Source organism: Eulemur rufifrons, chromosome 29 (assembly GCF_041146395.1).
Source record: "Eulemur rufifrons isolate Redbay chromosome 29, OSU_ERuf_1, whole genome shotgun sequence".
Classification (NCBI taxonomy): Eukaryota; Metazoa; Chordata; class Mammalia; order Primates; family Lemuridae; genus Eulemur; species Eulemur rufifrons.
Genome location: NC_091011.1, coordinates 19,719,999 through 20,008,356, shown reverse-complemented (window position 1 = coordinate 20,008,356; position 288,358 = coordinate 19,719,999). Strand labels below are relative to the sequence as shown.

Below are 288,358 nucleotides of genomic sequence, written 5' to 3'. Positions count from 1 at the left end.
AATACTTTATATAGCTTTAAATGATTTGTTTCTTTTATGTTCTGGATTAGAATATTTTACACGGCTTTAAATGATCTATTCTTTAATGGTTTGGTAGCATTTTTTTATAAAACTATTTGAACCTGGTGCTGTTTGTTTAAATGTAGCTCAATGAAGACTTTCTTAATTTCTTCTGTAGCAATTTGTCTGTTTAGAATAATTTCTATCTCTTCTGGAGTCAATTTTTAAGTTTATATTTTCCTAGAAATGTATCTTTTTTAGCTATGTTCTCAAATTTATTGCATAAAATTAAGCAAAGTTGTTTCTTATTAAATTTTCTCCATATTTTTAAATATTTCTGTATGATCTTTTCTTATATTTTGCATTTTTACTTTTTTATTTTATTGTTTCCACAATTGGCTCTATGATATATTAATTTTACCCTTTTATGTTTTCTCGTGTATCATTTCTTCTTTATACTTAATTAAAATTCAGTATTTAACTTTCTTTACATTTTTATATTTTCTTTGATTTCTTACTTCTAGCTAAATTCAGATATTTTCACCTTTTCTTATTTATTGATATAAGTATGTAGTACCATAGATATTTCTTTGAACATTGTTTTAGCTGTATCTGTAACTTTTAACTGGAGTGTTTCAATTAACATTTTTTAATGGTCTGAATTTTTTTTTCACCTTTACTTAGTAAGTCAATGAACATTTATTAATCATTGTCTGTGTGAACACCATAAGAATATATGAAAATAATAGCATGAATACAGAACCATAAGCAGGTTCTCAGGGCATCTCTCTCTCTTTCCATCTGACCTCTCTCTCCTCTGCTTGCATGCAGGCATTATGGCTATCCTGCAGACTCATTGTTCTGAATTTTTAATTGAACTTGACTTTAAAAAAGAACATTTTAAGAAAAAATTTAATTTCTGGGTGTTAGGGATTCTTGTTTTGACTTTTTCCTATTTCCATACTTAATTTCTAGTTTTATTGAATTGTAATCAGATAGCATCAGTATTTTTCTACTTTGGGGACTAAATTGATGTTTTATCTGTGGTCTACTACATGGTCAATTTTTATGACTGTTCAATGCAGTCTTTGTTTCCTGGCTCTGAATTCAACATAGATTAAATAGAAGTAATTTATTACTTAAGTAATATAGGCTTTTATATCCTTACATATTTTTTAACCCACTTGTACTGTTATGGACTGAGAAAGGTGAATTAAAGGCTCTAACTAATGATGTATTTCTGCCTATTTCTGCTTGTATTTCTTATATATTTTTCTTTATGCAAGTTGATGAATAGTTCTATGGTACATGGATATTCATAAGTGTTAGGTTTTTGTTATTTATTATACTTTTACCATTATGAAATACCCTGATTTTTCTCATTTCATTCTTTTGGTTTGAATTCAGGCTTCTGAGCTATTAAAATCTGGATTGTTCTTCCTTTTTTTGTCTGCATTTGCTTCTTATGTCTTTGCCTATTCTTTCATTTTTATCCTTTCAGAGTCATTTCATTAGGTATTCCACTTATGTCTCATGCACATTCATGTATTGCTTTGTGATTCAATCTGAGCATCTTATTTTTCTTACATGCCCTATATTGCATTTTTTTGCTTTTACTGTTTCTTTCATTATTCTATCTTTCATTAGATGATGTTACTGTTTTGTTGTACCTGTATTTCTTTCTTACTATTTGAGGTTTATATTTTTCTTTAGTAGCTATGCTTGTAATTTTATATAATCACTAACTTTTCTATTGTTGTAGATAGTATCTACTCATTCTCTACTAAATGAGCTATGACAGAATTAATATATGTTTTCTTCCACCGCTATTTCTAAAATAAAATGAGTAAGTTGGAAATATCCCAGTTAAAAATTTCTAAGGATGAGAACATTTAAGACCTGTTTTTCAGTCAGATAAACCTAAAATTTAATGTTATCAAAGGAAAATACAAGTACAAGTCTTAAAATAAACATCGGGGTGGTCACTTTTCTCAACACATTGCTTTGGAACACACAGGCTTGTTGGGATCTTCAAGTCCAGATTTTCCATCTCCTATTTGAGTTATATCAGTATCCCTGGGCAGGATAATTCAATTAAGCTTGAGCCTTTCTTTATCGTAGATGGCTTTTAATGGGTTTTGAATTAATGGCTTTCTATAATCGGCAAGGTTGAGAAGACCTTGTGGCAGAAGAGTGTTAAGGAATAAAGACTGAAACTAAATGGAAGATTTCCACTTGCAACTTCCTTTCCCCATTTCTCTAGTGACTTGCAGTGACTTCTGATGAAGAAGTTTATCTTAATATTTTTGAGTGAAAAAAGAAATTATAAAACAAGACACGTGAATAACTCTGCCTATATAATAATATGTATAATATCAGTACAACATAGAAACCAACATCTATTGAACACTTTCCATGGATTGTCTTTCTTAATCTGCAAAACAACCTTATTAGCAAGATCCTATTAACCTCTTTATAGATGAGAGAAATTAAGCTTAGAGGAATTGAATAGATTTTCCAACGTCATTCATTCATTAAATGGTGAAACCAAAATTTATACTAAGGCCACCTAATAGCAAAGCTCAAAATTTTTTTTTTAAAAATAGACTGGATACTCTGTATTTATGTGCAGAGCTGTCCGAACTTTCTGTTTTATAATTCTCTATTAGTTTTCTTACAATGTGTATGTATCATTACTAAACATAATAAAAACTGAGACAAAAGAAGTCTTTTGAGATGTTTGCAAAAGCATTCATTTCCTTACTATCCAAATGTATATTTACTTAATAATTCTTTCTGCTTTTGCTCCCTTCCTAAAACTTCACTCCCTAACTTAATCAAATGAATGTTAGGAACCCAGGCACAGTGCTCTTTCAGAACTCAGCTTTCCAGGTAGAACTGTCCACTGTTTCAGGTCACACCGTTTTTCTCTTTGGTAGAGATTTGAATAAAATGTTGGGAATTCTCCAGGAATGGCTTTTAGTGGTGAACATATGCCAGATGGCTTTTCAATCACAAAGTTACCTTTGGGCTGCTTGCATTCCCAGCTGAGCAGAAGTCACTCTGCCTACTCCCGAAGCTCATAATGATGGTGTTTTACAAGAAGCAGGCTAACTTTAACATTTCTTCAAAATATTTCAAATAAAGTTTATTTCTAGCTCGGTGTACACATTTTATGACTTTTTTTTTATTGGCTGCCTTGTGTAGTATGGTTTAAAGGAAGATATTTCCTCCTTATATATGAATCTGCCTTTTTTTTTTTTACTTCCTTCATGAAAAATATGTAGATATCATGTTCTTAAAGTATATTTCCCAATTCTTCTAGTTGCACTTCTGGATATATTCCCATTCTCTAAAGAAGTGGGTCTGAGGTAAGGGCAGAGTTGTCAGGTCTCTAGGGATATCAGTTTGATTGTTCCATAGAAAAGAACACAGGGCACACAGAGGATGTGTTTGCTTGGATCCAAAGGTATGCGTGCCAAGTCCAGATCTCAATGATCAGACGACATCCTGACAATATCAATGAACACTGATAACCAAGTCAGCCACAGAGATGTATGGAGATGTGAGGGAGGAAAATGATTCTGACACCAGAGTAGGAACACTTGTTTGCATACTACTGTTGAGTGTCCACCCTTCCATTGTCCACATTCCTCCTAAAACTTCGAGAAGAGGGTTAAAAATTTCCAAATATAATTGTGGAGTTGTTGCTTATAGGATAAGATCTTTGATATAAATGCACTAAATAAAGCCTTACAATTATAAATTTCTTTTATAATCTTGATTAATATTTCCTACTTGATCTTTTAAAGCACAAAAAAAAAGTCTTTTAAAAGTTTTCACTCTGATTGTTATCTTTCTTTCTTTCTTTTTTTTTTTTTTAATTTCAGCTTATTATGGGGGTACAAAAGTTCAGGTTATATATATTGCCCATGCTCCCTCCATCCCCCAGTCAGAGCTTCAAGAGTGTCCATTCCCCAGACAGTGCGCATTGCACTCATTATGTAGGTATACACCCATCCCCTCCCCCCATCCCCCACCTCTGTCCAACACCCAATTGGTGTTATTCCCAAATGTACACTTAGGTGATGACCAGGGAAACCAATTTGCTGGTGAGTACATGTGGTGCTTATTTTTCCATTCATGGGATACTTCACTTAATAGAATGGGTTCCAACTCTCTCCAGGAGAACAAAAGAGATTCTATATCACCATTATTTCTTATAGCTGAGTAATACTCCATGGTATACATATACCACATTTTATTAATCCACTCATGAATTGATGGGCATTTGGGTTGTTTCCACATCTTTGCAATTGTGAATTGTGCTGCTATAAACATTTGGGTGCAGGTGTCTTTTTTATAGAATGACTTTTGTTCTTTTGGGTAGATGCCCAATAATGAGATTGCTGGATCGAATGGTAGGTCTACTTGAATCTGTTTAAGGTATCTCCATATTGCTTTCCACAGGGGTTGCACTAGTTTACAGTCCCACCAGCAGTGTATGAGTGTTCCTGTCTCTCCGCATCCACGCCAACATGTATTGTTTTGGGACTTTTTGATAAAGGCCATGCTCACTGGAATTAAGTGATATCTCATTGTGGTTTTGATTTGTATTTCCCTGATGATTAGAGATGTTGAGCATTTTTTCATATGTTTGTTAGCCATTCTTATATCTTCTTTTGAAAATTTTCTATTCATGTCCTTTGCCCACTTTTTGATAGGGTTGTTCGATTTTTTCTTACTAATTTTCCTGAGTTCTAAATAGATATAATTAATTTCTTTTTTGAAGCAAATTGAAGATTTCTTGCATATAAAGTATTAGATAAAAGTACCTGCTTCTTCATGAAATTGATCTCAATGAGAACAAGCAGTACCTTAACACGGAAGTAGATTTCCACAATGCTTCAAAAATTGAGAACAGGCTGGGCACAGTGGCTCATGCCTATAATCCTTGCACTCTGGGAGGCTGAGGTGGGAGGATGGTTTGAGCTCAGGAGTTCGTGACCAGCCTGAGCAAGAGTGAGACCCTGTGTCTACTAAAAATAGAAAGAAATTATCTGGACAACTAAACATATATAGAAAAAATTAGCCAGGCATGGTAGTGCATGCCTGTAGTCCCAGCTACTTGGGAGGTTGAGACAGAAGGATTGCTTGAGCCCTGGAGTTTGGGTTGCTGTGAGTTATGCTGATGCCACAGCACTCTAGCCTGAGCAACAGAGTGAGACTCTGTCTCAAAAAAACAAAAAATTAATTGAGAACACTACTTTAATGATGATTGTATTCTCTCCTATGTATTCCCTACTTTTGGCCAAATTTTATTACTATCTAACTATATATTCACAAAAACATTTCTATGCCCTAATATATTATTGACTTATTTTAAATAATTATCAATAAAATATTATTTTAACACAATGAGAACTCTAAAATTGAAGCTTCTAAAAATTTAGATATTGGCATAAATGACCAATTTTTCTTAACAAAGACTTTTAAGGAGAATTCACATTCAGAAGGCAAAATCATGAACTGAAGTATACTGCACATAGCACTTGCAATCTCAAAGCAAACAAAACTTAATTTTGTGTATGGATATCAGAGAAAGGATAGATGGTTCATGCCACTCCTTTTAACCACACCACCACTTACTGGGCATTTTCTTTGCCTATAACAGGCACTAACACAATCAATTTTGCCTTTGCCCACTACGTGAGTATTTGTCAGAAAACTAAACTTTAGTTTGAGCAACAGAAAAATCCAATTCTAGTTTAAAAAAAAATCAAGCAAATGGAGAAAAAGGATGTCTATTGATGCATTTACAAGCTGTGTAGGTATTAGCTTGTAGAAATGTGCTCTTTATGAACTGTCAGGAGTATTCCAACTCTTTTTGAAATGGTATCTGCAATAGAAAAAGGACCAAGCCTAGTAATGGGCTCTTTCATAGAATTATAATGTATTAAACATACGAATACTAAAGATCATCTGAAATATATCAGGTAGGTTCATTGCAGGAAACAGATGGTATGTCTAAAATAGAATAATTCCAGGAAAATTTTTAAAAAGCATGAATTAAAAAGACATGGGAAGCATGTAGGAAAAGTAGAAGGGATGATGAAGTTTCCTGGGATTAGTAACAGTGGGAGGAAGTTACCACCCCTAGGCCTGAATGAATGATGGGGAAAGTGGCCACTTGCATGGAGAAGGAGACTCATATGGAGGGTCCCAACTTAGAGGAGTTGTGAACTCAACTGAGAGACATGACCAACTTAATAGTAATATAGAGAAAAATCTGAGGGAATAAATACCTAACTTCAATCTCCTCCCTTCCTCCAATCTCCTGCCAGGGCTTCCCATAGGCCAAACTCAACTGGAAATTAGAATGTCAAGGGGCCAATGGATGCCATTTATAGAGCTCAACTTCCCAGAATAAAGAGCAGCATACAGAAGGATAAACATGTACCTAGAAAGAGAAACAAGAATATACAACACATGACCCAGTGGTCTAAATTTTTAAATGAAGACATTGAGTCCTAAGGATGCAGTGACTTGCTGAGGTTCAACCAGCAAATTAGAAACAACTAAAATCAGAAACTTATTCCCAATGTACTCCATATTTCATGGAGGACTGCTGTATCCCACTTCCAAAATATCTTACTTTAGGGGAACAGTCCTGATTGGAACAGATCTGATGAGACTCATGGGTCAAAATGGCAAAGTAAACACATGTAAGTTTCTTCCCTTTGTTCTGGTGATAAATCAATGTGTTATAAACCACCTCAAGAATGATGGCATTTAATGGAAATAATTTTATTGAAGTTGATTCTGGATTCTGTGAGTCAGAAATTTAAAGAGAAGCAACAGAGGTGACTTTTTCTGATCCTCAATGTTTAGGGGCTAACTGGGAGGACTTAAATGGCTGTTGAATAATCAAATGGCTGGAAACTAGAATCATCTGAGGGCTTCCTCATAAATATGTCTGCTACCAAGGCTGGGGCTGGGATGACTTGAAGGCTAGGCGAGCTGGGCATCTAAAACGGCCTTTCTGTGCAGCTTGGTCTTCTCACTGCATGGTGGATAGAATCTGAGAGAGAGTCCTGAGATGAGGCAGCCAAAGAGTGAGCACTCCACGGAACCAAAGCAAAGTAGCATTGCTCCTTCTGAACTAGTCTTGAAGGTTATACCACTTCTCTGCCAAATTCTTTTGGTTACAAGTCACTAAATGCAGTCCACCTCGTGATGGGAGAAAGGCAAGTTCACATTATAGAAGAGCCTGTGGACTAGAAGATATTTTTGTGGACATCCTGGTAAAATACAATTTCCCAACTCCTCCAAAGAGCACATTTAAAAAAAAGCAAAGAAATTTAAAAGTGTGAACTAATACTGAAAAAGGGAATGGAGCTGAGAGCCATCTAAGGAAGGAAACACCAACAAATTTTTGGAAGAAAGAAACTGAATAAAGGAGGGGTAGCTGAGGGGGTAGAGTAGATAAAGCTGCATCTAGTACAGTTAAGCCTTGAACAGCACAGGTTTAAACTGCGTGAGTCCACTTACACATGTATTTTCTTCAAGAAATATATGGAAAACTGTTTGGAGATTTATAATAATTTTAAAAAACACAGACGAATGGCATAGCCTAGAAATATCAAAAAAATTAAGGAAAAGTTACATGTGCTGTGAATGCAATATATATACACACTAGTCTATTTTATCATTATGTATGATAAAACATACACAAATCTATCATAAAAAGTTAAAATTTATCAAAGCTTAGACTTACAGACTATACATGGCACCATTCACAGTGGAGAGAAACATACATAAAAATGCAGTATTAAGTTATAACTGCATAAAATTAACTGTAGTACATATTGTATTACTGTAATAATTTCATAACCACTTCCTGTTGCTACTGTGGTGAGCTCAAGTGTTGAGAGTATCCGCTTAAATGATGTATTACACTAATCGTCTTCATGGGAGCAGTTTGTCTCTCCCGCAAATTGTGTATGGCAGTAAAAAGTGATCTTTTGTGATTCTCCCATATTTTTCATCATGTTTAGTGCAAAACTGTAAACCTTAAATAACACCATGAGACCCACTAGTGATTCTTGACATGCTCCCAAGAAACAAAGAAAAGTCATGATATTACAAGAAAAAGTTGAATTGCTTCATATGTGCTTTAGATTGAGGTCTGCAGCTGCAGTTGCCACCATTTCAAAATAAATGAATCCAGCATAAGAACAAGTGTAAAAAATGAAAAGGAAATTTGTGAAACCGTCACTGCAGCTATGCCAGCAGGTATGAAAAACCTTGCACATTTTGTGAAATACGTTTTTATCTCATATTCAAAATGTAACTTTTATGTGGGTGCAAGATTGCTGTAAGAGAGGCATACCTATGGACTCTAAAATGGTTCAAGAAAAAGAGATTTCATCATATGACAACTTAGAGCAAAAGGAAGGTGATGGATCTAAAGCTGGATAACTTAATGCCAGAAAAGGATGGTTTGATAATTTCAGAAGAGGTTGGGCTTTAAAAAAAGGTCAGGATAACAGGAGAAGCAGCTTCTGCTGACCACAAGGCAACAGAGATTCCCAGATCCCGTTAACAAAATCAGTGAAGAAAAAGGATATACACCTGAACAGGTTTTTAATGCAGAGTAAAGGGCCCTATTCTAGGGGAGAAACACCACAAAGCACAATTATTAGTAAGGAAGAGAATGGAGCACCAGGATGGAAGGCAGGAAGGGATAGGCTAACTCTACAGTTCTGTGCAAATGCACTCAGGTTTACGATCAAGACTGCCCTTATTTATAAGGCTGCTTGCTAACCCTTGAACCTTGAAGGGAAAAGATAAACACCAGCTGCCAGTCTTTTTGTTGTACAAGAATACCTGGATGAGAACACTTTTTCTGGATCGGTTGCATCAATACTTTGTCCCCGAAGTCAGGAAGTACCTTGCCAGAAAGAGACAGCCTTTTTTTTTTTTTTTTTAATATTTGACAGTGCCCCTCGCCACCTAGGGCCCCATGAGTTTAATACCAAAGGTGTCGAAGTGGTTTACTTGACCCCGAACACAATGTCTCTAATTCAGCCTCTAGGTCACTGGGTCAAAAGGACCATTAAGGTACTTTATGGAAAGGATAGTTCACGCTGCGGAAGAGAACCCTGATAGACTATCAAGAGAGCCTGGAAGGATTACATTACTGCTGCTATAGAAAAAGCCATGGAAGCCATCAAGCCCAAAACAATAAATTCCTGCTGGAGAAAACTGTGTCCTGATGTTGTACATGACTTCACAGGATTTGTGACAGAGATGATCAAAGAAATCATGAAAGAGTTTGTGGAAATGGCAAAAAAGGTTGAGGGTGAAGGGCTTTAACACATGGACCTCGGGGCAATTCAAGAGCTAATACACATCATACTAGAGGAATTAACAGAAGACGACTTGATGGAGATGAGAGCTGTCTTTCAAACTAATGAAGGCTCTTTCAGAGATAAAATGACTCAGAAATGCTTTTCTTCCCCACTTCCATAGTGGGGAGTTAATTGAAAATATATTCTAGCAAATAAGAAAATAGGAAAGAAAAAGACATGTATCTAAAAAAAAAAAAAATAGCAAAAACAAAATGGAAGAATAATAAAGTGAGTTCCCAAATTAACAGTTTTACAGACATGTAAGGAGCAATTTACACAGATCAGAGGATGAGGAGAGAGAGTCCCCAGAGAGAGCTGTCTGGGAAAAAGGTGGATTCTTGAGACATATAATTTAGAGCAACCTAATAAGGTGATAAATATTAATTGCATATGAAAAAATTGAAAGAATCTTTTTCTTATTTGTATAAATTTATGGGGCACAAGAGCAATTTTGTTACATGCGTAGATTGTGTAGTGGTGAAGTCAGGGTTTTTAGTGTATCCATCACCCGAATTACATTGTACCCATTAAGTAATTTCTCAGCATCTACCCGCAGCCCCTATATGCCCAAATAAAGAAATCCAGAGTGAAGACCCTGGGGTAAGAAGGACGACTGGGAGGTATGGATTCCTTTAAAATATGGACTGAACAGGAAACAGTTATGGCAATTCTAAAAGTCATTTTAAATAAGTTTTTTCCCTTAGTTTTGGAAGGATTATCTAAAATCTAATATTTCTTTTGTTGAAAAAAAAAGCCCTAAAATTAAGCAAATATTTGTTTCAAGTCAATTTTATTTCCTTTTGTTTAATTCACGAAAAGATAAATTTCATATCTTCTTACCAAAAATATTATTTTATGTAAAGTATGATCCCATTTTATGAAAATTATTCCTCAGTCTATTTACCTAATTATGCATCCCTCTATGTACCTATGCACAGAGAGCTGCCTGGAACCATGCTTATCCAATGTTCACTGTGTTTCTCAGTGGTGGAGTTTGAGTGACTTTCTTAAAAATCTCATCTTTATGCGTTTTTATAATGCTTCAATTTTTACATTAAGAGTGTCATTCCTATAGCAACAATAAAGAAGAAAGCTCTAATAAAGAAATCTTCACCAAAACTTGAGAAATGTGTAATAGCCTAAATCTGCATTGGGTGCTATCATTTCAGCAAGGAAAATTCCAAGGCCAATTAGAAACATGGGAGCTGGCTGCTCATCGAATTTACTTAAGCTAGACCCCAAAGGCTTTGCATTTGCCCTTGAGACCATGGTCTCCTCTCCCTCTTATTCTAACAGCCTTCCTTGGAGGGAATTGGCATGATCATAAAACACTACAGACAAAGTGCTTGGTACAACAGAAGCAACTGCTTAGTCATTTCACTCTCAGTTGCAATAGAATTAAGAGAGATACAGGCGTGAAATATTTAGGAGCACAAATACAAGGCCCTCCATAAGTTATTATCCTAACAGGGATTAGTTGAAGATAAGAATAAAGTTTTGACTGGAGTTAAGTGATATCTCATTGTGGTTTTGATTTGCATTTCCCTGATGATTAGAGATGTTGAACACTTTTTCATATGCTTGTTAGCCATTTTTATATCTTCTTTTGAAAAATTTCTATTCATGTCCTTTGCCCACTTTTTGATAGGGTTGTTCGATTTTTTCTTACTGATTTTCCTGAGTTCTAAATAGATTCTTGTTATCAGTCCTTTATCTGATGTGCAGTATACGAAAATTTTTTCCCATTCTGTAGGTTGTCTATTTACTCTCGTGACTATTTCTTTGGCTGTGCAGAAGCTTTTTAATTTGATCAGGTCCCATTTATTTATTTTTGTTGCTGCTGTGATTGCCTTAGGGGTCTTCTTCATAAATTCTTTGCCTGGGCCAATGACTGTAAGAGTCTTTTCTACGTTTTCTTCTAGAATTCTAATAGTTTCTGACCTAAGGTTTAAGTCTGTTAACCACCGTGATTTGATTTTTGTGAGGGGTGAGAGCTGTGTGTCCTGTTTTAGTCTTCTACATGTGGATATCCAGCTTTCCCAGCACCATTTATTAAATAAGGAATCTTTTCCCCAGAGTATGTTTTTGTCTGCTTTGTCAAAGATTAGATGGCTATATGAGGATGGTTTTATATTTGGATTTTCTGTTCTGTTCCACTGGTCTGTGTCCCTGCACTTGTGCCAGTACCAGGCTGTTTTAAGAACCACAGCCTTGTAGTAAAGTTTGAAGTCTGGCAAAGTTAATACCTCCCATTTTGTTTTTGTTGTTTAAGATTGCTTTTGCTAAACGGGGTCTTCTCTGGTTCCATACAAAGCGTAAAATTATTTTTTCTATGTCTGTGAAAAAAGATGTTGGTAATTTATCAAAAAGTCCCAAAACTATACATGTTGGCATGGGTGTGGAGAGATAGGTACACTCATACACTGCTGGTGGGACTGTAAACTAGTGCAGCCCCTGTGGAAAACAATGTGGAGATACCTTAAACAGATTCAAGTAGACCTACCATTCGATCCAGCAATCCCATTACTGGGCATCTACCCAGAAGAACAAAAGTCATTCTATAAAAAAGACACCTGCACCCGAATGTTTACAGTAGCACAATTCACAATTGCAAAGATGTGGAAACAACCCAAATGCCCATCGATTCATGAATGGATTAGCAAAATGTGGTATATGTATACCATGGAATATTACTCAGCTATTAGAAATAATGGAGATATGGCATCTCTTTTGTTCTCCTGGAGAGAGTTGGAACCCATTCTATTAAGTGAAGTATCCCAAGAATGGAAAAATAAGCACCACATGTACTCACCAGCAAACTGGTTTCCCTGAGTGCACATTTGGGAATAACACCAATTGGGTATCAGACAGAGGTCGGGGCTGGGTGGAAGGGATGGGTGTATACCTACTTGTTGAGTGCGATGCGCACTGCCTGGGGAATGGACACGATTGAAGTTCTGACTGGGGGGGATGGGGTGGGGGCAGGGGAGGAGTGCACACCTACATGATGAGTGTGATGTGCACTGTCTAGGGAATGGACACAACTAAAGCTCAGACTCGGGGGGATGGGGAGGCATAGGCAATGTATATAGCCTGATCTTTTGTACCCCCTTAATGAGCTGAAAAACAAACAAACAAAAAAAAATTCACCCCCCACTACTGATAAAAAAAAAAAAGAATATTGGAAGAAAACTCTGGAAACAACATCTGTCATTTGTTCCAGAATTGTTGAAAATAAAATAAATGACTGTGAAAAAAAAAAAAGAATAAAGTTTTGGATAATCACACGGAAAAGTCAAGTTCAGGAAAGGATGAACGAGGTGCAAACTGGGAGAGGAAATGATATCGTAGACATTATATGCTCATTCATTCAACACCTTCAAGTATTAATTGTTGAGAACCTGATATGGTGCCAAGTGCTACGTATGTAGGGTAAACAGGATAGGCTTGTCTCTCGCCCACTTGGTATTTCAATCTATTGGACATGAGAGAGACTAACAAAGTAGGTAATTGAAAAGTTGAGGTGAGTGCTTTAAAGGAAACAAACAGTGCTTGTGATTAAAAAAAAAAATAAGGGCGGTTAGGGAAAGTCTGCTTGGAAAGAAATGATCATTAGAAATGAGAACTATAGAGTGGGGAGCGAGTCATGGAAAAAGGGTGGAATCCAGGGCTCTTCTTGCAGAAAGTGCAAAGACTCCAAGGTGCGAAGGGGTTTGGTAAACTCAGGGACCTGACAGAGGGCCAGAGTGGCTGGATGGTTGTGAGGAAGGGGACCAGTGACTTCTGAATTAATGGCTGCAGACGATCCAGACCAGCAGTAGCCCTCAGAGCCAACTTGTGGGCTGTACTGCCTTGGGAAGCAGAGCTCAGGGTCTAGCCTCAATGCCATAATAGAGGATATTTGTTTTTGAAGTTTGCTGTGGTGGGCTGAATAGTGATGTCCCAAAAGATTTGTGTGTTGGAATCTGTGAATGTGGGCTTATTTGGAAAAAGGGTCTTTGCAGATGTATGAATATTGAAGTTAAGGATTATAAAATGAGCTCATCCTAGATTAGGGCAGGTCCCATATCCGGGGTTAAGTATCCTTAGAAGAAAAGGGGAGCACACACAGAGAAGGCGCTGTGAGGATGGACATAGACATGGGAGTCACACTGCTACAAGCCAAGGAAGTCGGGGAGTCACCAGAAGCTGGAAGAGGAAAGGAAGGATCTTTCCTGGATCCTTCAGAGGGAGTATAATCCTGCCAACACTTTGATTTGCACTTCTGGAATCCAAAACTGGGAGAGAATAAATTTCTGCTAGTTTAAGGCACCCAGTTTGTGGCAATTTTTTATGGCAGCCCTGGAAAAATAATACAGCTGCGAATGTTTCCAGCTGTTTTCGTTTTCCAAATTCTTTCTCTCTCAGAATGACTTGGATGCAGAAGGCAGTAAGATGGAAAAGGAGGGAAGACAAGACTCCCTAGATACAAAAGATCTGGCTGAACACACCCACCCCTCATGAGTGCAGCAGCACTGGTGGCACAGCCCAAGGCCACCTAGCCCTGGCTATAAAACCCTCTTTCCTATGTATTTTAAAGAGCTTTGGCTGTCTCTGCCTCTGGAAGATGCTTGTCCTTTTAAAGATGCTCTCTCTTTAATGCTCTGGGATCCGGTATGCCTTTTCAGACATCATTTAAACACTTTACATCAAATCTCTCAGGAAAATGGCTTTTGATTTGTTTTATTTAGTTTTATGCACCTTCCCACCTCCTGCAGGATGCTAGCCATCGTTGACTCTGGACTTCCAGACTCACCTCAGGAGGAAGGATTTCAGCTTCAGGATCTCAGGGCAGGGTTTTCAACGCCGATTATCTGGAGTGGCATCTACTTCCCCAAGTAACAGAAATCCCTTTTAATTCAGCCATGGACCATTCTCCTTAAAATTTTCTTGTTCCTGCTGACTGGCTTGCAAGAGCTCTGTGTTCCCCAGGGAGCCCAGCAAGGAGAACTTCCCTCTGCACAGACGTGAAAGGGGTCTCGAGGCACGTCTTCCCAGGTTCCCAGGAACATCACCAGTCACTCAGGGCAGGACTGCCATGCACAACACAGGGGAGAGTTGGGTGGGTAGAAAGCCCCCTCCTACAGTAGTGGTGGAAGTGGGTTTGGCCTGCCCAGCAGGACTATGTCTGCCTTTCTGGAAGAATGAGTTTCACCCTTGCCTGCACACAAGGTCAAGGGTGGAGTGAGTGAAGGACAACACTAAACTAGGGAAAGAAGGGGTGGAGCCCTGGAGGGTGTGGCCGTGGGTATGAAGCCGGGACTCTAGGAGGAGAGAGCAGGAGTAAGGAAAACAAGGCACATGCAGCAGAAAGCATCCCATAGACAGAACACCAAGGAGGACTGTTGCCCACAGCTGAGTCCTGGATGCCAGCCCCTGTGCCATGGTGGTCAGCCAGCTAGACTCCAGGCACCAGAGCAGAGGCTCAGAGAACCCTAAAATCTGCCTGTCCTCATTGGGGCTATTGGCATGCATGTCCAGCAACAGTGGTTTGCTCGCTTGCCTTTTCTGCATGTCAAACCTTCTCCAGAACAAATGTCAGAGCCTTAAATTGAATGGAAGCTTTAAGACAAGGCAGTAAAATGTAAACTCATTTAATTATCCTCAGAAATTTTTGGACCAGTCCATAGGTGGCAACATAAAACATTACCAACACAAACTCCATCACAGAGAATATTCCCAAACTGTTTGCTTTTCTTTTACTATTTCAGAAGTTCCCAAACTTGGCTGCCCATCAGAACTGGTTGGGGGAACTTCTTGAATTACAGATGCCCAAGCCTTACCTTTAAGTGATACTTGAGAGTATGGCCTAGCAATATACATTTTAACATATATTCCCCAGGTATTATGATATAGCTTGTCCAGTGAGGAAAGTTTTGGGAACCATTGCCCCTACTGGCATAGCCTCGGGAGTGAGACCTTGTTTCACACCCATCCCCTGGTCTTGTGCATGGAACATAGGAAACAGTGAATTCTTTGGGGCCCAGACTGAACTAGGACATGCATATCTGAAGTTTGGCAGGATGCTATGGGGAAGCATCTGCAAGGATGAATCACACAGCCTAAGGAACGATCAAGCTGAGTGTCAAAAGATACATAGGAGATTGGCAGGCACACATGGGGTGGAAGATCAAAAACCTCCCAAACAAGAAGTACTTACAAAGAGTTGTGGAAGAAGGTAGAGGACAGGGGATAGAAGGTGGCAAGCGGAAAGACCCTGCTCTGCTCCTCTTCACTTTATTGGAGCATCCTTTCTGTGCAAGGTGCTTTCCTATAGGGTATTTTGCTCAACTCTCACAACAAGCTTGTGAAGTAGCTATTACTAGCACCGCTTTATACATATGCTCACTGAGTTTGAATAATGTCTTCATCCATTTGTGTTGCTATAAAAGGATGTCTGAGGCTGGGTAGTTTATAAAGAAAAGAAGTTTATTCGGCTCATCGTTCTGCAGGCTACACAAGAAGCATGATGCCATCAGCTGCTTCCTGTGAGGGCCTAAGGTTGCTTCCACTCATGGGCAGAAGGTGAAGGGGAGCCCACATGTGCAGAGATCACATGGCGAGAGAGGAAGCTAAGAGAGCAAGAGAGGAGATGCCAGACTCTTTTAACAACCAGCTCTTGAGGGAACTAATAGAGCAAGAACTCACTCACCCTGAAGATGGTGCCAAGCCACCCATGAGGGATCCGCCCCCATGACCCAAACACCTCCCACTAGGCCCCACCGCCAACATTGGGGATCAAATTTCAACATGAGTGTGGAGGAATCAGACAAACCAAAGTATAGGAAGTAATTTTACCGTTATCACACAAGCTTTTTGCTTGTCCTGTGTAGATGCCTGCTAAAGTGGTTTGCCTCGCGTAGGCACAATTTCAGTGACCAACCCTGATTGTGGTAAGAAGTAGATTTGTACTTTCAGGTTACCAGCAGTAATTATTAAATGCTAATGTGCTATTGTGTCAGAATGCAAGATTATAAGAGAAACATTTTCAGGGACAGTTCCTTATTGATAAATATATAAATATAAAGGAAAAGTTTGAAGGCTTATCTATTCAGAAGAAGTTGCTGCGAAGAAGAGAAAATCCCCAGTAGAGTTTGGACTCATTTCCTGGTTCGAGAGCTTCACTCTGGCTGGAATCAGAGTTCCAGCGCAATTCCTCAGAGAGCAGAGTATACAAGGTCCTACAGTCTCCATCAACAGCCCTGAATGGGCTCTTTTAGAGAACGACAGATTTCTCTTTCAAAAATAAATAAATAAATAAAAGTTTCAGTCTTCCAATTGCCTGATATAAAATGGGAGCAGCAGGACCAGCCAAAATATGATTTGATATTGAGTAGGGGATGACTAGAGATCAAACAGCCTCTCTAGCCTCTCCCCTGAGAAAGCAAAAGTGATAAAGAACAAGCTCACACATCCCTCACTAGCACCGCACACTCCACCCCCATTCCCGTGTTTCCATGGTGACCTGCCCATACCTGCAAAGGAGTAAGCAGCACAACCATGATCACTGGTTCCCCCACCTGTCTGACACATATTAAGCTCTTAGTAATTTTTTTTACTTTTTTTCTTTCATGTCAACAATGATAGGATGAATAAATGATTATGTGCTAATTGTACTTTGTTTCTAAAGACGACACTCCCAGATTCAGCAGAGAAGGGGTAGCTGGCAACAGATCCCTCTTTGATTGTACCTAGTTATCTTTGGGAAGTGGCGTCCCACCCAGGGACAACCTTACCTAACCCCCTCCATCTAGGTATGACCCTGGGAATAGTTAAGTGAAGAGAAGAAAAGTGGACGTAATGGACGCCTCCCCCAGGCTACCTTAAGCTTTCTGTCAGCCAGATGCAAAGAATGATGAATCCATCGCGGGTCCCTGAATCCCAAATAGAAGAGAGCTGCCTGACAAAAGGAAATGCCCATCTCACACCATTATGTACAGAAGAAATAAACTGCTTTTGCATTGGGGGTCTATTTGTGAAGGCAGCCTGGCACCCTCAAACTCATTAACAATAGGAACGTGCGTTACAGGTTCAATCTGCAACAAACGGTATTCACTCATACACCAAAAATGACTCATCTCCACGGGACCCTGTCACCCTGCTGGAATTTTAGCCCATAATTCTGTATACCAACATTAATGTGGCCCAACTGTAAAGTTTAAACAATGGGAAGCAGTTTGAATTTCATTCACCCAGGTGCATGAGGAAACCATTAAACATGTGTTTTAAGCAGGGAAGTGACATGATTAGGTTTGCATTTTAGAATGAACACTAGTTCAAGACCAAAAGCAGAAACTAGGTTGAACACTGTTGCTGGAATCTAGGTTCCTGGCAATGTAGACAGACGATGACGAGTGTATTCAAAAGTCCAGAAAAGGAAAGGGAGAAAGGGCGGTCAAAAAAGAGGCATGGAAACATTTAAGAGACAGGTAGAGACAGAAGAGTCTGCTGAGGAGACTGGAGAAAGCACCTAAGGAAGCGCAAGGAAACCACAAGGATGTTTTGCACAAGGAAAGGAGCCAAGGAGAGAGACTTTCTGGGGCGGGTTGCAAATAGAGTCAGATATTACCGAGGGCAAATAAGCCATGTATGAAAAGGCGCCCATGGGATTCAAGAAATGAGAGCCACGCCCACGGGGTGGCCGGAGCAGGGGTGGCTGTACCACATTGCCACAAGTTGAGGAGCAGACCTAGCATGAAGACATGGAGACAGGATATTTCAAAAACTCTTTCAGGGGGGTTGGCTGTGACAGGAGGAGAAGCCAGAGAGGCAGAGAAAAACATAGGTTGCAGGAGTTATTTTCTTCATTTGTTTGTTTGTTTGTTTTTCATATGAGAGGATTGTTGAAATGCCACTGGGAAGAGGCATGCAGAGAGGAGAGAGAATAAGCAATGCAACCAGTCACTGAGGAGAGAGCTGTAGTGGGTGCGGGCAAGAGTAGGCAGAGAAACTGACTGTTGGCAAAATGAAGACCCTCTTTTACGATAAAAATGAGAAGTGAAAAGGAGGAAGTGCCAACGGCAGTCCTTTCTGTTGAACAGAGTAAATGTGAATGGGTAATGGAAGCAGGAACTGTATGTTGTCTGCAGAAGAGGAAAGAAGAAACATCTATTAGGCCTATTAGAATTTCTGTTAGTTGATAGGAAAGCAGAGTGGCCCTACCTAGTTGTGACTTAGAGGAGGTATACACACGAAAATGATCTAGGCAGAATCCAGGGGAAAATTTCAAGAAATTGCTTGACCATATAATCTAGTGGTTCAAAATATGGCCTTTGGAATCAGAGAAACAAGGTTTTGCATTCCGGTATCACTTAGTAATAGCTGTATAAACTCGTACAATTTGTGTGCTCATTCTAAGACACCAATTCCTAATGCATGCAAGGGGGTTATTATACACACAAAACAATGACTACCTGGGATAGCACATGATTAGTTCTCAAAGTACTTTTGGTATAATCATTATTATCTGCCAAAAGAGTTCATGAAACTATGATTACATATCAAGTATAGAAATGCTAGGATTACAGGTAGTAATGGAGACACAAAGGGGACAGCATCTCACAATATTCAGGAAATGAACAGAGATTTAAACAATGAGAAAGTCAATGCATGTGGAGGACAGATATGACTAACAAACTATCAGACAAAGAGTAACAGGAACTATAATCAAAGATATACATCTACTATATTGCTCTGTTTATCAGTGATCAGACAATACTCCCACATATTTATAAACCACCCACAAAGCTGGACTTTTTCCCACATCTACAATACTGAAGCTGGTTGCAGGCAGCTTAGAGACATGGCTCATAAAGTATTGCTCAGACATGTTCCAATTTTGGGGGGGGTAGAGTTTTATCTTTAATAATATTTTAATGCAGTATAAAATTGACTCCCAAACACATTTCAACCACTTGTAATTTACAGAGACCAATAAATAAATAAATACATAAATAAAAACTGACAAAATGGGAAGCACCAATATTGCCATTATTACCAAAATCCCTGTTATTTCGGGAATTTAAAAAATATATAATTGCATAATGATAGAGATTGTAATTGTCTACACTATGTAATTATTGATATTGATATTTATAGCTTAAAGCTGAAACTTTCTTTTCCATTAATAGAAGCACAGCAGTTTTTATATTAATGATAAAATGGATGTGTTCTGCCCACTAGCTACAACTTCGGAGCCTATTAGACTTGTGTGGCAGGGGCTAATTGTACCAGAGTGCTCTGCTGATCTAGAGACACGGACACGTAAATGAAATGGCTCTCTGCAGTGCAGGCAAAATCAATGACAAGAGATTCATGCTAGAAGTTATCCCGGCAATTTTTCTAATTACATAGATAAAAGAAAATCTTCAAATGTCGAGTTTTGAGATGATGATTATATAAATCAAATCTTTTCCCCAGCTCACACCTCTAGGCTGAGAAATCAGACAACATAGACAGATGGAGACTGCGAGTGCCCTATTACTGATAAAGCTGGTAGGGGAATGCAGTGCAGAGCTGGTGCCATGGGGGCATCCTGACGAATCTATGACACTCAGTGCCACTCTCGAAACAGTCACGAGCAGAGCTAGATGACCTCACAGCTCCCTGACACACAGAAGGCTTACACATGGCAGAGGAAGAGAGATGAAATGTTTTGGTGGAAGAGAGTCTTTGGGCGCCTGAGTGCTGTCTCTCTGGCAGGGTAGCCTGGAATTCTTATACAGCAGCTCAGAGGAGGAAGCAGACATTGCCAGTCCTGCTAAGGAATAGCCCCTAAGCTAGCACAACATCGCTTCTACCATGTTCTACTGGTCAAAGCATTCAGGCCAGTCCAGGTTCAAGTGGGTGGAAGAGTAGATACTGTGGCTCAGTGAAGGACTGGCATGTGTGTACAGAAAGGGAAGGAATCCATGGTAGGTGCCTCACAGTCACCTTTGTTAGGTCTGGTGGGGCGTAAACAGGTGGCAAGGGAGTGGCTAAGCATGGAGAACAGAACCAAATTGTAGCTAGGAACCAAATTGTGGCTAGGAACTGTTCCCTGGTGGGAACATACATGGTAAAAATTTCCTAGTAACCTTTAACTGACCTACAGCTCATTACCATCTAATTAGCATAGCATGGGTGGAGCTTGGTGAAGGATTCTGGAGAAGACCCATGTGCAGAAAGGGAAACTGTTACATAACCAACCTGTTATGTAACCTGTTATATAACCCCAGACTGTCAATCACTCCCAAAGGCGGGAAATGGCAACCAGTCCTGCCAGCGGAAAGGTGGGACAAACTAGTGGGCTTATAAAGGGCAGCATGTGCTTAGCCTTTGGGCTCTTTCTCCACTCATGACGACCAACCTGTTCCACTCTCTTCAGAATGTATTTTCCTCTGTGTAGCTTCTTTCTTTACTTTCATTCTTTCTTGTATGTGATAAACTGTTTGTATAAAATTCCTCTGTTTGTGATCATTCCATCATCAGATTGACTCAGTACCAGTACTCATTCTTGACACTGGGAACCAGTGGACCAGGGAACATCCACACAGGTGAACCTAACGTTTGGTGCCGAAACCTGGGAACTCCTTCTGACTTTGGGAACCCCTTCTAACTCCAGTAAGGTAAGATGACGGAGTGACATGTGTTTGTAGGAGGTGGCTTTGACAGTGCAACAAAGCAGCACTGTCTTTATGACAACTTATTTCTCCGCGTTTGGTCCCCTAAGTTTTCAGAACCTCTGTTTCCCTCCCCTGTCTCCACCGTGGGAGTGGAAGATAAATTACAAGCCCCTGTGTATTTCCACAGCTTCTCTGTGCAAGCCTTTGCTCACTCCTTTTCTGGTGCTTCCCAGTCGCCCTACTCCTACTGGGAAAAGCTGTACTCTGTATGTTGCAGCATTTGTTTGGCTGTGTTGTATTTTCTCTCCTCTAGATTTGCTTTCTCAGGGGCACCATCCTTAATTTTGCAAGGCTTGGCCACTATTGCCTTGTTGGCTTTCTTAAAGGGAAAGGGAGGGTGGAAACCTTGTCCTTACTAGTTCTCTGAAAGGGTTAGGGGCTTCCCTCACCCCTGCATCTAACAAAAAGCCTGTTCAAGGTGGGGGTGACGACAGGCATCCAGCTGGGATGCCTTCTCCACAGCTGGAATGAATAAGTTAGAGGGTCTAAAAAGAAAAAAAAAGCTTATTTCCTTTTATATCCCATGATTGGAATTTGGAAGGAAAATTAGATCTGTGTTTGCATGGTTTTGATAAATAGGACTAATTTTTGGTATTGTTAGTTTGGTGAGAACAGCTAGGTCTTCTGAGTTATTGGCGAAAATGCTCACGTGTTTAACTTTTGAGGTCTTACTATGGTGAATTTCTGGTTTTCATAGGCTACAGAATAATAAATTGGATAAATATTAATAAAATAGATGCTTATAACAGATCATTCAAAATTCTCTTTTTCTTAGTTTTTTGTTTGTTTGTTTGTTTGTTTTTTGTTTTTTCTTTTCACTGAAATTTAAAGCTATTAGGGATGGAAGTTCTGGTCAATTCATGTGGTTCTGTATGTGGGGTGTACCAAGAAATGAAAGTTTTATAAGCCCACTGGTTTGTCCCACCTTTCCCCTGGCAGGATTGGTTGCCATTTCCCACCTTTGGGGGTGATTGACAGGTTGGAGTTATATAACAAACAGGTTGGTTATGTAACAGTTTCCCTTTCTGCACATGGGTCTTCCCCAGAATCCTTCACCAAGCTCCACCCATGCTATGCTAATTAGGTGGTAAAGAGCTCTAGGTCAGTTAAAGGTTACTAGGAAATTTTTACTATGTATGTTCCCACCAGGGAAAAGTTCCTAGCCACAGTTTGGTTCCCAGCTACAATTTGGCTCTGCTCTCCATCCTTAGCCATTCCTTTGCCACCTGTTTGCCCTCCACCAGACCTAACACCTCTGCTTACCAATTTCAATTCCACGTACATGTTAAACATGTTTCCATCAAGCAATGTTGTTCTGGGCTCTGAGTGTGGAATTAAAACAGCCCTGGCATGCACAGGTTTAATAAAATTCTCCACTGTTACGGATTTTTATTGCTCTCTGACTCAGATAATGATATATGAAGCTTGTTATTCTCTGGCTATTCAATGAAAAATGAGTCTCATGAAAGGTGAATCAGTAGAGCCTGAAGATTTTATTTGTAACAAGAGCCTCATATTCTTAATGCTTAAAATAATCTCTTGAGTCTAAAAAGCTGTAGGAAAATTATCATAATATGTTATAATTTCTACATTTTTACATTTAGAAAAGTGTTTTCTCATACATAATTTAATTTGACTCATAACAGTCCTATGAGAAAGTTTTGGGCCTGAATAAAAACGTAGGCTTTTTCCCTTAAAAATAAAATGTGCTTTTTTTTTTTAGTGGTAAAAATAATAAATGTTGTTGTAGAAAATCTAGACAAACAAAAAGCTTTAGAATTAAAAACATTCCCTGTAAAAGTACATCGTAAAGATAAGCATTATTGCCCTTGTGATTTAACTTCCAACGTACTCTAATCTGTTTCCCCTTCGTAACCAGCCATAAAAAAATCTTAAAACCTACCAACATCACATATACAGTTTACAGCTGTAATCATACCATAAAACAACAACTACATATAGCTTTGTTTTTCCTATCATTAAACACCATTCAAAACATAATTAGTAAATAATGTCTTAATCTGACTATATAAATGGATACATTATAGAATACTTGGAAGGTACAGAGAAGTAATAAGTAGTTAATTTTTAAAAATTCTCTGTACGCTCCTTACCCATAGCCAACAATTGCATTTTTTTTGTATTTCCTTCCAAAAATATTTTATCTAATATGGGTAAAGGGATTGAAAGTAGCATATAGATATCTATCTATCTACATATCTCTTTCTCTTTCTCACTATATATAAACACTCATACATATAAATATATGAGAGTCTATATATACATACTCAATCTCTCTCTATATATACACACTCATCATATATGTATACACACACATATTTATTTACAAAATTGTCATCGTAGTGTAAGCTATTTTATAACCTTCACTTCACTTTTATTGAACAACATATGGTGAATATTTTCCCATGTTTGCTTTCTATAATACCATCCCATCCAACATGTTACTACGAAAATTTTCAAACATTCAGAAAAGTGTAAAGAATTGTACATTGTACACCAATATACCCACCACCTAGATTCTACAATTGTTAAATTCTCAATTCTCATTACTCTTTGGCTGGGAGCCTTTCCTGGGACTCTCTCTGGCACTCCCAACCTGCTGTGCAGTGTGAGTGGGTGCATGCAATGCACACCCCTGCAGATAGCAAATACCCTCCGGTAGTACAGGGCTGGGGCAGACAAGGGGATATGGGTGGGGCACTGACAGGGTAAATTGCAGAAAGAGATTATCTACGGTAAATGGCCCCAGGTCAATGCTTTGTTACCCTACCATTCATCATACTGCAAAGAAATTGCTTTTGTTCTTTTTTTTTTTTTTTTGAGACAGAGTCTCGCTCTGTTGCCCCGGCTAGAGTGAGTGCCGTGGCGTCAGTCTAGCTCACAGCAACCTCAAACTCCTGGGCTTAAGTGATCCTACTGCCTCAGCTTCCCGAGTAGCTGGGACTACAGGCATGCGCCACCATGCCCGGCTAATTTTTTGTATATATATATTTTAGTTGTCCATATAATTTCTTTCTATTTTTAGTAGAGACGGGGTCTCGCTCTTGCTCAGGCTGGTCTCGAACTCCTGACCTCGAGCGATCCACCCGCCTCGGCCTCCCAGAGTGTTAGGATTACAGGCGTGAGCCATGCTTTTGTTCTTGAGAATAGGTTGGATTGATCTTTTAGCCTTTATGCACATAATCTAAAACCTCAACTACCCTTGCTGTATGAGAATGCAATGATCCACTAGAATAGCACAGACATTCATACCACATAAACACACTGACCACAAAAAATTCAGGAATTTGGTGGAAAAAAATACAGCACTCAAATTCTACATAAAACTCTCCCAATGTCTGTGATCTAAGTGGGACCCAAGCATCTGCAAAGAGATAGAAACAGCTGAGCGGGCCCCCCTGAAGTTTAATTCTCATTAAGTAAAACTAAGGGACTCCAGAAAGAGCTCAGCTTTCCAGTAGGTGGTGAGATTCCACTCACTCTCACTGAGCAATAAAACCTTAATCTTGACCTCTGCATCTCCACTCTCCTTTCTCCAGGGTAGGGTGAAGTGGAGAAGAGCTTTTTCTCCTTAAGAAAAACACGTTATAATGATGAACATTTTAAAATAACCATAAACAGTACTGTCCTTGACATTATTTCATTTGCAACTCGGTGAGGGATTGGAAAATATTACTCACTCCCCATGTGTGAGAGCAAGATTCAGGGGCTCAGATAAGTATTCACATCTAGGTCTTCTGACCCCTCACTCACTGTTCCTTATACTCTTATAGAGTAGTAGAGAAATGTGATCAAGATAAAAGGCTGGACAAAATAACACGCAAAGTGACTTTATTAAGAAACGACTGTTTGACAGCTTTCTTCATTCCACAATATGGTGTCTATAAAATGTGTGTTGCCTTCAAGGAATTTAAGAAGTGCAATCTTCCTCTTTTTCCTTGTGCAACTCCCTGCAAATTGAAAGCTATTCTGACAAAATGATTAAAGGGAGCAGCACGCTTGCTTCAAGGTCCCTTAACTCTCATTCTGCTAAAATGAAATTATGAGGTAACTGCCCACCTGAGAAACTTTACACAAAGTAATAGGGCAGGGCTCGTTAATCAGCAGAGCATTGTTTACCCCAGTCTGCTCTTGGCCCTCTGAGGCCCTCACCTCCTCAGTCTTTGGGCCATGGAGGAACCGCAATAATTTGTAATCATAAAGAGGAAAAATCACTGCATTGAAGTGAAGTCAATGAGTTCTGTGCAACTAATATAAAGTGCTTTTTTTTTTTTCCTCCCAAAAGCACTCAGATGAAAGGAAAAGGACTAAATCACAGAATTTCCAAAGAGCTATCTCTTCTCTTACACAATACAGTTAATCTGAGTTCCTGATTTGCACTCAGAGGACACTGGTCTACCCCCTCATATATGAACCTGTTTTTCTGGAAGAACCAGGGATGTTGCCATGTCCAGCTCAGATAAATTTTGATTCATTCTCCTTTAACTAATAATGTATATATTATCTCTACAGTGGTGGGCCATCTTAACTTTGATATTTAATTGGCTTTTGAAAGATTAAAATCTCACACTTGAGCCTCTGGCATTTGGCAATTATTACTTCCAGCAAGTAAAAAACATAGAGGCAGATGTAAAGGTAGAAATTCTGAAAAAGTAGGCCTTCCCCTGAATGAAGCAAATAAAGAAACTCAAGTCTCAGTAATGTTTTTAAAATACCATCCTAATTTAGATCCACTGTTTATTTCCCTTGTTCTTAATTTAGCAAGCCCTTAAGGCTTTCAAGCCTGTCTCATTATCCAAGGACAAAATCTCAGGAATTCAGCAGCCTTGCTCTCTGGAAGGTCTATAGCAAATCAAGGTAAGCAATTGTCACGATTTCCTTCAGAGATCAAACAGAAACACCTACCAAATTTTCTACTTTACTGAATTCTAGGATTCTTTCTAAATCTACAGAATCAAGCTCTTTCTCTGCTTGAATTCCTAGTCAACATGGAAATTTGAGACTCAACTAAGGAATCATGAGGTTTATAAATTTGGAGAGGAGAGCTCTGTTTCCTGTAAAGTGTTGCAGCCTATAGGCTGCGTATCAGCAGACTGGGAAGTGTAGCCTCCAGCAGAAATTGGAAGCAGGCACTTTGAGGGAGGGAAAGGTGGAACAAGAATTTTTGCCAAATGGGTTTGGCTGAGTATACATATTTAACAGGTTATAGGAGGAGTTATGAATATTCATAATGGGACACACACGCATGCATAGCAAGCAAACATGCATGTTACATGCATCTCATATGCACTTTAGGGTGGAGACTTAACATATAAATATATTACAATTAGGCTCCATGTGTCAAAAGGTGAAACAGAGGATACACAGGCATCTGTTCATTGCCTCTGCAAACTGGCCAGAACAAGTCCATGGTCAAGTGGTCTCTTATTAGCAAGGAATGCTGGTCAGTTGTGTAAATCCACAGTAGAGCAAATCTTTTGGAAGGGCTGGTGTTCTGGGGTGGAGCAGTCTATACAAATATACCCACAAAGACCAAGGAAGTTGAGAAGCCAAAGAACGAGGCTGACTTGTCCAGTTTCTCAGCAAGAAACATTTAATAGGGATTTACAAACAGAAGCCATGTCCCAGGCACTGGCTAGCTGAAAAGAGATGGTGGAACCTCATTCCATTACCTCCGAGATCCAGGCTTACGTATCACAGAGAAGAAGTGTATAGGACCATTGAAGTCAACTCCTCAGGGAAAGGCAAGACTACTATGTGAATCTGCCTACGAGCAAGACTTTGGTCAAGGTTGTTTTGCCCAAAGGGTAACAGTAGATAAAGTAGAAATCTAGAGGCATTCCTGGAACAGAGGTTAATCAGAAGTCAACATGGTGGATTATTATCCAAGATGGAGTTGCCTTAGCCTCCACAGCTGGTTTCTAACTCTTAGGAAAGAAAGCCTAATGGTGGTTAGTGAGGGAGGGTATAAAAAAAACAATGTGTGCCCAACTGCCTATTCCATCATGGCCAGGAACTCAGTTTTTAAGGCTTCTCTGGGGTCCCCTTGGTCAAGGGGGCATCTATTCATTCAGTTGGGGAGTTCAGGATTTTATTTTTATTTCTCAAGACAAAATCTAGTGATATTTCATGGGATGATTTGGCCAACCTGGCCCCACGTGGTCACACAGTCATGTTTTCTCACCTGTAAAATAAGCCTGTTGTGTTAATGTATTATGCCTCCTTCCTGACTGCTACTACCACTAACCTTCCCTTCTCACGTTGCTGTCCACATCTTTATTTTAATAACAACTTGTGATGCTGACATTAGTGGTTTTTAATTATCCCTGGTGAAACACAAAGTTAGAGTGGGAGAAAAAAATTGAAGATCACCTGGTCAAACCATTTTTCTTTTTTTAAATCAAGAAACTAAGGCTCAGAAAATTAAGTAATTTTCCCTAGAAAATTTGCTTGTGTTTGACAGAAACTCTATGCTGATCTCTGACTCAACACTGCACTCTTTCCTCACACACCATGGGTTCAAAATATTTTTAGTCCCTGGACTCTTTCTGCTAATTTAATATTATGAGGAAGGCAATATACAAAAAGGATAAATTCAAAGCAGAGGTGGATCCTGGAGACCCACCTGCTCATAGCCATACAAATGAAAAGATGCTCAACATCAATAATTATTTGGGAAATGGAAATCAAAACTATAATGAGATACTACCTCACACCCATTAGAATGTCTACTGTTAAAAACCCAGAAAATAACAAGTGTTGCCAAGGACATGGAGAAATTGAAACCTTTGTGTGCTGTTTGTGGGAGTGTAAAATGTGCAGCCACTGTGCAAAACAGAAAGGAGTTTCTGCAAAAAATTAAAAATATGATTACCATATGATCAAGCAATTTCACTTCTGGATATATGCCCCAAATATCTGAAAGAAGGGTCTTGAAGAGATATTTGTACACCCATGTCCATTGAAGTATTATTCACAATAGCTAGAACATGAAGCAACCCAAGGGTTCATTGATGAATGAATTAATAAATAAAATGTGGTGCATATATACAATGGAATATTATTCAGCCTTAGAAAGGAAGGAAATTCTGACACATGCTACAACATGAATTTAACCTTGAGGATACAATGCTAAGTGAAATAAGAGAGTCACAAAAATACAAACTGTATGATCTCACTTATATGAGCTACTTAGATCAGTCAAAACTCTTAGACACAGAAAGTAGAATGGGAGTTAGTGTTTAATGGCATTATAGAGTTTCAGTCTTACAACATAAAAACAATTATGGAGATAGATGTGATGATGATAGCAGAACATTATGAATGTATTTAATACCACTGAACTATACACTTAAAATGGTTAAGGTGGTAAATTTTTATGTGTATTTTACCACAATAAAACAATTGGGAAAAAAAGAGATGCATCAGTCACAAGTATAGGACCACATTAATGCATACTGATGATCACCAGCACTGCCTTGAGTGGGCTACTCAGAACAGTCTATAAACCAGCACACTTTGCAATATTAGCAAGGCTGAAGGTGGAAAAAAGTTAGCCATCCAGCATTTCATCATTTAGAAAGTTCTAGAAATTTGAATTTACAACATTGTCTGATAGAGGGGCTCATGTGTAGTCACAGATTAATTGTATTGTCAACTTCCTTTGAAAGAAATTACATAAAAAATACAGACTTAAAGTTCATGTCTTCAGCTAAGCAGAATAAACTCCAAATGAAGAATAAAAACTTTGCTACAATTTCACACAGTGGGAAAGCAAGAACTGCCAGAAATCCATGAAAAATGGCAGATACTGGAACGAAAAGTTCAAATAAAGTTTGAAGCTTGTGAGTGTGTCTATGTGTGTAAGTGGAGGTGGTTCTGAAAGTAGTTAAAACATACATGCACACACACAAATCCCAAGATACTTTTCCATCACTTGGCAGAAGGAAAAAATCAAGAAGTTGAATCAATGCTATTTTCACATCAAAACTACTTTCTCTTAGTGCAGAAGGTAAATATAGGAAGGAAACAGTCAAAACATCTGGAAAATGATAAGTAAATAAATTTGATTGGTTAATGTTTTTCACTTGTGCATTTTCTGATTCCTGCTCTGGGATGTTCTGTACCCTAAAGACAATGTCAATAGGCATGTCAAACTTTTCTCTTGGCTGTGTTTGCATGTATGTGTACCTCCAAAATTAGTACGTTGGAACCTGATGATACCCAATGTAATAGTAGTAAGAAGTGGAGTCTTGGACCAGTGATTAAGTCATAGGCACTCCACCCTCATGAATGGAATTAATGCCCTTATAAAAGAGGTTGAAGGAAGAATCCTAGTCCCTTTTTCCCTCCCACCTTCAGCTTTGTGAGGACACAGCATTCACCCCTTCCATCACGTGAGGGCACAACAACAAGGTACCATCTTGGAAGCAAAGAGTGAGCCTTCAGCAGACACTAAATCTTCTAGTACCTTGATCTTGGACTTCACAGGCTCCAGAACTGTAAAAACCAAATATCTGTCATCTATAAATTTCGCAGTCCAAGATATTTTGTTAGAGAAGCTGGAACAGACTAAGATACTCTTCAAACTCAGTTTACAGTGTAGAGTAAAAATTATGAAACCACAGTTCCAGTTCCAGACCTTGTTGGATCATGTAATTTTCCTGGCTCTAGAAAATTATTAACCTTCAGGAGTCTTGGTTTCCTCATCTGTTAAATGCAATGAAGATTTTTTTTACTAACTTTATTGCTAATGTAATAGCTGGGAATTTGAAGTTTACTGCTATTATTAACATTTTTCTGAGGGATACGAGAATGACTGGAGGTGGTATACGGCCTTGAGGGTGACTTATTTTTCTAGAGCCCACAAAGGATTATAAAGTAAGCTTCAAGGAGCAGTTTTCTAATCCTCTTCAGAACTGAGTGGCTTACTGGGAGCTATCAAATCGTGTTCTAGAGTGACATGCTGTGTTTATGTATCTATATGTAAAACCATGCAATCAGAGAGTCAAATATTTATCTCCAAATCATTTATTTGTTTCCTCTCATTGTTTATTGTGAGCATAAAAAAATGCTCAGGGACATAAACAGATTCTACACCAAACTTGTGTCATTTTTTAAAAATGTACTTTATGTAACAAACACTTCTATAGCCCTTACTGTATATAGGGGCTATTGTAAAAAGCTCTTTAAGTATTAACTGATTTAAAGTTCAAATCTATAAGGTAAAATATCCCCTTTAACAGATGAGCAAACTGAGACACAAAGAGGTTAAGTAATTTTCTCAAGGTCACAAGGTTCATAGGTCATAGGGTTAACATTCAGATCTAGGCATCTCACTCCAAAGTTCATTTTCTTACCTATTACATTATGCTTCATCACTGAAAGTAAAATATGCTTTTCTAAAAGTTCCTTGACATTGTATTAACTGAAAACTGAAGTTGTGAGCCTCAAACAATGTACTAGGGGTACTTGGGAGCCAACAAGCAAAAGGTAGAATGATTTTCCTAATCTCCTTTTGCCTGCTGGATTGTATAAGCATTTAATCCTCTTCAATGCTGAGTATTAATCTTTAGCAAGTGGGTGCCTCCTGAAAACTCTGCAGGATAAACTAAAGTGGGTTTTACAAACAAAAGCTGTACTTTAATTGTGCTCTCTGGATTAGCAGAATGGTGAATGAACAGGTCTGGGGCTACAGTAAAGTCCTGTTCCAATAGATTTCCTTCCAGTAGGCTTTCTCCAGCTTTTCAGAGGCTATTTAAGCAGAAGCTACACTCAATGCTGTGCACATAAGGTTGCAGTGGGTATTATCTAGAGGTGGTCCCTTTCATGGGGCTAAGGAAGGGACTTACCTTAAGTAGCTGAGTCAGAGCTCTGAAACCTGCAACACCTGTTTGTTTTCTTTGCTAATATCAAAGTGAACTTCTCCTCCCTATGAGAGACCCAAATCATAACAGTAAAACAAAATAAGGCATCAAGTAAACAAATGCCGGCCAGGCTCAGTGGCTCACACCTGTAATCCTAGCACTCTGGGAGGCTGAGGCTGGAGGATCGCTTGAGATCAGGAGTTCAAGACCAGCCTGAGCAAGAGCAAGACCCTGTCTCTACCAAAAACAGAAAAAATTAGCTGGACATGGTGGTGAGCTCCTGTAGTCCCAGCTACTTGGGAGGCTGAAGCAGGAAGGTTGCTTGAGCCCAGAAGTTTGAGGTTGTGGGCTAGGCTGACACCACGGCACTCTAGCCCCGGTAACAGAGTGAGACTGCCTCAAAAAAAGAAAAAAAAAAGAAAACAAATGCCTGAACTGAAGCATATAGAGACATCTCTTTGATGAGGGGACTTTCACCTTTGATGATTCTGTTAACATGGGCATTTGTAACAAGAATGGGTTCAGGCATGAGGCTATTGCATCTTCAGCAGAAGACCAAGGCAAGGTCAATGCCATTGTTAAGAATCAAATTTTAGTTCCTCAAATGGGCCAACTCTGGTTTCTCTTTGGAAGAATATACATAATCATGGTAGCTGTGTTTTCCTTTAGATTATCTAGGAGAAAACAAACTATAGCCCCATTGATGAAGAAAGCAGACATGCAGTTTAAGCCAGTTACACCCTTCCACACCCCACAACAAGCAAGACATCCCTCCCCTCTTGAGAACCAAGGGAAGTCCAGATAGAGAAAAACGTCCTTAACTTAGGGCTGTAGACTGGGTCAGCATTTGTTAAACGTGTGGAGGAAGACGGGAAGTTGCTGGGGCAGCTGGTATCATATGAGAAGAATGTCCTGAGAAAGGAGGTGAGAAAGAAGAGGGGAAGCACAGAGGACCGTAGAGACGGGCAGAGTTGGTTGAAAGAGGGAACAGCCTCGTGGGACACCCACCAAGGGCCTAAGGAACAGGTCTTGTCTCTGACTTCTCTCCCAGTCTCTCACTCTCCTTCCAAGTTCAAGGGTATGGATTAACTAAATAAAGTCACAATTTCCAGTCATCAAATTTGATACTGATTTGGGATACTTATAATACTTGAGCCCTTTAATAAGAAGAAAGTGGGGTGCTAGTAAGACAGATCTTTAAAAGCAGTCCTGATTTGTAGCATTTGCCAATTACTTTAGTGTAAATTGCTGATTTGAAGCTACCAAGGTGATGTCACTGAATGCAGAGTTTGTAAGTGGTGCCCTCGGTGTCTTCTGAGCCAGTACAATCTGGCCACAACATCCCACGCCCCTGGATTGGGTCAACATGCCCTTCAGATCAAGATCCTATGTCTTATGGATACTTAATTTAAAAGTTTATAAATAAGCAGGCCAGGCACGGTGGCTCACGCCTATAATCCTAGCACTTGGGAGGCCGAGGCGGGCGGATCGTTTGAGCTCAGGAGTTTGAGACCAGCCTGAGCAAGAGTGAGACCCCATCTCTACAAAAAAAAAAAAAAAAAAGAAAAGAAAGAAATTAGCTGGACAACTTAAAATATATAGAAAAAATTAGCCAGGCATAGTAGCGCATGCCTGTAGTCTCAGCTACTCAGGAGGCTGAGGCAGGAGGATTGCTTGAGCCCAGGAGTTTGAGGTTGCTGTGAGCTAGGTGACGCCATGGGCACTCTAGCCCGGGCAACAGAGTGAGACTCTGTCTCAAATAAATAAATAAATAAATGAAAGTTTATAAATAAGCAAATGATGAAACACACTTGAGAGACCATAGACTAGTTTCTTCTGGACCTTTTCCTTCATCCAGAGGGTATGAAAGGGATGAATATAACTAAGGTAATGACCATGAAAATACATGGTGATTGAAAGTCTCTGTTCAGTGTAACAGCACCATGACCCCCGGTGTTCACACAGACCCAGGGCTGCGTACTACACTTGACCTCTGCAATACCCATGTGCCGGTTGAGATCCACCTGAAAAATAAGTCAAAGAGTAAACAAAATACCACCTTGTCACTGGAAGTGGCTACTAGAGGCAGCGTTGGAGAATGGTACTTATATCTGTGGACAAGTGGGCTTCTACACAGGAAGCTCCCTGGAAGGAAGGGATTGGGAGGAGAAGCCACTTTTATAATGAGAAGCGTGGAAGAAAGTAACTGAAAGTCCATGCTGTCTGCAGGACACGTGGCTCTCAAGGGACTTTAGAGGGAGGAAGTGATGGTAGGAAAATGACTCAAACTAAACAGATACCTGTCCGGCACAAGCAATTCTGGACCAGAGCAGGGCTCCTAAAGCTTTTTATGATTTGTTGGTCTTGCTAAGGGTGGGGAGAGGGGGCAGAAGGAAGTGTTGTTCTGAAGGGCAGCTTCACCCAAGAGGGAAGGGAGAGAGGCTGAACATGTTTCCTCCATATAGTTCGCAAATCAGATCAGTAACTCCCAGGGGCCAGGCTTGTCACACTTACGGATGTCCCTCCACATAAAGGGAGAGATTGGCACCAGCCCCACACCCTTACATTACCTAGCTTATTTTTATCTTAGTCTATTGGGTTTTTGGTCACCCGGGAGTATGGCTGCTGCCTCAGGAGAGATCAGCACAGGTCTGTAGGCTGACCTGCCCCCACCTTCAGTAGGCTCCTCCCCAAGCACCAACCTCTGCTCCTTTGTGTATCCTCATGAGGCTGCTGATGGACAATATATAATTTGCCTCCGTAAGATTCAGAAATTGGTCAAAACAGCTAATTTATTAGGACAGCCCCAAGGTCCTTCGGTTCCCAAGGCTGAAAATCTGCCCTCTGTTTTATTTCTTATCCCAAATTATGTCCAGACAGCATATCAGAGGTTCTGCAATAAAAACAAATGAATAAAATGCTAACTAGATAGATATGCCCTGAATTTGACTATTAAAAACTTCTCCCTTAATCAAATTTCAGAGATAAAGTTCAAAGATTAATGCCTTTGCTTGTTAAACTCCAAACTTGGTGCCTTCTAATTTCATATTCTGCTCATCTCCGGTAAAAGATTATTCTAGAGCCTTTAGCTGCACCTGGAATGGCTTCCTGCAGAGCTCTCTGGATCAAGGTCATGGGAGAAGCCACTCAAATAGCTGACTCACCTTCCTGTGATTTCACAGACTCCATGAAGCAGTGATAGGCCCAGAGTTCCTTGACTTGGCTTCCTGCTATAGCACACCCATATGCTTTTTCATTTTCTGTGTCTCTCCTGCCCCTTCCCACTCCCCCCGCCCCCCCCCCAACTCCGGCCAAAAAAAAAAAAAAAAAAAAAAAAACCCCAGTTAGGTTGGAACTGAAATGCACAGATGTGCAGTTGTCTCACCTTCAGCTTCTATGTAGTCAAAGACTTCAATGGATATTCCTAATTGCTCAGAAAAAATTCCAAACTGGACTTTTGATATGCTGTTTTATCTGTTACTAAGTAAGTATAAAACCCAAAAGTTTCTCCTTCTTCACTTTTAGAAAAGTACAGATCTCTATGGTTCACCCCTCTGCCAAGAAGGGCTGATGTTGCCTAGTAAGAATCTTCTCTTCTTGCCTTCTGGGTATTTCTGAGCATTAAATATTTTAGGAACAATAACAACAGCAAAAAGGAACATGTTTATATTGTGCTTTATTAAGAGAATCTCAGCAATATTGTCCTTGGGGACCATGCCACATAATGAGACTCATTGGTTTGTTTGCTTCATGAAGAAGAAAAGTAGTTTTACTTACCTAAAACTATGATATCAGTTTTTCTACTTCGCTAATCATTGCATCCAACTTTGATAAGTAACTTGTGGCTTTTAAAATGCAGCTCTCGAATTTCCCTTCTCATTAAAAGGAAAAAAAATAGTTTTGGGAATAACCATCCCTCCTGGCCCCATTACTGGATGATTCACTTTTTAAATAAATGCTTTCACTATAAAAGTAGAGCATGCATACTAAAGAAAGTCTGGGTACCCATGAAAATAGATAGCAGGAAAAAAGGAACACTCAGTCTCATTACCCAAGAAAAACCATTGTTAACATTTTAATGTTTTCATTTATGATTTCTTCTTAGTTTTTATCCTTATAAAATATTTCCTCAAATTGAAAATTGATCAATTACTCATAAATTAAGCTATTAATTTAATGTAATTCTGAATTTCAATTCCTTATTAGAATGCAATTCTAGCATAAATCCTCATGGGTTTCTTCTAAAGCTTGATGAATTCACTCTAAATTCAACCTAAAGTATAAATGGATTATACTATATAAGAAAAAATTTAGAAATACCTAAGAAAGAAACAGCCTGGTAAAATACACTAAAATTAAAAATGCATATACTCTTTGATCTAACAACTCAATTTGAGGAAACATTTCTTTAAAAGTGCAACACTAGTATGCAAAGATATATGTTAAGGGGGATTTTGGGGTGGTTTTGTTTGTTTTGGAACTGCAGGTGCAAAGAGTTGAATCCATCACACTTCTCAACTTATGAAATATTAACTGCCATCATCCACACATGGAAGGACTATCTCTTGTTATTTCTCTTGGGACTCATTCTTGTTCTTTGTTTGCTTCTTTTAGATTCCCAGTCTTCATTCCCCTTTTCTTTCTTTCCCCAGTAATCATATAGAAAATTACAATGATCCATTATTTTAGAAATGGCACGTAAATTGCCTTCAACACTTTTTTATCACAAGCAATGCATCAATGAACATCCCCATGAACTTTCCTTTATGGACCTCTGTAAATATTTAGCTGGGACACAGGATGAAATATATAAGAATACATATTTTCCTATTTTCCCAAAGTACTTTTGAATTGCTTTCCATATGGTTTCTACCATTTTCTACTGTCATCTACTGATCCATGAGGTTAATTTCCTCTCATTCTCACCAATGCTTGTTGTCAACTTTTGTCAGTGTAACGGGGATAATGTAGTGGTTCATTGTTGTCGTAATTCACATGTATCTGATTAGTAAGTTTGACCATCACGTCATATGGTTAAGAGCCATTTAATTTTTCACTTCTGAGATTTGACTACTTTTTCTTTTTGGTGTTTTGACTTTTTCCTAATAATTTAGAAGGAATCTCCTAAATAGTCTATATTTTAATCTCTTGTCAGTCTTAGATTTGACAAATATCTTTCTTCAATCCATTGTCTGTTAATTTTGTCTATGGTGTTTTTCATTTAATAGAAATCTCCATTTTGATGTAATCAAACTTCACTTTTTCACATTGTGGGTTATATTTTTTAAGGTCTTCTTTAGGAATAGTGATCTGACCTGAAGTCAGAAAGATGACCTCCTACACTTTTTTCTTGTTCATATCTTTGTATTTGATCATTAGTATTTATGATGCAATGGGATTCATCCTTGTATTTTGCTTGATATATAATTCTTCATACAATGAGCTTCTATTAATAATCTACTTTCTCCTCCATTGATGTGGTACTATCTTACATTAAGTTCCTTAAATACATGGCTCTGTTTCTGACTTTCCATTAACTTCTGTTCCTCAATTTGTATCTTAACCAGCCCATTTTTTATGACAATGTCTTTGTATTAAGGCTTATTCTCTAGTAGAGTTAGTCCTCACTATTTGCTTTACTTTCTAAAAATTATCTGAAATTTTTAAAATATAAAAGCCAATATAAAAAAAAACAGAAACAAAATAAAAGCCAATATAAGAAGACAATAGAATTTTAAAAAATAAAAAATTAGTAAGGATATATAAGATCTGAAAGATAAAATTTTTAAAAATTGACCTAAGTGGCATATACGGAATGTTGCATCCAACAATGACAGATTCCTCCTTCTTTTCGAGTGCACATAGTATATTAAGCAAAAATGATCATATTCTGGGCATAAAGTAAGTGTCAACAAACTTTAAAGGATCAGCATTATTCTTTGTAAGTTCTCTGGTCGTAACAGAATCAAGCTAAAAATTTTAAATACAAAAATAAAAATAGAAATTATACAATACCCATCTAAGAAATCTATAGGTCAAAGAAGAAATACTAATGGAAATTTGAAAATTTATAATAGAACTGAGTAATAATAAAGAAATGACATAGCAAAACGTGGAATTCATGAACTTCATAGCCATAAATATACTAAAACATAAAGAAGAAATGTAGGAAAAATCCATCATATACGTTTTCATTTCAACAAGCTAAAACAATAAAAAGCCAGAAGCAGCAAATCAAACCCAATGAAAATAGACTAAATAATAAAGATAAGAGCAGAAATCAATAAAATATTAATACAAGATAAGAATACAATATAGAATATCAACAAACTCAAAAGATAGTTATTTAAGATGAATAATAAAACTGAAAAAACTCAGCAAGATTGATCAGGAAAAAATATAGAAGATACAAATTACCAATATTAGGAATGCAAAAGGAGACATTTCTGCAGATTCTACATAGAGTAGTCCGTTGGTATCTCTGGGGGATTAATTCTAGGACTCCCTCCACCCCCCAATGGATATCAAAATCTGCACATGCTCAAGTGTGTATAAAGTGGAATAGTATTTGCATATAACCTACTCACATTGTCCTATATCCTTTAAGTCATCTCTAGATTATTTATAATATCTAATACGATGTAAATGCTCTATAAATATTTGTATTGTTTCTTATTTGTATTATTTTTATTAATGTATTGCTATTTTTTATTATTTTTTAATGTTTTCAATCTGTGGTTGGTTGAATCCACAGATGTAAAATCCTTGGATAAGGAGAGCCAGTGTTACATGAAGCAGATAATTAACTTTATAATAATAATTATGATACTACACTATAAATTAACAGTTCTTTAAAAATTACAAGATAGACACACAAAAATAGAACTGAGAGTAGGCTTCCATATCCATTAAAGAAACTTATTCTGTTATTAAATGTTTCCACAAAAAATTATATAGCTTTATAAGTATTCTTTCAAATATTCTAAAAAGAGATAACACAAATCTTACACAGACTCTTCTAGATAATATAGAGAATAATATCAAACACCTTTTATAAGACCTTTTATAATCTTGATTTCAAAACTTTTTCAAAAGGATATTATTAGAAAAGAAAATTATCAAACAATCTCTTTCATGAGCATATGTGCAAAAATTCTAAACAAAACAATAGCACTGAATCCCATTGCATTTATGTAGAATAACATGTTATCACCAAATAGTATTTATTCTAGAAATAGCATGTTGGTTTAGTGTTTGAAAATCAATGTAATTCTATACATTAACAGAAAAATTTTAAAAGCTGTGATCATTTCAATAAATGCAGAAAACATATTTGATGAGACTTAACACCAAATTATAATAAAACCCCTTAGCAAATAGAGATAGAAAAGAACTTCCTTAATTTGATTAAATCATCACTGCACTGGAGTTCCTGCCCAGGACTAATGAAAATTGTCAATCATCTAAGAGGTTATTTGTTTATTATATAATTTTCTTATTTTATTTATTTGTTCCTGTTTTAATTATTGTATTATTTACTATTTGACATCTACATGTTCAAATAAAAGTATAAGTAAAAAATCATTATTATTGGACTAATACTGGGAGATAAAATAAAACTAATACTGTGATTTTTTTCCTAGAGAAATAAATATTGCATATCTATGAATAATAACCACAATTATTAATACATCAAAACATTAAAAGTAGATAATGTTTGTAAATCTTCAGAAAAATTGTGTATTATCATAACCTAAGTCAAAGTAAGGACCCAATTTGATCTGTCAAATGTTCTTAGGTATATCCCTAATTATAGTATTTGTAAAATAAATATACATGGTTTTAATTTCACCATAAAAAAAAAAAGAAAAAGATAGAAAGGTATATATGAAATGACACCAGGGTTGTCCTTCTACTAGAAAGCGGTAGATGAAGTACCTTACATGATGGGGTTTTCATCAAGAACTTCTGCCCTTTTCCCAAGGTTTATAGCCTTTTGGAGGCTTACTCAGAGGGGTAGGAACATTGTCAAAAACTGGTGATTTAGCAAATGGGCAGGATCCTGTGACCTGAAAAGTTTAGTGCATATAATAACTAGCTTAAACCTCTCTGAAACCATGTCAACAGGAAGGAAACCTTGGGCAATCTCTTTCCTGGAAAATTCTAGAGAAAGGTAAAAGGAGACCTCCAGTACTCCTTGCAGTAGGAAGTAGAGAAGGTACTACAGTTTGAATGTTTGTCACCTGCAAAACTCATGTTGAAATTTAATTCCAATTTGACCATATTGGGAAGGGGGACCTTTAAGAGGTGTTTAGTCATGAGGGCTCCACCCTCAAGAGGAGACTAACACCATTGTGGGAATGGCTTTGCACACTCTTCCTCTTTCTCTCTCATCCTTTCTTTGCTCTTTCACTATGGGATGACACAGCAAGAGGGCCCTTGAAAGATGCTGGCACCTTGATATTGGACTTCCCAACCTCCAGAACTATAAGCCAATAAATTTCTGTTCATTATAAATTATCCAGTCTGTAGTACTGTTATGACAGTGCAAGGGGAGGAAGCCCCTTCAGTAGAGAAATTCTCCCCTGGAAAATAAATTCTGGGGCTATTGAAGAAGCCCTGTAAATGGACAGGACTTATCCAACCTGGAGAACAGAGAAGGGGAACATGAGCTGCTAAAATGGTAGGTGTTTTTCATGTTTTCTTATGTTTACCCATCATATGTCAACTTAGGGCTACCGTTATACAGTGAGATTCTGATGTACTCTGAGGTATGCAGGATGGTTCTTACCAAATTGCCCTAATTTCCTATGAAATCGTTCTTGAATAGGCTAAGATCCCCCTGGATTTAGAAATGTGTGGCAGACCATATTTCCTTTTCTCTGGGCACTTGAATGGTCTAGGAAGTCAGCTCTTCATCCACAATGGAAAAGTAAATATTTCTGTTATCTCAGTACCCAAGTTTATGGAAAATTTTAATTTAGTAAAATTATTCTATCCACATATCTCCTTATGAGAGGAAAGGAAAAGATTTTCAGTGAAACTTTTCAAAATCATTCTCTAGTCTCATTAAAAAACACAATGCAAAAATCCATTAGGAATGTATGCACCCTCTTTATATGAAAGGTTACTGTAGACAATACTATAATATGAAAGCTCCAAATGAAAAAGAGCTGGAGAGTATCCTGATAAACATTCAGTTAGCAAAATACTCCGATTTCCAGAACCACATTTCCTTTATTTTTGCAATAATAACTGAAACAGTGGCTGAATGAAAATGTAGATCAAAATGTATTATTTTCAAAGATTGCATGGACAGCTTCTATCAAGAGGTCACAATTCATGTTGCCCAAAACATGTTTTCTGTACCCAGCATGACAATTTGTATTAAGTTCTTATCATTAGAAACAGAGTTTTAAAGAAAATAAGATTTTTACATTCTGTAGGTCATCTATTCACTCTATTGTTTGTTTCCTTGGCTGCACAGAAGATTTTTAATTTAATCAAGTCCCATTTGTTATTTTTTGTTGTTGCTATGATTGCCTTTGGGATTTTCTTCACAAATTCTTTGCCTAGGCTGATATCCAGAAGAGATTTTCCAACATTGTCTTCTAGAATTCTTATAGTTTCATGTCTTAGGTTTAAGTCTACTCTCTATCATGAATTAATTTTTGTGTGTGGTGAAAGGTGCAGATCCTGTTTCGTCTTCTACATGTGGCTATCCGATTTTCCCAGCATCATTTGTTGCATAGGAATCCTTCTCCAAAGTATATGTATTTGTCTACTTTGTTAAAGATCAGATGGCAATATGAGGATGGATTTATATCTTGGTTCTCTGTTCTGATCCATAGGTCTGTATCTCTTGTTTTTGTGCCAGTACCATGCTGTTTTGATTACTATAGCCTTATGGTACAGCCTGAAGTCTGGTAAAGTGATGCCTTCCAATTTGTTCTTATTGCTTAAGGTTGCTTTGGCTATTCAAAAAAATATTTGCATACTATACATCCAGTAAAGGGCTGATAACCAAAATCTATAAATATCTCAAACAATAAGAAAAAATAAAACAATGCCTTAAAAAAGTAGGCAAAAGATATGAACAGAAGCTTCTCAAAAGAAGATAGACTAATGGCCAATAAACATGAAAAAATGCTCAAAGTCTCTAATCATCAAGGAAATGCAAATCAAACCCACAATGTGATATTACCTAACTCCAGTGAGAATTGATTTTATCAAAAAGTCCCCAAACAACAGATGCTGGCATGGATGTGGAAAGATGGGAATGCTTATACACTGTTGGTGGGACTGCAAACTAGTACAACCTATATGGAAAATAGTATGGAGATACCTCAAAGAACTAAAAGTAGACCTATCATTTGATCTAGCAATCCCACTATTGAGTACCCAAAGGGAAAAAAAGTCATCTTATCAAAAAGACATGTGCACTCAAATGTTTATAGCAGCAGAACTCAGAATCACAAAGCTGTGTAATCAACCCAAGTGCCCATCAATACATGAGCAGATTAATAAAATGTGGTATATGTATACCATGGAGTACTACTCAGCTATAAAAAAGGTGAGCTAATATCTTTTGTAACAACCTGGATAGAACTGAAGACTATTCTCCTAAGTGAAGTTGTAAGAATGGAAAAACAAAAACCACATGTACTCACTATTAAGTTGGGACTAATCGATCAACACCCATGTGCACACATGGTAGTAAAACTCAATGGAAACCAAGCAGGTGGAAGGGGGCAGGGGAGGGATGAGTAAATACACACCTAACCGGTACAATGCACATCTATCTTTGTGATGGGCACACTTATAACTTTGACTCAAACTGCACAAAAGTAAATCACATAACCAAAATGTTTGTACCCTCCTGATATTCTGAAATTAAAAAAAAAAAAAAAACTTAAAAAAGGAAAAAAAGATTTTTAATAGTTGTCTTGGTCCTCATTTTTTTCTGGTCAATATATTTTATTAATGACTTGGATGTGGACAGCAAGGGTCTGGGGATCTGATAACCCTGGTCAGAGGGTATGGAGAGGGTCAGCCTGGCTGCCCCAACACGAGAAGTAGAAATTAGCATATAAGAGGGTAGAGCCGGGTTGCAATATGGCCCACTATATCAGGTGGGAGCCGTTCCCTATTAGCCAGCTATACGCTTATGTAGTTGCAGATTTGGTGGAAATTAATGAAGCTATGTGACTTCCAATAGAGTTGATGTAAGTCTCAGGCTAACATGGTATTGGGAAAACAATAAGGTCCTAGTCCCAATGTGCACTGAGTCTCTCACATAGTTCAGCTGCATGACAGAGTTCAGTTCTGGATCCACCTAAGGACTGAGGGATCCAGAAGAACTGGAACATGTCCAGAGGAGGTGAAAGCATTAAGGTATTGTTACATGGGGAGCTGTTGGAAACAGAGAGAAGATAAGATCCATGGAAGACAAAATATGTGTCCTCACATACTTGAAGGGTTGTCATGCAGCAAAAGGAGAAGACTAACTGCAGCTGCAGCAGGGGCTGACTGCACATCCATGTCGAAAGAGCTAGGAAAGAATAAATAATCTGCCTAAGCAGGCAGTGAGTGTCCCCTCACTGAGGAGTTTAAACAGACAGGAATCTGCTGGGGAATGTTTCGGGGGGATGCTTCAGTTAGAAATAATGGGCCTGGGGGTGTCTGTGGAATGGCTTGAGTAGTCTCTGCTGTGCACTTCACACCAAAATTCTGCAAGACTGTGAGTGTGAATCAGATTTCCCTATGGTGTCTTCTTCCCACCTGTCACTGTTGCATGAAAGTTCCTTTTTCTGTGTGCCACCTTCTTGAGTGGCCCCAGACAGAGTTCTTTTCCCTCTTGTTTTTACACCCCCTACATCACTCACCATATTCTGCCTTGAACTTGCTTTTTTTTTTGTACTTGTCAAGTACTTGTGTACTTGATTTTTTTTTACTTGTCTTTCTTCCTCATCTGACTGATTCTGACGTGTTAGGAGCAGGCTCTCACTTCCTGTCAATTGCATGCCCTTTATCCAAAAGCTGCCTGTCAGATGTGAGTATGTGCATCCTTGTAAATACACAAGTGATTCTGAGAAAAGAGAAGAATCTGCTGTAAGAAAAAGGGGATTGGTGAGAGACCTCATATACTCATTTTATGGAATGCAAAAATTAAGGGAGTAAGCCAAAGTGTAAATTCCCCTTTATATAACCAACTGGAAGTGTACTTATGTAAAAAATAATTTCTTCTGAACTGGAAAATATCATTTACGCATTAAGGAAACTAGTGTTTTCTGAGGTCAACCAGACTACTGCTCAGGATAAAAAGGGTAGAAATCAGGAATTCAGAAAAACAGAGTAGGGGCTCATTAAAGCCTTCTTTGGGCCCTGGGGTTCTGGCTGTGCTGGATCTGACATGCTGGACAACCAAACCCCAAACCAACAACTCTCCGTTTTCCAAAATCATTAAATTGAAAATCCTGTCCAGCAATTTTCTGGATATGCAGCCTCTTCATGGGGATTCTACCTGGGTGTACTTGAGGCTAGAGTTAACTTGCAAATTTGTGATCTTCGCTCTGCAGGGAGAGGTTACGAGATGGTTCTTTCAGACTCTTCATGTGCTGGACAAGCTGCAGCTGTGGATGCAGCCAGGGGAGCTGTCAAACTTGCTGCCCACCATTACAATGGCTGGGAGCAAAGCAAAAGTACACATACTAAAAGTGAGAATAAATATCTTCGAGAACAGTATATTTGAGATTGTCAAAAGCAAATGTATGAGAAGAGTTTCTTCTAATTGCAAAACTTGACTATGCTTTGATGTCATTAATTAGAATGAACTCTAATTTTTAAATAATTTCCCTGTGCCATTTGTCCATACATTTACTATTCAGCAATGTCATATTACCAGAAAAAAGGCAGAATAAGGGGTCCCTGGCCTCAGAAAGATTATAGTCCTTTTGGGGTGTGTATCTGGGGTTTACCCCAGGCTAATGTCAGAAGACAAGGGACAAAGCAGAAGCCAAGAGGGGTGAAGGAGTGAGCTCTCCTCCATTAAAGCACCTGCTGCTGAGAAGGCCAGTGTACCTGAGCAATCTGGGGCTACAGGGATGGGGCAAGCATTAGAGCCACGGTGCCAAACCACTAACCAGGGAGCAGCAGCAGAAGAGTCCAGGATCCCAAGGTCCAGCTTGGCTGAGGGGTGCCACACTTCTGATTGATCTCACTGTTCATGGCAGGGGTGAAGCTCGGGGCTGGGGATACCAGAACAGGAACCACCCTTGGAAGGGGGTAACAAGAGCTGGCCACAAGTAGGGCAGGTCCCAGGGAAGTTAAAGGGGACCACCAAGGACATCATCATATAGGTTCTTCTAAGGTAGCAGATCTCAACATTTCCTGCTGGGCCGTATGTGATGGATGATGTCCATGAGTACAACCCAACCTTGACAAACAAACCCCCTCTAAGAACTATTTGGCAGATGTTTTCTAAGCATTTCAAAAATTATAAAAACAATGAAACCAGGCACTTAAAAGAAGTTATCATGTCAAAGAAAAGAATAATAAATGTACTTAACCTCATTTTTTAAAGTTTTAATTTAAAAATGAGTGGTGTCTGTTGCCTGCAAGGCTCAGCTGAGAAAAGGATAGATGGGGTTGTTGTGGTTCCAGTCATAATAGCTCCCAGGCCAGCCCTTTCTCTCCCACTCAGAGTTCAGGTGCTACCTACAGAGTGATCATTAATCTATGCTATAATCTCTAATTTAGTATCGCATACTTCATTCAGTACTGGAGTGCCAGCAAACCCCTTCAAAATTCATCACAGCACTCCCCTGTGTCAACACCAGGTATGGGAAGACTGGGCTTCTGGGACCCGATATGCACTCTGAAAACCCCTGAAGGAAAGTCTCCTCTTGTGGAAACATCCTTGCAACCCAGGGCTCTTCTCCTCTCAGATACCACTGTCTCTAGACATCAAAGGGTAAGACCTTAATCCAGGAATAAGTGAGAGGAGGATGAATGGGGACCCAGTGGGAGAGTCATGCACAGAGAAGAAAAACTGACAACTTCTCCTCCTCCTTCTCCTGTCCTTTTCCTTCTTCTCCCCTCCGTCTCCTTCTCCCCTCCCTTCTCACTCGCCTTTCTCATCACTGTCAGTTCAAGGAGAGAGGAAAGCCTAAATAACTGCAGGAGATTGTTACAGAAAAGTCCAATTAACGTGTGATAAAAGGGCAATCTCTTCTACCCCACGACCTTCATTGCAATCTGAAGGACCAGAGTATTCTTCACACACAGTAGCTAGCCCCAGATATAACCCAGAATATTGGGTAATTGTCCTCCCTGGGTCACTTGATTATTTTTCAAGTCGAGGCAGACAGTCCAGTGGTTAAATGCAAAGGCTTTGACATATGATCAAGGTGATTCATGCTATAACCAAACTGTTTACCATCTGCGTAATCTTGGGCCTCAGTAAAAAGTGATCCTGTATATAAAGTGATTAGCACAGTTTCTGATATGCAATAAGCACTCACCTCAGGCCATCTGATCAATAAATCCAGCGTTAACAAAAGTGGTAATACAGTTGGCCCTGTGTATCTGCAGTTTCCACATCCTCAGATTCAACTAACCACAGATCAAAGATATTTAAGAAATAAATAAATCATAACAATACAACAGCAAAAAATAATACAAATGAGAAATACAGTATAACAACAATTTATATAACATTTACGTTGCACAATCAGCCCTCCCTATCTGAGGTTTCTGCATCTGTGGATTCAACCAGAGATCAAAAATATTAAAAAAAAATTATGTCTGAACATGTGCATACTTTTTTCTTGTCATTATTTCCCAAATAATACAATACAACAACTATTTACATAGCATTTACATTGTATTAGGTGTCCTAAGTAATCTAGAGATGACATAAAGTATATGGAGGATGTGTGTAGGTTATATGCAAATACCACACCATTTTATGGAAGGGCCTTGAACATCCACAGATTTTGGTATCCGAGGGTTTAGTGGAAAGACCCTGTAACGAATCCCTCATGGATACCAAGGGACAACTGTAATGACTGCAAAGCGTGTGGGCTCTGAAGTCACACACTGCCTGGGTTCAAATCTTGGCTTTGGTTCTTTCTGTGACATTGAGTTGATTACTTGCCTTTCTATGCATCAGTTTCCACATCTGTAAATAGAAATAACAATGGTATCTATCTTGCAGGGTTGCTCTGAATAGTAAATGATATTATCACAAAATGCTTGCAACACAGCCCTCAGAAATATTAGCTAGTTACTATCCAGCTGAGGAGAGAATCATTCCATCCCAAACTCCCCCAGTTGTATAAGAGATCAGCACCCGTCTTCCCCACTCAGACTGACTTACAGTTGAATTGGAAACCAAAGACAATGGCTTCTTTGAGCTGATTCTACGTGGCTGTTTCTGCCTCTCCTGCCAATGGGCATTTTAGTGGGCTCTCCCACTAGCAATAGCAACCTATTCTTAGCCCCAGTAACTGTGAACTTCTCACCACTTCTTGAATAACTCTGGACAATCATGGCCAATCCATGCTTCCAGGACACTGCCCACAGGGCTCCTTCTCTGAGGCATGCCTTTCCTTGCCTCTCTTCACTCTCCTGCAAATGCTTATCAAGTCCATGACTCCCCACCTTCCTCAGTAGAGGTAGGCATCCCCTCCTCTGGGGTACATGGCTCTTGTTCATAACTATTGTAGTAATTGCATGTAAATATCATGTGGTATTTTGACTGTCATGTGTCATCTTTTCAGCTAGACTGTGAGCTCCTTGAGGTCAGTGACTGTTCCTTTTATCCCTTTCTCCCCAAGGTTCACCTGTGGCTGGCACAAAACATGTGTTCAGTAAATCTGTTAACCTAAACTACAGAAAGTAAATCTGTTCAACATTTCAGTATATCATATTCTTAGCTTCTTTCAAGTTCCCTCACCACCCCCGCTAGCATGAATGGGTCTTCAGGGCAGGGATGATGGTTTTTTTTTTTTAAATCTTTAGAGGCCCCAGGATAGTCAAGTACATAGTAGATACTTAATAAGTAGAATAAATAAAAGGATGAATTTGTTTTGAACATAAGATTTTTATTAACATATAAATTAAATTAATATTTCTTATATTAGATAAATAGTATAACAATCAAAATTAGGTAGCATCTTGTAAGTAGAACGTTTAGTTGATACAATAAAGTATCAGTCATCTAGAGATCCTGATACTTGGCCCTCAGGCAAATTAATAACAATGTCTATCATTTGCTGAGCTTTTAAAATGTGTGTTCTCAGGTTTCTACTGAACCTATTAAATCAGTCTCTAAAAATGAGCTTAGACAGATCTTTTGTTTTGTTTTTCCAAATATCTCCAAGATGTCAAATCTGGGTTGAGAACCATCTTGGCCCTATAAATTGCTAAACCTGTGATCTTCAGCAAATTTTTAATTTCTCTAAGCCCCAATATCTTCATCTGAAAAGGGAAGATAATTATTCCTACCTCCTAAGGTTGAGTAACAATTAAATGAAATAATCCCATAAGAAGTATTGAACGTGGTACCTAAAATACTGAAATCCCTTTATTATTGTTGTATAAGCAACACCAGTTTTACTATTGGCGTATAGGTCATGCCACCACCTGTGAGCCACTACTGCCACATCTTGGCCAAATATCATAACTGCAGGTTCCTGTCTTGTTTTTGAATAGTTATGCCTTGCTTAACAACCGGATACATTCCGAGAAATGTGACATTAGGCGATTTTGTCATTGTGCGAACAACATAGAGTGCACTTACACAAACCCAAATGGTATAGCCTACTACACACCTAGGCTGTACGGTGTAGCCTATTGCTCTTAGACTACAAACCTGTACAGCATGTTACTGTACTGAATATTGCAGGTCATTATAACACCATGGTAAGTGTTTGTGTATCTAAGCATATCCCAACATAGAAAGGGTGCTGTAAAAATACAATATTAAAATTTTATGGGGCCATCACCATATATGCAGTCTGTCATTGACTGACATGTCATTATGTGGCACATGACTGTACATGAAACTGGACCAACCTAGCACCCCAAACTAAACCTGTCAAGTCAGAGAAGGGCAAGTTCATAAATTTCCAACCATCTTTCCTTCTATCTGCTAACAAGAATTTCCAAAATTTCCCCAGCTATTTCTAAGCATGAAATTATTTGAACCTCATTTAGGCTTGAGTTTACTGCTTCCCAGAGGAGAAGGAAAGGCAACAGAGAAAATAGTGTAGAAGAAAACTTTCTAAATATTATTTATCCCCAAGGGTGAGAAGACGGCTTGAGAAAATCTGTGCAGGAAATTATTTTGAAAGATAATTTGAATTGATTCATTAATTTTCTTTATGTTATCCCTCTAAATGTCCTTATAACTCTAGGAGGTCTCTGCAGTGTCCATTTCTATGGCATTAAAAAGGAGCTAAATGAGTACATTCTGTGCAAAGCGTAGCTCACATAAACTCTTTATGATAAATTCAGAAGCCAATTTCTATATTAATAGGAGGGAAAACAGGTAAATATTTATAAGGAAAATAAATGCTTAAGGGAGGAAAAATGAGCCTCTTTAAAGAAAGCAGCCCAAGGATTTCTACATTCTTCTAAGAAAGTAAGGATGAGAGGAAAATATTAATAGACACGACATTCTAACCTTAATAAAGCATTGACAGAATGTCTTAGAGACAACACCAATACAGTGTCTACTACATATCTCATCTTCACATACATTATCAATGTAACCTTCCCAGTGACACTGAGGGGAAAATACTGTTATCTCATTATTACAGATGAGGAGATGGAGATGCACGAAGGTGGGACTTTACAAATCCACGCAACCGTTGGGTGGCAGAACTGCGCAAGACTCAACCCATGGGTGGTTTCATGCCATGGTTCACCTGCTTCTCTTAAACTATTCTGTGTAGCACAGAGAAGAATCCACAACTATCTCAACCCTTGCTAACTGAAACAGAATATAATGATTCATGCATGAGGAAAGCTCCAGAAATGAGCACAAGGCTCAGAGGGAAGAGTTTGTTGTGTGGGATGCTGCCCCGTGCTGCCTAAGGAGGCGAACGGTTGCGCCAGAACAGGTTTTGATTCATTTGGAGGTCATGAATAAAACAGTTTTAAATTTTGGAGCAGAAAGAAATTGGTTAGGGGGTGTGGGATGATTTTTTTTCCCTTAGGTCTTCATATTTTAATTAGTAGAAGATTTCTTTTTCTTTTCTTTTCTTTACTTCTTATAAAAAAGAAAAGTTGTCCTCAGGACCACACTGGGACATTTCTTCTGTTTTGCCAGATAAGGAGGACTCAACAATTGTTTTTTTTTGTTTTTGCTCTTCCTTTCTTTCTACCATAAGAACAATAAAGCTTTTAATGAAAGAATTTGCTGTTTTCCTAACAATTCCTCAGAATCTTACCATGTGTTGGAAAAATCCCAACTACTCCTGAAAGCTCAATGCTTCCTTCTCTTTACAAAAGTCCAGTGAGAAGGGGGACGTTAAAAGGATGATATTTAGAGAGTACTCCTAGGGCTAGGTTTTGAGAGAGTAATCACAGATTACATTAATCACAATGTCTGAATTATCTCTGTGCTTTGGTTTCTTAAAACTGACTTATATTTCACAGAGTTCTTATGGGAAAAAAAAAAAAAAACCCACAAAGGATAAACAAATCCCTCTGCAAAATTCTACTAGTTTTAAGTGATGATTTTGTGCCAGATGCTAAGCTCAGATCTTCACATATGTTGTCTCATTTAGTTCTTAAGACAACCATTATTATACCCTTTTATCAGAAAAGGCCACTGAGCCCTTTAGAGGCCTCTAGAGAGGTCAGTTAGATTTCCCAAGGCCATGCAAATCCTGAGAAGTGGGGCTCAGTTTCCCTGATTCCTGAACTGTGTGCTTGTGTGGTGTAAGGACTTTAGAGTCAAAACACTTGGCTTCAAATTCTCACTCCACTAGCTGTGTGACCTTAGGTCAGTTTCTTAACTTCTCTGTGCCTTAGTATCTTTTGTCTCCAAAACAGAGAATAGTCATAAATCACAGGGCTGCTGTGAGGATGAAAAGAGTTAATATATTTCAAGAGCTTAGAGCTGAGATTCCCAGCCTTTGTGCCAACATGCCCCAGGGCACTGCGGTCAACTCATACACGGTTGTTAGTTGAAACATTTAAAATTTTCAAGGGAAATGTGGGACTACACGACATCTGTCAGTCACTGAGTGGACTAGCTAGAGGTAGTTCACAGTTTCAACATTAGATCACACCACATTCCTTTTGATGGCAGTATATCTTCACAAAGCTGGGTTTTCTGCTATCGCTGTGATGAAAGGCAAGTGCTGCCTGGAAATCGACATGGAGCAGGGAAGGAGGATGGAGGTGTCCAATCCCGATTCCAAGGTTTCAGAAGTTGTTCAGCACCCAACAGGTGCACACGTCCCATTAGTAACTATTGTGTTCTTTAAGAATGAAATAAAAGTATTATCATTTCTTTCAATTTATGCATATTAGTTTTTTCAAATCTCTACTAAGTTGTCAGGACATAAATATGTATTAAGCTGTTGACACATAACTACTTAGTAAATGGCTACGATGGGTATTTCTGTTGGCCAATGTGCTATGAAAAAAATTACCATTACTATGAATGCCATGAAATGAGAACATTTGGAACTTCTGGCTTGGAACAGTTCCTATTTGTATAGTCACGCTATGGATGGCAGCTGTCACGCCGAATCTTATAAGAAGTTTTGCCAGTTCCATATGATTAACATAGCTAATTTTTGTGTCTGCATTCTGCCGAAACAGGTTGGGAGAAAAGCGGAGGGCTGATTTTTACAGAACAGGATATGGGGTTAAGACCGGCGTGTGACTTGTCCTAGGTCACTTGGCTCACCCTGTGGGGCATGCAGACTTCCAGAGAGAGGGGAGCACTTGTTTCTCTGAACCAGGCTGGTTCTTCAAAACCAAATGACACAAAACAAGAAAAATTTTTACGAAAGTCAAGATTCTTTTTTTTTCCTCACCATGGGATTCAGTCTCTTTCTTCCATCATCAATTCATTTGAAAATATGTTATTTAATCATTTTACTGAGAGTGTCACTCTGCTGATTGGGAAGATAAATAATCAGAATTAATTTTCTTCTCTAACTGGGAAGGCTTAAATTAAGATCCCAGAATGTCACTGTGGGATTCAAATTTCTGTTACTTCTATCTCCGGGAGATTTGTGCTCCATGGAGATAGGAGCCTTCTGCTGCCTCTTAGGGAACATGGCAGGCTCCTCTGAGACCTGGGCAGCAGCTGGGATGCTTTAGTCTCTGGACTCAGTTCTGCCATTACCAAGAAGCGAGGGGAAACAGCATGGAGAAAAGATTCCGTTTGAAGCCTAAGTGTGCGACCGGAGGCGGAGCCTTTTCAGACTGTTTCACGAAGCTGCATTGAGCGGGTTGTGCTTTGTTGTTTGTTTATATTATTTTTTATTTTTCCCCTTAAATATTTAGGGTATTGATTTGCTTTTAATATTTTTATAGCATCCCCAGGGTCATTCCAAGGGAGTGCTTTATATCAGCTGCAAGAAATTTGGCAATTTCCACTAGTTAAGGGATTCTACAAAAGGTGCTCTGAGAAGATGAGGTTCTCAGTGACCTTCAAATGTCCATCTTTAAACTTTTAAGCCTCTGCACGCATCTACCCCCGCCACTTACTAGGCACCTTGTGCAGGGCACGGTCTGACGTACATGTTTTGTTCACAGATTCAGAGCTGAACTGCCTTAATGGATTGCCCAAACCCTCCTTTCTTGCCCTCAATTTACCTCCCTATGATCTCTTCATTGCCCAGTCCTAAGTCTGGCTCTGCTGCAGTGACTGGGGCTGTCACCTTCCTAGCTATGAATGTGTTTCCTATCATGAGTCAAACATAGTGCTGGACTTTTCATGCCAGCAACACTTTGACACCACCTTAGATCAAACCACTTCTTGGGGTTTGAGCCAACCTCCATGGACTTTCCTTCCTGGCACCCACAGTATTATCTGTTATCAGCATTATTAACATAACCTCTATTTTATTAATCCCACCATTGGAGCCTTGTGTTCTGGTTGGTGATAAGGAGATAAGCACATCTAATTTCTAGAATCCTTGCAAGAATTAAATGGCATGCTGAATGTAATGCACTTAGCCCAGCCTCATAGGCTCACAACAAATGAAGTCTTCATTGTTAGGAAAAGGGGCCCCACCTCTTTACCCAATGAGGACAAAGGGAAACTTGGAGCCTGAGGAAGTCAGAAAGGTCCCCAACGATGTCCACACTCTCTCTTATCCCTGGATCCTGTGAAGATGCTACAATATGTGGCAAAAGAGATTTTGCAAGTGTGATTAAAGTTATGGACCTTAAAATAGGGAGATTAGCCTGGATTGTCAGGTGGGCCCAATCCAATCACATGAACCCTTAAAGGCAGAAGAATCTTCCAGCTGGAGTCAGCCAGCTGTGGCAGAAAGGGAAGTTAGAGATACCCAAAGTGTGGGAGGGACTCAACATGCCACCACCAGAAGGGCCATGTGGAAGGTATGAGACGGAAATGCAAGCAGCGTCTAGGAACAAAGATCTGCTCCCTGCTGACAGCCAGCAAGGGAATGGGACCTCAGTACTACAGTGGCAAGGAACTGATTTTGGCCAATAATCTGAATGAACTTGGAAGCAGATTCATCCCCAAAGGCTCCAGGCTGAAACACAGTCCTTCCAATATCCAATCTCAGCCTTGTGAGACTCAAAGCAGAAGACCCAGCTGAGCCACTCTGTGCCCAAACTGCTAACCTATGAGATAACATTTGTGTTCTTGTAAACTGTTAAATTGGTGGTAATTTGTTACCATGGCAATAAGAAACTAATAAAGCCTATATCCCAGATTAGGTCTGGTAGGAAAATGACCTCCAAAGAAATGCAGAATCCAAGTCACCATCAAGAGCTGCACAACAAGAGCAGCAGCAGCCATAGGAAGCCAGCAGTCGCCTTGATACAAGGCTTGGCAGAGGGACTCAGACAATAACTCTACTTTTAACAGTGCTGATGGCCACAGCCAAGAGAATTGTGAGACCTCTGGCACCAGAGCTGAAGCGTAAAGAAACTGGGGGAGGTGGCATGCCAGCTGGTGGGACTGGGCCAAAGTCCAGTGTTTTGTGCCTAGCAGCCAGGGATGCATGTGTTGCTGTTAGGCATCTTAAGGTCAGTTTAGCAAGGACTGATAGTGCTAACAAACATATGAAGTTGCTTCTCTGTCTTTTTACTGCTGCACAGATTTGGTGAGCACTTCATTTAGCACTTCTAAATGAGTGTCCCTCCAGTCCTTGATATCTAATTAAAAAGAAAAAACACAGGTGTCCCCATGCTCAGATAAGTTAACCTCTGAGACAGCTGGGACTTCAAACACACTTAGATCTGGTTTCAATATCAGAGCCCATATGTCTCCCACAAAGTGTACTTTTTATCTTTAAAATGTAATTTATGACAGAACTGTCTCTTGCCCTTTTGTATTAATAACTACTCCCCTCCCCTGGCCCACAGTCCATGAGCATCACAAATGTAGTATTCTCATTTTCTTTTATAAGAAATAATATCAGCAGCACTTGTTGAAAAAATAAAGCCCTCTGTGATCTGGTCCCTGCCAATCATGATTCTGCAGCAGGGGTGGTGCTGTCCAGTCCTGGCTCCACCCCTTCTGCATATAGTTTCTGTCTGAAATGTAATTCTTTTCTACTTATTTAACTAACTTGTGATCATCCTTCAGAATTTAACTCAAAGCATTTCCTCTTGATGACCTTTCCCCACTATACCCCCATTCATTCATTTCACAGATATTGTGAGCATTACTCAAAATTCCTCATGTTATGTAACATAATTCAACATGTGCCCTCTAAATCTATTAAAATTAAATATTTTTTAATTCCTAATGTTAGGGATACAGATGTGGATAAAAATGAAATGACCTCTACCTTCATGAAGCTTACAGTTTAGTGGATGAGTTAAACATTAAGAAAATAATTCACATGTAATCACAGATTGTGATAAGCCTGCTATGCCAGGATGATGATGTACTAATAATTTAATAAAGAAATTACCCTATGTGTTTTTATTCTGCAGATAATTTATTAAGAAAAAATGTAAAGGTATTTTTTTCTCTCTCCCTTCATAAAGATACTCAGGCTTTGTGTAAAGTAGTTTTAGGGCTCCCACTCTCTGAAGATAGAGTTGCCAAATGGGGAGGGGTCTTCCCTCTGCTCTGGAAGGTTTAGAACAACACTGTACAATAGAAATGTAATGAGTTACATATATAGTTTTACATTTTCTAATAGCCACATTAAAACAAATAAAAAGAAACAAGTACAATTAATTTTTGTAATGAATTTTATTTAGCCCAATATCTGAAGTATTATTTTTACATAATTAACATAAAATTATTGAGATATTTTACATTGTTTTTTCATATCAAGTTTTCAAAATCTAGTGTCTATTTTACTCAAAGCACATCTATGCATACAAACTAGAAAATCTAAAAGAAATGGATAAATTTTTGGAAACACATAACCTCCCAAGCTTGAATCAGGAAGAAATAGAAATCATGAACAGACCAGTAATGGGTAGCAAGATTGAAAGAGTGATAAAAAATCTCCCAATAACGACAACAACAGCAACAACAACAACAAAAGCCCGGGACCAGATGGATTCACAGCCGAATTCTACCAGACCAACAAAGAATTGGCAGCTATCCTACTGACACTGTTTCATAACATCAAGAAGGGAGAACCCTCCCTAACTCATTCTATGAGGCCAGTATCACCTAGGTACCAAATTCAGGAAAGGACAAAGCAACAACAAAAAGGAGAACTATAGACCAATATCCCTCATGAACATAGATGAAAAAATACTAGCAAACAAAATTCCATAGCACATCAAAAAGATAATTCATTATGATCAAGTGGGCTTCATCCTAGGGATGCAAAGATGGTTCAACATATGCAAATAAATAAATGTAATCCACCACATAAACAAACTTAAAAACAAAAACCATATGATCATCTCAATACATGCAGAAAATGTATTCAATAAAACCCAGAAGCTCTTCGTGATAAAAGCCTTCAACAAACTAGGCATAGAAGGAACATACCTCAAAATTATAAAATCCATATATGACAAACCCACAGCCAAGATCATACTGAAAGAGAAAAAATTGAAAGCATCCCCCCTAAGAACTGGAAGAAGACAAGGATGCTCACTGTCACCACTTCTATTAAAGATAGTATTGGATTTTCCTGAGTTCTAAATAGATTCTTGTTATCAGGAAAATCAGCAAGAAAAAATCAAGCAACCCTATCAAAAAGTGGGCAAAGGACATGAATAGAAACTTCTCGAAAGAAGATATAAGAATGGCTAACAAACATATGAAAAAATGCTCAACATCCCTAATCATCAGAGAAATGCAAATCAAAACCACAATGAGATATCACTTAACTCCATTGAGAATGGCCTTTATCAAAAAAAACCAAAACAACACATGTTGGCGTGGGTGTGGAGAGACAGGAACACTCATACACTGCTGGTGGGACTGCAAACTAGTGCAACCCCTGTGGAAAGCATTATGGAGGTATCTTAAACAGATTCAAGTAGACCTGCCATTTGACCCAGCAATCCCATTACTGGGCATATACCCAAAGGAAAAAAGGTCATTCTTTAACAAAGACACATGTACCCGAATGTTTATAGCAGCACAATTCACAATAGCAAAGATGTGGAAACAACCCAAATGCCCATCAATACATGATTGGATTAGTAAGCTGTGGTATATGTATACCATGGAATATTACTCAGCTATAAGGAATGATGAAGATACGACATCCCTATGGTTCTCCTGGAGAGAGTTGGAACCCATTATATTAAGTGAAGTATCCCAAGAATGGAAAAACAAGCATCACATGTACTCACCAGAAAATTGGTTTCCCTGATCATCACCTAAATACAAATCTGGGAACGACACCAATTGCATATCAGACTGAGGTGGGGGGGAGGGGATGGGGGTATGCCTACACAATGAGTGCATTGTGCACCGTTTGGGGAGCGGTAACACTTGAAGGTGCTGACTCGGGAAGGGGGCGTGGGGAAGGGAGGGATATATACCTCATGATGGGTGCAATGTGCACGACCTGGGGAACAGACACTCCTGGAGCTCTGACTTAGGGGGAAAGGCGGTACAGGAGCAACGTATGTAACCTGCAATTCTGTATCCCCCATAACAAGATGAAATAAAAAAAAAAAAAAAAAAAAAAAGATAGTATTGGAAATCCTAGCCAGAACAATCAGGCAAGAGAAAGAAATAAAGGGCATCCAAATTGAGAAAGAGGAAGTCAAACTATTCCTGTTTGCTGGTGACATGATCTTATATAGAAAAGCCTAAAGACTCCACAAAAAGATTCCTAGAATTGATAAATAAATTCAGTAAAGTCTCAGTTTATAAAATTAATATACATAAATCAGTAGCATTTCTATAAACTAATAACAGTTAAGCTGAGAGTCAAATCAAGAATGCAATACCATTTACAATAGCTGCAAACAAAATAAAACACCTATGAATATACTTAACCAAGGAGGTGAAAGATCTCTATAGAGAGACCTACAAAATGCTGATGAAAGAAATCATAGATGACACAAACAAATGGAAAAACATCCCATGCTCATGGATTGGAAGAATCAATATTGTTAAAATGCCCAGGCTCTCCAAAGAGCAGATTCAATGCAATTCCCATCAAAATACCAATGCCACTTTTCACTGAAGCAGAAAAAAACAGTCCTAAACTTCATATGGAACCAGAAAAGAAACCAAATAGCCAAAGCAACACTAAGCAAAAACTACAAATCTGGAGACATCACATTACCTGACTTCAAATTATACTACAAGGGTATAGTAACTGCAACACCATGGTACTCTTATAAAGGTAGACACATAGACCAATGGAACAGAATAGAGAACTCAGAAATAAAACCAGATAGCTACAACCAACTGATATTTGACAAAGCAGGCAAAAACATGCGCTGGACAAATGATGCCCTATTTAATAAATGGTGCTGTAAAAATTGGATATCCGTATGCATAAGAATGAAACTGGATCCCTACCACTCACCATATATAAAAAAATAACCAAAGGTGGGTTAAAGACTTAAATGTAAGACCTGAAATCATACAAATTCTAGGTGAAAATGTACAAAAAACTCTTCTGTCCATTGGCCTAAGCAAAGAACTTACTTATGACTGAGACCCAAAAGCAAATACAGGAGCCATAAAAATAAATAAATCGGACTTGATTAAACTAAAAAGTTTCTGTTGGAAATAACCAACAGAGTAAATAGACAACCTACAGAATGGGAGAAAATATTCTCAAACTATACATCCAACAAAGGACTAATATCCAGAATCTACAAAGAATTCCAACAAATCAGCAAGAAAAAAAAAATAACCCTATCAAAAAGTGGGCAAAAGACATGAACAGAGTTTTTTCAAAAGAAGATAGACAAATGGCCAATAAATATATGAAAATATGCTAAGCATCACTAATCATCAGGAAAATGCAAATTAAAACTCCAATGAGATACCACTTTACCCCTGCCTGAATGGCCATGACTAAAAAGTCAAAAGACAATAGATGTTGGCATGGATACAGTGAAAAAGGAATGCTTATACACACTGCTGGTGGGAATGTAAAGTAGTACAATCTCTAATTGAAAAAAGTGTGGAGATTCCTTAAAGAACTAACAGCAGACCTACCATTCAATCCAACAATCCTACCACTAGGTATCTACTCAAAGAAAAATAAATCATTTCATGAAAAAGACACCTGCATCCAAATGTTTATCACAGCACAATTCACAATCACAAAGATAAGGAATCAAAGTAAGTGCCCATCAGCTGAGGAGTGGATAAAGATAATGTGGTGTATATATACCATGGAGTACCACTCAACCATAAAAAGGAATGAAATGCTGTCTTTTGCAGCAGCATGGGTAGAACTAGAGACCATTATCCTAAGTAAAGTATCTCAGGAGTAGAACAACAAATATCACGTTTTCACTTACAAATGGGAGCTAAATGAGGGATATATATTGTCATAAAGTGGCGTAATGGACATAGAAAACTGAGCAGTGTGGAGGGTGAGAGGGTGTGAGGGATATAAATCTACCTATTGGGTACAAGGTACACTATTCTGCTGAAGGGTATGCTAAAAGCCCTGACTTCAGCATATTAAAAATTCATCCATGTAACAAAAAACACTTGTGTCTGCTACATCTATTGAAATAAAAAATCTATATTTTTACTATACCTTTTCTACGTTTAGGTACACAAATATTTAATACTTACTATTGTGTTACAATTGCCTACAGTATAAGTACAGTAACATGCAATACAGTAGTTTTGAAGTCTAGGAGCAATCGGCTATACCATATAGCCTAGGTGTGTAGTAAGTAGGCTATGCCATTTAGGTTTGTGTAAGTACACTTGATGTTCACACAATGATGATATTTCCTTTTTTTTTTTTTTTTTTTTGAGACAGAGTCTCACTCTGTTGCCCGGGCTAGAGTGAGTGCCGTGGCTTCAGCCTAGCTCACAGCAACCTCAAACTCCTGGGCTCAAGCGATCCTCCTGCCTCAGCCTCCCGAGTAGCTGGGACTACAGGCATGCGCCACCATGCCCGGCTAATTTTTTGTATATATATATTTTAGTTGTCCATATAATTTCTTTCTATTTTTAGTAGAGACGGGGTCTCACTCTTGCTCAGGCTGGTCTCGAACTCCTGACCTCGAGTGATCCACCCGCCTCGGCCTCCCAGAGTGCTAGGATTACAGGCGTGAGCCACCGCGCCCGGCCGATATTTCCTAATGACACATTTCTCAGCATGTATTCTCATCATTAAATAACATGTTTGCATAGTGAATATTAGATATTAGAGAACTGTTAGTTTTCTTAAATGTGATAACATAGCTAAGTGGGAGAATGCCTACTTTGGGGAGTTTCACAAAGGAGTGTTTAGGAGCGAGATGTTTTAATGTGTGCAACTTAATTCAAATAGTTCCACAAAAATGACAATGACAACAGCACACACAAACACACACACATGGGAGATGAGATGAGTGGAGAGCAAATGTGCTCAAATATGAATAATTTTTGAACTTGGCTGTTGGGCATTGTATTATTGTACTATCCTTTCAAAGTTTCTCTATGGTTGAAATTTTTTATAATAATACATTAGGGAAAAATAAAGAAATTAGGATTATTCTATGGCATTAAAGTTTGCATAAAGGTCAAGGCAAGATCTAAGAAAATCTTTACAAGAAAGTGGTGGTGGTGACTGGAGACATTTAAAAATGTGTCACCACTTGTATGATGAGGTTTGACATCAGAGTAGAAGGGGTTTGGAAAACAGCAAGGCAGCTTGAGAGGTTCACACACTCTGAAGCAGCAGTCTCCAGCCTTTTTGGCACCCGCGACTGGTTTCATGGAAGACAAGTTTTCCACGGACAGGGGTGGGAGAGGTGGAGCTCAGGCAGTGATGCGAGTGATGGGGAGTGCCTATAAATGCAGATGAAGCTTTGAAAGTTCTCTTGCCCGCTCATCCGCTGCTTACCTGCTGTGAAGCCCAGTTCCTAAGTTTTTATGGAAGACAGTTTTTCCACGGATGGGGTTGGGGGGCTGAGCTCAAGGCGGTGGTGCTCCTGGTTCCCAACAGGCCACAGACCAGTACCAGTCCATGGCCTGGGGGTTGGGGACTGCAGCTCTAAAAGATAGGAAATTGTAAGAAGAAAATGGGTTGAGTTGCTAGATCAAGTACTAAATTATTGATTTTTAATAGAAAAGACAATATCATAGTAATATTAAAGGACCTTCGAATGAGATAATGATAATAAACCATCCATTATTCTACCACTCTCCTTTATATTAATTGTATGTATTACATTCCACATTCAAATTTTACTAATACTGCCATGTGCGGTATTTTATAGTCTACTTTAACTATACATTATGTTAAAGAGTTTCCACATTTGTAAAAATATTTCCAAAATAGCTTCATATTTTATTATGCTTTTGTGCATAATATTTATTTTTTAATCCATTGCTCTATTAAACTTTTAGATACCCTCCTTCTTTTGCTAAAATGTATGGTAATACAATATATATAATTATGTATGTTTTCTCTTTAATAGATTATATTCTTGGTATTAATTCACAGGAATGAAATAACTGGGACAGAATGTATAAGGAGTTTTATGTTTTATCATGCTGCCTTCCAAAGTGTTTTGCCCATATATAATATCACCAATAATGAACAAGTGTATCTGTTCACTCTGACCTCATCTGACACCATTTACCAGTTATAAGGTTGGAGGGGTAGTCAAACCTCTCTGAGTCTCTGTTTCTTGATGGACATTTCCTTGTAAAAGGTGGGCACAGAGACGCTGGGTCTTATATGTAAAGCAGCCTATTAATATCCACCATGCAGGATATTACGAAAACCAAAGATGCTATGTCCAAAATACTTAGTATTGTGTCTTGTTCATAGTAGGTGCCCAATAAATATACTCATCAATCTCAATGTCCCATTGAAATGATCAGAAAAAAATATATCAATGGTGAAGAAACAGTTACCATATTCTCAGGGCAGAATCATCCATGAACTTCTAGATCAGATGGGACTACATTGAGATGAAGTCAAACCAACTCATAGAATAAACATACTTGAGAGTATGTTCCAGAAGTAAGTGGAATGTATTCCCAGCAACACCCAGTCCCTAAACAGTCCCTACCTCAGGTAAGTGGGGGATAGAGGCAGGATTAAGCTGTAGCAGCTGAGAGAAGGGGAGGAAAGTTTTAACTTCATTAATAACTTTGGGAAATGCACGAGCTGCCATGGAGCTCTGAGCTCTGGGACCTGAGTTATTCCTAGAGTACATGTGCCACGCAGCTTGCTAACTAAATAGGACCAAGTCAGAACCACAGAGGTGCTGAAAAAAGGCAGTGCCTCATTTAGAGATGATGGGCAAGGCCACAGCAAATACATAGAGTTGGATACCTCAGATATTCCATAGGTAGGGTACTTTTCCAACTTAGTGTGACCGGTGCCAGAAATCACCTGACAATCTTTAAAGCGGCCAGCCTGGTAGGGTAGAAGACTGTACTCTAGAGTCCCTTGGGAGATTTCTGCCAAGAACTGAGGATATAGAGGCTCCCTGGCAGCATTCGAAACAGTCTCCGTTACGAAGCTGAGGAGAAATCTCACTGCCCCCTTAATGCAGGAATAGTTGGGCCTTTTCTGTTTTGAGAGTCTAACTTTACTGCATGGATGTAGAGCCACAATAACAGAAGGGGGCATTAATTCTTCATCCAAGAGAGGAAGGACACCAGAACTAGGCCTGATCCAGGCAGAGTTCCTAATATTGGATGGGGACCTGGGAAGAGGTTGGGTATGGAAACAAAGAGTCAAGCTCTAAATACCCAGCATGAGGCCTCCTGGCACTTCAAAAGTGTGAGAGTCCCTTCTCCATTCAGGCATCTGAACCAGAGAGCATTTCACAGTGTAGGATTTATAATGGTCTGAAATGGAAACATTCCAAGCATTGCATGAGAAAGCAATGTGAAATATATTAGGGCATATCCATTAAATGAAAGCCATTCAGCATCAGGGGCATCGTCAGTCACAATCCAGTCAGGGAATTGAGCATACAGGTGACAGAAGAGCTGAGAAGACAAACAGGGAACGAGGAGACAATGCAGAGAGCAGCCGCAGCAGGAAGCTGCCCTGAGCCTGGGCTGATGACAGGAGGAAACGATGTTTCAGGAACCAGAAGTTGAGGCCTTCCTGTGGGAGCTAGGGTCCCCTCAGGCACCTGAGTAAGGTCCCACAGGGACTGGGGGCCAACAAGCAAAGGGCTGTCCTGCTCTTGCTGGAGCCAACCAAGAGGCTCAGCTGCTGTGGGAAGTAACACCCAAAGCAAAGAGAAAGGCGGAGAAATACCCTGACTTATCCTTTCCAGTCTTCCACCAGTTCCTCCCATTGGAGAATCTGACTGGAAGTTAGAGGTGAGGGAGTCTGGGAAACATGATTCCCTGCAATTCAGAAAGTCGGAGGGATGAATCTGAGAGGAAACAGCAATAAGCTGACACAGCTATTCTATCATGTAGTACTTACTGATGAGGAAAAAATATCCATGATATATTGTATGGAAAAAACAGGTTATACACATTTTTATTGTCCAAATAGGCACATACATACATGTGCACATAGAAAAATGTCTAGAGAATATACACCAAGATATTAATATTAACATTGTCTGGATAATAGCATTTTTAACTTATCTGAATCCCCTAGTTATTCTAAAATAAATGTATATCACTAGTGACAAAATAATAAAAGGATAATTGTGTTTCTGTATTTAAGAAAAGAACAGCTAGATTGCCAGCTCCTTGAACACAGGATATGAAATGGAACTATCTTTATCATTTTTAGAGTCCTTATTTTAGGGGCCAAAGGTTAAATTTTTCTACCAATATGAAACATACCACTACATCTACTGATGTTGGCCATCAGACAAAATGTTCGATATATTTTCATTTCTGCTTACCCTTTTCTACTCCCATTATAATTGAAATAATAAGGTATATTACATCTGATTACATCTGTAAGGTATATTACATCTTTTTATCTCTTTCAATAATACATTATGAATCATCTCCTTTAAGAATTCCTTTCACCATGGCTTCTTTTGTTGTCATATTAACTTCTATAATTCAAACGGTTCTATTTTGTGGTTTTCATTTTTTTTTTTTTTTCTTGGTTTTTTTTTTTGTTTGTTTGTTGAGACAGAGTCTCACTTTGTTGCCCAGGCTAGAGTGAGTGCCGTGGCGTCAGCTTAGCTCACAGCAACCTCAGACTCCTCGGCTTAAGTGATCCTACTGCCTCAGCCTCCCGAGTAGCTGGGACTACAGGCATGCGCCACCATGCCTGGCTATATTTTGTGGTTTTCATAGTTCAATATCATTTGTCTTACAACAGATATTCCCGATCCTTTTATTTTTAATCTTGCCGATTTTCTCCCTCAACATGGTATTTGAGTAGTAGTAGAGTGTAGATCTTGTTTGGAAGGATGATCCTGATGCCAACTAGAAATGGTAAAATGAGAAACCCTTATTTCTCCATCAATCAACAGTCCTCCTTTTTCTCAGTTTGTCTCCGTCAGTATCCAGCAAACAGACAGTGACCACACTAGTTATATTTGCATAGAGAGCATTTAATGTGAAGAGTAGTTAATCGGGTATTGGAGAACTGAAAGTGCAACTCCGGGACAATGAAGTATTACAGAGGTTGTAACTGCAGGAAAATGCAACTGCTTTCTTGGGTTAAGAGGACACAGAGAAAGGACTGTGATTATAGAAGCTTAGAGAAGGGGTCTCAAGGAACCGGGATGGACATCTCCAAGGAAAGGGCATTCACCACCTGATTGGTGCTGGCGTGATGCTTCAGGGGCTTGTAGGAGGCGCCCTGTGGAGCTGGAGCTCAGACCTCTGGGCAGGGGCTCCCCCGGCCAGCGCAGCCAGTGCTACTGTCCCTGAGAGGGTACCATGAGGTGGGTTCTAACGAAAAACTGGATAACTACTACTACTAGAACTTACTGCCACTGCCAGGTGGACCGCCACTGCTGTGGTGTTCCTGAGGTGAGCAGGAGAAGGCATGAAGCAGCAATCCTTGCTCCCTCTTCCATCTGGCCATCCTCCCTCTAGTGTCCCTAAGGCAGAGCCCAAAGAGGAGCCCGCTGATGGAACCGAAACAGGGCTTGCAGAGCCCTGGCCCTGGTGTGAAAAGCTGAATTCAGAAGGGTGGTCTGAAGCTGAGAGATAGTGACACACAGCGCCTGTCAAGAGTGCCTGGAAGTAATAAGACTCTCTGCCTATTTCTGGGGGTGAAACGGAGGATTGGGGACCAAAGAAGTGTCTTGGAATAAAAATTGTGGGAGTTGTTTACCCTACTGAGTAAGATCACAAGGCGGAACCACCTCCCGCTAACTCAGCCCTTGCTCCAGGCAAACACGCTCTGGGCTTTCTCAGGCTGAAATCCTCCAACCTTATCACCATGTTCATTCTGCTGTCTGACTATTCGGATCCTGGCAATTTTTGCCTCATTTCCTGTTATTAGTCCCCATTGAACCAGATAACAAATGAGTTCGGATTTTTGAGTTTTGACCCGAGAGCTTTCCGTCAGGTACAAAGTGTGTATGTTCACCCTCTGGCCTTATAGATGATACCCCTCTCCAACATACCGTTCTACCTTGGTATTACCCTTTCCCACAAGACCTGTGCTGGCCTAAGAGAGGCTGAGAGGCCTACTCACCCATGCATCAACTTATTCAGCAAGGGTTTATTTGGAGGTTCTGTGTGGGGCATTGTTCTAGACACTGGAGATAGAGCAGTGAACCAAACAGACGGAGTCTCTGCTGTGATGGAGTCACACTCTAATGGGAGGACATGGGGACAGGCAGGGGAGTGGCAGGCAATACACCAAAAAATCCATTTTAGTAGTCATGGAACCCTAAGTCCCGTAGAGAACAATACAGCAGTATGAGGAGACAGAGAGTGACCAGGATGTGGGGACATAGAAAGTGATCAGGGAAGGAGTCTGAAAAAGTGACAGTTGAACAGAGGTCAGAATGATACGAGTCACAGGAACATCTGTGGAAAAAGCAATTCCAGGCTGAGGAGACAGGAGGTAAAAAGGGGCTGAAGCAAAAGCTATCGGGCTGAGCAGACAAGCAAACAAGCCAGTGAGGCTGGCAAGAAGCTGGCCCGGGTCAGATACGGGATGAGATCAGACAGGGGCAAGTCACACAGGGCTGCACGAGCCATGGTAAGGGCCTCGCAATGCCTTTCCCATGTGAAAGAGAAGCAACCTAGAGGGGAAGAACAGGAGACAGAAATCTGTTTAAAAATTTAAAAATCATCCTGGCTACTGTGTGGATACCATAGACTCTACAAACCTGTCAATCAGAAGAGACATCATTTTTGTAGGGACCACCAAGAAACTGAAAACACTTCTAATTAAACCTCACATGAAGCTTTCTTGTGACTCAGAAAATTTTTACACTTGTTTAAAGAGTTGTTCTGAACTTATTCAGATTGGGTTTTTATTGTGTAGCATTCTTATGCATATATAAAAGGAAAATATACATGAAATTAATGGGTTAATTCCTAAGTCTTCTTCAAATTCAGAGTCCAGCCCTTCTGAACCACTTTTTAATTCAAAGTCATCAAGGAAACCAAAATATTCATGGATTCATTCATTCATTCAACAAATACGATCAAGGAGGTACTATGTAGCAAGCACTGTTCTCAGTGCTAAGATACAGTGGAAAATATGACAGACGCAATTCCTGGCCTTACTAAGCTTACAGACCAATAGTCACAAAAAACAAGGGAAGAAAAGGCGATAAACACAAAGGAAAGGCAACATTTCTGCCAGTGGTCTGTCCTCATAAAAATGTTGTTAACAACGGGAACTTTAATGTCAGACAAAACTGGCTTTGAATCTTGACTCTCCATTGACTATTTATGTGTCCTTGAACAAATTATTTGACAACCCCCCCAAGTCATTCGTTTTCTTCTAATCTGTAGAGTTGTTATTAGGGTGAAATAAAACAATGTATGTAAACCCCTTAGTAGAGCATTAGCTCTAATTTCAGAATTCATGGTTACTACATGAGCATATATATTTTTGTGTTTAAATATTTTTATGTAGTTCTCAAATTAATTCGCATGCTCAGGATACCCAGGACCCTTTGTGAGCACAGCCATAGTGCCTTCCTCCTTCTTTCTGTAACCCTTGAAGGATCTTCTAAGTATGCTACACATGCACCAAATTGTAGCAACATGACTATTTTGTTTTCTTATAATTATATATTGGGTTGACATCTTGTTTCTCCTTCTAACTCATAAGATCTCAGGAGAGGCATATCTTGCTAACAATTGTGTAAAAGATATTATTTATTATTTGCCATTTCTTCTGTTTGGCAGAGGTAGAAACTGAAGAACTGAAAGGAGATGGGAACACGGGCTCAAAGACACTGAAGGACAGTGCAGCAATTATTGTAAATATCTAAGCTGATTAAAGGAAACACTGAAGAGTTCCATTTAGATATTCCATTGCTTACCTGGTTCTTCTGTGAGCCTCTATAACAAACAGTTTTCTGTCAGTGTATGGAGTTTCATATCAAAGGCTTCTTAGGCCTGAAGCCAGAGATGCTGTTGATATTCATAATAATGCACTTTACAATCCTGTTATTACAATCTTTGTACTAACAGAACTGATAGTATCTGTAGCCTGGTCATCTTTCTGGCCATATATATAAAGGTCTTATTGGGCACTGTTTCTATTCCAAAAAGCCTTATGTAGACAAAGAAAACCACAACTACAACCTCCCTATCTTTTAAAGCATAAATGATATAAATTGTTGAAGTTTTCTTGGTGTAAGTTTCTTTGAGGAAAAATGCATAATCTATCTCCAAAATGTAGTAAGATTCTGTTTCTCTTCTGATTTCTAGACCTGACTGGAGATTTCATTTGTCATCTGGCTCATTTGTGAGAATCCCCCCAAAATTGGAGTTATGGCCTGGAAAGAAATACATCTTTCTTTATGTATCCTCTGTTAATATGTTGGCATAGGGTACCTATGACCAGCGATACACCCATGCATCTGAGAGGGCCATTCTGCTCCCTGCCGACCCTCTCTGTTCCAGAGTTGGTGCAATGCCAGAGATCAGACAGTGCAACAACAGGATTCTATGGTCCCAACGTGACTATGAGAGCATAAAGTACCTTTCAACTCCTAAATATTTTTCAAAAGAGCAACTTGGGGCAATGTGAATCTAGGGTATGACCATAAATAGCTAATGATTAAAGTCCCATTACAAGCAAATCACTGAAAAACAATGAGATTAATGAATTCTTATCCAGGCAACATATAGTCTTCACTATAGATATATGAAAATGTTTTAGGTTTATAAATTCCTAATTTTTTGAAATATTCCAAGCAGCTCAAATTAATTTGTGGCATTTGTTAAAACTTCAAGAGTTTTAACTTATGTTGATAATCATATGTCAACCATGTAGAGAGAACCCATTTTATCCACATTATGGGTAAATAGTATTTTAAGTCAATGATGTTTGTATCTTTCAAAAGTCTCGCCTGTCCTACTTTCCGCACAATTTCTTTCATGAAAAGAAAGAAATTATTATAATAATTCCTCCATTTTTAATTTGTCAAAGAAAACTGTGACTCCAAGGCTGGAAATGCCTGGTATAAGGTTTCCACATGGTTTCCACTTTCCTCTGAAACTTTCCAATTTACTCCCTATACTTACTGATGATTAATGATGATGATGATGATATATTTTATTTTATTTACTCAAATGTCATTCAATTGTCTTGCACTATAATGCTTTTAAAGTACTACCATATTTATTACCGAATTTAATTCTCACATCAACTGTGGAATAGGCAGGGCAATAATATTATATTTATTTTTATAAACAGTATAAGAGATAATAAATTATAATTTCACAAAATGATAGAATTATTAAGGATTGGTACTCAAAATAGTTCTCAGACCTCCTTACCCCAGCACATCACATTTTCCATGATGTCCTAGGTGGGAAAAATTTGAGTTTTTGCTACTGCGTATACCTTGGCTGGAACTTTTTCTCCACTCTTCCCTAACTAGGGGAACGTGACTTTAAGTAAACTCCTTAGAACTCTTCTTGAGCTTCAGTTTCCTCATCAGCAAAATGGAAATAATAAACAATGTATATGAAACACCTGGCCCAGGTCCCCATGTGCCTTAAGTTTGTAATAAGTAGTTGTAGTGAGGGTCCCACTGCATGCGTAGCAGATGCTCCATAAATGCAAGTTGCTTCTTTTCCAGCCAAATGACATCATGGCTCATTACAAATGACATGGTCACTAAATGAGAGGATGGATGAAGTAAAAAAAATACAAATTAAGTAGAACAATTACTAATAGTAGTTCATATTTATTGAGCTCCTACTATGTGTCACACAGTCTGCTCTCACAGTGAATCTCATAGTGCTTTATATGTAAAGCTAGGTGCTATTAGTATCTCCAGCTTATACATAAAGAAACTGAGGCACTAGTAGGTTAAGTAACTTCCCAAAATTACACAATGAAGGGTAACAGATCTGGGATCTGAACGAGTAAATCTGGTTCCAGTGTCCTCCAATTATAGGTCAATTGCAATATCGATGCTATATCCAAATTATTACAGAAAGCACTATTAGTAACCTTGAGGAAAACTCCAAGTATATACTGGGACATAGTGGATCCAAATGCCGTGATCCACCAGTGGGTGCAGGACAGGCACCTGGCATAGAGAGTAGGGAGTGTGCCCAGGTCTGACATAGGGAACGAGAATATGGTGATGCAGTATTAGGAGGTTGCTTCTCCCCTTGGCCTCCTCGTAGCCATTACCCAAATCAGCTACTCTGCAGCCATTTTCAACACTATTATTCCTTATTGCCTCCTATTACCAACTATCTAAAAGCCAGGCACTCATTTTCCAAACTCTCTTATATAGCTAGGGGTTGCTGTATAATCTAATTCTTGCCAACAAGATGGAAAGAGGTAATTGCCGGCACCTTCATGAGCATTGTGAAAATATTTTCCTCTCTGAAAAGAGAGGCAGATGATAAAAACATATCCCCCCCTCAACCAGCTCCCCCACTATACCCATCACCACCCTTGCTTTCTGCTTTGGATGCTGACAAGTGAAGGTAAGATGATTAGGGTCTGGCAGCCATCATGTGATCATGAAGGGAGTCATCTGCAACATGACAAAAATGGCATAGAGGAGAAAGAAAGGACCCTGGGTCCCCTGGGGCCTTGTTGAGTTGCCAGACTTACCCTGATACTGCCCACAGCCAGCCCTCTGTGGTGTAAATGATACATGACTTCATGGTTTCATCTACTGTGAATTAAATCTTCTTCTCCCTGTGGTCCAAGGCATCCTAAAACCAATACAACAGCAAATGGCAACAGCAATAACTTCTTATATGCTCTGCCCTTTTGGGCAGTGTGGATACAGCCTAGAACAAGAAAGTCACTGAATCTGGGAGTGACATTTTTGTAAAGCTATAGAAGCAAAAAACACAAGTCTTAAAAGACTTAGCTTTTATTTGTAACAGCCAGATGGCCAGATTCTTGGGAAAATTCCTGATAGACTTGGAGCCTACAGTTTATACAGTGAGGCAGGAGGAGGAGAATTCTACTTGAGAGTTGTTTTCTCCATGTGCACAAAGAAAATAAGAATATTTTCTAGAGAGGATTGGTAATGGACAGCAAGACAATAGATGCTAATGTTGAGCCCTGTTTGCTGGCTGCCCTTTCTTGCAGGTTTGACCCAGTGGTAGGGAGTTGAATAAAACAGGCTTGGGGATCTGAATGCAGAAAGGGCTGGTACCACACACTTCCTGCCTGGAACTCAGGGAGGAGACAGCCTTGCAGAGAGCCTTACACTAACACAGACAGGCTGCTGTGGATATGTAACAGGGGCATAGCATGGCAAAACCAACCCATGTCAGGCCGTGGAAGAGATTTCAAGAAGTTCCCAAGCTTCCCCCAAAGGGGGCCAGAGGACAGCTGAGAATTAAGAGCCGGTGTGCATCAGGATTCACGAGCCTCAGAAAGTGATTATGCCTGAGAGATGGGGGATAAATGAGTACAAAGAGAATCAGACTGAATTTTAAAATGAATTACCCTGAAATGGGGAGCTAAAGGTTTTTTCCACTACAGAGCAAAAGTGGTGTTTCATGAACTATGTTCATTTCCCTCATGAAGAAAGTTTTGTTTTGCTCATCTGAGTTGACATTGTAAAGTTTAAAGTTGCTGCAGGCAACGTGACATCCCTTGAGTGTAAGACATTACAATGCATTTCTCTGAACTAACAAAGTCTTTCCAGAAAAGCTGCCAGTGGCAGGCTGCCTGCCCTGTTACCATCACATCTGACTCTTCATTTGTCTGAGCCAAAAGATGGCATCAACTCATGCTTTCATCTGACCTAAGGGAAAAGACCCAAGTTGAGAATCTCCAGGTTCAGAAACCCCACATGCTAAGAAGTTTTAAGCACATTTCACAACCATAAAGAGCAGGCACAAGCCCACCAGATGAAGATGGCTTGATCAGCCTTTGCAGCTCTCACTATACAGCACTTCCGTGCTCAATAATGGACCTGTTCAAAGGAAACCACATCACTCCACTGGATTTGCTTCTGATACCAAGTTCCTGGGGGTTACTGACCTGTCATGAGTAATGTTTCATTGTTGGCAGATAGGCTTCTTAACTCACTGTGGGTAACTTTTCATGTCATTTAAAGCTCTGCAAGGCCCAGAAAGAGAATATTCAAACGAGGAACCAAGTCAGAAATAATGAAAGAGAGTTTAGAGCAGTTGTGAGCATTCTCCTTTACCCCTCCCATCACAAGTATGCTTTTCCTATTCTCTGTCTGGGGCCCTGGGTCTGGCCTGATGGCCGCAGACCACCACCTTCAGGCAGAGGAGCCAGATACACTGTGAAACATATTTGGCATTGGAGTCAATAGAGAACAAAGGACAAGGACAACTTGAACAGCTCACATCCTGTTGTCCCAGCTTCTGCCTCATTGTGAGTTCATGGTCAATCGTGGTCTCACCTGGAGTAGTTATTCCAGACAGCATCCCAACAAAGAGGATGTAGGCAGTTTCCCCAAACCTAGTTCATAGATCAGAAGCCAAGATAGAGGAAACAAGGTCAGGAAATGAACGGGAAGTTGCAGGAGCTTAGGCCAAGCAGGAGTGAGCATGAAAGTGTAGTGGATAGGTCTGGGGTATGAAGGTGCAGGTGTGAGACAGAGTTGGAAATCGCTACTGAACAAGCACAGCAAGGAAGCAGGGAGGCAGTAAGGAATCCTTAAGGACTATTTCAGATTCTCTTCCTCCATCCCCACCCCAATCAGACACACATGGGCATTGGTATTTTTGCCTTCTGAATCTCTGGGATGACACATCAATCATATCTTTTGCCCTGGCGATAGGGTCTTTGAAACTAGCACAATAGCTCTGATTTTCAGCCAAACTGTTAATCAGAAAGTGACCTAATGCATAAAGAATGGGGATCTATTGCTTTTGTAGATTCCTTATTCCTTGGGAAAGACATAATTCTAACTTACTATTACCTCCCTTCTCTGATTTTACACTAACCAGGGGTGTAAAAACCATCTCAAACTTCCCAAGTTGTCCCTCGTCCCACCAATAGCTGAATTTGAAAAATTGGGGCAGCAATTTGATCTCCTTCTCATAAGGCTCAGTGAATATGTTGCCAAGGGACATTTTGAGTGTTGGTTCTCTAATCCTGCAGAAATTTTGTAACTAGTTGAAGTTGGTGAAATCAGGAACTATGCATCTTTTGTCACCCTATCTTCAGAATGCTAATCTGTATTCTCTTTCTTTGATGCATTCTATAGACCAAATGACAGGTGCATTCTCTGCAATGGCAAAAGGGGCATTCTTGGGGAGGCCGAGGTGGTCTACTGAGTTAGAGGGAACCTCCCCTTCAGCTGACATACACAGAGTACCTGATATAATCAGCATTCGTTAGGTTTACAGCAATAAATCTTCTCTTACTTAAGTGACAGGACATTGGACTTTTAATTTTGTTTTCAGCAAATGTATCTTAATATGAACATTTCTGAGATTATTTACAGCACTATAATTTAGAAGAGTTTATTGTGCAATATGGAGCATGATGTTCTGATTCTGATAGAAGTCTGGTCATAAATGAGAGAAGGGAGAAATAAAAGGTTGGTCATTCAGATAAGAGACAATCATTGGCTGAAAAGAATTTTATATTTGAGACTGATATAAAAGTGGAAATTGAAATCATTGACATGAACTGAGGACTTTGGCAGACCTTTACACTGGAACCGAAATTACCCAGCTATGTCTGGCATCATCCCCTCTGAAGTCAGGGGTGGTGATATAAACCTCCTCTCTCTCATTTTACACTAACTCAGCCTGCAATAGACATCTCAGACTTTCCCAGATACGCCACATCCCTCCAGTACCTGACTTTGCCATCTTGTTATCTATGGATCAGGGCAGCAATTCAATCACCTTCTCATATGGTCCAATGAATATGTTGTCAAGTAAAGTACAAAGAGAAAGCTCAAGAAATTTTCACTATATATAACTGAATTTAAGTCATAGTAGACTATGCATGAAAACAGTGCACAAATCGCGAAAGACTTACTAATTAAGTTCCCAAGAAAATACCCTAGTGCAGTGATTATCAAATTTGTGGTATATGTCAGAATTCCCTGGGGAACATGGTGAAAATACAGAAGCCCAAGCCCTTACCTATTCCCCAAGCCCGAGCCTCTATTCTTTATTACCTCTCCAGGTGATTCTGAAACACATTTAAGTTTGAGAACCACTGACACAGTGCTATGGAAATTAAGTAGAATAAAGATGGGCTGTAGGTAAGACGGCAACATTTCTATCACTCTTCTCACCGCATGTAGCAGTATTTTGAGAAGTGGTTTAGCTGGATGGGAAAGCAAGTGTCCCTTTCTACTCTTTTTCACTGAGCAGGCAGTGTTTTAACTGCAGAGCCTTCTTCCTCTGACTTGAGGGAACGCTCCTTACCCATACACGCGTTACAAATCTGAGGTTATGTGGCCATGCAGTCACACCACAAGAGAGACAAGGACCTATTTACTTGCCCATTAGACATGTAGGGGCATGCTGTTTATCCCAGACATGCAGAAAGCCTGCAGGGGCTGTGCCTCTGTTTCACTCAGTGCTTCTGAACCGTGAGGACACATCAGCATCACCAGAAGAATATTTCAAATGCCCTAATGCCCAAGCTGTATCCCAGACTATTTACAGCAAAACCAGGAGGTGGAACACAGGCATGGGTGGTTTATAAAGCTCCCCAAGTGATTCAGAGTCTGACCCAAATTGAAAAACACTGTCTCAGATTCTCACAAATGAGACAGATTCTCCCTGGATTAAGAAAGTAATCAATCTGTAACTTGAAGGATACACCTTCTATTGGATATTCTCATAATTTTAATGTCAGATTGAAGTAGCTTAAAATATGAGAAAATATGCAGAAAAAAAATCCTAGAGATACAACTGTCCATATTCTTGCACCTTTCCTACAGGCCTCAGTCTACATGCAAATGCCAGTATAAGCCAGCTCTTCTGAAGAAGAAAACACCCACCACACCAAGATATGGAAATAACAAAGTGTATAGACTTGATTCCTTTCTGAGTACAGGAGTAAATGAAAACAACACATATGGAATTCAGAATTTATAAAGAAATTTTACAACTCAATAAAAGTACAGATAACCCAGTTTTTTAAGTGGAAAAAATATTTGAATAGACATTTCACCAAAGAAGATGTACAAATGACTAATAAGCACATATAGCGATGCTCAGCATCATTAGCCATTAGGAAATGCAAATCAAAACCACATGAGATAACATTTAGTCCTCACTAGAAGGGCTATAATAAAAAAAAATAAAACCACAATAAAAGTGATGGCAAGGATGTGGAAAACTGGAATCCCTAGTCATCTATCCAACAGAGATGAAACACATCCATGCAAAGATTTGCATGTGAATGTTTATTATTCATAATACTGCAAAAGTGGAAAAACCCAAATTATGGTACTTTGCATTGGACCTCAGGGCCTCTGTGTCACAGGGGAACACAGCACAGGGCAGAATACTGCCAGTGTACACAGAGGGACTATTTATATCATTCTGGCCAGAGGGCAATCGTCCACCTGGAAACCTAAATTGCAGTTAGCAGATAAAAAGTGGCCTGGGGCCTGGAATAAATTTGTAAGGCAGTCAGGCCACAAAGATTGCAGTCCTTGGGCAATTCCTGCAGCTGTGCTGGCTTGGAGCCAGTGGGCTGGGGGTGCACGTGACCCAGTGAGACACCAGTGGTGACAGCCAAGCCAATGACTATGTCACCCCTTCCCGAACTCTAGGCAATGCAGTTCAGGGAGGGTCTTCTTCCACTTGGAGAAAGGAAAAGAAGAATTTAGAGGGCTTTGTTTTACAACTTGTGTAACAGCTCAACCACAGTAAAACAAAGTACCAAGCAGACTCCGGAAGCCCCTGATTCCAGCCTTAGTTCCCTGATGGCATTTCCAGACCCACCCTGGGCCAGAAAGAAACATGCTGCCCTGAAGGGAAGGACCCAGTCCTAATAGGATTCATTTCCTGCTGACCCTCAAGCTTGGAGAAAACATCAGAGATAGCCAGGCAACAGTCACCACTGGCTTTCAGTGAGACTGGGCTGGCTTCCCTTGTGACCTGGCACAGTCCTAGTTGCAGTGGTCACGAGCAGGTGCCCACATCACTCTCCCCTAGCTCCAGTAGCCCAGCGCAGAGAATGAGGGACTTTGCCTGATAACACAGGGAATTCTCCCATATCTTAGCCAACTCTACCAAGGCAGTGCCACTAGGAGTCTGCAAGAGTCACAGCATTACTGGGCTTGGGGCAGTCTTAGTGCTGATATAGCTTTAGTGACCAAAGACTTAGGTTAAACACTCAATTCCCTTTGAATATCTGGAAAACCTTCTTAAGAAGGACAGGTTCAAATAAGCCCACACTGTGACGATTTAAATAAATACCTAACTCTTTAATGCCCAGACATTGACAAGCATCAAGAATATCCAGGAAAACATGACTTCACCAAATGAACTAAATGAGGTATCACTGTCCAATTCTGCAGTGATGGAGATAGGTGACCTTTCAGACAAAGAACTCAAAATAGCTGTTCTAGAGAAGCTCAGTGAACTTCAAGACAACACAGAGAAGGAATTCAGAAGCCTATCAGAGAAATTTAACAGAGACTGAAATTTTAAAAGATCAAGTAGAAATTCTGGAGCAAAAAAAAAAAAATAATTCTCTAAGAAATGCCTCATGGTCTCTCAACAGCAGAATTGACCAAGCAGAAGAAAGAATTAGTGAGCTTAAAGACAGGCTATTTGAAAATACAGTCAGAAGAGAAAAAAGAAAAAATAATTAAAAAGAATGAAGCATGCCTACAAGGTCTAGAAAATAGCCTCAAAAGAGCAAACCTAAGAGTTATTGGCCTTAAAGAGGAGATAGAGAGAGAGAGTGGGGTAGGAAGTTTATTCAAACTAATAATAACAGACAACTTTCCAAACCTAAAGAAAAATGTCAATGAAATATAAGTAGGAGTTCTTGGGAGAAGCTTCCAGGAAAGCTCCTTTTAAAAGAGCTAAGCTCTCTTTGCCTTTCCCCCTTGCTCCTTCCATGAACCTAGAATGCAAATGTGATGGAGCTTGAATGTCCACCTTACAACCATAGGGTGACCTTAAACGTGGAAACACTTCATCAAGGAGACTGAGCAAGAAGACACAAGGAGCCTGGGTCATTGATGACATCCTGGGACCACTTAACTACCCCCTTACTTAACATTACCACTAACTTCTTCTCATGTTTTCCTACATTAATTCAAATTTGACTTTATAGAAATTGTTTTCTGGTATTTAATGCTGTGGAGAAAAAATTCAGGATATTATTTTTTGTTTACTTACTAAATTAATTAATACTTCTTTTTAAGTGACTTGCTTCTGTGGAGTGCATGTGAGGTTGTTTGTTAATCCTTAAAATACAGGCTTTCTTGGTATAACCACTTTTTCTTTTTACTAATTTTGTCTCTATATGATGAACACTTTAATGTTACAGAGTTAGTGTAATAAAATAGTTAAACATAAAGGCCTTGAAGGCTTACATAACTGAAAGTTTTGGTTGTATAACTTACCAACTGTAGTTCTTAGGCTCAAAGTAGATCATGTAATTTACCATGTGACTTTACAACAATCTTTTGACTCTCTGTTACTTGGAGGGGGAGGGAAATTATCCTGTTTAAACTACCCTTTTTCAGGTCTCTATTATTTGTACCCAAAAGCAATTCTTAACATATTAACATAGAACAAATCAAAATCCAAGGTGAAAAAAGTTAAATGTAACAGGGTACTTTTACTTATTGATTAACATAACACAACATAAATATGTGCGTCATAAATCTTTCTATGACAACAATACAGCATCAAAATGTATAGAGTAGACCTGTAGGAAATACAGGGAGAAACTTATACGGTCTTGATAATAATGGGAAACATGAAAAAACCGTCTCTGTGTCTGAAAAATTAAATAGACAAAAACTAATAGGTAAAGAATTGATGTTCTGAAGACTACACTGAAATTAATAAGGGTATCAATATGCTTAGAAAAGTATTTGTGTGTGTGTGTATCTGTCTGTCTGTGTTTATTTTGTAAATAAAATTCCAGGTATTTTTTTCAAAAATCAGATATATATAAATTTTTAAATGTTTCAAAATATAGATTTTGTCCTTGAAATATAATGCAAGAAATAAAAGTATAAAATTAAATGGAACTGAACAAAAATATAAACATTTGGAAGGCATTCACCAGCAATTCTTTAGTCTAGGAAAAACACAAATACATATTACATTTATCATAGGACATAATAAAAATAAGAACACTACATATCAAAATATCCAGGTCAGAGCTAAAGCATCTCCAGAGGAAAATTCATTGCCTTAAACACTTCAATTATAAACATTAGAGAATTATGAATTAAGAACATTAATTAAAATAAATACATTTAATACAAGGGTTTGGATTAAAAAAGTTAGACAGAAGGAGAAGGACTGGATGAAGGAAAAGAAACAGCAATTGTACCTCAATAAAATATTTTAAGGAAATGGTTAGACAAGAGCTCAAAAATGTTCAGTGATCTGTTTCTGAAAAATCAGAAACAATTTTAATCTTAATTACTGTAGGGATGATTGAATATCACATATTAGTATAGCAGACACTAAAATAACCACTGTTATTTCTTTATATAAAAACATACGCTATGTGAAATAGAAAAGTAGAATGCAAAGCAGAGTATAATATAATAAGACATGGGCATTGAATAATATGTTAGCAGTTATAACTTGTGTTTTTGCATGTGCAGAACTTTATTTAGAGTAGGCACATTTTACTGTTATAGTTAGAAAAATGCAACCCTAAAAGCATAGACTGTGAAATCATATTTTTTCCAGTGTCCTCTTTAGAGTAGAACATTGCATTCCATTTCTTAAGGGAATATATCTCATATTCACTGTAACATGTGTAAACTCTCATATCTATTAGAGCAAGCAATTACCAGATGTAATACTGCATTTGTCTTTTTTCCAGGATCCCAAGGATTTCTCTCTGTCTTCAAAGCAACCATCTCTAACACTGCGCAGAAGAGACTATTATTTCCTACTAATGATTTAGGGCCCTCACCACAACATCTCAATGCCTGGCCAAAAATAAGGTACTTTGAAAAGTTACCTGGCACGGAGAGTCAATGATCATTTTTTATTCTGTTTCTCTGCTTGAAAAGCTCTCCTTTATCAAGAGCTCTCTGCACCTTTGCAATGGGGAAACGTGCTCAATTTAAAGAAATATTCTGGGAATTAAATGCTGGGACACCTGTCAAGCACCCAGCACAGTAGTTAGATGGAATTTCTCCCTTTCCCTCCCCCCATATCCTTTCCTGCTCCTACATCTATAACTAAAACTCCTCCAATCAATCCACTTTTACGTAGTTTCTAGAAGAGGCACTTACAGAGTAAATGTCCACATGCAGCAGCTGTGATATATCTTATTTAAATAATGGCTGCACCATTATGGCTCTTTCCAGCTTAAATTGTCAATTCATTCCTTTGAGAGAAAAGTCACGGGTGTGGGTGTCTATTCACACCTTAACTCTCAGAAATTGAATCTCTCTGCAGGCAGTGACACTTTCTCTTATCAGAGGATCAAAGTCCTGCTGCTGGAAGTTTATTTCCTTTGTCCAAAATCCACTCTTATTCACCATTCTCCACACAGGTGAAAAAAGAAAACTTTGTGTCCTTTATCCAAAGTAACTAAAAGCACAAAAAAAAAAAAAAAAAAAAAAAAAAAAACACAAAACGAATTTAAACCTCAAAACTCTGATCTCTGTTTCCTCTGAACTCAAAATATAATCTAGAGATTAATCACACTCTGCCTTTATCACCTACTGTGTTTGTATTATTTTACTCTCCTTTTGTCACTTAACCTGGAGAGTTTGTATATGTTCTCCCCAACAAAACCATGAATTTGCCGAACTCAGAGACCCTCTGGCAGCAGCTGACCCAACATTTTCCTTATATGTCATTTGCTTAATACATTTCTTATGACTGAATTGTTAGCCAAAAACATTTTTTAATAGCATGTATTTTTAAACACGTTGGAGGTGTCAAAAAACAATTTGGTAGTTAGGTAAGCAAAGAATTTATTCAAAAGTGCTCCCAAGAGGGGTGCCGGGGCCACAACGATAACAAGGGGGGAGGCTGTAGTGTGGAGAACGTTCCTATCATAAGGTCTGTAAGCATCTCAAGGGTTAGGGGGAAGAAAGGTTTTCTTTTATAGAGAGAAGTACACAAGGTTAGAAAGAACGAGGTGTGGAGAAGAGGGATGACAGGAATAGTGTGATCTGTCCATAGGTGAGGGGACTTCTTACCCTGCAGGTGGCAGCGAAACAGAGTCTTCACCGGAGTTCGTTTAGCCAGTGCTTCATTCTGATTGATCAGTGGGGACAAAACAATCTAGCTAGCCACGTATGAGGCAAAGGAAAGGAATTTAGACAGTCTGCACCCGGCCTTGTTCTCAGTGTTTGTGATCCAGGAGGGCGCATCACTGAGTCCGAGCTGAGTCACACAGAGAACCAAGGTTAGTTGCAGTAAAGCCGTTTCAGGAACACAAAGCGATGTGCGCATTTCTGAACCTTCTCTGTTTTCTAGGATCACAGGGTTCTGGGAAAGTTCAAAATTGTCAAACAATACAAAAAGAAAAGGGGCAGCATCTCCCTTCAGGAATTTGGAAACTAGAAGAGCCAAAAAAAAAAAAAAAAAAAATCCATCTCATACATTAAAAAAAATGTAATGATTAAGGAGGAGAAAAGGAAGACAATCAGCATTAATGGATAAGCATTATCTCATTTAGTTCTCTAACACCTTCGTAATGCACGAGGAAAAAGAAGCTTAGGGGTGTTGAGTAAGTAATCTGAGGACTCACAGACGGGAACTAGCAAAGCCAACTTTGAATTCAGATCATGTTAACAGCCCTGATCACAGTTAATACATGAAAATGCCAAAATTTCAACTACAAAATGCATTCTCTAGGCAGTTAGAAAATACCTGCACCCTCCAGGATTTTCTGCTTTATTTATGTAGAACTAATAAGAAACCTTTGGACTTCCAGCCTGCAATGAGGCAGAGTGGCAATCCCTATTGAGGTGGACCCCAATAACCATTAAAAATATATGCATAAGTAACAAGTTTCAATAGTTTGCCTATAATTTTTATTCCAAAGCTTGTGAACTCTTTCCTTTTAACATTACAGGAAAACAATGTATTTGTTCAAGGATGTAAATATTGTAGCCAGGACTCCCATAATGAATGTCTGAAGCAGGAAGCTGGAGGGAATTCATGGAACCTTGAGCATCTCTCTTCCAAACCTCTCCATCATTCTGTTTGCTGAAGCTGAAACACCTGTCCCAGGGGCAAAGCTTTGCACCCTGGGAAGGTCAAGACTTAAAAATTTTCCTACCAGGTGGCTCCAAGGGGTACATGACTGATAGGAGACTGATTCTGAGCCAAGGCTTTCCTAATGGAAATGAAGAAGGGAGCCAGCAACCTGGGAAAGGTGACCTTCATCTAGGAAAGGAAGAGGCTGGATATCCAGCTTTCCTGACACCATTTGTTAAAAAAGAAAACAAGCAAAAAGGGGGGAGAGCATGGTGGGAAGAGTCTGGGAGAGGAGGTGAAGAATACAAAAAGGTCTCAAAACAAAGTCAACAAAATCCTGCCCCTTTACAGTGATCAAAATATTTCAAGATAATATATCAAATGTAAATTTGTATATTCCTTTCCCTCCACACTTATAAAATCTCCTTACTGGTAGACCAAGGTCATCCCCCTGTCAAGCCTGAAGAACTGGTTACCCACTGCTTTGGAGGACAGTGGTCACTGTAGGGTGGGTCATGTGTGAGCCAAGTGCAGAGGCCTTGTGGAAGGCCAGTCAGCTCCCAGCTATTCTTTTGTTGGCATCTGGTAATGGCCCACAGTCAACAGTGGCCAGCACACCCCCACCAGTTGTCCATTAGGTCTGTGCCTGGGATTTGGGGAAACCCCCTTCACATTCAACCCACTCTGGCAATGGGCGTGGAGACAGCTGGGAGCAGAGCCAGCCAGATTCCATGTGACCCTGACATTGGCCACAGAGGACATTTGTTTCAGCTGAGGCTTTCGGGCTTTCCATCTTACCTGCAGGGCGGACACTGCACATGCTTCAATAGCTACTAGAGATTGGAGAGTAACCAAGGTGATGAGGGAGGAGGGGTTGTTTCACTGACTGCCATTGGGTGATGTGAGATGCCATCCTCCAAACTAAATGCTTGGATGACATACATCAGGAAGAGGTGGGGTCAAGGGTAAATCAAGAAAAAAGGTGAAACTCTCCAGATGCCACCTCTTTTCCAAAGCCCCACAGCCTGAAGTGTAAACTGTACCTCGCAAAGCCTTTTCTTAGTAGTTTGTGTGAATTTCTCTTTTGGTATCTCCAAGCCTTGGTCAAGTTTTAATGTGATGCCCTAGTCTGATATCAGTTGCATTCTCAGGTATAAGAACAGAGACCCACCTTTCCAAGGTCAGAAAGGCAGAATAAATTACTGAGCCACCCCAAAGGCAGAGAAAATTCAAGAGATGTAGTTGGAGTTTTGTAACCTATGCTCCCTTTCTTACCTAGGCATTCTTTCAGGCTCATGTTGGATATTTTTTCAATAAGGCAATACTTAGGCCTAGAAATGTGATCCAAATTTGGTGTATGAGAGTTTCTAAAAATGGATGTTAATTTCCTGTTGCTGAGAAAGAGAGAAAAGCTGGTGGTCCAAAGATAAAGAAGTAGAAAAGTTGGCCGGGCGCGGTGGCTCACGCCTGTAATCCTAGCACTCTGGGAGGCCGAGGTGGGCGGATCGTTTGAGCTCAGGAGTTCGAGACCAGCCTGAGCAAGAGCGAGACCCCACCTCTACTAAAAATAGAAAGAAATTATATGGACAGCTAAAAATATATATAGAAAAAAAAAATTAGCCGGGCATGGTGGCGCATGCCTGTAGTCCCAGCTACTCGGGAGGCTGAGGCAGAAGGATCGCTTGAGCTCAGGAGTTTGAGGTTGCTGTGAGCTAGGCTGACGCCACGGCACTCACTCTAGCCTGGGCAACAGAGTGAGACTCTGTCTCAAAAAAAAAAAAGAAGTAGAAAAGTTGAGTCCCTTTCTCTGCTCCTCTGAGACTATGGCTACCCAAGGGCTAAAACTGGGTCTTAAGAAAGCAGAGCAAAGGAGCTCAGGCACTCTGTGGGTCCCAGCTGTGCCAGCAGCAGCCCTCAGGGCTCCAGACCAGGCAGGACTAGATAATTAAGAGAGCAGCCCCAGAATGAAGACTGCAGGGCAGGCAGTAAAAACGCAGACTGGGAGCAGGGACATAGAACTGCCATCCTCCTGGGACTGGGCTTCTCTTCCCTGGATGTATATTAGAACCACCTGGGAAGCTTTAAGAAATCCCAGGGCACTGGTTACACCCCAGAACAGTCTTTTCAGAGCCTTTGGGGGTGGTGCCCAAGCATTAGTGTTTTTTAAAGCACTCCAAGTTATTCAGATGTTCAGTGAGGACTGAAATTCCCTACTCTGGTAGGCAGTAAACATGTAAAATGTGGGGCTTTCCAGTCTCCACAGGTAACACAGAGATTTGATGCTCACTTTATTGCAATCTGTTAGTACACCGTGTACTAAGGCTCGTGTTAGGGGGTGGGAAGGAGGGGAATGCCGAGCTGGCTCTGCTGATAGAGTTAGCAGAGACCAGGGCTCCCAAAGCAGAGTAGAATCACTGTGAGAGGAGCTGCCAGGCCCTGCCTTGAGCCAGTTTCCCCAGCACCACTGGATATTCAGGGCAAAGATTCTCAACTTCACCATCACAACATGCTTGGGTTTGTAGTTGTTGTCATCAGTTAACACCTAATTCATAAAGTTAAAGTCTGGCAATTTACCTGTTTTTGTTACATTAGAAAAGTTTCAAGGTTTTCCTGTAACAACACTATACTCATACATGTGCACTCTGATAGGTTCATTCATTCAACAAATATCTAACACCTGTGATATGTGTGCCAAGCACTGAGTTAGATACTAAAGATAAAGCAGTCAATACAACAGCTGTGGTGTGTGCCCTCTCAGAGATTATTGTCTGTCAGAGAGCAGAAATACTTACAGTATTAAAATGAGATGAGCATTATGATGGACAAAGAAAAGGCTACCAAGGGGACACAAAGCAAAGGGCTCTTGGCAGAGGTAGAAAAGCCCTTTCTTGCCATGGCACCTGAGCGGTGAATAGATGCTGAGTGAAAAAGCAAAGGATGATGTCACAACTAATGATGAGGAATTGCCCAGAGTGAGGAGCCTATCTTCAAAGCTATTAATATAAAAGCCATCATCTCTAAAGGAAGTTAATAGTTATCACATAATTAACTATCATAATACTGCAATATAGCTTACTTCCCTACAGATTTCGGTTAATTCATCAGAATCTCAGTGATACATGGGAGGAAATGTTCCAGGCCTGTGCATCACATTAAAGGAAAGGTCGAGATACAGAAAACTGCATTTGGAAATATGGCAAAAGGTAATCACATTTATCTTATGCCTAAAGGGCAATGGATTGATACATTTCTATCCCTCCATACTTCCACTCAGGCGAGTCCAGCCAGTGTTATCAGTTCGTTCTTCTGATGACTCCATGGCCTTCAACGTGCTTCCCTGGGATAGTGCTTCTCACACTCTAGCAGGAATCAGGATCATCTGAAAAGTTTGTTAAAGCAGATTCCTGTGCCCCTCCCCCAGAGATTCTGATTCAGTAGATCAGGGTGGGGCCTTACAATTTGCATTTCCAGCAAACTCCCAGGTAGTGATGCAGATGCTCCCAGTCCTCTGACCACACCTTGAGCATCAGTGTTCTATAGCACTGGTCCTTGAGAGGAAATCCCAACACATTTGTAGCCAGCTGAGATTCCGCTCCATTCTTTCCCTCTGACTGAAACATCCAGAGAAGGTTCTGAAGCAGGATGCAGACTTGGAATCTGCTGCCCCCGTATTTTTATTTTGTAACCCTTAGAAAGGAACTTCCAGAAGAAGGATTTTTAGGTGCTGGCTATTAAACTTTGTGAATGTAACAGTCCATTATTTGACCTTTCTCTGATTAACTTATATTGTACTAAGCAGTGCTCTCAATCATTGTCTAATTAAAGAAACTATATAGCAAATGATGAGATTTTAAAAAGTAATAAAAGTAATATCATTGCATATAAAATGTAAGTTTATTTGTAGAATGGTGTCAATAAATTTCTTAAACCATATATACATTTTTATTTCTTAAAAAAAAATCATTTGGGGGAAAAAGGGGGCAAGATGGCTGATTAGAGACATTGGTTGCCAGATCATCTCAGAAAGAAAGAAAAGTTTTAGAGAAACTTTAGAGAAAACTCTTTACAGAAAAATCTCTTTAGAGAAAAAACATATCTCAGGTGTAATTCTGGGGAAAAAGTGCCAAAACCTAATGGAGACTCCACAGGAAAAAGTTGCAGAGCAGAGAAATAAGTAAGATATCAGCAGATATCAACCCCCAAGAAACTTGGAGTCCTGTGGAAAGGGTAGGTGGGGGTTTATTTCTACTCCCCCCACACCTCCACTAGTCAGCAGCATCCTAGGCTGCTAGAGAGCTTCTCTACTCTCACAAACCCAAAAGCTGCTGCCACCAGTAAACTGGGAATTTCTTGAAAACAAAGTACTGGGCCCCATCCCCCTCAGGGTTACTCCCCATCACCATGACCCTAAGCAGAGATGGCGTGCCATGCTGGTTCCACCCACTGTGTGCCTTTGTCTTCCCCTGGGACCTTCAGCACTTCAGTTTTTGTGTCACTGGTCCCTACACAAACAGTTTCCAACTCTTGTCCAGACTGCAGTGGCCACAGGGGCTGGTGGGTCCCAGGAGAACTGTGAGATCCCAGAGCTTGGCCATTCTGGGTGGGCTGCCTTCTGGAAAATGGGATAAAGTGGATAAAAGTGCCAGCTCTCCTCCATTCAGATTCTTTTCCTCCCCCTCCCCTCCTCCACCCACTGCTACTGAGTGGTGCAAGTTCCCCAAGAGAAGATCTCAGGAGCAGCTGCTTTCCCACTGTTGGCATACCTACTACACTGAGGCTTCCACAGAGCGTGGGGTTCATGCTTTTTCTCTTAAAGACCTACAGCAGAGCAGGATATACCCCAAAGCAGAGAGACATAAAGCCTGCTTGGGCACTCCATGGGCAACTCAGGACCAGCAGGCTTCTCCCTGGCACAGTTAGGGACTGAACTTGAGGGACCAGGAGACAGGCCTTCAGGCCAGATATCATACCCTCTGGGCTTGAACATGTTGGTTGGGGGCATGGAGGGGAGATTTGTAAGCTAATCTTGGAAGCAAGGCAGCCCACGTGGGCAGAACTGAAAGGAAAGTGCAGTGTGAGTCTGAGCCACAGCACAGTCTTAGAGCACCCCTCCCCCCATGGGGAAGTCATACTTTCTGTCTGGGACAGGATTTTGGGCAGGGAAAGTCCCAGCCACAGCACCATTCCTGGTGAGCTCAGCTAGTCTGGGCTATTGCTTGCAGCCAGATGCCTGGAAGGAGACCTTGGGGGAGGGGAGGAGAGAGAAGAGCAAAAACCACTCCCAACAGCTAACTGTGAATCCCAGACAGCCGCTCCCCCACAAGCAGACTTTCTGGCTTAGTGAGGCCACTTCACCCCTCCATGATGACTTTCTCCACCGGCCTGGGAGCTGACCCTTAATCCCTGTGGTGGCAACTCCCTTACTGGCCTTTATGGAGCCTGAACGCAGGCTCACACAACCCAGCCCTGCCAAGACTTGCTCCTCCACCCATCTCTGCTATGGTGGAGAATAAGAAGTCCCCTGGGAGCTCCAGGGCCCTGCCCACCACCTGGGGCATCCAAGTGCTTCTCCTGATGGACTAGAGTGGTCACAATTTCCAAAAAACAACACTGCAGGTGGCTCTTTCCTGCAAGTACCACCTACAAGGAGGACACCAGGCAGGGAGAACAACTTGTACAGCCCATGATACCATTTACTGATTTAATCATACAGAACATGGATGACTCTTACTCACAAGCACCACTTAGTGTCTCAGAGATTAAACTGGGCATCCTAATATAATTCACACAGTTAAGAAGACCACAGGGCCTGGGAAAAACAAAGTATTTCAAAGACCTCCATCTTCCCATGTCAATAAGAGACAGGGCATCTGCTCATGCACATAGTATACCACCAAGACAGCCTGCAAATAATAAACAATTAAGAAAACCACCATGCTAAGGATATCTATCACCCAGGTATCCATCCAGAACTGAGATCGCTATCAAAGTACCCACAAGCAAATCCAAAGGTCCTTGTCCAATATATGCTACAAACAGATACTTAAGAGTGGGGAGGAGGAAAAGCCCCATCTAAACAAAAGAAAATCCTAAACCAAGAAGCAATAGATACTCCAGATGAGAAGGAATCAGTGTAAGAACTCTGAAAGTATGAAAAATCAGAGTGAAAGGATACCCCTAAAGGAGCACACTAGCTCTCTAGCAATGAATCCCAACCAAAATGACAAATAAAGAATTTCAAATATGAATTGTATGGAAGCTCAATGAAAGCCAAGAGAAAATGGAATACTAACTCAAAGAAACCAGAAAAATAATTCAGGAAATGAATGAAAAATTTACTAAAGAGATTCACATATTTAAAAAAAAAAAGAAATAAAACTTCTGGTAATGAAAAACTCATTTAGGGAAATATGAAACACAGTGGAAAGTTTTAAGAATAGACTAGACCAAGTAGAAGAAAGAATTTCAGAGCTTGAAGACAACTCATTTGAATTAATCTACTCAGTCAAAAATAAAGAACAAAAGAATCAAGAGAAACGTCTACAAGAAATATAGGATTATATAAAATGGCCAAAGATAACAATCATAGGCATCCCTTAGGGTGAAGAAGAAAAAGCACAAGACCTGGAAAACCTGTTTGAAGAAAACTTCCCTAGTCTTAGTGTGGATGTAGACATCCAGATACAAGAAGCTCAATGAACATCTGGAATATTCATTGCAAAAAGGGCATCACCAAGGCACGTAGTCAACAGACTGCCAAAGGCAACATGAAAGAGGAACTTCTATGAGCTCTGAGGTGAAAACATCAAGTAACTTATAAAGGAAAACTCATCAGACTAACAGGAGACTTCTCAACAGAAACCATCCAAGCCAGAAAGGAATGGGATCCTATCTTTAGTCTCCTTAACAGAATTTTGTATCCTGCTGAAGTAAGCTTCATAAATGAAGGAGAAATAAAGTCTTTCCCAGACAAGCAAACAATAAGGAATTTGTCATTAACAGACCCATCCTACCCATTTTAGGAAATGCTAAAAGTGCATTATACAAGCAACAGCACAAAAGACACCAACCAGTGTAAAAACACCCCAAAATTATAGCTCACAGCTCTTATAAAACAATAGCACAATAGGAAAGACAAAACAATAAGGTATCATCCAACATGACGAAAAGAACAGCATCCCACATATAAATACTAACACTCAACATGAACGATGTGAATGCCCCTCTTAAAAGACATAGACTGGATAAATGGATGATAAAACACAACCCAAATATCTTCTGTCTCCAGGAAACATGTAACCCACAAAGACTCACACAGATTCAAGGTGAAGGGATGGAACAAAATATTTCACACAACTGGAAACCAAAAGGGAACTCATGTAGCCATTCTCTTATCAGATAAAATAGTCTTTAAATAACAATGGTGAAAAAAGGCAAAGATGGTCATTATATAATGGTAAAGGAAGAAATTCAACAAGAAGACATAACAATCCTAATAACATAATATTGATAAATTATATATCTAACAGTGGGCTGATATCCAGAATCTATAAAGAACCCAAACAAATCAGCAAGAAAAAAACCCAAACAACTCCATCAAAAAGTGGACAAAGCATGAATAGAAATTTTTAAAAAGAAGATAGACAAATGGCCAAGAAACATACAAAACAATGCTCAACAGCACTAATAATCAGGGAAATTCAAATTAAAACTAAAGCGAGATAGCACCTTACCCCCATAAGAATGGCCATTATTAAATAGTCACAACACAATATATGCTGGTGTGGATGCAGAGAGAAAAGAACCCTTATACATTGTTGGTGGGACTACAAAATAGTATAACCTGTATAGAAACTCCTCAGTGAGATAAAATGTAGACCTACCATTAAATCCAGCAATCCCACTGCTGGGTATCTACCCAAAGGAAATGAAGTCATTTTATCAAAAATACACCTGCACTTGAATGTTTATTGTAGCACAATTCACAATTGCAAAGATATGAAATCAACCTAAGTGAGCTTCAATTTATGAGTTGATAAAGAAAATGTGACACACACACACGCGCGCACACACACACACACACACACACCATGGAGTACTACTCAGCCATAAAAAGGAATGAAGTGATGTCATTTGCAGCAATGTGGAGGGAGCTGGAGATCATTATCCTAAGCAAAGTATCTTAGGAATTGAAAACAAAATACCATTTATTCTAATGAATAAGTGGGAGCTAATGGATGGGTACACATGGGCACAAAGTGATATAAAGGATGTGAGAAACCAAAAAGCGGGAGGCCAGGAGGGTGGATATGGGATATAAACTTAACCCATTGGGTATAGTGAACACTATTCTGGTGATGGGCACACTAAAAGGCCCTGATTTAAGCATTATAAGGTATCCATATAATAAAAACACTTGTACTCCCTTACAAAATAAATTTTAAAACTCACTTGTTATTTTTGTCAAGATCATCTGACAACCTTGAGTACCCCCACTAGAAAAAAAAAAAAAAAACTGGCTCAATTTGGAGCCATGAATGTTAAATAAAAAATCCTTGTATTATACTCACACATAACCTCAGTTTTTCTGGATATAAGATTCTAGACTTGAAGATATTTTTTTAAATCTTCAAAAACATTACTCAACTATCTTCTTGTATCCAGTATTGTTATTGACAACTCATATATCAATAGGATGCTTATCTCTTTGCAAAAGTTCTGTTTTTTCTCTTTGGAAATGTTTAGAATTGTCTCATCTTTAATGTTCTTAAATTTTACTACTATTTGTCTAGATTCCTCTTTTTATCACCTGTTTCACACTTGCTGTATCCTTTCAATTTAAGAATAGTTATCATCTAATGATCCTTTACATCATATATATTTCTTTTATCCTGAGAAATTTTCAGTATTTCTTCAAATATTTTCCTGTAAATTTTTTCTAATATTTTATTATAAAAATTCCACATGATATAGAAAAGAATTATACAGTGAAGTCTCATAAAAATCTCTCATATTCTATCATTATTTTTTTTGTCACAAAACTATCACTCTATCTCTCTATCCATCAATCATTTCAGGTGTTTTTATGAATTTCAAAGTAAGCCACAGACATCAGCACACTTCCCCCAAATACTTCAGCATGCATATCCTTATATTTTTACTTAAATAAATGCATACTAATATTTATTTATATTTTCATATTGCCTCTTTAGATAAAAGTTATTTACAATAAAATACACAAATTTCAATTACACCATCCAGTGAATTTTGACAGATGCATAAAACTGTGTATCCTAAACCTCTGTCAAGATACAGAACATCACCATCACCTCAGAAAGTTCCTTTGCCCCTTCCAACAATCTCTACAACCAGCCCTATCCCCATGCCCACAGATGCAAACTCTGTGCTTAAATTTTCCACCATAAATTAGTTTTGCTTATTCTAGGACTTAAGATGAATAAAGTTATATAATATGCATTCTTTTAAGGTTTCTTTTCATTCAGTATGATTATGAAATTAACCCATGTTGCAGCATGTTTTATTGCTTTGTTTCTTTTTATTGCTGAGAGGTGTTCCATTGTATCAATGTTCCATTGTATGAATACATGCGTGGTTTATTTACCTATTCTCCTATTGATGAACACCTGGAATCTTTCCAGTTTCGGGACATTAAGAATAAACATTAAACCTCCATGGTGGTACCACTTTTTTTTTTCTTTCACCAGCAGTGTGTGAGCATTTCAGTCAGTCCACATCTTTACTATTCCACTGTCAGTCTTTTGTATTTTAGCTGTTCTTGTGAGTGTGTAGGGGCATTCATAGTGCATTTCTCTGACCATTAATCATATGAGCACTTTTTCAAATACTTATGGCCATTCTCATAACACCCTTTGTGAGATGTCTACATAAATCTTCTCTTTAATTGTTTGTCTTTTTATTATTATTATCGATATATCTTTGGTACTGGTGCTTTGTCAGATACATGTTTTATAAATATTTTAACATCTTTTTTCCAAAGGAAGACATTTTTGAAATATATTTTGATGAGCATAACATTTCAATTTTAATAAAGTCTAGTTTATCAATTTTTCTGTTATGATTATTGCTTTCTGTATCCTAAGAAATATTTTCCTAACCCCAAGTTATGAAAATACCCTTCTGTGCTTTCTTCTAAAAGCTTATAGTTTTGAGTCTATGATCCACCTCAGATTAATTTTTGTTCCTGGTGTGAGATAGAGGCCAAGCTTCATTTTCCTTTTTATGTGGTTACCCAGTTGCTTCACTTATTGTTGAAAAGACTTTCCATTCCTCATTGGATTATTTTGGCACATCTGTCAAATATCAGCTACCTATGCAAGTGGAGGTCTATTTCTCTTTATATAAAATATTTTGTTCCACTGATCTATTCATCAGTCCACACCATCTTGAATTCTGTAGCTTTGTAGAAAATCTTGAAGTCAGGTCATTTAAGCTCTCCAGTCTTGTTCTTCATTTTCAAGAGAACTTTGGATAGTCAAGATTCATTGCATTTTCATGTAAATTTTCATATCAACTTGACAATTGCTTCTGAAAATCTTGATTTGATTGTGACTGGAATTTTACTGACTCTATAAATCAATTTGGAAAGAATTGACATCCCTAACAAGACAGAGCCGTCAAATCCCTGAACTGGTATACCTCTCAATTTCCTCGTGTTTTCATCCATTTTTATCAGCAATGTTTCATAGAGATATCTTGTGTCTTTTGTTAAATAAGAATTTTAAATTCTGAAATTTCAGGAATTACTATGGATTATAAGTAAAATTGTTTCATGAATTTTATTTTTCAGTCCTTTCCACTTATTTTTCACTCTCCCACTGGAGCTCCTATAAATGTTCACACATTGACTTCTATAGCACATATATCTTAACCATTTTTCTCACATTCCTTTCATGATTTTTTCACTTTCAATGTCTTCTGAGAGTTTTCTATCTGCCTTTTTAGCTCATTAATTATTTTTTTTTCTGACATTCAAAACACCTGTTAGGTTTTTTTTTCCAACTATTTATTTTTATACTCAGTATTTCCAGTTGATATGCCTTAAATTCTTAGCTCCACTCTACTCTGGTCTTTTTCAAAAGCTGCCTCCTCAGTTGTGAACACCTAGCCCAGGGAGTGGTGTGGAGGACAGACTTTAAGGTGACCTGGTGATGCCTGACACCTGGTATTCACACCTTTGTATAATCCCCTCTTCTTGGGTGTGAGCAGACCCTGTGACTTGCTCTCAGCCAATGGAATGAAGCAAAGGTAAGTAACACCATGTACCATTTCTCCTTATTCTTGTCAACCCTTGGGGGTAGTCACACCCTAGGTAAAAGGTCTTATAGTTTCGAACTGCTTTTCCTTAATTGTTAATGTGGTTGAACATTTTTCCACCTTCTTTTGCCTGTGAGAATATGCTGTGCTCATTTTGTGATTAATGGGGTTGTAGTCCTGTTCTGACACTTTCCCTAAGAACTCACAGCTTATCCAGTTTTCTGGACAATTCCCTCTGTGTGCTGCTCCTTCATTACAGACTTCATGTCTCCTGATTACTAGCACAATGTACTCTTCTTGGGGCTGGATGGGTCATGCTAAAGTTTTCCCAGGTGGTCTCATGGGGGCCAGGTCTTTTATGATGGTCACTGAACCTGCTACCTCTTATCCTAGGTGTCATAAACCAGCAAGGGCGGGGGGGGGGGGCGGTATTTGGCTCACAGAGTGTTCCCATGTGAGTAATCAGGTACGATGCTTGGTTGCAATACAAGCAGCTTAGTTTCTATTGTTTTATACCTGGCTCCTACCCTTATTCATGTTAACTTCATGCCCTGGCAAGGCATTTGAATTGCAATGCAAATCAGTGTCTGTTACGATAAAAACACCACTGTCTAAGAATTTCTGAAGAGATGGATTATCAGCTCATTTCTGTCACCAGCTGTGGGATCTTGAGTAAGTCATTTCACCTCTCAGAGCCAGTCTTTTCTAGTGTAAAAGGACAATGTACAGATATTAATACTTTCCCTGCCTACCTCACAGAATTGTTTTGAAAATCCATGTAAATGTGCTTTGTGAGTTTTTGGGGTTTTTTTGGGTTTTTTTTTTTTTGTTGTTTTTTTTTTTTTGATGAAACAGGAACAGCTCCTATTATTCTTGCCCACTCCTGTCTATAGTGCCAAGGACACTGCACGACCACTTTCTACCCTCACCCTGAGTATCAGTCCTAGGCAGGAATTGAAGCAAATATACTGAAGGAAATAAGAGAATAAGAGTCTTCACCAGGCACCCCCAGTCATATATTAAGGGTTTGTGGGCCGGGTGTGGTGGCTCACGCCTGTAATCCTAGCACTCTGGGAGGCCAAGGCGGGCGGATCATTTGAGCTCAGGAGTTTGAGACTAGCCTGAGCAAGAGCGAGACCCTGTCTTTACTAAAAATAGAAAGAAATTATATGGAAATCTAAAATATATATATATATATATATAAATAAGCTTGGCATGGTGGTGCATGCCTGTAGTCCCAGCTACTCGAGAGGCTGAGGCAGGAAGATTGCTTGAACCCAGGAGTTTGAGGTTGCTGTGAGCTAGGCTGATGCCCCACCGCACTCTAGCCCTGGCAACAAAGTGAGACTCTGTCTCAAAAAAAAAAAAAAGGGTTTGTGGCTTACTGACAACACAGGCCCTGTGCTCTTCTGAGAACTGCCCTGTGAAAACTTCAAACTACAGATGTGAACTACAAATGTACTATTTGCCTACATTTACGGAAATAACATGCATGCTAATAAGTAAATGTCAGGATGAGGGTTGTGAGTCAGGAAGCAACCTCAGCTGACACAAATGCATAATTCTGATTTGATTTGATAAATGCAAACATGAGCTGAATTAATGGACCTGCTAATTAGTCCAAATTCCTGCATTGTGGAAGCTGGATCAGAGGCAGGGGTCCATTGTGAAAGTTAGGAAAAGCACTCCAGGCCCCGGGAGGTCAGTCCAGGGGGCCACGTAGAGGGCTCTTGGGGTAAGGCCTGGGCCCTGGTCCGGATTGTGGGGTGATAAGGGCTGCGCTGGCTGCTGGATCAGATCGTATCTGCCAAGGAGAGAGCAGCACATGGATCCTCCTGTCGTCAGGCAGAGCTCTTCAGTGAGGTGGGCTCAGGGAGGGCTCTGTGCCTCTGCTCAGCCGAGCTCCAGCCAGAAGCCTTGGGAGGCAGAGGAGGTGCTGAGCAGCAGCTGCTTCCCTGCTCTCCGGAGGCGAGCTGGGCTCCCTCACTCTGCTGCAGGCACGGGGACAGTGAGGCTCAGCCCTCCCTGAGCCATGGCAGCCACCCTCACAGAGGGCAGCCCCAATTCCAGCGGGACCCCGCAGATGCTGGATTCTTCTCCAGTGGCTTGCACTGAAACGGTGACTTTCACTGAAGTGGTGGAAGGAGAGGAGTGGGGCTCCTTCTACTACTCCTTTAAGGTAAGTTTCCTGCCTTCCACTCTGAACGCTGACTTGAAATAATGAGACGGGAAGAACTTGAGAGAGCCAGTTAGAGTATCATGGCCAGTATTGTGAATGGGTATTGTTTATTTTCTTTACTAAAAAGGATTAAAAAAAAAAAAAAAAAACCCTGAGGAGCTACAGCAACAAGCTTTAGTGTGCAAAGACCTATATTGTAGTTTCTCATGAATACAGGTGCTCTTTTTCTGCTGCTTCTGAAAATCATAAGCAATATTTATGAGTGGTTGATTTTTATTTTCCCCCTTTCCTTAGGCAAAAGCGCCTTTAATTAATCCCATAGCAGTGCTTGAAATGTCTGTTTCTAGTAGGGGTTAGAGCTGTGAGATTTGTTCTAGGAACACCAGAGGCGTAGAAAACCCATGTCCCGGGGGGCAGTGACTGATGGAATGAGAGACAGCAATAAGCAAGGCAGTGCTGTCCTTCTTTATTGATCCTTTTCATTGAACGTCAGTGAGAAATTGATTCTTTGACAGTAGTTGGTGGTGCCACCTTTTGCAACAAGTTGCTTCCCATGACAAATGAAATAATCAGAGTTTGCTGAGTTTCATCTTCAAAGTATCCAAGAGCTACACCGAAAAAAGATCTTCATTAAGCTAATACTGTACTTTGCCCGATTCTGCAACAAGATCTTGTGAACAGGAACGAAGCAGGCAACTGGAAAGCAATAGTTCCTTGCTTCTTGCATCCAAACACTGAGCTGTGAGGTTATTTCACACGCTGCCTAATGGTACATTTGTTGCAATAATCCACAGTCTCAAACTGGTTCTTTATTCCAAAAAGGAAAATACTTCAAGAAAAATTCTAGCTGTTGCTTTATTGTTGTTGTTTAATCCTCTCCGTGTTCTTGAAATGATTTGGTTTCTACACAATAAGTTAGAATTACTGTGACATCCACCTCTCTACTGGAGGTTTGCTTCTTTGCGAACACTCAGAATAAAACTTTCAGCAGGGAGCTGTCCCGGGAGTCAGCCTGGCACTCAAGGGCTGGAGAGACTCTGTAGTAAAGCAGAGCCTGCACAAATCACTTCTGGCTGCAGCAGGGTCCAGTCCCTGGGAATCACCTCTTAACGCATGCACACGCACACAGCCCAACTGCTCAGCTCTGAGACATGGCATTGAAAGTGAAACTAGAGTTTGTTGCCATTTACTATTGACTGAATAATTCCCTTTGTGAAATCAACCTGCAGATTCAGCGATTCTGTCTCGGCAGGCTTTGTGAAACTGGGAAGCACAGGACTCCATTCAGTGACGCTGCCTGTGCAGCCTCCTTGATATTTACAGAACATGACAGCAAACAGAATGAAGACAGACTGACCATCACAAAGAGGATAATAATCAACAATGAGGCAGTTGTTCTGAGACTTGGGCCATAATCAGTCTCGGCTGAAATCTCATTTGCCAGTTTTTGAATACAGCACCTGAGGGGATGCTTTTTTTTTATTTCAGCTTATTATGGGGGTACAAAAGTTCAGGCTATGTATACTGCCCATGCCCCCCTATCCCACCCCCCGAGTCAGAGCTTCAAGTGTGTCCATTCCCCAGACAGTGCGCATCGCACTCATTATGTTGGTATACATCCATCCCTTCCCCCCACCCTGCACATCTGTCCGACACCCAGTTGGTATTATGTGAACAAACAAATCCTGGCTGGCTCTCTACAAGTGTTTGTCCTCTCTGAACTAGCAACATCATCTTTAGGCACGAAAAAGAATCACATCATATTGATCTCATTCCTATTGATATGTTTGCAGCAAAACAGCTAGACCACTGGACAAAGAGAGAAGCAGAAAGAGAGGAATTATGTCTTGCCAGGAGCTTAGAATGTTCCACCTCATTTTTTGAGAGATACATTCATTGACTAAATCATAGTGATTTTTAGTTGCACAGCAATCGGTAGTGGTATCCGCGGGAACCTAGCTTAAATTTCTTAGTGTATATTTTTTCCTTGCTCCCCTTTGAGCACAAGTAGTTTTGATGCACTGTTGATACAGAAACAGTTCTGATGCAAATGATGGTTCACTAAGAGTCATTTTATGCCACATATTTCCGAAGAAGAAAGTCAAAACTCTTCCCCTTTGCAATCTCTCAAATGTGTCCCTTTAATCCCATTGCCTTTACCAAAAGCAGCAAAAAAAAAAAAAAAAAAAAAAAAAAAAAAAAAAAAAAAGAAAAGCATAAAAACAAAAATGGTAACAGCAGTAAAAGTAGCAGAAATAATAGAAACAGTGGTGGCCATACATCTCACTTGCTGTGGGAATCTTTGGTGCCAAGAGTCTTAGCAAGACTCACTTAGCAAGTGAGCTCTGTGAAGTGTCCCATTTAATTCTCACAACCCCTGGTGTAGCTTTCCATCCGGACTTACCTCCCATCTTCATCTGTGTTTATTTAAATTCTACCCATTCTTCAAGGCTCAGCCTCAGTGGCTTTCTCCGTGAAGCCCTCCTTGACTCATCCTGCCTCTGAGTTTCAGTAGTCTCGCACTGTACCTCTCTTCTTGCCACATGATGCAACTCTGCCTTAAACTGCTGTTTCAACATGTGTTGGGTAAATGTGTTACAGTAATTAAGCTCTTTGGGTGAAAGGAATGGCTAATGTTTCATATTCTCTCCAGGCCCCAGGGCCATGCTAGGCATATACAATAAACATTTACTGCATAAATGAAGCGTGGTGGTGTTTTTCTGTCAATTGCCAAACTTTGTCAGAATGAGCAACAGAGAGCTTGCTCTCCCTGTGCCAGAGGTGGGGGAGCTGGGGGGCGGGGTCTTGTGAGCCACAGTTCTACCCATCAACCTCTTCTCTCCCTGGTCTCTACCAACTATACTCACCCAGGTCTGATGATCAGCTATCCCTATCCCATTTCTAAGCCTCTGGGACCCAGGTAAATTACAGATCCCAGTGGGTGGGCTATAGAATTAGTTGTGGCACTGTGGGCTGCTGTCCAGCTTGATTTAGCCCTGGGGAATCCGTACCCACCATGTTGCAGGCTTACCTAGTCTTAGCTGCCCTGCTTGGTCCACACACCTGGGCTTCTACCTTAGCTTCCCACCTCACACTCTAGTTCTTCTCCTCTGAACCCCAAAACTCTCTTGGGGTCTAGATCTTACTGGCATCTCCTTCACAGGTTCAGAGCCTTTTCCTTCCTCCCGTCTCCACCCCCAAATCCTAGCTTCTATTTCCACCACTCTAACCTACTCTGCCTCCCTAAGCATGTTGGGCTCTTGGAAATCAGCAGGAAGGTTGGGGGTGAGACCACCTGCCCCTCCTCTATCATGGGCTTTGTGTGACTAACCCTGCATGGTCTTGGGTTCAAAGTTCGCAGCTCAGACATTGTTTTATTTTTTTTTTCATTGTTCCCAATTTCTTGTATTTTCAAGGTTGCATCCACCTCTCCTCCTCAATTCTTAGGCCCCATAATTAAGAACTTATACGGGCTTCCAGAATCCGCTGAAAGTTTTCAAGGAGGACGGGACCTCGCTCATCAAAAAGTGAATGGGGCACCTGAGTACACGGCTGTCCAAATGGAAGACAAACACAAAACTCACACAAAGCACTTAATTTTGCCAGCGAATTCACTAGCAATGTTTCCTGAATCTCTGATTCTTAATGATGGGAAACCTAATTAGAAGTAACTGGAAGGTTGGCCGGGCGCGGTGGCTCACGCCTGTAATCCTAGCACTCTGGGAGGCCGAGGTGGGCGGATCGTTTGAGCTCCGGAGTTCGAGACCAGCCTGAGCAAGAGTGAGACCCCATCTCTACTAAAAATAGAAAGAAATTATATGGACAGCTAAAAATATATATAGAAAAAATTAGCCGGGCATGGTGGCGCATGCCTGTAGTCCCAGCTACTCGGGAGGCTGAGACAGGAGGATCACTTGAGCTCAGGAGTTTGAGGTTGCTGTGAGCTAGGCTGACGCCACGGCACTCACTCTAGCCTGGGCAACAGAGTGAGACTCTGTCTCAAAAAAAAAAAAAAAAAAAAAAAAAAAAAAGAAGTAACTGGAAGGGATACCTGTCTGAATTAGTAAAATACCTAAATTATAAGATAATGCAAATGAAACTCAGTTTTATTTCTCTTCCTAGAACGAAGAAACATGAACCCAGACTGATAAATATCCCCTAATGACAATCTTTTGTTGAGCCTCCTTCAGTGGGTAGTTACAAATGATATGTGATTATCTAACCATTGTTTATATGTAAATGGTTGCTTCTCAGTGCTTGAGGGTGATTGGACACAGCTTGTTCCCTTTGTTTGTATACTCTCCCTTCCACGCTCTTTTGCTGTTAATTTTCTTAACATATCCTTCCTCCATTAATATAACAAAACCAATTTCAGTTCAAGGCATGTCCCAATTATCTCACACTATGCTTTTGCAAGAGCTCAATTTAAGAAGCTTAAGTAGACTGTGCTTGTTTTCGTTACACTTAGGTTGACAACTCGTTCTAAGACCTCGTTCTACCTCCTGAATACTGGCATGTTCACCTCTGTCATCTCAACTCCTCTCTGCCCACTTACCTGCTTCCCTGTGCCCCCTCCCCACCCTCCCCAGCTCTCTGGGACTCGCTCGTCTCCCCTCCTGCTCTGGACCAGGACGGTGTCAGTGATGCCCTTCCCGGAGTCCAGGAGCCCTAAGTTCCCACCTTCTCATGCATTTCCTGAAATTTGTAACGAGGAGGCTTGCATTTACATCACGTATTTTTTATCTTCTTCTAATTAGTCTCGCTCAGTATGTTCAGTTTGAGTTTCTACAGCTGAATACTGTGGCTGTTCCTAAGGGAATTACTACTAGTTTCGCTCAGTTAAATAATTATTAAAGGTCTGATTCCTTCTGCCTGCTCTGCTCCCCACACCTAGCACTCCACGTTCCAATCCCCACCCTACCAGGCAGCGTGTCCAATTTCACTCCATGCGAATGAGAAACACAGAGGACGGCATGCAATTTCCTTGTAGCCTGTCTTAGAGCTATAGACCCTAGTGTGTGAAAAAGGAAATTTTCCTCAATTAAATTTTTCTTGGCGTTACTAATACATCTTATGGCAGGAAACACAATCTTAGTTAATTCGGAGTAAACCCAGTCATTGCAGAGCATTTCAGCCTAGGAAGAGTTTTCACATTCCTTGGCATCTAACTCTAGGGCCAGTGCTTTTGCAGGGTATTCCTGTGTGTGTATGTGGGGGGTGGGGTGGAAGATGGTTGAGGGGGTTGGATCTTGTGAGGATCCTGGGAAAATTAGCCTCAGCTGAAACAAGGCCTGTGTGCCCCTTAGACATGGTCATTCTTGTTCTGAACCCTTGCTTGGGTCCCCATCTGGCCCAGGTCAGAACCCACTGCTTTCTCTCTCCCAGGTACATTGTGCTCAAATCTCCCTCTCACCCTCTCTCAATCCAGGCTAGATTTCCACATCCTTACTAGGAATGGAAAATTTGACTGCTCCCCACTCTGCTCTGGGCAGCAGAAAACATAGTGACATTATTTCTGACCCTCTCTCCCACCACGTAGCCCTCTGAACTGTCCAACTCCCACCTCATAATAGCTGGGAAAATCCAGGAGGCTGCATTTCCCCAGGCCCTACACAGTACGTGGACCTCAGCTCCCTTCCAATCCTGTGCTCCCCAAGTTTAGCAGGTGTTCTCTCTCCCTCTCTCTTTTTGGGCTAACCCTTGGAGGGGGGGGCAATCCAACGCCCTCTCATAGATGTCTAAGCTCCCCCACATCTCTCCTGGGACGCTACACCACTATTGGACCTTCTAAACCATCCATCTCCCATCTCTGTAGTAGGAAATTGACTACACAACGTTCCTCCCAATTTATTATTCTGGGCTCCCTGCTCTGAATGCTCAAAAGACAAGAGCCATTTCTCTTCAAGCTGCTTATGATCTCCTCCAGGAGGTATTTTGAAAGCTCAGCGTTGCCTTGTTTCTCCCAGTCTACCTTGGTGGAGCAGACGTTGCACCCGGAGAGCAGCGGGATAGGGGCTGGGGCTGCCTGGGCTGGGGGAGGTTGGATCAGGGAAGTGGGAAGGAGTACATCCTTTAATGCTTCAAAATGTTACTCTGTCATCCTTGAAATGATTTCGTGTTGATACAGTGAGTAAGAATGTTTCAAGCGGTGCATTCAAGTAGACAAGAAATTAAACTTTGTTTTTCTGTAACTAAACTTAGCTTCTCCCTGGACCTGTCAGTCCACCTCTTGCAGAGAAGGCAGCTTAGTCATACCAGGTAAACGCAGCCTTGAGCTTTCGCCACCGTTTCCGTGAGGCTTTAGAGCCAGACTGCTGGGGTCAAATCCCAGGGCCACCACCATCTAGCTGCGTGAATTTGGGCAGTTCACTTCTACCTGTGCCTCGGTTTCCTCTTTCAACAAACAAGGCTAATAATTGGCTGTCCTTCAGAGGGCTGCTATGAAAAGTCAAATGAAAAATGCTCGTAAAGCCTTTAAGAACAGCAAGTGGCCGAGTAATAGTCAATATTAGCTATTATGTTCCCAGGAATTAGTCATTTCTCTCTTTTCTCAAGGCTACAACTGAGAGGTGAGAAGCCAATATTATCTATACAGAAGCAGCTTCTAAACATGCTGGGAGAGACACTGCAGGCTGAAGCACTTCAGCATGGCTTTAATATGCATCTGGGCCTCAAACACCGGTGGTGGATCGAGCTGCTTCGTTTGTTTTCTTTCTTTTTTTTTTTTTTTAAATTAGATCATGAAAAAAATGTAAACTAAAATATAGATATTTAGGGAAGATTCCATTTCTTACTTTATCATCCTGATATTGTGTCTAACTATTATCTAGGCAAGCTTAATGGCCCACTACATGAAAGCCTATTTGCAGAGAGGAGAAATTATGCCCTACCCAGAGAAAGAAAGAATTGGCCTCTTCTGTGGCAAAAAGCTTTTCCAGGCCACAGATGGCAAAATCACCCAAGGTTATGATGGGGTTGTGAGCAATAATCAAGGTTCTTGTTTTCCCACTTAGGCAATATCGATGGCTACCTAAAAACAATGGATCTCTTACTCTTAGCACACATTATAGTTTGCACTGTGATTTCATATCAGCACATTTGAGCCTCCCATCATCTCCAAGGGGGGTTAAAATTGCATTCTTTTTTTTTAACTATATATGAAAAGATGAGAGAAGTTAAAGGTGTAACTTCCTAAAAAAATAAATTAATAAAATAAAAAGGAAAGAAAAAATATTCTAAGCTGATTTTAGTCATGATAGGTAAGGCACAATAGTAAATTCTGAATCTCAGCACATTAACACACTAAACGATTATTTCTCTCTCACATTTCAGTTGCAAAGAGGTCCACTTGTAGCTACACTTTCTTGACCAAGTGGCTTCCAGGAGAGATGGGAAATGCTTACTGGCTTTGGCCTGAAGTGACGCATGACTTTGACGCACTTCCATTGGCAAGAATTAGTTTCCTGACAGGCATGGAAAATGCCCCCAGTGTGGGGGACATAGTGCATGGCTTTAAAGCTTTGGTCCTCACCATCTGCAAGATAAAACCCAAATTCCTGGGCCTGGCCTACTGAGCTTTCACAGTCTGACCTAACCCCCTTCTGCTCCTCTCCTCTAGACCACGGCAATGAGTGTCTCACCATAGTCCAAGAGCAGGAGATTCTGTTTACCTTGTTGGAAATGCCTTTCTCACACCTTTTTCTTCTGTTATCACTCTAAACCCAACCTCTCCTTCTTTGGTGCAAGCTTCAGATAGGTTTAGTAGTCCAGCGTCATCACCGTACCTGTGCTCCTAATGCACCTGGAATCTCTGTGCAACACGATTCATCTCTTCACGTGCATGTTTGCCTATATTCACACCACACGGGCACACACACACATATGCACACACATACAGTCATGAGCACATACACATGGACACATAGAGACACAGATATATACACACAAGACACACACAGACAATAGATGTCAGTCACTTAAGCACACCTCTAGGTCCCACTACCCCTAGTACAATGACCGACACATAGCAGATAAATAGTCAATAAATATTTGTTGAATGAAAGAGCATATCAAGGAACAATCTGTATAACACATTTATTGCTAAAGTCTCAATAAGTTCATGTGAAAGGATTACGGTGGATGCAGTTTTAATCCTTATTCACCGACCATTGGGTTTGAATTTTAAAGGTGCCATAATTTGGGAGGATTCCTGACACCATGGTAAGCCATGTTGAGGAGATGCATGGACAGGTCTTTAGAATGGAAGCAAGCAACATCCAAGGCCTCTCTCTTTTCCTTCCTGTGCTGCCAGATTCCACATTCCAGGCCTTGGGATCATCCACCTCTGAGCCCCAGGAAACCAGGCAGGCATTGAGCAAAGCACAATGTTAACATTCACATCTCTGCTCTCCATCTGTGTCCTGGTGCTGATTATAAAAGCACAACCACAGAGAGCTTCTGCAGGGTGCACTGGGCAGAGGACACCACTCGTGGGACAAATGGATCCAGCCCTGTCTACTAGAATTCTCTATCAGACAGTCGCATGTGATTCCTGCCTCTGGACACTTCTAAAAGATATGTCAGTCCTGTGAACAGTAAGACAACAGCTACTTTCTCTAGGTTGAAGCCCATACCAGTACTAGGGAGCCAAAGAGGATTTATTACTGTCCTGAGGCTGGTAAACTAATGTGATAATTCAATAAATATTACTAAAAATGATTTTAGGCTTGTAAATCTTAACACCTATGGATAAACATAAATATTTCTTACTCTTATTTGATTTAATTTAAATTTTAAAATTAATATCATGTCTAAAAACAGTCAAAGCATAGTAATGTGGAATACATGCCTTTAAACTATATTCTTTCCCTCCTTATTACTATAGATAACCCTTCACCCTACTAAGTTGAGAATAACAGATTGATTTAACCAAGTACAATCGTTCCTTAGTATCCATGAGGAATTGGTTTACAGGACTCCTCTCAGATACCAAATCCATGGATGTTCAAGTCACCAATATAAAATGGTACAGTTTTTGCATATACCCTATGCACATCCTCCTGTATACTTTAAATTATCACTAGATTACCTGTAATACTAATACAATATAAATGCTATGTAAATAGTAGTTATACTGTATTGTTTAGGGAATAATGGCAAGAAAAATGGCTGTACATGTTCAGTACATATGCAATCATCTATTTTTTTCCAAATATTTTCAATTCACGTTGGTTGAATCCGTAGATGAGGAACCCACAGATGCAGAAGATTGACCGTATTACCTTAGACTCTGGGGGTTCAGAGATGGACAAAACAGGCGCCTTGCCCTCAGGAAGCTCTGTCTATTGGGAAGAAACAAACATTTGGTCAATAATTACCTATATGCCAGGCACAGTGGCTCACACCTATAATCCTAGCACTTTGGGAGGCCAAGGTGGAAGGGTCTCTTAAGGCCAGGAGTTTGAGACCAGCCTGGGCAACCTAGTGAGATCCCATCTCTATAAAAAATAAAAAGATTAGCTGAGTGTGGTGGTACACACTTGTAGACCCAGCTACTTGGGAGGCTGGGGCAGGAGAATCGCTTGAGCCCAGGAGTTTGCGGTTGCAGTGAGCTATTATGACACTACTGTACTCTAGCCTGGGCAACAGAGTGAGAGACTCTGTCTCAATTTTTAAAAAATTACTTATAATACAAATGAAAAAGATGTAGTCATTTAGATAAAGGAAGAAAAGATGGGGGGCGGGGACAGGCAGAGGTATAAATAAATGGGGGAAAAAAAGGATTTCTGCATAGAAAATTAAGTTGACCTGCATAGACGGAGTAAAGTTTAGGGTTTAGGTAAAAGAGTTAGAGAAGTAAAAAGAACTAAAAAGAACCAAGTGGACCATTAGACTAAATAATATGGGTTTTATTCTTACAAGCAAGAAGAAATCTTTGAAGTTTTATTAGCAAAAAAATGTTAACTGTTCAAAATTATGATCTTAGAGAGATTAATCAGGTTGCTGGGTGGATTGCGGGGAGAAGATGCTGGGGAAGGGAAGTCAATTGTGATGATCAGCATGAGGGGTTGAGTGCTCAATCAGCCAAGATTGTCTGAGATGGAGGAAGAAGCACTGAGTGTCATGTGAGACCACATGTGGGGCTGGGGGACCATAGGAGATTGGCAGAGGCAGAGAAGTAAAAGAGATGAGAGTCAAAAATTGATGTTGATTCTAAAATTTACATGGAAAGACAAAGGAAATTGAATAGCTGCAATAATTCTGAAAAAGAATAAAGTTGGAAAACTCACACTACCTGCTCTACAGACTTACTATAAACCTACAGGTAGTATCGAGGAGAGGACAGATGTCCAGATCAATGGAAGAGAAGACAGAGCCCAGAAATAGCCCCAAACATATATGGTCAATTGATTTTTGACAAAAGTACAAAGGCAATTTAATAGAGCAAAGGAAAAATGGTGCTGGAACAAGTGGATAGTCACATGTAAAAAGTGAACTCCAATCTATACCTTCCACCCTATAAAAATTAATCCCAAATGGACCATAAACCTAACAACAAATCCAATATAAAGAAAATATAGAAGAAAGTCTTTGTGATCATGGATTAGACAAAAGTTTCTTACATACACCACTAAAAGCACAATCCATAAAGGAGAATTTTGATAAATTGGATTTCTTTAAAATTAAGAACTTCTGTTCTTTGAAAGATGCTATTAAGAGAATAAAAAGGTAAATTCCATACTAGGAGAAAATATCTATAAATCCCATATCTAATAAAGAATTTGTATCCAAACATATAAAACTTCTTAAACCTCAATAAAAAGAAAGCAATCTACCCAATTTTTAAAAATAGCAAAGGATTTGAACATACACAGATGGCGGATAAGCACATGAAAAGATGCTCGGCCTCATTAGTCACTAGAGAAATGCTAAATAAAACCATAATGAGATGCCACCATACATTTATTAGAATGGCTAAAATAAAAAAAAAAATACTGATAATGCCAAGTACCAGCAAGAATATGGAGGTACTAGAACAATTATACATTGTTGATGGCAAGGTAAAATGGTAAAGACATTTTGGAAAGCTATTTGCTATTTTCTTATAAAATTAAACATACATTTACTATACAACCTAGAAATCCTACTCCTAGATATTTGCCCAAGGGAAATAAAACACAAAAGGCTGTACATGAATCCTTATTGAGGCTTCATTTGAAATTGCCAAAAACTGAAAAGAAAAAAAAACACAAACATTTCTCAGCTGGAATATGGATAAAGAAATTGGTACATCCGTACAATGGAATATTATTCAGCAATGAAAAAGAAATATACTTCCAGATTATACAACAGCATGGATGAATTTCAAATGCATTATGCTAAGTGAAAGGAGCCAGACTCAGTTGTTATTTATCATAATGATTTCAGTAGTATTATATTCTTAAAAACGCAAAACTCTAACAATGAAAAACAGATCAATGATTGCCATGAGCTGGGCAAAGAGGACAGGGTGACTACCAAAGGGCACAGGGAAATCTTTTTGAATGGTGGACCTATTCTATGTCTTAATTGTAATGATGGTTACATTTGTCAAAACTCAAAGAATGGTGCATTAAAAGGGTGGATTTTTCTCTTTATAAATTATACCTTAATTAAAAAAATGATTAAATAGGGATTTATATCATGAGTTTAATTTTTCAACAAAGCATGTTTCACTTAAAATTGTAGATCTCAAGTGACAGCATAGTGAGAGTATAGTTGAAGCCCCAAAACTGAAATGAGATGTAGATTTAGAAGTGATTAGTACATAATTAAAGACGGATAAAACTCCAAGAGCAACAAGTGTAGCTCAAAACGGGCAGAGTGATGAAGGCCTCACTTGGGTCCCTGCTCAACTGTCACTTTCTCAATGGTCTTCTATGATCTGACCGTCAAGAATGGCAACAGTCCCATCATCACTCTCTATCCTCCATCAGGATCTACCTTTCCTTATCACACTTACACGGCATATGATATGGTTATGCATGTGTTGTCTATCTCATAGTTTTTAGAAATTACGTTCCATGAAGACAGGAGCTTCACCTTGTTTCACTGCTGTGTTCCCAGTTCCAACAACCGTGTCTGGCCCAGACTAGACCCTCACAGAGTCGTGAGAGTGAATGAATCTTGTTATGGACTTAGCACTCAGATAGGCATAAATTGACAAAGAATTCAGGACACAGTTCTAAGAACATTTTCCACTTTACAAGTACTCATCAACCACAAGTCATTCACCATGAATCTTCACCATATGTTATTTAGTACCCATAAAGAATAATGACAATGCTACTGAATTTTAGAAAACGTCAATGGGATTAGTGAAAGGAGGCACTAGATGAGCCTGAAGACGGGAAAAGGAGAGAGAACGGATTCTTAATAACCAGTGATGCTGTTTGCTTGGCTCAAAAGTTAGTTGATCCTAATCCCTTTCTCACCTTCCCAGCTAAATACTGACTGTCCTAGTCTCCCTTGCAGTTAAAGGTAGCACAGTTTGGGAGACTTAACTGGAAGTCTCTGAGATTTCTGATAAAGGTATTTCCTTTGCTGATGAAAGGAGAAAGACGTAGATGGCATTTTCATTCCCATCTTTTTTTCCGTTTGAACTCAGACTCAATGCATGGTGCTACCACAGCTATTTTGTGACCACAAGAGAAAAGCCAAGGCAACCTCAGCGAACTGAGGTTAGCAGAAATCCACCGTCAGATTTCTTTTTATATGAGAAAAATTAATTATTTGTTTAAGCCATTATTGAGTGGACTTTCTTTTATTTTAAGCTGAATATTTTCTTAACTGATATGAATACTAAGTGTAATACAATGTTAAGAGTATTTTAAGCTAAGGCCTTAAAAAGTGGCCCACGGAAAGTCAAATGAACATTTCAGTTATATGGGAAGTGCAGAGGCTGACTCTGCCCATGTTTCTTGTGCTGTTGTTACCTAGATTACAAAGGAGTTAAATAGATTCTTACAAACATTGATTAACACTAGATTTTACGTTTCTGAGTAATCAAGAAAAAGAAAGTCTCTCCCACACCCTAAAGACAAGGACCTTACATTTTCAGATGATTATCCATAGTCTAGATAATAACAATGCCATTTGTTTTTGTAATTTTATGAAAAAATACTAAAAGCCCTCAAAAAACTAAAAAAAAAAAAAACAAACCACAAACTACCCAAACATTAGGTTATTTGGATTATTTAATCCAACGGAACATTTTTTATTCTCTTTCAAAAAGCATAAGGAATCTCATCCTTTCCTAAGAGTTTAAAGCAACCAAAATAAGTGTGAGTTAGAGACACGGGCTCTGGACCCAGCAGCCAGTATGAGGGTGTGAGAACCTGAACACATCACACAGCTGCTCTGGTCCCAGGCAGCTCTGCTGTGGGTGCAGAAAAATGACAACTACCCTCCCTGGATGGGGAAGTAGGAGGGTAGCCACTTCTCATGTGGGGGGCAAAGTTGTGGGAGAGAGAGGAAGGGAGATAGACATGGAGGAGTTCTGTTCACTCATCCCCTGTGAGGGGCCTCGCAGAGCCCAGAGCGGGAGGGAGGTAGAGGACTGATACTCCTCCCTCTCAAACGTCAGCCTCACAGCTTCTCTATCCAGCCAGGTTCTCCACACTCCCAGGCTCTCCACCCACCCAGATTCTTCATCTTTCCAGACTCTCCGTCTTCTCAGCTACTCCACGCTCCCAGATTCTTCACCTTCTCAGATTCTCCACCCGCCCAGACTAGTCACCCATTGCTAAAGGTGAATAAAGCAGAAACTTCCTGGGACTCTTCCCCCTTCTGAGTTCCATTTTTGGAAAGAAAAAGAAAGTTCTCCTACAGACAGGAGTAGGAGGTTGTAGAGGAATAAAAAGCAACATAACCTCAACACAATTCATAAGAGCCCAGATGAAGATTCCCTGCCCTCTCACAAGGCACTCTCCCCACCTCCTCTGCCAGGGCATTCAGCTGAGACCTTGCATGCTGTGTTTTTTAAAAAATTTTCTTCTCTTTTCCCCAGTTCCCTTTTTATTTCATCTTAACTTTTTTCCTTGATAAACCAATTCCAAGTGTTAGCATAAAAACCATTCTGAGTAAACTAATTCCATCCTGCAGCTGTCTCTCACCTTGGTCCCCCTAACTTTCCATGGCTATTTGCATATTAAAAGAGGTCTTTGCCTAATGTAAATAAACTCTTACTCTCCTGGGCTCCCTGGGCATGACATAGTGAAGGTCATATGGGGTCTAGAGGATTCTTCCAGCTCCTTGAAGAAGCTACAACTCTTCTGCGGGGCTGGAACCACAATTCACTCAGGCCTCTGCATCAGACAAGAGGTCTCCCCACAGCACTCAGAATTCCACTCACATACAGAGACTGAATCCAAGTGTTTGTTCAAGGAATGTCATATCACGGTTTGATAAAAAAAAATGGAAAGAAATATTGTGAGTGCTCAAATGTAGGTTTCCCTTCTTTTGTCTACTATGGTAGACTATAACCCTTGGTAACAGATAGCAATCCATGCAAATAGGAGATATTCTTTTGACCAAGAATACATTTGATTCCCTTTCCAATACATTTAGTCCCATTTGAGAATTTTTGGCCTCAGTTATATAAACGTGCAAAGGGTATTCAAGAACACAGAAACTATTGGCCTAAAATAAAACTTAAAATAATTTATTGAATGCTAGCTCTGTGCAGCCACTCAGTCTTCTCCATTGATTATTTGATTTACTACCTCATTAATCAGGTTAAGTTAGGTTATGCTGAGGTGACGAATAACTGGGTATTCTCCATGAGTTAAAACCATTATGCATTAGTGTTTATTTCCTGCTCATGTCCCATGTCCATCATAGGTTAACACTGGGCCTTGGCTTGTTCTGTTCTCTCAGGGATTCAGGCTAATTAAGGGAGGCTCTGTCTCAATACAGGCTTCCCCTATACCAGAGTCAGGAGAGGAAAGAGAAAGAGAGAGAGAATAACAAAACCTGCCCTGGCTCTCATATCTTCTTCCCAGAAATGACACATATCACTACCACTCACAACTCATTGGCCAAAATAAGTTCATGGTCAAGTCTGACATCAATAGGGCAGAAAAATATAATTCTCCCTCTGGGAAAGGCAAGCGATATTGGTGCTCAGTAACCATCTACTACAAGTCCTAAAACTCTGAGACAGAGGAAAAGTGAGGCTCAGAAAGGATGAGTTCACACGATAGTTAATAGTCCAAAAATAGGAACCCAGACTCAGTTTTCCCATTTCATTTCTTTCTCCTGTCTCTCATATCAACTCCCCTGACCCTTATCATTTTTTCATGCCTTAAACACCAATTGAGATCTTGGTAGTGGTTCCTGGATTAGACATACAACATGTGAATTATCTATTTTGGGGAAAACCCATTTTTCCAATCAACTGCTGTTTTTCTACCATCACTGGGATGGACTGAAGTATTGAGTGTGCATGGACTTCCATGTCAAGTGGACAAGAGCAGGAAGATGGATTAGACAGAGGCGGGCATCAGGCTAGAGCATCAACCTGGCCCAGGGGACTGGCCTCTGCTGGGGTAACCAGGGCTCCACCAAAATCCAGGAGACCAGGATCAGCATAATACTCCGAGTCAGGCAGGGGGCTGCATCTGCAGACCTCAGCTAGACTCCCGCAGAATGACTGATGAGAGCTGGAAGAGGGAATGTCTGACCCCAGGCAGGGGGGGTGGGAGGGCTTGCACAATCCAGACAGCACATAAGGGGCCCAGAAATGCAGGCGAGGGAAGGAGAAGACAAATGAAACCAAAGCAGATGACCAGCTGTATGAATTGAGTGCACACCAACTCATTAGCTTTTTAAATCTTGCTGACCAGCCACCCAACTTAGTTGCACAGAAAACGAAATTTCCAAGAGTAGCAATTTAGGATGTTCTCCCAGGAATACTCCTACTGCACCCCTCTCATGCTTCTCTCCCCTACCCATTCTCACCTCCCAGGATGTTCAGCTCCAGATCCTTACATCTGCTTCTGCTCTTCCGTGTGTCAACTCTTTCTGCTTTCTTTCAGCTATTTGATCTAGAGTCTCCTGGACGGACTGGAAATATCAGAGTCTGAGCTGAGGTGGGCTCCCAGGGGAACGTTCTCACACGCTCTTTCTTATGCCCTCCAGGACAGAAAACAAATTCCTGCAGGTTTCTTTTTTTTAATTATGTGGATCATCAGGAATAATACCTCCTTGGTATTTTTATTACATGGTAATCACTTTGTTTTCTACTACATTGTAGAAATTTGGACCTAAGTTATCCAGATGTCAGTTTTCCATATTTCAAGAGTCTAGAGCTTAAATAGCAATTTAAATGTTAATCTTAGTTCCTTGGTACATAGCAGACACTTCATTCGTTTACTCAGCAAATATTAATTACTGCATAGATTTGAAGCCCAGAGTGTTTTCAGATGATTTCTAACATCTGTGGTTTGGTATATTATGGGAATTCAGATGGAATCCCAGAATTTAATTGTTTCAAAGTTTTCAATACATCTTATTTGTGGTTAATCTGGAAGTCCTCTTGTGATCCAAGAAAGAATTTTAAAATGAATGCAGAGCACTAGTGTTTCTGTTTCTGGTGAGATCTGCAGATTCACTAGTAACCAAAAAGCTGAATCAGGCAGTAATAATGCAAATGCAGTCTCACCTGCCAAGCCCTGATTGCAATGAGAACAATTAGGCAGAGGGAGATTCACATTGTTAATAAAACATGATCTCTGACCCATGGCACTGATGATAAAACATTCCAGAACAATAACTTACCATTTCCAGCCAGAGCAGAAATGGCTAATGCAGTTATTCAACATGTCCTGAAGACTAAATTAAGAAATAATGTGTTAGGCAATAATCCAAGGTCCATTGAATGGCTTTCCTGCTCAATCCCAGTCTGAAGGTGCTAACATTATGTTCTGTCACCTGCGACGGCGCATTGAGAGACAGCACACAGGCAATTCAGGCAATGAAGACAATTGAAGAAGACCTCAGATAGACAAGAATCTTTCCGTTTGGCAGCAAGTTCTTTTAACTCTGGATGGTGACCTTGTCCCATTTTTTAAATAAGTGGTTTGGTTTACAGGATCAATCCCCAGTTTCCCATCATAAACCCTTCTCTACTGGTACCATACCTAATGGGCCTGGATGGCCACTATCTGTCCCCACTAACCTGTAGTTTTCACCCTCCAACTTCACTCACACTAATGCCAGGCACCCTACTTCTTAGCTTGGCTACTTCTACTCATTTGTTCAGACTCAGCTCACATATCAGTTTCTCTGAGATACACCTCTTCGCCAACTACAACCTGCCCCTCCCCAAGCTCTACCTTGGGATTCTACATTTCTATCATAGACATTCACATTGAATATTTTGGTACTTACATAGTTTCCTCTACCATCAGACTCTGAACTCCTTGCCTTAGCCTTCCTTATGTCCCCAAAGTATGTCGAATTTTGTTACTAGATTCTCAAAACATGTTCTTTGAACTTGATTATACAGCCTAGAAACCACTATAACCATGTCCACAGTTCCATGATTTCCAGGAGAGTTTCCCACTTTTGGCCTGAGTATCATTTCTACACCAACATGCACATGCCAAGACTCTCCCTTCAGGGTAAATGCTTCTCCCTCTGACACACTACATAAGAGTTCACAGAATGACTCTTGGTCCTCAACTTGTTGGAACCATCTTCACCTCAGCAGGCTTAACTTCAACTGCAGCTCCAACCATGTTCTCTGTTCTTCACTCAGGAGGCCCCATCAGCTTGTCCTGCCAGCCCCTAGGCAGGTCCAGAGGCACTGCAGAGGGTGCCAGTTCCATCCCTGCCCTGGACTCCTGTTGGGGCTAAGGCTATGAGAAGCCTTACCAAGGTAGTAAACTTTGCATTAACATCAACCTTTATATGTAGCTTTATACAGGTTTCTTATTTTTTGTAATCATGATTAACTCAAGTCTTGTCATACATGTTTTCATAATCCAGTGTTAGAAAAGACTACCTTGGGTAATCCAAGATAGAATAGCCATGGCTGTAGGTAAAATAGTTAGAAAAGGTGAATGCAGAACAGTGATTGTGATGACAATGATTCAACTGTATTTGCAAGGGTATCTCCCTGCTGGGTTACAGGAGTTGGGGGGGTAGGATTTCAAAAAGGGCATCATTTGAAGAAAATGGCAGTGGGGAAGGAGGAAGGTGGGCCCTCCTGTGCTGGCCCAGTCCTACCTCTGGGCTTCCTTGTTGACCTTGGCTGGCTGTTAACCACCTGGCAGTGGTTCTGAAGCAGCAGGTGGAGTGAGACATGGGGAGAAGCTGGGACAAGCTCCTAAATGACAGGTTCCCAACTTTTCAGTTACTGCTCTGAGGTCACCAGAGCAGTAATGTAGTAATGTGTCTCCATCTCCAAGTCTAACTGAGCAGCGTCAGGAATCCATTGCTTTGCCATCTGTTCCTACCTGTTTCACTTAAAATTGTGTGCCCCTGTGTGTATGTGCGTGTGCATCTCTGTGTTGCACCATGACTCATCCTCAATTGAATTAGAAATCCCAGTTCTTTGCTTTTGCTGTTCCCCACCCCCCTGGAGCAGATTAATGAGGCTTGAGGCTTTGAGTAGGCCTAAGAGCCTGGGTGCTGGAATGATAGAAGCCACACAGATCTAGTAACAGGACAGAACTTCTCTGCCTGTTCACTGAGAACTGATGCTGAATCTTTTTTCTGAGACTTCATTCCCTGTCTTGGAATAGCTACTTGATATTCCCTGTCTTGATATTAGTTCCTTCCTGTGTTTGAGATATTCCTCTTCAGTATCACATAAATAACAACATTCATAAAACAAATTCTGAAAATATAAAGGGCACAGAAAGTCCGGTGACCCCCAGGAGTGATGATGTAGCTACATCTTGTGTGACATCTGTGACTACTGTTGTGTGGAAGCTACATGTTGCTCTGGTGTCCACCCGTTCATCCAATGCATTAACTTTACACTCAGTCCTGGGAGAGACAGTCATGAATCTGACCAAGTCATGGAAACCCAGCTTCAGACAAGTTCTGGCTCAGAAGGAAAATGAAGATTTGTTTCCCACTTGAAAATTGAAAGTAAATGAAGCAAATTCACTTTCTCTGAACCAAAACTTGAGCAGAAAACCACTACAGTAAGCAAGGCATGGACTTTTCAGTCAAGCAAAGCTATGTTCAAATCTCACGCATCACTTATAAGCCAGTGACCCAGATGAGTAACTTCTCTGAGCCTCATTTCCTTACCAGTAAGACTGAAGACAGTGACGGCTCATTGGTCAGGTTGTGATGGTTAAGTGAGCAATATGTAAAGCTTCTCAAACGATGCTTAGCACCTGACAGTTGATCAACAACAAACATTTATTGCTCACCTACTATACATTACAAACCAAGTAAGCCAAGTGCTGGATTAATGTGATTCACTCAAATAATTTCATTCCCATTCACGGTACGATTGTTAAAGATACTTAGACTTTTTGTCTTCCAGTTTCTGGGATCTCATTGGAAAAGAAGATTATCATTCTTTGGATCTGGATAAGTCATATCTTCCACTCCAGACAAGCCTGACTTATCCAGATTCCACTAGAGTAACTGAAAGTCCTGTATTTCCCATTTCAAATGACCTTTTCATTTGAATGATCCCTATAAATACTCTTGCACTTGCCATCAACCATGTATCAACTAGCCATGCAACTGATATGTATCAAGCACTTTCTGTGGACCAGACAGATGTTAAGCTTGGAGCAGTGACCCAGACCTAGTCCCTCCCTCATGGACATCCTTTCAGTTCTGGAAGCATGGACCATGGGCGCCACATCCCAGGTATTAGCCCTGTGGCAGCACCAGCATCATGAAGAGAACACTGCAGTTCATCTCTCTAAATCCCAGTTTGCAATTCTTGGAATCTGGGGAGTGTTGATGTCACTGCACAGCCTGAGCAACCTGAGGTTGAAAGACAACCAGTCATATGACAGCAACCATGTAACTGAGCTGAGAACACCCCAGTCTTTAGCTATTGAAACATCTTAAATACACTTACTATTTCAACTATTTGAGCATCCGGCTGGGGTTTTAGCCTCACATGACCACTAGGGGGCATTTAATCTCTAACTATATTCTGCAATAGATTCGCCAATAGTGTTGAGACACCAACAGTACTGTGGGATGGGGGTGGGGGGGTGGAGGGTAGGTAAAATAGGTGGAGTCCTTGTTAGGTGAAATTCCAGTAGATCTGTACTGAAAATAGGATGAACAGAGTGAATTCAAGCATCATTCTGAAGAGGTTGTGAGTTATTTATTACTCCTCAGATGTTTGTAGGTAGGTAGTCCACACCACTAAGGAAGGAGATAAACCAGTTTTCATTGCGTGCCTACTATGTATCAGGCACTGAGCTAAAAATCTCCACCTTCATCATCTTATCTACCTACCACAACTATCCAGATATAGGTTTTGTTTTTAATTCTTATTTTATAAATGAGAAGATCAGAGAGGTTATTACTTATGACCAATCACATCTCTAGCAAGCAGCAGAGACTCTGAGTCCAAGTCAGTCTGGCCTCAAAGCCTATCTCCTTTTCTTCTATTCAGCTCACCTGGTTGTGATGTTCCGACTCCTCTGAAATTGTTTCCTCAATCCCCATTACTGTAACTCTCCCAATTCCCCTGTTACCCTGGGATTTGAGTATATTTGTGTGTGTGTGTGTGTGCGCATGTGCACATGAGAATGCTGTGAATAAACAAGCCTGCAGCTAAAGTATTTTCATACTTAGTGACTCTTATACTATTTGATGAAACAGAATTTAAACTTGACTGAGTATAACTTATACCCTCTACATGTTTTGTTCTCTGATATAGCACCAACACTTTACCCTGTGTCTAGCACATAGTAGACAATTATAGATGTTGGATAAATTCATAAATAGATAAGTAAACATAGCTCTTAGGAAGACCCCAGAAAGCAACAGTGGGAACTTCCTGCATCTGGAAGCTTCCTGAAACCTATGAAGAGAATGTGCAATTCTCTTCTAATAGAAACCTCCAGAGAGAGTGGAGGGGGCCTGATTTCACAGGATTTACTCAGCCTTCCCTAGGGACCATGAGCCAATCCTAAGGATGACAGATCCCAACTGTTTACAGAGCTCCTTGCACCTATCAGCCCAAAGCAGATTTACCTCAAACTCCTAAGAAAACGGACTAGTCCAAGAAAGCACTGGCTATGAACTTTTCCCCAGCACTACTTTTACTGTATCCCATAAATTTTGGAAGTCTGTGTTATCTTTGTCTCTCACTTCAAAATTCTTTTTTGATTTCCATATTGATTTCATCGTTAACTCAAGGATTGTTCAGCAGCAAATTGTTTAATTTCCATGTATTTATGGATTTTTAAGAGTTCCTCTTGGAATTGATTTTTAGTTTTATTCCACTGTGGTCTGAGAAGATACAGGGTATGATTTTAATTTTTCTAAATTTTCTGGGACTTGGTTTGTGGTCTAACACATGATCTATCTTTGAAACTGTCCCATGTGCTGATAAGAAGAATGTATATTCTGTGCTTTTTGGATAGAATGTTCTATAAATATCTGTTAGGTTCATTTGTCCTGGAGTCTTGTTTAGGTCCATTGTTTCTTCGTTGATCTTCTGCCTTGTGATGTGTCTAGTTCTGTCAGTTGAAGACCCAGCTATTATGATGTTGCTGTTTATTTCTTTCCTTAGATCTAGTAGTATTTGTTTTATAAATCTGGGACCTCCAGTGTTAGGTGCATAAATACTTAGGATTGTTATATCTTCTTGTGAAATTTCTCCCTGTATCATATTAGTGATCATTTTTGTCTTTTTTTTTTTTTTACCATTGTTGATTTAAAGTTTATTTATTATAATAATAGCTACTTCTACTCATTTTTGGCTTCCATTTGCATGGAATATTTTTTTCCCACTCCTTTACCTTGAGTCTATGAGAATCTTTGTTAGTTAAATAGGTTTCTTGGAGACAGCATACATTTAGGTTGTGTTTTTTATCCATTTATCCAATCTACACTTTTTAAATGGGGGCATTAAGACCCTTTACATTGAATGTTATTAATAGTATTGATATATGAGATATTGTTCTGGTCATGATTTTGAGTGTTACCTAGTTACTTTGTTCTCTCCTTTGTGTTATTGTTTTATAAGGACTGTGAGCTTTAACTTTGGGGTGTTTTTACACTGGTGGGCATTGATTATTGTGTTCCATGTGTAGAACACTTTTAAGCATTCAGTGTAGGGCAGGTAGTGGTGACAAATTCTCTTAGTATTTGCTTATCTGAGAAAGAAAGATTTTATTTCTTCTTCATTTATGAAACTTAGTTTTGTAGGATATAAAATTCTTGGCTGACAGTTCTTCTGTTTAAGGAGTCTAACAATAGGACCCCATTCCTTCTTGGCTTGTAAGATTCCTGTTGAGAAGTCTGCTGTTAGTCTGATGGGTTTCCTTTTGTAAGTTACTTGATGTTTTCACCTCACAGGTCATAGGAGTTCCTCCTTCACATTGACTTTGTCCAGCCTGATGATGATAATAATAATATAATAATCCCATATTTATCATATACTTTGTTTTATTCACCTGGATTCTTTGTTCTTTATGTTTTACTAACTTGGTTAATCTGAAAGAGCTGTCCTCAAATTCTGATATTCTTTCTTCTGCTTGGTTGAGTCTATTCTTAAAACTTTTCACTGTGTTTTTTATTTCCCTAAATGAATTTTTCATTTAGAGAAGTTGAATTTTTTTTAAATATGTCTATCTCTTTAGTAAGTTTTTCATTTATTTCCTGAATTATTTTTCTGGTTTCTTTAAGTTGGGAGTTGGTTTTCCATTTTCTCTTGGATCTCATTGAGCTTTCTTACAATTCGTATTTGGAATTATTTATCTGTCATTTCAGCAGTTTCATTTTGGTTGGGATCCATTGCTAGAGAGCTGGTGTGATCCTTTGCTGGGGGGCAGTCCTTTCACTCTGATTTTTCTTACTTTCAGAGTTTTTGTATTGATTCCTTTTTATCTGGAGAAGCTGTTGCTTCTTGGTTTTGGATTTTCTTTTGTTTAGATGGGACATTTTTAGTACTCCCTCTTAGGAGTGTGCCAGTAGCATATGTTGGGTAAAGACCTTTGACTCTTCCTTTTATCAGGAACCCACTCCTGCAACAACTAACCCACTCTCAGAATAATGACATTAATCCATTCATGATGGCTCTGCCATGAGGTGAATTAATCCATTCAATCACCTCTCAAAGGTTCCACCTCAACACCATTGCATTGGGGATTAGATTTTCAGCACATGAACTTTAGGGAACACATCCAAACCATAGCAACATTATTCAGCAAAACTTTATTATTGGTACCTTATGAAATTATGTCAAAAGAAAAAGAGAAAAGAGAATCCATAATCACACTACCCTCAGGTAACCACTCTTAACATTTTAATGTACTTCAGTCTTTTCTTGTGGGTATAAATTTGCAGAGTTGTGATCATACCCAATATAGAATTTTATCATGTTTTCCCACTTACCACTATAAGTATTTTTAATGTTTCTACACAGTCTTTATAACCATCATTGTTAATAGCTACACAATAGTTCACTGAATTAAAGTGCTTTATTTGCTTAACTATCCTGTTATCTTTAAACAATTTCTAATTTATTTTTACAATAAATATACACATCTTTGTGATTATAGTATTGTTTTTCCACACCTTGAACTCTTACACAGAGTTAAAATTACTTGGCCAAAACAACTTTTTTGTTTTTAGTCTCTTGGCTAATAAAAATCTCCAAATAGACTTTTTTTAAAGAGTGCATCAGTTTACTTTGCTGCTGGTGTACATGAGGACCATTTTATCATTGTTATCTTGAGAGTACAGCTTTGAAAGGTGGGGAAATGGGACCAGAAGGAACACAGCCCTGCACCAAAGCCTGGGACACGCATTCTGTAAAGTGCCCTGGTCCTTACTGATATCCTAGTGTTATGTTGCTCTGTTTTCTTACAGACTGAGCAGTTGATAACTCTGTGGGTCCTCTTTGTTTTCACCATTGTTGGAAACTCTGTCGTGCTGTTCTCCACGTGGAGAAGGAAGAGGAAGTCAAGAATGACCTTCTTTGTGACTCAGCTGGCCATCACAGGTAAGTCACTGGAAAAGGAGGAAGCTGTGCTCCCATTTCTATGGCTTCCTGCTTTGAATTATTTTACCAATAGAAATGTAACACAAGCAGTCCAAAGGCTTGATCAAATTTGGGAATAATTTCTGTAGGGATATAAACTCATGTTTGAATATTTCCTCTGGCATATTTAACACATCTCAATGTCTGCAAGGTTCCATTATAAAAATAACTCACTACACTGATGGAAATACCATTATCAGCACCACCAAAGGGTTTGCTATGGTTTCACTCTTAAACACAGCAACCTCCACAGTTCACTAAGGTGACACTACTATATCATCTCATATTATGTGCTTAAGGAAGACATTGGAGAAAATGCACCAGAATTATCTCTATTCAATAATAAATGTGAAATCTCAAATACTTTGCAGATTAAAGCCTGCAAAAATTGCCTTTGAAATGCAAATGCTGTGTAATACCACTGCTAGGGTAGTATAATGAAATAAAATAATCTCCAGGATGAGGATGCTTAAATGTGGACTTTGGAAATGACCATTTCAGGAATGTGAGCACAACATACCTAGAGGAGGAAAGGTGGAGATAGTACCCAGAAAGAAAATGATCTGTGAAAGAAAGACTCCCCCAGGGATGGATAGAGGCCAAATTGGTAGAGCCCATGTTCAAACGAAAAAGGAAAACAAACCAGGGAGAGAGTCCTGTTCTACAGGACAGAGAAGAAAGTGGGCAAATGGGATTCACAGAGGGTCCTGCATAAGCCAGGCTTGGAAGCCTGAGCTCTGGGAGCAAGATGGCTCTTATGTTAGTTTAATTTGGATCAAACCATAGGAAAAATGCAAAAATTAAAAAAAAAGTGTTAAGTGCCTACAAGGAGAGACGGTAGATGACTTTCAGAAAGGGCTGTTTGGTACATTTCAACCTGTACTATCATCTTATTTGCAGTAATGACAGTGGTATTCTTGGGAATTTAGTCTGGAGCCACAATATGAAAAAAAAATGACACTGTAACTTACAAGAGAACCTTAGCCATACATTGTTGGTGATGTTAATGGAAAGAAACTCAAACTCTGTGAAATAATTTAAAGAGGCTTATTCTGAGCTGAGTGTGTGACTGATGAGCCCAGAGCACATGTTTTCAAGAGGTTCTGAGAAAATGTGCCCATGGTAGCTGGCTTATGGTTTGATTTTATACATTCATGGAGACAGGAATTACATGTAAGATTATATAATAAGTCAGTATGTGGAAGGAATTCATTGGTTTGGCCTGAAAAGGTGGGATATCTCCAAGTGGGGGCTTATAGGCTATAGGTGGATTTAAAGATTCTTTGATTCATATTAATAATTGGTTAAAGAAATGAAGCTTTGTCTAAAGGCTTGGAATGTTTTAAGTTAAAATAAGGCTGTCTGTTAATCAGAGACAAGCCACTGGGGACGTTTACCAAAACTCAAGTGACCTATAGTAAACTGATGGCCTACAGGTGTGGTTTAAGCTTTGTCTTGCATGGCCTTGGGCTTGTTAATGATTTATTAATAGTATTTTGTTATAAAGAGTAGATGAGTATTTTGCTATAAAGAGTAGATAATGAGGTGTGTATGATCTCCCTTCTCCTTGGCAACTTAGTTTTAAGTCTGGGGTCTCCTTGGCCAAGAGGAGGTCCAGTCAACTGGCTGGGAGGCTTAAGATTTTATTTTAGTTCAGAATAACCTGAAATCCCCCTTTTTCTATTTAACAAAGTGAAGCAAGCCCATCTGCTTGCACTGGGCTGCAGTGCCCAGGGTGAAAATCAAAGGCACATTGAAAATTATGAAGAAAGTAAGAGGAGCTTGAGTCACAGAGGTGGAACTTGTGATGGCGAAAGGCTCCTTTAATCTTTCCTACAAACAGGAGCCCCATTTTTCACTCCTATGATTGTAGGAATAGAAGATAATTAGTATTATCTAGCAAATGCTGAGATGCAAAATCTTTGGATGAGGATATCATAGCCTACTTTCTTTATATTTCTTTGGTTGTAGTGCTGTAACCCACATTCTGTGGAACCATGTGTTCTTTTAGAGTGTAAGGATTTAGAGGTGGAAAGGATATCAGCTTGGAATCTAAAGTTTTGCCACAAATAATCAATAAATTAATAATTGAAATTGCACCATCTATCATCAGAGAGAAACGTTGTGTGTTCTATTCTAAGTCATAGTCTGCTGTATCAACCTGGGCTTATGTTCTCATGAATGTTCTAGACAGTTTGTTTGTATTTGTTGATTCCTTCTGGAAATCCCAAGGAGGCAGGTCAGAAGCATTTCAAGTGAAGAAGAATCCTCAGTAAGAAAAGCATTACCAAAGGTCTAGGATTAAAGCTCAAGGGTCTGAAATTGAACTTCTTATATATTAATATTAAAATTTCTTCCATACACCTTTCACCATGATTGAAGATGCTTTGATAGGGGAGGTGAGAATAACATCTGAGTCTTGAGTTTGTAAACAACAATTACTCAAGCATTACTACGGGATCCTATTCTTTGAGATTTATATAAATTGGGTTTGAGTGTCCTATCCTACATCTATGTCCTCCTCAAGATTTCCTCAAACTTTCTGGGCCTTATTTTCTTATTTATCATTTTATATTCTTGTTTCCTATCTCCAGTAACTCCTGCTGTCTCTCATGGGCATCTCTTCTTCCTTAGTTCATCTTTTATTTTTGTTCCATGGTGTCTCTAACAAGACACCCAGCCCTCTTTTTCTTTATTTTCTTTAAAAGCATCCACAGAAACATTACTTTATATGTTTAAAAAACTTTTCTGAATATTTCAGGCAACATAAACATACTATTTTGTAGAAAGGCAAATATGACTTAAAATCGATTATTTCATATTCTCAAACCATTTAGTTGCCACCAGAAATTTCTCAATATTACCTTGCTCCAGCCTTGTGTCTTGTCTTTACTTTCCTACTTTCTCTCTCTTCTAAAGGTTTATTATCTTGTACTAAGGATCTTTTAGTTTTTATTTGCTTTTTTTGTTTGTTTGATTGATTTGGTTTTTATTCCTACCAAACCATGAACTTGGGGACCCCATATATTCCAAAAAACAAATGTCACACTGTTTGTTTGTTTTTTTTTAACAAAGGAAGTTGCTCCCTAAAAAAGAACCCTGGAACCAATAACAATGATAAACAGACAAACAAACATACATTCTTGTATTTCTATTTACATGTGCCATAGCTAAATAAACTAGTCTGAATTGTATAAAACTGTAAGATACACGGTGATAGCTTAAGAATATATTACCTGATCAGCTTTCAAAAATTTTAAACTCATTCATTTAAGACCAATACTCCTATCTATAATACAGTAATTGGAAAATCTGGACAAAATTTAAATATTCATTAGAAAGTGTCATATAGCTACCAAAACAACTAAGACTTGGGGGGTCAAGATGCCATAGAGTAGAGAAATTCAGGAGTTAAATACATTATTTGACACTATTATTCCCTCAAAGCATTAACTGATTTAAAAGAAGAGGCTGGAAGGCTGAAAGCCTGAGTAGAGCTTTTGGTAGTCTCATTGAACTAACGGGGCAACGATTAATCTGCCAAGCCATAGTAGCTTTGGTAAAGACTCCTGATTTTCTGTTGGGACTACTGAAGAGATATAACCTACAAGTATGAGTGAACTGAAAATAGATCATCCCTCACAAAGACTAAACTATAGCTTAAACCCTGAATGGAGTCAGATCTATCTCTGCATGTACCCAAACTGTCTGTCAGGGCAAAAGTAATTCCTCCTTGGGTGAAGATTGCATTATCAATAGTACCAAATTAACTATGATTTTTCATGACCAATGCCCAACACTTGATTAAAAAATAACCAGGAATTCAAAAAGATAAGAATTGACCAAAAACAAGAAGAAAAAAAGATTAATAGAGTTGCACAAGAGATCCAGCTATTAGAGTTATCAGACACAGGATTTGCAAATGTTACTGATCCATTTATGAACTGAAAAATAAGATGAAAGATTGAATGTCCTAGAAGGGAATAAAACAAAAAATTTAGAAACTGAAAATTATCAAATAACTAAAGCTGAAAATACAGTAGTTGAATATAGCAGCAAATTAAACATAGCCAAAGAAGACATTTGTTGAACCAGAAAATAGGTCAGAAGAAAATAATCAGACTGAAGCACAGAAAAACAAAAAGACAGAAGATATAGGAGGAAAAATTAGAAGCATATGGAATCCTTTTTAAGGACTCCCAGAGGAGATAAGACAGAGTGGACAGAAACAATATTTAAAGATATAATGGCGAGGCAAAGGCAATATATGTAACCTAAACATTTTTGCCCCCATAATATGCTGAAATAAAAAATAAATAAAAATGGGCAAAAGATCTGAAGAGACATTTCTCAAAAGAAGAGATATGAATGGCTGACAGATATATTTAAAAAGTCAAACATTCCTAATCATCAGGGAAGTGAAAATTAAAACCCCAATGAGATATCATCTCTTACCTGTTAAAATGGCTATTATCAAAAAAAAAAATAATAATAATAACAAGTATTGGTGGGGATGTGAAGAAAAGAGAACTCTTGCACACTGTTGGTGAGAATGTAAATTAGTATTAATGCAAGCATTTTGGAAAACAGTGTGGAGGTTTCTCAAAAAAATAAAAATGGAAGTATCATATAATCTCGTAATCCCCCTTCTGAGTATATATCCAAAGGTATTGGAATTAGCATGTCAAAGAGATGTCTGCACTTCTGTATAATGTAATATCATTTTTGCTTAAGCATTTACATCACTATTAGTGCTTTGAAATCAATTTTAAAATGCACAAGTTAAAAATACAGAAGAAAGAACAACCAACAAAACCTACCAATTTTGTACTAAGACAATGCATAGATTTCAGTTCTGTGTTTATTGTAAGTCGATAAAAACATATGGAAAAATGACTAAAACTGTTTTCATCTTTATATGTATTCTTTGATGTAATAAAGTTTATATTCATTAACAAAAATAAATAAAAATAAAGAAAATAAAATGAAAAAAAAAGATATAATGGCCAATGATTTTTCCAAACTCTTGAAAGATATCAAACCACAAATTTATAAAGCACCATGAAGGGCAACACGATTAACAAACAAACAAACACAGGAAATTAAAACACATGGAAATGATGAAATTAATTAAAATCCCCATAATCTTGAATTTGAAATGGAAGTATCTGTGTTAACTCACAGTGTATTTTATGCTCAAAAGGAGTCTTTATTTTTTAAGGGTACATACTGAAATGTTTGCAGGTAAACTGATAACATGTTTTGGTTTTACTTCAAAATAATTTGAGCATGGGGAAAGGTAGAGATATAGATGTGACAAAATTGATATTGCTGGATTGATATTGATAATTGATATTGATAATTGTTGGAGCTTAGTAGTAAGTCCACTGTGCTCTTTGTATTTCTTCTAAAAAAATTTTTTTTAGAGACAGGGTCTCACTATGTTGTCTAAGCTGTTCTTGAACTCCTGGCCTCAAGTGATCCTCCTAAGGAACCCCAAAGTGGGGTTCTTTATATTTCTTATACAATTCTCTCTACTTTTACATATGTTTGAAATTTTTTATAAAAAATTTACAGTAACCCAAGAATGGAAAAATAAGCACCACAAGTATTCACTACCAAATTGCTTTCACTGCTCATCACCTAATGTTATTTAGGAATAACATTAATTAAATAACATTGATTAATGTTATTTAGGAATAACATTAATCAGGAATCGGGCAGATGTGGGGGGAGGGGATGGGTGCATACATACATAATGAGTGCGATGCACACCATCTAGGGGATGAACACTCTTGAAGCTCTGATTCGGGGTTGGGGGGAAGGGCAATGTACGTAACCTAAACTTTTATACCCCCATAATATGCTGAAATAAAAATAAAATTTAAAACAAAAAGAAAAAATACACATGACAATAAAACAAAATAAAGAGGTTTGAGGAGTTAAAGACATTAAAGTCCTTGATTGTCTGGATGTAGTAAAAGTACTAATTTCTATTATATTGTAATGTCACAGAAGTGTGTTGAAATCTCTGGGATAATCTCCCCAAATTATGAAAAGTTATATTATTAGCAAGTTAAGAGAGATATTCTATTTATAGAAAATGTATACCTTAAATATAATGATGTAGAAAAGTTAAAATTAAAAGGAAAGCTAAAGAATATTAAAGTGATTAAAAAATAATGAAACAAGAAAACACAAACTGAAAGATAGCAAATGAAGCTATATACTGATACCAAAAATTCATGTATTCACTGTGCTTTTTGGCATCACCTGTAGCCTAACCAGTGTCTGAGCACTTGCTTTGAAGGGAACACCAATATTACTAGCTTCTAAACCTAGTCATGTTCTATTTATTGATTTTTCTCGTAGTTATTTGGCTATATTCTCCTTGTAAGAATTCGACAAATTATATGCTCATGATTTTGTGCACTTTTCTCTATGTAGTTTATTTAATGAAAAGTTTACTTACAAAACACATCACATCAATACAGAGCTGGGGTTGCAATTTCAAATGCCTCCAGGAATCAAGCAGGTGATGCAAATGTGTGAAAGAGCCACCGGGAAGAGACAAGCGAAATGAAAACCGAGATAAACTAGAGAATGAATGCCCTGCCTGAAGACATCCACACTCAGTTTGTGTCAGACGCTGGGCTGATGAAACAAACCACACATGCAGAGCAGATTTGGCTGAAGGGTCACTTTTTTATAACCACTGCTATATAAAATTCAAAAAGCAGAATTTGAAAAGCTTATGCCACATAAAAGTCTAGACCACCGCTAAAGTATGAATCCCGCCTTTAGTTTGTGAGGTGGAATAGTAATCTTCTGGGGTGAGTTGTGGGAATTGGGGGCAAGGAGTTGGGAATCCTAACATGTACAAAGGTTTAGAAAAATCACGTTTGAAAAAGTTTTAAAATTCACTCTGTTCAAAGAAGATGTTATGTTAGGGCTTTCTTCTGCAGTTTTTTTATTATAGTTTTTTTAGAAATATGAACCATGATATGCCTCAGAGACCCTAAAAGTGGGAATGAAAATATAAAGGAAATTTTCCAAAGGATAGAAAGCCCAACCTGATACTTTTCATGATTATGAGATGACCATCTAGATTGAGGAGAAAAGTCAAAGTCAGCACATACTCATATCTGCTCATCACCAGAATTCTTCCATCAGGAGACCATATTTTGAGTTTCTCTATATGAGGAGGAAATAAAAACACTGACAAGATACTGGTCCTGTAAAATGATATTAAAACAGAGGCCGCTGGCTTAAGATTAGCATGGATGAGTTGTTCTCACATAAAGATGCTGTTATTATTAGTGTTTCCCTGTAATGCTAATATGCTTACATAAATATAGCTGTGGTTTTATAGGTGTTTTCCTCTTGGCATCAAGAAGGGAGATATTTTATGATGAGAAACTGCCATGACAAAATACGATAGGCTGGGTGGTTTAGACAACAGAAACGTACTTCCTCATAGTCCTGGGGGCTGGAAGTCCAACACTAGGGCGCCAGCAGGATCGGGTTATGGTGGAGGCCTCCCGTCCTGGGCTGCAGAAGGCGCCTCCTCGCTGTGTCCTCCTTTGGCCTTTCCTTAATGCCTCTGCACAGAGACAGAAATGGTGAGCTCTTTGGTGTCTTTTCTTACAAGGACACCAATCCTATCTAATCAGGGTCTACTCAAAATCTCATTTAACCTTAATTACCTCCATAAAAGTCCTGTCTTCAAATACAGTCACATTGGGGGGTTAGGGATTCAACATATGAATTTGAGAGCAGCACAAACATTCAGCCCACAACAGATGGAAAGTGCTGGGTGCATCAGGTTGGGTGGAACGCAGCTGGGGGACAGAGGTGCCAGAGGAGAGGTAGCAGTAGCCGGAGTTGCGGGTGGAGGGCGGTGATAAGAGGAGCTTCATAGTCCTTGCTAAGAAGTTCAGGCTTTACTTCCTGCTAGCTTTGTTCAGACCATTACTGCCTTTTATCTGGGTTATTGCAAAAGCCACCCAAGGGGAAGGAAATAAGAAAACACATATGGAAATTAATCCATGGCCAGGTTTTGCAGGTAACCTGGGAACACAGTAAGGCAAGAAAATTAACCTTGTTGTCAAAGGCAAAGCAAGTGTTGGACCTCAGAGACCATAGCTAAAGAAAGAAATGAAAGCAGGAGCAATCAGAAAGACACAGAGACAGTAAAAGGCCAAGGAATCAGAGGCCTTCACAAAGGTATAAGGTAGGTATCATGAGAGCACCTGAACCACAGAACTAGAAGTAGAGAAGGATGTGTTCAGGAAGCAAGGTATCCACAGATGTGTATTGCAGAGATGATGTAATTCAGTGTGGCCATTGTGCTGGGTAGCCAAAGTAGGGTGACAGGGAAAGTGACTAGCAAACAGGGCCACAATAATAGAAGCTAAACTCTATGAGGGGCTTACCATGTACCAGGCTTTGTGCTAAATGCTTTATGTGGATTATCTCATTTAATCCTTACATAGAGACTTAATTCTCACATTTTTCCAAAGAAGATATACAAATGACCAATAAGCATATGACAAGATGCTCAATAGTTTAAGTCATTAGGGAAATGAAAATCAAAACATCACTGAGATACTTCTTCATACACATAAGAATGCTTAGTCTATAAATGAATGTACTAAGTCACTCTTTAAAATACACAAAAAATTCCACAAATTTGCCTCTTTGGATGAACATTTTGCTTTGCCAGTGTTTTAGGTTATTCAGACTTGAGTTTGAATCTCAGCAATTCTACTACCTAGCTCTGTGGCTTTGGAAAACTAACAATTTCTCTGAATATAAATATCCCAATCAAAAAAATGGGGATAACTCTTAGAGTTGTGGAACGGATTAAATAAGATAATACATGTGAAGTGCCTACTACAGTGAGAAGCACATTATTGTTCAGTAAATGCCAGTTGTGAATGCTACTGCTGTGTTGCTTCATTCATTGTAAAAATGATTAATTTAAACCCCTTCGAGTAACTTGCTGAAGAGTGAAAGTTCTTCAACAGGCCTAAATTTCATTGCAATCCTCCTCATTCACTTTGCTCTTTTATTCCGGACAATTAACATTGTTTAGATGTGTCTTTGGCTCTCGAGTGTTGGTTCAAATGGTAACCAAACTTTTCATACAACATTCTTGAAAGAGTTCAGGACATTCCATCCCCAAATATGCTGCTTTGGTATATTGATTATTTTGAGCCAAAAGCACTTGAAAAATAGCAAATGCAGAGAGAGGCTTTCTCTGAACCCCTCTTACCTACCTAAAGACAGATCCTCCAAAAGGAACACAGTTGTCATAAATTCTCTCCCTGGGGGTTTTATTAACCAGGGAAGATTGACAGTTATCAGAGGAGAGGAGACTAGAAATCTAAACTATTCTATCTCCCACCTATTCTTCTAAGGATGCATTTATGTTTTCTAAAACATAATCATTTACTTTCTCCTAAATGGCCTACATCACCTCTTCCATTCCCCTATTAAGACAATGTATAAGCTCTCAAATCTCACCAATTTTAGGGGTATCCATTTTTTCTTGATGCCCCATACACATAATATTAAAAAGTAATAAATCTGTATACATTTTCTCCTATTAATCTGCCTATTGTCAGTTTATTTCATGGACCCAGCCATAAAATCTAGGAGGGTAGAGGGAAAGTCTTTCCTCTTCTATATTCTTAAATCATGAGTTTCAACTGACATCATCAATGACACAAATATTTGGAAGACTAAATTCGGGGGTGTTCTACCTGGCTTTCCTGAGGGAGAAAAGTAAGTGCTAACAGACATTGTTAGGTAAGGCAATACTAATGTTCATCATTAAATAATATTGTTCATCACGACCCACATCTTCAAAACAGCTTCCTACTTACAGACCAGTAACCCTGAGTGATTCTTTGAAGATCACTTTGATTTCCATTTGGCTTTTTATTTATTTTGTTGATGAATTTAGTTGGAATTAGATTCAGCTACGCATGCATAAAATCCAGATAATGCCAGCTCAAGTTTATAAGGATTTACTTTTATTTTATGTGAAGTCCAGAGGTAGGTAATCCAGGGCTCATACTGTGTTTCCTTATCTTTAGGGTCCCATACTCCACTAAGTTTCTACCCTATCAAAAGACTTTCATCCTCAAGATAGGCATGGTTTCTGGTTCAAGATGGCTGCTAGAACTCCTACCATCAGGTTGAATGGAAGGAAGAGGGAAGGAAGGACAGAGGAGCTCATGTCAGCTATTTTCCCTCCTCTTAATTGGCATTCCTAGAATTCCCACCCATTAATTGTTCCTCTCATCGCATTAGCAGTCTCTGAAGAAAAGGCTGGGAAATGTTTTCATTCATTTATTTATTTATTTTTCAACCTGGGCCCACTGGCCAGAATAAAGGAGATTGATTTTCCTAAGGAAGAATGAGAGAATAGAGTTAAGCAGCAGTCTCTGACATAGCTTGTCTTCCACACTTTTACTTCCCTTGAGAACTGAGGAGTTTAGACAACAAATCTCGTCTGTCTACCGTTCCTCTGCTTTGAGAATGCTTCCTCCACAGTGCCGTGCTCTTGCCTAACGACCTATTATCTTGGCAGGCTGTGGTTTGTTCATTCTCCATACACTGCTGAGATGATTGTTCCATTATGTAGATAAATTCCTACTGCTGGCTTTTTACTTTTTTTCCCCCAATTTTAGGCTAATTTTCAGTGATCTGCAATGGACATTCTCACAATTAAATCTTTGTGAGCATTCTGTATTAATTATTTAGGGAAAATTTACAGAAGTGGACTTACTGCATCTGAGAAAGACACTTTTGTGGCTTTTGAATTGTCTAATGTCCTTTTAGATCACCCACGTCTAAAGGATGATGGGAAATGCCATGGGACAAATCTTCTAGAAGCTCTCAGCATAAACCTACACTGAGTCTTGTTTAAAAAGATCCCTGAAAACAAAAGCCTCATTGATTTTCAAAAGCTATAGAATCATAACCAGTTCCTTGAGGGCAGAGATCTCTCTGTTCCTTCCTTAATGATACTTAACCACCTACTCACCGGTAATTTGCTTATTTTTACAAGGAACGTTTTCTTCCACTCTAGCCAGTGCATCAGAGAAGGATCCACGCCTAATAGTCTTCTTTCCCCCACAGAGCCTATGGCAGCACTCACATATTTGTGAAAAGAAAGAACATATCACTTAGCAGAACATTTGGAGGAAGTGTTTTAATTTTTTTCTTCCCTGTTTTAACCCACTTTCCTCTTCTTCACAATTCTGACTCCTTCAAAAAAAAGTTAACTAATTCCTCCATCTTTATTCCACTGGGAATTCTGGCTATAGGGTTAATCTTGAGGTTGGGGAAAACAAATCTTGAAGCCGCTATTTTGGCACATTCTGCAATTTTTAGCACTTCTATGCTAACAATTTTCTGGATGAATTTAATGACTGTTTATATTTTATGAGCTAAAGTGCCAATTAAAATTTATTAGTCATTTATCATCTTCAAGACTAACTTGTCTGTTTTATTCAAATGCAATAAAGAGGGGAAACTAATGAGAATAATTCCCATTGAGTGCTCAACAAAGGAAAGAGAGAAAACATATTTTTTGGCACATATTCAAATAATTTCCTTTTTCTGGTAGGGCCAAATCATATTGGGAAAGGAAATTAACTTTGCCTCAAAGCACTTTCTGGAGGCTAATTTACTAATGAACGTAGGAATTCTCTATCCTTGCAACCCTCCCATATATTACCTGAGACCAGAGAAAATAGACAGAGGTTCAGCAAGGGAGGTAAGGCCAGGAATGAGGTGTCCACAGCCATTTGTGACGTTCACTACCACTTTCCTCTGTGGATTTCATTAATTTTTTTCCCTGGATTTTGAGTTACATGCTCAATTCATTTATTTATTTTAATTCTTATTCATAATAAAAACATTGAAGCTTACGAAATTTTTTAATACATACATTTTTAAATGCAATGCTATTGTTTTTATTTTCTAAATATTTTACTGTTGAAGTAGTTCCTCGTCAGACTGAGGTGGGGGGCGGGGGAGGGGATGGGGGTATGCCTACACAATGAGTGCATTGTGCACCGTTTGGGGAGTGGTAACACTTGAAGGTGCTGACTCGGGAAGAGGGGGTGGGGAAGGGAGGGATATATACCTACATGATGGGTGCAATGCGCACGACCTGGGGAACAGACACGTCTGGAGCTCTGGCTTGGGGGGAAAGGCGGAACAGGAGCAACGTATGTAACCTGAAATTCTGTATCCCCCATAACAAGATGAAATAAAAAAAAAAAAAAAACCTAAAAAAAAAAAAAGTAGTTCCTCTTTCATATGATAACCATTTAATAGCTTTTGTTGTTATTTATAATTTCCAGTTGACTTTATTTTTCTTCAACATTTTGTAATTCACATTAAATTTTATTGCCTTGTACCCAAAGAGTACCTTTGGAAGGAATTCTGCTCTTTAGAACTTATTAAATGTGTCTTTGAGGTGTAAAATGTAATCATTATCTTGAAAAATATTTAATGTATACTAAAAAATAAGACAATTTACGTTATAGAATTAAACAAAGACCACCCAAATGAGAACGAGCAATGGCTACTTACTCAGAGATTGTGATAGCAAGGGAGTTAGTCACCATCACCTGTGTTGATAGACACTCAAAGGCAGGGAGAGGAGTTGGAAAGTTTTACAGAGAAAGGAAAAGTGAAGGTTTCAGGTGTACCCTGATTGGAGGCTGTTGGCCTGGGGAAGCCACAGGCAGGCTAAGCAGAGCACAGCATCCTATGTGATGGATTAGGAATGCATATTTAACTCTCTCTTGTTGGTCTTAAGTTGGAAACAAGGGCAAAAATGAAAGAAGTTATCCATTATTAATCAAGTTCTGGATGTTTGGGGCCAAATGCTACTAGTGGTATTGTTTGGCTTTTTCATCCAAAAGACCACCAGGACAGCTACATCGTAGAAAGAAGAGCTTTCTTGGCAATATTGGTTTGCAAATTGGGAATAGAGAGTCTCCAAAGAGGTCCAGAGGTGCTTTCTCTTTGAAGAGGGCAATATGCCTCATTGGGCTGATACCATACATATTGAGCAGGTTTAGGAGAAGAGTTATATATATTTATGACAGGAGCTGAGTGCGTGTGCAATGGGTATATTCGCTTGGGAGCAGGATTTTAGCATTGAAATGAGGTGGACTTTGGCACTTTCCATCAAAAGGTGAACTATAGCAGGGGTCCCCAATCTATGTTGAGTTATACAATTATTTCATTATATATTACAGTGTAATAATAATAGAAATAGCATGCACAATAAATGTAATGCACTTGAATCATCCAGAAACCACCCCTTCCCCCACCCCACAGTCCATGGAAAAATTGTCTTCCATGAAAACGGTCCCTGGAGCCAGAAAGGTTGTGGACTACTGAACTATAGGACACAAAGACAACTTGCGCACAGCCTCTATAAACTGGCTGAAACTAGCTTAAGGTTTGCAATAGCTTATTAGAAAGTAATATTTGTAAGGCTGGTCCTCTGTCTAATCAGAGTTGTAGGGATCTAGGTTATAAATAAGCCTGATAGCTCCTATTGTTAGGGAGGTTAGCAAGGGTGTGTTTTTTCTTGGAGCTGTAGGAATTTAGATATTTTCCATACCAGCTGTGCCCTCAACCTATAAGTAACTTTTGTTTCCTTAACGTTAGGGCCTGTTTTAGTTGATAAAGGGGCATCTATCTTGGTCTCTCAGATCACAGCTTCCTGGACTGGTTGCTATAGAGGTAGTTTCACTTCCTGAGCTGGTTTCTGCAAGTTGTGCATCAGAGTTCTATTTTTATGTGTAGTCTGGTCATTGTGTCTACATATTCAGTTTCTCAATGTTTTCTTCGTACTTATCTTTTTAAAGTTGCCTTATTAATTATGATCTCCAAATTGTCTCTATTTTCATATATTTCTTACCCATTTGATATGTCACGGACAACTAAAAGTGCTGTTAAAAACTTTCACACTTTCTCTCATCTTCTAATATTTTTAATTGATGTTTGTTTTATAAATTTCAACAATTTATTATTTGGTTCCCAGAGATTCCTGAGTAGGATATCTTTAATGCATGTTTGTGTGCTTAATCTCTCTCTCTCTTTCTCATACACATAAACCTTTTGTTTTCATTTACTAGCTTTGCTTTAAATTTTGCTTATATGATAGTAATATTATGCTTATCTATCTTGTTTTTATTGCATTTGTTTGCCAAACACTGAACTAAGCATTGTAAATAATATCTCCTTTGAAAATATTTATGGCATTTGCTTACGGCTTTGTGACTACACTTGCAATAATGGCCAACACGAATTTCTATGCTTGAGTGTTTCACTGCTTACCAAGGGTTGACTTCTCCATTCTTAGTTCCTATAGTTTGATACAGCTCTCGGTACTTTGGGTGTTATTTTTTTTTCTTTTTTCTTTTCAAGATAAGTACCTGGATAGGATTCTCAAACACCTGGCATTTCTTAAAGAGTCTTTCTCTTGACTCTGGAACAATGCCAATATAGATGGACATAGACATCTTGAATTCACAACTTAAATCTCCATAGACATTGCTCCATTGACTTCTGACATTTTGTGTTACAAAGGAGAAGGCTTAAGTTGGCCTGAGGTTTCCTCTTTTATGGGTTATCAGATTTTGTCTCTGGTTTCTGAATTTATTTTTCTTTAAGGATACATACTTTCACCGGGTTATATCTATGTATTGGTCTGTCATATCAGTTCTGCTAGGTGCCAAGTAAGCTATTTTGGTCTGTAGATTAAAGTGATTTCCTAGATAATTTTACTTATGTCTTGGAATATAGACCATCTTCCATTTTTTCTTACCTTATCTTCAGGAACACTTACTATTCATACATTAGCAATTATAGTCCTCGTCTACCATCATTTAAATATCTTTGTTCTATTCTTCTATGTTTGGAAGAATTATTTAAACTTTTCTAATCAATGATTTGATTTTGATTCAATTATTAGCAGTGTTAACTCTACTTTTTATTGTTACTAAAATATCTTAAAAGTTGCTTTGCCTATGATAAGTTTCAAAACATTCTTTCTTTATATTATCTAGTGCCTTTTTATTTCTGTCAGCTTCTCAGTATTTTCCTTTTCACAACTTATCTAATGTCTCATTATCTCGTCTTTCACCTTTTATTCCGTAATGTCAAAGTGTTCCCAAAATGTAAAAAGAACACAAAACAGAAACTGTGTAAAATGTAGCTGTGTTTCCTGAACTAATTTTTTTTGAATATATATTGTTTTTCTGACATTTTTGTGCTCTTTTTGACTTACTTTATGCCAGGACATTTCTCTGCCATGTGACTCACTTGTTCCACCAAAAGTTGCTTAACTGGCCAACATCTGAATAAATGCATGCACCTTTAATTTAGATTATCCCTACAGTAGCTGCACAATGGCATCATTGTTTCCTCTTCTGAGAAGAGATGGTCTCTGTTCGTAAAGAAAATCAGTTTCTCTGGATCAGGAAAAAAAAAGGCATTGTCCTATCTCTATGGGAATAATTTAACTAAAAGGAATGAACTGTTCTCCTAGTAAAGCTTTTTCTTCTTTAGAAAAATTGGGTTTCTTTATGTTCCCACCTTTTCTCCACCATTAGCACATCCTTAGACCTTGGAAAAGCACTTAACCTTGTTAAGCCTTTGTTTTCTCTCCTCTAAAATGGAGGGGTTATCTCCATGATCTTTAGGGGGCTGGAAGCAATCTAGTTCTAATGTCCTTTTATTCTAATTAGAAATTTCCAACTGTGAAGGTTGAGGGAAATTCTTGCATTTTCAGAAGTCTGCCAATTACACAACTTTTGTTGTAACGCGTGCCAGTCACCTTTATGAATTAGCTTCGTCACTTAATGACATGAATAGCTGACTTCTGGCCCATGCAGCAGGAATGTGATCGATAGAGAGTAGTAAATAGGTTGACTCTCATTCTCCTGCTGCTCTGCCGCCTCACTCAGCTTCCCAGGCCAACATATTAATACTACAGTTCCATACTTTGCTTGTCAATTACTTCCTTGTTTTCCTTATTCAACAAATAGTAGTAAGCACTTACTATGATGAGGCATGGGTCTAGGTGCTAACAGCACCCTCATGTATTGGGTTACAAGTTACAGCTCAAACAATAAAGGGGATAATTTTTCTTCTGCCATGTAGAGTTCAGTGATAGAGTGGGCCTTGAGCGTGATTTGCCATAGCAGTTCAGCAATGGTAGAAGGCAGAAGGCAGCCTCAGCCTAAGCCTTGCTCTCCATCCTGATGCTGATGAGTCTATTGGGGCTGCTATAATAAATACCAAAGACTGGGTGGCTTCCATAACATAAATTTATTTTCTCACAATTCTATATGCTAGAAGTCTTTGATCAAGGTGCTGGGATAAGACTTCAACATGTGATTTTGGGAGGGCACAATTCAACCCATAACAGATGCCTATGAATAACTCCTGGGAAATTCTAATCCACATGCACAGAGGTAGACTATGACTTCTAGAAGCTAAGAGCACATTTAGGAATAACATTGATCGGGTGTTGGGCAGATGTGGGTGGGGGAGGGGATGGGTGTATACCTACATAATGAGTGCGATGTGCACTGTCTAGGGGGGTGGACATGTTTGAAGCTCCGACTTGGAGAAAGGGTGGGGGCGCAAGGGCAATATACATAACCTAAACTTTTGTACCCTACAATATGCTGAAATAAGAATTAAAAAAATTAAAAAAAGGAATTCTTATCTAGAATATATAAAAAAAATAGAAGCTTTCTTAGACATGTAGGAAGAAACCCTTCCCAGCAGGGCTCGGCAAACCTGTCCATGTGCCTCACTGACTTAACTTGCATTATATGCTTACGTTTGAACTAATTCATGTAAATAAGACATGGCTCACACTGATGAGCTAAGGCTAAAGACAAATGCCCCAACCTTAGAGACCCAGCTTTCCCCCAAACATTGGGCTGACTAGGTGGAATAGACTCTTGAATTAAAAGCCTGGGTGCTTAACAAAAGAAGGAGGAATAGATGCTTGGGAGGTAATCCCAGTGACCACTGCTATGATGAAAAAAGATAGAGTCTCTAACATGCAGGAGCTTACAGTTAGAGGAAGTGAAAATACAGTATTTCTCAGGGCTTCAGGATTGACTGAGCTGAGCAGTCAGTGCCTGGACTCCAGAGCAGGGCAGGATATACCTCTGCCCAAGATTCAGAAGCCTTTTGAAGATCTTTGATGATTAAAAACACTGTAACACTGAGAAAACTAATGTTATGAAGTTACAAATTTAGTGTATTCCATTCAGTTGAAGGAGACTTGCGCAGATCAAATACCCTGCAATGTGTTTCTCTCCCTAATATTCATATAGAAAGATGAGTGGGGAGCACTAACTTCAGGATATTTACAAATATCATCATCACTTTCATCCTTCCACCAGCCTTATGAGGCAAATATTCCCATTTTCCAGATGATGATAATGAGGCTCAGAGAGCGTTAGTAGCCAGCCACACTCTTCTAGCTGAATTATAACCGGCTTGACCTGCCTTCTGCATTCCACCATCCTGCCTGTGAGGGACACAGGAACGAGGAACCAGGAGTGACAGGTATTTGTTTTCCCCTAAAGAGGCTTAGGAGCCGCCAAGCATCTGTTCAAGACACCTTTGAGAATTCAACAGCCTCCTCATCTTGTCAGCAGTCCTTAGGGCCACACTTTTCGGACCCCCAGGAGTAGAGTGAAAATATAAGTACTGCAACCTCCTCCTGTGCAACTGTGCCCTGGGCGCCATTCGGGGTGAACTCTGCCAGAAACTCATAATGTTAATACCTATTGCCTGTTTCTAATTTTAACCACTAAGAGAAGTTTTACAACTTCCAGTGACTTTTAATTCCATTTTCTTTGGCTCACTGTTCGTGGGTAGGAACAGTGTGGTCATTGTTGTAGAGACAGCAGCTAGACATGGTCTAATGATCAACTTCTTCCTCCACAATAATCTCATTGCATCCTCCTTAATTATCAAGGTTTTTGTACAATTTGGTCATTGTTTCAAAATTTGAGGAATCAAGACTTGCATTAAAACTGTGTTCTTGTAACATGCTTTTTAGGCCAGCCAGTTCAGGACACTCCATCCGAACTCATATACTCACTGCTTACCCAATATGTCTATTATGCACAGTTTTCCAGTCTCAGTTGATGCCAACACATCACATCTTTGCAGTTGCTTAGGATAAACATGAAACCATCCTAGACCTCTCTCCTTCTCTCTGCACAACCGATTCATCAGGAAATCATCTGACTTGAAAAAACAAAACAAAACTGAAACTCAACCACTTCTTGCCATTTCTGTGACTTCCACTGTGGTCTGAGTGATCATCATCTCTTGCTTCGATGGCTTTAATATCCTCCTAACAGGTCTTCCTGATTCTGTATTCGCCTTATAGCTTGTGTCAAGGGTGGCAAACTATGACCCACAAGGCAAATCTGGCCAGCCCAGCTGTCTGGTTTTGTAAATACAATTTTATTTGAACACAGGCAGGCCCATTTGTTTATGTATTGTCTATGGCTACTTTTGTACAAAAATAGACGAGGCAGAGATTGTATATCCCACAAAGTCTAAAATACTTACTATCTGATTCTTTCAACACACCAGGCACATTCCTGCCTCAGGGCCTTTGCACATGCTGTTCCTTCTGCCTGGAGAGCTTTCCCTAGATAATCTGCATGGCTCACTCCCTCATGGCCTCCAAATCTTTACTCAAACATTGGATTGATATGAAGCTTTCCCTGACCAACCTAGTTAATACCCCCTGCCAGCCCCAGACCCCAGCATTCCTGACTTCCTTTACCCTGCTCCATTTTCCTTTTTTTTTTCACAGTTATTGTCACATTCTACAATATTATAATTTATTAGTTTATTGAGTTTATTGTTCATTGTCTGTCTGCTCCCCCTAGTAGACAGGACTTTTTGTTTTATCTTTATTCTCCAAGAACTTAGAACAGTAGTTATTTAATAAATATTTGTTGGAGAAATGAGTGAGCAAATGAATGAGTGAAAAATGAATATAAAAATACCTAGGTCCTAATACTGTACTAAGCACTATGGGAAATATGCAAAATAAGTGACATGTTTCTTTACATAAAGAATTTATTATCATATACACTGTTGAAGGGATTTAGAAATGGTGCATTGAAATATAATTAGCATTAAAATTACTTGCGTTGCTGAATGTACCAAGCAGATTTGAGTAAAAGAGAGCAAAGTAGAGCAAAGTGGTTTAGAAAGGCTTCCATGGAATACTACGAACCACTCCCAGAAAAATGGAGAGGATGAAACAGATAGGAAGTGGGTGGGGGAAGGGTTTCATAATATTCCAAGTAGAGGTCACAGCACAAACAAAGCCAGAGAGACAAGGAAGAACAATCCTTACCACAGCTGATGCTCAGCAAATTCCTAGCTAGCACTAGCTCAGCAGTCCAGTTTTGATCTTCCTCTATCAATCAATCAACCAACAGTACATCGAGGAGCTTGGTCTAATTCACCAAGCTGGTTTGTGCAGCAAAGGCAGGCTGTGGAAGGGGACATAAACCTTCTGAAGGACACCCAGCAAAGTGGCGCTGGAGGGAAGCAGGCGTGGGGTGTGGCTTTAGTGGAGCTTCTTTGTGTCTGCCTGTAGGAAATCCCGGGGGGTGTTCAGGAAGCCTCTACCCCAGGACATGAGGGTGAGGAAAAGGAGGTTCTCTTTTAATAATTACATTTACTTACTTTCCACTCCATGATGGGAAAAGACAGAGTCATCTGGACCCACTGAAATGGCTATTTTACTGTAGCTTAAGCAGTGTTACTAAATCCTCTACATATGTAATACAATATATATTATATGTTACAGTTTTATATTATATATGATAATATATATTCTATAATACACAATAAATTATTATTCAAATCTGTATCTGAATCATCTGTACATATACTATATACAGGTATATAGTACATATATTTTATATTAATAATGTATATTATATGTACATATTTTATATATAGATACTATATACATCTATATTTGTATATGCACAAATAGAGATATATAAAATTTAAAGAGACTAATATTCTGAATTTTTTTGAATAAAAAGAAATTGTGGAATCAGGTTCCACTACTGGCCAAGAGAGAGGCGCTCAATCAGATCACTAATGTGGTCTTCTGTCCTTCGAATCAGTGATACGTCATCTGGCCTCGATTACATGTTCATTCAACCAACCAAAACCCTTTGAGCGTCAAGCTTGTGCTAAGTGCCAGGGATCAGGTAATGAGCAAAAACGACTGTGATCCTGCCCTGCGGAGCCTCAGCCTGGTTGGGATGGCGAAGATTAAACACACACTGGCCAAAGAGGTGTGAGGAGTCTTCAAGACCAGCCACACCTTCTTGCTCTGCCTCTGTAATCCTGAAGCAGTTTTCCGGTGACTGCTTCAGTCCCTCAGATAACGGTTATCAGGAAGCTGTGTGGGGGTTTGGGAGAAGCGGGTGGCGGGAGGGCAGACTGGAAGCTCAGTTTCTAGAGCTGCCATGCTGAGGACAAAACTACCCTTAGGCCCTGGCAAATTCCCCATGGGAAGGCCACCCAGTACGTCTCTTGCAGGCCTTCGTGGAGACATCTTCCTGCTTGCTCTGGAAGTCTTTTCAGGAGAAATTTTTTCTTGGACTTTCTTTCCTTTCCCTACTTACATTTTTTTCACTTCTTCCTCTTTGTTTGTTTTCTATAAGTCTTCCTCAAAATAAGCTTTTCTTGACTTACCTTTGGGTTAGTTTCGCCAGATTGACTGTTCTTTAGGCAACATCATTCTTACTCCCTCTAGATCTTCTTGTGCTTCATGGGAGAGAAGCCTGCGTTTCTCAGAATTATTTTTCCCATTTGCTCCCGGGCCAGGTTCTGCCACTGAGGGGTACAGACACGAGGTTTGGAAGATAGGAGAGAAGGGGAAACCATTATTCTCTGGTGGCGGAGCTAACAGAACACGAGCAGAGGCAAACATGAGACTAGCCGCTCCTTCTAGGCCGGCTTCTGGAAATCAGCTGACTTCCTGGTGCTTCTAAAGATTCTGAGAGTTTTCAGAGCCTCCTGGATGAGTCCCTGCAAGCCACCTGCTTTGGTGCTGCAGGCACCTGCGTAGCTTTCTAGCCTTTCAGGCACCTGCTGACTTTACAAACTCAAGCCACAGCTCCCGTGACCTTCCCTTCCTGAACACGCTTCAGTCTCTAATTCCCTCTGTCTAAAACCCTTCCTACTCGGAACATCTAGAAAGGTACTTTCTGACAACTTGGTAAGTTTGGCAGGTTTATAAAGAAAGGATAATTGGATTATTCCCAATTTTTTTGACCCTCACCTCAAGTTCCTAAGAGCTAATATACAATGGCCTCTCTTCAAGGAAAGGAGAGAAAGCTGAGGAAGAGAGGAAAAAAATCACTATGAGTGAATTAGCTGTTTCTAGATTCTATTAGTGATTAAAGTGCCCTTTGCACTTTCTGTATTAGATTATCAAAGGCCATGAATGATCAGAAGCTTGAAAAGAAGTGCCTTAGCCAGTAAGAGAAAGTCAGACCTTTACATCTGGCCTGATGCTGGATAACAGAGAAGCCATCCTTGGTCTATGGCATGACTCAGTGAGCAAAGACTAACTGGGAATCTGTCACACACAAGGCACTCTGCTAGGCACATTGGGGAAGAGAAGTATTCCTAGGAAAAATAGTCCCTCACTGGGGGTCCTTTATGTAGCAGAAAGGACAAATGGAAGTTGTAAATTGAAATGGCACAAGACGGAAGGAAAAGGTCATGAGAAAAATATTCATGAAAGCAAGAACTAAGAGGGTGTCAAAGAAAGTGAAAGTAAACTCTGATGAGGCATTATACTGCGGATGAGAGAATTCAGCAAGGCCTTTCTGGAAGTGATGGATCTTAATGATGGGTAGGTTTCCCAAAGAGATAGGTGGGGAGGCCATTCTAACCTAGAAAACAGGATGCCAGAGGTATGCGCTCTTTTCAGAAAGCGGCAAACAGACTTGCTTGACTAGAGAACAGAGACTATATAAAAGAGTAGGTTTATAAATACACACACTAGAGAACCTTGCAGAGGCCAAGGCTAGTGGTTCTCAATCATCCTGCCTATAAAAACCAATTGCAAGAGCAGTTACAATACACACACGGTAACACTGAGGCCTCACATCAAAGATTCTGATTTAATTAGTCTGGGGCCAAACAGAGACATCAGCATTTTTTCAGAGCTTCCCACATAATTTTAATTTGCAGCCAGGGTTGAGAAACACTGAGAAACATGAAACACCTAGCACAGGGCCTGCTCAAAAAACATTAGCCTTTGTTCCCTGCTGTCACTGTTTGGGAGATTGGGACTTGGACCCAGGCTTCGTAAGGGATTGTTCTTTCCATTGCCCCACGGCCGGCTGGAAGTGGTGGCAAAACCGACCATATGGCAACTCTTCTCAGCACTGGCGATGCATGTGAATCAATGGAGGAACTTTGCCAAAGTTTGCAAAAGACACCCAGGTCCTGCTCTGACCAATTAAATCAGAATCTCCAGGGGTGGGACCCCAGAATCCCCATTAATTATTTTTACCAATAATTATTTAGTAAATAACTCCGCATGATCTGCTCCCTGTTTCCTCACAATAATGGATTTGCACTTCTCCTTGCCACTGCAGCTTTCACAGGTGCCTGTATTACAGCTGCTTGTTTATATTCTCTCTCCCACTGTGAACCACTGGAGATCAAGGACGACGTTTTGTTTTGTTTTGTTTATTTCTGCTTTCATACACTCCCTTCCCCTTTGTACTCAGCGCACAGCAGAGGTCTGACACATGGTATATATTTAAGTAATATTAATTTCATTAATTGTCAAAAACTATACATACCCAACTGTGGGACTCTCTTGACTTCTTCACTCTACTTTTCCATTTGTCATGTTTTCTTTGTTGTTGTGTTTTTAAATCCTTTTTCACACTGTAGCCAAAGTGATTTTTTTTTCAAAATTCAAATCCACTTTATCATGGAAGCTAGGTAGGTGATGGGTATAATAATATAAATACAATGGTATAATTAGCATGCAGTGAGTTACAATGTTCCATCTATTTTTGTATATGTGCAAAGGCATCTATCATTTACAAAGTTTCCCAGTGATTCAATTATGCTCCCGAAGTTAAGAACCACTGCTTTAGGAGTAGGTTGAGGCCCAACTGTAGAGGCCTCCAAGACACAGGACCAGGAGTTGGAGTGTAATGAATTAGGACACTGGGTCATAACTGAAATCTTTGAGCAGAGGAACTACCTAAAATAGACATGTTTAAGCTTCTAAACCAAAATAAAACGTGCAGATTTAAGAAGGAGACTTAATTACTTTGAGAAAAGTCCTTTATTCATTTCTCGATGGGCTTATGTAATCATCTCAGTTGTGTCTCCTTCCTTCCATAATTATTGGAAGGAATATAAAGTATTCATTTACTTGCCTTGATAGCCTTATATTCATTTGGGTATCTGTCAAAAGGCTACATTTCAGTATATTAATTCTCTTGCTGAATGGCACAGCTTGAATTCCCATCTGCTAGTTTTATTAAGATCTAACTGGAGAAAACAATCCTCTACCTTATGTAGGAGATCCACGTGAGCTGCCCAGCCCCATTAGCTGTTGTCTGGTGGAGATGGATTACGAGTGGGCAAGATCTCAAGACACATCCCTTTGGTGGTTGTTAAGAAGGACACAGACTGGGTAGGGGGTACCACCCCGATCAGTAGCCATCAACGCTGGTTCCCACAGCAGACAGAATTTCAATTGCCAGATCCATCCTGGTAGAACATAACTGTGAATTTAATAATTTGGAAACTGAGAATATAATCTCACTTTTCTGAATGAGTTTGCATCTTTAAAAAGAGTCAGCATATTCATGGTTTTAATAGCACGGTCTTGTGGTGTAGGGGGAAAATGCACAAAAATATTCTGGAGAGAAGAAGGGGAATGCAAGTTAAGAAGTCAGATGGAGCAGCCTCTGGAATTCCTCCCTTCTAGTCCATCCTCATATCTCACTCCAAATTAGAAATTCCAGGAAAAAAATATTTAAAAAATAATAATAATTTAGCTCAAAAGTAGAAAGTGAAATTTCTAGGTGTCAGAAATGAAAAGCAAGTGTTTAGGTGGGAGGGCTATAGGAGTTGAAGCTCTGCAGAACATTGTGAGGATCAAGATGCAATATTTAGAGGTCCGTATTTTCACTCTCCCATGGGGAAGTCAAGGCTTCAGGTCTGGAGCACGGAACTGGGCTCCCCAAATAAGCCTGGAGCTGGCAAAGCTCAGCACAGTCTGTGACTGAGAGATGGAAAATCTCCCTGCTGGCCGGGAAGCCAGCCATTTGTCTTAGGCCTTGTCCCAGATCCCTCCAGAAACAAGAGCCCCAAGAAATAGGATTGCAAACCCACAGGACACCACATGCCAGGTGCCATGTCCACTGGACACATGCAGGGAACATCATTCACATAAACAAGCACCTTTGTTCTGGTCATTAACTGCTATGTAACAAACCATCCCAAATGCTAGTGCTTCAAACTCTCACATTTCTGAGGATCCAGAATTCAAGTGGGATGCAGCAAGGCAACTCATCTTTGCTCCAGGCTGTCTGGGGTTCAGCTGGGAATGTCTTGAGTGTCGTTGTCAGCATGTTGGTGCTGGCTGTCTGACAGGAGCTTGGCAAGGACTCTTAGGCAAGTTCCTTAGTTCCTCCTCACTTGGGCCTCTCTAGAATATACTTGCTGGGTGGCACCTGGCTTCCAAGAGCACAAGGTAAAAGCTGCAAGGATTCCTATGACGCAGGCTCTGTATGTCACTTCCGCCACACTCCACTAGTCAAACATGAGCTCCAGCTCCAGCCAGGGTCTGAGGTGAGGGGACCACACAAAAGTGTGAACAATATGAAACATGGCTCAGTAGGGGGTGGTCTTTGGAGACTCATGACCACACTCCTGGAATTGTGCAGCTTTCCAGTATTTGGCTGTGGTTGTAGAAACCCTAGTGTAAAAACTAAATAGAAACACAGGCTGAGAATAAGTCAACTCAACGGTGCCCTTCAGAAGTGACCATGAAACTGTAGAAGGACCTCCACACATTAGAGCACCTCCAAGACTCCCTCAGAGTTCCCAAAGATGATAGGTCTCCTGGAAGATAAACTTGAAGACAAGAACCAAAGCTGGGCCGTGAGCTCCAAGCTGGGCCCACTTGCCCAACGGAGGTGCACGGGTTATCCATCCTAGACCCAGTCAAGTGTTCCTTACCAGCCTCGGGACTGAATCACAGCCAGGGTCCCGGCTGGGTGGGTCCGTGGGCTGCCCATGACTTTAGCTATGCATTGAGCAGTGCCACAGAGACCGAGAGCCAAATGAATGATGCTTTGTTATTATTTGGAAGAACATAAGGCCACATGCATATCTATAAGAAATTGTACCAGGATCCCAATCCTCCCATCTCAGCCCAGCAGCAGTGATCTCTGAAAAGAAGCCCCACCCTACACCCCTGTCTGATGCAATTCACAGCGAAGACACGTGTTCAGATTAACACAAATGGCAAGTCCCATTGTGCTACTTCTATCTGGAGAAGGATTGAGAGAGGACACCCGGTGTGAGGAAGAGCATGAGAGAGGCCCGGCTGTCAGCGCGGGAACGCTGCATTGTGGCAGGTCCTCCTCTGTCTGGCGGATGCTTCGGAATAGAGCAGAGATATGATGGCTTCATAATTTGAGCTGCTTAAAAGGAGGCAAAGAAATGAAAATTACCTGATTTAGTAAAATCAGGATTAAGCTTACGATTAAGCATGGAAAGGATATGCTATCCAAAACCAGCATTGCTCTTGAAATAAGTAGATGGAAATGTAATTCCAGAAAGTTCTTCACCCAGAGAAATCCTCTTTTTAACAGCCAATGAGGCCTAAGTTATCCATAAAGCAGCCCAAGCATTGAAATTTAGTGGAAAACATAACTTGAGATGAAAAGTAAACTCTATACTTTGTCATTGGAGAGTCTCATCTCTTGGACCAGGAGATGACTAAAACAAAGGCACTACTGTTTATCCACCAAAGGAGGAAATAGATAGACATATAATTGCAAGTCCATGAAATGATGTCAAACATCACAGCCCTCTAAGACACCGTACCCAGTACCATGGAAAAATCTGAGCGTTGTTGGGAAACCATTGCCTTCCTACTTCAACTTTGACTTAAGAAGAGCAAAAAAGTATACATATCGAGGGCAGATTCCAGGGAAAGAGTTTCTGGTTAAAATCCTGGCTCTCCTGCTGTCACTGAACCAAACTTGGGTCTCCTCTCCCAGAGCTGTGAAGGCAAACATCCGCACTGAGGTTTGCAGCAAAAGGAGGGTGTTTGTTTGCAGTGTGCCGAGCAAAGACAATCAGGTGGTTCATGCTTAAGACCTGACTTCCCTGATGGCTTCCAAGCAAGGGTACATTTCAGGAAAGCAGAAGTTATAGGCAAAATCATAAATCAATACATGGAGGTTACATGTTGGTTTGGCCCAAAAAGGCACAATACCTTGAAGTGAGGGCTTATAGGTCATAGATGGATTCAAAGATTCTTTGATTTGAGATTGGTTAAAGAAGAAAAGCTTTGCCTAAAAGTCAGGGTCAGCAGAAAGGCATGCTAAGGTTTGGCCTGTGGGCATGACTCTCCCCAGGGCTCTCAGAAAGAAATTTAGAACAAAGAATGTTGATTGGGGTTCAGTCCTCAGCTCTCCCTTTTCTGAGGTTTCTGTGACAATGATCAGTCTGCACTTTCCACCTGAAGCCTGCTATGCAGTTCCTGAGGTCCCCACTCTGGGATGGGAGCATCACAGCTTAGGAGTTCTAAGTCCTTTCTCTGTCTGTGGATGTCCAGAGCCTCTAACTTGCTGTCATCCTTGTCTGCTTCATCCCACGCCTGGGGTGTCAGGAGTAGAGTACATGGAGTGCTACAGCTGCTGCTCTGCTAATGAGGGCTTCCCTAAGAGGTAGGGAAGCCAGGGAATCTCCTCCTTGGAATGCTTTAGTGGACACCAGAAAGTCCACTGCCAAGAACATTTAACACTCCCTTTCTGATGTCTAAAATTCTAGAAGACAGGACACCCTCATAGGCTAAAATACAAAAATTCCAGGGAAAGGATACATAACAAGTCTTATCAGTCGTGTACACTTCAGTATAAAGTAATTTCTCAAATTCCTTTCTTGAAAGCAGGTTAGATGAAGGGAAAATGTAAGATGGAGTGAACGATTCGGGCATTTGAGAGGCAATTGAGAAGGAAAAGGACCCTGGGGGCCCCAAAGACAGTCACTGAGGTGGCACTCATTTGGTGCTAAACTTCTACTCCTGCTCCCAACTGGCCATGCCCAAAATGAGGCATACCTCCAAAGGCCCGGTAGGGCCCCCAGGGTCTTACCTGGGAAGAGCCCAGCTTCCAAAGCCTGGGGTTGCAGAGTGTGTCATGGTGAGTCAAGGCGCTGGGGCTGCTTACCAGCGAACAATGAGTAATCAGAGTGCAGAACCAGCAGCCGACTCTGGCACCAAGGCCTATTCATTAAGACACGTCCTGCTTGGGAAATTTTAGGCGCCAGCAGACATGTCAAATGCCTGCACTCCCATTCATTAAAGTCCCCAGGATCCCCTGACCCAGTAAAAGTGCCTCTGTGGCCCTTCAGGGAGTGTAAGCACAGAAATGAACACAGTGGATAGGCAAAGCCAGCTGTGCATTATCCTGGCATTGTATTTTGTGGCAGCAGTTTTAAACTTTTTATTTTATACCTTAAAAATAATATTAATTAGGTGGATTAATTTATCTCTGCAGATGTTTAATATTTTATATTAAAATTGAGAAATTAAAATATTTATTTGTGAATTCATTTTAAATAACAATAATAAAATGTTAACATAAATAACATACATTATGAAAAATAACTATATTTTCCAAAACGAAAAAAAAGTGCTTGCATTGTTTTACATTTTTGCAAATCTCTTCAATGCCTGTTTCATTATCAGTCTGCTGCAATATCACTCACCACGTAGCCTCTGGAAAACTCCACTGTACACACAAGAGAAAATAGACAGAAAAAGGTAAATTACAGCTTAAGCTTGTTGTGAAAATGTGTTTTGACTTTGCAGGCCCCCTAAAAGGGTCTCAGGGTCCCACAGGAGGCCTTGACCCCACTTGAAGACCTCTGTCTTAGGGGATTGGTCTGTTCTGAAACGGTCCATTCCTTGGCTCCTAAACACCTCATGCAAGGCTCTGGGGTCCAAGTAGAAGGTGAAACACATTTTCATGATTAAGGGTATGCCTAGATTTAAGATCAAGTAGTCCTGGAGTTGTAAAATAATTATGGATTAGGATAAGAAAGAATGGTTGCAGGTTTCTTTGTTGAGCCTCGGTGTTTGCAAGTCTCGGACCCAGAGGAGAACAGCTGTGTCCTAAGGAACAGGCACTGGGAAGTACCAGAGTCTGCCACTTAGCTGTACTAATGTGGGGAAAGTCATTACATCCTTCCAAGATTTCCTTATTTGGAAAATGGAAGTAAGGTCCAAGCACTTTATGGAGATGTCCTTATTCAGTTCACACACAGAGACATGCAAAATCCAGGAAAGAAAGTTACTCTGTTTAACAGATGAGAAATCACATGCTCAACAAAGTGCCCAGTAGACACAAAGTGACAAAGTCCTAATTTGAACTTGTGTTTGTCTGACCTCAAAGCCCATGATTTTCCCACTCCTGCTAGCTTGGTGAGATGGTGCCCTGGCTTGGCAGGGAGCGGAAAGAAGTGGAGGATGGAGTTTGTCCTGGAAGTTTATCCAGAGCCCATGGCATGTGGTAACAATGCCAGGAGTGTGTGAGCACTCAGTACCTAATAAGTGCACATGGGAGGGTTAGACAAGGAGCAGAAAAGTAGAGTGGTAGCCTGGCTGGTTGTCAGAGGGGCCCAGAAAGGGTACACGCCGTCAGGGCACACAGGCTGGGTAGGCGTGTGTGGATGCTGTGCTTCTCAACGGAGGAACGGAGGGAGGGAGCGTTCTCTTCTCTGTTCGTTCAGACATGCTGGTGCCTGGCATGATTTGCTGCAAAGCAGTTTTCTCTCTCAGGACTTGGTTAGGAGAGTGGAATCAGAGGTTAGCAAGCTAAATTGGGCAGAGCTTTGGTGAAGCAGCAGGTGACCTAGAAAAGATTTTCCCTAGGAAAAAATGCAATAACACACTGTCCCTGGATAATGATGACATTCTGTCTCTGTGCACTCTTAAGAAGCTTCAGAAATATTATGGGAAAATGAGAAATGGATTTTTCACACAGGTGGTTCCTTACTAAATAAATATACATTTCATACCTGTTTGGGTAATGAGGATTCAAAATGTATTCTCAGGTTACTGGCAGAGTATCTCTGTAAATCACAGACAGATTGTTTCCATTCTCTCATGCAAAAAATCTAGATGGACTTCCAGTTCAAGATTCTGCCTGGCTAACAGCCCTCAATGCAACCTGTCCCATTTTCTCACTTTAAAAATATGGGAAAAAGTGAAAACTCTCATTACTATGAAAAACCACCAGTGACAGACAATCTAATGTCAGAATCAGAGAGGAATTGACATTAATTATAGGCAGATGGAGCTGCATGAGGAAACACCAAGCCAAGGAGCCCTGCATGCCACACCTAGACTAGTTTCACAGAACAGAGCCAGTCACAGCAGAGGAGATGCAGAGCACCCTCTGTGCCAGGATTCGGCCCACCAGATAAGGGACACTAACCTTCAGATGCTGCCAGGCTGTGAGGCAAGCAGAGTGTGGACTCCTTACGCCGTTCGTCATTCTTTACTTTCTGGAAGGGAATATAAATCCGGGGGAAGGGAGGAAGGGGCAGCACGTAGAGGCAGACAAGGATATAATGCAATTAGTAATTCCACAAATAAAGAGCTGGATGTGTGCGTTGAGGGAAGTCCTCTGGTTCCACACTGGGAGTTGTGCGTGGTATGTGGGGTGTGTGTGTGTTTGTGTGTGTGTCTGCATGTACCCAACTACAGTATTTAAGAGTCCTAAAGAATCAGGCAATTGAGAAAGAGGAAGGCTTCCCTTGAATAAAGACCCACCAGGGACTTGGAACCGGCCTGGAGCTGTGGACATTGACCTGCCTCCCAATGCATCTCGGGAAAGAGTCTTATTTAGTCACCATACAGTAAACAGAAAGCAGGAACAAGAGTAATTCAGTTACGGTAGCTGCTTCTAAACATCAAGTCTGAAAAGAAATCTGGACTTTTTTTAAGAAAAAATAAAGAAGCCATAAATAATTTGGAACCGTAGAAGTATACTTTATACCAAGAAAAAGGAAACATCTGGAAGGCTCAAAAGAAAAGGATATCTCTGAAAAAAGATACCTCAGTGACTAGAAAAAGATATTTCGAGGAAATGTTTTAGTGTCATCCAAAGTTGTAGGAAGACATAAATAGGAACAGTGTCATCAGCAAAAAGGCAGGGAAGGTAAAGGAATGGGATGATCTGAAAGAGTCAGGATGACAGAGGAGAGGCGCGTCTAAGACAGCACTCGAGGCACCCACAGCCAACAAAGGCACCATTCACAATGCACAAAATCCGATCAATGCCAGCAAAGACAAATTTGAGAAGCCTTTCCAAAATGCCGAAGGAAAGGATAAGGAAACAAAAACAATGTGAGAGGAGACAGGAATCGAAAACAGCAAAGAGCATTTCTGGAAGAGAAACAAGAATAAATGGAAGAGAAGCAAAATCAAACCTATCATAGAAGAAACCCTCCTGATTTAATAAAAAAGGGGAGGAAACTGTGTGTGCACATTCCCAGGGCTCAGCACTTTCAAGCACAGTAATTAAAAAGAGACTCCACTCCCCATTTCCATCATCACATCTTGCCAAAGCATGTTTATTCGTTTGCCCAGCTAACGCTTATTTTATTCTGTGTGCCAGGCATTGCAATTGTAAAGGTTAAAGAAAGAGTCCCCACAGTTTTAGGTTGAACAAATTGTTTGTATATGATACCCAAAGTGACTTTAAATTTCTTTGCAAGAACAAGTATCAAAGCATCGTGGAAAGACATCTATAGTTTTACGAGGACAGTTTGTGGCTCAGGGATTTCATTTGCTGCCGAGTTACATTTTTATGTATAAAAGCAACAGTTTTAAAAACCATGGTGTTAATATTGATGCTCAAAAAAATAATTAAAGGTATTTCACAACCAATGGAGAATTGGAACAGAATTAAAGGTCTAAGAGTACAGAAGTCATGATATAGAAGTTGTGAAATTACTAAAATGCAGATAAGCAAAAATAATTGGTACATGTAGTTATAAATTCAAAATATCTCAAACATCATACTAGGAAAAGAATATATATAAATGTCTATACCCGTAACTCAACAATTCCTTTTTTTTTTTTTTTTAAGAAAAAAGGAGGAGAAAGTTTAAGAGAAGGAAGAGTAGGAAAAGGAGGAAGAAAGGATCAACAAAAATTCTACCGTGGTAGAAAAATTTCCCAAGGAATTATTTAAGGATGAGTATAATGGTTTCTAAACAAGCTGTAATTTACAATGTTATTGACAAAGTGAAAAAAATTAAAATAAGAATAAGACAATAGTGGGTTTATTTATATAAACAATAATTTATACCTATAATGAAATATAAAAGAATAATGATGATAAAATCCATTTATAGGCAATAAAGTGTAATATGTTGTCAAGTTAAAAAAAAAAAAAAACAAGTTATGACCCAATACTACAGTATAATACTACTTTGGAAAAATATGTTTATATTACATAAATAGAAAATGTAGCCTAGAAATCTCTGCCATTAAATAACAGTTATTATATCTAGATGAAAAGATTTTGTATGTTTTTTATTTTTGCTTTTATGTTGGTGTTTGGGGCTTCTCTGGATTTTCTTATCTTTCTACAAGTTACATGTAAAAGATTTAAACAAGAATATGGGATACTTAGATTTTCAAGAGTAGAGACAGGATTGCAGGGGGCCAGTATGAAAGATAAGGTAATTGAAGCAAATCAGGTAAGAGATGATGGTGGCCTAAATCTAGACAGTTGCAATGGGAATGAAAAAAAGTGGGCAGACTCGAGGGATTCCAAGACGAGGAATTGATGGGGTAGGAGATTGATTAGATATGGGAGAAAGGCTGCCAATAATAATGGTGCTGCATGCCAGCATCAATGTAGATGGAAGTGTCTCAGGCCACTAGATCAGTCTGGGAGGAGTTGGCAAGGCCTCTTAGAAGAAACCATGTCTCCCCTAAGTTTTAAAGGATGAAGAAGAGTCAGCCAGGTGGAGAGGAGAGGAAGGCCAGTGAGTTAGCTTGAAGTGAGTGTCTCATTATTTGGCCTGTCTCACAGTGACTTTTCCCAGCAAAATTGCAGAGTCATCAAATTTGAACCTTTCTTAAGGGAGAGGAAAGCACTGTTCTCTCTGGAACCTGTGAGCACTTTCAGTCAGACCAAATCCACCCATCCTGGCTGCAGAAATCCCCAGACAATGCTGCCCAAGGAGAGGCTGCTTTGAGAAAGGGGTTATTCTCTGTTAAGCGCCTCATTTACTTCTGAATGGAGAACTCCTGGGAATCCTGGATCAGCCAAGCACAGCGCAGTTACTATTTCTAGGAAAATTTCATTTGACCCCAATTACTTAAAATAGCAGAGGGATGTCCCATTGTCCAGTAATAATCACCATTGCCTTCATTAGGACTAAGTGTCCTTTCCCCAAGGACCTGCTCCGAAATGCCATCCAGCAGATCGGAGCTCCTGTTGTAACACAAAGAGTCATCACGCTGACAAGATCTCCCTGAGGACTCCAAGTGCCTAAGGATTTAAATAAAGCATCCTTTTATGTGCAGGATGAAGGGGGCACAAGATTTCTAAATAGCAAAAAATGAAGATGAACTGTAATTATCTATCTTCAGCAGACATTTGAAATAGAAATAGGTTATTGGGATCTCCATTTGAAATCGTCATTGAAATTCTCTACTAAAAAATATTTCTTTTTCACTTGATCTATTCAGCATTTTTTTAAGAGATGCTGTCTTACTATGTTGCCCAGGCAAGACTCAAATTCCTGGGCTCAAGTCATCCTCCACCTCAGCCTCCTGACTAGCTGGAACTACAAGCACATGCTACTGCACCCAGCTCAGCATTTTTTATCAGTTATAATTTTTAACAATAATAATAATCATAATAAAATAATATGAATGTTTGTTACTGTTTGTCAGGCCCTGTTGTGACTACATCTAATTTTATCTTTATAACAATCACATGAAAAAGGTAATTCAATTTCTACAGATGTCAGAGAGAAAAATTATCCATCTGGTTGAACCAAAACACATCTACCACCCACACTGAGTTAGTCTTTTATTTTTAAAAATATGTTGCTATCAAGAAAGGCACAGTCAATTCATTATACTTTCACTTTGACCTTTTCATTCAAAATCACCCAAACCTGAATTACTAGCAGGTTTCTCCAAAAGTATAATTAATATTGACTTTCTTTTTATCACCTCCTATAACTAGATCTTGAAAAATGGTATAGCTAGCATAAAGAAAACCTTCTAAACAGTTTAGCCATATTGCTAGAGAAACAGATTCAGAAAAATAAACCTGAGAACTCTTGAGAAAGAACACATGTTACATAAGTTTTTCCCTAGAGTTTGGCAGCCTTTGTTCATAGTTGGATATGAACTTATGCATTTCTACCCATAAGCCCACACAACTTCACTTCCTGACATCTGTTCTCTCCTCCTAGGATCTGGAAGGTTTCTCCCTTCTGATAAAGTGTGAAACATTTGTGGGGATAAGGTAGGTTCAGAAACGGAGAGAAAAATGACAGCCTGATTCATTAGTTCTGAGGTGGTACCCAGGAAGTTGGATTATTTTAATGCCCCCTTCAAAATTATTCCTACTCAAGTGGTTTGGGGATGACACTTTGGGAATCTCTCAGGGGGAATACTTGGTGGCATGCACATAGTGGTTAGGAACACAGTGTCATAGAGTCTTCGGTGAAATCCCAGCTCTGTGCCTAACCAGCTGGGTGAACTTGGCAAGTCAATTCACCATCTAAGCCTCAATTTCCTTGTTTTCTAAATGAGGGTGATAATATTCCAAAAGTGTTTAGCGCAGTCTAGATTACAGTGGTGCACAATAAATGGAAATGATGAATATCAACATTATATTATACGGAAGTACAAAACAAGCAGGACCATAGTATGTAGCAAAGCCCTCATTTTATTGTACAGAAGTGATTAAACAAATCCCCACATGTCTGTTGCCTGTGGGGTTAGATGAGGGAAATGTCTAATGATAACAGAGAGAAAAGTGTTACCAAGCTACTCAGATGGATGATCCATTTAAATTTCCACTTGAAAAAGGAATAAAAAAGGAAAGGGGCCTCTGAATCCCTTCTAAGCACAAAAACACAGAGCTCTCTGAACACTGCCAACTGCCAAAGGGTGACTACAGATACAACTTTCATAACCACTCCTGAAATCACTTATTCCAAGAAAAGGAAATACTTGTAGGACTAAATCTTAATTAAGATACTATAGCCAAAAAGGACATCACAATGCATGTCAGAACACCCATAACAATGGAGAATTTACTGTGTCCCATCAACTGCACCAAATCCTCTACTGAGATGAGATCATTCTACCTTAACAACCCCAAGTATTGGTTTTATCTCCATCTACAATTGAGGGTACTAGGGCGTAAATATTGAGTAATCTACCCAGGCTGCACACCTTACCAACAGCAAAACCAGGACTCATACCCAAGTTAATAGATCCCAGAGCCTGTGCTCCTAAACACAGCCCTTACACAGAACTGCCCGTGTATTAACAGTCAAGAACGTAGTGGAGTCCCCAGAATTTGAGCAAAATGTAGTGCAGAGACTGTTTTCTGCTTCATATGAGCTGTTATCACCATTTTGTTAGTAAAAAGAAAGTGGATCGAGAGAATAAGAGGACAAGCCACAAACTGGGAGAAAATCTTGGCAAAAGACACATCTGATAAAGGACTATTATCCAAAATATAGATAGAACTCTTCAGCAATAAGAAAACAAAAAACGAATTAAAAAATATGCAAAGACTTAAGCAGACACTTCACCAATGAAGATATACAGATGGCAAATAAACATAAGAAAAGATGCTTCACATCAGACCTCATCAGGGAATGCAAATGAAAACAACAATGAGATACCTCTATACATCTATTAGAATGGCCAAAACCCAGAACAACGACAACACCAAATGTTAGTGAGCATATGGAGCAACAGGATTTCTATTCACTGTTGATGGGAATGCAAAATGGGACTGTCACTTTGGAACACAGTTTGGCAATTTTTTACAAAACTCAATATACTCTTATATGAATCTATAATTGCTTTCTCCTTGGTATTTAGCCAAATGAATTGACAACTTATTTCCACACAAAAACTAGCATGCGAATGATTATAGCAGTGTTATTCATAATAGCCAACACTTGGAAGCAACCAAGGTGTCCTTCAGTAGGTGAATCAAGAAACTGTGGTATATCTAGACAATGGAATATTATTCAGCAGTAAAAAGAAATGAGCTATCAAGTCGTGAAAATACACAGAGGAAATTTAAATGCATAATACTTAGTGAAAGAAGCCAATCTGAAAGGCTACTTGTGATTCGAACTAGATGACATTCAGGAAAAAACAAAACTATGGACACAGTAAAAAGATCAGTGGTTGCCAGGGTTTAAGGGGTGGGAGGGATGAATAGGTAGAACTCAGAGAATTTTTAGAGCAGTGAAACTATTTTGTGTGATACTATAATGGCGGATATATGTCATTATAGTTTGTTTAAACCCATAGGATGCACAACACCAAGAGTGGTCGTAATGTAAACTGTAGACTTTGGGTGATGCTGATATGTTGATGTAGGTCCATCAATTGTAACAAATGTTCCACTCTGGTGCGGATTTGACAGTGAGGGAGGCTGTGTATGTGTGGGGGCAGAGGGCATATAGGAACTCTCTGCACTTCTTAATCAATTTTTTTATGAACCTAAAACTACTCTAAAAATAAGGTCTATTTATTAATATAAAAAAGGAAGTGTATTTGTAAATTATACCTTAATAAAGCTGGGGGTGGAGTGGGGCGTGGTGGAGGCTAATCTCCAAACACAGGTGCAGGCTTTTATAATTTGTTTATACACAGTGATTTCCAGCAGGGCAAGAATCATGTTTATCTTGTTTGCTTTTTAAATTTTATTTTATTTCAAAATATTAAGGGAGTACAAATGTTTTTGTTACATATATACCTTGTATAATGCTTAAGTCAGCATTTTTGGTGTGCCCCTCACCAGAATAGTGTTCATTGTACCCAATAGGTAAGTTTTTATTTCTCACCCCCCCATCCTCCACCTGCTTGGTTTCTAATGTCCTTTACATTTCTTTGTGTCCATGTGCACCCATCGTTTAGCTCCCAGTTATTAGTGAGAACATGTGGTATTTGTTTTCTCACTCCTGAGACACTTCACTCAGGAAAATGGTCTCTATTTCCACCCAAATTGCTGCAAAAGACATTACTTTGTTCCTTTTTATGGCTGAGTAACACTCCATGGTGTCTGTGTCTGTATGTGTATACACACACACACACCACATTTTCTTTGTCCACTCATGAATTGATGGGCACTTAGGTTGATTCCACATCTTTGCAATTGTAAATTATGTGGCAATAAACATTCAAATGCAAGTGCCTTTTGGGAAGAAAAAAAAAAAAAAAGACTTATTTCCTTTGGGTAGATACCCAGTAGTGGGATTGCTGAATCAAATGGTAAGTCTCCATTTATTTCTTTCCAAAATCTCCATACTGTTTTTCCATAGAGTTTGTACGAGTTTGCAGTCCCACCAACATTGTATAAGGGTTCTTTTCTCTCTGCAGCCACACCAGAATCTCTTTAATAATGGCCATTCTGACAGAAGTAAGGTTGTATCATTGTGGTTGTAATTTGCATTTCCCTGATGAGTAGTGATGTTGAGCATTTTTTCATGTTTGTTGGCCCTTTTTCTTCTTTTGAAAAACTTCTGTTCATGTCTTTTGCCCACTTTTTGATAGGGTTGTTTGTGTTTTTTTTCTTGCTGATTTGTTTGAGTTCTTTGTAGATTCTGGATACTAGCCATTTATTTGATGTATAATTTGCAAATATTTTCTCCCTCCATAGGTTGTTTATTTACTTTGTTGATTATTTTCTTTGCTGTGAGCAGCTTTTTATTTTAATTAAGTCTCATTTATTTATTTTTGTTGTTGCTATAATTGCCTTTGGGGTCTTAGTAATAAATTCTTTGCCTAGTTTTATGTCCAGAAGAGTTTTTCCTGTGTTTTCTTCTAGGAATTTTATGGTTTCATGCCTTACACTTAAGTCTTTTATCCATATTGAATTAATTTTTGTATATAGTGAGAGATAATGGTCCTGTTTCATTCTTCGGCACATGGCTATCAAATTTTCCCTGCAGCATTTAATGAATAAGACTTCCCTTACCCAACATATGTTGTTGTCTGCTTTGTTTAATATCAATTAGTTGCAACTATATGGCTTTATTTCTGGGTTATTAATATATAGAAATGCTACTGATTTGCGGACATTGATTTTGTAACCTGAGACTTTGATGAATTTATTTATCAATTCTAGGAGTCTTTTGGTGGAGACTTTAGGCTTTTCTAGTATAAGTTCATGTCATCAGCAAACAGGGGTACTTTGATCTCCTCTTTCTCAATTTGGATGTCCTCTATTTCTTTCTCTTGCCTTATTACTCTGGCTAGGACTTCCAGTATCATGTTGAATAGAAGTGGTGGCAGTCAGCACCCCTGTTTTGTTCCAGTTCTTAGGTGGAATAGTTTCAACTCTTGCCCATTCAGTATGATGTTGGCTGTGGGTTTGTCATATATGGCTTTTATTATTTTGAGGTATGTTCCTTCTATGCCTAGTTTTTTGAGGGTTTTTATCATGAAAGGGTGATGGATTTTATCAAATGCTTCTTCTATATCTATTGAGATTATCCTATGGTCTTTGTTTTTGCTTCTATTTATGTGGTGAACCACGTTTATTGATTTGCATATGTTAACTGTCTTTGTATCCGTGGTATGAAGTCCATTTGATTATGGTGAATTATCTTTTTGATATGCTGCTGAATTTGTTTTGCTAGTATTTTGTAGAGGATTTTTGCATATTTGTTCGTAAGGGATATTGGTCTGCAGTGTTTTTTATTGCTGTTGTGTCCTTTCCTGGCTTTGGTATCAAGGTGATATTGGCTTTATAGAAAGAGTTAAGGAGGATTCCCTTCAGCTTAATATCATTAAATAATTTCTGTAGGATAGGGTACCAGTTCTTTTTTGTAGGTCTGATAGAATTTGGTTGTGAATCCATCTGGTCTGGGGCTTTTTTGTGTGTGTTGGGAGGAGATTTGTTATTACTCTTTCAATCTTGCTACTCACTATTGGTCTTTTCAAGATTTCTGTTTCTTCCTGATTGAGTCTTGGGAGTTTGTGTGATTCCAAGAATTTATCCATTCCCTCTAGGTTTTCTAGTTTCTGTGTGTAGAGATTTTTGTAATATTCACAAATGATATTTTGTATTTCTGTGGTATTAATTGTAATTTCTCCTTTTTCATTTCTGATTGAGCGTATGTGAGTTATTTCTCTTCTATTTTTGTTAATCTGACTAGTGGTCTATCGATTTTGTTTACCTGTTCAAAGAATTAACTCTTTGTTTCTTTTAACTTTTGTATTGTTTTTTGGTTTCATTTCATTTAGTTGTGCTGAGTTTTGGTATTTCTTTTCTTCTGCTGGCTATGGTTTTGGTTTGTTTTTCTTTTTCTAGTTCCTGGAAATGTGACATTAGGTTGTTAATTTGTGATTGCTATGTCTTTTTGATGTAAGTATTCAAGAGTATAAACTTTCCCCTTAGTACTGCTTTTACTGTGTCCCATAGATTATGAAAGATTATGTCCCCATTTTCATTTAGTTTGAGGAATCTTTTGATTTCCATCTTGATTTCATTATTGACCCAAGGATTGTTCAGCAGTGATTATTTAATTTTCATGACTTTGTGTAGATTTGAGAGTTTCTTTTGGAATTGATTTCTAGTTTTATTCCACTGTGGTGGGAGAAGATACATGGTATGATTTCAATTTTTCTGAATTTGCTGAGACTTGTTTTGTGGCTAAGATGTGGTCAATCTTGGGAAATGTCCCATGTGCTGATAAGAAGAATGTTTATTCAGTAGTTTTTGGGTATAATGTTCTGTAAACATCCATTAGATCCATTTGTCCTACAGTCCCAGTTAAATCTAGCATTACTTTATTGATTTTCTGCTTTGGTGATCTGTTCAGTTCTGTCACCGGGTGTTGATGTTTCTAGCAATTATGAAGCTATTATTTATTTCTTTGTTTAAATCTAGTAGAATTTGTTTTATGAATCTGATAGATCCTATGTTTTAGGTGCACATATATTTAGAATTGTTATGTCTTTTTATTCAATTGTTCCCTTTACCATTATATAGTGCCCATCTTTGTCTTTTTTTCTTTACCATTGTTGATTTAAAGTCTATTTTATCTGATATGAGAATGGCTATATCTGCTCCCATTTGTGTGGAATATTTTTTTCCATTCCTTTACCTTGAGTCTGTGTGAATCCTTGTAAGTTAGACTTGTAAGGGTTTCTGGGAGACAGCATATACTTGGGTTGTGTTTGTTCATCCATTCAGCCAGTCTATGTCAATGTTAGTATTAATATGTGGGATACTGTTCTGTTCATCATATTGGATGGTAGCTTGCTGTTTTATTTTCCCTCTTATGTTATTGTTTTATCAGAGCTGTGAGTTTTAGCTTTGGGGTGTTTTTTACACTGGTGAATATTATAGTGCTATTCCATGTATAATTCGTTTTTGAGCATTTCCTGTAGGGCAGGTCTAATAGTGACAAATTCCCCTAGTGTTTGCTTCTCTGGAAAATTCTTTATTTCTCCCTCATTTATGAAGCTTACTTTTGCAGGATACAAAATTCTTGTTTGACAGTTAGTCTGTCTCAGAAGACTAAAAACAGGGCCCCAACCCCTTCTGATTTGTAAGGTCTCCACTGAGAAGTTGGTGTTAACCTGACGGATTTTCCTTTGCAGATTAGTTCTTGCTTTCATCTTGCATCTTGTAGAATGTTTTTGTTTATTTTGACTTTGGCCAGGTTGATGACTATGTGTCTTAGAGATTCCTATTTGCTATGAATCTTTGCAGTGTTTGATGACCATGTTGTACCTGTATATCCGAATCTCTGATGATACTAGGGAAGTTTTCCACAAAATTCCCTTAAATAGGTTTTTGCTTTTTCTTCTTCAAGTTTCGAGATACCTATAATTCATATATTGGCTCTCTTCACATAGTCCTATATTCCTCTGAGTGATTGTTCATTTTTCTTTATTCTTTTTTCTACGTCTTTGACTGAATAGGTTAGTTCAAAAGCCTTATCTTCAAGTTCTGAGATTCTTTCTTCTGTTTGATCTAGCCTGTTGTTGATTCATGCTGTATTTTGAAATTCCCTAAATGACTCTTCTATTTCTTTAGTTTCAATTAAGTCCTTCTTTTATTGTTTATCTCTTTAATTACTTTTTCATTCTTTTATTTTTGTCCTGAAATATTATTTTGACGTTTTGTGTTGGTTTTCAACTTCTTCTTCAATCCCCATTCATCTTATTTGCCATCCATATTCTGAATTCTGTTTCTGACATGTCAACAATTTCTTTTTGGTTGGGTCCATTGCTGTGGATCTATTTTGATCTTTTGGGGATATCAAACTAGCTTGTTTTTTCATGTTGCCAGAATTCTTTTCCTGGTTTCTTCTCATCTAAAATCTCTTCTCTCAACTCAGGGCAGGTAGGTTTATAGCATACCTCTTCTCCTTTGGCAGGAACTCACCTAGTTAGTGAGAGCAAGGTGATGTCCCTAGATGGTGCTTATGTGTCTTACTATAGAAGATTGATCTGGCAGGAGAGGGGTGGATGTACTGAGAGCCTGTAATATTCTGTGTGGTTCTGTTCCCCTGTGATTGTCACAGTCCAAGCTAGTGCTGCATGATCTTTGTGCACAGTGGTGGCTTGTTCGTCAGACTGCTGTTGGAAGCTCAGATGGAGGTCTGGACAAGTCCCTCTCCATAGAGGTTGGCATTGCAGGAGACTGTTCTGCCCCAGTCTCCCCATGGAGGTGGCAGTGGCAGCTGGATGAGAGGCTAAGAAGTGGTTGTAGATTTTGGAGCTACAGAAGTTTTCTCCACCTAGGTCCAGGCACAATGGTGGAATATGGCTAGCATGTCTGTGGAGGAGAATTAGATCACAGGGGCGAGTCCTGCCAGATGGTGAGTGGAGCCACAAAGGTCAGGGCATGGGGCAGGCAGCAGCATGAAAATTGCAGGGGCCTTAGGGATGAGGCGGTAGAGCCTGGTGGCAGCACAGGAGACTTGGAAGGAAGAGCTACAAGGCCACACAGCAGTGGGGGAACTTCAGGGGCATGGCTGTTGGGCCAGGCAGCAGTGAAGTTGCTGCAGGTGTCCACTTTTTAAAAATTTATTTTGAAATGTAATAAATTAAAAGGAAGTTGCAAAAATAATAGAGAGGCTCACTGTATATTTCATCCAAAATCCCCCAGTGGATTTTGCACAGCAATTTACATAACTCCAGTTCAATATCAAAATTAGGACATTGACATAGGTACAATGTGTGTTTGTAACTCTGTGCCATGTTATGACATGTGTAGGTTAGTGTTCCCTTTTGTCATATTCTTGTGACTCAGTGAACAAACAAGTCAGCAAATGGCTGAGCAGATGACTTAATCCAAGACATCAATAAACAGTACGTGGTTCCTCTGATTTGGGTGTAGGCTCCATTTCACAGATCATATTTATTTGTATAAAGTCTTGAGCTGAGAGCTGTTTATAAATGCATGAGGTGGGAGCAACTACCATACTATTAAAGTGCCCTGCTCTCCACTTCAGGTTGGCTAATTGAACTTATGTGAATATAATTGCTATCCCCCAACGCATTCTTACTGAAATAATATAGCGTAAAAAATAGGAAAAAATTAAAAATATATCCCTGATGATAGCAAAAAGTGCTATGGAAAAAAAATGAGTCTTTCTTGCCAGATTCAGAACAAGTGCAGTGGAAAGCCTCCACATGGGAAGAAAAACACAAACCTACCTTTGTAGTGACTGGAAGAGATGCCCATCAGGACTCCATTTTCAACCCCAGAACACAGAACACCAACACCTGGAGATAAAAGGTGTTTCAGGTGTCGGTTATGGAGGAAATATGCCAGACTCTGTTGCAGAACAGGGGATCATAGCATCCTCCCAATCTATACTGGGCAAAGGAGGCATGCTGCAGTTAGGCTGGACTGGGCTTGGGGTATGAGAGTGGAGTGCATGCTGGCGGAACCAGTTCCTACCTGAGCCAGTGATGCTAACTAGAGAGGTGTTCAGTGCCTTAGCCCCTGACAAAGCTCAAAAGCTCCAGGTCGAATATATGCTCTTGCCTTAGTCTCTAAAAATAACTGAACTTTCTTGCCAAATGGAACTGGAAAAAATTCTCCCTCTTCTCTCTGCTCACCTGAGGTTTTTCAGGAGCCATCTGAACCAATTGGAGGATGTTATCAGGAGTAATGTTATCTCAGGAGTGATATTATCTCTGAAGGAAATAATCTCAGCCCCAAGTCTGGTATTATGAAAGACCCTCAGGCAAAAACCCTCTGCTGGGCTTGTGCACTGGGTTTCTTCTCACAGGAAACTGATGAGCATGAAGACCGTAGCGATTTACCTTGGTCTTTGTGTTTCTTCTCAGATAAGCTACAAATAGGAACAAAGAGAACACAAAATGTCTGTAAATTCTCATTATAGTCCATGTTTGTTTAGAAAGCATTTCTGCTTACCTTTCATATTTCTATTAAAGAGAAGAGAGAAACTTACTCCACAGCCTCCCAAGAGAAGAACAAAAGTTAGATTAGAATTCATAGCATACACACAGTTCCTGAAATGACATTAATTAGGGAGTCCAAACTCTTCCCATCTATTCTTTGCTAGAGCCATCACCCGCTTCCCTGCTCCAAGGTTCAGCTCTGAGCAAAACCCTTCTGAGCCTCTCTCAGGGAGCCTTATGAACTCAGGGTCCAAAAGTAATTGGGTTCTCCAAGAATCTCACCCTGGCCAAGGGTTGTTGCAGTGCAAGTGATATCTGGAGACTGTTTAGCCTTATACTTGAGAAGGAGTAAAGACAAGGGAAACCTCTTGATTGGTGTCTGTGTGTTTCTGTGTGTCCTGAAATTTCAATCTCCTTGTGAATAAAAAAAAGCAAAGCATGTTCAATCACAGACAGAAGTTATATCCCTGAATTTTGCAAGATTTATAAGATCATGAAAAAATTGACCACCCTCTGGAAACATAAGAAAAATAAAAAAATCAATGAACACATGCGAAGAGTCTATATCTAGGAGTCTTATCTACGGCTAGCAAAAGGAATTTATCTAAGGAATTTAGCTAATTCAATTCAATAGGAAAACAACATAAAAGATCTAACTGAAAAAATAAATGAAAATATCAGTTTGCAAATGATGTGACTAAGAAGAAAATACAAGATTGTTTTTAAAAACCCATTAGGCCTAATAAGAGATTTAATTAAAGAAGCTGATTATAAAACAAACAAATATAAAAAGCAATTAGCTTTTCTATATACCAGCAATAACCAATTAGAAAATATAATTAAAAAAACAAAAGATTGAATTTTCAGTAGCAATCAAAATGAAAAATGCATACAAATAAATTTTAAAATAATTGTGGTGACTTATATGAAGAATATTGTAGAAGTTTACTGAGTGACATTTTAAAAATTTAATAATTCAAAATCCATTCAATATTTCTTCTAAGGAAACAGAATTAATGGCCAGAAATAATCCAATATACATAAGAATTTAGGACTTAAGAAAAGTGCATTTGAAATGAATAGGAAAAAAAAGATGTATGGAATAAATAGTGGCAGGACCTTGTCTCTAACAGACTGATTCTCTCTTTTATGAACACACTTAACTCCATGCTGCCAGGAGACCTCTGTACTTGCTGTTCCCTCTCACCTGGACAATCTTCCCCCGAAACCTATTCCTGATCTCTGCTCAATATTCCTGTAAAAGGTATCAGCAGCTTGAGGTCTCTATAGTTCTGGGTCTTATCTTATCTATGGCTGGCAAATGTTGGGCACAGTTTTGCAGAGAATGCAAAGCAGGCAAATTCTAAATGGTTAAAAATCTGTTTATTAGTGCTATGTTTAAAACAATCGGATGTATTAAAGTTTGAGTGTGGTGCCAGCAGGAAGTTCTACTAATGGATCTCAGCCTGCTGTGAAGAAGTCAGTAAACTATGAGCCAATATACAGGGGCCATCTTTGGTTCATTTACATAATGCACCCTCATCCTCATTCTCAAGCTCCTCCCCCCACTTCATGTGCTGGAATAGCACCTATCACTGTGTGATGTTATAATCTATATTTATTTGGTTTTGTGTTTATTATCTGTTTTCCACAATAGAATGTTAACTCTATGGAGGCAGGAACTGTGTTATCCTTGTTCATTATATTTCCCCAGTGCCAAAAAAATTGAGTGTTTAAACAGAATGGGGAACTAAGAATCATTCACTGAAGAATGCAAGAGAGGAAAAGAGGAAGGGAGGGAATGTACTAACATAGGTTAAATATTGCAATACAACCATGAAATTATTTTTAGAAAAATTTTCAATAATTAGAGTAGGCAAAGATTTTTTCATAAGCATGACACCAAGGTAGAAATCATTAAGAAAACCAGCCGCCAGCTTAAGACTCAGGGGAAGGTGAGTTCGATTGCAGCCTCACCTTCTGACATGGGGAAAATACATTGTCCTCACTGACTCATCATCCAGGCAATCAGGGAGAATTGCCAGGGTCACTTTTGGACTATACTTTTTGCCATACCAGAGGTCCATGACACTTAAAATTAATTTTAATTTTACTGAGGCTGGATTTGACTCATCCATGCTTGAAGGGTAAGGTGTGGCACACATCACTAAACTAGTGAGGTTACGCAAGTGCTCAGAACACTTACATTAGCCCACAGTTGGGCAAAATCAACCTCCAGCTGACCACCAGCAGTCACATCTCAATTAGACTTATTTTCATGTACTTATCAGCACACAGTTGTGCTCACTTACACAATGAGGCTGCTATTTTGTGAAAAGTAGTCACAAAAGGATGCTAATTCTTAATGCTAGTGGTGGCCATAAAGAAAGAAACTGTTATTTCTTAGACAGAAAAGAGAGGTTCTGGATATATGACAAAGAAGAAAAATATTAACACATCTAAAAGTTTGACTATGAGCAAGTCCAGCATTTAGAAAGAATTAAAGGTGATTTGTGAAACCATTTTAATGATTTACTGAACCAATTCAAAAATTCTGCATCAACTTGGAAATGAGAGAAATAAATGATGAAATGGTGGTTAACTTAGAGTGTTAACAGGTGTCTGACCCTTTACAAGAATCCATGCAGAGCAAAAGTACTGTCAAGTCTTTGGAACAGCATATTCTGCAAAATAAGAGTTAGTTGGAAATTTTAGGAAATATTTTTCTTTACAGAATTTAGATTATAAGCCTTAGTGAAGAGAAGACTTTTCATAATCACACCTGTATACAAATGTGGACTCTATGGGAATAATTAACATCATTCATCACTCTTGGTTAGTGTTACTATAGAGATGTAATGCAATATTGTATGGTTATTCTCATGACAAAATATACTGTAATTGCTACTTAAATTATATTACTTTTGCATTTATACAATCATCATGGAAGTCACAAGTTTTTCAGTTACAATTTACTGCACTGTATGGAATGAAATTGTGTGACATTCAAGAAAATGGAGTTTCACAACTGTTTTGAGATATTTCTCTTATGAATGCCACAGACTACTTTGGTACTGCTGTAGCAAAAATAGGGAGCGGAAAGGGACAGGAGATGCTATGGAGGAGATGGGGGGAAAACATACCATGGGGTTGTCTTTAAAGCCATGCATAGGGGTTAGGGTAGCAGGAGAGTCACAATTATAGGAGTGACAGAATCAGATTGCAGGTCTACAAATATTCCCCTGGAAATGATATAGCGGACAGATTGGAAAGGAACCAGACTGCAGGAGGCAAGTTGACAACTTGGGAGGCTGGTTTAGAAGCCCTAAGAAGATGATGAGGATCTAAAGTTAGCCTCAAATCCAGTGGTCCGCAGCCCTGGCTGTATATCACAGTTAGCTAGAGAGCTTTTGAAACTACTAATGTCTGAATATCATTCCAGATAAATTATATCAGAATACCTGTGATGACACCTGGACATCAATATTTTTTTAAATTCCTCCAGATGGTTCTGATACAAGATGATAATTGAGAATGCTACTCTAAACCAAGCAATGGCAATAAGTGTGGATACTTCAAAAAGCCTTTAGGAGATAGAACTTGATGACGATTACCTGATGGGAACGGAGAAACAGGAAGGGTTCAACTTCAAGATATACATCAAGGACAGTTTGGAGGATAGGATAGGGAATATCAAGATGAAAAATATGAAGGACTTTCTCAAAGCTGAACACTCTTCAAGTTTTGAATACATACTAAGCTATAGTTTATTCAAAATCTAACATCCCTTAAAGCCTACAGACCTGGAGTGGCAATCAGCAAAGAAAACCTCCATTATCTGAAAAGTAATTCTTTGCTGTTTTGGGGAAAAGTACACCTTCTCAAAAGTCACAAGAAAAGATGGCTTGACTATAGATGCCTGTTCTCAAGGAAGATACAGATATTGAAATAGCAATATCTTATTAAAAGGATTTTGCTCCTATTTGAGATTAGACTAATGATTTCCTTAATAGTGAAGTGGAACAAGTCTCCCCAGAGGACAGGATTTCTCAATAAAGTGGTTTACACAGCCACAAAGTTTTATAATAATAACAGATGCTCCCCAAAGTATGATGTGGTTATGTCCTGATAAACCCATCATAAGTTGTAAATATCATAAGTTGAAAATGCATCTGATACACCTAACCTAGAGAACATCATAGCTCAGCCTAGCTTAGCTTAAACAAATGTGCTCAAACACTTACATTAGCCTAGAGTTGGGCAAAATCATCTAACACAAAACCAATTTTATAATAAAGTGTTGAATATCCCATGTAATTTGCTGAATACTATACTGAATGTGAAAAAACAGAATGGTTGTATGGGTACTCAAAGTATGGTTTCTCCTGGATGCATATTGCTTTTGCACCATCATAAAGTCAAAAAATCATAAGTTGAACCATCATAAATTAGGAACCATCTGTATTAGATTTCAGTCTTCTTGAAAACCCATGTCTCCTGCTGGCCTTATCTGTTGCTCTCTTGCTTGGTCTCTGCCCATTTCATGGCTGTATTTTTTTTCTGAGATGATGTTTCTCTCAGGCAGGATCTTTCCACAAGGGACCTCAGCAGCACTAGACTCACATGGCCCTTAGAGCTAGTAACCAATCACGATGGCCATGAGGTTGACTACTCTGATTGGCTACGCGTGGGTAACGAGTCCATCCTAGGTGGGGAGAATGGAGTCAACACCACCTAAAACATATGAATTAAGACCTAGTTGTAGGGAATGATAATTGAGATTGTGTTATTAGAAGAAAAGAATATATATAGGGTAGGCAAAAATAATAGACAATGAGTGAAACCTCAAGGGGTCTCTGATTTTCCACTCTCCCGACCCTCACCCAGGTTGTGATCCACAAGAATGACCCATGGATTACTGTGTTCCCTCCCTGGTCTCCAAGCATAGCCATGAGTGGAGGCAGAGATGGCCATGCTTCATGTGGAAGCCCTGAAGGATTCAGAGAAAAGACCACGCTGGAGGTCAAAGATAAAATGAAGGCCAACTTGTACCATTTTTGGCAGGGCCATCCCTCCTGTTTCTTATCACAGAGCCCTGTTCCTCGGCTCTGTTCTGCTGGCTTCAATAAATGAATAAATGAGTGAATGAATATGAAATGAGTATATATCTGGAAGACATCTGTTCCCTACATACCCCATGCCAGCCTTGCTCCTTTCCTCCAAAAAATAAATTGAGTGATTACTGGAATATAAGAGCTGAAAAAGTGAAAGCTATCTGCTCAAGATCCAGAGAAAATAGCATGGGGCTTATGAAAAGTAGTGCTTAATGAGTTAATTTCCAAAAGCCTGAAACAGAGTTTTAAAATGTTCATTTCTTTGAAATAGTAGTTAAGATTCTGATAATCTCCCCTGAGGAAGTCATCTAAAACTGCTGATAAAGCTTTTTGCAAAGAAATTTTCATCACACGGCTATTTATAACAGTAGAAAATTGTAAACAACTTAAATGTCCAACATTGAAAGAACAGTTAAATAACAGATGGTAAATCCACTCAAAGAATATTCTGTACCATTAAAACTAATGTTAATAGTAAATTTGTAATAATATAGAAAAAACTCATAAAATGAATAAAAAGCAAGATAGAAAATTGTATATGCACTATAAACTTCAGCTATATAAAAAAGTGAAGGCTTACATTTTTTAAAAATGGGAAGGATCACTCAAGAATGTAAATAAGTGTTGTTTTGTGATGATAAAAGATGAAACATATGCTCCCTTCACCCAACTTTCTGCTTTCCTCTGTTTTCCGTATTTTGGGTAAGCATAACTGATGTCTAGTTCTCAGTCTTCTTCTTGGTTGACCTGTCAGCAGAATTTGATACAGGTGATCACTCCCTTCTCCATGAAAAACTTTCTTAATCTTCCTTCCAGAGCACCACACTCATCTAGTTTTTCTCCTACCCCATTGGTCCCTACTCTCCTGTCTCCTTCCCTTGTTTCTCTTCTTATCCCTGGCCTCTTAGTGTTGATGTCCAAGAATCTGGTCCACAGACTTTTACTGTTCTCCAACCACACCTACTTCTTTAGTGATCTCACACATCAGCAAGACTTTAAATATATTTCATATGCCAATAACGTTCTCATTCATATCACCAGACCAGCTCTTCCTCCTAAACTCTAAACTAGAATATGCAACCCTAGTAGGCATCTGCATAACAAGACATCTCAAATAATTCACCTCCAAAACTGAGTGCCTGATATTCTTTCTCCAAACCTACTCCACTCTGATCCTTTACCATCTGTTATCAGTCTAGGTTTGGTCAAGAAATCAGAGTCACTCTAATTATTAAGGGAATAAAGAAATTTAGTAGATAAATTTGTGTTTCCCCAAGTGTGAACAGGGCTGGAAGAGTAAAGATCAAAAAGATGGTAGCCAGAAAGTTAAGGAAAGACCCATAAAAGCTGGTGGTCCTCAGAAGTTCTCTGGGGATCTGCAGTAATTCGCAAGGGCTCTAACAAAGCTCCCACCAACTGTCTCAGCTATAGCAGCAAAGCAGTTTTTTTCAGAAGCCTGAGAAGCTTCTGTGAACCTTGCAGCTGCCCATACATCTGCCCTCCACTGGCCTCCTGACACTAATGGCCTCATGTCACTTTTACTTTTCGAATCTCGTGCCCATTCCTCTTTTTGTAAAACTCTAACACGAAACCATATGGGGAAGAGGAATCTAGACAATGTCCCTGGAGTCTTCTCTTCCATGCAGATTAGTCTGCTAGAAGTGGAGGGAGAGATGCAAAGCTGGCAACCAACAATTCTGCACACTACTCAATTGATGGCAAGGCCATTCTTCTAGCTTCTCAGGCCAAAAATCTTAGAGGTATGTTTTTCTTTCACACTCTACTTCCAATATATCAGGAAATTGAGTTATCACAACCTTCAAATATATCCAGTACTGACCACTTCTACCAAGACACTCTGGTCCAAGCCGTATCTTCCTGAATTCTTACAATGTCCTCTCACTTGGTATCCATGCTTCTATCCTTTCCACCTTTATGCCCAAACAATTTTTATCACAGCATTCAGAGGGTTCTTTCAAAACTTAAGTCAGATCATGTTATTCCTCTGCTCAAAACCCTTCAATGGCTTCCCATTTCACTCAGAGTCAAAAATCTTACAATGTTCTATAAGGCTCTATATGATCTTTCCTCCCCCATTGCCTCTCTGATCTCATCTTCTACAACTCTCTCTTTTCGTATAAGTTATCTATTCTACAATAATGCTATGTAACAAACTAACTTAAAACTCAGTTGCTTGAAATGACAATCATTTATTTTTTTCCCATGACCTGCAGGTCAGCTGAGGATGAGCTGGTCTAAGCTGGGCTTGGCTCCAGGCTCCAGGTTGTGATCCTAGTGTGTCCATGTGTCTCTTATTTTGCATGCAGGAAACTAGCCCAGGAACTAGTGTTCCTCTCATAGTAATGTAAGAAACACAAGAGAGCAAGTTGACCACAAACATATGTTCCAAGCGTTTGCTTGCATCATGTCATGGCTGCCTATGTTTAATTAGCCAAAGCAAGTCATATGGCCAAGTGCAGTATCAAGGGGCAGGGAAATGTGTTCTACCTAAAATCTTATGTGTATGGACCCAGGGATGCATAAAGAAGTGGAAGCAGGCCGGGCGCGGTGGCTCACGCCTGTAATCCTAGCACTCTGGGAGGCCGAGGCGGGTGGATCGCTCGAGGTCAGGAGTTCGAGACCAGCCTGAGCAAGAGCGAGACCCCGTCTCTACTAAAAAATAGAAAGAAATTATATGGCCAACTAAAAATATATAGAGAAAAAATTAGCCGGGCATGGTGGTGCATGTCTGTAGTCCCAGCCACTCAGGAGGCTGAGGCAGTAGGATCGCTTAAGCCCAGGAGTTTGAGGTTGCTGTGAGCTAGGCTGACGCCACGGCACTCACTCTAGCCCGGGCAACAAAGTGAGACTCTGTCTCAAAAAAAAAAAAAAAAAAAAAAAAAAGAAGTGGAAGCAATAATGCAATCTACCACATCTTCGAGTGAACTCCATTCAGCAATATAAGTTATTCTTTGACTAAACCAGGCACTCTCTTGGTTTAGGGCATTTGCCTTGGCTGTTCCCTCTACCCACAATGTTTCTCCCACGAGAACATGTGATACCCACATGTCAACTCCCTCAGTCTCCTTCACATCTTTGCTCTAGTTTCACCATTTCCTTGACCATTTTATGTAAAATTTTAACCCGCCCTTCCATACCCCGGCTCTCCAGATTTATCTTATCCAACTCCCCTTTCATTCTCTTCAACACTTTCAACTTCTAATAAACTACATGATTTCTATATTTACTATGAATTTTGCTTATGGTATGTCTTCCTCCACGAGGACAGAGATCTTTGTGCATCACAAAGACTTGAAACACTATATAGCACATAGTAAGTGCTCAGTAAAAATTCACTGAATGAATAAATAAAGGAGCATCCAAAGAACACTGAGCCTCACTTTGGCTTGATATTAAGGCTCCAGGTGTGGTCACATGACCAGAATTTAGGCTGCTTCACTGCAAGCCTATGCCAGCAACTGAGGCCAAGGAACAGTTGACATTTTCTCACCATGGTGAAAATCACTTGACAGCAGGGAGCATCTGATTGCTTGGCATATGCCTTCCCAGAGAAAATCTTCCAGCCCCTCTTGAGGCTGGAGTCCTGGGGAAAGTTCTCTCTGACTATCACACCAATAAGAGAAGGTTACAGGACCACGACAAGGGGTCAGAGAACCATTACTAGCACTGTGTTGAATATTAAGAGTTCTTTATATATTCTGCATAGTAGCCTCTAATCATACATACAATTTGAAAACATTTTCTCCCATTATATAGCCTGCTTTTTAATTTTCCTTATAGTATTCTGTGCTGCACACAGTTTTTAGTTTAAATGAAGTTCAATTTATCTATTTTTTCTTTTATTGCTCATGTTTTGGTGTTATATCTTAGAAGCTTTTGCCAAACCCAAGATTATGACAATTTACCCCTATGTTCTCTTCTAAGAGTTTTAGAGTCTTACCTCTTATATTTAGGTATCTGAGACGTTCTTAGTTAATGTCTGTATATGGTGTGAGGTATGCATTCAACTTCATTCTTTTGCACATAGATATTCAGTTGTCCCAGCACAACTTATTGAAGAGTATATTCTTTCTTCATTCAATGATGTTGATATTCTTGTCAAAAACCAATTAACTATAGATGTCTGGGTTTATTTTAAACTCTCAATTCTATTCCATTTCTCTATATGTCTGTCCTTATGCCAACAGCATACTGTTTTGATTACTGTAACTTTATAGTAAGTTTTGAAATCAGGAAGTGTGAGCCTTTCAACTTTGTTTTGCTCTTTCAAGGTTATTTGGCTATTCAGGGTCCCTTGCAATTCTATATGAATTTTGGGATTGATTTTTCTGTTTCTGAAAAACAGGCCATTGAGACTTTCGACAAGGTTGGTGTTTAATCTGTTAATCAATTTGGAGAGTATTGTCTTCTTAATAATACTAAATCTCTCCCATTCATAAACATGGAATGTATTTCCATTTATTTAGGTCTTTATTAATTTTACTGAGCAATGTGTGGTAGTTTTCATCATGCAAGTCTTGTACCTCCTTGGTTAAGTTCATTATGATGCTATTATAAATAATTATTTTCTTAATTTTATGTTTGGATTGATTGTTCATTGCTAATACACAGAAATACATCTTGTTTTGTGTATTGATCTTATATCCTGCAATTTTGCCAAACTTGTTTATGAGGTCTGATAGATTTTTGTGGACTCTTTAGGATTTCTATGTATAAGATGATATCATCTGTGAATAGATAATTTGCCTCCTCCTATCCAATTTGGATGCCTTTTATTTACTTTTTCTAGTGTAATTCTTCTGACTAGAATTTCCAGTACAAAATTGAATAGAAGTTGTGAAAGTGGATATCCTTGTCTTTTTCCTGATATCAGGAAAAAGCTTTATCCTTTCATCATTAAATCTACATTAGCTGTGGATTTTTTATAAATGCTCCTTTTTATGTTAAGGAAGTTTCCTTCTATTCCTAGTTTATTGAGTGAATTTTATCATGAGAATGTATTGGCTTTTTGTCAAATACTTTCCTGTATCAATAGATGATCATGTGGTTTTACTCCCCCTTCATGCCATTTATATGGTAGAGTACATTGATTGGTTTCCATATGTTGAATACTCTTGCATTCCTGGGATTAATTCCATTGGTCATGGATGTAGTTCCTTAAATATGCTACTGAATTTTGTTTACTACTTTTTTTTTTTTTTTTTTTGAAGATGTTTGCATCTTTATTCTAAGGGATATTTCTCTATGGCTTTATTTACTTCACGAAGTTTTTCTGGTTTTGGGATCCAGATAATGCTGGCCTCATAGAATGAAATAGAAAGTATCCACTCCTCTTCTATTTTTTGGAAGATTTTGAAAAGTATTATTGTTAATTCGTCTTTAAATGGTTTGCTAATATTCACTAGAGGAGTCACCTGGTCCTGGGCTCTTCCTTATTTAGAGGTTTTTTTTATTGCTGATGCAGTCTCTTTACTTTCATAGGTCTGTTCATATTTTCATATTTTAAGTTAGTTTTTGGCAGTTTATGTGTTTCTAGGAATTTATTCATTTCATCTAAATTATCTAACAGGTTGATACACAATTGTTCATAGTTTCCCTTTAAAATCCTTTTTATTTATGTAATGTCTGTAGTAATGCCCTCACTTTCATTTCTTATTTTAGTAACTTGAGTCTGCTCTCTTTTTTCTCTGTTGGTCTAGCTAAATGTTTGTTGATTTTTTTGAAGAATCAAATTTGATTTTTGTTGATTCTATTAGTCTTTTATTCTCTATTTAATGTAACTTTGCTCTAATTTTTATTGCTTTCTTCTTTCTCATAGCTTTGGGTTTAGCTTGCTCTTCTTTTTTTAACAATTTTTAAATTTATGTTATTGATTGAGGATCTTTCTTTTTTTATAATGTAGGCATTTAAAGCTATAAATCTTCCTCCTGTATTTCGAAGTTGCATTTTTGTTTTCATTGACCTAAGTATTTTTCAATGTACCTGTGATTTCTTCTTTGATCCATTGTTTACTTAAGAATGTGTTAATTTCCACATATTTGTGCATTTTCCAGTTTTCCTTCTGTCCTTAACTTCTAGCTTCATTGCATAATGATTGGAGAAGATACTTTGTAAAATTTTAATTATTTAAATTTATCAAGACTTTTGTGTTTTGTAACCTAACCTATGGTCCATTCTAAACAATGTTCCATGCGCACTTGAGAAAAATGTGTATTCTACTCTTGTAGAGTGGAGTGTTATATAGAAGTATGTTAGTTCAGTTGATCTACAATGTTTCTTAGGTCTGCTATTTCCTTATTGACCTTCTGTGCCGATGTTATATTCATTACTGAAAGTATATATTGAAGTTTCTAACTAGTATAAAACTATTATAAAACTGTCTATTTTTCCCTTCAAGTTCATCAATTTTACTTCATATATTTTGGAGCTTTTTTGGGTACATACATGTATATATTTGTTATATCTTCTTGATGAATTCACCTTTTATCATTTTACAGTGTCATTTTTTGTCTCTTGTAACAATATTTGTATTAAACTCTATTTTGTCTAATATTGGTACCTACTTTCTCTTGGTTACTGTTTGTGTGGGTTTTTTTTTTCCATCCTTTTAGTTTTATCCTATTTATGTCTTTGAATATAAAGTGAATCTCTTCTAAGCAGCATATAGGTGAAAATAATTTTTATCCATTCTGATAATCTTTGCCTTTTAACTGAAGAATTTAATCTTATTTACATTTAAAGTGATTGCTGATAAGGAAATACTTCTGCTACTTTGCTATTTGTTTTCTATGTTTACAGTTCTTTTTCCTTAATTCCTCTATTACTGTATCTTTTTGTAAATAATTGATTTTTTTCTAGTATACAATTTTTATTACCTTTTCATTTTTTTTCTATATGTTTTTTAGGGATTTTTTTTCCCAGTGGTTACCCTGGATAGCTTAACATTCTAATAATCAAAGTTTAAATTCATACCATCTTAGTTTCAATTGTATAGAAAAAAATTTTGCTTCTTTACAACTCTTCCCATGTTGTTATTGTCACAAATTACATCTTTATACATTGTGTGCCCATTAACATATATAATAACTATTATTTTGCAAATTTGTCTTTTAATCATATAGGAAATAAATGAGAAATTACAAATCCAAAATGCAATGATAGTGGCTTTTATATTTACCTATGTAGCTAAATTTATTGTTGTTCTTTATTTCTTCATGTGGTTTTAAGTTACTGTCTAGTAGTCTTTCATTTCCTGAAGGACTCCCTTTAGCATTTCTTCTAATGCATATCTACTAGAGAGACAGTCTCTCAGTTTTCATTTGTAAGACTGTCTAAATTCCTCTTCATTTTTAAAAGGCAATATTACTGAATATAGACTTCCCGGTTGACAGGATTTTTTTTTTTCTTTCAGTACTTTAAATATGTTATCCCATTTCCTTCTGTACTATATGGTTTCTGAAGAGAAACCTTGATTAATCTTATGGAGGATCCTCTATATATGACAAGTTATTTTTTCTTATTGCTTTCAAGATCTTCCCTGCCCTTGATCTTTCAAAAATTTAGCTACAATGTGTCTTGGTGTTGATATCTTCAAGCTTATCCTACGTGGAGTTCACTTTACTTCTTGCATGTGTGCAGATTCATGTTTTCTTCAAATCTGGGAAAGTTGTAGCTATTAAATCTTCAAATATTTCTTCTTCCTCTTTCTTTCTTTCCCCTTCTTTCTGAGATACCCAGAGGTGAAAGGTCAGGATCTTCTCATGCCTTTTTAAAGAATTTGTCCTGTCCCTAGCATGCATTTAAACTTTTTTGATTCACCTGTACACATTGGTGCTTTTAAAAATTGTTATTCCCCCACCTATATTCTTTCCCAACCTCATTCTTCCCAAGCTTTTCAATCTATTGTTTGTCACAACTATTATTCCTTGCTCCAGGCAGCTGTGGCCAATACTTTTGCTTTTAAATATTTTCAGCAAATGCTGCTCAGATTATAGCCCTGGCAACACTCCAAGTCACACGAAACAATGGCACAGTTTGTACCATTCCTTCAGGAAACTGCCAGTTACGTTAAAACACACAACCACAACTCTTTGAGAATAAAGTCCACATTGCCCCCCTGTGGCACTAACAAACTGTGCCAGTAGGGCAGTGTCTTCATGGCTACCACTGATCTGGGGAGGGTGGGTGTCAAGTGGGCAACTTAAAGTGCCATAACAATTTTTTACCACAATGCAGCTGCTTCTTTCTCCATTAAGCTTTCCCCAGGTTGATAGATTTTTACTACATTCTCCGGTTCTGTGAAAGTTAATTCTGCTAGTTTTTGCCAGCTTAGTAGTTACTGGGGGGATGGAACCCTGGAATTCTCTACTCTACCATTTTCAGTAAAATAACTTTCACCTTTTTTCTTAACTTCTCAAGTTAGATGCTTACATAATTTGTTTTCACACTTTCTTCTTCTCTAATATAAGCATTTAGGGGCCATAATTTTTTCTTAAGAATTTCATTACCATCCCATTATGATCACTTAATCTCTAATTTTTATTATGATTTCTATGTTGACCAATTTTTATTTAGAAATGTTTTTAATTTTTGAAAGTGCCAGACTTGTCTAGTTACATTTATGTTATTGTTTTCTACCTTAATTGCTTGTATGTTTTAGATTTTTTTTGAAATTGAATGAAACTTGACATATGGTTTGATACATGATAATTTGATAATGTTTTATGTGTCCTTGAAAATATGTGTTCTCTAAAATTGAGAAGTATTCTTTTATACATCCACATTAGGTCAAATTTGTTTACCATGTCATTCAAATATCCTGTATTCTTATGTTTTTTTTATCTATTTGATCTGTAAATAGGAGAAGTTGCCGAAATCTGAAGTTATGATGATGGATTTGTTAACTTCTCCTTGTAATTCCATTAATTTTTTACTTTATTTAATCTAATAGGCTTAAAATTGCTATATTTTTGTCATGAATTGAACTTGTTATCAATATACAGTAACTCTCTTTATCTCTAGTAATACTCTTAGCCTTAAAGAAGATTTTATCTTATATTGATGTAGCTATAGAATCTTTCTCTTAGTTAATACTTGCCTGGTATATCATTTTATTTTTTATTTTAACATTTGATTTTTTTGTTTGTTTTATGTGCTTATTTATTTTTTCTGAAAGCAAATTTTTATGAACCTTGCCCTGTGTTTCTGTGTCTAATAGACCACCTTCTATAAAGGTAGCAGTGGGCCTCAGGATAAAAGGGACAGGGAGGGACAGGAAATGGGAAGGATCCCCCATGCTAGCTCCTGGCAGGGATTCAATAGACGCTCATTGACCTGTCAAAGTGAATTTAGATGGCTGGCATTTCTTCTAGTGCTGGCCTTGGACCCAGATGAAGTCTCCCCATGTCTTCTTTATGATTGAAACTCCAGGTATCCCACTGGGAAACCCTGATCCCCAAGGCCTTCTGTTCATGCTGAAAACTCAACCCAGTCTGTGATTCAAAGCACGTTCCATCATCTCTCTGAAACCTATTTCCTCATCCTAAATCTCTGGCATTGTCTGACATAAGTATGGGATATTTAAAAATAGGACTTTGTCAGGTTTCCTGTATCTGAGTGCAGCTGGCCCTCCATATCCATGGATTCCACATGCATTGATTCTAACATCTGCAGATTGAAAGTATTTGGAAAAAACTGCATCTGTATTGAACATAGACAGACTTTTTATTGGTTGCTATTCCATGAACAATATAGTATGACAACTATTTACACAGCACTTGCATTTTATTAGGTATTGTATGTAACCTACAGATGATATAAAGTATATGAGAAAATGTATGTAGGTTATATGCAAAAACTATACCATTTCATTTTAGGGACTTGAACATCTGTGGATTTCGGTGTAAAGTCCTGGAACCAATCACCATAGATACTGAGAGACAATTATATTGTCATTATCATTGATTATAGAAAATTTCTAGCATTTACCTCAGTGCCTCTTTCCCATTGTCTTAATTATCTCCTCCTGTAATTCCAGTGAGATTTTTTTGTTGGAATTTCACATCCCATTCACTATGCTCTTAACTTCTTTTTGATCTGTCTCTTTGTCTCTCTACATTGCCTTCTGAGTAATTCTTTGTTCCAATTTTCAAGTTTACCATTTCTCTTTTTACATGGTTCCAATATCCTAGTTGATATGTTCATTGAGATTCCAATTTTATTACACAATTTTTCTTTATTTCTAAAATTTCTATTTTGGTTTTCTTTCAATATGTCTGATCAAGTAGAGAATCACTTTTTAATCTAGTAAAACAAATTTCTGCTTACCTTTAAATATATATTTAAAAATATTAAATAATATTGTTTATCTGATATTTCCAATATATGAAATCTTTGCACATCTGATTTCTGTGTGTACGCAGATGTTCATGCTTATACAGTTGAGTTTTCCAAAGGCCACAGTACACTCAGGAGAAAATAAAACAGAAAAAGACAAATAAAGCCATAGTATTATTATGAAAATAGTTTTGATCTGATAGATTCAGAGTCTCAGTCACCCTCCGAAGTCCTCAGATGACACTCGGAGAACCACTTCCCTAAAGCATCCATTAATGCATAAATTATTTCTTTCCTATGCATCCAAAATTGCCCTACCTAGGTGTCAACCTTGGGAAAATTGAGAAAATGAAAACTCAAATAATTTTCCATAGAACTTAATTTTCTTTGGAATTCTGATTAAGAAAAACTGTAAGCTATTTAAAAAAAAATTAATATAGTAGCTGTACACAGTAATCCCCCCTTGTCCACAGTTTCTCCTTCTACAGTTTCAGTAAATTTCAATGCAGTATAAGATATTTTGAGAGAGAGAGAGAGACCACATTCACATAACTTTCATTATAGTATATTGTGATAATTGTGGGATTTTTTTAATTTCAAAATGTTAGGGGGGTACAATTGCTTTGGTCACATAAATTGCCTTTGCACCACCCGAGTCAAAGTTACAAGCATGCCCACCCACAGACAGCATGCACCCCACCCATTAGGTGTGAATTTACCCAATCCCCCACACCTGCCCAATCCCCAGTGAATGTTACTTCTATATGTGCACATAAGTGTTGATCAATTAGTACCAATTTAATGGTGAGTACTTATGGTGTTTGTTTTTCCATTCTTGTCATATTTGCTTAGAAGAATGGGCCCAAGTTCCATCCAGGTTAATATAAAAGGTATCAGTTCACTGTTTATTTTTTATGGCGAGTAGTACTCCATGGTACACATATACCATATTTTATTAATCCACTCACATACTGATGGGCATTTGGGTTCTTTTCACAACTTTGCAATTGTGAATTATGCTGCTATAAACATTTGAGTGCCGATGTCTTCTATATAAAATGTATTTTTTTCCTTTGGGTGGTGGGATTACTAATCCAATGGTAGGTCTACTTTTAGTTCTTTGAGGTATCTCCATACTGTTAATACTCTCCATAGAGGTTGTACTAGTTTACAGTCCCACCAGCAGCGTATGAGTGTTCCCATCTCTCCACATCCATGCCAACATTTGTTGTTTAGGGACATTTTGATAAAAGCCATTCTCACTGGAGTTAAGTGATATCTCATTGTGGTTTTGATTTGCATTTCCCTGATGATTAGAGATGTTGAGCACTTTTTCATATGTTTGCTGGCCATTAGTCTATCTTCTTTTAAAAAGTTTCTGTTCATGTCCTTTGCCCACTTATTAATGGGGTTGTTTGATTTTTTCCAGCAGATTTGCCTGAGTTCTTTATGAATTCTAGTTAACAGCCCTTTATCAGATATAGCATGCAAATATTTTCTCCCATTCTGTAGGTTGTCTATTTTCTCTAATGATTCTTTCCTTGGCCATACAGAAGCTTTTTAATTTTATCAGGTCCCATGTATTTATTTTAGGTTTTTCTGTGATTGCTTATGGGGTCATCATCATAAATTCTTTGCCTAGGCCTATGTCTATAAGAGTTTTTCCAACATTTTCATCAGAATTCTTATGGTTTCATGCCTTAGGTTAAAGTCTGTTATCCACCGTGAGTTGATTTTTGTGAGGGGTGCGGGTCCTGTTTAAGTCTTCTACATGTGGCTATCTAATTTTCCCGGCACCGTTTATTTTCCCCAGTGTATGTTTTTGTCTGCTTTGTCAAAAATCATATGGCTATATGAGGATGGTTTTATGTCTGAGTTCTCTGTTCTGTTCCATTGGTTGATGTCTCTGTTCTTGTGCCAGTACCATGCTATTTTGCTGACTATAGCCTTGTAGTATAGCTTGAAGTCTGATATATTGATGCCTCCTAATTTGTTCTATTTGCTTAAGGTTGCTTTGGCTACACAGGGTCTTCTCTAGTTCTACATAAAGCATGGAATTATTTTTTATAGATCTGCAAAAAATTATGTTGATATTTTAATAGGGATTGCATTGAATCTGTACATCATTTGGATAGTATAGATATTGTTGGTTCTGCTAATCTGTGAGCATGATATATTTATTCATCTGTTTATGTCCTCTGCTATTTCCTTCCTTGGTATTTTGTAGTTCTCCCTGTAAAGGTTTTTCACTTCCTTATTTAAATATATTCCTGGGTATTTTATTTTCTTTGTTGTTATTGTGAAAGGTTTTGAGTCTTTGATTTGGTTTGAGTTTGACTGTTGGTATATATGAATGCTTCTCATTTGTGTACATTGATTTTGTAACCTAAGACTTTGCTATATTTCTTTATCAATTCCAGAAGTCTCTTGTAAGATTCTTTGGGGTTTTCTAGATATAAGATCATATCATCAGCAAAGAGCTATAGTTTGACCTCTTCTTTCCCCATTTGGATACCCTTGATTTTCTTCTTTTGTTTCACTGCTCTGGCTAGGACTGCCAGCACTATGTTGAATAGAAGTGGTAATAGAGGGCAACCTTGTCTGGTTCCAGCCCTAATCGAGAATGCTTTCAATTTTTCCTCCTTCAGTATGATGTTGGCTGTGGGTTTGTCATATACAGCTTTTATCACTTTGAGGTACATCCCATCTGTGCCTATATTGTTAAGCATTCTTATCATAAAAGAGTGCTGAATTTTGTCACATGCTTTTTCTTTGTCTATTGAGAAGACCATATGGTCTTTGTTTTTACTTCTATTTATGTGTTGAATTACATTTTTAGATTTGTGTATGTTGAATCATACCTGCATTTCTGGGATGAAGCCCACTTTGTAGCAATGGATTATATTTTTGATGAATATCTAAATTCAGTTTGTTAGGATTTTATTGAAAATTTTTGCATCCATATTCATACAGGAAATTGGTTTGTAGTTTTTGTTTTTTGTTGAGCCCTTTCTTGGCTTTAGTATCAAGCTGATGTTGGCTTCATAAAACATGTTAGGAAGGATTTATTTCTTCTTGATGTTATGGAATAATTTCTGCAGGATATATACCAGTTTGTCTTTGAAGGTCTGGTAAAATTCAGTTGTGAAACTATCTGGTTTGGGACTTTTTTTTTTTTTTTTGGAAGATTTTTTATTGCTACTTTAATTATAGTACCTGATATTGGCCTGCTCAGAAACTCTATTTCTACCTGATTGAGCCTAGAGAGGCTGTGTGTTTCTAAGAATTTTTCTATTTCCTTCATGTTCTCAAGTTTATGTGAGATTTAGAGATTTTTATAGTATCCAGAGATGACAGTTTGTATTCCATGATATGAGTTGTAATTTCTCCTCTTTCATTCCTAACTGAGCTTATTAGAGTCCTTTATTTTCTTCTTCTAGTTAATATAGCAAGAGGCCTGTCAATTTTGTTTATCTTTTCAAAAAACCAACTTTTTGTTTAATTAATCTTCTATATAGTTCTTTTCTTATCAATTTCATTTAGTTCTCTATTTTTGATTGTTTCTTTTCTTCTGCTGGGTTTGGGATTGGTTTGCTCATCCTTTTCGAGTTCCTTGAGATGATTCATTAGATTGTTGATTTGTGATCTTTCTGTCTTTTGGATGTAGGCATTTATGGCTATGAATTTTCCTCTCAGGACTGCTTTATCTGTATCCCACAGATTATAACACATTTACTGCCACACAAAAAAAATCAGAAACTTTTCCTTGGGGCCAGAGTGCTTTATTATGAAAATAGAATAAAAGCTTTAAGTGTAATTTAAAGGTAAACATAAATAGAAAAATGAAATTTATTGACTTCTATTCATTTAATCCATGTTTTTAGAATTAAATTAGCAATGTTAATTGCAACAATAAGAATATCAGCAAGTAAGATTTTATATATGCTTCGTGCAGCCCCTGGGTCAAAATTAGATGACTTAAATACAAGTCTCATGGCAGTTAATGTGTTAATAACTTGTTTTCCCTTTATTATTTTGTTCAAAGAATCTTTTGGTTTCCATCTTAATTTCCTCCTTGTTTAGTTTCCATGACTTTGTGTAGAGATGAATGTTTCTGTTGTAGTTGATTTCTAATTTTATTCCACCATGGTCTGAGAAAATGCATATTATAATTTGTATTTTTTTTAAGCTTGTTGAGACATGTTTCTGGGCCTAGGATGTGGCCAATGTTAGAGAATGTCCCCTGAGCTGATGAGAAGAATGCATATTGAGTGGTTTTGGGTAGAATGTTCTATAAATGTCTGTTAGGCCCATTTGTACTAGAGTTCTATTTAAACCCATTGTTTCCTTATTTATTTTACATCTGGAGAATTTGTCCAGTTCTGTCAGAAAGGTGTTGAAGTCCCCAGGCATAACAGTACTGCTGTTAATCCTTTTCTTTAGATCAAGTAGGATTTGCTTTATGAATCTGGGTGCACCTGTATTAGATGTGTAAATATTTAGAATTGCTATGTCTTCTTATTGAAATGTTCCCTTTATTATACAATGGCCATCTTTGTCTTTCTTTACTTTTGTTGATTTGAAGACTATGTTATCTGATATGAGTACTGCTATGCCAGCTTCCTTCTGTTACCATTAGCATAGAATATTGTTTTTCATCCCTTCTCCTTGAGTCTGAATGAGTGGTGATGGGTTGGATGTGTTTCCTGGAAACAGCAGATACTTTGTTTGTATTTTTTTGCCATTCAGTCAGCCTATGTCTCTTCAGAGGGGAGTTCACACCATTCACATTTATTGAATGAATTGATAAGTGGGGTGGATTTCTGTTCATCTTGTTGAGTAGAACTTTGTTGCTTTGCTTCATCTCTTGAGCCATTTGGTATCTGGGCTTTGACCTTTAGCTTTTGGGTCATTTTACACTGTTGGGTGTCTATTGTGCTGATCTGTGCACAATGCAGTTCTGAGTACTTCCTGTAGGGCAAGTCTTATCTTTACAAACTCCCTCAGTGTTTGCTTGTCTGAAAAGGTCTTTATTTCTCTTTTGTATAAGAAACTTACTTTTGCAGGATACAAAATTCTAGGCTGGCCATTATTCTGTTTGAGAAGACTGAGAATGGGACCCTAATGCCTTCTGGCTTGTAAGGTCTCAGTTGAGAAGTCTAATCTGATGAGTTTTCCCATTTCCAGAAGTTCTGTTTGATTTTTCTTTAATAATTCAATTTCTTTAGTGAATTTTTCATTTATTTCCTACATTATTTTTGTAGTTACTTTGTGTTAGGTTTCCATTTTACCTTGTATTTCATTGACCTTCCTTATAATCCATGTTTGAAATTCTTCATCTGTCATTTAAATATTCTGATTTTGGTTGATATCTATTGTTAGAGAGCTGGTATGTCCTTTTGTGGGTGTCCTTTCACTCTGATTCCTCATACTTCTTGAGTTCTTACACTGATTCCTTCTCATCTGGAGCAGCTGTTGCTTCTTTGGATTTTCTTCTGTTTAGATTATAACATGCTCAGTTTAATGTCTGAGTTAGTAGGTGGTGCTTGTTGCTAAGAATCAACCATACCCTGTATGATTGAGAGTAATTGCAGTAAAGCACGTGCAAATTGACCTCCCTATCAATAGGTGGTACTTGCCAGAAGGAACAAGCTGCAATGTTGTTTTTTCGGTCTTGTGGCCAGCTATAGTTCCTAAGGAGAAGCATTCTAATGCTCCAGGTGGTGGGTGTGGCCCTGGAACCTCCAGGTGAGTCCTTATTCTCCACCACAACAGAGGTGGGTTGGGGAGTGAGGCTGGGTGGGCCTGGGTTGGGTGAGCCTGCCCTCAAGCTCCACAAATGCTGGCAAGGGATGTGCAGGTTTCCAAGGTCCATTCCCCGCCTCTGTGCAAAGCTGCCAGGGAGGGGCTGAAGTGGCCCCACTCAACCAGAAAGTCTGCATGTTTAGGCAAGGCTGTCTGAGACCTTCAGTCCAGAAGTCTGGAGCAGGCTTCACTCCTTTCCACCCTCACCTATTCTGCAGTTTCCCCTGGGCCTCTTCTGACAGGCAGAACCCCAAGCCAGCCAAGCGCCCCTACAACTGTGATTCAGGCCGGGTAGCTCCCTACTCAGGATCCCAGCCTGAGGAGGGAGCATGGCCCTCTTGTGGGAGGAGGGATGCCCCATGAGCATGCCACAGCTAGAACCAACACTGTGCTCCCCCTCTGCATCTCCCCCTGGGGGACCCTCACCTCCCAAGACTAATTCACAAATATCCCTTCTGTGTCACCAGGCAACAAGATTGAGACCTGGGGCTATGGGATCTGGGCAGCAAGCCCATCCTCAGGGCCCCAGAGATCAATCTCTGACCATGCCAGGGAGAAGCCTGATGACCCCATGTCACCCATGAGGTGTCCAAGCTGGTTTTATGTCCGTCCACCTTGAGGCATGCCCTGATTTGATGGGGCTGCCAGGCAAGCAACACCAGGGAGGGCCAGCTAGCAGGGAACTCATAGTCCGAGGACACCTCACTTTTCTGCAGGACCCTAAAATGAAAGGTCTGACCCCTACTCCCTGTGGAAGACTCCGTGTCTGTCATGGAGACATGGCTGCTCAATTTGTCTCTCTTGGCAGCTGTAGACGGTGGGGGGAGGGGGAGAAAAAGAATCTGGGTGGAGGAAAATCCACACTCTGGTTGTCTTTGACCCTCTCTCCAGGAGGCAGGCTGCCCAGAATGACCAGGCTCTGGAGTCACACAGATTACCCAGGACCTACGGGACTCCTGTGGCTCCTGCAGTATGGGCTGGAGTCGGGAAATGTCTGAGTGGGGATGAGCAAGATTGAACCTGAGAAGTTGAAGCCCCCTGGGGAGGGCAAATATGCACAGTGCATACAGAGGTTGTAGAAATTCAAGAGCAAGGGGATCTGTAACCCACTGTACCGACTTTCTCGAGAGACAGTCCATGGAGTAAGAAAGGCACTGGGCCCCTCCTCTACCCAGCATTGAAGGTGAGAAGAAGTGTGCCTGCCTACTCAGAGAGCCTGAAATAGTCACACACAGGTCTCTGCACCCTGAGCCTGCTGCAGGGCTCAGAGGAATGTACTGAGCGACAACAGTCATGCCTTTGTGGCAAAGAGTGCCTGTGGCCCAAAGAGGCCTAGCAATTGGCACAAGGTAGGAAACAGTTTGATCTGCCCACAGCCAAAGGCAAGATGGGATCAGAGACATTTCGGTAGATGCCAATGATAAGAGATGACACCAAAGACCAGAGGCCTTACACACACACACACACACACACACACACACAAACACACACCCCTTAGTACTACATAAACTTTCTAAAGCTTAAAGATAACTATAGAGATGAGGAAGAGTAAACACTTGATTGACTGTAATTAAGTTTTTGATATCCAACAGACTAGGAGTTTATACTAGCAATTAATTTCGGTTTTAGAAAATGAAGTCCAGTGTTTCTTCATTGATTTTCTGCTTTGATGATCTATCCAGTTCGGTCAGTGGGGTGCTGAACTCCTGCAACAGTTATGATGCTACTGTTTATTTCTTTGCTTAGATCTAGTAGAATTTGCTTTATGAATATGGGAGCCCCTGTGTTAGATGCATATATACTTAGGGTTTTTATGTCTTCTTGTTGAATTGCTCCCTTTGCCATTATATAATGATAATCATTGTCTTTTTTTACCATTGTCCATTTAAGGTCTATTTTATTAATATCTGACATGAAAATAGCTACACTTGCTCGCTTTTGGTTTCCATTTTCGTGGAATATTTTTTCCATCCTTTCACCATGAGCCTGTGTTGAGTCCTGGAGAGCTAGATGTGTTTCTTGGAGATAGCATATACTTAGCTTATGTTTTTTCATCCATACAGCCAGTCTTTTAAGTGGGGCATTAAGGCTATCTGCATTCAGTGTTAGTGTTGTCATGTGGAATACTATTCTGTTCATCATATTAGATGATACTTTGTTGCTTTGTTTTCCCTCTTGTGCTATTGTTTTATAAGAGCTGTGAGCTTTAACTTTCAGGTGTTTTTACACCGGCAAATATCTACTGGGCTCTTCCATGTATAATGCACTTTAGAGTACTTCCTGTAGGGCAGACCTAGTATTAACAAATTCCTTTAGTGTTTGCTTGCCTGGAAAATTCTTTATTTCTCCATGATTTATGAAACTTACTTTTTCAGGATACAAAATCCTTGGCTGGCAATTGTTCTGTGTAAGAAAACTAAAAATGGGGTCCCAATCTCTCTGGGCTTGTAAGGTCTCTGCTGAGAAGTCTGTTTTTAGCCTGATGTGTTTTCCTTTGCAGGTTAGTTGTTGCTTTCATTGTGCAGCTTGTAGAATTTTCTTCTTTATTTTGACTTTGGCCAGGTTGATGACTATATGTCTTAGAGTTTTCCTCTTTGCTGTGAATCCTCACAGTGTTTGATGACCATCTTGTGTCTGGATATCTGAATCTCTGGCAGTACCACAGAAGTTTTCCTCAATAATTGCCTCAGATAGGTTTTCCATGCTTTTTGCTTTTGCTTTTTCTCCTTTAGGGATACTTACAGTTCGTACATTGGCTAATTTCACATAGTCCCATATTTTTCTCAGTAAAATGAAAGATGTTATTTTTTTTTTGTACAACTGCAAAAAAAAAAAAAAATGTAATGACTGCACAGATTCCAGGATCCTGTAGCTGGGGTGACAGGCAGGATGTGCTGGAGGGGATCCGGGTGCTGCTGCCTCACTGGCTTCCTTCTGTCCGGGCTGCATTACAAACAAGGCAAGGTGCCGCAGCTCGGGGCAGGTTTACTGCCTAGCTCTGCACGCAGGGCTCTCAGCCAGGGAACACAATTGATGTGCACAGAGCTGAGCTCTTGCCAGCTCACGGAGGAAGGGCCTCTAATTCAGAGAAAAAGGAGTTGGACCTCCTCCAGTCATGTACCTTTTATGCTTTCATATAGGCATCAGTTAGACCCTGATTTCAGTCTGACAAACCAGAAAATATAAAACTGTCAGAATCAAGCACACTCTTTACTGGGTCTGCTAGCCTGGTAATGGAGAGGAATGTTATTGCTCTAGGCATTTGCATAATATCTATTGATCAAGCCTCCTCGAAGCTGCTATTCCTCCTGCCAGCTCTGGTGGTGAGGGTGGGCTGTTTCAGGTTTCACCCTCACAACCGCTTTATACACGGGCAGTGACACCATTGCTAACACAGCTTGAGAATGGAGCAGGAAGTCCCCAGGGTGACCAAACAGCAAGTAGCCTCGGGAAGGGGCTAAAGCCTAAGACTGGGAGTTGGGACAGCTGGGTTTTATTCACACCTTGCTGCGTAACCTTGGGCTAGCTGCCAACCCATTCTATTTCTTGCTGCATTCCATACTGCTACTGCGTTACTCCTGAGCCAAGATTTGATGTCCTTATTAAAATGAAAATGTAGTTGGGATAATAAGCAGCTTTAGTCATTAGCCCTAGAGAATTAGTTCATCATTCAGATTTGTTTACAGCTGAGGGCTCTTTCAGTTTGGGTGGTTGGGGGAGCAGGTAGAAGGCTTGCTGGAGTGTAGGGGATCTGTTGCCTGGGAGAGGGGTGGGAGCAGGGAAGGATCCTAATTAGTTGCTATAGAATCATAGCAGACATCACTGCATCCATCTCCCTGAGTGCCTGAGTCCCCCACAAATGGACTTAGGCTCTTTGCTTAGTCACCTCTAATGATGGGATAATCACCTCCTCCTAAAGCAAGCTACTTGAAAGCTCTAAGATATTACTGAGAAAGACGCTGACACCAGCCCCATATTAGTCCAAAGTCATATGCTTCTCCCAGGTGACATCCTTTAAGAGTATGAAACAAGCACTATGCCTTCCCTCTCCCAAAATCCTCTCTTCTTCTGCATAAATAATACCTGGTCATTTCTCTGCAATGCGTGCAAACCAAACAAAGTTGAGCCTCCTTGTGGCCAGTTTCAGCCTCATGTTGTGCCCCAAAACCTCCAACTTCAGTCTTAATGCCTGGGAATGGAGAAATGTTTGAAAAATTGCATGAAACACAAAAAACACAGCAAAATGTCTTAAACTTCCTCTCTACGTGTCTTTCTCTCCCAAAGTCTCCATTAGCTGCTCAGAATCTCTTTATTCTCTATCTCTTAGGCTCTTTTCTCAAAAATCTTTTTCTAAAACTTCCAAGGGAAAGGGATAGAAAGGAAAGTGAGGAGAAAAAAGGAAGTAGAGCTTCCATTATTATGTTCTGAACACTTATGACATTTAATCTTGATATCTTGATGAAGTAAGTATGCTTGTGTTTACTTTATAAGATAGAAACTAAGACCCAAGATATCTAAGTAAGTTGCTCAAGGTTACAAAGCAATTACTTGGCAAACAATGGATGCAGATAATGACTATATCACAGGCCAGGCCAAATTACACTCAAAATAATTTACATCCTCCTGAGAGGCAAGCCCTGGGGACCCGGGAAAAGAGTGTTGAATAAGGGCTGAAAGTACAGAGGAGACAAGTTGCTAATCACAGCTTGACCCTGATTATAATAACTGCTACAATTAAAGTTCAGTTTCATAACCTTAGAAGGCTTCAAGGTTGATGGAAAGTTCACATTCTAGAACTGAGGATCTGTTGAGTGTTTAAAATTCAGGCCTTCAGTTCAGTCTTTGAAGATGACTCTTCCTGTGTTTGCTCTTAATCATTTATTTTTATCTAATCTGAATGTTCAGAATTTTACTAGGTGTTTGGGGAAAAGGGGAATACAGAGTCCTGAGTTAGGTATCTTCTCCATGAGGCTCTCACGATCTAGTTAGAAAGACTAGTAAATTCAATGATGTATTGAATAAATAAGTGACAGTCTGTAGTCCATATTGCCACGCTCACCTGGTCTATCTAGCAAAGCCCTTCTCATTCTTCAAGACACAAGGCTGAAGGGGCATTCTGTGAAGCCTGCCTGTTCCACTTGGTTCCTACCCTAGAATGTTCACCCTTCCTTTGGACAGATATTACACAACACTGTATTTAATTATTTTACATGTCTCTCCTTGATGCTAGAATATGAGCAAGTTGAAGACAGGAATGGAGTTTTCTTTCGTGTATGCCCAGCACATAGCATAGTCTCTGAAGCCAAGTAGTCAGTGATCAATAGTTACCGACTGTGTTTACAGAAGTACTGAATGAAGTGATGCAAATCAGGGTCCTCCAGAAAAACATGACAGGGACTTTATGGAGCAGGTGGAACTTGTATTGGGCCTTAGAGAATTAATGATATCTGGGGTTGCTGATGCTGCCAAAGATATAGGAGAAAGCCTCCAACTAGAAAAATAAGAAGGAATAAAAGGCCAGAAATACAAGGATGTCTTCCCAGGTGTTTCATGGTGGTCCTGATTTAAAATATCTCATCCTGCTGTCAATGACACAGCTTTGGGATGAAAAGAATGGTTTCACAGAGATGATGGATGCTGCTTGGAATCACAAACCCAAGTGAGTGTTCGTCGAGAACAGAAGGCTAGCTGGGCACGGCGGTCCATGCCTGTGGTCCTGGCAACTCAAGAGGCTGAGGCAGTAGGATCGCTTGAGCCCAGGCCTTCTGGGCTGTACTACTCTATGTCCATAGGGTGTCCGCACTAAGTTCGGCATCAATCTGGTGACCTCCAGGGAGCACAGGACCACCAGGTTGCCTAAGGAGGAGTCAGAAACAGAGCGGGTCAAAACTCCATACGGTGCCAATCAGTAGTGGGACTGCACTTGTGAATAGCCACTGTACTCCAGCCTGGGCAACATAGAGAGACCCCACCTTTAGAAAAAGAATAGAAGCTTTGGGGACCAGGATTACCCAAAGGGATGCCTAGAGTTTCAAACATAAAGTAGGCATGGGAGACTTTATCTAGATCCTACCCAATCCTAGAAGAAAATCTGGATCTCTCAAAGCCCCTAAATGCACAGTTCTGTGAACATTTGCTGAAACCTTGCCAGGCCCAAGAAGGTCATCCAGTGTTGGGGTTCCTTCCCGTCTCCTCTGGTCTCCCTGTCCCTCTCTGAGATCTATGCCCCCTTTGTAGCAAGTGGCCACCTGGACATAAGGCGAGGCATATCAAAACTTGCTCACAGGAAATAAGAAGAAAATAAATAAACAAAATATACACAAGCACACATGTTCTTGTGCTTCAGCAACTCCCTCTGGATAGTCTGTCCCTGGATATTCTGTCTGATAGCAATAGTCATTGCTTCTGAGGAAGGAACTGTGTGACTAGGAATCAAGAGTCAGAGAAAGGCAGGTTTCCTAGTTTTGATTTTTATTAATTTTATTGAAGTATGAAGTCTAATCCTATGCACACATTACAAGTATCAGCTGATGAATTTTTGCAAGCTGAATACACCAGTGTAACTAGCACGCAACTCAAGAAACACAGCATTACTAGCTGCCCCTTGCCCCCTCCTACCAACCTCTAGTCACTACTCTTCACCCCCCCAAGAGTAAATCCTGAGGCACAGATGAGCTTCACCTGATTTTTTACTTTTTTCTTTTTTAAAACAGCTTTATTAAAATATCATTCACATAATATACAGTTTACCCATTAAAAGTGTAAAATTCAATGGCTTTTAGTATATTCACATATATGTGTAACCTTCACCAAAGTCAATTTTAAAACATCTTCATCACCTCAAAAAGAAACCTCATCCCCTTTAGCTATGAATCCCCACCTCTGTCCTCCCCAACCAGAGCCAACCACTAATCTACTCCCTTCCTGTCTCTGTGGAATTGCCCATTCTCTACACATCACAGAAATGCATTCATGTGATATGATGGCCATTTGTGCTGTCTTCTTTCACTTAGCATAATGTTACATCTTTGCTGTAGCATGTATCAGTACTTCATATACCAGCAGTATAAGAAGTTTTCCATTTCTCTTCATCCTCATGAAGATTTGTTATTTTTGAATTGTTCAAAAATATTAAACAATAGTTACCAGGGTCTGGGTAGGAAAGAGGAAATGGGGAGATGTAGGTCAAAGGATACAAAGTAGCAAATATGTAGGATGACTTTTAAGCTTTATACAGATGGAATCTTGCAGTGTGTGTGCTTTTTGTATCTGGCTTCTTTTGCTCAGCATTGTGTTCATGATTTCTCAACATTGTTGCATAAAGTTGTAGACTGTTTACTATCCTTACGGAATGCTGTTCTACTGTGTGAATATACGAAAGTTGATTTCTCCATTCCACTAGCAATGGGCATTTGAGTCATTTCCAGTTTAATTAAGTCTGTCATGAATAGTGCTGCCTTGAACATTCCAGGACACTTTGTTTTGTGAGACGTTTATTTTTATGATTTGTCCTGTGTGAATTTTGTATTGTTTTCATGTATTACTTTTTTTAAAATCCCTTAAAAATACTCTCCAGGGCTTTTTAACTAGGATCAGAAACTTAGCTTTTCCCTGCTGTCAAGTAGACAGAAAAAAATAAAAGTAATAGCTAATATTTACTGAATGCTCACTGAGCCAACTCTTTGGGGAAAAAAAAGTATTTTCATATATTTTCTCATTTAATCCTCCAAATTACCCAGAGCTATAGGCACTCTCATTATTTCCATTTTAGACCTGCAGAAACTGAGACTGAGGAAGGTTAAATAACTTGTGTAAAATCAAACAGCTGGCAAATGGGGAACCACAGTACAAACACAGGTCTCTGACTCTAAAGCCTGTGCATCCAACCTCCAACTATGCAGCCTCCTATTAGATGTGGCTGGGGGTTCAGGGGGTCTCAGACATTGGGAGGAAGAGCTGAAATTAGAGCAGCTCAAACTGCCAGCTCAGTCCAGCCCAATAGCACAGTTTGTTCTTCCCCCCCTGCCCCACTTCATATCCTAATTAATGAAGTCCTTTTGAACATGAAAGAGAGTGAGATTGGATTTTTGTTAAGATGAAAGAAAGGAATCTCTTCCCATCTGGCACCTTCAAAACTCTCCCAATTAAGTCAGCAGGGAGCATTTAGTGCAAACTGCATGGCAAAAATTCCCCAAGAATGCTGGAAGATTTAGCAATGTCACAACCGATCTGGATTATTAAAAATAATGGAAAGAGCAGGGGCCTAAGGTCTAGGGCAGGGATCAACCAACTTTTTCTGTAAGGGACTAGATAGTAAACATTTTAGGCATTGTGGGCCATATGATCTTTGTCTCAACTATCCAACTCTGCTGTTGTAACATGAAAGCAGCCATGGACAATATGTGAGCTAATGAGCATGGCTGTGTGTCAATAAAACTTTATTTGTAGACACTGAAATTTGGATTTCATATAATTCTCACATGGCTAGACATGTATTTCTTCTTTTGATGTTTCTCCAACCAGTAAAACATTTAAAAACCATTCTTAGTTTGAAAGCTATACAAAAATATGGGGCAAAGTCAAGAGCCCTGGGTACAAATCCTGGCTCTACCATTTCTGTGGCTTTTGACACATTACTTAAATTAGCCAAACTTCATTCCTCTCCTGAGGAAATGAGCGGAACAGGTACAGGGCCTCCCTTGTGCCTGGCACTGAGCCACGTGCTTTATACGCTTTACTTAATTTAATCCTCATAATAACCACAAGTGCCTGAAATTATATAATTGCCTTTCATTGGGTAGTTATGGTGATTAAAAGAAATTATGTATATAGTTGTGCCTGAGCTGGTTTCATTCTTCATTGAGGTTGGTGCTTCCTGTTGTATGCAGAAGTCTCTTTGTTGGTTCAATGAGAGCGTACCTGCTTCTTCTAATATTCTGTGATTTTTTTTTTTTTAGTAGCTGTAGTTGAATTGCACTTCCAGTGAATCACTATATAATTACATGATTCTGTTCAATTAGAATTACATCAAACTCCAATTTTCACTCCAAATTTCACCAAACTAAAAGTTGAATGCACACTCCGAGGGGTCACTACTTCTATGCGTGTGCAAAGTAGTCAGTACGACTCAGACACACTCATTCAAAACACTATATTAAATAAGACAATACATGTTAGATGTCTAGCACAGAGCCTGGCACATAAGTGTCAGTCAATATTTGTTCCCACTTTCCTTAGTGACAAAGATCAGACTCAGCAACTTTTGGGGAAAGGTGAATGCCCCCAGAAAGTTGAGGCCGAGTCCTGTGAGACACACTGGAACAAACAAGCCTTTCCAAGAAAAGAAATCCACAGGGTCCTGTGTGAGTTCTAGCTCCAAAACCACCCGTTCTCTTGTTCCCCAACTGATCCTCCTCCAGTTTCTGCCTTGATCAGTTGCCCACTAGGCTGGGCATTGCTTCCTCTCATTCCTAGTGGCTCAGTTTTGGCTCAAATTCTCCAGCTTTATTCTGGCCTTGATATTTGGTTCTACTGGTCTGCCCCACACACCTGCTCTTGAGTCTTCGATGCCACCTCTGGGCGTTGACCCATTCCCCACTCAACACAGACAACCACGTCTGCCTCTGCGTGTGCAGCAGTGCGGACTCTTCTGGATGACACTGATCCTGGACACCTCAGTGTACTTTATGAGAGAAATCTGGAAAGAAGAGTTTCATTGCTGAGAGCCCCTCAGGAAACAGAACAGTAGAGTGGTGAAGAGAGAGCCTGGCCTCTGGAACCACCTTGGCTGGCTTTTCAATCCCAGCTCTCCTACTTGCTGATACTTGGAGGAGTTACTTTCCAGGTCTATACCTCAGTTTCTTCATCTGTAAAATGGAGGTTGTAATAATATCCTCAATCCTATAGGATTGTGGTGATGATTAAATTAATTCTTATACATAAAGTGCTTATAGCAATATCCAGCACATGGTAGTACTATACGTGTTAGCTGCTGTGTGTGTTTGTTATTAATAGCATCCATTGGCCGGGCGCGGTGGCTCACGTCTGTAATCCTAGCACTCTGGGAGGCCGAGGTGGGCGGATCGTTTGAGCTCAGGAGTTCGAGACCAGCCTGAGCAAGAGCGAGACCCCATCTCTACTAAAAATAGAAAGAAATTATATGGACAGCTAAAAATATATATAGAAAAAATTAGCCGGGCATGGTGGCTCATGCCTGTAGTCCCAGCTACTCGGGAGGCTGAGACAGGAGGATCGCTTGAGCTCAGGAGTTTGAGGTTGCTGTGAGCTAGGCTGACGCCACGGCACTCACTCTAGCCTGGGCAACAGAGTGAGACTCTGTCTCAAAAAAAAAAAAAAATAGCATCCATATTTCTGGGTCCTAGACCTCACCACCACCAGAGAGAGTGAAGTTTTCAGTGTTTCTTGGGAATATATATGGATACACCTCCTTTCTCAATCAATGCTGTAAAGGTTTCCAAATGATAATTTTCTAATTCCATCCTTCTTCTACATGTTTTTAGTTGGCACTTTACTGTAAAAAAAAAAAAAAAAAAAGAGCTTTCCATTCTCTCCCATTTATTGATTTATATCATGGATTCTTATTTTATTCAGAGGGTTGTAATTTGTTACTATCTTTATTTATGTTGATGCTCAGCTTGCCAATTTGGTGAGGAAGAGCCCAACAATTTGGTCCTGGGCAATTTGCAGTTATCACAAGATTGGAGCAGCAGGGGGCACTTCTAGCATTTAGTATGCACAGTCCAGGGAGGCCAAATTTCCTGCACAGGACCATCCAGACTAACAAAGAATTTCCCCATAAATAGCATCCCAGATGCACCCCATAAATAGAGTCTAATCCCTTAACCACTCATCACAGCTAGTCTTTCTCGTGTTCTAGTCTCTCAAGGATTGGCTTGGTTCTTTTCACCTTGTCAGCCATCAGTTAATTTAATTTCTTGGTGAAAATCAAATGTATTAGGTTAATCAGATGTTGTGATCAAATGTATTAGATTAACTAGCATACATTATAGCAAAGAAAATAGCCAGTCTTTATTGCAGGTCTACTTTAAACAAAGCCGCTACCTGTTATGTATCAATTTTTCCAGAAAACTATCTTCCAGCAAGTTGACTAGGACTTACGGTGAGACATAACCTCTCATCCCCCATTCTTGCAGCTCTCTGCCTAGTCTTTGACCCTATCCATTGCATTAACACCAAGAACAGGCACCCAGGGTTTATGTGCCAAGCATTTCACTAAGTACTTTACATGCATTAACTCATTTAACCTCACAACAAGTAAATAAATCAGGTACTCTTATTTTCACAATTTTACAAAGAACCTAGGATCCAGTGTGTTTAGTAGCAAGCCCAAGATTGCACAGCTATTATGTGGCAGAGCCACCGTCAGGCTCCAGTACCCATGCTGCACACACTGTACATGTAAGAACATACCTGATAAAATGAAAAGTACAAAATATAAGATGAGGGTCATGGAAAATATTAAACCGTAACTACAGAGAAAAAAATAGGCTTTGAGGTGCTACAGCATTACTGCAACCTAGCCATATGTTATTTTGTGCTTCCTACTGGCCAAAACTAAGGGCAAAACTGATCAGATACGATTTGCTGTAGTCTTGAGAGAAATGCACAGCAAGATGTTTCCTGATCAAGAAAACAGATTCTATGGAGCTTTCAATTCAGGACTTTGATAATGCAGCAGAAAAAGTTCTCAACAACATCCCTACAATGGATAAATCAGTGATTCTTACAGACCTCCAGTAGGAGCCAAAAGCAGGATGCCTAAGCACAGGCATGTTGGCTACTTGGCAGATGATAGGCTCTGGGCACAGCAGTCGTCATCACACAGGAATTTCCAGCATCCTGATAGCTTTCTCACTGGATTTATATTATAATAAATGGTTTTTTACTAAGATCTTAGATTATGACCATGGAATAATCTTGTGCCCTTTCCTGCCTTACCTCCTGCTTCACATTGGGTTCTTTGAGAAGCAGATACTGAAACAGAATTAGACATACAAAGTTTTTTGCGGGGAAGTCACACCTATGAAAAGAAAAGGAAAGGAAGAAGATTGGGCAAGAAGACCCATCAGAGCATGACATCAACCTGACAGTCTCTGCCAGCTCATTAAAGGATTTCCCTGTTGGGCAGAAATGACTAGACCCTTCTACTGGCACTTCCCTTGGTCATTGGTAAAGGTTATACCAAGAGGAGCGTAATTTCAGCTAGAAAGCTGAGGCAAACTCTGAGAAATATGACAGCTGGAGGAGGACTGCAAACCAGAGTCCTCACAGCTGGACAGTAAGGTCCATATCTTAGCAGCATATCTCTCTGTCCACCTTACCTCCCTGTGTACAAGCCTGTACTTGATTGCAACGGGATGAGATGAGAACCAAACATTTCTTGTTACAATCTACAATACCACTTCCATCTCAGCCTGTACAACTCTGCTCTCCTTGAACACAGGGAAAAAGACATCTGAAGAACTTGTCTCTTGGATAACTAAAAATAGAACTCTTCTCTCCTTCCCTTAGATTTCTAAACATCCCAGACCATTTATGTGAATTCTTACTAGGAAAATAAAATCTCTTTAAAAGAGGAAACAAGTCCATTTCTTACATTTACACTCAGAGTCAGTTTGAGCCCCATGTTATGCAGTGATGATTGCGCACGACCATGCTTCAAGAAATTTCCCCTTAAAGTGGAGTGAGGAAGAGAGAGAGTGTCAGCTTGTTGCCTTATTTTGCCTTATTTTCCCTTATTTCAAGAAAATGTTTGCTCTTGCTGAACCTGATACTTGCACCTACGAACACAAGAGTTCTTCATCACCCAGCAATGACCGACGACCCAGGCAGGTTCGTTGGCCTCATGTAATGAGATTCTTAGTTTCTGCACACAAAAGTAGCAAAGAGCATAAGTTTTACGAGAACTTAGGTTTCCTTAATTAGACACAGGATTTTTATTTGGTTAAGGGGACTAATGGAGAAAGAAAGGTACTAGTGGCATTTGTGACTTGTTAAGACTAATTGAAAAACTCAGGAACAAAGCTTTCTGTGACGAGAGTGCTGTAACGAGAATGAATGTGATGATTATTTACCTAATTGAGCAGTAATGACTGAGGTGCAGGCCACTTCCCCAGGATTAATAAAGAGCTGGGAGTTGACAGTTTAGGCCATTAAGCTCAGCTGATACTTAATCTTGGCGAAGGACATAGTGCCAGAATCATATTAATACTGTAAAATAGGCCCAAAACATAGAGATACAGGAATATACTTTTTGAAAATAATTTTAATTGGCAGTTAACTACTTGATGTCAGGTTGGGCAATGTAATTCTATCACTAAACAAATATTCATATAATGTCTTTGAGACTTGTTCCATTTAGAGTGTCCATAGCATTTTGTTACAAAGAAAGCAAAGTGGAAGGAAGAAGAACCCTTAGCAAGATCAAAAATAGTTTATTGTGCAACCACAAACAAGCAATCTGTTATCACACACCCAGCCTTGCTTTGAAAACAGCACGAAAGACGTTGAGTTGAACTGGAAGCATTGCACACTCTGAAGATACACAGTTGATATTGTTACCCACAGTGTCCATCCAGGAAAGCCAGAGAACTCCTCATCCATAACACACAGTTAAAGCTAAAAGGATCTTCTATTATCATAAATATCAATATCTTCATAAATATTATGTTTGTATTTAATATCCCCCTTAACCAGTGTGACAAATGTTCATGTGATAGTCACTTGCCAAAAAAAAAAGTTACTCAGCTTGCTAAGTGTTCGTTATTCCTATCTCTCTGTTCTGCATGGTCAAATGCAAACAGCAACTGAAAGCAAGCGGGAATCTAAGAAATGGTAACTCAGCTTGCCCTTTACATGGGATGAATCCTGCACTAATGGTCTTTGCATTTTTAAGAAGTTTGCAAACATGTTTGGTTGGTCAGCATTTACTCCTCTATGTAGCAAGCACTGAGTATCTTGCCAGGCACTATGAAAAGAGATGAAACTATAAGCATGAGTAAGGCACAGCCATTGCCAATCAGAAGCTTACAATCCAACAGAGGTGTTAGAATCCAGAGAGCTCCTTTACAAATCTGTTTTAGTATCAAAATATCCAATCACACTCCTCCTTCTGGCATCTTGATTCTGCAATCATTATTTTAATCTACATTGAAGATGATTAAAGTGGCTCATTCTGCTCTGTGAAATCACCTATGCTGCAGTCAGCCAATCAACATAATGCGTTAATAGCAGTAATAATGTATTAATTCATGTCATAGAAATTTACCAAGCTGTTACTGTGTAATGTCACAATTCTAGGGCCTGGAGCAGTGGAGTGAATAGAAAATAATCTCTGTTATCCCATAGTATAGTGGAATAGGAAAGAAATTTTTTAAATGAATGCATTGATGTATGCACTGATGTATAGGTACTATAATAATGGATTAAGAAGAGGCACAGAGGAGGGAATACCAAACCAATCTCAGTACTCTGAAAAGGAATCATAAAGAAGATAACCTTGAACTAAACCTTGAGGAAACAGGGGATACTGTTTGGGTATAGGTGCATAGGGAGCTCCCCAAGCCAAGGGAGCAGCATAAAGAAAGGGCATGACAGAGTAAACAGTTGGGTATGGCCAAGGAATAGTTAAGTGGTTTCGATTAGAAGCTCTCTCAATTGCATCTTCCTAACTGCCTCACTAATCAACACTCTCCATTCTTTCCACAAACCACCCCTGACTAACTAAACACCTATGACTAGCAGTATAGCCCCCTAATAGCCGGTCATTTTCTGCTCCCACTTTAGGAAGACTTGACTTTTTAGTTTGTAGTGAGTCACTAAAAAAACAGCAATAGAATTAAGCTCGGGAGATACAACTATAAAAGATGAAGAAAGATTATAGAAATCCCTGCAATGAGATCCTGCTTCAGATTGCTTTGCTGATATGTCAACTTCTTACTCCAATTTAAAGAAACCCAAACTGGAAATTATAAAAGATGGCTTATAGGTATATTTTATGCAAAAAAAAGATGAATAAAATCTAATAAAAGTCTTTCCCCTACATAAAGAAATGACAAATGCACATTTATTTTTTTGTTTAATTTATAAAGAAAAGAGGTTTATTTGGCTCAGAGTTCTACAGGCTATACAAGGAGCATGGTACCAGCATCTGCTTCTGGTGCGGGTGTCAGGGAACTTCTAGTCAAGGTGGAAGGTGAAGGGGGAGCAGGCAGGTCACATGATGAGAGAAGGAGCAAGAGAGAGGGAGGAGGTGGTGCCAGGCTTTTTTAAACAACTAGATATTGTGGGAACTAACAGAGTGAGAGCTCACTCATTCCCACAAGGAGGGCACAAAGCCATTGATGAGGGATTCGCACCCGTGACCCAAACACCTCCCATTAGACCCCACCTCCAACACTGGGGATCAAATTTCAACATGAGATTTGGAAGGGACCAATATCCAAATATAACATATGGCAAACGCTTATATAAAACATTCAATATCTCCCTTATCCAGTGTGACAAATGTTCATGTGATATTCACTTGCCAAGAAAAAGAGTTACTCAGCTTGCTAAGTGTTCATTATTGCTGCAGCTCTGCTCTGCATGAACCAGAGCAAACAGGCACACCGTGTTAACACACAGTGGTGCAGCAATCCTGGAACATTGTTGGGCAGTTTTTTATGCAGTTAAACGTATAGTTACCCTATGGCCCAACAATTTTACTCCTGGGTATTTATCCTACAGAAATAAAAATTTATGTTCACACAAAACCCTATACATGAATGTGCATATCAGCCTTGTTTGAAATAGCTAAAAACTGAAGACAACTCAAATATCTTTCAATAAGTGAAACAGATTATGATATATTCACAAAATTGAACACTATTTAGCAATAAGAAAGAGCTAAGAAATGATACACACAACGACCTAGATGAATTTCAAAGGCATTATGCTGAGTTTTATAGAAAGCTAATTTTTTTTTTCTTTTTTTTCTTTTTTTTTTTTTTTATTTAATTTTACAGAATCAAAGAGTCTAACAGTATATCTTGTTAGATACAGTATGTCCTCATAATGTATACATTATTTCTTGTACAATGATATGAAATAATATGGGAAATATTCATGATAAATTATTAAGTGAACAGTGCAAGTTAAAAACAATAGTTTCATATTTTTCCCCACCCCCCCTTTCCCGAGTCAGCACCTTCAAGTATTACCACTCCCCAAATGGTGTGCAATGCACTCATTGTGTAGGCATACCCCCATCCCCTCCCCCACCCCCCACCTCAGTCTAATGTCCAATTGGTGTCGTTTCCAGATTTGTATTTAGGTGATGATCAAGGAAACCAATTTTCTGGTGAGTACATGTGATGCTTGTTTTTCCATTCTTGGGATACTTCACTTAATATAATGGGTTCCAACTCTCTCCAGGAGAACCATAGAGATGTTGTATCTTCATCATTCCTTATAGCTGAGTAGTATTCCATGGTATACATATACCACAGTTTACTAATCCAATCATGTATTGATGGGCATTTGGGTTGTTTCCACATCTTTGCTATTGTGAATTGTGCTGCTATAAACATTTGGGTACACGTGCCTTTGTTACAGAATGACCTTTTTTCCTTTGGGTATATGCCCAGTAATGGGATTGCTGGGTCAAATGGCAGGTCTACTTGAATCTGTTTAAGATACCTCCATAATGCTTTCCACAGAGGTTGCACTAGTTTGCAGTCCCACCAGCAGTGTATTAGTGTTCCTGTCTCTCCACACCCACGCCAACATGTGTTGTTTTGGGTTTTTTTGATAAAGGCCATTCTCACTGGGGTTAAGTGATATCTCATTGTGGTTTTGATTTGCATTTCCCTGATGATTAGAGATGTTGAACACTTTTTCATATGTTTGTTAGCCATTTTTATATCTTCTTTTGAAAAATTTCTATTCATGTCCTTTGCCCACTTTTTGATAGGGTTGCTTGATTTTTTCTTGCTGATTTTCCTGAGTTCTAAATAGATTCTTGTTATCAGTCCTTTATCTGATGTGTAGTATGCAAAAATTTTTTCCCATTCTGTAGGTGGTCTGTTTATTCTCTGGACTGTTTCTTTGGCTGTGCAGAAGCTTTTTAATTTAATCATGTCCCATTCATTTATTTTTGTTGCTGCTGTGATTGCCTTGGGGGTCTTCTTCATAAATTCTTTGCCTAGGCCAATGTCTGTAAGAGTCTTTCCTACATTTTCTTCTAGAATTCTGATTGTATCACGCCTAAGGTTTAAGTCTGTTATCCACCGTGATTTGATTTTTGTGAGAGGTGAAAGCTGTGGGTCCTGTTTCAGTCTTCTACAAGTGGCTAACCAATTCTCCCAGCACCATTTGTTGAATAGGGATTCTTGTCCCCAGAGTATATTCTTTCCCGCTTTGTCGAAAATTAGGTGACTATATGAGGATGGTTCTATATTTGGATTTTCTGTTGTGTTCCACTGGTCTGTGTCCCTGCACTTGTGCCAATACCAGGCTGTTTTAAGAACCACGGCCTTGTAGTATAGTTTGAGGTCTGGCAAATTAATACCTCCCATTTTGTTTTTGTTGCTTAAAATTGCTTTTGCTATACGGGGTCTTCTTTGATTCCATACAAATTGTATAATTATTTTCTCTATGTCTGTAAAGAATGATGTTGGTAATTTAATAGGGATTGCATTGAATCTGTAGATCACTTTGGGTAGTATAGACATTTTAACAATGTTGATTCTTCCAATCCACGAGCATGGTATATTTTTCCATCTATTTGCAAGTTCTGCTATTTCTTTTCTCAGTGTTTCATAGTTTTCCTTATAGAGGTCCTTTACCTCTTTAGTTAGATATATACCTAGATATTTTATTTTCTTTGTTGCTATTTTGAAGGGTATTGAGTCTTTAATTTGGTTTTCCGATTGACTGTTATTGGCATATATAAATGCCTCTGATTTGTGTATATTAATTTTGTAGCCTGAGACTTTGCTGTATTCGTTAATCAATTCCAGGAGTCTCTTGGTTGAATCCTGGGGGTTTTCCAGATATAACATCATATCATCAGCAAAAAGTGAGAGTTTGATCTCTTCCTTCCCTATTTGGACTCCCTTGATTCTGCTCTCTTGCCTGATAGCTCTCGCAAGGACTTCCAATACTATGTTGAAAAGTAATGGAGACAATGGGCAGCCCTGTCTGGTTCCAGTTCTAAGTGGGAGTGCTTTCAGTTTTTCCCCATTCAGTATGATGTTGGCTGTGGGTTTGTCATATATGGCTTGTATCATTTTTAGGTAGGTTCCATCAATGCCTATTTTGTTAAGCGTTTTTATCATAAAAGGGTGTTGAATTTTGTCAAATGCTTTTTCTGCATCTAATGAGAGTATCATATGGTTTTTGTTTTTGCTTCTATTTATGTGGTGAATTACATTTATAGATTTACGTATGTTGAACCACCCCTGCATCTCGGGGATGAAGCCCACTTGGTCGTGGTGGATTACTTTTTTGATAAGTACTTGGATTCGATTTGCTAGTATTTTATTGAAAATTTTTGCATCTATATTCATGAGGGAAATTGGTCTGTAGTTCTCTATTTTTGTTGTGTCCTTTCCAGGTTTTGGTATTAATGTTATATTGGCTTGGTAGAACGTGTTAGGGAGAACTCCATCCTTCTCAATATTGGAGAATAGTTTATGTAGGATGGGCACCAGTTCTTCTTTGTATGTATGGTAAAATTCAGGTGTGAACCCATCTGGACCAGGGCTTTTCTTTTTGGGAAGGTTTTTTATTGCTGTTTCGATTTCAGTTCTTGATATTGGTCTGTTCAGGTACTCTATTTCTTCCTGGTTGAGCCTGGGAAGACTATGTGTTTCTAAAAATTTGTCCATTTCCTCCACGTTCTCCAGTTTGTGTGCATAAAGATTTTTGTAGAATTCATAGATGATATCTTGTATCTCTGTAGCATCGGTTGTGATTTCTCCTTTCATGTTCCTAATGGAGGTTATTAGAGATTTTACTTTTGTGCTCTTGGTTAGTCTAGCCAGAGGTGTGTCTATTTTGTTTATCTTTTCAAAGAACCAACTTTTTGTTTTATTAATTTCCCTTATAGTTTCTTTGTTGTCCTTTTCATTTAGTTCTGATTTGATCTTAGTAATTTCTCGCCTTCTGCTGGGTTTGGGATCGTTCTGTTCTTCTTTCTCCAGTTCTTTGAGTCTATTCGTTAGGTTGTCTATTTGCATGTTTTCTGTCTTTTTGATATAGGCATTTATGGATATGAATTTTCCTCTCAGGACTGCTTTAGCTGCATCCCATAGATTTTGATAAGTTGTATCTCCATTGTCATTTAATTCAAAGAAATTTTTGATTTCCATCTTGATTTCTTCTTTTATAGAATAATTATTCAGGAGAAGGTTATTTAGCTTCCATGACTTTGAGTAAGAGTGAGGGTTTCTGTTTGTGATCATTGTTACTTTTGTTCCGCTGTGATCTGAGAAGATGCATGGTATAATTTCTATTTTTTTGAATTTTTGAAGACATGATTTATGTCCTAGGACATGGTCAATCTTAGAGAATGTCCCGTGAGCTGATGAGAAGAATGTATATTCTGTGGACTTTGGGTAGAATGTCCTATAGATGTCAGCCATGCCCATTTGTTCTAGCATTCTATTGAGGTCCATTATGTCTTTGTTTATTTTCTGTTTAGAGGATCTGTCCTGTACTGTCAGTGGGGTGTTAAAGTCTCCAGCTATTACAGTATTGTTATCTATCATTTGGTTCAGATCTAGTAGGGTTTGCTTTATGAATCTAGGTGCACCTAGGTTGGGTGCATATATATTGAGTATAGTCATGGCTTCTTGATGAATTGTGCCTTTAATCAGTATGTAGTAGCCATCTTTGTCTTTTATTATTTTTGTTGGTTTGAAAGCTAAGTTATTGGAAATTAAGATTGCCACACCAGCTTTCTTTTGGTTACCATTTGCTTGAAATATCGATTTCCATCCTTTTATTTTCAGTCTAAATGCATCTTTGCAGGTTAGGTGAGTTTCTTGAAGACAGCAGATACTTGGATTGTATTTTTTTATCCATTGGGCCAGTCTATGTCTCTTGAGCGGGGAGTTCAAGCCATTCACATTTATTGAGAAAACTGATAGGTGAGACAGTTTTTTGTTCAGCTTGTTGGGTAGAACTTCATTGTGATTTTTTCTCTCCTGGGCCATTGTGGTATCTGGAATTTCATCTTTAGCTCTTGAGTAGTTTTACATTCATGGATCTTTCTTGTGCTGATCCGTGTATAATTCTCTTTTGAGTACTTCTTGGAGGGCTGGTCTTGTCTTGGTGAATTCCCTCAACCTTTGTTTATCTGAGAATGTCTTGATTTCTCCTTCGTATAGAAAACTTAGCTTAGCTGGGTACAAGATTCTAGGCTGGGCATTATTCTGTTTCAGAAGCGTGAAAATGGGGCCCCAACCTCTTCTTGCTTGTAAGGTTTCAGCTGAGAAATCTGGCGTAATTCTGATGGGTTTTCCTTTGTAAGTTACTTGTTTCTTTCTCCTTACAGCTCGGAGAAGGGACTCTTTAGTGGATATTTTGGTCAGCCTGATGACTACGTGGCGTGGTGTTTTCCTATTTGCTATGAATCTCCCAGGGGTCCTTTGAGCTTCTTGAATCTGTATGTCTAGAGTATTGGCAAGGCCTGGAAAATTTTCCTCGATTATGTCTTCAAATAGCTTGTCCAACCCTTGCTTGTTATCTTCTTCACCCTCAGGAATGCCAATAACTCTCAAGTTAGGTTTCTTCACATAATCCCACATTTCTTGAAGACTCAGATCATTTCTCTTACTTTTTCGATCTATCTCTGTGACTGACTTATTTAGTTGGAAGGAGTTATCTTCAATTTCTGAGATTCTTTCCTCTGTTTGATCTACCCTGCTCTTGAGACTTTCCACAGTGTTTTGTAGCTCTCTGAGTGAATTCTTCACTTCTAGGAGTTCAGTTTGGTTTTTCTTCAATATTTCAATTTCTTTAGTGAATTTTTCCTCCAAATCCTGTATTTTTTTTGTGTTTTCCTTGTGTTGTTTATCCATTGATTCTTGTATATTATTCATCTTGTTTATAATCCATAATTGGAATTCTTCCTGTGACATGTTGGTGTTTTGAGTCTGGTTTGTGTCAAATGGTTGGGAGCTGGTATTTCTCTTTGGGGATGAGCTTTCCATTTGATTCTTTTTGCTCTCCGTGTTTTTTCGCTGGGCCCTTCCCATCTAGATTTGTCGTTGGATCTTTACTTATAGGTTTAGTCTGGTTAACAGGACTCTTTGTGCTCTATTCTTAGGCTGTGAAACAGTCTAGGTATGTTGCTTCTTTTGGCAAGAGGGGGAGACTGTTGTGTATTGTTCAGAGATTTTTCTGTTTCCGTTGGGGGACTGCTTCCGATGGGTCCAATCCTAGAGGATTGGAGTGATCCAGGACCGCTTTGGTGAGTTAGGACACTGTGTTGTGGTCTTTCAGAAGGCAGGCAGGGTCCACACTAATAGTAGACCGAAATTCTCTTTGTTTGTTTGTTTGTTTGTTTGTTTCCCTTTGGTTCTTCCTCTATAGGGGAGGTTTCTGACTCTATCTGCCGGCAAGATACTAGCTATGGGGAGAGGACGGTGACTTTGCTTGCTCAGCGCCCCAGTTGCTGTAGCTCCCACTGGCAAAAGTCTGTCTTGGCCCAATGTCCCCAGGTATCAGGTTCCACACTCTCGCTTCTGGAGAAGTATTCAGTGTTTACACTTGGGCAGGGATCCTATATAAGGTCCGTGGACCAGGGGAGAGGGCCGTCCAGGGAGCCTCTTGGTACCCTATTGCTCCGCAGTGACTTGGCTGTGGGCCCTAGAGTGGCAATTGCGTGTCCGCAGATCTCCGGCCCTGGGGGTGACTACTGAGGATCCGGTATGTACCAGAGCCAGGGACCTGGCCCGTTCCGAATCTCACCGTGGGTCCCCAGTTAGAAGGCGAAAAGAGAGGAGAAAGAGAAGAGAAAAAAAAAAAAAAAAGAAAAAAGAAAAGGAAAGAAAGAAAAGAAAGAGGAGAAAACGAAAGAGAAAAGAAAAAAAAGAAGAAAAAGAAAGAAAGAAAAAGAAAAAAAAAAAAAAAGAAAAACGCAAAAAGCCAAACCAAAAAACACCAAAAACGCCAAAAAAAATGAACAAAAACAAACTACATAGCACCTCACCACACCGCAAGGCAGAAAGATACACAAATCTGAAGTATATAATTCAGCGACTCAATGTTTTTTTGTTTGTTTGTTTGTTTTAAGCCTTAGCACAGCTCCGCCCCTTCACTTCCGCTTGGCTGGGTCCGCAGCGGCCATTAGATGTTTTTGTTTTAAGCCTTAGCACAGCTCTGCCCCTTCACTTCCGCTCGGCTGGGTCCGGAGCGGCCATTAGATGTTTTTGTTTTTACGCCTTAGCACAGCTCCGCCCCTTCACGCCCGCCCGGCTGGGTCCCGGGCGGTTTCGCAGTGGATTTCAAGATGATGTCTGCGCGCCCGCACAGCTCCGAGGGTGGTGGGGATCCAACCTCCGCGCTCAAAAAGGCGCGGCAGCCAGAGGCCCAGAGGGCAAAGGTGCCCGCCGAGGCTGTCCGCCGCCGGAAAAAAAAAGAAAAAGAAAAGAAAAGGAAAGAAAAAAAAGAAAAAACCCCAAAAAAACAAAAACAAACACAAACACAAACAAACAAAACCCAGAAGAAATTTACCAAGAATAAAATATACAGTTCGGCGAGCCTATTCTTCTTGTTTGTGTTGTTTTTTTGTTTTTTTTTTTTTGCCTTAGCGCAGCTCTGCCCCTTCACCCCGAGCGCGGCCCCGGCATATCCCGTACTCCTGGCGTTGGTTCAGAGACCAGCGGAGGGCGCTGGGCAGAGAGAGCCGCTCGGCACTTTTTGGCTCCCGAGCGGTTTTGCCTTCGCTTTCAAGATGGCGCCTGCCGAGCTCCGGGGCCGGAGGGGGCCGGCTCCTCGGCAGGCGGAGACCGCCACTGCCCAGGGGCTGGCGAGCAAGGACGCGCACCGGGGGGTCACCGGCTGGAGAACCGCCGAAAAAGGCAGCACGGGCAGAAAGAGCCGCTGGGCACTTTTTGGCTCCCGAGCGGTTTTGCCTTCTCTTTCAAGATGGCGCCTGCCGAGCTCCGGGGCTGGAGGAGACCGGCTCCCCGGCAGGCAGAGACCGCCACTGCCCAGGGGCTGGCCAGCAAGGACGCGCACCGGGGGTGACCGGCTGGAGAACCGCCGAAAAAGTCAGCACGGGCAGAAAGAGCCGCTGGGCACTTTTTGGCTCCCGAGCCGTTTCGCTCTCGCTTTCAAGATGGCACCTGCCAAACTCCGGGGCTGGAGGGGACCGGGTCCCCGGCAGGCAGAGACCGCCACTGCCCAGGGGCTGGCCAGCAAGGACACGCACCGGGGGTGACCGGCTGGAGAACTGCCGAAAAAGGCAGCACGGGGTACAACGCTATTTGCTGTCCGGGAGTCTTTTGTGTTTTTCTGCCCTGGGGCAGATCCGTCCCTCCTAGCCAAGCGCTGTCTCAGCTGAGATCCCCCAGGTTCTAAGGTAATTTCTCAAAAAAAGCCTCCTGTCTCCAATGCGCCACGTATCCCTCAGTGATTCTGTGCTGGCCTGGGTCAGGGCTCTGTTCAATTGGGAGCGGAGGGCAAGCCGCTTTCCTGAGAGGCTACACCTGCCCCGGCTGGGGGCGGGTGTATCCGACCCGCGCTCTGCTGGCTAGTGTCTGTCCCGCGTTCCCAATTTTCGTTCACCTCAGACCTCACTCGCTCTGTTTGTCCCACGCTGATTCTCCGTGGATTCACACCGCTGTTCCTGTGTGGGAGCGGTCTTCTAGCGTTGTGGCAGGTCCGGATCGATGCCTTCCTTCCCAGGAGCGCAGATTCAGGCCGTCACCACCACTCCGCCATCTTTGATCTTCCAGAAAGCTAATTTTTAAAGGTTATAAATTACCCAATTCCATTTATATAAAATTCTAGAAATGACAAAACTCTAATGATAAAGAACAGATTAGTGGTTGCCAGGAAATAGGGATAAGTGGAGGGTGTGACTATAAAGGGATAACACAAGGGAATTTCTCTATAGTATTAGAACAGTTCTATATCCTGACTGTGGTGTTAGTGACATGATCATACATGTATGTGAGATTAAATTTTGTAGATATATAAAAATACTTGTTATAACTGGTAATATCCAAATAAATTCTGCAGTTTAGTTAATAGTATTATACCAATGTCAATTGCCTGGTTTTTATCATTATACTGATATCAATCATGAGAGGTGTGCATGAGAACCTTCTGCATTATTTTTGCAACTTCAATGTGAGTATAAAATGATTTCAAAATAAAAACTTTTAAAAATCCTCTCTGCTAAATAACCACGATTAATAGGTTAGTTTCTAGGGGGAAAAGTGGACAATACAGATGTATAGTTGAGTGATTTCAATAGAAGATAAAGACTATAAGCAAAATTCAAGTGGAAATGTGAGGGGGAAAAAGCACAGTAATAATTCACAGAATTCATTCAAGAAATAGTCAGTAGACTTTATACAGCCAAATGAAGAATTAGGTAATTTGAACATAGACCAAGAAAAAGTATCCAAAGTGAAAATCAATGAGAAAAACACAGGGTCGGGGGGGGACAATTCAAAAACTGTGACACTATATCAAATGGTCTAACATGTGTAATTGAAGTCACAGAAGAAGAGAGTGGACCAAAGAAATATTTGAATAATAGCCAGAATTCTCCAAAAAGTAATGAAAAACATCAAATCCAAATCCCCAAATTCTTAAGTAACCTGAAGCAAAATAAATTTTTAAAGAAGACTAGATACAACTTATTCTGCTGCTTAAACAGCTGCAAAAAGATGAAGAGAAAACCTTGAAGGCAGCCAGGAAAAAAAGACAAGGACACATTAAATACAAAGTTGTTAAAAGAATACAAAATTACAGCTAGGTAGGAGGAATAAATTCTAGTGCTCTACACCACTGTAGAATATAGTTTCAAATAGCTATAAGGAGGATAATGAATGTTTCTAACACAAAGAAATGATAAATGTTTGGGATGATGGATATGCCGATTACCCTGATCTGATCACTATACATTATATGTATTGAAACATTACTGTGTACGCCATCAATATGTACAATCAGTATTTGTCAATTAAAAAATACAAATAAATAAATAAATAAATGCAAAGAAGCAAAGATAAGAATTATAGCAGACTTCTTGTCAGAAACAACTCAATCCAGAAGATCAAGCATCTTTAAAACCCATTGGGGTATAACTGTCACCCAGAATTCCACATCTAGCAAAAATATCTGTTAAAAATGAAGGTAAAAAAAGACTATTCAAGATTTTTTTTTTTTAAATGAGGAGAATTCATTACCAGTAGAGCTGTACTTCAAAAAATATTAAAGAAGGTTCTTCCGACAGAAAGAATATGACACCAGACTAGAAATTTGATTTATATAAAGGTATGGAGAGCTCTCAAAAAAAGTAAAAATAAAGATTAATATTAAAAAATACATTTTTCTTAGTTTTAAATAACTCTAAAAGGTAATTGACTGTTTAAAGCAAAATTGTAGCAGTGGGGTTTATAGCACATGTAAAATTTAAATGTCTGATAATAGCACAAAGTTTATGAGGGATTTGAATGTGTAAGTCCTCACACTATATAAGAATTTGTATAATAGTATATAAAACATCTGGTACTCAGCCTTTAGTTGCTGCAGGGAGGATCAATTCAGTGGGTGCAATACTGGAATCACCATTTAAACTAGTTAGGAAACTGCAGAAGCTCAAGAAAGAGATCATCAAATAGCAGCAGGGATATAGAGAAGATACAGACCTGACCTATGCTTTATAGGGTAAAGTCGGGATGATTTGATAACTGAATATTGAGATGTTTTGAAAGTGAGATAGAGAGAGGATTCTACAATGCATTATGAGTTCTTGGCTTGAGTGTCCCTGGTAGGTAGTGGTGCCATCAAATGAGTCTTAAAATAGAGGAGTAGAAGCTCATTAAGATGAAAAGTTATGAAGTTTGGACTTTAATTGGCATTTCAGACAATTTACAGGAAATGCCATTATTGATATGTTTGGATTGAAATCTATCATCTTGTTAGTTGTTTCTATTTGCTCCATCTATTTTTGTTATTTTTTTCCTTCTATTTTTGCCTGGATTAATTGAATTTTTTATGATTTCATTTTGTCTCCACTATTGGCTTATCGATTATGTCTTTTTTTCCATTTTTTTAATGTCAACTTAGTGTTTACAATATATACCCTGTCTATATCCCTACCGTTATCTTACATCCACTAGGTAATGATCATTCCTTTTTGAACTTCTGCACAGTTCCCTAACTAGTCTAAATAGTAATTCCAGTATTGGACCTACAGTTTTCCAACTAGTCTAAATGGCAGTTCCTGTACTGGACCTAACAAATTGATCCTCCCCACAGAAACTAAAGAAATCTCTTTAAAATACGTGTTTGAGTGCTCAACTTCTCTCACAGTATAAAGGAAAAAGTGCAACATCTTTTAATTGGCATAAGGCCCTAAAAGATCTGGATTCTTCTTGTCTCTCCAGCTCCAATACTTGCCACTTCCTAGCTCCTATTTAGGCTTCAGCCACAACAAACAGATGTCATTTCATATACACAAGCCACTCAGTTTCTCATCTCCATCAGTTTGTTCACACCGTCATCTATGCCAAGAACCAATGTCCTTCATTCCCTGCTCACCTGACCAGTCCTTCCAGAACAGCTCAGCTGTTGCCTCCTTCACTTCTTCCCGCTCCACCTATATCTGTGCTCCAACTGGGAACCCCCATTCAGTGTTTGCAAGAAATCCTCAAAGGAACAATAAAGCCCGCTGTGAGTCTGCTTTGGCATTTCTGAGTATTACAGTTTCCTAGGATCTTTCACAGAACAAATTTTAAAAAGCAGGAGTAACACATGGAAGTGATTAAGCCTTTAAAGTGCATCCTTTGTTCCCAAGGTCCTGTTAATTACCATTTAGGAGCAGCTTATTTGCAATGTACTCAATTACTTAGGTAACTAAATAGCTTTTTACTGATCAGATTGGGCATCGTTTGCTTAATAGCAACTAACAAATGCTGTGGCACAGTTCCACAGATAATCCACTCCCAGGAACAGGCTTATTTAAGATTGAGCTCCAAGGGAAAACATAGATTTTACCAAAATAGATTATTATTGTTTATATAGCCACTTAGATCTAGCAAGAGAAAAATAAGATATTTTTTTTTTAATTAAGCAATCAGTAAGTCAAAAGAGAATATCCAAGTAACTCCAACATCCATTCTATTCATTCGTCCAGTCCATTTCTGCCAGGAAAAGCAACATTACATTTCTATTGGATCAGTCACAACCCACAGCTCTCAAGGACTGTTCGAGTCTGATCTTCTCAGTAAGAATTTCTCTTAAAAACCCAGAACAGTCTCGCGATTTTTTTCTCTCCAAGTTTTGGCACTTCTGTTGTTGGTCCCATGCACTTGCCAGTGCTGCTCCTTGTTGTTACCTGTAGAGAAACAAAGTGGCAGAGACAAACAGGCCTAAGACTGGGAGAGCCATATACCCAAGGAGAGCTTCTGGAGAAGGAGACATGTTAGCTAGATATTGAACGATAAATAAGAATCCAATAGGCTAGAGAATGGAGGGAGGCTATTCCAAGCAGAGGGAATCCATACCTGGAAGTAAAGATGTTTGTACAATACGGGATTCAATGCTGAAATGCCAAATGGGGACTTTTCAAGAGGTAATTGTTTTACCATCATTTTGTGCTGCTGTGACAAAATACCACAGACTGTGTAATTTACAAACAGCAGTTTATTGGAACACAGGCCTGGAGGCTGAAGTCTAGGTCGAGATGCCAGCAGGTTTGGTGTCTGGTGAGGTCATTCTCTTCTTCCAAGATGGTGTCTTGCGTCCTCCTGGATCCTCACATGGCAGAGGTGGAAGGGCGAGAGTGAAAGAGAGCGAACGCACTCCCTTTCTGTCACGGCATTAGTCTACTCATGGGGGCTCCACCCAGACACCTCCCATTGGGCCTCACTGTTGCATTGGGAATTAAGTTTCCAACACATGAATTCTGGGGGCCACATTCAAACCATAACAACAGGGAAGGCTGGATTGTGGAAAGCTTTTATGCTAAGCTGGGGGTCTCAGACTTTATCCTGTAAACAATGAAGATCCAGAAAAGGGAGATTTACCTCCCCATTTCTCTAAAGGAGTGAAAGCGACTTCTTTGGGTGGAGTGGCCCTATAAGTAGAAGGGGCCAATTAGAAATAAGGACAGCCAGATAGAGGCTGGGGGTGAGAGGAAGACAGACACTCAGGTCTGCACGTTAGTCTGGGGAATAAAACAGACACAACAAGAATCTAAGAAGAAAAACAAAAACAAACAAAAGACAGGCAGTGTGGTGATGAAAACCATAGACACTAATATCCCATAGTCTGGGTTAAAAGCCTGGCTTTGCCTCCAAATGTTCTAACCTTTCTCAGTTTGCTCATCTGTAAAATGGGAATTTTATCTCATAGTTTGTTGTGAGATTAAACAAGTAAATGGTTCTAAATACTTAAAACCTTGCCAAGGATATACTAACTGCTTAATAACATCCCCAAGGATGTTGCTCAATGTTGTATAAAAGCCTGGATTAAGAGTCGTAATTCTCCTCTAAACCATGCAGTCTAACTACAGTTATGTAAGATGTCACTATCGGGGATGCTGGGTGATCCGTACATGAAAACCTTCTGTACTATTTTTTGCACCCTCTTTGAGTTTTTAATTATTTCTAAATAAATATTTTGTTTTTATTTCTTTTTTTAAGAAAAGGCTTTTTCAAACTACAATGACAATTTATTCAACAAGTGTACGCTGAGCACTTACACATGCCATACCATGCTCAAGATACTGAGCTCCCTTCTGTTCTGACATTAATAAACCTCATTTTGCAATATTCAAAAAGTAATTAATCAAATGACAATGTGATTTTCAGTTTTTGCTACTCCTCTTTAGCAGAAACATAGCAATAAAAATAAACTATTGGATATGGAATTACAAATATTCTAGCTTCATCCCCAAAGTTGAAGTTTCTTTTGTTGTTCAGCTGTTCTGAAAGCCTGAACCCAGCCAAATACATACTCTATTTCTGATAGGAATCTTCCTGATACTCTGTCTGATTAGAATTGCACACAAACCACAAACCCTCTCTCATAAAGCTTAGCAGTGTTTCTCAACAGAGGTATGACTGGAATTCTGAGCTGAATAATTTAAAAGAGGGTCCAGTCCACGGGTAGTACAGGGCAGAACTGACACTTGCCTTGTCTTTGTGCAGCCCCAAGCCAGGGTGCATGTCTGCATGGTAATAATGAAGACCTGATTTCAGCCCTCCCACCATGGCAAGGGCAGAGCACCCTAGAGCATAAATAATCTGAACAACCCTACGTTGAGAGCCTGCTGAGAATGTTAAACATCCTTGGTCCCAACCACTATTTGACTTCCGTCAATCATAACTTGACAATTACAAGTAAGTTACCTGTGTTCTCCCTCCCTTCCTTCCTCATTGTATAAACACAGCTCTGCCTCGATCTGTTGGTCACAGCCAATCACTCTTGTCAACATGGTGACTCCTCTTCTTGCCTGCTAGTCCCTGGACACACAAGGAGTCCAAAGTGCCCTGGTGGCAGCCATAGCTTTTAGTTCAGTGGGACCTTTGCTGTTTCCCCTGGCAGGAGTGCACTTCCTTCAGGGACTGAGACCTCCAACCTGCAGAGCACAAGGGTGCACATGAGGAAGCACAGAGCCCTCCAGTGGGTCATTGGGAGTGATGTAAACTGAGGCCCTTCCTTCCTCTACCCCTTGGTTCTCAAACCTATGTATACTTCCTGTTAGGGACCCAACACCACAAGGAGGGCTCTGATTTAATGCATATGCTGCATTTTGAAGGATGGTACCCTATCCTTTCAGATTGTTCCCTTTAAACTGGTACTTCACCTGTTCCTTCAGTAGTTCATTCTACGGCTCTAGGAGGACAGCTACTTTTGGGTGGTATAGTATGTAATAGAAATAGTAGGTTCTAGAATCATGAACCCAATCTTAACCCTCCTCACTATGAAGTGGGTCGCCGAGTAGATACTGTGCTGTGTGAATTTCCATTCCTGTGAGGCAATCTGAAAACTCTCAGAGAGCAGTTAGTGGTGTTGAGTATGGCTCGGAGGTCAGGAAAGGCAAGTTTATCCCCTGAATGGGTACATCATTGGAAGGATGGATGGCTAGGCCTTGCAGGACAGAAGCAGCCCAATGTGGTCAATTTGACACAAAGTAACCAGTTTGTCTCCTCAAGAAATAGTAACTGCTGGGGGCTCAGTGTTGGTCTTAGTCATTGGCAAGTTGGATGTTCAAAGTCAGCAGTAGGTAGATTTGCCTTGAGGAGTGGCAGTCCACTCTATAGGCTAATGAGTTGTCTTGTTCTTGGCCACTGTGGCCACTCTATTCATGTGCCCATCATGCCAGTACTAGGGTGACCAATGACAAAGCCTGGATGATATCAGCTGGACGAGTCATTTTGTCCATTTGCTTGTTCATTGCTTCTTATGTACTAGATGCTTTTTGATAAGTGTTTACTGTGTGAAACAACAATCTTCACGCATTGCACCCACTCCCATAGTTCCATCCACGTGGCCTCTGTCTCAGACCCTTGTGTCTAATCTTCAAGTCCTTTTCTTTCAGGCCCCTGTCCATGCAGGTAGACTATTGGCTACTGTGCAGGAATCTATGTATATTCTCACCTTAGGCCATTTTTCCTTCCACACAAAGTGGATAACCAGATGCATTGCTTGCAGCTCCACCCATTGGGAAGACCTTCTTTCTCCACTGTCTTTCAAGGCTACCCCTGAATGCAGCTATAGTGCAGTGGTCATCCGTTTTTGCTTTGTGGGTACATAGTGAATTAGTCCATTTGTTAACCAAGATTGGGCTTTTACTTCCTCTTCAGCTAGTCATAGAGAACCCATAAATGTGAGCTGGGGCAGGGGCACTTGTGCAAGGCTGGTGGGTGACATGGGAGCATCTGGGCTACCTGCTCATGCAGCTTCCTCATGCCAGTATAGTCCTGTGTGGGCTTGATCCCAGATGTGCCACTTCCATCTCCCAGCAGATGGCTGTGGGGCAAGTCTGACTTTATTCTCTGTGTGTCTGAAAGACTCTAGCTCATCATTTTTAGTTCCACATAATTTGGTGCCCCATTATGAACTATTCATTCTTTTTTTTCTTTTTTTCTTTTTATTTTTTATTTCAGCATATTATGGGGGTACAAATGTTTAGGTTACATATATTGCCCCTGCCCCACCCAAGTCAGTGCTTCAAGTGTGCCCATCCCCCAGACAGTGCGCACTGCAGCCATTAGGTGTGTATATACCCAACCCCTCCTACCCCCTCCCACCTGGCTGACACCCGATGAAAGTTATTACTATATGTGCACTTAAGTGTTAATCAGTTAATACCAATTTGATGGTGAGTACATGGGATGTAGGGAAATAATAAGAGGTCCAAGTCATAAAATAATGGGTGCAGAAAGGGGAATTCTGAGGGGTTTTCCAAAGGTAAAGGTTTTGCCTTTCTCAATTTTGCCCTCTTTTGACTCACACAGTGCTGATCTCACACGTGCTTGCTTTAGTACAGATATAGATCCCCTTCAACCTCTTCTGTGACTTAAAAGGTCAACTCTAAGATTAGTGTGATTCTTCCTTAGTCATTACTGAAATTCTTCCTGGGTGGTTACATCGAAGTGATAACGAGCTCCAATAATAAAAGTCAAAGAACTCCTGTGTTGCCTTGCTTTTCCTCAGTGGCCATCTGATAAAGAAGAAAAAAATCTCAGGAATTCATTTCTATGGTAGCGTAGCTACAAATTTGAAAAAGACTGAATTTAAGCACTTCTGTGTTTTCGTTAGACTCTTTCACGGGCCTGGTCAACATCCTGACGGATATTATTTGGCGATTCACTGGAGACTTCATGGCACCTGACCTGGTTTGCCGGGTGGTCCGCTATTTGCAGGTACGTAGCACCTTCCGCATGTGATGAACAAACTGACGCCAAAGTTATCTTTTGGAGTTATTCATTTAAAATGTTACATATACCACATACTTGTATTATTAATACCTAATATATGTATACTATAGATTAAGACAGTTCAACTAAGTATTGAAAGAATGGACCATTTCATAAGTGGTGTTAGAGTTGATGTACTCTGTTTCTGAGTTGATGTACTCTGTTAAAATTATTTTTCATTAATATATTTTTATTCTGATGCCAGTGCTTCAGATCTAAATTATTGTAGCTTTACAGATGTATAATGCATTTTTAGAAAGCTTTACCCTGCTAGATTCTATTTGTTAGTAGGATTTTTTAGGATCTTTGTATCTATATTCATAAGTAAGACTATGATTTTTCACTTACTTTATCATTTTCTCATCTTGGTGATGGAATTATTCTATCTTTAGAAAATGAATAGGGAATAGTTACAATTATAATCTCCTTTTGTGCTCTGAATATAATCTTAAAAGTTTGGAAAGTGTGAAAGATCTCTTATCACTATATGGGGCTAATATTTTCTTAGGAATAATTTTTTAAACCATATTTTAGTTTCTTCTTGAGAATTTTTCAATTGTCTACTTTGTTAGTAATCTATTACTAAGATACAAATTATGATAAGATTTAGTGGCTTAAAACAATTAAACATTTATTATCTCACAGATTCTATTAATCAAGAATTCAGGAACAACTTGTCTGGGCAGATCTGGATAAAAGTTTATCATAAGGTTCACTTAGATGTTTCATGGCACTACAGCCATCAGAAAGCCTGACAGAGCTGAGACAATTCACTTCCAAGGTAGATCACTCACATAGCTGGCAAGTTAGAGCTGGGTTTGGCAAAATACTCACTTCTTCTCCACATGAGCTTCTCCATAGGGATTCTTTAGTGTCCTCACAACTCAGTAGCTTGCTTTTCCAAGAAGAATCTGTCCAAGTGACCAAGGAGGATGTGGCAATGTATTTATGAACTAGTCTCAGAAGTTATACACCATCACCTCACATTATTCTTTTGGTCACACAAGTCAACCCTGATTCAGTATGGGGAGAAGGGAACCAAGAAACACCGGGAGGCTAGGATTACTAGGGACAGGTTGGAAGGTGGCAACCACACGTACCTTTACATTTTTTGAAATCATGTTATAAGCTATGTTTTTTTCTGTTAATTTAAAAATATCTACTTGATTTAGAAATGTTCATGTCAGTACCATTTCTTCTAACTATATTTACAAGGAATATTAAGATAATACCATACATAAAATATATCTTCATGATGAAGTTAAAATGTCAGAGAAAGAAACTTTGATAATTCTCTTTTCTATAAAAGCAGCAAGAGAACTGCCAAAAATAGTCAGAATCAAATTTTTTTTCAGGACCCTAGAAATTAACCAAAGGCTTACAGGGAGTATTTATTCAAGAAAATGGCTAAAGCTCAGTAAGAAAAATGAGATGTATGGTATTTTAGCTTGCATTATTCTCATCCCCCAGCATCTAGCTCTGTGGTAGCCTTGAAAATTAACAGCTCTCATTCATGGTTAAAACAAATAGTCTGACAGCTATGGGAGAAAGCAAAACAGGGTTAGAGCTCTTTCTAAGCCTCATTCCCAAGAAATTCCCATTATTTGACATGTCTGACAGTTCTCCAAAAGACTCCACTTGCAAGGCTGTCTGTATTTCACTTAATTTAGAACTCACTGACTGTGAAAAACCCTTTTTCTCTGGATATTCGTCAAAAACTGTTATAAGCAATTGATTAACTTCACAGATGCCTGAGGTATTAGATAATACTGGGGGAAAACAATAGACTAACCAAAGCTTAAAAACATAAGCTGGGTAAAGAGATATTCATAGGGCCTTTGAAAATTTTTGACATATTCCTGAGAACACAGAAGACCAAGTAGATTCCCAGAACAGTGCTCATATTCAAGAAGAAATAGAGAAAGCCCTGAGATGTTATCTTTGACCTCAAGGCTTTGTGCAAGCAGGAAGTGAAGGCAAAGGCAGAACAGTCATCTTCCTGGCTGAGTGTCAAAATCATTCCCCAACATTCACACAGAGCCACTCTTCAATGACTGGGAGACATATTAGTTCCAGGAATTTAAGAAAATATCTGTTTAGGAGACATTACCAATGGCAGAGTAGCAGACTGTCAACACAAAATAAGTGACTGAGGCAAAAATCTCAATCAATGAGGTATATTAGCCCAAAGTTGAGGACGCAGCTGGGAAAAATACAAACCACAGATAAATCTGTGGCTGTTTTTCTGAAGAGGAATTTGGGAGTTTCAGCATTTAAAGGCTCAAGTTCTCTAATCATCAGGTAAATGCAAATCAAAACCACAAGGAGACATCATTTACCTCCAGTGAGAATGACCTTTATCAAAAAGTCCCAAAACAATAAATGTTGGCATGGATGCAGAGCGATAGGAACACTCATACACTGCTGGTAGGACTGCAAACTAGTGCAACCTCTGTGGAAAACAATATGGAGATACCTTAAACAGATACAAGTAGACCTACCATTTGATCCAGCAATCCCATTATTGGGCATCTACCCAAAGAACAAAAGATATTCTATAAAAAAGACATCTGCCCTCAAATGTTTATAGCAGCACAATTCACTATTGCAAAGATGTAGAAACAACCCAAGTGCCCATCAATACATGAGTGGATTAATAAGAAACAATGGTGATATAGCACCTCTTATATTTTCCTGGATAGAGCTGGAGCCCATTCTACTAAGTGAAGTATCCCAAGAATGGAAAAATAAGGACGCCATGTACTCACCATCAGATTGGTTTCACTGATCATCACCTAAGAGCACATTTAGGAATAACATTAATTGGGTGTTGGGCAGATGTGTGTGGGGGGGAGGGGATGGGTGTATACATACATAATGAGTGTGATGCTCACCGTCTAGGGGATGAACACACTTGAAGCTCTGATTTGGGGGGACGGGGGGCAAGGGCAATATACATAACCTAAACTTTTATACCCCCATGATATGCTGAAATAAAAAAAATAAAATTAAATAAAAAAAAAAAGTAAAAAAAAAAAAAAAAAAGACGTACAGAAAGAAAAGAAAATCCAGGGTGGGCTAGTGAGACAAAATAGTTACATTCTTGTAAGATCCAGGAAAATCTACATTTTATGCATGATAAGGTGAATGTTAGAGGAGAAAAAGGGAGTGAAGGAAGCACCAGTTATGTAGATGTCTCTGGGTAGGTAGAATGTCTGACCCTGCCTTGTCGCTGTCCTGCTCCTGTGAAGATAAACTTATAATTTATTATTAGAGTGGAATTGGAACAGACTATAGTTGTAGGAGCTAAACATAACCTGCAGACCTAAAGTTACAATTTGCATGTCCTGCTTATGGGAGGCCAGCAAGGAATTTTCTTAAAGAATGATCTGTGGGTTGGAGGAAAAAAAATGGAGGACTAGAAGCAGCCTGCCAGCACACTGCTCCCAAGGAAAGAAGTGAAAGGTACAGGCAGCTGCCTACATATGGATCACTCTTCTCTGAAGCAGCATTGTGAAATCACAAAGAAGCAGCATGGAACACTCAGGCTCCAACCTGAGAGGATTTGGGTGACCACTTTGGCAGGTCCTGGGTGAGGAGTGGAGAACTCAGTGGTGCCCGGGCCACCAAAATTTTGACATCTGCCCACCTGACTTGTCATCCACAAGGCCCCTGAGCCTGCAAATCAGCATACAATTTGCTCAGCCCCAACTCCCCTCCAAAGGCCCCAACTGCCTCCTGCTTGGCCCTGCCCCTGCCCTCCAGGTTGAATCACCCCCACTGTCCTCACAGACCTGCTTCTGGCTCCTCAGCTCTGCTTAAAAGCTCTGCTTCTGGCTCCTCCCAGTCCTGGCTTTGAGGCTTTCACGCCAGAGCCCAAGCCTCTACCTCTGTGCCACCAGAACCCCCTCCAGGCCTGAAACATAATCCACAAGTTTCCACACTGCATCTGAACCTCAGGACCCCATCCCAAAGCCTCCACCACCACAGCAGGGCCAGAAGAACTGCTCCAAAGTCCAATACCCCACGAGGCCTCAAGCTTCCAGTACACTGCAACATGGTTTGAGCCAATGCACACAGCTTGAGAACCAATGAAAAGCACATATAGCTGCTGCTGTTACCTCTGTGGAGAAATCCTGGGTAGAGCTATCCCCACAACACCAGTCTCAGTGAACAGGATCTCACCCAGCTCCCAAATCAAACATCCTACAACTATCTGGTGAACGACCCAACACCCAACCCAAGCAGCATTCAGCACAGGCTCAAGCAGAGGCAATCCCAGGTAAACGGAACAAATCAGAAAAGCTGCACTACAGGCTTCTAGAGCACATGCATCTCCTCTGCCACATGAATGGCATTCCAGAGTAGCGGGGGTGGGGGGGAGCGGAGGGAATGAGCACCATCTAGTAATGTCCCCTTACTCTAATCAAGTAGGAGAGTTTCCAGCAGGGAACAGGAACCCTGCAAAGCCCTGAGTTGAGCAAAGAGGACTCAGATGAAAAGAAACCAGAAAAACAACCCTGGCAATATGAAAAATCAAAAGATCAACACTCCCAAGGAATCACAATGGAGCTACAACAGTGAACTCCAACTACAAGGAAACTGTCAAAATGACAGAAATGGAGTTCAGAATATGGATGGAAAATAAGATGAATGGAATTGAAAAGAAAGTTGAAAACCAAAAAAAAGAAGCCCAAAAAATATTTAAGGAAATTAATGAAAAAGTCACTGAAAGCTAGACAAAATTAGGAAAGATATAATAGAACTTAAAGAAATGAAAGAGTCACACAGGGATTTTCAAAACACAGCAGAAAGTCTAAGCAACAGATTAAACCAAGAAGAAGAAAACATCTCAGACCTTGAAAACAAGGCTCTCGAGCTAGCCCAATCATTTAAAGAGGCAGAGAAGAGAACAAAGGCAGAGCAATCACTCAGAGAGATATGGGACTATGCAAAGCAAACAAACATATGAATTACAGGTACACCTGAGGGAGAAGAAGAAAGTGCTAAAAGCATGTAAAATCTATTTAAAGGAATTATTCTAAACTTCATATGGAAACACAAAAGGTCCTGAATAGCCTAAACAATCCTAAACAAAAACTAACAAACAAAAAAAATACCAAAGCTGGAGGCATCACACTACCTTGACTTCAAAATATATTACAACACTATAGTAACCAAAACAGCATGATACTGGCATAAAAACAGGCACATAGATCAATGGAACAGAACAGAAAGCCCAGAAATATATCTACACATTTATTGCCAACTGAATTTGGGCAAAGATGCCAAGAACACAATTGGAAAAAAACAGTCTTTTCAATAAATTGTGTTGGAAAAATTAGATATCCATATATGAAAGAATGAAATTTAAGACTTTATCCTCACCATATGCAAAAATCAATGCAAAATGGATAAAAGATTTAAATATAAGATCGGAAACTATGAAACTACTTGAGGAAAACATAGGGGGAAATTTTCATGACCTTTGCCTCAGTAAGGATTTTTTGGATATGACCTTAAAAGCACAGGCAACAAAAGGAAAAATAGACCAATTAGATTACACACAATAAAAAAGGTGCTGTGCAAAAAAAGAAACAATCAACAGAATGAAGATACAACTTACTGTTGGGAGAGTATATTTGCAAACTAAACATCTGATAAGTGGTTAATATCCAGAGTATGTAAGGAACTCAAACAACACAACAGCAAAGAAACAAATAACTCAATCAAAAAATGGGCAAAAGATCTGAATAGATATTTCTCAAAAGAAGACATACAAATGAACAAAAGGTATATGAAATGCTCAACATTAGTCGTCATCAGGGAAATGCAAATTAAAACCACAATGAGATATCTCCTCAGTCCAGTTAGAATGGCTACTATAGAAAAAACAAAAGATAACAAGTGTTGATGAACATATGGAGAAAAGGGAACCCTTACACACTTTTGTGGGAATGCAAATTAGAACAGCCACTATAGAAAACTGTATGAATGTTCCTCAAAAAATTAAAATAGAACTATTATATGATCCAGCAATCCCCCTACTGAGTATGTATTAAAAGGAAAGGAAATCAGCATATTGAAGAGACATCTGCACACTCATGTTTATTGCAGCACTATTTATAATAACCAAGATATGGAATCAAACTAAGTGTTCATCAATGAATGAATGTATAAAGAAATTGTGGTATGTACACATAATGGAATACTATTCTGTCATAAAAAAGAAGAAAATCCTGTCATTTGCAACAACATGGATGAACATTATGTTAACTAGGTTATCAAATTTGTGGGCATAAAATTGTTCATAATATAACAATAAGCAAGGCACAGAAAGACAAAAACCACATGATATCACTCATATGTGGATGCTTAAAAAGTTGATCCTATAGAAGTTGAGAGTAGAACAGTGGTTACCAGAGGCTGGGGAGGGTAAGTAGAGAAGGAGGATGAGGAAAGGTTGATCAATGAATATAATGTTACAGTTAGATAGAAGAAATACATTCCTGTGTTCTATTGCCCAGTAGGGGAAATATATTAATAATTAACAATAATGTAGTGCATACTTCAACATAGCTAGAAGAGAAGACTTTAAATGTTCTCACCACAAAGATGATAAATTTTTAAGGTGATGGATGTTTATTATCCTGATTTGATCATTACACAATGTATACATATATCAAAATATCACATTGTACCCCATAAATATATATAATTATTGTATCAAAAATAAAATAAAACTTTTAAAAAGGTTAATAAAGAAATATTATGAACAATTTTATGCCCACAAATTTGATAACCTAGTTAAAATGGACCAATTCCTTGAAAGATACAATCTACTAAAACTCACACGAGAATAGGCAATCTGAATAGTTTTATATGTATTAAAGAAATTTATTATTGAATAAATTATTAATAAACTTCCAAAATATAAAACAGCAGGCCCAGGTAGATTCACTGGTATATTCTACCAAATACTTAGGAAGAAATTTTACCAATTCTCTATAATCACTTTCAGAATATGTTAACAGAAGCAGAGGAAATACTTCCTAAATCATCAGTCCAATATTACCCTAATACCAAAACCAAAGATACTGCAAGGAAAGCACAGACCAATGTCTGTCATGAACATAGATGCAAAAATTCTCAACAAATACTAGCAAATGAATCCAACAATCTATAAAAATAATTATGCACCATGACCAAGTACGATTTATCCCAAGTATGCAAGGCTGGTTCAACATTCTAAATCAATTAATGTAATCTGTTACATCAACAAGCTAAAGAAGAAAACCAACATGATTATATCAATAGATTGGGAAACAGCACTTAACAAAATCCAACACCTATCCATGATTAAAAAAAAAAAAAAAACTCTCAGTAAACTAGGAATAGAGAGTAACATACTCAACTTGATAAATAACATCTACAAAACAACCTACATCTAACACCGTACTTAATGGTGACAAACTAGGGGATTTCTTGCTAAGATCAGGAATCAGGCAAGAATTTCCCTTACATATTCATTTTCAACATTGTACAGTAAGTCCTAGCTAACGCAATAAGACAAAAAATAAATAAATAAAAGCTATACTGATTGAGAAGAACAAATGAAATTGTCTTTGTTTGTTGACACAATTGTCTACATAGAAAATCCAGAATAAGTGACCCCAAAAAATCCTCCTAGAACTAATAAGCAATTATAGCAAGATTGCAGAATACAAGGTTAAATATATAAAGTCTATTACTTTCCCATGTACCAGCAATGAACAAGTGAAATTTGAAATTAAAAAACAATACCATCTACATTAGCACTCAGAAAAAATACTTATGTATAAATCTAACAAAATATGCCCAAGATCTATATACAAAAAAACTACAAACCTTGAATGAAAGTAATCAAAGAAGAACAAAATGCACGAGGAGTTATTCTTTTTATGCAAAAGAAGACTCAATATTGTCCAGAAGTCAGGTCTTCCCAACTTGATCTATAGGTTAAACACAGTCCCAGTCAAAATCCCAGCAAGGTATTTTGTGGACATCACTAAACTGATGCTAAAGTTTGCTTGAAGAGGCAAAAGACCCAGAATAGCTAACACAATACTGAAGGAGCATAAATTCGGAGGACTGACACTACTCAACTTCAAGATTTACTACAAAACTACAGGAATTAAGACAGCATAGCACTGATGAAAGAATAGACAAACAGGTCAACGGAACAGAATAGCAAACCAGAAATAGACCCACATAAACATAGCCAACTGGCCTTTACAAAGGAGCAAAAGTTATACAACAGAGAAAAGATCACCTTTTCAACAAATTGTGCTGGAACAAGAGGACATCCACATGCATAATAATTACTCTAGACACAATTCTTGTACCTGTCACAAAAATAAACTCGATATGGATCATAGATGTAAAATTCAAAACTACAAAACTCCTAGACAATAACATAGGAGAAAACCCGGGTGACCTTGAGCATGGGGATGATTTTTTGATACAATTCCAAATGCATGATTCATGAAAGAAAGAATTGATAAGCTGTACTTCATTAAAATTAAAATTTCTCGGCCGGGCGTGGTGGCTCACGCCTGTAATCCTAGCACTCTGGGAGGCCGAGGTGGGTGGATCGTTTGAGCTCAGGAGTTCGAGACCAGCCTGAGCAAGAGCGAGACCCCATCTCTACTAAAAATAGAAAGAAATTATATGGACAACTAAAAATATATATAGAAAAAATTAGCCGGGCATGGTGGTGCATGCCTGTAGTCCCAGCTACTCGGGAGGCTGAGACAGGAGGATCGCTCAAGCTCAGGAGTTTGAGGTTGCTGTGAGCTAGGCTGATGCCACGGCACTCACTCTAGCCTGGGCAACAGAGTGAGACTCTGTCTCAAAAAAAAAAAAAAAATTAAAATTTCTGCTCTGCAAAAAGACACTTTCAAGAGAATAAGAAGACAAACCACAGACTGGCAGAAAACATTTGCAAAAGGCATATTTGGTAAAGAACTGTACTAATTAAAAATACACAAAGAACTCTTAAAACTGATGGATAAGAAAATGAAAAACTTAATCTAAAAATGATCAAAAGAACAGACAGGTCTCCAAAGAAGATACATAAATAAATAAGTATGTGAAAAGATGTTCAGCATCATATATAATTAGAGAATCATAAATTAAAATAAAAATGAGATAATACTACACCCTTATTAGAATGACCAAAAGCTAAAACACTAACAACACCAACTGCTGTTGAGAGTGTGAAGCAACAGGAACTTTCATTCATTGCTGGTGAGAATGCAAAATGGTAGACACTTTGGAAGACAATTTAGTGGTTTATTCCAAAACTTTACTCTTAACTACACAATCCAGCAACTGTGCTCCTTGATATTTACCAAAATGAGTTAAAAATTTATGTCCACATAAAAACCTGCATACAAATGTTTATAGAAGCTTTATTCATATTTGCCAAAACTTGGACACAACCAAGACGTCCTTCAGTAGGTGAATGGAGAAATAAACTGTGGTACATCCATAAATGGAATATCATTCAGTGCAAAAAAGAATTGAGCTATTAAGTTCATTTAAAGCCTACATTTCTTCCATAAAGACATGGAGGAACCTTAAATTCATAATACTAAGTAAAAGTGCCAATCTGAGAAGCTACATACTATAGATTCCAACTATATGACATTCTGGAAAAGGCATGACTATGGAGATAGTAAAAGAATCAGTGGCTTCCAGACATTGGGGGTGGAAGAGGAATCAATAGACACAGCACAGAGGATTTAGGGGGCAGTGGGACTACTGGTATGATACTATAACAGTAGATATCTGTCATTATGCATTTGTCAAAATACAATATATAGCACCAAGAGTGAATTCTAATGTAAACTATGGACTTAAGTTGATAATGATGTGTCAATGTAGTTCCATTGATTATAACAAATATACCACTCTTGTGTGGGAGCTTTATGATAAAGGAGGCTCTGTGTAGGGCCAGGGGGAAGAGGGCTTATGGGAAATCTCTGTACCTTCTGCTCAATTTTGCTGTTAATATAAAACTACTCTAAAAATAAAGTCTATTTTTTAAAAATGGAATAAAATTTCCAAGAACTATAGGACAATTACACAAAATGTAATACACATGCAATGGAAATACCAGAAGCTGAAGGAAAGAAGCAAGCAGAAAAAGTATTTGAAATAATAATGGATGAAAATTTTCCAAAATTAATGGCAGACACCAGTTCACATATTCAGGAAGCTCAGAACACCAAAGCAAGATAAAGGCAAAAAATATATATATACCCCTAGGCATATCATATTGAAATCATACAAAACCAAAGATGAAGATAAAATCTTGATAGAAGTTGGAGGGAAACTTTCTTACAAAGGAACGATAATAAGGATTTCCTTTGACTTCTTGTCAGAAATCAGGCAAATAAGAAGAGAATGGAATAAAACATCTAAAGCATCAAAAGAACAAAAAGCTCACCAACTTAGAATTCTGTATCAAGAGAAATTATCCCTCAAAAATAAAGAAGAAATAAAGACTTTCTCAGAGAATCACAAACTAAGGGAATTTCTCATAAGTATACTTGTCTTGTAAGAAACATTTTTAAAAATCTTCAGAAAAAGAGGAAAATGATAAAGGTGTAAACTCAAATCAATATAAAGAGAGGAAGATCATTAGAGAAAGAATAAATGAAGGTAAAATAAAATCTTTTATTTTTCCTATTCTTAATTGGTCTATAGATAGCTGCTCAACATAATGATAGCAACAATGTATTGGTATTAGACTTATAGATATGTGAATTGAATGGAAGCAATGTTAAAAGGGATGAAAAGAGAGATATAGTTGAACTAAACAACTATCAGTTGAAATGAACTGAACTATTAATAAAATTGATCTAGCTGGCATTTATAAAATTCTTCATCCAACAATAGCAGAATATATTTTCTTATCAAATTCACATGGGACATGCACCAAGAGAAAAGACATACTGGGCCAAAAAACACACTTTAACAATGTAAAGAAATAGAAAGCACACAAAGTATGCCATTAGACTGCATATAATGGAACTAAAAATCAATAACAGAGGAATAGCTGGAAAATCCCAAACTACTGGAGATTAAGCAACATACTTCTAAGTAATACCTGGATCAAAGAAGATGTCTTGAGAGATATTTTTTAAAATTTTGAAATAAATGAAAATATAACATCATAATTTGTGAGAAGCAGTGAAAGCAGTCCTTTGAGGAAAATTTATAGCATTGAATGCATATATTAAAAAGGAGAAATATGTAAAGTCAATAATTTAATCTTACACCTTAGGAAACCAGCAAAAGAAGAGCAATGTAAACCTAAAGCATGCAGAGTAAAAGAAATAATAACAATTAGAGAAGAAATTATTAAGTTGAAGTAGATTTGAAATGTTCTCACCATGAAAAATGTATCTGAGGTAATGGATATGTTAATTAGCTTGATTTAGCCATTCCGCATGTATACATACATTCAAACATCATGTTGTACACCATAAATATATACAATTTTATTTGTCAATTTTAAAAAATTAATTAGTTAAAAATAGAAAAAGAAATTATTAAATTTAAAACAAGAATTCAATAGAGGAAAACAATGAAACCAAATTTGTTTCTTTGGAAAGATAATACAATTGATAAATTTCTATCCAAGCTAATCACGAAAAGAACAGGGAAGACACAAATTACTAATATCAGAAACGAAAAAGAGGTCATCACTACTGAGCCTATGAACATTAAAAGAATAATAAATATTGTAAGTAATTCTATGTTTAAAAGTTTGATAACTCAGTTTACATAAAATGGAAAAATTCCTTGAATGACACAATCTGCCAAAATTCACATAAAGAGAAATAGATAATCTGAATAGGCCTATACCTATTAAAGAAATTGATTTAATAATTAAAAATCTTCCAAGAAAGAAAGCACCAGGCCCAGATGGGTTCATTGGTGAATTCTAGCAAGTATTTAAGAAAGAAATGATAACAATGCTCTACAATATTTTCTAGAATACAGAAGAAAAGGAAACACTTCTTAACTCATTTGATGAGGCCAGCATTGCCCTAGTACGAAAACCAAAGACATTAAAAGAAAGGAAAACTACAGATCAATATCCCTCATGAACATAGATGCAAAAATCTTCCACAAATATTAGCAAATTAAATTTTTGCATAAATGTACAATAATGGATAAAAAGAATGATACACCATGCCCAAGTGGGATTTATTCCAGGCATGAAAGTCTGGTTAAGATTTAAAAATCAATTAATGTAATATATTACATAAACTAGGTAAAGAGGAATATGATATACCAATAGATGCATTAAAAATATTTAACAAAATTCAACCTCCATTTATGATAAAAACTCAGCAAACTAGAGAGGAACTGCCTTGACTTGATTAATAAGATCTACAAAAAAATCTACAGCTAACTTCATATTTAATGGTGAGAAATTAGGCGCTTTTCTCCGAAGACTGGAGACAAGATGAGGATGCTCTCTCTCACCGCTCCTATTCTACATTGTACTGGATTTCCTATCTAATTTAATAGGACAAGAAAAGGAAATAAAAGGTTCATAGATTGAGAAAAAAATGAAAATAAAATTTCTTTGCACAGACATGATTATCTATGTCAAAATCTGAAAGAATAGACCCAAAAAATACAAAAACAAAAAATCAACTCTGGACCTCGTAGGCAAAAATAGCAACATTGCAGAATATAAGGTTAATATGCAAAAGCCAGTTAATTTTTCCAGCAATGAACAACTTGAATTTAAAAGTAAAAACACAATACCATATATATGAACACGAAAGAAATGAAAACTTAGGTATAAATCTAATGAAATATATACAAGGTCTATTGAAGAAAACTATAAAACTCTGATGGCAGAAATCAAATATCTAAATAAATAGAGACATGTTCCATGTTCATGAATAGGAAGACTCAATATCATTAAGATGTCTACTCTGCCCAACATCATCTATAAATTCAACACCATCCAAATCAAAGTCCCAGCAAGTTATTTTATGGACTTAGACAAACTCTAAAGTTGATATGGAAAGGCAAAAGACAAAGTATAGCCAACACAATATCGAAGAAGAGTGAATTTGAAGGACTGACACTACCTGACTTTAAGACTTACTATAATGCTACATAAGACAGCATGGTATTGGCACAATTGACAAATATATCAATGAAACAGAATAAAGAGCCCAGGCCAGATGTGGTGGCTCATGCCTATAATCCTTCAGGATAGGAGGATAGAAGATAACATAGGAGAGGATCTAGAAGACCTTTGGTTTATCAATAAGATTTTAGATACAACACCAAGCACACAATCCATGAAAAAAAATTTAAATGTTGGACTTTATTAAAATTTAAAGCTTCTCTGTGAAAGACACTGTTTAAGAGAATGAAAAAACAACCCACAGAATGGGAGAAAATATTTGCAAAACAGACATTTCATAAAGGACTTGTATCTAAAATATACAAAGAACTATTAAAACTCAACAATAAGGAAAGAAACAACCTACTCAAAAAATGGGCAAAAGATCTGAACAGACACCTCACCAAGAAGATGGCAAGTAAGCATATGGAAAGAAGCTCAACATCGTATGTCATTAGAGAATTGCAAATTAAAGCAACAATGAGCTACCACTATCCACATTAGATAAGGGCTAAAATGCAAAAAACTGACAATACCAATGGCTAGCGAGGATGTGTATTAACAGAAACTCTCATTCATTACTGGTGGGAATTCAAAATGGTACTCACTTTGGAAGATAACTTGGTAGTTTCTTACGAAGCTAAACATGATTTTACCACACAATCCAGCAATTGTAATCCTAGGTATTTACACACCTGAGTTGACACTTAAATCCACACGAGAATGTTTATAGCAGCTTATAAACACCAAAACCTGGAAGAAACCAAGATGTTCCTCAAAAGCTGAATGAATAAATAAATTGTGGTATATCCATATTATGGAATATTATTCAGTGATAAAACAAAATTAGCTATCAAGCCATGAAAAGACATGGAGGAATATTAAATGCACATTTCTAAGTGAAAGAAGCCACTCTGAAAAGGTTATATACTATATGACTCCAACTATATTACCTTCTAAAAAAGGCAAAACTATAGAATAGTAAAAAATCAGCAATTACCGGGGATTTGGAGAAGGAACAAGATGAACAGGTAAAGCACAGGGGATTTTTAAGACAGTGAAATTTTTCTGAATGATCCTGTACTGATGGACACATGACATTATGCAATTGTCAAAACCCATAAAACTGCAACATGAAGGGTGAACCTTAAACAATGGATTTTAGTTAATAATAATGTGTCAGTATTTATCCATCAATTTTAACAAATGTACCACACTAATGCAAGATGTTAATAATAGGAGAAATTGTATGAGTGGGAGAGGGTTAATATGGAAACTCTCTGTAATATCTGCAACTTTTTTTGTAAACATAGAATGGTTCTGAAAAATAAAGTCTATTTTCTTAGTGTCAGTCCAGGGATCCTTCTTTATATATGAATACAATCTGGCATTTTTCTAAGTAAAATTTCTCTGTTTCCAGAATTTGAATCTCACTTCTCTGTGGAAGATTTTCTTGAGTTTTTATTTCCTAGGTCATTTCTGTCAGAATTAAGGGGTGGAGTAGTGAGAATTCAGACATATGTCCTCAAGCTGCCATCTGTTCTCCGAATGGTATCCCATATGTTGTTGATGTGTAGAGTTTTCATTGTTGACATTTATGAATTGACTATAATTGTACTTTGATTTCCTTCTTGACTCAAGTTAATTATGAGGGTGTTTAAATTTCCAAGTAGTATTTTTTTTAAAAAATGTTACTAATTTCAGCTTCATTGCTCATTGTTTTAAATATGCAAATTGCATAAATCCTACTTTTTGGAAATATTGAGGGCTTAAGAGTTTGTTTTTTTTTTTTTCCTTAGTAGCTCAGACTAGGACCAATTTTTGAAACATTGCCTAGGTATTTTATAGCAATGTATATCATTCTTACATACAAAGTTTAATTTTTTTCTTTCTATAGATTTTTGTGTTTTTTCCTCTGTAAAATTTTGAGCACTTTTGTTATATATATTGTTATATTATTTGTTACATGTAAGTTTATGAATATTTTATGACCACTCTGTATTGTATCATTTATCAATGTAAATAATCCTTTATCACATGTTATTTGCCTTAAATTTAATTTGTCTAATAGCAGTATTGTCATGAATGCCTACTCTTAGTTTTTAGTTGCTTGATAACCTTTGACCATCCCTCTACTTCTAAACTTAGATATCATTTCATTCTAGAAGTTTCTCTTGTATACAGTATAGAGTTGAATTTTAGGGAAGGTTTTTTAAAAAGTCTTTGTTTTAGCAAGGGAACTTAAACCATTCATATTTATTGTGACACGTCATGTTTGGTATTATTAATATTCCAGTCACTTCATTTTAATCTTTCTACATTAAGTTTGTCTTGCTATTTATTTGGGTTTGTTTTTTTTTTTTCTTTTTACTTGGTTATTAATTGTAGCCTGAAAAAAGGGCCCACCAAATTAGCCACATCCTGATCCCTGGAAGTTTTATGTGTTAACTTATATATGGCAAAATTGAACTTTGTAGATGCAATTAAGTTAGGATCTTGAAATGGGGAGATTATCCTGGATTATCCCAGTGAGTTCTAAATACAATCATAAGAGGAAGGCAGAAGGAAATGTGACATGCAGAGAGAAGAGGAGAAGCATTATAACCACAGAGGCAAAGACTGGGCTGATGCAGCCGCAAGCCAAGGAATGCTGGCAGCCACCTGAAGCTGGAAGAGGCAAGGGACAGATTCTCCTCTAGAGTCTCTGGAGGGACCTGGGCCCTGCTAACACCCTGAGTCTGGCCCAATAGAACTGATTTTGGACTTCTGGTCTCCAGAGCTGTAAGAGAATAAATTTATGTTGTTTTAAGCCACCAAGTGTGTGGTAATTTTTTATAGTAGCCATAGGAAACTAATACACTAATTTTCTTAATTTTAATTTTATTATAGCATAGCTTCGCTTTAATTTTAGATTTAATATATCTCTATCAAAGTAAAAAACAAAAAAGATATCTAAAATGTCTAAATGGAAATTTTAACATAACTTGTTTCCTTTTACGGTCTCTCCTTACTCAACTCCTTAGATTTCATTTCTGAATGTTCTTTATCTATATTTATAATTATTTTGTAAACACTTTCTGTTTTTCTAACTTCACTGCTTATCATAGTTATTATTCTATCTCCTTTTTTCTTCTTGAGTCCTTAATTTTGAAACAATTCTCAATCAGCTGAGTATTGTCTCAAGGAACATCTTCAAGAAGAGTATACGATGTTCAATTTTCTTCCTTTTATATTTCTAAGAAAAGTATTCTATGCCTTGGCACAGAAATGATATTTACAAAGTTCTTGGATCACAATTTTTCTTTCAAAACTTCGAACATGTTTTTATACTGTTTTCTGGCATTTATTTTTGTGGAGAAGAGGCATGATAATTTGAGATATATTTCTTTTAGGTAACCTTTAATTTTTTTTACCCGGCCTAGATGTTTAAAGATGTTTAATCTCTGAAATTGAATACTCTTTTTGATTGTGTCTCACTTAAAGTCCATTTCTTTTTATCAATGTTGCCAGCTCCTCTGGACACCGTATTTTGTGACTCTTCCTCCTGCTCCAGATTCTGGACCATGTCAGCCCCTCACTCATGACAGCTGCAGATGTCCCAGATGCTGACGACCTTCTCACCATGACCTTGCACCCCAAAGGGCTCTGCCACTGAGCGCCCTCTTTCCTGTCCTTCTCTGATGCCAGCTCCTCTACTGTGTGTAGCCAGCCTTAATAACTCCGAATTCATGGATGACACACAGAACCCCTTAAACTTAACCATCCATTTTCTCTTTCTCCATCTATCACCTTTTTTTGCAAGAGGAGAATTTCTTCTTATATCCTCCAGGAGAGCCTTCAATCTCTGATCATTCCTCAGCACCCCCTCCCTATAGCCCCTTCCCCAACACTTAGTGCTGAGATGCCTCTGGGATAGTGCTATAGAAATAAAAAATAATAAAGAATGACAACAATGTTGGCCATTAGACCAACCAATAGTCAGCTGTTATTTGTCTGAGCCAGGGAAGGAACAAAAAGGTACAAATTCAGAATGAAGGTTATTGCCAAGGAGAAAGTCAAACACTCACCGTTAGACCTCAGTTGCTCTTCTACTCCCTCTGGATTTGATCCTGAGGGTTACAAAGCAGAGACATAGCTGGACTCTTGGTAGAAATGAGGCTCCAAGTTACCTGGAAATTTTTCACCTTGAGCATCCTTTCAGAGATATTTCATTTAGTTACATTATAAACATACTCCTCTTATGAGAGAGATTAACTTCTTATACCCCAATTTCCTTTTCTGCTAAGAATGCAAATAGTACTACACTCAAGGTAATTAAAGGGTGTGAGTCAATTCATTAAAAGAGAGAGTGGGAAGGAGAAAGAGGAGATGCAGGCCCTGAGCCTGGTGAAGTGGAGGGAGAGGGGGAGCCCTCTGATGGCGTCAGCCCTGACGATGACAAATGCTCCTAGACAGCATATGAGCTCCCTGAAACCAGAGCCATTCCATCATCTCTCAGCAACTCACACTGATAAAAGACAAATGAACTTTTGTTTCTAATTATTCTGGAACATCAATTGTGGCAGAGAAAATTAGTTTAGCTTTAAAAGTTAATTACAAACAAATGTACCATGCAAATGTCAGGAAGGACTGATCCTGAAATATGGCGTTTCCAAGAAGCCAAGTGAATGAGTAATCAAGAAAGAGCTGGAAAAATTCACACTCATCATGGCTAGCAATGCAAATTCCAGCACCAAGAACCAAAATCTGCTTCCTGCATGGAGAGTCAGTTACTTTTCTCCCCACCCCAACTCTCATCCCTAATTTGTTTCAATTCCCCAATTTCTAAATGGCACCAAATGTTATTATTTCTATTCTGTGCATTCCCTCATCTCTACGAAGTCACACACCTCCTCTCACTTCTGTCTTTAGGTCGTGCTGCTCTACGCCTCTACCTATGTCCTGGTGTCCCTCAGCATAGACAGATACCATGCCATCGTCTACCCCATGAAGTTCCTGCAAGGAGGTGAGCTGGTCGTGGGCAAGAGTGAGATTGTTTTCACTAATTGTTTCACTAATGTTTTACTCTTCATAATAAGTCTCTTCCTCCTCCTTTCTTCTCTTCCTCCTCCCCCCTGTTCTCTTCCTCTTCCCCTCTGTTCTCTTCCTCCAACTCTTTCTCCACTTCATGGGTCTGACTGTCCAAAAAGGTGTAGAAAAGAAAACTTGGGGTGGGGCGTGATTTCTCATGATTATAATCCCAGCATTCTGGGAGGCCAAGGCAGGAGGATTGTTTGAGGCCAGGAGTTCCAGACCAGCCTGAGCAAAATAGAGAAACTCCTGTCTCTACAAAAAATAAATTAAAAAAAAATAGCTGGGTGTGGTCTGTAGCCTTAGCTGAGGCTGAGCCAGTTGCGCGGGCGGTGGGGGGGGGGGTTGTTGCTTGAGCCAGGGAGTTTGGGGCTGCAGTGAGCTATGATCATGCCAGTGCACTCCAGCCTGGGTGACAGAGCAAGGCTCCGTCAAAAGGAAAGGCAGAGAGAGAGGGAGAGAGAGCCAGTCTTGAGCACCTGGGAGAATACTGATTGATCATTCCCACAGATGGTTTAGAATCCTTAAGGGAGGTGAATTGCTGGATCCACTTTGCTGAAACCACACAGCCCGTGATACCCCCAAGTGATGCTGCAATGATTCAGGAGAAGCGTTAAGAGCACTTCCTGAACAGGCTGCGCAAATGGCCAGAGCAGGAGAGGATGGAGGCAACTGACAGGGAGGTTCTGAAGCACAACACAGGGGGTTAATCACAGCCTGTCTCCCTTCCTGCTACCGTCCCCATCCCAGACAGGAGGTCTCTCCTCCCAAGTAGGGATCTTAGTGGAAATGCTGGATTTGAAGAGACAGGGTGGGGTTCTGGAAATCAATGTGCCCTAGAAGGCTGATTTGTTCCTACTCACAAGACCAGCAGCCCATAGCGCCACCTGCAGGCGGAGCACACTTGCCTCCCTGCACCCTGAAAGCAAGTAAGAAGTCAATGTTTAGGGACCTCTATTTCCATTCCTCAAGCCACCCTGAAATCTGATAAAATAAAGAACCTAACAGGCAATCTTGACTACAAAGATGAGGTGCAAATATCTATCATAAGAAATGTGACAAAATCCAAACTGTGGAAAATAGATAATACATTCAAAATATCGCTCCACAGAATTTGCACCTAAAAAAGCAAATTTAATAGAGGAAGCAGAAATTTAGCATAAATATAATTAATGTCATCAAATACCTGCAAGAAGGTAGGGAGATATGGTAATATTTACTATTGACAGGGGTATAAATTGAAACAGATATTTTGAATGGCAAATTAACATCTCATTAAAATATAACATGTGCAGCCTTTTGACATGACTTCTTGGTATCTACTCTGGAGAAACATTCACATAGGTGCAGGTATACATATGTGTTGTATATTGTAGTATTGCTTAGAATAGCAGGAATTTAATGCTAACCTTGATGTCTCTCAGTGGAGGAATGGCTAACTATTTTGTGGCAGAAGTGTCAGTAGTTCAGGTTTATTGATTGCATACTAGGTACCATTCATGATTCTAAGTTCTTTACATAATTTAATTACTTTAATCTTCATAACAGCTCTGTTGGGTAGATTCTGTTATTATCTGCATTTTACAGTCAAGGCAATTGCTATTCAGAGAGTTAAAGTGATTTGCCCAAGTTCACATAGCTAGTAAGTACAGGAGCAGGATTTGAACCTAGACAGTCTGAGTCTGACTTGGGTGCCTTTACCTATTATATATCCTGCCTCTCAACGCGGAGGTGGTAGAGCCATGGACAGTAATATGCATCGACAAGAACATATCCACATCACATGTTGAGTGATAAAACAACAAAAATCCATGCAGTACGATAACATTAATATAAAGTTAAAAACTGAAAACAATGCAAGATACTGTGTACAGAGAGAGAGAGAAGAGCACGAGGAAAGAACACAGAAGAGGGCTCTAGAAATAATTAACAACTGTCTGCAAGGACATGCACCAACTTGACCTTAGTCCTCACATCTGGGGATGGAAGTTGGACTAGCTACTAGGAGTGACCACAGGAACTTATTAATATATTCAAAGTGGTAATTTTTATACAAAAAACATATCAATGTGTTGTGTACAATGAAAATTAATTTATTTCAGTCATGCAAAATAAATAAGTTCTGGAAACATGATTAACAATATTGCATTGTATACTTAAAAATTTGCTAAGATGGTACATCTTATGTTAACTGCTCTTACCACAAAAGTAAAAAACAAGGCAAAACAAGACAAAACAAAGGGGACAAGAGAAAGCTTTTGGGGGTGATGGGTAAGTTTATGGCATTGATTGTGATGATGGCTTTATGGGTGTATACATATGTCCAAAGACATCAAGTTGTACACGTTAAATTTCTACAGCTTTTTGTAGGTCAATCATACCTCAACAAAGTGGTTTAGAAATTATTTTTTAAATAGAATTTACACCTGTTTCTTAAGCTTTTTCTCCGTTATTTGGTTTGTCTGTTTTGTGAAGGTGTGAGACTCGCACCAAGTTTTCTGGGCACTGTCAAGCCTAGTTATTAAGGTCGAGGAGGAGGCAGGGAAAGGGGTGGGGCAGGGAGAATGGGAGAGACATTCCGTGATGTAAGTGTGCAAAGGTACGATACACTTATTCATCCATCTATTTGTTTATGCCAGGCAGGCTCCAGAAAGGATAGAATGTGGTGGAGAAAAACACACCTGCACCAGGGTATTTTTAGGTGACGAAATCAAAGGGAAAATAAGTATAAGAATTGCATGAGGGGAGTCCCAGGACACTTACCAGAGGTGGAGGCTTAGGACCATTGGTTAAGTGGGTAACATGGTCAGTTACATGTTTCACCATAGTCATTAGGCAAAAAATCAACTGTTCACGGAAAATATGACCAATTTTGGAAGACACTCTGTAATACTATGAACAGTGTCCTAAAGGAAGGGCAGCAATGAATATTATAGTTCTCTTAAAGATGTAAAACAAATTATTCCTCACTACAAAATTAATAGAGGCTCAATGTAGGGCACTTAGAAAATAATCATCTTCAATAGCTTCTGGGAAAGATGAAAGTTTGGAAACAGACATTAGCCATCTCCCTTCCTCTGCCCAGTCCCAACTAATGTCATTGAAGAAGTGTAAAAACAAGGGAGACCTGTAGCTGGAATGGGAGCCAAGGAAAGGAGCCATCCACATACCAGAAACTTCAAGGAATTCCCAGCACACGCGCGAGCAGATTAAACACAGAAGCCAAGTGTCAGTGTATAATTCAGCCCCTGGGAAAGCTACATGGCCCTGTAGAGATTGAAAAGATCCTCAGAGTTTATCGGGCGAGGGCAGCGGGTGAGTACGGGGCATGACCGACCGAGGCTGCAGTCATTTTCGTGCTCAGCTCATTGGCGTTGAAGAGCATCTGTGAGGGGCAGGGTTAGGGGTTTATGCCACTTACGGAGAGAAGGCGAAAGAAAGAGATTTCCCCAGAATGGCAGGGCTCGCTGTGCAGTCTTAGAGCAGGAAGAGGCACGAGGGAGTCACATTATCTGGACAGGCACGTGGCAATGACAGCTAACCCAGGGCAGGGGAGGAAAAGAGAAGGCTAAAGTTTATTTCTTACTGCTTTTTACTGTTTCCTTAGGCAGCAACTCCAGAGAAGTTGACAATTTTAAGGCTCTATAGGAAAAATAAATATGAGAATAATTAGGGAAATATCAATAAGAAGAGAAAGATGTAGTGTCAGATATTAAAACATAAGACTTCGATAATGAGAACAATATGATATTAGAACCAGAATAACATATATAAGCCATGTAAAATTTCATATCAGTCGGGAAAAAAACGAATTAGTCAATGTATGGTGTTGGAATATCTGATTAGTCATTTAAAAACTATTAGATCACCACTTGTCATAGTTAATTACAAAGTAAATTCCGGTTGGATTGAAAAAGTAAACATTTTAAACATAACAAGTTTAAAAAAACATTTTGGTCACATTTTCATAATCTTGGTAAGGGAAAGGTCTTTCCAGGAATCACACCCAAGGCAAGAATAATTGGAAATATAGTTTTTGCTACATCAAAAAATTTTGAATTATTTATACAAATAATAAACATTCGTGAACAAGCTTAAAAAGCAAAATCACAAATGGAAAAATATTTGTATATAACAGGCAAAGAGCAATATCCTTCTTATAAGGAGCTCTGAAAAAGAAATAAGAACATATCAACTGAGAAAATGGGCAAAGCATGCGAACAAACTGTTCAGAATCAAAGAAATACAAATGAATAGAAGATATATAGAAATGCTCACTTTGACTACTAAAGAATTGCAAGATTAAACATTTGAATATGAAATTTTACCAACCAGACAACAAGATTAAAAGGAAGAATCCTCTCAGTGTTGGGAAAGTGTAAAGAAATAGGCACTTCCGCACACTAACGGTGAGAGCTATAAATTGTAGACACTTTATACTAGCCAAAAACTTATAAATCTGTTTCTGAAATAACAAGATATGGGCAAAGAGATATATAGAAATTATTTATAATAAAAAATTATTAGAAACAACCTAAATAAATAATGATATGCTACTGATAAATTGGAGTTTAGTGTAACTGTGGGAAAAAAATGTTATCAGTGTTTTTCAAATTGCACTTCACACACTGGCCCCCAGGGGGCTCATTTGTTGGACTGTTCCAGGGCGGGTCTGGGAGGTGCTGGCTGTCACCCAGCTTCCACCTGAGCTCCCCAAGTTCTCTGCATGTTTCTGGGCTCAAGATAAAATCATATTGAGGAGTGGATCTTACTACCTGAAAAAAGTCTCGATGCCACTTGTACAGATGCATATTTCTTAACATTTTTGTCAAAGAAAAATATGAGGTTACAAGGCAGCATATATATTACGATCTTGTTTTTGAATGTACAATCTATATATTATATAAAAATGCATTATAAAAATTTAAACTAACTGCTTCTGAGTGATTCCATTATGGATTCTTTTCTTCTTGTTTATTTTTATTTGCTAGCATTTCCGTAACCACCATGTGTAACTTGTATGATTTTTTTTTTAAAGATTATGTGTTGCATGGAAAGGAGGAAGGCTGAGGTAGAGAAGTACAGAATTGGACAAGGACAGATGGGAGAGGGAGTCTGACTTTCTGTGGGTGAGAGACACAGGAGACAGCCCAACTAGCACGCAGACCTGCATTTCATCTCTTCCATCCCTGATCCTTCAGCCCTGGCAGTTGGTCACTCCACATGGCAGCTGGCCAGCTGGCTGGAAGACCAGCAGTCTTCCTGCTGTGGTGGCCACGTAAGAGCCTAAGACAGTGGGGCTTTCCCTAAACATCCCAGCACCAGTCTGAGAAAAACAACTCCAAGCTTGTATCCCGCTGGGACTTGGAGGAAACATTTCAGATACCTTGGTAGAGCTAATTCTAAAGCATAATTTTCTATTCTTTGAATCTGATTGCTTCCATGGCCATCCCCCTTAAAAGTGAATGCACTGCTAACCCATTGAGTAGAACCTGGATGGGGCCCAGGAGTCACAAGTTGCCCTTAAAAGTCCAGGCTCCAGGACCTAAAGAAGGAGATGAGCCCAGTGAAAGACAACACAGAGGCAATTACTAATGTCACCAAGGTCCACAGAAACCACATCGGTCTTCACAACCCTGCCATCAAGAAGCAAACCCCTCTGGCCGCATTTTCTGCTCTTCTGATCCCATCCTGCTTCTTCCTGATCCAAACTCTCACTGCTCCCCTCCACCCCACGTTTTTTTCTATTGCTTCAGGAACCAACTCCCCTAGGCCACCAACATCTTCACAGGAGGTTCCCTCCACCTCCTCCCTCCTAAGGTGCCTGATGCTCCTAAGATCTCTCATGACAGTGCTCCTCAGCCCTCCTCCTTAGGTACCTCATGGCCTGGTGATGGTGGAGACATCTTCCTACCTTTCTGAACCATGTCTCCTCCACTGTTGTATATGCGTGCCGCTCTGTTCCCTTGGTGCCCGTGCTGTCAGTCTAGACCACCTTCTCCAAGGCCTCTCCCAGGTCTGTGTACCTATGGACACAGCCCACATCCAGTGATGATGTTGACACTGTTCTCAACCTCTCTCTCACCCTTCATACTGTCCTCCTCCTGGGTGACTTTGATGTCTACGTAGACAAACCACCCAACAACATGATCCTTCAGATTCTTGCTCTCCTTAAGTCTGGTGAGAGGGGCTTCAGAAGATGACTCACAGAGCTTGTCATGATCCCTGTATTTGGGGGCACTGTGAACCAATGACTAGCTCACACCTGAGACAGTTAAAGAGAGGCTGGCTGATGCCCTGCGGTCCTAGCCCAGGGGGCTGATGCAGAACCTGCATTGAGAAGTTTGCATGGGGCTGTGTTACAAAAAGATTCTGCCCTAGATATTTCTGCCAGAGAAGCCTCAGGAGAAAGAGGCTGGAGGTGACCAGGAAGGAATGGAAGGGCACTGCCCAAGTCAAGCAAGTGGCAATCCAGATACCCCACAGAAGAGTGTCCAAAGAATTCAGGAAAGTTCTTCAGAAGACCAAGAATCAGCTTTAGACAGCAGCCAGACACAGAGAACACAAAGCCATCTTATGACAGTATCAGTCAAGGAAGAACTCTCCTGTCCCCTGTCTCCTCCTTGTTCCCTGCACCCCAGCTCCAGAGAGGCCCCAAAGTAGTCAGCAACCTGGGGATGGGGTGGGAACACCAGATGGGAATAGAGACCAGGAGGGCTGGTCCCCCTTCTCGGACTCCAGGTTCTTACCTGAAGCAGGCCCACCTGGGAAGAAAAGATTTAATTTGAAATCATCTTAGGACTTTTGAGTTTTGATTGTTATCTAGTATTTTACCATTTTTTATGTTAATTACTAAATTGGTGCAATGCTTACCACTAAAGTGACTGTCGGACTTTTAAATCATCTCTGAGTTATCACTGACATCAAGGGGCTGGCCTGAGTTTTCAAACAAGAACAGGTAAAAAAAAAAAAAAAAAAAAAAAAAAAAAAAACAAACACCACCACTGGATAACTGGTCAACTTGCTGTTACAATTCTATCCCAAGATTTCTGCTTGTTCAGTGGTCTGGTAGCAACTTTTTTTCTAAATGTGTCTAATGTCTCTTTCCAGTGTGTATAAGTCAGCAACAGGAGAACCCTAGATATTCTCTCAAATATTTAGGATTCAAAATTTTAATAGTATCCCTAGTTTCTTCTAGAATTTTTCTTGGTTCTTGTAGCTCCTCGACCACAGCCTACACACCATTCTAGGAAATCACCTGACTCGACATTCTAGCCTCACCCAAAGACACATACCTGCTTTCCAATTGGAAAGCTGGAGAGCCTGGGTGGCGTCCTGTCTCTGAAAGGAGGAGGCCCCCAGCACCGATCAGCACAGATAGCACGGCTAGGCGAGAGATGAGGATGAAGACCTTCAGCAACAGCTTAACAGAAAGCATCACTTTGTAACAGCTGGTGTTTTTTAAAAGCACTTTCACATGTGTTAATTGTCTCTCTCAGGCCTGGCCCCATGACCTGCTGAGGTGGCCAGAGTATGTATTTTTGATCCCATTTTAAAGGGGAAAAGCTGAAGCTGAGACTGGGTGGTTTAGCCAAAGTCAGAATATTACAACTGAAGGAGCCTAAATCCAGCATGTAGAGGCATAGCTGCCAGGCTTCAGAGCTTGGCAGAAATAAGCCCTACTCTCCAGAACCAAGTTCAGTGCTCTTTCTCTGCCCCACAATTCCACCCATGTTCCTACAAGGAAAAGATGCCTCCTTCCCATTTGGCAAATAGCTCTCCAAGATTGTCCCAGTGTTTCGCAGTGCTGGGTGCAATGTAAGGATGCCAGATGGACGCAAGGCCGTATCCCTGCCTTGTAACCAGAGAGACGGACCACATGTTAGTGGACACAACTCAGCATTTGCACAGCAACTTGTCAAATGCATATGGTACGAACTGAGCTCCTTAATACTGTAGGAATAGATGCATCAGCATCTCAAGTCAGGTGGGCAAATCAGGGAAGCGGAAGGGGAGTAGAAATTGGGGAGCCCAACTTTACTCCAGGCAGTGTGCTTGCTTCTGTTCAAGCTTCTTTTTATCGTCTTTATATCAGCCCTATATGTTACATTCATCCCACATGCAGGTACCATCATCCCTATTTACACATGGGGAACCTGCTCTGGAAGGCCTGAGAGGTCCAGGGTGGGTCTCCCACCATGATCATTCTCTACACTAGACTCCACTGTGCTCCCAAAAGATGTTTCCACATACCCAGGCATCCCTTTCTTTTCTTTGAGCAGAAAAGCAAGCCAAAGTGCTCATCATGATTGCCTGGATCCTGGCTTTCCTGTTCTCCATTCCCACTCTGATCATATTTGGGAAAAGGACACTCTCCAATGGCGAAGTGCAGTGCTGGGCCCTGTGGCCTGATGACTCCTACTGGATCCCCTACATGACCATCGTGGCCTTCCTGGTGTACTTCATCCCTCTGACAATCATCAGGTAGGAGGCCACAGGCCAGACCCATGCGGGGCTTTCCTGCTTAGCCAGTGGCTGCTCTCCTCCCCTACAGGTCACTCATTGTTCCTAGTGCCCTTGGGGGAACTCGCCAGGCCACAAGATTTTAGCTAAAGCTACAATGGGCTCAGCCCAACTCCTTCAAAACAGAGTAAGGAGGAGGGAACTAACACGTACTGAATGTGTGCCACAGGGGCAGCATCGTGCTAAGTAGCTAACAGTTATCCCATTAGCCTCAGTACAGCCCCATGAAATAACTACTGTTGTCCCCACTTTATGAATAATGAAGCCCAAGCTTGGAGAGGTTAAGTAATTTACCCAACATTACTCAGGATTGAAATCCAGGTTGGTCTGATTTCATACCCTATTCTTTCTCCTATACCATGCAGTCTTTCAAATACAAGGCAAAATGCCAGTTTCAGGGATCTTATAAACGAAGAATAGACATACTTGAAACAAACTTATCAGAAAACTCAGTACTCACTAATGTGCTAGACTGTGTGTACAGTAGAGTCAGGTAATGGCAAGGATCACCTCCTGGAAGCCACCATGGGAGAAGGGAAGGATACAGGTAGGATAAGGAAAGGTGAGGAGGAAGCAGGCTTCGTGATGACCAGAGACTGGAGTGAGTGTGGGGGCAGTGAGTGCACAGGTCAGCAGTGCCCATGGGACAGAAGCTGGCACTGGGCTCCTTCCAGTGGCTGGGGGGAGGCTCACTTATGAAGGGCCTCGGCAGCCAAGACACAGGATGTCCCCTTGGTCCTGCAGCCAGTGGTGAGCCACAGATGGTCTTTCAGCAGAGCTGAGCACAGCCACCTGGGCAAGGCAGGTCTCAATTGGCCATGTGGCAGCGTCACCCTCTGGGACAGGGGCTCTGCATGTGTGCATGCGGTGGGAGACTGTGGGGAAGGACCTGGCATGTTGAGTGTGTCCCTTGGCCACGCTGATCCTGCGTGTTTTGAGTGCTCTCAAGCCTGCCGTGGGGTGGCATATGTCATGGGTGAAGGAAGTTCAGCTGTTGGTTTTTTATTACGTAAATAATGCTGTGATAAAAAAAATCCTTGTACTTAAAATTGCACATGAATCTCTCTCTGATTATTTCCTCATAACTTATTCTGATGGAATTGCTAGAACAAAGATGAGGCTCATTTTAAGAATTTTGATGCATATTCACAACCTGCCCTCTAGAGAAGGTAAATTCCAGCTAACACCACACAACGGCTCTTTTTTCCTCCCCTGATCCAGTGGAAGGTAGTATCATTTATTAAATCTTTCCCAACCTGAGAGGTTAAAAAAAAAGTATCTCTTTGTTTTAATAAGAATTTCTCTGATGATGAAGCTGGTTGAGTGTTTTTCAAGTGCTGTTTGACATTACGGGAGTCACCTTTTCTCGCTCATTACTCATCTGTAGCCTCATAAAATACTAAAGCTGGGAGAAATGCTACCCATCATGTGGTCCAACCTCTGAATTTTTCACAAGAGTAGACTTAGGGCTCAAAGAAGCTACATGACTTCCTCCCCATCAGAGGTTGAGCTGGGCAGGAACAGAGTGACCCCAATAGCCAGACCAGCAGCCAGTCATCTCTGCCAGATGGACGAATTAACACCTATTTTATTTCAACTTCCTGCCCTCCTCTCCACCAACTGAAGCTTGGGAGGAAGCTTGAAGGAGAAGAAGGTTATTTAGACAACCGATCAAAGGTAAGTCGCAGCAGCACTAGGAGGGTGACACGGCAGAGGAAAAGGGTGAGACGCATCAGAAAGGAAGCGGCTCCGGCCGTCGCAGGCAAGCGAGGCGTCGATCTCAGTGGCAGCGCCTGTCCCGGCGTCACCCCTGATTGATTTCCCATCAGCTCGCGACGTCGGCTCCAGCCAAAGCCCCGCGCCGCAGAGCTGAACCGCACGGTTCCGGATGGCCTGTGTCCGAAACTCCCCATTCATTCAGGCTGCTGTTTCCACCAGGACTTCTTCTCAAATTTGCCTAAGGGCTAACGTGTGCGTGTTTTTTTAAATGTCCTTGAAAAGGCAAAACTTCATGTGTTTGCTGATGAAAGGAAATGATTTCAACAGCAGATTTCACTCAGCTCTCATGGAACTCAGGCCCCTGCAAGGCCTGCTCCTGGCTCCTGGCTCCTGGCTCCTGGCTCCTGGCTCCTTCTCCCTGCCTCTGGCCGTGGCAGAAGCGGAAACTTCGCTGCGAACTCCCTCACCCTTGAGCGGCTGCGAAGCGTTTCCTGCCGGCCCGGACGGAGACGACTGGCTCTCCTTTTCCCTTCTCTGTTCCATGGGCAGGGCGCTTCGCTCCTACTGATGAAGAAAGAACTTCTCTGGGGGCCACAGCAGCCCCCACCTCCTGCAGCAGCAGCTCCCTTCTCAAACCAAGGCCAGGCGCTGGGGGAATTCTGTGAGGAACTTGTTTTCCAACTAGTTCCCGGTTGCGTTGCTACAATGTCATCTCCCTCAGAGCTCAGGTCTAGCTCTTTTCCTTCTTTCCTTCCTTCCTTCCTTCCATCCTTTCTTTCCTCCCTCCCTCCCTTCCATCCTTCCTCCCTGCCTCCCTCCCTCCCTTCCTTCCTCTCTTTCTCATACCCTGGCCCCTGGGCTTGATTCTGTGGCCTTTGCCCCTTTAGGATAAGGTTAAACTCTTCATGCCAAGCTTAGGTAGACAAAGGAAACAGCTCAAAGAAGATGTTCACTGGCTTTGTGCACGGCGCCTCATTGTTTCTCATGCATGCTATATATATGTATAGATATTTACAAGTTGATACCGAAAAAATAAACCCATATCCTTGTTTTAATTTGCATGTCCTTCATTACAAATGAGGTTAAATACATTTTGTTTATATATTATTGTTTTTTAAATATTTATACTTTTTTACCCATTTTTTTTTTGGTTTGAATGTTTTCATTTTCTCTATTCTCTATCTTCAGAGATATTCTTTGTACAACAGCCTTTTTCTTTTTTTATATGTTGCAAATATTTCCCTAATTTGCCATTGGCCTATTCATATTGAAGATGGTTTTATTTTGTTTTCACTCACTAGCGACTGACGTAATTAAGAAAAGGAGAAAAAGCCCAAATAACCAAATCAGTGGCTTTTCTACCATGAATACTACACTGCTTTACTTATCTCAGCTTTTCATGCATTAATATCTGCGAGGACAAGATAGCTTGTCTTTTTCAAAGACTCCCTGGCTACTCCAAGGGGAGCCACTGTCACGCCCTGCTTGCGCCGATAGCCTCAGCCGTGTGACAAACCATTTGTTGTTCCCAGAACACCTATGCTCCTCTCACCTCTGTGCCCTGGGCGCATCATTCCTCCTGCCTGAACACTCTTCCAAGCTCACCCTGCCTTGCGTCTGGCAAATTAGTGCACATCCTTTGTGTCTCGTTTCTAATACCAGCGCCACAGTGGAGCTGTCCTTGCCAAGCCTGGGCCAAGTGGCACCTCAGGGCTTCACTCCCTAACCACTAACATCACTTTGTACGTGTCATCATTAAGACTTCGTGGTAGTGTAATCGCCTGCTTGCATGGCTGTGTCTCATGAGTGCAGGGACTCCAAGTGCCAGTCCAGCACTCAGTAGACACCTGGTAAATGTTAGATTGAGTGAACAATGCAGGCCTGGCTGATAAACTGCACCAGTCACACAACAGATAAGTCATGTCCCTCTCTCTCTCTCTCTCTCTCTCTCTCTCACACACACACACGTGCACACATGCCCTTAATATATAAATGCCTGGCTATATAGCATCTAGATCAATTTTTGGCATATGGTAGCTCCTCCCTAAATATATGTGAGAGGAAAGAGAGAAAGGCAAGAAGGGGGCAGGAAGACAGGCAGGGAGGGAAGGAAGGAGAGAGGAAGGAGTTGTACTGCCTGTGGCAAGCTCTCATGAAGGCTGTGCATGAATAAAGATGTAGCTGTTCCACCATCAACTAAATCAGGCTCCCAGGGCTTGAAACCACAGTGACTGACAGCAAAGGCAATACCTTGTCTTTCTGGGGCAAAACAACTCCTGTTGTTTCAAAATTCAGTTGATGTAACTGTCTAATTGTTACTGAGCAGGTTATTAGCCTTGGTGTAATTGCTTTACTTTAGCTGTGCTTATTTTCTTGCTACCTAATTGATTTCTCATCCTCCTATCATTTTTATCTCTGTAACATAAAGGTAGAGGCAGAAAAGATCCATGGCCGACAATTGCAAAGGAGTGAGTGGAAAAAAGCACATTAGTCATGGAGCGCTGATTTGTGATATGTGAGGAAAATCCATTTATTTTGCTTGGGAAATGGAGATCACACTGTAGGAAAGCCCCAAGCCAGATGCACGCAGCCCTGGGGATGGGGTGTGCAGCCATGGTGGGTCTGAGGGTCCCAGGGGCCCAGCCAGCTCTGTCCATGGGCATGAGGTCCAAGGCCGTGGAGGATGACAAGGGCCTGAGTCAACTCATCACATCAGGAAAGGAAGTGATATCCTATATATTGTTACCTGAGAGGTGGCAAAAGGTATGTCTTTTGAAAAAACCTTTCTCGCTACATTGATAAGTTATGGTGGATGTTTGCCGTTGAATTTCCAACATGCACTCCACTTGCTCTCTTAAACACTCAAGGCAGCCCCTCGCCGTGGCACGTGAGTAGCTCAGGAGCGGCCCAGTGATCCTGTTCTGGCCAGTAAGATATGAAGGAGTGTCTTAGGAAGAGATTTTGGAAAAGGTTTCTCTATTCTCAAGAAAAAATGTCTTCTCTTCTTCTGGACATTGCTTTGCCTGGAAGTGCTGAAGCCTGAATTAGGAAGATACTTACACTGAAAAGAAAAGGAGAGATGGAAGGAAGCCCAGACACTTAAAGTCTAGCCTTGGCCCAGCCCTACCTTTGAAGTTGCAGTTATGGGAAATAAGAAATATTCTAATGGCTTAAGCCAGTTTGGGCTGGGAGTTTTCTGTAACTTGCTACCAAAAGCATCCTGACTGATACCCACCATCCACACTTGCTGATTCCAGACATCAGTGAATTCATTTGAGCTACTGAAGGCTTTAGAGTCCATAACTACCCTGCTTAAATCCCTGCTCCCTATCACAGCCAAAGCCAGCATTTTCATGGAGAATTGCTAAGCATGCAGAAGTATATGAAACGAAAATTTAAAATCTTCCTTCCACTCCTCCCCTTGTCCCACTGCTCAGAAATAGCACTGTAAAATTTTGTTGAATGCCCTTCCAGGACTGCTCACTTTATATACCAGCATACCCATGTATAATTTTTCTTTTTTATACACAAATGAAAACAAAGTATAAATGTTGAGCAATGTCTGATCTTTGAACAACAAAAAAAAGTGGGTCAATCATTTTTCCTTCCTGCTTAGAGCCCTTCAGTGAGCTTTCATTGTTCCAGGATCAAGTGCAAAGCCTCTAACCCAACCCACAAGGCCATGCGTGATCTGGCTCCTGCCACGCTCCTCCGTGTCCTCTCATGCCATGGAGGCCGCCTTGCTCTCCAGGCTTCAGCCATACTGGCCTTCTCCAAGTCCTTCAAATGTGCCACACTTCTTCCTGCCCCAGAGCCTTTGCACATGCTGTTTGTTCCCTCTGCTGAATGATCACTTCCCTCTGCTTTTAGAAACCTATTTACCCTTCAGATCTCAGCTGAAACTTCACCTTGTCTGGAAAGGCTTCCTGATTTCCAAAACAAGTCCCTATTATACACCCTTGTACCACTTGTGTTGCGTCTTTATAGCACTTTGCTCCTTTGCACCCACATGTTACTTGCATCCTAATTTTATTATTGTATCTCCCTAAATAAAATGTGAGCTCCTGAAGGGCTGGAACCTTGTCTGTTTGGCCTATCCTAGTAATCACAATGGTTGACTCAGATCCTGGGACAACGTTAATGCTTCAATAAATATTATGAAATTAATTAATTAATGAAGGGGCGAGACACTTTAGGCCAGGAAGTATGTTTAAGGCCCCTGCTAGGAGAAGAAAAAAAAAAGGGGCATTGTCAAGCAAAGGTCCAGTCCCCCCACTTCTGCCCATGCCTGGCCACTTGGCCGAGCACAGGGTGTGCAGCTTCCGGCGCCATTTCCAGAGCCCAGCTGCACATCACACTCAGGCCCCAGTGGGGGGTCAGGAAATCCAGCTGCCAGAGATGGACTCTTAGGCCCTCGCTGGCTCTGAGGTCTACAGCTCAAAGACTGCGGTGGGCGTCCTTCAAGTCTCCAAGCCAGTGCTGAGCCCTGAGCGGGATATGAAAGGGGCACTTATGGTCTGAGTGGCTCGCTCTTTGCTGTATCTTACAGGGAGAGCAAACCATTTGCTCAGTTTCCTGGACATTTCTCCCACATGATCCAGAACTGAGACTCAGGACCTGGCCTCTAGCATCCTTCTGGACAGTCCTGCAGGCCTTGCCCTGGTTCCTTGGGCTCCGCATTCTCCCACCACCGTGAGCTACCTCTGTGAAGGAAGTGAAGGAAAACAGTTCTGTGTTTGGATTGTTTTCCATGAAGTCAGGAAATAAACTGGCCAGTGACAAGGGAGGGGTACTCTTCTCAATCTGAGCACAACTTCGGTTTACAGATTTCTAAGAAGCTCAAAGAAAAACCAAACCTATTGAAAGAGTGAAAATAGAGCAAAGACATGGAGGAAGCTGTACTCAAGAAAATGAGGATGCTTCTCCTTAGCTCTGTTGAAAATGGGCTACTCTGGGTTCACTTGGTCCTTAAGACATGTCCGCCATAGACAGGACCCAGTGCCAGGAGGGTTCTACCAGCGTGGAGGCCCCAAGGAAGGGGAGCTGGTTACTGAGGAGCAACAGGGCAGCTCAAGAAACTTTCATAGCAGAGTGGTGTGTGGATTAAATGGACTAACAAAGGACTAAAATGCATTCTGGAGAGAGAGCAAAGCAGGTACAGAGAAAAGCACTGGAGCTCACATTCACCCGAAGTCTACTGCATACAAAGTGTGGAGTCAGGGTTGGTTTGGCCGGCCTGCTCCTGGTGGCTGACCACACAGGGGAAAGGTGTGTGGAGAGACAGTGGGTAGACGGAGGCAGGATGGTGATGAGGAAGGTGAGGAAGGCTGAGGAAGACTGTGGGAGGCTGGGTGCCCTGCTGAAGAGACTGGATAGCATCTTATGGGCAAAGGGGGGCTGCTGGGAGTGGGGGCGGTGGTTAAACCAGGGAATGGTTCTCTGTCCTGGAGCTCATGCACTGGAGATGGTGGCAGACTGGGAGTGTTAGAAGATTGTGACAATAATTAGGCAAGAGACTATAAGGGTTGCTTATATTGGCAGCAGGTTGACTAAAATTGGAATGATGCAGAGATTAGCATGGCTCTTGCACAAGGATGATACACAAATTCATTAAACATTCCATATGTTTGTGTTTGATGGGGACAGAGTCTCAGTTGGGGAAGATGGAAACGTTCTGGAGACAGATGGTGGTGACGGTTGCACAACAATGTAGATGCACTTAATGTTACAGAAATGTAGACTTACAAATGATTAATATGGTAAATTTCATGTATATTTCACCACCAAAAAAAAGGAGTCATCAAAATGGAAAAAGAAAGATTGCAAGGGTCTGAACTCATGCTGCAGAGCCTGGATGGATAGGAAGTTACAGATTATGGAATCATTTTGAAGGGACAACCCACAGAACTTGCTGATTAATTAGGTGAATGAAGAAGAAAGGAGGAAACAGATAGTAATGCTGGGGCCTCTCTGATGCACGACTGCTACACTCTAAGAAGTAGCCTGGTTTGGGCAATGAATGTTAGGGGCAGCCGGGCTATTAGGTGCTTGGCAAGCTAACAGAAGAGCTGGGACTGGCTTTACACTCAGCTGATTGGTCCTAAGTTAAAAAAAAGAGGGTGTGACTTGGGCCCAAATCTCTAAAACAGAAGACCTTTCTTAACTTTTCAATTGTGTACATGGTGGATGGTCAATAAATATTCCAATTATTGATCAATTAAATACTGAGGTTGCAATTATCATCATACACCACTAACGTTTCCTGGTGGGTGCAACCTTACCTTGTATGGTATTTCATTTATCTGGGGAAGAATTTTCCATGTTCTAGAAAATATTCAACTTAGGGTTGAACTCACTAATAACTTTTTTCTCATTTTTTCTTTACTGCAGGCATACACATTTTCAAAAAAGTCCCTGGGCAGTTATATGAGAAAGAATGGAAATGCTCCAAAAAGGCCCCGAGCTTTCCTGGAGCGCTCAGAGGGGTTCGCTGAGCAAGAATGGAAAAGGCAGTGAGAAGCAGAGCTTTAACACTGTCATTAATTAAGTTATATTCTAAAGATCATTAAAAGCAGTTAGTGCTTTGTCAGCTACTGCAAACTGGAGCTCTGATTTTTTTTCTTTAACTAATGATTCTCAAGAGGGAAGGTTGCACAGTTTTAAAATAAAGCACTGCTTTGTCCCAAAAGCTTTTATTCAAGGTGCTTATATTCGAAATGTCAGGTAATGTTAAGGAAGAATATAAATTTTTATATTTATCAAAGAGGACATAGGGTACAAAATTTGCTGATGCTTTTGAATCATTAACACTTTGTTAGGCACAGATTATATCACGCAAGAATTGATGTGATATACTGTGAAAAATGAGCAAAAAAGACAGGAAAGGATATACCATGTTTTAAATCTCCACTAATTTTTCAAGCACTGGGCTTGGCACCTTAAATATTGTCACAAAACTTTGAGAGATTTGTATTGTTAACTCTATTTTACAAAATTTCAGCTGAAGCTCAGTGTATTCGTTATCTATTGGTACATAACGAATTATCATGAAGCTAGTGGCCTAAAACAATACACATTTATTATCTCACAGTTTCTGTAGGTCAAGGGTCCAGACATGGCTTCACTGGGTCCTCTCCTTGGACAAGGCAGTCTTAGGATATTACCCAGGGCTAGGGTGTCATCAGAGGCTGGAGTGGGAAAGAATCTTTTCCAATCTCCCTCAGGTTCTTGGAAGAATTAATTTCCTTGTGGCTGTAGGATTCGGATTGGTGGCAGCTTGCTTCTTCAAAGCCAGCCATGAAGAGCGACGCTAGCAAGACAGGCTCTACATTCTATGCAATCGCACACATCCCATCCCCTTTGCCACATTGCATTGATTAGAAGCAAGTCGCTGGCTCTGCCCACACTCAAGGGGAGAGAATCACACACAGGCTTGAAAACCAGAGGCAGGGATCACAGATGCCACCTTAGAGATTGTCTAAAGTCAAGGTCATACAGCAGGCAAGTAGTAGAGAGACCTATGTCTTTCTGACCTCAAAGACTGCATTTGGATTCTAATCACAGCTCTACCTCTAACCATCTGGGTTACATTGAGGAAATTGCTTAACTTCACCAGGTTCTAGCCTTTTTTTCACTTGAGACAGAAGTTGCTCCATCCAGCTGATATTTAGGGTGGTTTTCAGTTTCTATTGGCTGTAATTCTACAGTCCACAAGTATGGCGGCAGGTGTGGGTAAGGGATCCTCCCTCTACCTCTCACACTAGGGCAAGTGGGAGTGGTTCTCTCCATCTTCACAGCAGGGATCCATCAGCTATTTTAATATTCCCTTTGGTCCTTTCTGCAGCGTCATCTATGGCATTGTGATCCGAACTATTTGGATTAAAAGCAAAGCCCATGAGACAGTGATTTCCAACTGCTCGGGTGAGTATCTCATCTGCATTGCGAACTTTCGGCTAATTTTGTTCCTGCAGGGGTTTTCCTCTAGCAAATGTGAGCTGGGCTTGCTGGATACATGAGCCTGCAGGATTGTATCAGGACCCAGCCTGCAGACCAGACCCACTGACGTCTGTCCCAGGCAGGCTCTCTCCTTCCTACGTGACCTCCCTGAGAAGTTGGAGAAGGAAGGGGGGACTTTGGGAGAGTCAGCAGAAAGTCCCTTGAAGCAGCCTTTGAGCCGGGATCTGAGCAGGCAGACTGTTTGAGGAGGCTATCACATGTTCAGCAAACACAAGGGTGGGCTTTCCTATTTGGCTTGAACTTACAGATGGGTCAAACTGCCATCTGTCCATAGAATGACCCTGGACCCTAAGCCAGTCAAGGCACAGTCCCTACTTTCCCTGCTGCCCCAACACACCAGCTCAAACCAGACTGAGCCTGCAGCTGCCTGCTACAACCCTCCTCCAAATTCCTTTTTAGTAAACCTATGCGACAGACTCTGAGACCCGGAAGGGTGCCCTGCTTTCCAGGCAAACACTACTGGAGGTGACTGGGGTCGACCTGGAGAAAACACAGCAAACCAAGTGTCGGGAAGGAGAGGAAAGGGCTGCTAGCTTTCTGTTTGTTATAACCTGACAGCTCTGCGGGAGACTGGCTCTGCTCAGTCCATGCCCCGCCCATTCCTTCTGCACGTGCACAACACACACACAGCAAAGGTTCACATACACCAAAATACACACAAGCACACACACCTCCACACACCCATTCTCCCCTTTCTTTTATTTGACCTAGAAATTGCTCTTTTGCTTCCACTTCCCTGAGCATTCCAAACAGCAAACACACACACGTACTCACATCCACAAATGTGTACATACTCCCACCCACTTGCACTCACATGAGGACAACCAGCTCTAACACACATGTCTGGAATAAGAAGAGCTGCTTTCTGTTCCAGATGTGCCACTACAGCTGTGCTGCCTTGTATAGCCACGTGACCTCTCTGGGCTCCAAGAGATTAAAATAAGAGGATAGACTAGATCCTCTCTAAGTCCTCCCCTTTTCAGACTTTGAGCTAATATCTTTATTGAACCGAGACTGAGCTTGTTTTCTCCTGCTCAAAGCCAAAAGGATCCTCAAGTATTATTGGCCACTGATAATCTGCGTCTATTTCCCCAGGAGAATGAGTTTCCAACTGAATTCAGTTCAATTCTGTGTTCTCCTGTATGTCAGGAGTAAGAGAGGGAGAGAGAAAGGGAAAGGAAAGAAAATATAAGAATCATTGTTTATAATGAGGAAAGATTGAAAAAGATCTGAATGCCCTACAATGAAGGACTGAATATAATAACTATATGGCCATGCAATTAAACACTACAGCTGTAAAAATTGTTATGTCGAGTATATTTATACTTACAGAACAATGACTACACTGTATTAGGTTAAGAAAAAGAAAGTATGGTATCACTTTTCTAAATATGTGCATATATAATATATGTGCGTGTATAGGTAGATGAGAGCTAGCTAGACAGAGAGATGGAAAATGTCAGGAAGGACAAATACTAACTGTTATAGTGATTATCTCTGAGGCATAAAATTTTACTTCGTTTTTATTTTTTTTCCCATTTAACCATATATTAACATTTTCTGTAATGACATAAATTGTATAACATGAAACAATAGCCCAGTGGCCCTTTAGCCTGGATAAACAGCCCCTATTTTTCTAGCTGTATATATGAGAGATATTAATTTTTTTAATCATCAACTCAGCCCCTACAAAGAAGTACATTTTTGATGCACTTCTCTGTGTAAACTTCATGCTTGGACCCTCTAAAGCTCCATGCTGGGACTGATAACGTATGTATTTATTGACACTATGAATCCCTATACTTCTACGAGTTTAAAACTTGCATGCTCAGTGAATAGGTAATCGCCAAGATGAGATATATTCTGATACACAGGTAGGACTGGGTGCCACAGCAGTGAGGAAGCACCGGAGGCTGATAGGAGAGATGTGATAGATGCTCTGCCAGCCTGCAGTTCTCTCCTTGCTGAGCCTCCCGTGATGCCTGAAATTCACGTCAATGAGCCAGTCCTTTTTCATTTAGATATTGTGCCTAGGAGAGCCCAGGAGGAGTACATTTGTTGCCTGGAGTGAGTAATGTACCTTATGCAAGTATAAACTGATTATGTGGGAAGTCACTTAGCAGAGGGCATGAACCTGGTTTCATGGTGGACGGGCCAAGTGTGGTGGGACCAGAGGGTTTAGGAAGGTCCAGAACTTTGGTTGGAGGGGAGCAGAGGGGATGGGGAGTGTCTTAGTCTGCTCAGGCTACCATAACAAAATGCTACAGATTGGATGGCTTAAAAAGCAAAAATTTATTTTTTCAGTTCTGAAGTCTGAGAAGTCCAAAATCAAGGTGCCAGCCAGTGCATTTCCTGGTGAGGCTTTCTTCCTGGCTTGCAGACAGATGCCTTCTCTCTGTGTCCTCACATGGCAGGAAGAGAGAGCCCAAGCTCTCTGATGTTTGTTTTTATAAGGCCACTAGTCACATCATGAAGACTCTACCCTATGACTTCATCTAATCCTAATTATCTCCCAAAGGTCTCACCTCCAAATATCATCATATTAGGGTTTAGGGCTTCAAAAAATGAATTCTGGGGAGACACAAACATTTGGTTCATAACAGGCAGAGAGGTGGAGGAGAAAGACTGCGGAAAGAAAAGACCAACAGAGTAAGAACAGACGAAGGCTGCCCATTCAGAGTTGCTGTAACCAGAGAGTCAGCTACTCTCACTTGCCTTTTGGCAGACAGAGGAGTGGGAAGGCTTTACAGTGGACAAGAATGCAAGACTCCAGGTGTGCCCTGGATGGGGGCTTTGGCCGGCAGAAGCTGTTGGTGGACTAACTGGGTGTAGGCACTTCCTATCAGAAGGAAGAACATTTAGAAAAAGAGGTGGTAAATGACTTTCAGAAGAGCTCAAAATGAAAAAAAAAAAAAAATTATTAGAAACTCAAACGCAGGGTCTTTAGTGTGGCTTTCCCTCCATGGCAGTCCCTCCAGTGTTCTGTCTTCAGGGAGCTATTCCAGCCTCATCTCCTGGAGTTTTTGTTTTGATATATTTAACATCTAAAAGCAGAGTCATGCCTGGTAGGTTCAGGGCCCAATTTTGTTGAGGCAGGTGAGGGCTTCCTGTACATTCAGATTCAAATCAGACTGGTTTAAACTCCTGTCCTGTGATTTTTACCAGTTCCAGGAGGCTGGCATGTTCCTCTCTGCCCCTCGGAGCTCTCACCCTTCCTATCTCGCTTCCTACAGCTCTCTGTTCCCTCCACTCCCAGCCCAATGAGCCCTGGAGCCCACCCCATTTTCCTTGAGTTCACCACTCCCAAGAGGTCATACAGCGGACTCCGCTGGAGGTTTGGGTGATAGAAGGTTTCCACAGTGCCAGCTACTCACCACCATTTCTCAGCAGGCCTCTCCTCGCTGTTACTGAGCTCCTGTCTCTCTCCAGAGTCCCCCGTGTGCCTGCACTCTTGGGCTGCCCCAACCTCCAGTCTCCGAAATGGCACAAAGCCACTCAGAGGTTTGTTTCCCACTGATAGACAGAATGTCATTACGCCTCCCCAAAGGTGGGAATGGCTACAGTCAGTGTTTATTGTTTAATACAGTTTTATACCCCCATTACACTTATTTTGTAGTTGTCTATATATTTTATTACCATCAGTGACCTTCTGGAATGAGGGCAGCTGGTATTCTCAAAAATTCATATACTCTTTATATCTTATTCATAAATGGAGCTCACTTGATTTCCCATCTGTCACTACAGCCAAGCCGCTCTGGAGTTGGCAGGTAAGTGGGATCTCCAGCTGTGTCAGCAGGCCAGGATTATTGCTCATCAACAAGGGGACATTAGCCATGATTAGTGTGAACAGAAGCTCACTTTGTAAACACTGGCTGAAAAATTCAAGCCATCCTTGGTGTAAGAACCACTCTTCTTGCTGACAAATATGTCTGTTTTCTCCCACTCAAAGGCTGACAGAAAGACAAAGAACCGTTTCAAAAATGATTTAAAGACTTTCCCACAAACAAGCGTGCAGGGTGAGAAGTAGAGGAAATGAGGTTTCCAATCTCATATGTTATCTTTCATAAATGAGCGTGCTGTTCATGACCCCGGGTATCTGCTCGTACAAAATAGAACATTTACTGCAAGGGGGCAGGAGATTGGGGAGCGTATGCACGGAATACGCAAAGTGTAGCATATTTAGATATAACTGTGCCCAGCCATTATGCTTGGCAGAGGTGATATGATCCATGATATGTCCAAATTGCATGTTTCAAATGAAATGAGGCAGAATGGGATGGAGAAAGATGCTGTGGATTAGGAACTGGGTTGGGTCCTATTCACTTTCTAGCTTAATGAATGTAAGAGAAACACATTAACTGCTCTCAGTACCAACTTCTTTATCAGTAACAGTGGACAGAATGGTTTCTCTACCAATACTACATTTTCAAAAAGATGTGCAAGAAAAACATAAAGATACAAATAAAAGATTATAACATGTTCGTGAATAGTAAGATTCAATGTCATAAAGACAGGGTTGACCCTCCCCAGCTGAGTTAATAGAGTTCCAGCCAAAATTGAATTGAAACATTTTATTGAGTTTGACCAGCTGATTTAAAAATATACATGGAAAATTCCAGAGCCAAGAATAGCCAAGACATTCCTGGAGAAGAAGAACAAGGTAGAGGCATTTTCTGTACCAAATATTGAGATTTATTGTTATAAAGCCATAGTGATCAAAAGAGTATGGTATTGGCACAATACAATAGACAAATAGAAAATAAAACAAGTCCTAAACTGACCTACAATTACATGAGAACTTGATAGATGTCAGAAGACATAGGGGAAGAAATAAAATTGTATCTTTACCTCAATCCATAGGCAAAAGCAATTTCCAGGGAAATTAGAGGATTAAATGTAGAAAATAAGACTTTGTCAATTCTTTTTAAAAATGTAGGATAATATCTTTATGATATTGGGGTAAAGAAGGGTTATTTCTTTTGGGATTTTTCCCCAACATATTAAGGGAGGACAAATGTTATTGTTACATGGATACACTGTGTAATGCTGAAGTCAGGGCTTTCAGTGTGTCCATCACCGGGAAACTGTTCATTATACCTGATAGTTAAGTTTTTATCCCACACCTCCCCTCCCATCCTTCCCCTTTCCTGGTTTCCGAAGTCTTTTGTGCCTGTGTGTGAACCCATCAGTTAGCTCCCACTTAGTAGTGAGAACATGTGGTGTTTGTTTTTCCATTTCTGGGATACTTCATATAGGATAATGATCTCCAGTTTCATCCAATTTGCTACAAAAGACATTACTTCATTTCTCTTTATGGCAAAGCAGTACTCCATGGTATGTACCACACCACACATTTTCTTTATTCACTCATGAATTGATGGACATTTAGGTTGATTCCATATCTTTGCAATTATGAATTGTGCTGTGATAAACATTTAAGTGCAGCTGTCTTTTTGAGAAAATGATTTCTATTCCCCTGGGTAGATACCCAGTAGTGGGATTGCTGGATCTAATGACAGATCTACATTTAACTCTCTGAGGATCTCCATACTGTTTTCTGTAGGGGTTGCAGTCCCACCAAGAGTGCATAAGCATTCCTTTTTCTCTGCATCCATGCCAAAATCTGTCATTTTTAATAATAGCTATTGTGACAGGGGTAAGGTAGTATCTCACTGTGGTTTTATTTTGCATTTCCCTGATAATTTGTGATATTGAACATTTTTTAATATATTTGTTGGCCATTTGTCTATCTTCTTTTGAAGAAATTCTGTTCGTGTCTTTTGCCCACTTTTTGATGCAGTTTTTTTGTTTCTTTCTTGCTGATTTCTTTGAGTTCTTTGTAGATTCTGGAAGGAGGGATTATTTCTTAAACAAGATATAAGAGATATTAAACTGAATATGGATATATTTGACTCTTGTCAAAGGAAAAGAACCCAAAGTCTGTAAAATAATCTAAAGAGGTGTATTCTGAGCCAAATATTTGTGACCAGCCCAGAGCACATGGCCTCAAGAGGTCCTGAGGATTTGTGCCTTCAGGAGCTGGGTTACAGTTTGGTTTTATACATTCACAGAGACAGGAATTACATATAAGACCCTAAATCAATACATGGAGGGCGTACATTGGTTTGGTCTGAAAAGACAGTACATCTCAAAGTGGCTTCTAGGTTATAGGTGGATTTAAAGATTCTTTGATTTGTAATTAGTTAAAGAAATGAAGCTTTGTCTAAAGGCTTGGAATATTTCAACTTAAGATAAGAATATCTGTTAATCACAGACAAGCCACCAGAACTTTACCAAAATTCAAGTGATCTGTTGAGTGAATTGATGGCCTGCAGGTATGGTTTAAGCTTTGTGTTGTACAACCCTACCTCTGTTAATGAGTTACAAAGGATATCTCCAAGAAGGGAGAGAGGCATGACAAGGCATGTCTGACCTCCCTTTCTATGGCCAGCAACTCAGCTTTGGGGTATTTCTGGAGTTCCCTTGACCAAGAGGGGGTCCATTTAGTAAGCTGAGGGCATAAGATTTTATTGCAGTTCACATTCTGTTGACATTTAAAAAGTCAATCCACTAAGTGGAAGTGTAACTGAGTCTAAGCTGGTACCACTCACTGCAGGACAATCAATAAGTCGAGAAGCAAGGCGTTGGGGAAAGAAAGTGACTTTTATTTGAAGAGCCAGCAAACCAAGAAGATGGTAGACTAGGGTCCTAAAGAACTATCTTAAGTTGGTATGAACTTTAGGCTCTTATCTTTAGGGAAGAAGGAAGGGGAGTTGTAAGAGGTAGCTGAGGACTGGATATTAGCAAGGGTCTGAGGAAGTTGTAAAACATCTTTGCTCTTGGTCAGTTAACTTTGGAGGATGAAGGTCAGGATGTTCCTACAAATCTTTAACATAGCATTGGTACTGGAACATACGCTTTCCTTATCTCCCCGGGGGTTAGTTTCTGGGAAAAGAATGATTGTCACCTTTTTTCTAGCTTATGGTGCAGAGCTAAGCAAAAGCTTTTAACCTAAAGGATGTTACCGCAGGGGGTCGGAAGCAAAATGGAGCTAGTTACATTAAGACTCCCTTTCACTGTCGCAGGAGAAGCTGGTTGCAGCACATATATCTGGAAAATGATTGGTATCCACAATATATGAAAAACTCCTAAAAATCAATTAAAAATATTTTTTAAAAAGATAAATAGGTTTGAAAAGTCAGGAAAGCCCAAACAGGGATTCCACAGAATTAGAAACAGAAATGGCCAAAATTAAGGTTTTCAACCTCATTAATAATTAGAAAAGTGCATGTTTAAACCTCAATTAGATATAACTTTCCACTCACAGGGTTAGTGAAATTTTAAAAGTCTGATAGATCTATGTATTGACAAAGATATAAATTTCATAGTTTATTTTGGCAGTGTCATTTCTCAAAAACTTAGTAGGCTTCTGATCTATTTGCTTCCAGTTAGTTTCATGTACCAGCAATCATATCCAAAAAGACTTTCTTAATATAATTCTCAGGCCTGATTTGTTTCTTTGCTTCCTCGCCCAGTCTCTGCCTCTCAATTTAATGGAAGCTAGTTTGAGGCGTCTGAAGCAATAGGTGAGAGGCTACATCCACATCCTGTGCTCTTAGCCTCAAGGATGAATCTTAATGGGTCTCTGCTGGTTAAAGCCTCTCAAAGTTATAGCTTAAGTTGGGGACCAGGGCCATCTTTGTTGGCTGGGACCTACACACTTGGAAGGAGCCCACGTTTAGTTTAATGCTCTGCCTGCATTTTCATTTTGCGCTGGACCACACACAAAGTAGGCAGCAGTGCTGTTGGGAAATAGAAATAGCTGGCATTTGCAACTCTGCAAGATGCCAAATTTGGGGACTTTCTATAACTCCCTTTCATTTTTGTTCATAAGCCAACCAACTCTTGTCTAAGTTCATTTCTTTTTCCCAATATCTTGCTAAACACAAGTGGTAATGATCAGTACATGCTATTAACATTTACCAACCTCATCCCCTGGGCTCCAGGCTCAGCAGGCACAGCCAGCCTCCCCAGGCATCATATGTAACACTTCTATGGAATGGATCTCCAGTGCATCCCGGCTTCCAACCTCAGTTGCCTTGCCACATGCTGCCTGCTCACTAAGCCAGTGCCACATGTTTTAGGTTTTTATTAAGACAGTACTGTGTACGAGGTACCAATGTCTGCTTTAGTTAGGGAAACACTAGCAGCTGTGTAAACTGCAAAATCGGTAGCCTTAACAAAATAGAAGTTTATTTCTTGCTCAATTAAAGTCCAATTGGCAGTAAATGCCCAAGGGAAGGACATTGTTCCACATGGTTATTCAGAACTTCAAGCAAGTGGAGATTCCACCACCTTTAATGGAAGACTGCTAAGGTATTCCTCAGTATCTACTTTCAGCAGGTAGGGATAGGGGAAGAGAGGGGGTGGAAGATTGCTCAGGTGGTTTACCTGGGCCAGGTTTGAGGACGGTAGACATCAATTCTTCCCAGGTTCCTTTAGGCAGAACTTAGGCACATGACTACACCCTGCTGAAAGGAAGGCTGGGAACTGTTGTCTAGCTGTTGCTACCACCCACGTTCATTGCCTACTGCTCAAAAGGAAGCCAATACACTGAGACAGAAAGCATTGTGGTGGAGAAAGAATTTAATATCACAGGGTGCCAAGCAAGGAGATGGGAGAAATTTCTCAATTCCATCTCCCTGAGAATTTGGGGGCTAATGTTTTTAAAAGTAGTTTAGTGGGCAAAGGGCTAGGGAATTGGGTCTGCTGATTATCTGGGGATGAACTCGTAGGGTTGGGAAGCAGAAATTTTCTCCTTGCCCTGAGATAGTTCCTGATTAGAGGGTCACGGGACCTGTCAAGTCAGTTTCCAAATATGGCCACTGGTCAGTTGTCCCCCCACCCCCGAATGCAGAGTCTGGAATATATCTCAAAGACCAGTCTTAGGTTTTACAATAGCAGTGTTATCTACGGAAGTGATTGGGGAAATCACCAATCTTATTCTAGTCAAGAATACATGGCTCCTAAGCGGTAAGCAATTACAGAAAGGCAAGCTAGGGAACAATGGCTGGTTTTGTTTTGTTTTGTTTTTTAACTATGCCTACACATTGGCAGAGTTCAGGACCCTACCACAATTTGGCCTTTTATTAATCTTATAAAGGGTAGTTTCACTGTGTGCCTGGGCAGGGGGCAAGGGACAGGTTTGGTGATCAGCTCTGCATAATTATTTTAGGTCTTTCAGAGTTTCTGGCTCTGCCTGATCTGAGGAGCTGATGTACAGGAAAGACTAATTGGTGAGTTAGATGATACCTCCTTATAACTAGCTGGTTTGCACTGGGCTAAAAATCTCCTGAGAAAAGAACTCTAAATGCTTTCATACTTGCATAGGTCCAGGCTTATGCAGGTATGTCCAGCTAGTGGGGAGAGAGGGAGCACCTCAAATGACAAGAAGGGAACAATAAGATCGATGAAAGTAAAGACATGCTGGAGAAGATGGGCTCGGCCACAGTGAATGCAGACCAGGAAGACGGCCTTAGAGTCAAAGGGAACTGTAAGTTCTGAGTCACTGAAGGGCATTCCTACCTAAGCACTCCAGCCATCTGTCACCATCTAGGGAGGAAAATGCCCTGTGTGAAGCTAAAGGAGCTGAACCCCTGGGAGCTTAAGCAACTATGCCACAGGCCCCTGAACCAGCAGAGCACAGAAGAGCAAGGTCATTTTCTTGCTTCCTGGCAGAAGAGCTTTGAGAGCAGATATCCCAGGGAAGGGTAGTGGTGCTGAATAATCCCCAGCCCAGAGATAGAACTGAGGACCTGCGAGGCAGAGCAGAAGAGCAAAGCAACCACCCAGGGGCACAAACAATAATGACCCTTCTAAGTGAGCTTAGAAGTGACCATGGCTACTGAGTAGCTGGCACTCAGCCAGAGCTCCTCCAGAGGAGATGGCTGACAAAGAGAGGCCTGGGTGGAGTGGCCTGGGGCTGCCCAGGGCAGCTGCAGTGACCATGGGAAGCAGGATCCGGACAGAGTCCCTGCAGAGGCACAGGAGGTGGCCCAGGCTGAGACACCCCCTGGGTCTGTCAGAAAACTAGAGGTTCAAAAATATGCTGGGAAGGAAATGATTGATGTCCCACAGACAAGTGTACAAGGCCTAATGCACTAAAAATATTTAACTGATAAGTTCCAGGGGCATTTTTTATATTTGTATTTACAGAGGCTATTACTGTTTAAAATGAATTTCAAGTTTTAAAAATTTTAGAAATCAAGAAAAGCTGCTTTAAAAAGTTTAATTTTTAAAATCAACCTAAAGTACATAAAGTTTCCAACATGTGAAACATATTTATTTATTTATTTTTTCAGCATATTACAGGGGTACAAATGTTCAGGTTACATATATTGCCTTTCCCCCACCCAAGTCAGAGCTTCAAGCATGTCCGTCCCCCAGACAGTGAGCACCGCACCCATTAGGTGTGAATATACCCATCCCCTCCTCCCCCCTCCCACCTGCCCGACACCCGATGCATGTCACTGCTATATGAAACATATTTATTTTTAAAAATTGTCAGTTAGACTTCTTTGTTTCTAAACAAATCACCTGAACTCATTATAGGACCATAAGTGAATTCCCCAAGCCCCAGGAATAAATTCTGCCTCCATTTAGCATCCCAAGGTATTGTTCCAGCTTCAGGTGCTCACCCCACATAAAGATGGGTTCCCAGTGGCTCTGTAAGAGGCCTGCAGCCAGGGAAGGTGAGAAACCAGACGTGGCCATTTGGAGACCAAATTTCCAGCATGGGCCCCCATTAGGGATGTACCTTGAAATTAAAACAGTCAGTGAGCTTCTTCCAGTCCGAAATCGAAGGGACCTGCCACCTCCAGGCTACCCAAGCTGTTAATGTACAGTGACAGCTGAATTTAACTGCTTTTTACTCCAGCTCAATGCCAAGGCCTGAGTAGAAATAATCCTTTTATCTCCCAATAAAGGAGAATGACTGGCATTTTGTAGCTCAGCTCTCTTTGAAGAGCCATCTTTAGAAGCTGGAGGCTTTGCATCTCCTGCCGTGGTCAGATTAAAGACGCTTTTCGCCGATCTCAGGGCAGGTAGTTGATTATGTTGTCACCCAGTTGCCCTGTGGAAAGTACTGCGAGTTTCTGTTTTAAACAGATTTCAGAACACAAATGTCATTTCTGAAAGACCAACTGAGTCTTTAGAGACATACTGTTTAGAAGCCAGATGTTACCTAGGACCAGCTAGCAGGGATGCTTGGAAAGAATATAATTTGTTCAGCTGTCTTCTTTACTTCCCCCCCCCACAGGTAGAATCCCACCCTGATCATTTTCTGCTGTATGTAATTTCCATACAGATAACAACCTTGTGTAATAGATGGTCTAATTTAATCAGACCTTCTATTCACTTCTATAAAGACAGTTCATATTCCACCTGAAATGCCATTAAAACGTCATTCACCCCAACTGATAAAGCAACCAACATCCCCAGCGTGTGACTTGGTACTTTGAATATTTTATTCCTCAAAGTAACTCTGTGAGTATGGTTTTCTACACCTCACTTTTTAAATAGGAAAACTGAAGCTGAGAAGTTTGGCTAATTTGCCTAAATTTACACAGTTAGCAATTGGTAGAGCTGAAGGATGGATTCCAGCATGATCCCGAAGCCTGTGTCCTCCCCAAGATACCATCCCGGAAATCAAGGTTTCTCCGCCTTGGCACAATTGGCATTTTGGACTGGAATATCCGTTGTCATAAGGGGCTGTCCTATTCATTGAAGGATGTTTGGCACCATTCCTAGCCTCTGCCCACTAAATGCCAATAGTGCTCGTGTGCACACACACACACACACACACAATTGTGACAACCAAAAACGTGTCCAGGCCAGGTTTGATGGCTCATGCCTATAATCCCAGTGCTTTGGGAAGCTGAGGCAGGAGGATAGCTCAAGCCCAGTTTGAGGCTCCAGTGAGTTATGATCACACCACTGCACTCCAGCCTGGGTGACACCCTGCCTCTAAAACAAACAAACAAAAAATGTGTCCAGATATTGCCAGAAGTCCCCTGGAAAGCAAAATTACCCCCAGTTGAGAAACGATGCTGTAAATGCTTCTGCTCATTGGCTTCCTTACAGCGCTAAGGTTTTATGGACCTATGAAATGCACAGGATAATTTAAAGACCATAATGGTACTAAAGAGTGGACTTATAGATATACATTAAGGAATATGAGTCAATTATAATTACTATTTTAGTTCTTTGCACCCAAAAAGCCCCTATTCCTGTTATTCCTGATAACAGCTTGTCCTCTCCAGTGAGTAAATATTCACACTCCAAAGCTCCCATGGCCTCCTGCTGCTTCAGAAGTTTGGTCCAAACTGCTTCCAAAGACATTCAAGTTCTCTCCAGTCTGCCCTCGGTTCTCCTCTCCACACTCAAACCCCACGTGCTTGCAGGCTACAGCCAAGCAAGATGACTCACTGTAGTTCAAACTCATCCTACATTTTCTTTTTCCATGTCTGGCTGAGGATACTCCCTCTGCTTCCCACGTCTCCCAGGCCCACGCCTGCACCCCGCCTTCGCCTTGGGCCCCTTCCCGTGTCGTTCCAGCTTACCCGATGCTCCCTGCGCCTCCCACACAGCCTCCCGGCACAGCGGTGGAAAAATGGGTCTCTCCTCTGTCCACAGTCGGTTTGCATTTGTCTTAGTCCATTTTCTGCCATTATAACAGAATAGTACAGACTGGGTACTTTATAAAGGAAAGGGATTTATTTGACTCATGGTTCTGGAGGCTGGGAAGTCTAAGAGCATGGCCCACCTGGGGGGATCATCCCAGGCAGAAGGTGGAAGGCAAAAGTGAATATATGAGACAGAAAGAAAGGCAGGCCAAACTCATCCTCTGTATCAGAAGCCCACTCCCGCAATAGCATCATTAATCCATTCATGAGCGCAGAGCCCTCATGGCCTAGTCACCACTTAAGGGACCCACCTCCCAATACCATTGCAATGACAATTAAATTTCAACATGAGTTTTGGCTGGGATATTCAAACCATAGCAGCAGCTCTCTCATCTCCCCCAGCCTTCGAAGAGTGTGCGATGGATTAAAAGTTCTTGGAGAACAAGAACTCTATTCCAGCCCTTCTATTCAGTCCTTATCTTTGAGCAGATGTGCTTTGCTTATTGGATTGGGCTGATTGGATTGGAGATGGGATTGAAAACATTGCAAAGGTAAACTTCTGACCCAGTTTCTGTGGGGATTAAAATAAATTTCATATATGAGAGCCGAATGGTGTCGTGAGGACGATTGAGCACAGCAGTTTGTCTCCCTAGTGTGCAACCTCCCTGCCCTGTGTGACTTAGATGCATTGGGTGGGCACTGACCTTGGCCGTCACCAGGGCTGTGCCCACTGAGCCCCACACAACAACTCCCAGCTGAGGGGCACTTGGGGCTGGCCCCCTCCATGCCTCCCTCACTGTGTGCTGTGGGGAGGTCTGCGTTCATCCAGAAGAAAGGCCCCTTTTCCTAATTTTCACAAAGGTGCCAGCCCTGGCAGAAGCCCTGACAATAAAAACCCTTCCACAGAGGTAAGGGATACTGCATTCAACATTTTCATCCCCAAATTTGTCATTTATCCACTCCTTTTATTAAGATCTATTACACTGAATTCTGCCCATCCTAATCAACCTTTGTTTTACCACTACTTCTTGACTCATCAGAGGTTGGTATTGATCGATTCATTCAACAAATATGCATTAATCATTCAATATGTTTATAGACTACAGAAGCTGAGAAAACAGAGCCCCTGTCTTCATCAAGCTTATGTTCTCGTGCATTCTTACATTAACCTCTCAAGTGTTTTACAATCAGACAACAACCAACATATGATTAAACTTATATCCAGGCTCCTATTTGACACCTCTGGCTTGAGCTTTTCTTAAGAGTGAACTTCTTGAGTTAGATGAATGAGTTGGTCTGGGGCAACAATTCTAGGAAAATGACATTGCCCAGGTTACAAAAGTGACCACATAGGTATCTCAGTATAGCACAGGTTTGGGAAATAGACTTCCACAGGGAAAGCCTCACCCCCTGCAGTCGCATGGTCTAATTCCAGCTGCACCTGATTCAGTCCATCCGACCAAGTCTCTTGAGGGACTCTGGGTGTTCCATAGCATTTGCATGTGATATTAAGCTGCAAACTGAGCATTTTTCAGCAACAACCCAGAGCCATCTTTATTCTGAAAATTTCCAAGGAGAGCCTTCTAGACTTAGGTGAATAGGATATAAGCAGTCCTATTTGTTTGCAAATTGTGGGTCTAACCTTTGATGTTTCTATTGGCAGAAACAAGATGTCGCATCTTGAGAACTTCATTTTACCATTCCCCTGTTGTATTGGCAGGTGGGAAACTGTGCACCAGCTACAACCGAGGGCTCATCTCAAAGGCAAAAATCAAGGCCATCAAGTATAGCATTGTCATCATTCTTGGTAAGCAGTGTCCCTCCTTGTGTCGTGGAACTGTTTGACTATTCCAAAAGCAAACTTGCACCTGGGACTTGGTGGCAAAAAGCTCACGCAAGAAAGGAATTGTTCTATGGGCACTTCTACTTTTGGCTGACTGGCAAACAATGTGTGGAACCCATCAGTCCATCTCTGGCTCCATCAAGAGTCAACATTTGGTTCCTAATGCCTCTCCTTATGAATACAGGTATCACCAAGGCTGTAGGTTGGATAATTTGGAGAAAACCTGATTAGGACCTACCTAGCTGAAGCAGATGGTCACATCACCTGCTCAGTCACTTCCTTTAAGACACACTCTCCTCCGGGGCCAAAGTTCATGAGTCAAGGGAAGATAAAAGTGGCTTTCCATTTCTTCTGGATATTAAATTTCAGGGTCACTACAAATCTCTCCCTTATGGCCACCTTCTCTGCCCTTCCACCCTCCTGTCTTCTGGCCGTTCCTTTTCCTTTCTTTCTACTCATAAGACTGTAAAGTCACCTTGCACTGTTTCCCATCTGAAATGCTCTGCTCGAGGGTGGGTGGCCTGGCTCACTTCCTAGCCTCATTTGCTCACCAACAATGCCACCTCCCTGAAGCCTCCTTGACAAGTCTTTTTAAAATAGCCCTCTCTAGTTTCCACATGGACTTATTTTTCTTTGTGGATCCTACTTCTATCTGACACTACAGGATATATATTGACTTTCTTATTGTCTGTCCTCCCTGCTGGAGTAATAAATCCATGAGGGCCATGACTCTGGCTTTTGTGTTACTTACGTTATTATCACCAGGGCCTAAAATTGGGTCCCACATATGCTGTTCAATTAATATTTGTTGAACGAATGAGTGCGGATATACAAAAAAAAGTAAAGGGATTTGTGCTATTTTCTTCTGATTTAGCTCAAATGCCCCCCTCCCTGCCCCTCTGGCAGGTTTTGAAGCTTCGAGAAAGCATAGCTCTTCCATTAGCTGCATGTCAAACCACCAGAACAGTCCTTCTCACATTTCTAAAATGCAACTGCAAAATGCCAAAAAGACCACACACGGCGTGACTCAGCCAGCAGAACACACACACAGAGCAACGCTGCAGGTGGAACTAGGGTAAAGCACATACAACCCACCAAGGCTCAGAAACCTTTCTTAGAGGCTTCCGAAGCAGATCAAAGGCTCCCTTGCTTTCCCACACAATCAGAATCACTGACGCGCCTTCCCTGGATGCTGAGCTGGGAAATATGGGCTTACACGTGTGTTCCAGAGCCAGCATAGCCCTTTTCAATCAGAAACCATTTTCCCAGGCCCTGTGGGGTCCTTTCTGTCTACAGGCAGGGGTGTCCACTAGAGAGTCAGCAAGTGCTGACACCCCCACCGGACCAGAATGGCCCTTCCTACAAAAATATGTTATAATGTCCCTTTACCACCCTGAAATAAAAGGTATACATAATACTACTGCCTACCCACCATAATGCTTAAAAAATCAATATATTGTCTCAAAAATAATATAAAGGAGGGATAGAAAAAATAATCCATAATAAAGCAATACCAATTTTAAGATGCAAATTCTTCATCACAGCTACACTAGAAGAATAATGAAGTAGTGAGATGCTTACACCTAGACATAGTAACAGCTACAAATGAAAACCAATACAGGTGTGTTTCATGGAGACGTAAAAAATATACACAGTATTGCTGTCAGTGACTTGATTTTCTGAGCAAGCAAAAAAAGTAAAAGTTCAAATTTGAGAAAGTAATCTTTTCTCTACTTATAAGGAAATTGAATTCCTGGGAAGTTCAGTATTTTTTTTTAAAAACATCTGTGTTCATTTATAAAGTAGAATTGGGTTTCAGATGGGGTAACTATAAACAGCGTTCTCCCCTATGTGAATGTCCAGTTGGGCATTCCAAGGCTGTATAGGGCGTGAGACACGTCGTTGCTGGCTGGGCTGCCTATACCGTGCAGGACGACTGGCATCCCCGTGACAACCAGAATCACCCCCCACACACTCACAAGCACACAGGGCCATTTTGCCCCTTGATGCCCCAAACCACTCTGCTGGGCCAATGTTGGAGTTAATCACCCAGAGTCCAGAATGCTCAGTTGTCTGTGTTTGAATTGCTCCCCTTTAAAACATCTCCAAGGTCTGGGGTGGGATGGGAGACCATAAGTCAGTCAGTTTTCCTCCTAAAGCTCTCCAACAAGTTACAGAATCCCCACTGAATAGTTACGGAGGAAAGTTTGCCCCTGCATGCTGATGGTCAAGGAACCAGACTTCTGCTCTAAGAAAAAATGCTATGGGTGTGAAAGGGGGAGACAGGGAGTGGAGAAGACGTGATAAGAAAGTAGGAGACGCATGTGTGTGTCCAGTCACCCCTAGAGTGTGTATTATACAGGCTTTCCAGAGAAATGGGGGGTGTGATGGTGGGAGGGAAGGGAGAGAGATACTAAAAAAATTTGGCTCATATGATTATGGAGGGAAAAGTCCCAAGATCTGCAGTTGGCAAGCTGTAAACTCCGGAGAGCCAAAGGTATAAGTTTTAGTCCAAGTCAAGAGGCCTGAAAACCAGGAGAGTTGATGGTATAAATTCCGCTTTGACTCCAGGTAAAGACAGGAGAAGACCAATGTCCCAGCTCTGAGACAGGCAAGCGGGGAGAGTGAATCTCCTCTCACTCAGCCTTTTTCTTCTGTTCAGGCCTTTAACAGATTAGATGAGGTCCCACCACACTGGGAGGGAAATCCGCTTTTCTCAGTCTACTGATTCAAGTGTTAATCTCATCTGGAAACACCCTCATACGCATCCAGAATAATGTTTAACCAAAATCTGAGCACCCCACGGCCAGGTCAAGCTGACACATAAAATTCACCTTCACACTGTGTATCCCCACTTCCTATCCATTTCCTTGAGGATTGGGAGCCAAACAGAATCAGGATGTCACACACATCAGTGGATTTGGAGAGTATTGGGTGGGTGTTTTTTGGAGACACTAAAACTGAGAAATGGAAAAGAAAATTGAGAACATCGTGATGAAACTGGGCTGAGCTGTGAAAACATGGGGATCACCCCTTTCTCCTGCCATACCCCCAAACAAAGAGTCACTATCTGGTCAAAATGCTTCCTGTTCTTCTTTTTCCAGAGAGTCTCCCAAGGATTTGTCTTGTTTTTCTTCAGCCCTGTGTTGCATGAGAGGGTACAGCCACATACAGCCACTCCCAGGCTCTCAATGCAGAGTCCACAACGGTAGAAACTGGACCTCCCCTTTCCAGATGGAGAATCTGCAGAGTATTTACGCAGTTTTAGGAATATGTCTAAAGCTGTACATATGACTGTGTTTGTTTATGTGTTGAAGTGGGCATGACATCAGTGCCAACACAGACCACTATTCTAAGCAGCATACCCAACCCCGGTATTTCTGAGAGATCCCAGGTGCCAAAGAACTTCCTAGCTGGAAGTCCCATCAGGGCTAACCCAGAGAGACTGTGGCCTCAGCTGCAGCCTGCGATGGTGCTAATGCGCTCTTCTCCCCCAGCCTTCATCTGCTGTTGGAGTCCGTACTTCCTCTTTGACATTTTGGACAATTTCAACCTCCTCCCAGACACCAAGGAGCGTTTCTATGCCTCTGTGATCATTCAGAACCTGCCAGCCTTGAATAGTGCCATCAACCCTCTCATCTACTGTGCCTTCAGCAGCTCCATCTGCTTCCCTTGGGGGTAAGGGAAGCTCTTGCATGGGTCACTCTGATGACCACTGCGCTGGGATTCCAACGTATGTGTTCCCCTCTCCAGAACTCCCTGGCAGGTTACGGAATCCCTTTTTAATAGATGAGACACTTGAGAGTCAGAAAGTTTCCGCTAGTGTGACAAATTCAAACCCTGGCCCAGGCGACAGCTGATGCTATTTCTCCTATATCATATCATGACATATTTAGAAGACGTTTTTTTTTTTTCTTCAAAGCTTCTCCACATAAATTGCTTCAATATAATCCTGTGGTGATAACAGGACATGGAGCATTATTAACATTTTACAGGTAAACAGATTAAGGCTTATGAGGTTAAGTGACATTATTGAGGTTGTATGAATAATTAGTGGCAGAGATGAAATTAAATCCCTCTCACAACTACTGTCATTCTGTTGTTTTTTAGCTGTTTTCTTGCATGAGCTACAGAGCATAGGTAGAGATCCACAGGATATAGAACAGTAGAATGATTTAAGGCTTGAGCTTAATGGTATTGGCTGAGCTATGTGAATATAGCTGAGCTATATTCATAGCTATGTGACCTTGGACAAGTTATCTAACTTCTATAAACCTCAGTTTCCCTATCTGTAAAATGGGACTAATAGCAGTGTCTACTTCTTGGCCTCTGTCCGCTGGGCTCAGTGCTGACCAGTGGGAAGGAGGGCTGTGAGTAGTGGAGGAGGAAGGTCGGGGGTGTCACATGTCAAATGCCCAGCACAGTTGTCTGATCTTTAATATGTTCTCCATAACTATTATCTCCCAACATCTCTACCTCCTCTTCATCGGGTTTAATTATTTTCCCTCCCTGCTTTATTCTGACTTTCTCCAGGGAGCAAAGATCACAGGATTCCAGAGTGACATTCCGGGAGAGGATGGAGCGGCATGAGATGCAGATTCTGTCGAAACCAGAGTTCATCTAGACCTGGGGGCAATGGCAGTGCTAGGCTGAGCCCCATCAGCTCTCCTGGGTCCCCGTCACCAGCTTGGGCATGTGCACAAAACCTGAGCCAGCTTCTCCACCCTGCTTTTCATCACTTGCTGGATGTACAAGGCAAATGTTCTAATGCATGTGCATTGCCTACATTGGCAAGTATTGACCAACAGGAACTCACTAATTATTCACGCCAGCCAGCAAGGACACACCTTCTGTCTCCAGCATTCCCAGCCCTCCTTCCTGCTGGTCAGCACCCGAACCCAGCGGACAGAGACAGCACTGGCCCAGGGTCCTGGGTGGGGTGTACTGAGGAGACAGGCAAGCAGAGGGCTCAATATTACAACTGAAGAAGCAAATAAAAGATTTAACAAAACCTAGACATTTTTCCACAGTTTGGGATTGGAGGTGTGGTGGTTGTAGCCAAGAAGATGTTCGTCCCTGAAATGCCAACAAATTCATTTCTAGGCATTGGCACTCTGCAGCTCCTCTGTGGATAGCCTTGGTTTGCAGATGGATGTGTTGGCAGCAGCCAAGCTCACGCTCGCATTGTGTCCACAACTGATTTGTGGAGAGATCACAAGTGCTGGCCCTCCAGGACAAGGCCAAAACAGAGGGACACTTTCTCTGATGGGAAAAAGATTGTGCTAGAAAGCCACAGGCTCCTGACCTCCTGTCTCAGACAGGACCTGGAACTCGTGTGTCTTTGATGCTCTCTTTCTCTCTCTGCATTCAACATTCGGGCCACTCTGGGCTCCACTCCTCACACCTCAGGGACAATTCTTCCCCCTTTTAATTCTCTGAACCATCCCTTTAGTCAAGAGCTGAGTTCCTGTGGCTTTTCCAGGCTTGATGTTTCTGTAAGCTCTTTATCATTTTTGCATGTCGCCTTTGTCTAACACCTCGACCGGGAAGCGCTGGTGGGGCTTATTTTGACAGGTCTGGAGTTTGGTATTTATAAGCATAATCCAAGTGAAATATGACTAAATGTTTTGTAGTCAATTTCTTCCATCAGATTTTTCCAGAAGTGGAAGTGGAATAATTTAATTTGATTATATATACATCCCCACCCACGGCTCTGGGATGCGTGTGAGCACCTTATTTTTAGCTTCACATACATTCTTGACATTAAAATCTCCTTGGCAAAATCCTCCTTCCCAGAATTATTCAGAGCTTAAATCTCTTTTCTTTTCTTTTTTTTTAGCCGACTGCTAGTGGAGTCATTAAAATATTCAGTATATTTTAATAGCACCCATTCCTCATTAAGGTGTCAACTCAAAGTCTGCATGTTTAAGGCCATGTTGGCATTTTTTCATAAACTCTCTTTTCAATTCCATCAGACCTTAGGTAAAGTATCTCTTGAGGCAGAAATCAGACCTCTTAGTCATCGTCTCTTGGAGAATTATTCTCTGAATTTGAGGAGCCCGAATAATCTAGTTTTATGTCTACACAACAGTTTTGAAGGCTGCCTCCCTCTCTGTCCAGACAGCTAAACTTGAGCAACCCTGGAAGCTTTGAGCAGTTGAGAAATGCTTTTCAACATTTCACTTTAAATCAAGATGTGCCACCGAAGACCCACAAAATTGTTGCTAAAATTGTTGCCTGCACAGGAGCCAATTAACACAGCAAAATCTGGCGGGTGTCCTAGACGGCAAAACAGGAGGACCAGGTTCTGTTGACAGATGCTTTCGGTGTTTGTCAAGTCCGGTCTGCAGAGACATCACATGCCTTCCTCATCCATCACTAGATTCTGAAAGTTAAGGAGAGCGGGGATTGAGGGGCTTCGTGCTCTGTAGAAACTGTGAATATGATTTTGTGGGTGTCGTGATGCTGTCTCTCATTCCCAGAGACTGGAGATCAGTAAGATAACGGTTGCTGGTTACACTGCCATTAAAATGAAACTTGCTTTATACTCACAGGAATCCTCATTTCCATGTTTTTGCTGAGCTCGGAGAAACATGATCTAAACATTATGAGACCACTGGTAATTGCTAGTCTTATGACTTTGGACAAATCATTTCATGTCTCTGGGTATCAACTGTCTCATCTGTAAGACGGAGACAAAATCAGCCTGGAGCAGAGGCTCTTGGTGGTTCCTTACAGACTCTGAGATTGTATCCAGAGAGCAGGAGCTTATGGAATTCTTTCCCCTGGGGACCAATGACTCAGTGACTCAATGCTGAGTCATGTGCCCTTCAGAAGTGTGACTTCCCCATCTATCACTATGAACTCAGAGAAACATCATTTCCCAACAGGGAAATACAGTTTGAGCTCTTGGAAAAAATTAGCCGCTTAGTGCCGCGATGTCACTATTTATAGCTTTCGATGCCCAAGTGGGGTCAGAAAAGTCAGTAGAGTGGTTTATAAAATAAATGTGCTTATTTCCTGCACCAAGATGTCGAAGAAGTCCATGGTTACATTATCACATAGCTTCAGGGACAGGTGAAAATTTAGGATAACAAGAGGAGGTGTGCTTAATATGTTCAGCCACACTATTGAAAACAAGTATTTCCATTTTTCTGAACTAAGTTAAATATGAATGGTAAAAACTTCTCTGCTTTTAGGGTGTTTGTGGAACATAATTTAATTGAAGTTTAATTTCACCAAGCAACATCTCACATGGTTTTTCCCCAGAAAATAGTAACACCTTTTTAATGACTTTCATCTGTGATTAATCATGAGCAAAGTTTCCCTTTTAAACCAGACCAACGTGGAGCTTAAACTTTCATCCTAGCTTCATTCAGACAACTCTGTTTACACATATACAGAAATGACCTTGCCTCTTCCTTCTGCATTCACAGTGTCGATCAAAAAGGCCACAGGCCTGAGTCTGAGAGGAAACAGGAAAACAAAAATATTTTTAGCAGGGAATAAAGTGATTCTGGTCTTTTGGAATTATCTTAGGTCAGCTACAGACTGCTGGCAAGTCCAAGTTTTTGGTTTTTTGTTTTGTTTTGTTTTGTTTTGTTTTTTACTGTCATTTGAATATACTGTCATTTGAATATGTCTCATCTATACCTACCAGTGTTCCCTGCAGCTTTTCAATTGCATTTAATTGCAAGGAGATGGCCCCAACTGTTTAGGTGCCAACCGCCTAGCTTTTGGAAACATGAAAAACCCATCTCTCATTTCTCTGCAATTGCATTTTAAGAATGTATTATCCACAAAGGCTGGTCCAGTTAACACTTTAAAGTGCAATTCTGGCCGGACACAGTGGCTCATGCCTGTAATTCCAGCACTCTGGAGGGCCGAGGCAGCAGGATCCCTTGAGCTCAGGAGTTCGAGATCAGCCTGAGCAAGAGCGAGATCCTGTCTCTACTAAAAATAGAAAAAATTAGCCGGGTGTGGTGGTGCCAGCCTGTTGTCCCAGCTACTTGGGAGGCTGAGGCAAGAGGATTCCTTGAGCCCAGGAGTTTGAGGTTGCAGTGAGCTATGATGACTCCACTGCTTTCTGTCCTGGGCAACAGAACAAGACTCTGTCACTCAATCACTCACTCACTCAATCAGTCAGTAAATTGCAATTCCAGGCTTATAGAATGTGAAAGAAGATGGGGTCTTAGATCATCTAGTCTCATGGTTTTCAGATTGTTTAGGAACTCCCAAAATGTTCCAAGGAGGTGAACAATATTCAATATTAATATTCATGCACACAACAATAGCACATAAATCTAGAGGCAATTAAATCTAGTTACATAGTTTCAAGTTCCCTTAATTATCTCACATGTAAAATGTGGATTAAGATTAGACATTGATACACCAAAAATGCATGTTATAATTTTAGGGTAATTACTAAAAGAAGAGAAGTGAAGAAGTATGTATTATAACTTCCAAACTAAAAGAGAAGGAAAACTGAATGATAAAATCACTCAAATAATCCAAAAGAAGGTAATAAGAAAAGAAAGAAACAGGGACACAGAACAACTAGGACAAATAGAAAGCACATAGGAAGACGGTGAATTCTTTATCCAAACGTATCAATAATGATAATAAGTGCAAAGAGATTAAATACTCCAGTTAATAATCTGTGTTTACAAAAGACATACCTAAAACATGAGGATACAGAAATCTTAAAACAAAAGAATGAACCAAGGTATTCCATGGAAACAATAGCTAAAAGAAAGCTGGTGAGGCTATACTAATAAAGACTAAATAAACTTTAAGGCAAAAGTATTGGTAGAGTTAAACAGGGACACTTCATGATGATAAATGTTTTAGCTTAATAAGATGAAATAATAATTCTAAGTTTCTATGCATTTAAAAACATAGCATCAAAATACATACCTTAAAAAGTTGTCATAACTATAAGACAAATAGAAAAATCCACAACCATAGTGGGGGATTTTCTCACACTTAATTTCAGTAATGAAGGTAGAAAAAAGTTATGAATGATCTGGATAATTTGAACAACATAAATAACACAGGTAGAGCACTTTTCCCTATCCCCCCAGAATAGACATTTGTTTGTAGGCACATATAAAGCAGTTACAAAAGCTGACTATATGCCAGGACATAAAACAAGCTTCAAAACTTTCACAACATTGAACTCATACAGTCTCATTTTTCTGAGCACAATGCAGTTAATGCTAGAACTCAAGAGAAGGAAAATAACTAGAATATTCTGATTGATAGGCTTGAAAATTAGGAAATACACATCTAAATAACTTATTATCAAAGAAGAAAGCATATGAAAATTAGAAAACAATTGTACTGAATGCTAATGAAAGTATTATATCAAAATGTGTAGGCTACAGATAAAATAACATTTAAAGGAAAAGAAGAAAGATTAAAAATCAATAAACATATCATTTATCTCAAGAAGTTAGAAAACTTCACCAAATTAAACCCAAGGGAAGTAGAAGAAAGAAAATAAAAGAAGTAAAATTAATGAAACAAGAAACAAACGTAATAAAAAAGACTCAACAAAAGTAAAATTCTGTTCTTGAAAACAATAATTAATTAATAAACCTCTGGTGAGACTAGTCAAAGGAAAAAAAGAGAAAGCATAAACAAGCAGAATTTTTTAATGGCTATCACTATGGATCCTGGAGTCAATAAAGAGATAATAAGAATATTATGATCAAGTTTATATCAATACAAATTGAAAATATAGATAAATGGGATAACTTACTCTAATAGACACAAGAAGAAACAGAAAATCTGAGTAGTGTCATAGCTGTTAAAGAATATGCCTTCCTTCCTGTGTTCTACCAACATTTAAGGAGAAAGTAACTCCAATTTTATACACTCTTCGGGGGAATAGAAAAAAGGTGACTTTTAAAATTGTTTATAAGATTAGGAAAACCTTAATACAAAAACACCATAAGAAAAGAAAATTACAAGTCAACTTTGTTATGAAAATAAATGCAAAAATTTCAAATAAAATATTAACAGTCAAAATCCAGCAAAATATAACAAGGCTAGTGTATATGACCAAACTGGATTCATTCCAGGAATACAATGTTGGATTAATATTAGGAAATCACTCAACTCATTATGTTAATAGATTACAGGATAAAACCAATATATCATCAACTTAATAGATGCAGGAAAAATTTTTGATAAAATCATTCAACTTCCTGGCATGATAAAAGATTTTTGCAGACTTGGGATAGAGGGAAATTTATTAAGCCTTTAAAGTTTATGTATGAAAACCTAAAGGAAACCCTATTCTTAATGGTGATGCTTTAAGAGTGTTCCCTTTGAAATAAAGAATGAGTAAAGAACTCCAGCATCATCACTTCTATTCAATATTGTAATGAGATCCTAGCCAATGCAGTAAAGCAAGAAAAAAAAGAAAAAAGAAAAAAAGTATATGGATTGACAATGAATAATAAAAACTAACATAATTGATATAAATATATCATTGAACATCCAAAAGAATATACAAATTAGTTATTAGAATTAATCAGGAAGTTCAATAAGGTTGCATGATACAAAATTGATATGCAAAAATCAATATCATTTCCATATAGCAGCAAGTAAAAACTTCATTTTTTTAAGTTGTTATTTACAGTAGCCTTAAAAGATGAAGTTCCTAGAAATAAATTCATAAAAGATGTGTAAATATCTATAAAGAAACCATAATAGTATTGAGAGATACTATAAAAAAACTAATTAAATGTAGAAATATATCATGACTATTGTTTAGAAGACTGAATATCATAAAATGATCAATTCTTCACAAATTGACCTATAAAGATTCAGTACAATACCAATCAAAGTCCCAGCAGAAATTTTGTAGAACTTGCCAAGGTGCCTCTAAAATTGGTATGGAAATGCAAGGGCCCAAGAATAGCCAAGAACCAAGACATTATTGACTAATAAAATGGGAGAGGTTGACTGACCACATATCAACCCTATCATGAAGGTATAATAACAAAGCTTATAGTATTTGCTCTAATGACTACAATTAGCAAATGGAATAGAAAAAGAGTCCAGAAAAAGATGCCCACATACAGGAAAAGTAGATTTATTTCAGTTGTAGCATTGCAGAGGGATGGGGAAAGGTGTTCTTTTCAAAACATGGTCAAGTTATATGAATAACTGAGCATTTATAAGGGAAAAATTTAAATGAACACTTATTGGATTATATGTAAAATCAGTTCCAGGTGGATTATCGATCTAATTACGTAAGACAAAACAGTCTTAAGGAAATAATACAGGGGAATATTCTTAAAGATCTCAGGGGAGGGAATGAGCTCTTAAGCAAAACACAAGACCACTGTATTCATGAAGGAAAATACAAATTTGATTACTTAAAATTAGAAGCTTTTGTTCATCAGAAGACATCATTAAAAAGGTGAAAAGACAAGCTATAGAATATAAAATGATATTTTGAAAATATGTAACTGACCCAGATCTGGTATAATATTTATAATATGTAAAAATTCACACAAATCAGTAAGAAAAAGACTTTTAAAAGACAATAGAAGACACAAAAATATGCGACAGACTTGACTTTAGAATAGAGGTTATCCAAATAGACACAAAACGTATGAAAAAGTGTTTAATCTCATTAAAAAACAAGGAAAAGTGAATTAAACAACAATGAAATATGAGTATGCACCTGCAAGATTAGCAAAAATTTAAAACTTTGGCAATATCAAGTGTTAGTGAGGATGTGGAACATCAGAAATTTTCATCTTGTGCTGGTTAGAAGAATAATTAGTATAACCATTCTGGAAAATTCTGTGATTTAAACTAGTAAAATTAAGGATGCATATTTCCTGTAACCTTGAAATTCTATTCTGAGTACACACCCTACAAAAGTATATAATTATGTGGGCCATAATATAGGTGAAAGAATATTCATAATAGCATTGATTATAAGAGCCTCAAATTAGAGGTAAAACTAACGCCCATCAACAATAAACAGATAAATAAATTGTGGTATAGTTCATACAGTGGAATACTTTACAGCAACAAAAATAAAAATGAAGAAACCACAGCTGCTTACAAGAACATGAAAAAAATCTTTTAAAAGCACAATGTAAAGGTCAAGGAGAAAAATATCAAAAGATACCATATGATTCCCTTTATATAAAATTCAAAACCAACCAAAATTAAACTATCACGTTTGGCAATGCACTTATAGGTGATAGAACTCTAAAGCAAGCAAGAAAATCATTTTATAAAAGTCTAAATTGGAGTATCCGCGTGGGGAGAGAAAGAACAGCATTTCGGAGGGAACAAACAAAAGAGATGTGACATTGCTCTATTTCTTGCTCTGGGTGGCAGGTTCAAGGGCATTCACTTTATTCTGGAAGAGTGCAGAGAAGGGAGTCAGACCAGAAACAGGGAGGTGATCAATTGGATCTCAGCTACATACAGAAAACAGCAGAGACAGCTGAAAGATCCTTCTCCTTGTTCAGAGCCATCATCTGTCATTAGCATCCAGTGATAGCAGGAACATTGATGCCAACATTTTTCAAAGTCTGCAGAACCTTCTTGGCTCCTCCACACAGCCTTATGAGTCAGTTCAGCAGAAATCAATATCCATCTTCTGCTCTCTTCTTGCCTGCTCAGGGGCCTGGAGTCCTTACTCCTTTGCTTCTGGGCTCTCATTTCATGTCCGTCCACAGAGCCTCCTCCTCCTTGGCCCCATTTTTTCTGCCCTTCCTTGTCCTTCAGGGTGGAGACCTCAGGTGTAGAACACCCACATTAAGATGTCACTCCCAGAGCCCGGCGGAACACAGCATTCCTCAGGAGAGCATTTGTCCTGCAGATAGGGAACGCTGGAGATAGTGCTATGCTAACCCCAAAGATCCAATCACCAAAGGTAGGAACTTTGGGCCTGCAGTAGGCAGCTGGGAGAAATCTTTGGGGCAAACAGCATAACTCACACATCTCCATAACTACCTGACAGACTCTAAGGAGGCTGATCAAATAGTCTCAGACCTGGCTGCATCATAAATCACCCAAGGAATTTAAAAATATGTATGTAGATTTCTGGATCCCTAACCCCAGAGATCCTGATTTATTGGGTTCTGGGTAGAGCAGGGAAATCCCTATTTATAGCAACCAACCCAGGTGATTGACACAGGTGGCTCTAGTGCAGCTCTTCCATGGGCTGGTACTTAGGAGCCAGGGAGCAAAAGCATCCCAGATGGTCAGAGCTCAAGTTCCTCATGGCCAGGAGCTGTGCAGTCTTCCTTTGCTTACGTCCCTGCAGCTCCCCGGGGTTCAACCTGAGCACAAACGTGCTCTCCTAAAGAGTCCAACTTTATCACTTCTCGTAACTATCCACATATCTGTTGGTAAACTCAGGACATCTCTAACTCTTCTTCCTTCCACTCAGATTAAATGCATTTTTGTACATGAAGATGGACCTTAATCTAAAGCAGTTCTGCATGCACTTGGATACCCAAAAGAGAGCCACGTTGGGAAATATGGCCATGTGTTTATGTGATGGTTTGAGACAAGGGAGGACACTTCTAAAGAGGTGTTTTGAGGACTATAACATAAGATGCTGCTGTGACAGCATATCAAAGCCCTCTAGAGCAGCCTTTCCCAAATGTTTTGGCCTCAAAAAGACCCCCCAAAAAGCCCATTATGTTTGTTTATGTGAATTATATACATTGATATTTGTAGTCTATTGGTGTTAAAAATTAAAACTCAAAAAATTTCTAATATTTGTGAATCATTTATAAATAACAATAATAAACTTATTTATTAACATAAATCTTTTATATGAAAAGTAACCATTTTTTAAAAGTTTAGTGAGAAGAGTGACATTATTTTAACTTCTTACAAATCTCTTTCAGTTTGACTTCTTAATAGAAGACAGATGGATTTTCATATCTTCTGCATTTAATCTGTTACAATATGCTGTTTTGATGGAAATATATAAAGAAAATCAGGCCTCACGAATATGTAGTTAGGAAAGAAAAGGAATATTTTTATCTGTTTCTGCACTTAATGTGTTGTGCTATAACTTGCCAGGTAACCCCTAGAAAATTCCAATGTACACATGAGAGAATGAAAATCAAAAAGGCAAATAAGTCTTATTGTTGTTATAAAAACAGTTTTGGCTTCACAGACCCCCTAAGATTCACAAAGACTTGGCCCTCCACCCAATCCTCCCCACCCCCACCCTGCTTCTGGATCACACTTTGAAGACTGCTGTTTTAAAGAAAATGAGGTGCTCATTTGTCTGCATACAGCACTTGCTGTAATACTGTTGTCTTGGATGCAAAGCTGAGGTAGGGGAGACGTACAAGCTGAGGGACCACTTCCGTCTGTTTGCAAAGCTGGCTAAATCGCTAACTCTAGCCAATGCTGATTGAGGCTCCAGAAAACAGACACCGCAGCAGTTCACCTGGTGATTAAACCTGCCTCTGCTGTGGGCCCGAGCCCAGGTGCCCCACTCACACAGCTGTGCATGGAGTGTCCAGGACAAGGGACAAGTGATTGCTTGAATTAAGGAAGAGAATGGTCACTATTCACCTCAGAGTCTGTGGCATTGGCTAGGGTTCTGAGTGTGGGCAACAAACAGCACTCACTCCTCATTTTGTCGGCACGGACCTCTGGGCCATTTCACCCGACTCCCAGACCTCGTCGTCTTCCACTCTCTCCATCACTTGCTCCACTCCAGCGACACTGGCCTCCTTGCTAGATTCAAATACTCCAGGTGCAAACGCTCTTCGGGCCTTTGCAGATCTGTTCCCGCTCTGAGAATATGTTTCCCCTGATGTCTGCTTGTCCAACTTCCTCACTTTCTTCAAATCTTTGCCCAGACGGCAATTCAATACTGTAACTGCCAGCCCAGCAATCCCGATCCCTCTGACTATTCTGTATTTTTATTCTGCAGTAGTATTTATCAGCTTTTAACATACTATTTAACGTACCTATTGGTTATGTTTATTGTTTATTGTCAGTATCTCCCATGAGACAAGGATCTTTGTCTATTTTGTTCACTGTTGTATTCCCAACGCCAGAACAGTGCCTGGAATAGAGCAGATAGCCAATAAATATTAGTTTAATGAATGCACGGGTGATATTTACTCATGGAGGGGGACAGAACTTCAGCTTCCTGCAAGCAGCCTGCTCCCAAGAGAAGGGGAGGGCCGAGCTGAATATGCCCCGTTTATTTCTCCACATTCATGACGCAGGTTAAGTCACTCCTTCCCCTGGGTGACTGAAGGCAAATAGAAACTGGGAATGTGACATCTCCACAGTGAAAGGAAGTATCAGGAGTGGAAAAGAAGAACCCACCACTGACATTCTCCAACTGCTTGTTCTCAACTCATTTGTGCTTAACTCCTAAGCCTGTAGTCAGCTGGGGTTGTGGTGACCCTCAGAGGAGGGTCGGGAGTTCTGCCAAGACCTTTTGCCCCTCACCAGGCACCCCCCCAGTGCCAGCTGCCGCACCTGTGCCCTGATTTCCCTATTTTTCTCAGCTCCAAGGTGACCCTTCTATTCTACTCTTAATGCTGGGGCTGGGGATTTGCAAACTACATTTCTCAGACTCCCTCAACAGTTGGCTTCCTGGTAGGGTCTGCCAAAGGGAGACAGGCAGGAGATTGGAAGGAAGGACATGATTTGAGGAGGTGGAGGGGCACCAGCCTCACCATGTCCTCGGTCACAAGCAGCATGCAGGTGGCACCTCTCCTTAGCGGCATGGAATATCAGCTCCGGGGCCTCCTCTGAACTCCTAGGATAACTCCACCTTTTCCCTCTTGTTCCCCTGGTCTTAGGGAAGGTAGCAGCTTTCTGCAGTTATCAAGCTCTCTGTTAGCCTTCCGTTGTGCTCTTTCAGCCCTCCAACAGTTGTGCAGCCAATTCCCTGCATTGAGCCCCCTCTATCTGAAATACCTAGTGTGGTTTCTCCTTGCCTGACTGGATAAGCCCTGAGTGATGCCGCTGCTTTGTGGATCCTTCTGGGACCATCAACAGACAAGTTAGAATTTATCTCCAGAGAGCTTTTTTGTGGATCAGAAAGTTTCATTAATTCCAGTTACTACAAGGCTGGAAATCCAGTCCCTATTCCATTTCTTTCCTAATTATGTCCTTCCACATTGTCTGATATAGCTAGAGTGACCCAGTTCACCCAGTTCACATCCCAGTTCACCCAAGACAGTCCAGGTGTCTGCCTGTTGTCCCCGCATAATTATTAACACAGCTTCTTTCCTCTCTCAAAGCTGTCCTAGTTTGGGTGACAAATTATATGGTCACTCTAAATATAAACCACTATATCTTCTACAATGAAACTCAATGACAACATTAAGATACTTTAGCAATAAAATACCAATTACAAGATGTTCCAAGTTTAAATATAAACCCCTTCTCATCATAAATTTTCTGGGATGAAATTAAAGTCAAATGATTAAATTTGATGATTAAGTTAAAGTACAAAGATATTAAAGTCCAAAATCACATTTTCTTCCCCTTTTCTTCTTTTACTTAAAAGCTCAAAGAAAATTAAAATCCAAAATTCATCCCAATTTCTTATTCAACTCCTATGTTTTATTTCTCAATGTTCCTAGGCCATACAGCAAATGCTAGAATGGAGATGTCTAAAAATAGCCTCTCTGCCTCATGAGAGTTTTGAACAGATTATAAAATAAAACAAAAGATGGCAGAAAGGAGATTGAAACAACAAGCTTGTTACTAACAAATGTGGCTTGTACCTACAGGCAAGACAGCCTACTACTAATAAACTCTAGCACTGGTCTCCTAGCTGGCATAACAGCTACTGTTTTACCAACATCTGTATTTGCCACTTCTTCTGGGCACAGCTACACATTATACTTCTGTGTCTCTCTATGGTCAACTCTGGTCATGTGATTGAGTTTTGGCCAAAGGAATGGGAGAAAAGTTATGTGCACCTTCTTAGCGTGGTTCATGAAAACATCTCATGAGTGTTTTCCATGCTTTCACACTCCCACACCTTTGCAAGCTGGATGAAGAGGAACCTGAGGGTTTAGAAGAGGACAAAGTGACAGGACAGAAGAAAACTAGGTTTCTGAATTACAGCATGGAACAGAGTCTGTCTCTCTATCACTAACCCCCACTGAACAATGATGTGAGTGAGAAATACACACTTCTTTTTGTTCACCAACTACATTTCTGATGTTATTCGTTGCAGTGGTTAGCCCAGGCAGCCCAATATACCCACCCAGGTACTGGAAGCTCTGACCCAGGGCAGATTTTCCTGTGGCAGGGGATTGACTGCTCAGGTGACACAGAGAAGCAGAAGAAAACTTTGGCACCCTGTGGACAGCCCACCCCCAGAGAAAGAGGGCAGGGCTGAGCTGAGCAGGCTCAATACAACCTTCCCACATTCCGATCAAGCAGAGTGATACTAGCTCCACCTCCTCCCCATGTAGGAGGGAGAGAGCGTCTTTCCAGAGGCTAAAATACTCACACCTCCACATGGAAGAAAACGGCTCCCCACCCAATACATGTTTTCCTGTTGTGCACTTCTTTTCTTGATCTAGAAATCTCTTCCTTGGCTCCCCATCCAGATTCTAGTATTAATATATGCTCCTTCCAAAAACAGGTATAAAACTCCCAGCATCCTTACCAGGTATAAAGCAAAGGAGCACTAACTACCTTCATTTCCCTCCTTCAATTAGCACTTGGAAGGCAGCCTTAGAGTTCCCGGTGGGCAAGCCTGGGCAAGAGTTAAAGGCGAAACAGCCCTTCCTGACCTCTCCCCTCTCCCCACCTCCAGGTTTCAGGGTCCATGGTGGTCATTCTCAGCAGGCATAATGGGAGATCCTTGCCCATTTTTTTAAGAATGGTGGCATTTCCTTACAAATCACCAGGCTTTTCCTGGTGATTCCTAAGAAAAGTTTGTGTCCTCAGCAACTCCCATAGTCCACCTCCCTAAAGGACCCACCTTCCTTCCCCTACCTTTATTTAAAAAGGAGAGAGAAAAGCTCAGATGTTCACCATAGCAAGAACAGTGCTGGGACAGGCCCACTTCAGTGTGCTGGCCATACCCACAGGCCCCACCGAGGGACGCTGTCCTGAGCAGCCCTGAATACTTGGGCCAACGTTTGGTCCCAGGTGGCCTAGCGTGTCCTGACCAAAGCAGATTAGACAGAGATGGACACCCAGTGATCTGTGAGTGTCCATCCATTGATAGTCAGCAAACCATGGCCAAGAGACTGAGCCTATTAATGAGGAAATTGAAACCCAAAAGTCGTGATGTAGGATTGAAATGGGAGAAATCACAGTGAACCCTTTCAAAACCATAAGACAGCAGGACCCAGGAGTAAGCAGAGGGAGTTAGCTGATGGGAAAGGACAACGGTGCCATTGTGAAGAGAAACGCAAACAGTGAGAGCGGAAAGGAGGGATGGGGGAGGGAGAACACAGTTGGGAGGATGCCATCCACGGAGGTTTCTTGGATACTGACAGTTGTTCACTTCTTACCGTGTTTATCATTATAATACTCCCCTTCACCTTGACCTGACCAGAGTGGTCAAGGTGACTGGGCCACACCTGACTAAAACAACTCATTTCCACAACTGTGTAATCAGACTGTGGAGAGTGATCCCCTAGAAAACCATGAGCATATGGGCTTCTACCTCTTCCTACCTAAAGCAGATGCCTTGAGCTAAGAACTTTGGGGAAAATGTGTGAATAAAGGATAGAGAGTTTTGCAAGATTTGCACTTTGGGAAGAAAGAAAAATAAGCTAAATGAATCCTTGGGGAACCCTTTGGGTTACTGTGAGGTTTAGAGTTTATGGTAAAGGAAATGTCACCCACAGCAGACCAGTACTGAACTGAAAAATTCTCCAGGCCACATGAGAAAACAAAGGAGGTTTTGTCAGAGACATTGTGATGCTAGTGAGAAATGAGTTTGACTTTCTCTTCTGCTAGGAAGGGGAAAACTAAAGCATTTCTTCAGTGTCACTTTCCCATCCAGGAAAGAGTCTGGTCCCTCCCACTATGGGATTTTGAGGCCTGAATAAGACCCTTCCAAGCAAAGGTAAAAGAGGCTCTGAGTACAAGAGCCCATACACGTGGACCCAACTTCCAAAGCAAAGTGAAGGGAAGGGACGAAGGATGGATGAGAAGACTCATTCCCAAGCCACGCCTTAGAGAGGATGGCAAACTGGCTTGTGGAAAGCTTGGGAGGTGTGGACCGTATATGAGACAAGCTACACTAGCTGATGCCTCACAAAAACCTGGCACTTGCTGCCTCTCCCTGCACTGCCTGTCCCTAACTTCAGTAAAGGCTTGAAGCTATCTGGAGCCCGGAAGCCAGGAGCTGGAGGGTACAGGCAACCGAGAGGCTAGCTCATCAGCCCAAGGAATGCAGGCCTAGGGCCCACTGGAGAAACACATCTAAGTCCCTGCGACCCACAGCTGTCATAGCCGTAAAGTAGCACCATCTTTCTTCCTGGATATTTCCTGTATCCCGTGAGGAACAACAAGGATGATTGATTTTGCTCTGGAAATAAGAAAAGGATCACTGGGGACATTACTTAAACTATAGCTTCTTCAAGAAGCAATATCTCTTAAGAAATTACAAAGCAAGTGGCTACCCATGCTCAATGGTGTCCCTGTGGCATTGTGTTCTGAGCTTGGGTTTCAGGATAAGTTGAAAACAGTCTGGCATTCAATAAGGAAGTTCACTTCTGGAAGAGAAGGCACTCCACAATCTGTGAAATGTATAAATGACAAGGCATTTAATGGAGGAAGTCCAGGTGGTTTTATTAAAAACTTTCAACCATTAAAATTCATAACCTGGGAAGCTATAACATATTGAATTATCTCAGTCCCCTAAAAAAGCAAAGACATTAGTGAGGAAATCAGATGAGATGAATCTAAGACTGACAGTTCAACCAGCCAAATAGCCAAATCATCTGGCACACATAGTGAGATAGCGGAATATTATTATTATAATAAATAAACCCTTGGTGAATTTTCTTTATTAAAGAGCAAGAAGTCTGCAGGTTTCAGAAGCCGAGGGGCCTTACTTAGGTCCTTCCAGCTACAGCTGAAAGTGAAAGTGAGGGGACCTTTCTTCTTCCCCTAGCTCGGTTCACTGCTGGCAGGAGGCCCCAGAAAGCTGAGAATTCTTCCCATCCTGGTGGTCGTCTTTGCCACCACACTATCGCCAAGTCTTTCTCAATTCCCTGAGCTTCCTAGTTCCTGTTCTATAATCACCCAAAGTAGGTGAGTTTCAAAAGAACTCTATGGATAAAAAGGTGTTGATTTAATAGAGTGGTCTGTAAGCATGACTTTTATTGTCTCCACCTTTGCAAGAAGAAGGGTGGTCCAAGAGAAGATGCTTAAAACAAAGTATGATGAGAACCTGATTGATACGCACATGTTTGGAAGATGGGGGCAAAGCAGCTATTTCAATCAAATAAATGCCTTCATCGTGAGATGTGTTCATTTACTCATTCAATCATTGAGCCCCTGGCTGTGGCCCAGGTATTGAAGGTACAAGAGACAGCAAGATACTACTTGGCTGGCACATTCTTTTTAGATTTTTACAGAGTCCTCACCACGTGTGTGAATGACACGTACACATGTTGTTTGCTTGCTCTCCGTCACCCCTCATGGACTCATTGGCTCCTTCGTCTGGCTTCACACCCACCTGTCTACTGACTGGATGGCCATTCTGTTGTTACTCTTGCCTTGTCTCCACACCTGCTTTTAACCTAGCTCCTATCCACAGGGATTTCTGAAACTTCCTGCCTTTATGCTCCTCACTGGGGTCTTCTTGGACCCATAAGGGACATGTGGTATTGGGGCTGAAGAGTTCACAATTTTTTGAAATGTATAAATAAATAAATGTGGCAGAACTGAAACATTTACTCACACTTCAGTCTGAATGTGCAAAACAAAGGACTCATTCTCTGCAGCCACTATGATTTTCTTTACAAATCCCTACCCCCTGAAAAAGGTGTGATGGGGAGGGAGCTAACTAGATTTAATCTAACTCTGGAGTCTTATCCAATGCAATAATTCAAATAGTCCCTTTAGGTAAAATTTTTTTTTATCTTTTTTTTTTTTATTTCATAGGTAAAATTTTTGATCTCTTAGGTTTTTCCCCACTGTTTTTCCCTAAGCCGAGGTGGCATGTGGTGCATGCAGAGAGGGCTTACAAGCTGCTCATGGCAGCAGGAGAGAAGGCAGGCTCTTGAGTCCATGAGTCATCCTGTTGGTTCCTTGGGTAACAGTGGAAAGGAAGTGTAACATAAGCTACATGTTGCTTCTGACCGCCTGAGGTAATATCCTTTGGGTTAAAAGTTTCTGCCTCACTGTGCACATAGGCTAGAAGATGACAACCATCCCTTTTCCTAAATGAGCTAACAGGGAGATAAGGAAAGTATAAACGCAAGTAACAATGCTATGTTAAATATGTGTAGCAACATTGTGATCTGACCTGTCAGGGTTGGCTTTTGAGGGGTGTTGCCCCAATTCTTTGGCTCCTGGCTTGGAAGAATCACAAGCAGGGCCAGTGTGACGGAATGATGACAGACACTTAACACTTCCACATGAGAACCTTTATGGCAGGCTATTTTTGCACAGAAATAGAATGCAAAAGAGTGTTTCCTAAGGGGAAACGGGTCTGTCTCCACAAGTGGAGAAGACCCTGAAGTTTATTAAAAACTTCTGCTTTTATGTCTATGCCTTATGATATGCTAAATGGTGGGCAGAATATTTATTACTTTCCTGGGAAAAAGGTGGCTAGTTCTTAGAGCTAAGGGCACTCCCCAATTTTATCCTTATAAGGAAACTTCCAGCAGTTGCCATGGCTTTTGTAAGCTGTCATGGCGCTAGTGGGTGTGGTTTTTACTATGCTAATGTATGTTAATGGGGAAAAGGTCACCTTTGGACATGAGCTCCTCATTTCTGCACATGCTCCTGGCCAGGAAAAGTCCCTAATTGCAAGTTCCTGCCATTACAGGTTAGGTTCTAAATGCCCATTTGCCTCCTCATTTTTGCCCCACTCTTCTTTTCCTGTGGTTAACACTGCCCACCTATACTTGTCTCTAACAGACCTACCCATCCAAAATTAACTAACCAAGAGCAAAGAAGTTTTACAGCCTCCTCAGACCCTCAGTGATGCCCAGATGTCTGTGGTTCTCAGTTTCCTCTTTCAAACCCCACAACCCAAAAAGAAGCCTAAAGTTCATACTAACTTTAGATGGCTCTTTAGGACATTAGTCCACCATCTTCTTGGTTTTCTGGCTCTCTGAATAAAACTTGCTTTCCTTGTCTCCCACCAAAAAAAAAAAAAAACAAAAACAAACAAACAAACAAAAAAAATGTGAAAGTGAGAAAGGGTCTAGAACCCCTGTTTCTTCTCCACTAGAAAGCCAGGCATGGGGAGGGAGGCACCAAGCAGCAGCACCCCTCAGCACCCCACAGCACTCACCTACTCCCATCTGGCCCATCGGCCTCTCCCTCAGCTTGACCTAAATAGCTCTGAGCCAAATGGGAAGAAAAGTAGAGTTGGAAATTTTAGTATCCCTGACCAATGAGGGTTGAGGGTCACTCTTCAGAAAGTAATCCCCAAGGTCAAAGGAAGGACATTAGGTCTGGACATACAGCTACACTTAACACCCAGCATGGACCCTAGCAGGACACACCACTGGCACAGCTTGTCCAGCAGACGCGTGGGGTGAGCCTGCTCTCTGCACGAGACAGGAAACTCACTCTAACAGAAGAAGGAGCTGAGTGCTCAAGATTGGCCCAGTAAGACAAGCCTTGTTCCCCAGAGGAGAGAGGCAGTTCTCAGTCTTGGTGACTTCTGTTTGTCCCCCAAGTCAGTTTCCAAGGACTCCCATTTAAGCCCATGGGGCAGGAGCAGGTAGGCTCACTAGAAGTCTGATAGGCATCTGGACAGCTTTGTCCCCTTCTGCCAAATTATACAGATGGGCCAGGCATGGTGGCTCATGCCTGTAATCCTAGTGCTCTGGGACGCCAAGGCGGAAGGATCGCTTGAGGTCAGGAGTTTGAGACCAGCCTGAGCAAGAGCAAGACCCCGTCTCTACTAAAAAATAGAAAGAAATTAACCAGACAACTAAAAATATACACAAAAAATTAGCCGGGCATGGTGGCGCATGCCTATAGTCCCAGGTACTCGTGAGGCTGAGGCAAGAGAATCGCTTGAGCCCAGGAGTTTGAGGTTGCTGTGAGCTAGGCTGACGCCATGGCACTCTAGCCCAGGCAACAGAGTGAGACTCTGTCTCAAAAAAAA

The 288,358-nt window shown here is 39.9% G+C and overlaps 1 protein-coding gene and 1 non-coding gene across 4 annotated transcripts; both read left to right on the top strand.

Moving 5' to 3' along the window:
* The first annotated feature begins 93,092 nt into the window (after positions 1-93,092).
* Positions 93,093-269,674, top strand: NPSR1 (neuropeptide S receptor 1). Of its 3 annotated transcripts, none has more exons than XM_069462011.1 (9): positions 93,093-93,239; positions 117,315-117,447; positions 213,835-213,938; positions 232,108-232,201; positions 240,549-240,750; positions 250,352-250,428; positions 264,928-265,014; positions 268,548-268,728; positions 269,584-269,674. In XM_069462011.1, exons 1-9 carry the CDS (start codon positions 93,093-93,095, stop codon positions 269,672-269,674), a joined length of 1,116 nt encoding a protein of 371 aa, XP_069318112.1. The 3 variants fall into 3 exon arrangements, with proteins under 3 accessions (XP_069318112.1, XP_069318113.1, XP_069318114.1); XM_069462012.1 differs by lacking the exon at positions 269,584-269,674 and adding an exon at positions 269,348-269,402 and having other exon boundaries at positions 268,548-268,725; XM_069462013.1 differs by lacking the exons at positions 213,835-213,938; positions 232,108-232,201.
* On the top strand, positions 248,034-248,137 carry LOC138377682 (U6 spliceosomal RNA). The gene has a single exon (XR_011231847.1). It is a non-coding gene; the product is annotated as a U6 spliceosomal RNA (small nuclear RNA).
* Positions 269,675-288,358: the final 18,684 nt, after the last annotated feature.

Bases quoted from the DNA above. Each gene is read 5' to 3' on its own strand.
- NPSR1 (XM_069462011.1), top strand. From the start codon at position 93,093: ATGGCAGCCACCCTCACAGAGGGCAGCCCCAATTCCAGCGGGACCCCG. The intron at 265,015-268,547 runs GTAAGCAGTGTC...CTTCTCCCCCAG, and splicing joins TAGCATTGTCATCATTCTTG to CCTTCATCTGCTGTTGGAGT. The intron at 268,729-269,583 runs GTAAGGGAAGCT...GACTTTCTCCAG, and splicing joins TCCATCTGCTTCCCTTGGGG to GGAGCAAAGATCACAGGATT.